Here is a 288,358-nt window from a genome sequence, read left to right on the forward strand (position 1 = left end):
GTTACAAGAAAAGATTGAAGAGGTAAAATAACTTTTCAAAATCATATGGGGGCTTTTTCAAGGTAGTATGAAGAAAGCTTAGGTCAGGAAGAACAGCTGGAAGACAAAGAAGAAAAAGAAATCTGGAAGTCAAGGGCAGGAGTGGAAATGAGAGGCAGAGTGGGAGGGCCAGGGCTGTGGGAGGCCTGGCTCTTCTCTGATGTGCAATGTAAATGAGGTGCAGATTTGTCAGTTGGAAGAGAGAGGAAGTCACTATAAAGAACTGAGAAAAAGGTTTGCTGAGTTTCAAGATCAAACACCGCATTTTAGAGTCAGAAGTTCTATCTCCCAGTGAAATGCTGCTTTTGCTACTTCTAATGCTGGGAGTTCTCATCCCAGGTGGTGACAATGAACATGGTAAGAGTAACTCTGGGTTCTCCCAGCATGGGTGGAGGGGTCTGGGTAAAAGCATGATGTACACACACCTGAAGGTGTGGGTCATCCTGTCTCCAGCTCTTTTCTTCCATTTTGGAGACTGGGGATGGAGTCTGAGGCCCTGGCACAGGCAAATGTCTGAGGCATTTTGTTGTTCAGACTCTGGGCTCTTTTTCTCAGGATCTGGTTTTCATTATGCCCACATTTTTCTTCTGATTTATTTTTTTCACTTTTCTTGTACTTCCACCCCCACAGCTTTCCAGGGGCCAACCTCTTACCATGTCATCCAGATATCATCCTTTATCAACAGCACCTGGACACAACATCAAGGCTCAGGCTGGCTGGATGATTTGCAGATTCATGGCTGGGACAGTGAGTCAGGCACTGCCATTTTCCTGAAGCCGTGGTCCAAGGGCAACTTCAGCAATCAGGAAATGACTGAACTGGTGGAGGTATTTCGAGTCTATTTTATCGGATTCACTCAGATAATAGAGGATCATGTCAGTGAATTCCAGTTGACATGTGAGTACAGTTTTCTGGAGAGATTATCAGTGCTTTTTCTCAGGATCTTTCTCTCCTTCTTCCCAGTTTATCCAACTGTGTGCACACACTTCTCTAGAGTTGTCTTCCACGTAGACTCCCTCTCTCCACAAACTATTTCAGAGTCTTCATTCTCCTGCACGCTTGTCTGATAAAGATCCCCCTTTGGAACCATCTCCTGGTTTGTTGATGTTGAACTTTTTTTCTCTTAAACCTCAAGCAAGAAGCCCTCACTTTTCCCACTCTGTGCCTGAGTAAACTAAAGTGTGACATCCTTTTATTCTTTAATCCAACTCTTCCAGCATTTCCTGCCTCATCCCTCCTCTCCATGTAATTCTCCTGTTCATCCTGGAATGTTGTACTCCAGACTTCATCACCCTGCTCCTCACGTTTCCCCTCTTTTTTCTTCTTACCCCCGTATGTCACAACAGCATCCCATCACCACTGTTTATGGCATGTATACTGCTCCCCTATGCTCTTCTCTCTGAAAAGTCTCTGGATACAGACAGACACTACTTAACAATGGGGTAGGTTCTGAGAAATGCATTAGGTTGTCAGCAATGCATAGGTTCTGTCAGTTTCATTGGTGTGCAATCATCCTGGAGTGCACCTACACAAACCTAAACGGGATAGCCTACCACACACGTAGGCTGGTTGGTATATCCTGTTGCTCCTAGGCTACAATCCTGCACAACACATTACAAAAATCATGAGATTAAATCAAGTGCAAGAGGAAATGGTGCAGTCTAGAGATGCAGTAAACAGGAGACATAGGAGGCTGTTGTTGGTATAACATGGCATACTGTTTTATAAGAAACAACCAAAGTACTTTTTTTAAATTCCTCACACGAGGATATTTTTCTACTTTTTATCAGATAGAGTGGGAGTGATGCAGAGAGAGAGAGAGACAGAGAGAAACATTGATGTGATAGAGCCACATCGACTGGTTGCCTCCCGCATGACCTGACCAGGGCTGTGGACAGTCTGCAACGGAGGTACATGCCCTTGACCGGAATCCAACCCACGACTCATTCGTCCATGGGCTGACGCTCTAACCATTGAGCCAAACCGGACAAGGCAAGAAACTTTTTTTTTTTATAAGTAGTAAAGGTACACTCTGAAATAATAGTAAATAGTACAATAAATACTTGATCCAGCAACATCCTTTATTATCATTATCAAGTATTGTATACTATGTACATATTATATTGCTATACTTTTTAAATTTAAATTCAATTAAATTTTTCCATCACCATTTATCCCTCTGTGCCCTCTACTTTTCATACAGCTGGCAGCACAGTAGGTTTTTCTAATAGCAGCATCACCATAAACACATAAGTAATACATTGTGCTATGATGATATGATGGCTATGATGTCACTAGGCAATAGGAATATTTCAGCTCCATTATAATCTTATGATGAGAGACTACCCTTGTATATGTGGTTTGTTGTTGCCTGAACAGTTGTTATGTGGCACATGACTGTACTGAATTGGTTGTTGGCTGATCATTTTCAATCTCAGACCTTTCTCCCCACTCAAATAAATTATTCTAGGTCCTTTCTCCATCCCTTTCCTTCTTGTTTGCTTTCAAATATCAGTTTCTCTGTTTCTCTTCTATCCAGATCCCTTTGAGATCCAGGGCACAGCAGGCTGTGCAGTGCATTCTGGGAAGACCACAGTAAGCTTCTTGAGGGGAGCTTTAGGAGGACTGGATTTCCTGAGCTTCAAGAACGGTTCATGTGTGCCTGCTGCAGAGGGTGGCAACAGAGCACAGAGGTTCTGCACACTTTATAATCAGTACCCAGGCATCTCTGATATCACAGAGAGGATTCTCTTTAAAACCTGCCCTCGATTTCTCTTGGGTGTCCTCGATGCAGGGAAGAAGGAACTGCAAAAGCAAGGTTAGTTGGTTTTCTCTCCAAGAGTTTTCTATTTTACTTCCCATCACCACTTTAAATTCAAGTAGGAGGTAGAAGAGATGGGCTTAATCAATAAATTATTTGGTTTTTCAAAGGAGTGAAAGGGGGTCACTGTCCAAACGTATGTGTTTCTGAGTCCCTGTGCTCTACATTAGAGTCATAATGTGACTCTGTCCCTGCTCCTTCCTGCCCCAGTGAAACCCAAGGCCTGGCTTTCCAGTGACCCCAGCCCTTCGCCTGGCCGTCTGCTGCTGGTGTGTCATGTCTCAGGGTTTTACCCCAAAGCTGTACGGGTGATGTGGATGAAAGGTGTGCAGGAGCAGCCAGGAACTCATCAAGGTGACCTCCTGCCCTATGCTGATGGGACGTGGTATCTCCGAGTGACCCTGGATGTGGCAGCTGGGGAGACAGCTAACCTGAATTGCCGAGTAAAGCACAGCAGTCTAGGAGGCCAGGACATCGTCCTCTACTGGGGTGAGAAAAAATACTGGACCTAGCTGGACATGGGAGAAGAAGGCACTCAAACATAAAGGAAAACCAGGAAATTGATGAGATTTAATGAGTGAGAGAGAGAGAGGTAAATAAACAAGGAAGGAGGGAGAAAGAAAATGAGGGAGGAAAAATTACAGAAAGAATGAGATGCCCTAAAAGCGATTTTCAACTCATGTGCCACAAGAATTTTTAAAACATATGGTAGATAACTATTTAGCAAGGGGCACTGACCTCTTTTCCCTTAGATTGTCAAATAAATAAATAAAAATGACAACAGCCAGCACAACAATAGCTGTCTGGTGTGAATGAATCAAAATTATACCTTTTTTTTTTTGGTCAGATTGGCAAAAAAATTTTTTTGGTGTGATGCAGAATTTTAGTAGTTACTTTGTATGTGCCATGAGATAAAAAGATGGAAAATTGCTGACTTGGTATAAAAGAGGTAAGAATCTGACCCATATATTGGGTGAAGTAGGGCAAGAAGAAGAGAGAGAAGACAGGTAAGGATGTGTTTTGTTCAGAAATGTGAAAGAAGAGTTAGGTGTGCCCATACATCAGGAGAAGATGAACGATGGTGCCAGCTCTCAGGTGAGCACAGGAAGGGCAGGTGAAGCAGAGAAGGGGTTTGGAAGTAACATGTTTGTGTCTTCTCCCAATTGCCAGAACATTCTACCTCCACCAGTGTGATAGTGTTGGCAGTGATATTGCCCACCTTGATTCTTCTGACATGTCTTGCATTATGGTTTTGGAGGCGCCGGTAAGTATTAAAAAATATTTTTTTCTGTCAACTTCGCACTCTTTCATACCATTCTTATCTATTTACATCACTTTAGCCTCAATTATTCCAGAAGACCTTTTGCATTTTCTCCCTAATTCCCATCTTTTGTTTATGTCAATCTATTTTTTAATTGTGGTTAATATACATGACATAAAACTTATTATTTGAGTCATTTTTAAATGCAGATTTTAGTAGTCGTAATTACCTCCAATTTTTTGTGCGACCAATCTCTAGAACACTTTTTCATCTAGAAAACCTAAAACTCTCTACCCATTAAACAACATTTTGTTATTTCCTGGTCATGTAGGCCCGGGCAACCAACATTCTACTTTCTGTCTACATAAAATTTGATTACTCTAGACACCTCATATAAATGGAATCACCAGTATTTGTCTTGTTATGACTGGATTATTTCATTTAGGGTAATGTACTCATGATTCATCTGGTTTATGGCATGTGTCAGAATTTTTTCGCTTTTAAGGAAGGCTGAATAATATCCCACTGTATTTATATGGCATGTTTGTTTATCCATTCACCTGTCAATGGACACTTGGGTTGATTCCATCTTTTGGCCATTGTGAATAAGGCTCCTATGAAATAGGTGTACAAGTATCTCTTATGTAAAGCTAAAATTGTTTGTGTCCTTAACAGGTCATATCAGAATATTCAATAAGATTTCATCATGTCTCCTATCCCATTTGGAATAAGTACCCAGAAGATAAGAAGCTCAAGTTGTCAGTCCAGGAGGAGATCTCATCGTATTTATCAAATAATTATCATATTTGATCAACTCAGAGTTCCTATAGCTTGTGAGATACATCATAATTTGCACACTAACAGAAAAATAATTAAGAACTGTGAATTTATCATATGATAATATCAATAGTAGGCTCCACCCATATTTCACAGATGTGAGATGTGAGAAAGGATGTATCTTGGAATAAATAAAATAAATTACAGATGGTCTCCAACTTATATTTTTCAAAAACTTTCTAATGGTGTGAAAGCAATATACATTCAGTGGAAATGGTACTTGAGTTTTGATTCTTCTCCCTGGGCTAGTAATATGCAGTATGGTACTCGCTCGTGACACTGGGCAGTGGCAGGGAGCCTAGCTCCCAGTCAGCTACGAGGTCATGGGATTAATAATTGATACTCTACAATGTGTTTATTGTGTAGATGATTTTGCCCAAGTGTAGAGTAATGTATGTAAGTTTTTTAAAATATGTTTTTTATTGATTTTTTTTAGAGAGAGAAGAAGGGAGAGAGAGAGAGAGAAGCATTGATGTGAGAGAGATACATTGATTAGCTGCCTCCTGCACATTCCCTACTGGAGAGGGAGCCCACAACCCAGGCACTGACTAAATTATGTTGGGGTCTCTCAGTGCCCTGACTGAATCCTGTTGGGGTCTCTCAGGCCATGGGCCATCGCTCATCCGCTGAGTCACACCAGCTGGACTACGTATGTGTTTTGAGCATGTTTAAGGTAGGCTAGGCTAAACTGTGATATTCAGTAGGTTAGCTGTACAAAATGCATTTTTGACAAAGTGTTTTCAATTTACTATGGATGCTTTGTATGTAACTATTGTAGATCAAGGAGCATCTGTGTTCAATTTAATGGTGATATCTCCTTGGATTCCTTTTTTTTTTTTATCCTCATCCCAGGACATTTTTGCATTTATCTTCAGATAGAGTGGGCAGAAGAAAGGGAGGAAGAGAGAGAAACTTTTATGTGAGAGAGACACAGTGAGTTGTTGCCACTCACACAACCCTAAAAGGAGCCAGGGACAAACTGCAGATAAGGGTCGTGCCCTTAGTGGGAACCAAACCTGTGTCTCTCTGGTCTGCGGGCTGACACTCTAACCACTGAGCCAAACCAACCAGGTCTGGCTTCCTGTTTTAAAACAGTTTTGTGCTTATACTGGAATATCATTTGTCCAACTAAGCTAACTATAATTATGCTGGAATAATTGTGTCTTCAGAGATGCTGATCATTATTAATGTAATTTCTCTGTCTCTGCCTGGATGACTTTCTAACTGTGAAGGCCCATTTGTGATGCTTCTTCCTCTAGGAAACCGTCCCTAGTGCTACAGTGGAAGCAACCCTCCCTTGACTGGTACTATGCAGAACTCCACTTTACTCTGTACCCTCTACATTTTAGTTATTTTGTTTTTCTTTCCTTTCTACTTGTAGTCCCTTGACAGAAGGTTTGCTTTAGATGGATCCCTGGTAAGATCTTTTTTTTTTTTTTCCCTTCATTGATTTGGGAGAGAGAAAGATAGAAACATTGATGAGAGAGAACATCGATTGGCCCTCTCCTGCATGTCCCCCAATGGGGATTTGGTCCACAACCTGTGCCCTGACTGGGAATCGAACCAGCGACCCCTTGGTGCATGGGTTGACGCTCAACCACTGAGCCACACTGGCCAGGCAAGATCTTATAGTTGTACATGTATTTGTTCAGTAAAAATAATCAGAATTGCTATAACTGCCATGTTAATGCTATTTCCTCAAACCATTACTTTAGTTGATATTGTAGTTTCTCCTCTTATTAAAATATTTTTCACATAGTAAAAATCAAACAAACAAACATACAAACAAACAAAAATCATGTTCTTCTTGATTCTGCCTCTAACCCCTCTGATGAAAGCCACTTGTGCCCATACTATAACTACATTTCACCTACAGAGGTTCATGAATAGGATCCTGCTCATTATTTTTCAGTGAGAATGAATGAGAGGTAGGATGTGTGGGGGATAATAGTGCAATGGGGTTGTTACATAGTCAAGTACAAATCAAGAGGGCTGTTCTTGTCTTCAGGATCTTTGAGACGAGTGGTATATCAATTAATTCAGTTTGATCTTTGATTTACATTTACATTTAGTCACTTCTTTGCTTATTCCATAGTTTTCTAGAAACACCATTACAAAAATACAAATTCTTTTGATTAAAACAGCAGTAAGATGGAGGTGGAGAGAACCTGAGTATATTTTATATAAACTTAAGAAGGAAGTGAGAGCAAGCAGAACTTTTGGAGAAGCTGGGGGACTGGAAGCAGTTCTCTCACCTGGAAATTTTAGGACAAGATTGACTTTAGGATGTGGGAAGGGTAAAAACTGGCTAGAAATATAGTTTTCTCCTCTCTCCATTAGAATAGCAGGTTACTTCTCCAGAATGAATTAAATTCCACATCATCTTATAGAGTAGGCATGTTGTATGCTTGACTGCACCTACGGCTACCATCTAGGGCCTTAATTAATGTGTTTTTCGGAGTGTGGACTATGAGTCACCACTGGTAGTAGTACCTATGAGTTTGTTAGAAAAGGAAATGTTTAGGCCCCTCTTTAGACCTAATAAATTCAAAAATCAAAATATGGAAACTAGAGTCTGGCTGGTGTTGCTCAGTGGTTGAGTGTCGACCCATGCACCAAGAGTCGCCAGTTCGATTCCTGGTCAGGGCACATGCCCAGGTTGTGGGCCCAATCCCCAGTATGGGGTGTGCAGGAGGCAGCCAATTGATGTTCTCTCTAATTGATGTTTCTATCTTTCTCTCCCTCTTTTTCACTCTCTCTCTAAAATCAATAAAGTAAAATAAAAATATGGAAACTAGAAATCTTTGTTTTAAAAAGCCTTTCTGATTATTCTGATATACATTTAAGTTTGAGAACCCCTTGTCTAAACATTTCTCAACTTTTGCACTACTGACAGTTGGGGCCAGATATTTTTCTTTATATATGAAGGGTTGTCCTGTGCACTACAGGATTTTTAGAAGCATTCCTACTCACCAGATGCTAGTAGCACTTTCCCTCCAAATTTGACACCCAAATTTATCTTCAGATACTGCCAAATGTCCCCTAGGGGAGCAAATTTAACCCAGATGAGGAGCAAGCTTAGTTGGAATAATTGGTGCATAGTGTATATGTGACCTAATTAGGACCAATCCAAATGAAGCCTACAGATTATATTTGGTAGTTGAGAAAGGAAGGGCTCTTTCTTTGCCTGTATGATATGCCACCATCAAAACTGGATGTAGTCCCATTCATTTATTTTTGCCTTTGTAGTGAAGTGTATAGAATCTACTCCAAGACCAAGGTCCATAAGTTTAGTACTTATGATGTTTTTTCTATGTAATTCATTGTTTTCTGGTCTTATGTTTAGGTCTTTGATCCATTTTGAGTTAGTTTTTGTATATGAAAACTAAGTAATCTAGTTTCATTGTTTTGCATATGGTTTTCCAATTTTCCCAGCACATTTATTAAAGAGGCCTTCTTTTCCTTTATTGTATGTTTTTGACTCCATTGTTGAAAATTATTTGGCCATATACATATAGGTTTATTCCTGGACTCTCAATTTTATTCCATTGGTCTGTGTGCTTGTTTTTCTGCTGATACCATGCTGTTTTGATTATTGTTGTTTTGTAGTATAATTTTAAATCAGAGAGTATTATATCTCTGGCTTTGCTTCTTTTTTGTTCAGGATTGCTTTCAGTATTTGAAGCCTTTTGTGATTTTTTTATAAAGGTGGTAATTTTTATTTTTTGTTCAATTTCTTTAAAAAATATCATTGGGAATAAAAATTTTTTTTTTTATTGATTTTAGGGAGGAAGGAAGAAGGAGAGAGAAATAGAAACAGTGATGAGAGAGAACATCAATTCACTGCCTCCTGCACACCCCCCATTGGGGATTGGGGTCACAACCTGGGCATGTGCCCTGACCGGAAAATTGAACCAGCAAACTCTTGGTGTATGGTTTGATGCTTAATCACTGAGTCATATTGGCCAGGCTCATTGGGATTTTTGAGAGGGATTGCATTAAATCTATATATTGCTTTGGCTAATATGGCCATTTTAGCTGCTGATTATTTCAAATTTTAAAAATCAGTTTCTCTCTCCTAAAGTTTCTTTGCATTTTATTTGTGTCATATAAGAGTCAACTTACCTAATTTCAGTATTTGGGGAGGAAGTTTCCCTACATATCTAATAAGCAATTTTTTTTGGATACTAGATATTTGTTTTACAATTCAACTCAATTCTGACACTAGAGATGTCAGATTTCACAGGTTAAGAATTCAGTACTATAAGAATGCCCCCCTCCCACCTAACTTCAGATTCCAACTGCAAGGCTATTACCTGTGCTTCAGACCCACTTGCTATAGATTAGAAATCCCCATGCCTTTCTCTTGGGTGTTAATTAATTTGCTAAAGCTCTTCACAGAACTCAGATAAATATCATCCTTACTAGATCACCTATGTATTATGAAAAAGATATAACTCAGGAACAGCTAGATATACGAGATACATATTGGAGTGTACAGAGAAATATCTCAGAGCTTCCATGTCCTTTCCAAGGGTGCCACTTCCTTGAATCTTGAGGTGTTTATTAATCCAGAAGTTCTCTGAACCCCATCCTTTTGGGATTATATGGATACATTTTTACATAGGTAAAATTGATTAAATAATTGGCCATTAAAGATTGATTTAACCTTCACTTTCTTCTTCCTGAAGGTCAGTTGGGTGGGACTGAAAGTTTCAACCCTCCACTCAGAGGGTTAGCTCTGCTGTCTACCAGCCCTCACCCTTAGGTTACCTCAATAACATAACAAAAGATTCCTCAATTGCTCACTACACTTGGAAAATTCCAAAGGTTTTAGGAGCTTTGTGCCGGAAACAGGATGAAGAATGAAGACAAAATATGTATTTCTTATTACAAACCACAATATCATATTATTTCTAACTTTTTGATGTAGAGGCTTAAACAATTTATATTTAGATATTATGCTTTTCATAGGTTATTTTTAAGGCAAAAATTTTACATAAGCATGTTTTTAGATGCATATGAGAAAGTTTAATATGCCCTTTACCTTTGTCAGTTTGATATACATTATTATTTTTATTTTATGGTTGGCATTATTACAGATGTCCCCTCTCTTTGCCCACCTCCTCCATTCTCCCACACATCTCTCCTGGCCCTCACTACACTGTTGTCTCTGACCATAGGCTATACATATTTGTTATTTGGCTCATCTCTTCACCTTCTTGTATCCAGTCTCTCTGACCTTCCTCTGCTCTGACATCCCTCAGTCTGTTCCAATGCTCCATGCCTCTGGTTCTATGTTGTTTAGAAGTTTGTTTTTGTTCATTAGATTCCACATATACGTGAGATCATAGGGCACTTATCTTTCTCTGACTGGCTTATTTTGCTTAACATAATAATCTCCATCCATACTGTTGCAAAAGTGGCAGTTCAGTCTTTCTCAGAGTTGTGTAATATTCCATTGTATATATGTACCACTCTTTTTTATCCACTCAACTATTGACGGGCACTTAGTCTGTTTCCAGATCTTGTGAATAATGCTGCAATGATCATAGGCGTGCTTCAGGATTCTTAGGATATATTCCCAGAAGTGGGAATGCTGGGTCAAAAGGCAGTTCCATGTAATTTTTTTGAGGAAATTCCATACTGCTTTCCATTCTGCATTGCCACCAACAGTGCACTAGTGTTCCTCAACAGTGCTTGTTGTATATAGATTTATCGATGGTAGGCATTCTGGAAGGTGTGAGGTGATACCTCATTGAAATTTTAATTTGCATCTCTGATGATTAGAGATGTTGAGCATTTTTAAAATATTTACTTTTCTATATCAGGGTTTTCTTTGTAATTTTGAGAAAATATTCCTAGATGTATGAATGTTTAAATTTTCTCCTTTATATCTAAATAATTCTTTCCTGCCTATAAGACTACTTTGTCCAAAATAAGTGGAGCTATATCAGCTTCCTTTTGGTTAGTGTTTTTATAGTATATATTTTCCATCTTTTTATTTTGTATATTTCTGCTTACTTACATCGATGGTATTCATTTTGTGAGCATAATATAGTTAATTTTTTTCATCTCAGTTTGATACACTTTTTGTTTTCTTCTTTTTTAACTCATCTTTATTGTTGAATGTATTACAGATGTTTCTGCTATTTTTCCCCATTGATTCCCTCCTCTCCAATCCCACCCCTCTCCTGCCTTCCCCACACTATTTTTGGCGTCCATTGGTTAAGCATATATGCATAGAAGTTTTTTGGTGTATCTCATTTCGCTCTCCTTCCCCGCTTCCCTTTGAGGTTCATCAGTCTAACAACAAATTTGTACTTCTTAATTCCTTCATCTTTTTCACCCATCTCCCCAGCTCCCACCCATCTGGCAAGCAACAAAAAATTCTCTGTATCTATGAGTCTGTTTCTGTTCTGCTTGCTCATTTTGTTTGTAGAATCAATTGTTGATAGGTATGCATTAATTGCCATTTTATTGTTCATATTTTTGTTCTTCTTCTCCTTCAAGAAGACCCTTCAACATTTCATATAATACTGGGTTTGTGGTGATGAACTCCTTTAGGTTTTTCTTGTCTGGGAAGCTCTTGATATGTCCATCGATTCTAAATGATAGCTTTGTAGGATAGAGTAATCTTGGTTGTAGGTCGTTGTTTTTCATCACCTTGAATATCTCTTGCCACTCCTTTCTGGCCTGCAAGGTTTCTTTGAGAAATCAGCTGACAGTCTTATGGGAGCTCCTTTGTAGGTAATAGACTGCTTTTCTCTTGTTGCTTTTAAGATTCTCTCCTTGTATTTAACCTTTGGCATTTTGATAATGATGTGTCTTGGTGTGTACCTCCTTGGGTTCGTCTTGTTTGGAATGCTCTGTGCTTCCTGGACTTGTATGTCTGTTTTCTCTACCAAGTTAGGGATTTTTTCTGTCATTATTTTTTCAAATAGGTTTTCAATTTCTTGCTCTCTCTCTTCTCTTTCTGGCACCCCCATGATGTGAATGTTGGTATGCTTGAAATTGTCCCAGAGGCTCCTTACATTATTTTCATTTTTCTGGATTCTTTTTTCTTCTTGCTGTTCTGATTGGGTGTTTTCTGCTTCCTTATATTCCAAATCGATGGTTTTCTTCTTGGCTTTACCTACTTTACTATTGATTCCTTGTAAGTTACTCTTTATTTCAGTTAGTGCATCCTTCATTTCTGACTTGTACTTTTTTATGTTGTTGATATTCTCATTAAGTTCCTTGGAGGTCTCCTTCAGTTCCTTGAAGGTCTCACTAAATTCCTTGAATGTCTCACCAAGTTCCTTGAGCAACCTTATAACCTGTGTTTTGAAGTCTGCATCTGATTGATTGCTTATCTCCATTTTGTTTAGTTCTTTTCCTGGAGTTTTGTTCTTTTCTTTCATTTGGGACATGTTTCTTTGTCTCCTCATTTTGGCTGCTTTCCTGTGATTGTTTCTATGTTTTAGGTACAGTTGTTATGTCTCCTAGGCTTTGTAGGGTGGCCTATTGTTGTAGGTATCCCATAGGATCCAGTGGCATGGTCTCCCTGATCACTCCAGCTGGGCCCTTGAGTGCGCTCTAAGTGTGGACTGTACACCCTTCTGTTGTTATTGAGTCTTGATTGCTGTTGGCATGTCAATAGGAGAGATTTATTCAGGTTGATCAGCTGCAAGGACTGGCTGTGTTCACTAGCCACTGGCCTCTGACTGCTTGGAGGATCAGCTGTGTAGGGGCCTACCACACAAAGCAAGACTTATTTCAGCAGGGCTCCAGTACCCACTGAGTCCGCTCATTGAGTGTGTCACTTGTGGAGGTGGTTGGGTGGTGGTGCTTCGATATGGTCTGAAGCTATCTACTGGGTGTGCTAGCTTTGGGGTAAGGTCAACCACTGCCTGTGTTCTGTCCAGGGCCATCCGGCATAAGCTACAATGTGATCTGCAGGTGACTGCTTCTTGTGCTGGGCTTGGAGGTGTCAAGGAAAAGCCAAGTTATGAATCAAGGCTGGCTGCTTCTAGTGCCAGGCCTGGGGCCACTTAACAAGAGGTATGGGGCTCACTGAGTCTAGATGATGCTTGTTTGAGAGATTTTAGAAAGCTCTGAAGCAGGATCCAAGGCATGCCAATCCTATGGTAAAAGCTTTGGAAACACCTTGGGTGGGCTTGTGGGTGGAACACGGCCTCAGGGAATCACCAGGGCAGGGCAAACAGTATGAGCCAGGTTGCTGGAGTCCCAGATATGGTGGCTGTCTGCTGCTCCAGGAAAGAGCTCACCAAAGGAACATCAACCTCTGCCAGCACCTCTGTCCAGGAGTAAGGTGCCCCTCCAGCCCTTCTCACGAGGCCAAACAACTGAGTTCTTTGTATGTCTCTGGTGCCCCTCAAGTTGCCTCGCCTCCAGCTCCGAAGGAGCAAGTCAGAGTAAGTCTGTGCATGGGCCATTTAAGAGGAGCTGCCTGAAGCTCCTGCAGCCACAGCGTCAGTTCCCTCTGGCTTTTCCAGCCAGAAGTTATGGGGACTTTTCTTCCTGGCACTGGAACCCTGAGCTGGGCACCTGGTGTAGAAGGGGGACCCTTCACTCCTCACAAAGGACCTTCCCAGCCGAGTTGAGCCTCCTGATGTTTATCAGCCACACGTGGGTGCAGAACCAGCCCATTCATGCCTCCGCCCCTCCTACCAGTCTTGGTGTGGCTGTTTCTTTAATTTCATAGTTGTAGGACTTCCATTCAGGCCGATTTCAGGCAGTTCTGAATGAGGTTGTGTTGTAGTTTAGTTGTAATTTTGACGTGCTTGTGGGAGGAGGCGATACCGTGTTTACTTACACTGCCATCTTGACCGGAAGTCTCTTTTATTTAGTTGTTATTTAAAACAATTTTCATTATTTAAATTATAATTTATATTCAATATTATTTTGTATTTGTTTCAGATGTACAGCATAGTGATTATACAATCATATACTATACAAAATGGTCTCTCTGATATTTCTAGTACTCACCAGGCACCTTGCCTATTTATTACAATATTATTGACTATATTTCCTATGCTGCACTTTATATCCCCAATACTAGTTTGTAACTACCAATCTGTACTTTTCAATCCCTTCATATTTTTTACCTAGTTCCCCAAATCCCTTCCCCCTGGCACACATCAATCTGTTCTCTGTATCTGTGTCTATTTTTGTTTGGTTCGTTAATTTATATTGTTCTTTAGATTCCACATATAAGTGAAATCATATGATATTTGTTTTCTCTGACTGACTTATTAGCATAATACCCTCTAGGTCCATCCATGGTGTTTCAAATTTTGTTCTTTTTTATGGCCTAGTAATATTACATTGTGTATATCTACCACAGCTTTTTTATTCACTCATATATTGATGGGTACTTTGTTTGCTTCCATTGCTTGGCTATTGTAAATAACACTGCAATGAACATAGGGGTGCATATACTCTTTTGAATTACTGTTTTGGGTTTCTTTGGATGTATATTCAGAAATTGAATCGTTGGGTCATGAGGCAGTTTCATTTTTCTTTTTCTTTTGTTTTTAATCCTACTGGAGAATTTTTTTTTTTTTTTTTGCATTTATCTTCAGATAGAGTGGGAGGTAACAGCGGGAGGAAGAGAGAAAGAAGAAACATTGACATGAGAGAGACACCTCAATTTGTTGCGACCTGCACAACCCCAACTGCGGCCGGGACAAACTGCAACCGAGGTATGTCCCCTTAGCTGGAATTGAACCTGGGACTCCCCGGTCCATGGACAGATGCTCTAACCGCTGAGCCAAACCGACCAGGGCAGGCAGTTACATTTTTAATTCTTTGAGGAAACTCCATACTGTTTTCTAAAGTTGCTGCACAAATCTGCACTACCAACAGTGCACAAAAGTTCCCTTTTTTTTCTGCATCCTCAGTAACACTTGTTGTTTGTTGATTTATTGATGATAGTCATTCTAACAGGTGTGAAGTGATATTGTGGTTTTAATTTGCATTTCTCTGATGATTAGAGACATTGAGCATCCTTTCATATATCTATTGGCCATCTGTATGTCTTCTTTGGAGAAGTGTTTATTCAGCTCTTTGCCAATTTTTTAATTGACATTTTTTTTTTTTTTTTTACCATCCTTATCTTTTAATTAGTCTACTTAATTTCAGTGCTGTTACTCCTGTATTTGAGTTTATATGTATAATCTTATTATGGCTTTCTTCTTTTTATATCCCCTTTATATTGTATTTTCTCCCTGACTTTCTGTCTGCTTTTTAGATTAAGTATTTTTAATTATACCATATTACCATTTTTTGCGTAATGGTTTCTTGGCCTTTTACTATTCTTTTATTGATTATCCTGGAAGCATTTACATTCATCCTAAGCTAATTAAATTGTAATACAAATTAGTATTTTACCACTTCATGCTAGTGCAATGATTCTAGAAGACTTTGTAAAAATAATGTAAATGAAGTTATTTCAAAATGGAGTTAGACCTGCCATCCCAAAGGAACTGTCTTGCATATCTTATGCCTCAAACATTGGAATGTTAAAACATGGCAAAATTACCTTTGTGCTAGGCCTAAAGCAATATTGTTTTACAATGAACTTTTTGCAAGAGCAACAAGAAAGCAGATATGACTAAAGAACTGATGGATATTAGACTGAAAATTAAAAACATTGTTTAAAATTAACATCACTGTGTTAGCTTACCTGAGCCAATAAAAAGGGCTTTTATTTTATTAATGTAATTGTCCTTCTTCCCTTTCTCATAAATATCTCTTTCCTTTGTCTCCTAATCAAAACACTATTTGGGTTTCTATCTGAATCAGTGCTTTCCTAATAGCTGTTCTTTTTGATCTCAAATAAATGCTTGTTGCCTCTCACTTTCAACGGCCTTTTATTTTAAGTTTACAACTTTAACTCCATTTATGCTTTCCCTGACTTACATGCTGCAGTTGCCATATATTTTATTTTATATAGTAAATGTAACATTTTAAATACATTTGAAGTTATATTTATAACAGTAAATATTTACTTTGATTTGTTCTTTCTATTGCTCAACTTTGCTGTTAAGGTTGGGGGCTAGCAATGTCAGTTGACCTTAATCAAATCACAAATTGCAATTATTCAAGTCTTGATTTCAATCCCTATGATGACTGCTCTATTTTTTTTTTTTTTTTCTATTTCTGATTCACTTTTACTCTGACAGTATAGGGCTTTAGAATGAGGATATAAGGTTTTAGGATTTCAACCTAAAGTCTGTGGGTTTACCAGGGCTTTTCTTCCTATGTAGGTTCCAAATTCCAACATTTGTCTCAGTCTCACGATTCTGTAGATGGTTCTGCTCAGCCTCTTATCTTCTCAGCCACCACCTTTAGAATTCGCAGGTGCGTGTAGGTGAAGAAAACGCGGTTGCAAATGCCATCTTGGTTCCATCTCTCAGCATGCCTTACCTTTCCTGGATTAAGGCACTCTAATTCCTCAACATTTTGGCAGTTCTCAGATGTCCTCACGTGAATGAAACTTTTCAAAGTCTCTTTTTACCAGCTGTTCACAGCAGAATGCTTTTTCTAAGCAATCTAATCTACCATCGTTAGAATTAAAATTTTGATGTAATTTAAAAAGTCAATAAAATTGGTTAAGATCATGACCTTGCAAGTTCAAAAATGTATTTGCAATTAGCGTTGGAAACATTAACCCCTGATATTAGTTCCTTTAGGCATCATTACAGGGGAGACATTTGTTTCCTCAAATTACAGAGATCATATGTGATGATAATGATGAAGATAATGGTGGTGGTGGTTGTGGTCCTAATGATACTAGTACTAGGAGCTAATAATTTTTTAATGTTTCTTTTGTGCTTTTTTTTTTTTATGTACTCCCCATTTAATTCTCATAATAACCCCATAAGAAAAGTATAATTGTTCTCATTTCACAGATGTGGATGACAAACTCACAGAATCATAATATTTGTTTAGGTTATATTTACATAGAGCCAATTGGCCTAATAATATTCTTGTTTCATTTTTTTTTTTTTTTTATCCTCACCTGAGGACATTTTTATTTTTTGCATTTATCTTCAGATAGAGCAGAAAGGAGAGAAGAAGGGAGAGAGAGAGAAACATCGATGTGAGAGAGACACATCAAGTGGTTGCTACCCACATGACCCCAGCTGGGGCCGAGGACAAACTGCAACCGAGGTACATGCCCCTAGCGGGAACTGAACCTGGGACTCTCTGGTCCACAGGCCGACACTCTAACCACTGAGTCAAACTGGCCAGGGCTTATTTAGTATTTTTTATTGACTTTTGAGAAAAAGTAGAACTTAGAATATTTTTTATGTAGTGTTAGGATAGGGGAAGAGATGAATTTAGAGCTTGAAGATGGGACTCAACATGGAGAGTCAATTTATAAAGAAACATTAGAGAATTCAATAAGCAGAGTCACAAGTAGACACCAACATAGTTAGGAGAAGAGGTGATAACAGGTCTTAAAATCTTAGTAAACCCAAAGTGTAAATGTATATATAAATAAATGATGAATAAATTAACAAATGTTGGATAACAAGACCAGTGTTCTCTATACAAGAATTGCAAATAATCAATGTAGATGCTCCCCTTCCAGGATGTGAAACTTGATGCACTCCCTTTGAACTTAGCATCTCACTTCCACTGAAGAGTGTGGAGAGGTAAAACAGTAACCTTACTGTTAAAGAAAAATCAACTGGCATACACAACCTTACCCAAATGATTAAGGTTAAAATTACCAGTCATAAGTCATGTTGCTATCATGTGCCCAAACTATGACATGATAGATACTATGACACAATGAGAAAGGCATGTTACCTCTGTGGTATTTTTTTCCCCTCAAATCCACAAACCCAAACTCATCATGACAACAACATCAGACAAATGCAAGGTGAGAAAAATTCTATTTAATATCTGACCAGTACTCTTTGAAATTATCAAGGTCATGAAAGCAAGAACAGACTGAGAAGCTATCACAGATCAGAGAAGACTACGTAGAATGATAACCAAATGCAGTGTGAGAGTCTGGATTGAAACTTTGAACAGGACATAAAAATTAGTGAAAAAACTTGTGAAATCTGGAAAAATCTGTACTTTAGTTAATGATAATGTACCAATATTCATTTCTTAGTTTTGGCAAATTTACCACAGTTACGTACAATGTTAACTTTAGGAAAAACAAGGTAAAAGTCATATGGAAACTATACTTATCAAATGTTTTTATTAAATCAAAAATTATTTTAAAATAAAGTATTTATTTTTTAAAAAGTCCTAGTAGAGTCTAAGAGAAGGCCAGAGTATATAACCTGATAAGATCACCTACACAAGTGTGTGCCTCATAAATGGACTCATTGGTGAGTTTATAAAAGAATCATAATTATTTAAGGTTTTGAGGAATCTGAAGGAAATGCAATCAAGAGGGAAGGGCAATGAATCATGAAATGTAGATTGATACTACCAAAGAAAACTTTTTTGTGTGCTTTACTGCAGTTATCTGGGACAGCACTGGCTTTACAAGTTCACATAAATGAAGTAATCTAAAGGGAAATCACTTTGGAAAAAAAATGAGACCTCAGAGAGAAAATGTCACTAAGTTTAAAATTTGATTTGAAGGGAAAAAAATCTGGAATATATAAACCTCCTAAAAAGTAATCATAGGAAAGAGTTGGCTGTCTGGGCAGAGTTGGAAGATTAAATAATTGCTGTGTAGATGAATGAGGCTGAGAAAAAGCCCAATTGTGTGATTAAATAGGAACTTGTGGGCACTTACCCTCCTTAAAACCCATGATGAAAAAGCAGTATGTTCATATTGAAAGATGAAATTTTATTATATAAAACTGTAGTTGGCTATTGAATGTTTATAGAGATAATTATTCATGTTATTTTATAACTTCTGTTAACATTTTATTAAACTGTCATTGTTTATTTTAATACCCTTAAAGTTGTAAATCAGACTTCTTTGAAGGAAATACAGGAAAGTCATCAGATGATTACAAAAGTTTTCCAGATTAAACCTTTTCTTACATTTATTCAAATTTATTTAAAAATATGATTTAAAATCAATTCTAGGTGATTTCCTCCTTCTCATTTTCTTACTTAGGAAATTTAATTTGTCTAAAGAACATATTTTAATGTGTTTCCAGTGAATTTTTCACTTGGCAGGAAGGTCAACAAAAAGGGATCTGTGAAGTATGACTATGAGACACTCCCCAGGGAAACAAAAGGGAAGGGGAATTTCTTCTTAAAAGGGACCTGGCCACAAAAAATAAGTATTTTTAATAAAAAATGGTGGTTAAGAACTAATAAAATTTTGTCAAGCTAGAAGGAAATACAATAAAAATTAATGTTATTTTTTTTTTCCTGTGGAATTTGTCTTCTGCATGATTTTAATTTAGAAGGAATTAACTAATAATTTTGTTAAGTGTTGCTGGGTTGTTATCAGAAATTTATTTCTGCTTTACTAAGTTCATTGCTGTGACTTGTGAATTTGATAACCTCAAAATTGAAGAATGATGTTTGGTTATTTTTACCCATGTAATAGTGCAATTTCCTGTGGAATAATAAAATTATTTTATTCTCTATTTTTTTTTGTTCATTTTATTTTGTAAATGACTCTAAAGTTTCTCAAATTAGTACAATTACTTGTAACATTGATGTTTGGCACATATTTCAATTTTTGACAATTAAGTTTTTATAGGTTGGTTTATATTCTCTTCAATATCTATCCTTGTCTGCAGTCCATAATAGTATTATAAAACCAAGGTAGACCTACAGACAATTTATAGCTTTAAATGTATTTGTAAAGAAGAATAAATGTTTTAAATAAATTATATAGAATTCACTCTGAATGAAAGTAAAAAGAACCATAAAATAAGTCCAAAAATATAAAAGAAAGAAAATCAATTTGAAGAATGTATTATTAAAATAGAAATTAAGACAACCCACATAATAGAAACTATCAAATTAGCCACAAACTGTTTTTTGGAAACATTAATAAAATATAAAGTAAATTCCAGCAGAATTGATGAAAAAACAAAAACAAAAAACAAAACACTGTGATTTTAAAAGTGGGTGTTAATGGATGTAGTAAAGAATAAAAGATAATAAAAGAAGGTAAACTTTATTTCAAGTGGTTTGAAGTCAAAATGTGATGGAAAATTTTATTGAAAATTATGTGATTATAATAAAACTTAAAGGAAGAGAAAACCCTAAGTATGCAGTTACCATAAAAATTAAACCTAATGGCGTAGTTATAACTAACCTAAAAAGTTCCACACTCTTGTGTGATGTTTAATTTCAGGTTATAAAGAAAGACAGAAAACAATTGAAGTCATTTGATGAGGCTAGGATAACTCAATAGAAAAATGCCACAACTTGACCAAAACTTGAAACAAATAAAGTACTTGTAAACAAATAAAAACAAAGCAAACAAATAAACCAAACACCCAACAGCTGTTGTTATCCTATTTCACTTATGGAAAGAAGTAAATTTAGATGTACATGTAGAGTTCTTACCAAGAGTGTAAGAATAATTGAACATTAGAAAAATCCATTAATGTAGTTGTCTAAATTAATAGATTAAAGGGGAAAAATGAACAGTCTGATCATCTCATTATATGCTTGACACAATCCTCAATAAAATTAAGGATGCGTTGATGAAGAAAACATCTTACTAATTTCAGAAGAAAAGGGAGCTTTCTTAATATAGTTTAGTTTAGTTATAACCAAAGTATAGAAAATATACTTGATAACATTAAAATTAGGAACAGAACAAGGGTGTCTGCAATTGCCATTAGTCTTCAAAGTGGTACTGAAGTGGTACTTTCTAACCCTGTGAGTAAATAAAAATAAAGATATAAAGAAAGATGAAATTGTCAGTACCTATTTGTACATGTGTGTTTCGTGTTGTTGAGTTGGCTCTGACTCTTGGAGACCCTACGAATGAATGATGTCCACAATGTTCTGTTCTCAACAGTCCTTCTCAGTTCCTGTAGACTCAAATCTGAGTTCTTTTATGGAGTCTATCTCATACTGTCTTTCCTTTTTCCCTGCTTTCTCTTTTTCTCTGATTATTGTCTCTTCCAAAGAACGTTGCCTTCTCACAATGTGTCCAAAGTAGAACAGCTTCAGTTTTGTCACTTTTTTCCTCCCACAATGTTTTGCTCTAGGGCCCAGTCATTTGTCTTTCTGGTAGTCCAGGATATTCGTAGACTTCACCAACATCACATTTCAAATGAATCAAATTTTTTCCTATCCGCTTTCTTCACTATCTAACTTTTGCATCTGTTACTGTAGTTAGCTAATTATTAATGGGAAAGGAAGCAAAGGGGAGACATTGTTGAGCATGATCAGCTGAGAAGCAGAAGCCTGTTTATTTCACCAGGAAGCTACAGCTTCACACTTGCCCCAGGGGACCACCAGTAAATTTTCCACGGACCACTGGGGGAAGGGATAGAACCAAGGGGGAGGTAAACACATGCACAATACAGTAAAACCTTGATATAATGGACTAATTCGGGTGAGAGTATGCCCATTAAAGCTGAAAGTTCATTATATAATAAGGTAGTTTTTCCTAATGCATACGTTAAAAAAATTGACAAATAGTTTACCTGTTTTTACTTATGTAGACATGTTTGTGTAATTAAAATGAAGTATGTATGAAAATTTAACTTCACAGAAAAGTTTTCTATATGTATTACTATAATTTTAAATTTATACTGAATAGGTCTAGTAACGCATGCATTCACCAGTCACCGCAAGTAAAAAAAATGCCATGGCTGGGGCATGGGGCATGGCTCAGCGCATATGGAAACATCAGCCCACACGTGTTAAAATTGCTGCAGAAAGTCATGCCATGTGCCAACAGAAAAATTACCAGGCAAGATGCAGTGTGATCATGCTTTAATCATTTGAGGAACATTGTTTACAGGCACGGACTCTTGGATTTAAATATGTAGACTATAGTTGTAGATACACAATATTTATTTATGTCGGTGAAATTACTACATTGTTTTTTTCAACACATGGCCTATTCCATACAATTTGTTAAAAATAACCGTGAATTAGCTCGGCTGGGGTGGCTCAGTGATTGAGTATCCCGTGCCCTGGCCGGTTTGGCTCAGCGGTTAGAGCGTCGGCCTGCGGTCCTGAGTATTGACCCATGCATCAAGAGGTTGCTGGTTCGATTCCTGGCCAGGGCACATGCCCAGGTTGTGGGCCCAAGCACCAGTGGGGGGCATGCAGGAGGCGACCAATCGATGTTCTCTCTCATCGATGTTTCTATCTCTCTCCCTCTCCCTTCCTCTCTCTCTAAAATCAATAAAGAAAAAGAAAATTAAAGAAAAAACAGTGAATTAATTTTAAAAAATTATCCGTTAATTTAAGTATAACAAATCTTGGTTAAAAGCATTTAAAAATTAACAGGGTATTCATGTTCACATATGACACACTGACTGGAAATTTTGTTCGTCAAATTCGGTCTCTTAAATTGAGGTCCACAAAATCAAGGATTTACTATAAAGTCAAAATGGCACAGGGGAAGGTATTTAACCATTGAGGGCTATCAGTCTAACCTGGGAGAGGGATCATTGGACCCATCAGAGGCCCACAGAGTTTGGGAAGCTGATTGGTTATTCAAAACATGCTTTGGTTCCTCCCTCCTGAGAATACCCAACTCCACAAACAAAGAAGCTCTGTCTTGCTAGGGACCCACACACGCCCTTCCGTGTTCTTGGAGCATGCTCTCTCCCCTGGGAGCATATGACCATGAGGGTCTAGCAGCAACCGGGCCCACGGACAGTGTGGACTCCAGAAAGACTAAGTTTTAATATAAAGCAAAACTCTGGGCACTGGTTTTCATTTTGGCCTTGGTGAAGATACTGATGGACTTTTTCTATGGCAGGAAGAAGGGACATGAGAGACTGGGAAACCAGGAGGGGAAGTCCTTTGATTTTGCATCATGAATAAACAACCGTGCCATACCACAATCTCTTGTGCATGGATGATCTTTGCAATGCTTTTCCCGAAATCCTGTGAAAGAGCTTCATTCCCCCTGACAGCATGCAGAGTAATTGGGAATAAGAAGGTGGTCTCTAATGGCACATCTTTATTATTGGTGATCTCTCTTAATTCCTCTATTGTTGCCCGTTTATTGCTCAGCCTTCTCTTTATTTGTTTGCCACAGTCTCCATTTTATTTGCATATGATATAATATGCATATTTTAATGTAATATGATACAATCTGATCTGTTTTTTCTATAAAACAGATTAAACAATAGAGAGAGTAATGTAAAATATTCAGCTATTTAGATAAATAAAAAATCAGCATGCTAAATAAATATAATACTACTAAAGTACAGAATTTTCCATTGGACCCCACTTATCCAAAATGATTTCCAGCAAAAACAAAACAAAATAAAAGGAAAAAAAGATTTATTGGCAGAAAACCAAGATGAGTTGTTTATGAATATACAGATGCAAAATGAATACATGTTACATTTTTGTTGATTTGTATTCCTTTTATTTTTATTACTTTTATGATTCCATGAAATGTATCTCCATTTATTTAGATCTTTACTCTCTGCAATCTTCTTTAGTTTTTACTGTATATGTCTTGTATTTCTTTTAATACATTCACTCCTATGTACTATGTATTTTTTCTTTTTGAGGTTTGTGTAAAAAAAAATGCTTTCCTATTATTTTTAAAGTTATTTATTGTTAATATATAAAAAATATAATGATTTTGGTATATTAATCTTGCATCCTGTTAAAAATTTATTATACATTTCAATCCAGAATTTTTACTGAGTTGTTAAAAATATGTTCTGCTTCTTCATTGATAGTCTCAATTTATGTCATCATTGTTTTCATACTCTCCTTTAATTCTTAAATGCGGGGTTTATTCTTTGAACATATTTGATGTTCATTGTTTTCCAGCTTTGAAGTTTTTCTCTATGTTTAACACTTGAGCAACATCAAAGGCAGTTAGTTCACTTCTTTTTCTCCCTGTGTATAGTCACATTTCCCTTTTTCATTTCATGCCTTCTATATTGTCGAAAAATGCATGATGATATATTGATTCTGATCTCCCAACAGTTATTTTTGTTGCGCTTTGTTTCTTTGTATATTTGTTTAGTCACTTGACTGAAACAATTCTGTACAGTCTGACTCCCCCACAGTATATGGTCACATATCTCTGCTAGATTTTTAAAAATTCTTATTTTTCTTTTTAAGATTGTTAATAAATTGCATTCAAACATTGAACCTGCAAGGCTTCGACCCTTTGCCAATGGATCTTTTTGCTGGGGTGTACATTTAAGGGTCGGAAAGCTTTCCCTGAACTTTACTTTCCTCTCCACTTTCTTGTGTCTTCTCACAGTTTGTGCACAAGCCTCATATTCATCCAGGGATCTGCAGAAACCTGGAGTTAGTCCTTTCTGGTCTCCTTCGAACATGCACGCAGCCTTGCACATGTGTGCATCCTTCCAAACTGGCAGCAATGTGTGGAAGATTATGGTGGTTCACTATGATCATCTTATTCATAGGATCTCCCTCTAAATTTTGTTGCTAGTCTGCAGGTATGTTGCTTACCCCATCCAGTGTCACACCCTCAGGCTAGCCGGGAAGTTAATCTTTCCATGTGCTTGTCTTTGAATTTGCTATTGGTTTTGACAACATTGCCCCCGAGTTTGTGTTTTCCTCCAACTCCTCTCCAAATCAAGCTAGCCACCTCCAGCAGAAAAGCCTCTAATTCCCCTGGCTCTCCCTGCCTAGTAGCACTGCACTGAGAGGACTGGCATGGGGACATGAGAGCAGCCCTGATAAGACCCACAGCTGTGCTTATGGCAGGTTTAGTAGTTTTTCTAGAATAAACACTTCTCAATTTTTTATATGCCTTTGATCCATGTCTAGAGTCTTAATATGGTTGTCTTTTTAAAACATTGTCTGGTGTCATTACTGTCATTGTCTTTTGGGAGAGATTAGCTAGCCTCCTCACTTCAGCATCTGGAAGTTCCCAATCCTAGAGAAACTAGGGAGTCAAATTTGCTGCAGCACCTCTTGTTTGTATGGTATCAGGGTGTATTGTGAAGATTCCCATGCACTTAAGGCCTTAGTCATGCACAGGACTAAAATGATTCAACAGCGTCTTAGTCGTATGTTTAAAAGGGCCTTGGAGGCCTATTGGTTGGTGGTGTAGCAAAGTGAAGTATTTAAGCTTGCTTTAGCTCACCTCTGTGTTGGTGGTGAGTGGGGAAGAAAGATCCCATGTTACCCAGAAGTTATTGAAGAGGCTGTTATTCTGAAAATGTTGGGTGACCAGCACATAGAAACACAGTACTTCAGTGAATTGACAGTTTGATAGTAAGTTCTGATACACCCATTATTGAATTTGAGATTTGCACATGCTGCAGGCATGAGTAAACTATATCATTATAAGATAATCAGCCTCCCGAATATGTTACCTAGGTATAAACATGATATAATTTTTACTGTAGTATGGAATTCAGTACATAATTATATCCTAAAATATCCTTTGCCCGTTTAGAAAAAAAAAAAAATACTTAAAACAGAGAAGTAGATTTTAATGATATTTGAGAAGTTGTGTTATGAAATAAATGTGAATTATTGTTTTTTCTCAGTTCCTCAAATGGGATATACTTCCTCTGTTTACTGGGTCTTAGCATATACTGTGTTCTCTTTTTTCAGGTTAACTCCAAATCTCTCAGAATGCAGGTCTATCATTACTTTATGGGAATCCTTCCTGAACTTCTTCACCTGGTCCATTCTTCCTATCATTTGTTCTCATGGCACTGTATACTTCTAAATTAGTGTTTATGGCATTTATATTTATATGTTCATTTGAATAAGTCTTTTCGTTCACACTAAACTCCACCACAACAAGGGATTTATACCTCATCTATGCTTAATTTGCTCTACCATTATATTCTCAGCCTTTAGTAATATTCTTGGCATATAGTAAGTGCTCAATAACTCTTTATTTAATGAATAAATAGAAAAATAAACCAATTCAAGAGACTTGAACATTTTCTAAGACTCAGTTATTAAATTTAACTTAAAAATACAATTTGAAAGAGAGGGACTGATATACAGATGTCCACACATCTTTCTATAACACCATGTGCTTGGCAGATACTATATAGTCCATAACATCTCCTTGCAACAACCCATGTGCCGCGAGCCACCCAAATACCTCCAACTGGACTCCCAATTTCAACATGACCCAAACTGAGTTGTGCATCTCGATACCATCCTTCCCAGACTGTGTTGTCTCTCTTGGTAAATGACACCACATCATCTCCTCCTGGTCACACTTTGTCTGATTAATCCTAACTATCGTCATGCTTTGCTATTTCCACTCCCCATTGTCCCCGCCACTGCCTTTGTTTAGGTCACAAAAGTCATCTGCCATCTGGTTTCATCACTCTCTGATTGTAATTCTCACTGTGAATTAGGGTACTTTTCTAAGTGCTATTTTAACCACATCACTTTCATGTTTAAAATCCTTTACTTCCTTGAAAAACAGAACGATTTTTCAATATGGCAATTGTAATCAGGGCCTACTCTTATCTTGTCTCTTTTCTTTTTCTTTGGTCCCTAAGCTTCACTATTCAAGTCTCTCTCTAAGTGTCTGTACATTTCCCACATGAATTAACACTAACTTTCTAGTCTATTTTACTATGGGATAAGGCAGATAGTCCCTTCATTCCTTTTTTTTTTTTTTTTTTTTAGCAAAATAACTGTAAGATCTTATTTCTTTATTTTTTTTCAGGTAAAATTTAAAAAATTTATTAAATCTACTTGAACTTTCTATGGAACTAGAGGGCTGCTGCTCAAAATACACCCCTTCTCCCCTTGAGCTTTCTGTGCACAAGATGCAATGGGTCCTTTAGTTTCAAAGCATACAAAAACAAAGGAGATACTGTTAGGGGTCCAGTTGTCTGCATCCCTGATTCGATTTCTTGCAAATACAGTGCCTATTTTCGGGATGGAATAACTTCCCAGGCAAACTTATCACTCTGCTAACAGAGACATTTTTGGGTTACTGCCATAAAATCGACCAACTGTTCTTACAGCTTGAAACTCAATAAAACCCGTGTTAATAAATAATTCTCTCAGTATTATTAGCAAGACATTTAGTAATGTGTCGGAGAGGTTGTGGAGAAAAAGAAACCCTCGTACACTGCTTGTAGAAATATAAATTGTTACAGCCACTATGAAAAACAGTATGGAGGTGCCTCAAAAAATTAAAAATACAGTTGCCATATGACCCAGCAATTTCCCAGTTGGTTACTACCTGAAAATTTTGAAAGAATTTATTTGTAAAGATATATGCACCCCTATGTTCATTGTAATATTATTCTTGGTGGCCAAGACATGGAAACAACCAAAGTGCTTCTCCATAGATGATTGAATAAAGAAGATGTGGTATGTAATATAATGAAATACCACTCAACCACAGAAAAAAATGAATTGCTTTCATTTGCAGCAATATAGATGGATCTTGAGAATATTATGCTAACTGAAGTAAGTCAGATGGAAAAAGTCAAGAACTATATGATTTCACTCATATGTGGGATATAAAACTGAAAGCAACAAATGAACAAACAAACAAACAAACAAACAAAAACTTATACAGACAACAAACTGCATGGTGGTTACCAGAGGGAAAGGGTTGAGGGCGGTAGAAAAGGGTAAAAGGGGTCAAATGTATGGTGACAGAAGAAACCTTAATTTTGGGTGGTGAGCACATATTACAAAATACAGAGCACGTATTACAAAATAACACATATTACACAATACATAATACAGAATACAGGATTGTACACTTGAAACCTCTATACTTTTATTAACCAATGTCACCCCAACAAATTTAATATAATTTAAAATATAAAAAAAATGATTCTCTAATTCTTATATTTTGTATGCTTTTATTTACACGTATGGTATTTATAAACTTCCTCCTATATTTGTACTATTTTTCTTTTGCATGTATTTTGGATTGTGGATTTAGAAGCATTTTATCTACTTTCTTTTTTGAAGGACTTCTTTAAGGTTTTTCTTCACAGTTGAATCCCTTCATTGTTTTCTAGAATGGGAATGCATGTATTCATCTTTTTTTAAAGGAACATTTTAAGTATTTTGGAGATAAACAAAAGGCTTGTGCTCTCTGCCACCTTGACTTAATCTAGTCTCCTACAAACATCATAATTGAACTGATTTTTCTAACAAGCTCTATTTTATATTGTTCTCTTGTGATCAGTAATATATAATTTAATATAAACTGTATTTCTCTCCTTTTGTTATCTCCCTTCCCGGGTCTTAGTAAAGTAATATGGAATTTAATTTTTGATTATTATTTTTTTTTATGAAATAGTAATCAAATGCATTAAATTTTACAAGTGCATTTAAACAATTATTTGGAGCTTACTATATATTTTAAAAATAAAAATTTTAAATGAAATTTATTGAGGTGACATTAGTTAATAACATTATGTAAGTTTTAAGTGTATAATTCTATAATAAATCATTGGTGTATTGCATTGTGTGCTCATGACCTAAAGTCGAGTCTCCTTCCATCACCTTATATTTGATCCCCTTTATCCCCTTCAACTTACCCTCACTCCCCTTTTCCCCGCTGATAACCACCCTAATGTTTTCTGTGATGATGTGCTTGTTTATTTTGCTTGTTTGCTTCTTTCTGTTTGATATCCCACTTTATAAGTGAAATCATATGGTTTTGTCCTTTTCTGTTTGATTTATTTTGCTTAATGTGATATTCTGAAGAACCATCTGTGTTGTAACAAATAGCAGTGTTTCATCCTTTATTATGGCTGAGTAGTATTTCACTGCACATATGTACCACATCCTTTTTTCTATTCATAAATTCAATGACACAGGTTATTTTCATGTCTTGGCTACTGTGAATAATGTGACAATGAACATAGGGTACGTATATCTTTACGAATAAGCGTTTTCAAGTTTATCCTTGCTGAGTTTTGGTATCAGTATAATACTTCATAAAATGTGTTTAGAAGTATGACCTCCTTTTTTTTTTTTTTTTTTGGTACGTGCCCCTAGCGGGAACTGAACCCAGGACTCTCTGGTCCACAGGCCGACGCTCTAACTGCTGAGCCAAACTGGCCAGGGCTAAAAGTATTACCTCCTCTCTAATTTTGGGGGGAAATGTTGAGAAAGATAGGTATTACATTTTCTTTGAATGTTTGGTAGAATTCATGAGTAAAGTCATCTGGTCCTGGACTTCTACTTTAAAAAGATTTTTTGATGGTTGTTTTAATATCCTCACTCTTGATCTGTCTATTCAGATTTTGAAGTTCTTTGCCTAGATTTAGCCTAGAAATATATATATTTACAGGAACTGATCACTTTCTTCTAGGTGATATATAGTCTTTTATAGTATTTTTGTGTATTTTTTTTTTTTTTTGGTATTTCTGTAGAGTCTGTAATAACTTTTCCTTTGCTTCTGATTTTGAATATTTGATTCTTCTCTTTTTTCTTTAGTGAGTCTAGCCAGAGGGTTGTAATTTTTAAAAATATTTTCAAAGAACTAGCTATTTGTTTAATTAAAATTTTATATTGTCTTAAAAAAACTTTTATTTATTTATTGATTTTAAGAGAGAGTAAAGGAGAGGAAGAGAGAGACAGAAACATCGATGAGAGAGAACATCAACTAGCCACCTCCTGTATGTCCCCCACTGGGGTCCTGGTCCACAACCTGAGCATGTATCCCGACCGGGAATCGAACCAGGGACCTCTTGGTACATGAGTTGATGCCCAACCAATGAGCCACACTGGCCGGACTGTGTTGCCTTTTGGTTCTCTATTTAATTCTGTTCTAATTTTTATTATTTTTTTCTGCTGACTTTGGGCTCCACTTTTTTTTTTTTTTTCTTTCTAATTTTTAAAGATATAATGCTAGAATGTTTATTTGGGATTTTTCTTGTTTTTTTTTTTTTTTAAAGATAGGCTTGTAGTGATATAAACATCTCATTACCACTTTTGCTTCATCCCAAAAGTTTTGATATGTTGTATTGTTATTCTTACTTTTTCTAAATAATTTATTATCTCTCTTTTTATTTCTTTTTTGACTCCGTCGTTTTTAGTAGCATGTTGTTTACTACCTATATATTTGTGTCTTTTTCTGCCTTTTTGTAGTTGATGTCCAATTTCAAAACATTGTGCCCTGGCCGGTTTGGCTTAGCGGTTAGAGCGTCGGCCTGCGGTCCGGAGAGACCCGGGTTCGGTTCCCGCTAAGGGCACGTAATTCGGTTGCAGTTTGTCCCCGGCCCTGGTTGGTCGTGCGGGTGGCAGCCACTCGATGTGTCCCTTTCACATCGATGTTTCTCTCTCTCTCTCCTTTCTTCTCTCTCCCTCCCACTCTATCTGTACAAAAAATGGAAAAATATCCTCAGGTGAGGATAAAAAAAACCCAAAAAACAAAAAAACGTAGTCAGAGAAAATGCTCGATATAATTTCGATCTTAAATTTGTTAAGGTTAGTTTGTGTTCCAATATGTGGTCTACCCTTGATAATGTTTCATGTGCTTTAGAGAATGATGTATACTGTGGTGCTCTGGGATAAAGGGCTCAGTTAATGTCAATTATGTTCATTTGGGCTAATGTTTCATTTATAACTATTTTATTATTGATTTTCTGTTTTTATGATTTATCCATAGCTGTCAATGGGATATTGAAGTTGTCTATGTTAATTGGGCTTTTGTCAGTTTGTTTTTTGTTTTAGTTCTGTTAGTAGTTGCTTTATATATTGGTCCTCCTATTTGAATGCATAGACATTGAGACGTGTTAGGTCTTCTTAATGTATTGTTTTCTTTATAATTATAAAATGTTCCTCTTTGCCTCTTGTTACATTTTTTATCTTGAAATATGTTCTTTCAGGTATAGGTAGTGCTATACCTTCTTTTCTATGGATGTCATTTGCTTGGAGAATTGTTTTTCTGCCTTTTTAGTTAAAGTATTTTTTTTGTCTTTGCAGCTGAGATGTCTCCTGAAGGCAGCATATAGTTGGGCTTTTTTTTTTTTTTTGGAGCAAATCTGCTACTCTGTACCTTTTTCATTGGTTAACTTAGTTCAATTACATTTAGTTTTGGGTTTCTTTGTGTGTGGTTACCACTAGGTTTATGCAAAAGAAAGTTTCATACCCACAATATTCTATTTTTTCCTCTGAATACATCTAATCTCATATGTCTTTGCAAATTCATACCTTTAGTTCCTTTTTTAAATGTTTTTGTGTGTTCATTTATTCTGTGTGTTCATTTCTGAATTTGAGTAGCTTTTGTCTTCTTCCTTTTAAAAAAATGTTATTACCTGCTTTAGCCTTCATGTGGTATTTAAGTGCATAGTACCCAGCTATAAAAAGGGTTGGAATATCTTGCTTCTGTCTTCCTCTTAGTCATGTTCCATGTAGTTTTGTGACCTTTTGTTCTTTGTTTCAGTTAGAATAACCCCCTTGAATATTTTGTGTAATGAAGGTCTTCTGTGTAAATTCCCTCAGTTTCTGTATGTATGGAAAAGTTTTTATTTCTTCTTCATATTACTTTACTGGATATATTATTCTTTTAAAATTTATATTGATTTTTTTGGAGAGAGAGGAAGGTAGAAAGAGAGAGAGAGAGACAGAAACATCTATGTATCTATGTGAGAGAGAAACATAAATTGGCTGCCCCTGCACGTCCCCTACTGGGGATCAAGCCTGCAACTAGGGCATGTGCTCTGACGGGGAATCAAACCTGGACCACGGGAGGATGCTCAATCTGCTGAGCCACACTAGCCGGGTAGATATATTATTCTTGGCTGGATATATTATTCTCTTTAAGTAATAAGAATATTTTATTCTCCTGTCTCTACCTTGTAGGGTTTCTGCTGAGAAATCTGATTATAATCTAATGGGATTACCCTCATAGATTACTGTCTTCTTTTTTCTGGCTACCTTGGTAATTCTTTTTTGTCATTAATTTTTGACAGTTTCAATGTAATGTGCCTCAAAGAAGGCATTTTTGAATTGAGGTAATTTGATGTTCTGTTTGCTTCTTGGATTTGAGGATCTAGCTCTTTCCATAGGTTTGGAAATATCTCATCAACCATATTTTTGAGTAGGTTCTGTTTCCTTCTTCCTCTTTTTTTTTTTTTTTTTTTCTGATATGCTCATTATTCTTATATTGCTCTTTCTGATGGAGTCAGCTAGTTCTTGTACAGTATTTTCTTTCTTTCTCTCTTTTATCCCTGCATCATTTCTAGATTTCTGTCTTTAATATCACTCATTCTTTCCCCCATCTGGTCAGTTCTATTTCCTAAGCTTGCTAGTTAATTCTTTATCTCTCTCTCTCTCTTTTGAGTTCTTCATCTCCAGAATATCAATTTCGTTCTTTTTTAAAGTTTCAATCTCTTTGGTAAAGCACTAGTTTTGTTCATTGATTTTTTTCTGAATTCATTAAATTGCCTATTTGTGTTTTCTTGTATCTCCCTGAGTTTTTTCAGTACTGAATATTAGATTCTCTTATTTATTTATTTTAGAGAAAGAGGAAGGCAGAGGGAGAGAGAGATAGAAACATCAATGAGAGAGAACATTGATTGGCCACCCCCTGCATGCCTCCCACTGGGGATTTGGCCCACAACCTGGGCATGTGCCCTGGCCAGGAACTGAACTAGCAGCCTCTTGGTGCATGGATTGATGCTCAGCCATTGAGCCACACCAGCTGGGCAGATTCTCTCTCATTTAAATCACATAGTTTTATGTTTTTAAGTTTATTTTCTTGAGATTTTAAAATTTCCTTTCTGTGCTATCTTGTTACCTTGGCTATTCATGGCATTTGATGGACTTCTTTTCAGTCCAGACATCTACGTATGAGTGGCACTTTCCTATGATTCAAAGAAAAGGTCTTTCTATTTTTTTCTAGTAGGTGGCACTAAATCACCTGTTTCTTAGTTCTCTTGCACTGCTCTGGCTCTTCAGATGTTGCAGTTGGTGGAAAATGTCCTGTGTTTCCTGGGAAGTTGGGTGTTTTTTCTGTTTCTAGGTCGTTTTAGTCTCGGCACAAACTCTGCAAGGGAATGTGGTGGCCATTAAGTTTCTCTGTCCATGAAATCCCAGTGCTGTCCCCTGAAGACAGACACTGCTAGCTGTTAAGCCACAATGGGTGGTGTGGGGTTAGCTGGGAGAAGCTAGCTGCTGCCTTTGTTGCTTTACTCTCCCAGTAATGGTGACTGGTAGATCTCAGCAGCCTCCCCTTTGTCTACCCGCTGACCCTGGAATTAGTTGCAGAGTACAGGGAAAAAAATGTTTCTGTCGTATAAGCTCTCAGGTGTGCAGATACTGCAATCCTCTGGACCCTGCTGCTAGCTAGTTCTGGGAGGGTGAGGGGGGGTTGCCAGGATTTGTGTCTGTGTCTGAAATGCCAATGGACAAATAATGGTGGTCGTACCTTGGTTCTTTGTACTTGCCCATTCACTGGGTTCCATCGCAGCTTATACTGACCACTCCCCCAGGAATGCTCACTGTATCTCTCTGTTCCTACCCGCTGAGGGAGTGCCAGTGACAACCGGACTTCTTCCCTCTCTGGGCTGAGCCTCAGTGAGCTCTGGGTTTGAAGCTCCAGGATTCATCCCTGGCACCATCTCAGCTCTTCTCTCTTCCCAGCTCCCTGGCTCTGCTCCCCTTGCCCAGCGTCAGATGTTTCATTGTGCTGATCTCTCAGATATGTTTGTGTGTCGAGAAGGGAATTCTTTGTTGAATTATAGATGTTCAAATTATTGAAACTTCAAGGGGAGAGACCAAGGGGACCTTGCATTCCACCATTTCTCTGACCTCTATTTTTATTTTTTGAGGAAACTCCATACAGTTTCCATAGTGGCTGTACAAATTTACACTTTTACCAGCAGTGTGTGAGGGTTTCTTTTTCTCTACATCCTCTTCATTGTTTGTTATTTCTTGTCTTGTTGATAACAGCCATTCTAACAAGTGTGAGGTGGTATCTCATTGTGGTCTTGATTTGCATTTCTTTTTTAGCTAGTGAAGCTGAACATCTTTTCATATATCTGTTGACCATTTGTATGTCTTCTTAGGAAGAATGTTTTTTCATGGCTTCTGCCCGTTTTTTAAAATGGGATTTTTGTTTGTTGTTGTTGAGTTCTTTATATATTTGGATATTAGCCCCTTATCAGAGATTTTATTGGCACATAACTTCTAACCTTTGGTTGGTTGCCTTTTTGTTTTGTTGATGTTTTCTTATTCTGTGCAGAGGTCTTTCAGTTTGATGTTGTCTCATTCATTTAAAAAATAATAATTTATATCAGTATTCCTTGCATTATTCAGGTAACTTTTTGGTTTTACTCAGATTATTCATTTCACAAGGGGAATTATGTGACATATTCTTTGAGCTCTTGAGTGTTCAAATATGGATTAATTTTTCCAATATAAAAGAATGATAATTTGCCTGAATAAAAAATTTAAGATTATCTTATTACCTCAGAATTCTCCAAATATTTCCCCACAACACTGAACATGAGAGATCTAAAGCTAGTGTCCTAAAATTCAGAAACAATGAGTGAGACTGAGTGAAAACCTTCCTTAATAACTTTGAGCACAATTCTGTGAGTCCTCTACATTATAAAAGTAGAGGTTTTCGGTTGGGTTTTTTTTGGTTGTTTTGTTTTTTCCTAAGGACCTGTATCTGAAATCTTAGTGTCTGGCCTATCTTTTGGCACCAGGTGTGCTCTGACTAAATGTCAGTTGAATGCTCATATGAAAACCAAACAAAGGAATACTATTGAAACTGCGTTTAGGCTGCCACAGTAAGCCTTAATGAAAGGAATGAAAGTAAAGACTCAACACAGTTATTCTCCCATGAACACTCTGGTCCCCTGGAGCCACTACTTTGCCCCCAATAAAACCCTCTCATCAGACACCACCAAGGGGACACCAGAGCTCCCAGGCTATTACATGTGAAAAAAAAGCTGCATGACTGGTCTTCTTACTTAGAGTACCTGTAGACACTCGCAACTCATTAGGGTAGAATGGGAATCCAAAGCTCCTCCCTGTGTATTCACTATAGACCCACTCATATAACGTGAGTGAAAATCTGTCTGCCTATCGGCTCACCACTTCTAGGTCAAGCAAACACATGGTTTCCTTTAACAGTGACAGTTTGTCTGACTAGTGAAACTGAGAAAAAGCATAATTTCCTTAGATTATCTGATAATCCGTATTGTCACTGCCGGTCCTTTTTCACTATGAAATATGGAGATTTATATGTAGATAACACAGCTATGCTCAAAGTGCATAGTTTCTTCTTAAAATATTTTTTTGTGAAGAGCGGAATAGAAAAACAGAGGAGAGTCTGAAGGGACAGGGAGAGCAGGCAAGGCAATGAGAAGAGTGACAGTAGACTCCCGATGAAAAAATAATGGAAAAGTAGAAAAATTTGGAGAAGACAGGGAAGAAAGAAAGGCTGGGAAGCTGATAGGAAGAGGAAGAGGTCACAAAGAGACAAGGAGTCGGGAGACTGCTGGAAAGGCCACTGGGCACTACTGAGGTTATTTTACCACCTCTCTTTATGGAAAAGGATATGGAGAACCCAAGTATGGGCTTCGTTTCTCCAAGGCCAAGAGATATTAAATGTTCTGGCCAGAATACACACTGCAGACTTTGTTATAAGCCAGAACTCCTGTTATAGTTGTTGGCGCAGTGGGGAGGTTAGGAGGCAGACAAAATCAGGAAGACAATCTGGAAGCCAGATAGTGGTAGAGAAGGAGGGGAAATGAGAGACCTTGTGGGAGGCTTGTGGTTGAGGGAGGCAGTAGGGTTTCTCTGAAAGAGAAGTGAGCAGAAGGAGAGGTGTGTTTATTTGTGTGGCAAGGGATATTAGATAAGAATTCAAGAGCGTCTGGAGGGGAAGTTGATGTCTGACTTCTGAGGAACACTTGTCTTGCTGTGGTATCCTTTATCTAATAAGCATCAATGCTGCTTCTTCTGCCCCTGCTCTTCGAGGGAATTCTCTGTCATGGGCCAGGCACGAAGGGTAAGAAGAACCCAGGTGGAAAGATACCTGTTTTGAGGCATAGAGGGTGGAGAAAAAGTTATGGGGAGGATTTTGGGGCAGGGGGTAATGCTCCTACTGGGTGTCCTTGTAATCTGCGTGACAGGCTAGTTCCAGGCAATGTATCCTTGACCACAGTCTCGGTATCTCTCTCTGATTCTGGGGAGAAGAAACTGGATCAGAAAGAAGGGGGTATGAGGATATGTGCAAACTCTGCAACTATTTCCATTTTTTCCTATGTGGGCCCCTCTTCTTCCATCCTTTCACACGTTCTCAATGGTCATTTCTCTGTCTCTCAGCTGCCCACATTCTAGGACTCCATCATCCAGCAGCAGAAGAACCCCCCGCCTTTTACTTGCTCCAGACCTCTTCCTTTGCCAACCACAGCTGGCAGCACACCCAGTCCTCAGCCTGGGTGGGCGAGCTGCAGACTCATCGCTGGGACAATGATATGGGCACCATCGTCTTTCTGCGGCCCTGGTCTCAGGGTAATTTTAGCGAGGAGGAGTTGAAGCACCTCCAGGCGCTATTGCAGTTGTATTTCCATAGTTTTCCCAGCCAAGTGCAGGAGCTTTCCAGTCAGTTTCAGTTAAAATGTGAGTTTGCTTTTCCAAGCTGATATTTGCCTGAGGGCTCCAACCAGGTGAAGATAGTATGTGGGCTTTGACCACCATTCAACCTTCCTGACCTTGCTTTCTGTCTGCCTTCACTTACTCTCTCCTCTTAGCTTCACCCTTCACTATCATTCCCACTCTAGCCCCACCCCACCATATACACAGAAGTACCTACACATACATATCTCTTCACATCCATGAATATACCCTCTTATTCTGGCTCCTTGGAGTCGTATCTTCTTTTGATGTTCTTTCCCCCATCCTCAGCTTCAGACTCAGTCTTTCCCAGCCAGGATGTGCTCTCCTTTCTTCCTGTCCTGAGTGTTTGGTGGCTAACCAATACCTGACCCCTCCCAAATGAGCTCTTCCTGACTAGTCTGCAATGTTTCTAAATCTTCCCTTCTAGCCCCCTCAAATCAGTTATTTTAATGCACCTTTATTATCTTCACATTTTCTTCCCATAAATTTCCTCTCCCTTTTTCATCCCAACTCTAGTATCCCATGTGATTTGCCAGAATTTTTCCCCATTAAATCCCTTTACTTTCTAGATTGTTTACTTTCCTTCCCTACAGTTCTTTCCATGTTGACTTTTTCTTCCTTGTCTACGACCAGATCCCTTTGAGATTCAGGTATTATCCGGCTGTAGATTGCACCCTGGGAAGGCCTCAGAAAGCTTTTTAAATGCGGCATATCAAGGATCAGATTTCCTGAGTTTCCAAGACAATTCCTGGAAGCCATCTCCAGGAGCAGGGAGTCTGGCTCAGAACGTCTGTAAGCTGCTTAATCACTACCGAGTTATTAAAGAAATTATGAAGAGAATTCTCCGTGACACGTGCCCGCAATTTCTGGCAGGCCTCCTTGAAGCAGGGAAGTCAGAACTGGAACGCCAAGGTGAGCCCAACGTCCTCTCCTCTCATATTCTCAGTGCTTCAGTTCTTGTATTTGAGTTTTTTACTCTTTATCATCCCCTTGAAACATACAATAAGAGGCGAGAGGGTGAGTGTGGTTTTAGGACTATTTCCAAGAAAAGAGAAAGAAGTGATTAATTAAACTGCTAAGGCACCTGAGTCACTTAGCTCTGGCTTAGGATATATTCCTAAACTCCACTTCTTCTCATCTTTTTTCCAGTGAAGCCAGAGGCTTGGGTGTCCAAAGGCCCAAGTCCTGGTCCTGGGCGTTTGCTGTTGGTGTGTCATGTATCTGGCTTCTTTCCAAAATCTGTGTGGGTGAGGTGGATGCGAGGTCAACAAGAGCTGCCGGGCACTCAGCAAGGTGAAGTCTTGCCCAATGCCGACACAACATGGTACCTTCGAGTAACCCTGAATGTGGCAGCTGGAGAGGCGACTGGCCTGACTTGCCGAGTGAAACACAGCAGCCTAAGAGGCCATGATATAATCATCCACTGGGGTGAGGAAGAGCTAGGGCTCGGCTGGGGCATGATAGTCTTCCCATAGTTCCAGGGCTAATGAATGAGCAGCTGGAGAAGTGGATGGAAATGTTATGCACAGAGGATAAAAGTGGGAAAATACAAATGAAGAAGGGTAAAAAATGATAGCAATTAAATTTCAACAAAACAGAAGTAGAGGATTAGAGGTGGTAAAGAGGAAAAAAAGAGAGATCTACTGATTTGGTAAAAAAAGAGAGAGGGGGTGAGATTAAGGACATAGACTTGGGAAGAATTGAAATGAGGGTTCTGGAAAATATAGAAGAAAACTCTTGGTAGGTCCTATGTCTGTGAAATGAGGAGCATTAACTAAGGTAGAATAGCGAGAACTTCAAAGATTGATATTCTTATTTTATCCTCAGATGGGTACCCCATCTTCCTCATATTGATCTGTTTGGCTGTACTACTTACCCTGGTTATGTTGGTTGTGGCTGACTCATGGATTAAAAAGCAGAGGTGAGATTTTTCTTGTTCTGTTTCTTCAACTACTTATCAACTCATTCTTTTTTCCCTTATTGTTTTTCTTTCTTCCCCCTTCCTCTGATTTCCCTTTTTTGAGATCTGGATTCTCTTCTTTCCCACAGCTCAAATGTGAACATTTGTTCTCTCCACGGGCTCCGCTTAAATGTTCCCACAAAAGTCAACATCCAAGAAGCCAGGAATTTAGGGCATCAACTCTGCTTGGCACAGAAATCATGGATGAAAAACAGTTTCTTGAATAAATGTAAAATAAGTCTAAGCAAACTCCGATGACATTTGTTTTACCTTATGCATAAAATTCTTATCTGCCTCTTTTTAAATATGGTTCATACCAATAAACAAAATATGAATTTGTTGAAATAGCTGGCTTGTTCTAGCAGAGATTCTGACTCATTTGGAAACGTGTCTGCCCCCCACTCTCCATCTTGTGACAATCTCTTTTCTGCGTTGGCTACATGTTTATTGATCCTTAAACTCTAACTCAGATGCCTGTTTTTCATGGAAGCTTCCCTGGATTGCTCAATTGAAATCTCAGGACAAGTACCATATGATTTTACTTATATGTGGAATCTAATGCACAGAAGAAACTAAAAAACAAAACAAAAACAGACTAGTAGATACAGAGAACACACTGACAGCTGTCAGAGGGAAGGGAGGTTGGGGGGCTGGGTGGAAAAGGTGAAGGGATTGCCCAGCCAGTGTGGCTCAGTGTTTGAGCATCCACCCATGGACCAATATAGGTTGCCAGTTTGATTCCTGGTCAGGGTGCATGCCCAGAGTTGTGGGCTCAATTCCCAGCAGGGGGCATGCAGGAAGTAGCCAGTTGATGTTGATGTTTCTCTCTCATGGCTGTTTCTGTATCTCCCTCTCCCTTCCTCTCTCTAAAATCAGAAGAGTGGGTGGGATGAGGGGGGGAAGAGACAAACCACAGAACTTATATGCCTGTACACATAACTGATGGACATGGACAACAAAGCTGGGGGCGGGGTGGGGAGAATGGGGAAGAGGGTGTCAATGGGGAAAAAAGGAGTAACAGCTGTAACAAAAATAAATTAATAAAAAAAATTAATAAAATCAATAAAGTATATATTTTTTTTAAAAGGCTAAGGGATTAAGCAAAACAAAAAACAAACACACACACACCAAAAAACAACCCCCCCCCAACAAAACTCATAGACACAGATAACAGTATGGTGATTACCAGAGGGAAAGGGGAGGGGGGGGAGGTGGAAGAGGGTAAAAGGGGGGTAAATGGTGATGGAAGGAGATTTGATTTGTGGTAGTGAACACACAGTTCAATATGCTGATGATGTATTATAGAACTGTACACCTGAAACCTGTATTCTTTTATTAACCAATGCCACCCTGATAACTTCAATAAAAAATAAAAATTCTGGAGATTCAACATGGCGGCAGGCAGGACTGGAGTGAGGCTGTGAGTGTGAGTGGGTAAGCACGTGTGAAAGAGAGTGTGTGTGGGTGTGACTGTGGGTGGGCAGCGGCCTGTCGTGGAGGAACACAGGGTGAGAGAGGCACGTCAGGCAGAGAGAGCTACAGGCTGCAGAAGTGGGTTCCCAGGCCAGGCGCCTCTCCCCACATGGGATCAGAGAGTGCACCATTTTGGAGGATCCACAAGGTCCCTTTTGGGAGGAGGCTGCAGGAAAGCAGGAGCAAGAGAGCTCCACAAGCCAGGAGTCAAGCTCAATACAAGAGCCAAGAGAAACCAAGAGAACAGACTTCTTTGTTCAGGGGATTAAATATTCTAAATTTTGTGCCCTTGCAGTGGCCATGCCTGTTCTGACCTATGACCTATATCCAGGTGTTACTGACAGGTGAGTCCCTTTGTTAGTCCCTCCAATTTTACTGGGCATGTGTGTATCTTTCCTTTGCTGGACCCCTGGGGGAGTGTAAAGCCGTTGCCTCCTGATAAAGCTGCCTGAATGACATGCCTATAGTATTTGGCCTTCCTTTTGCTCCTTTTCTGTTATTAATAACTAGGTTAACCACAATGGTACCAAAAGAGTGTGTTCACCTTACTGTGATGCGTGCAATCAACTATATAAAAACACATTTAAAAAAAAGATATACATGGTTTTTAATCAAGAGTAGAAATACATTTATTTTCTTTTTCAGAGTTAACTTAGTCCTAAACTTTTTCAAGGAGCATAAAAGATTGATTTGACAAAAAATACGGCCATGTGAAAACTTGACCACAGACTCTTTTATAATGGGAATCAACTGAATTTACAAAATATTGTATTTCCACTCACAAACATGCTTAGTATTTTAACTCTAAGTAAAATAAGTGTGTGTGTGTGTGTGTGTGTGTGTGTGTGGAGGGGGAATGGGTAGGGTGGGAGGGGTGTGTGATTTCAATCTGGAGAGGCTGAATGTTCAAGATGACAACTCACAGTTGTCAGACACTTTCTAGGTCCTGGAAAGAAGTTTAAGAAAAGGTGCCTGTGATTGTGAGGTGGCATGAGGCAGCCTTTAAAAAGGCCTGGCAGGGTGATTTCTTTGTAAAATCTATTTGGCCACAAAGTACAAAACAAACAAACAAACAAACAAACAAACAAACAAAACTAGGAACCTTAGATTAGAGGGTCTTACATTTAGCATGAGGAAATTAAAACAGGGCTGCCTGATGCATAACAGAGTCTGAAGTGGACACTTTATTTTCTGGGATATTTTAATTTGGAGTAAGAGTAATTAATATTGGTGAGCTAGAACTATATGTTAAGATCTCAGAAATTATTTATTTGTACTTTACTCAGTTCTCTATCATAATGTGTGGATATAATTATGTCACAATTTAATATTGTAGTCATAGTCATAGAGTGCTTACTTGATTCCATAATTGAGATACATAACTCACACCATAATGGAAATTAATGACATCATCCTCATTAGTGGTAGTCGCAGACTACTAATTGTTTGTCTGAATTGAGATGACAACTAATTACAGAAAATCCAGTTGCCTAGTTTATGGACCAATGGGAATCTGCGTTTTCTCCCTTTCTTCATTGAAAAGAAAACCAGTGGTCTAGAGTTGTATGATTTAGCAAATACGAATACAGGATGCCTAATTATATTTGAATTCTAGATGAACAAAAAATAACTTTTTTAGTATAAGCGCATCCCATGCAATATTTAGGACAAAATCCATTGTTTGTGTTTATCTGAATTTGAAAATATGTATCCTATAATTTATCTGACAACATCACGAGAAGTAGAATTTGAATGCATTTATTTTTTGCTGGAAGAAAGAACCCTGGCTTCCAGCTAGTTCATTGTCCAGGCAACACAAATTGAGCCCTATTTTCATTTGAAATAGTATTATTGTGATCCCATAAATGGTGCTTACTTATGATGTAAGCATAGTTGTATGCTATATTAACTGTAACTTCACTGCCTTTGTCATGTTTTTATCTTTTAATAGATACATGTATTATAATGTAATAATTACTTAATAATTGCCTATATATTTTGTAAAAAATACCATATTAATAAAAAACTATAATTATCTAAATATTAGAATAAAATATGAAAAAAATGTCTCTTTTCCAGGTAGGAACATTGTCCTCAACTTTGAGTTTACATTACTCTAGAGATGTCATGGAGATACACACAGGGATAGAATAATTTTCAGTGCTTTTTTTTAGGAATATAATATTTTTCCTTGGGGTTTTTAGAACACAGTCTTGAGTGCTTATGCTTGTGACATTTAAAAAACTTTACTTTTTAATTAGATATATTTGTTCATAAAATTCAAGAAAGAATATCTTTGTGCACAGTGAGTGGAAGTAACATTTGGTACTTTTATGTTCAAAGTGCATAGAACACTATAGCTATTGATTAAAACTGTTATATAATCAATTGGAGTTTTGTGTAGAATGGATGCAGATCAAAGTAAAAAGATTTAGCCTTAAAGAAGAATAAAAGATGCTAGGAATGCTAAATTACATGTTAGTGCTTAATGTACATGGCTAAAAAGATCAAAGTAGCTATGCTGATCTAGTCTACTGAGCGTAAAGGTAGAGAACATAATTAATTGAACAGTAGATAAAAGTCCAAAGACTCAGATGTGGGGGTAATGGTTAGTAGCTACTGCCCACATCAGAGCAGTAGGGGGAAATTAGCCCTATGCTAATGGCAAAGTTGCCATGTGTAAGAGTGTGTGGTGAACTGGAAAAGAAAGAGTAACTGGTTTTTAAATATGAGGTATTTCTAAATCAAATACAAATTTCTAATCACTGGCAAAGTAATTCTGAGGAGTTCTTCCTGGCTAAGACTTCTACACTAGTCTTTCTTTGGAAGAAAATTTTGGTTGGGAAATCAATGCCAATAAAAAATTTCAGCTTTGTTAATCACCCATCCTTGTTTCTGTGCTTTTTGTATCTCCTTCTTAGTTTGCAGATGCTTCTAGTTCAGAGTTTCCATTTCTTCTAAGTTTTCTGTAGTTTCTGACTAGTGCATCTCAGTGGTTGTTTCAAAGGTACTTGCCAAGAAGAAAGCACCAGCTGAATCTTCCATTATCCGTAGGCTTATTTTGGAAGCTACTTAATACAATGATGGATCTTATGTTGTTTCCTTGTTTGAACCCTTTCCAACCTGTTCTCACATTCATAGCTTTGTGCTATAGAGAATTTTTTTAGGTGCAGAATTTATTTTCATTCGTGGTAGAAATGCTGTGACTATTGCTTACATGTCTTTTTCTGAATGAATTGATTGATAATTGGCCAGTTTAATGCTCTTACCAAAGCTATTTTCACAATGTCCTGATTTCTAGTGGAAGCTTTTTACAGGTCTCCACATTTACAGAGTTTTTCATCTGTGTAGATTTGCTTAAGAATATGGGTTATTCCCTGACTGAATAGCTTAGTTGGTTAGGATGTTGTTCCAATATGCCAAGGTTCTGGTTAGGGCACATACAAGAATCAACCAATCAATGCATAAATAAGTGGAACAATAAATAGATGCTTCCCTCTCTTCCCCTAAAATCAATTAAAAAAAAAGAATATGGATTATTTATTGAAAAACTATTTCTATAGCCACTGTTTCTGAAAAGGGTTTACACCATGTGTATTTTCTGGTATTTGTTCAGTTAAAGTTCTTAAATAAGAATGGAAGTACCTCATTTTCTTCACAGTAAAACAATTTACTAGGTTTTCTTATTTTTATCCTCACCCGAGGACATTTTTTCATTTTTGGTTCAGATAGAGTGGGAAGGAGAGAGAGAGAGAGAGAGAGAGAGAGAGAGAGAGAGAGAGAGAGAGAGAGAGAAACATCAACATGAAAGGGACACATCGAGTGGCCGCCACCACATGACCAACCAGGGCCGGGAACAAACTGCAACTGAGGTACGTGCCCATAGTGGGAACCAAACCCGGGACTCTCAGGACCGCAGGCCGATGCTCTAACCACTGAGCCAAACCGGCCAGGGCATTTACTAGGTTTTTAGCTTGCATTTGATGCTCTGGTTTCTGAAAGCCGTGTTTTCCCCCACAGTTTTTATACTATTTCTAACAATTTGTGGATTCTAATTTATCTTCTGCCTGAAACAACTGTAGTGCACATTCCCCAACTTTTAATCAGTCTCAGCTCTTTCTGAAATCTATGTCATGCTCCTTATATTTGCAGATTTCCCTTCTTATATGAACTATGTGCTGTGAATGGAGATTTGATCTCATAGGACTCACATTACAGTTTTCCTTTCACAGGTTGATCCACTGATTTACAGATGATTTTCTGAACCCTTTTTTGCTTTTTATTTTATATTAGTTAAATCTTTTTCTCTATCTTCTTCACTATGTAGCATGAAAAATACACATAGTACTTAAAGGGCTTCACTGGTGGTTTCTGTCCATTGTTTTTTGGTGGTATATCATACTTTTTTCCTCTTTTTATATGGTATGCGTCTTAATTCTGAGGGTTTTATGTGTGGTTACCATCAAGTTTATTTAAAAAAATGTTGCAGCCCTGGCCGGTTTGGCTCAGCAGTTAGAGCGTCGGCCTGCGGTCCAGAGAGACCCGGGTTCGGTTCCCGCTAAGGGCATGTACCTCGGTTGCAGTTTGTCCCCGACCCTGGTCGGTCGTGCGGGTGGCAGCCACTTGATGTGTCCCTTTCATGTCGATGTTTCTCTCTCTCTCTCTGTTCCTCTCTCTCCCTCCCACTCTACCTGAACAAAAAAAATGGGAAAATGTCCTCGGGTGACGATAAAAAAAAAAAAAAAATGTTGCATATCTACAGTAGTTTTTTTTTTTTTAATGCATCTGATCTCCATCCTCCTTTGCAAGTTCAGACCTTTACCCCCTCTCATTTTATGTTTTGTTATCTCAAATTATCCCTGTTTATGCTGTACGTTTTTAGGTGATCTTACTCGTAGTGTTGTAACCTTATGCTCTTTGTTTTGGGTAGAATAACAGATGTCCCCTTCTTTTTTTTTTTTTCCATTTGTCTCTTCCATATGGTTTCCACCCTACCCCAGGCCTTCACCACCCTATAGTCTGTTTCCATGGGCAATGCAAATACGTTCTTTGGTTAACTTCTTCCCACCCCCCTTTCCCTCCGAGATTCATCAGTCTGTTCCATGCCTCCATGCCTCTGGTTCTGCTTTATGCATCAGTCTATTTTGTTCATTAGATTCCATATATAAGTGAGATCATGTGATATTTGTCTTTCTCTGACCGACTTATTTTGCTTAGCATATAATCTCCAGGTCCCTCCATGCTGTCTCAAAGGGTAAAAAGATCCTTCTTTTATATAGCTATGTAGTATTCCTTTGTGTAAATGTACCATGGCTTTTTTATCCACTCATCTACTGATGCGCACTTGGGAAAACCTCTTCAATGAATGTTGCTGGGACTGGAAAGCCCCATGTAAAGGAATTAAACAGGATTACAGTTTTCCCCATGTACAAAAATTAACTCAAAATGTATCAAAGATTTAAATAAGATCTGAAACAATAAATTACATAGAAGAAAGTATAGGTACTAAACTTATGCACCTTGGTTGTAAAGAACATTTTATGAACTTGACTCCAAAGGCAAAGGAAGTAAAGACAAAAATAAATAAATGGAACTATATCAAACTAAAAAGCTTCTGCACAGCAAAAGAAACTGATAACAAAACAAAGAGGCAGCTGACTGAATGGGAGATGATATTTGCAAACAAGAGGTCTAACAAAGATTTACATCCAAAATATAAAAGAACTCATAAAACTACACACCAAACAACCCAATTAAAAAAATGGGCAAAGGACCTGAACAGACACCTCTCTCAAGAAGACATACAAACAACCAACAGATATATAAAAAGATGTTCAACCTCACTAGCAATTAGGGAAATGGAAATCAAAACTACAATGAGATACCACCTCAAGACAAGTAATAACAAGTGTTGGAGAGATTGTAGAAAAAAGAGTATAGCTACTATGGCAAACAGTCTGGAGATTCCTCAAAAAATCAACAATAGAGCTACTATATAACCCAGCAATCTCTCTCCGGGTATATACCTGAAAATCTTGAAAACATGTATTTACAAAGATATATGCACCCCTAGGTTTATTGCAGCATTATTCATGGTGTCCAAGACATGGAGACAACCAAGGTGTCCTTTTATAGAGGATTAGATAAAAAAGCTGAGATACATATACACAATGAAATACTACTCAGCCATAAGAAAAGACAAAATATTGCCATTTGCAGCAACATGGATGGACCTTGAGAATATTATGCTAAGGTAAGTAAGGCAGAAAAAGCTAAGAACTATATGATTTCATTCATACGTGGGATATAAAACTGAAACTCATGGACACAAACAGCTGTGTGGTGGTTGCCAGGGGAAAGGGGATGGAGGATTGGGTGGGTGAAGGGGGCCTAATATATGGTGACAAAGATGATTTGACTTTGGATAGTGGGCACACAGTGCCATATACAGATCTTGTAACATCGAAATCCACACCTGACACCAATATGATCCTATTAACCAGTGTCACACCAATACATTTAATTAAAAAATACTACATTTCCTTTCTTTGCTTTTATAGTAGAAGCATTTTAATAAACTTTTTTCACCCTCATGCCCCATCTTTGAGGAAGAGTGGTATCATTTTTTTGCAGTTCAGTGTGGCACATTTTTGGATGGGGTGGGGGCGGCGAAATTGCGGAAAAAGCTAGATAATGAACATTCATTGAGATGCTACTATGTTTCAGCTGCTTAAATATCTGATTCTATGAAATTCTTCCAAGAAACTTTGAGGCATGTGCTGTTATCACCATTTTCAAAATCAAGAATGAGAGGTACAGGGCAGTAAATTTTTGCTAGTCACAAATTGTAGAAGAGGCAGATCCAGAAAATCAATATAAGTCTGTGTAAACCGGAGTCCTGTTTGTTCCCCCGTCACCAGTCCAAATTCTGTGCAACTGCTACTTCAAAAGGCCAAGACTAAAAATGTCAGTGTCTAGAGTAAAGAAAGATTTATTGATCAGGAAATTTCCCACCAAGAAATTGGGAGCCCTAGTAGTTCCTCAGAAACAGAATGGTGATTCCCAGAGGGAAAGGGCGTTGGGGGAAGTAGAAGAGGGTTTTGGGGGGAAATAAATGGTGATGGAAGGAGATTTGACTGGCGGTGGTGAACATGCAATTCAATATACAGATGATGTATAATAGAACTGTACACCTGAAACCTATAATTTTATTAATTAATGTCACACCAATAAAGTCAATAAAAAGTAAAAAGATATATATAAATAAAAATAAAAAATAAATTTATATATATACTTTAAAAAAAGCATAGAGTTCAGGCCTTTTTTATGTCAAGAGAAAGAAAAATGAGAGGGGTTGTTTTTTAAAAACTCAAGTTGCTTGCAGAATGATCAGCATGTCTATACGCAAGACAAAGCAGGAGCTATAATTTTGAAGACTGTCGGAACAACACAGGCTTGAACAAGATGGAGTCAGAAAAGCTAAGCATTTCACTGTTATACAACCCCTAACTGATAACATAACGGAAATGAAATAATTCATCATATGGAAATTTAGATAGAGATGTTTTTCACATGAAAGAATTATATTCATAAAATTTGCCTAGCTAATATCAAGTTCACTGAGCTAAGGTAATAAAAATTATACATCAAGCCCTGGCCGGTGTGCTCAGTGGTTAGAGCATCAGGGTTTGCTTCCTTGTCAAGGGCATGTACCTGGGTTGCAGGTTCGATCCCTGGCCCCAGTCAGGGTTTTGCGGGAGGCAACCAGTTCATGTGTCTCTCTCCCAATGATGTCTCCCTCTCTCTCTTTCTCCCTTCCTTCTACTCTACTTGAAAATTAATGGAAAAATATCCTCAGGTGAGGATTAAAAAATAAGAGAGAGAGCTATTCTGGGTCCACCATTCTAAGGGTTTTTAAGGTTGGGGATTTTAGGGGAGGTCTCAGGGAGATCTCAATAGAATAGTCATCAGCTTTTCAGGGTTGTGATCCTCACTGATTAAGGGGTCATTAATCATCTCAGCTGATCCTGATGTTAGCCATGGCATCGCTTGTCTGGTTTTGCTGCTTTTCTGGGCCTGGAGCTGAAACACAAGTGTGACCTAAATGTATTTGATGCAGGTCAGAACCTCATTTTTGTCCTGGGGTCTTAATGCTTAAGGGCTATTCTCTGTCCCTCTTATTTGCTCTGCCTCTAAGGGGGTCTAATCCACATGACTAGCAGCATGGCAGGGGAGGAAATATCAGGGAGCATCTGAACTGCATGACCAGCAATAGGAAAGGTCAGGGGATCTGAGCCACATGACCAGTGACATGCTAGGGGAGAAAAGGTTATTCTGAGTGTGAGGCCCTTCTTTTCCCAGTTTTTCCCATAGCTAGGCACTGAGGTCTTTCTGCCTGGTGATCTGTACCTAGCTCATTGACCTCGCTCTGCTCATTCTGTGTAACTGCCTATCACACTCTAAGATCCATTTATGGTAAGTTTCCTATATAGGTATACAATTTTTTATTTATTTTTTGTCATATCTTTAGTGTACTTTTTTATGTTTAAATATGTTTAGTACACAAATACCTACCGTTGAGTTAAAATCGCCTACAGTATTCAGTACAGTGACATCCAGTATAGATTTGTAGCCTAGAAGCCATGGGCTATATCATATGGCCTAGGTGTGTAGCAGGCCATACTATCTAGGTTTGTGTAAGTGCCCTTCATGATGTTCGCACAATACAATTGCCTAACAACATACTTCTCAAAACATATCCCCATTGTTAAGTGGTTCATGACTGTACTACTTTAAGGTAAAACTCTAAAGGATAATACTTTAAGGTAAAAATGAGCCAGAACTAAGCTCATTCCTAGCTCAGTGTTAGGAGGTAGTAATGGAAAAGTTGCCTCAAAGCTGACCGAAGGCATAGGTCAGGGCAGGGGAAAATAGATCCACTTATGAGAGGTTGCAAACAGCAGGCCCTCATTTTGATTAGCAGCTCAGTTTTGCATTATCAGTTGGCCTAAGAATCACAGAGCTTTAAATTTAAGTCAGAGTGGATCTAAACTGACAGATTATCTAATGATATGCAGACACAAACCCAATTGTCTCTGGTGGAAGGCAATTTAACTTAGCTTCTGAAAAAGAACAAAATAGGAATTATAAGGAAGGAAGGCATCAAACTGTCTAGAAAATCCCAAAGAACAGACAATAAAATAACCTTCCCTGGAACTAATCAGTGATTATAGTTAGGTTCCATAATATATACAAGTCCATTTTATAAAATTATAAGGCTCTTTTAAAAGAAATATAGGATTTCAAAAATTGGAGAAATATTCCATGTTCATGGATAGGAAGAAAATTTGTTAAAGATGTTAGTTTTTCCACCCTGGCCCATGTGGCTTAGCAGTTAGAGCATTGGCCCGCAGACCACAGAGCCTCAGGTTGGGTTCCTGCTAAGGGCACGTACCTCAGTTACAGTTTGTCCCTGGCCCCAGTTGGGGTTATATGGGTGGCAGCCAGTCAATGTGTCTCTGTCACATTGACATTTCTCTCTCTCTCTTTCTCCTTCTCTTCCTCCCACTCTATCTGAAGATAAGTGCAAAAATGTCCTCAGGTGAGGATAAAAAAAAAAATAAAGATGCTAGTTTTTCCTAACTTGATCTATAGATTTAATGCAATTCCAGTAAAAATCTCAGCAAGTTATTTCATGGACATTAAGAAACTATAAAGTTTATAAGAAAAGGGGGAGGGGACCAGAATAGCTAACACAGTATTGCGTGTATGAACCACATTTTCTAGTTTCTGTATCTGATGCTTCGGCATCAAGACCTTACTGGTCAGGGTGGGACTGACCCTCCCAGGACTGAAGAATTTCAATTTCTGGAGCTAACAAATGGCTTTCTTTAGAGTGTGCCTTTAATAAGAAAACTAATTAATCCAGAGCTCATACCCTCAACATTCTGTCTTTTCCAGCTCTCACACTATTCTCCTGTCCTAATCACCCCATGACCAAGCATCAGACCACTAGGGACAGCCCCTACACACAGAAGCTGACTAAAATCATTATTCAAACTAGTCAATCCTAAATATAATTAGCCTATTTACCCTGCCTTGCTCACTCACCTAACACCCACAAAAAGTCTATCTATCAGTTCCTCTTGCTCTGTTTGTGATCAAAGTCTGTATTCGCTGCACAGCACCGAGTGGCGTGGAACACCCTCCTTCCTGGAAGCTGTGTGTAATAAGCCGTTTTTAAAATGGCCATCGTGATCCGTCGGCCTCACTTTATCTGGATAGAGATAAAATCTACATTTTAAAACACGTTGAAAGAGAAAAATAAAGTCGAAGGACTAATGCTACCTGAATTCAAGACCTACTATAAAGCTACAGTAATCAAGACAGCAGAGTATTGATAAATCAATAGAGATATAGAAAAAAAGCTATTCTGACATAAAAAGACATTGGGAAACCTTATATGTGTATTGCTAAGTGAAAGAAGCCAGTTGGCAAAGGTCATATACTGTATGATTCCAACTACCTGACATTATGGAAAAAGCAAAATATAGAGATGGTAAAAAGATCAGTTGTTGCCAGTGGTTTATGGGAGGAAGAGACAGATGAATAGGTGAGCCTTAGGGCATTTTTAGGGCAGTGAAATTTTTTTGTGCCATACTGTAATAGTGGATATGTAACAGTATACATTTGTGAAAACGTGTAGAACTGTACAATACAAAGAATGAAGCCTACTGTAAACTATGGACTTTGATTAGTATTAATGTATCAATATTGGTTTAATAAATCTACCAAATGTAAAACAGCAATTCAAGATGTTAATAATTGGGAATACAGTGTGAGGATGGCATGTGGGAACACTGTATTTTCTGTGCAATTTTATCCATTTACTTAAAAATGTTCTAGAATAAAAAAGTACTAGATAGAAAATTTAGAAAAAGTTAATTTTTCACAGGCATAATATGTGAAGAAATAAGCCAGAAACAACATGATTTTATTTGTATAATGACCAAAAATAAAAAAGTGAAAACTATGGTAATAGACCTTTAATGAACTAAGACTTTTTCTCAATAATCTCTAAAGTTTTTTAATATTACATACTTAGCACAGCAGAGAAACTGAATTGCTTTTGTATATAGAACTCCTGAGATGCTGTCACAAATACTTGGGGAGGGAGAGGGTATCTTGTACATGACATTCTTAGAGTTAGTAGGGAATAAACTTATTTTATAAACTTTTAGACTATGTATTTGAACTGCAAAATATGTACAGTATTAATGTCAGCCATCTCTTAAAAGTGAGCTGACAAATATATAATTTTCTTTGGTCAGAAACATTTGGACAAAGTAGTGCCACGTGGGTCAGAATTTTCTTTAATGCCATTTAACAAACCAACTGTCTTTAGTCTATGAAACTAGCAAAAATTTGCATAATGCAACAGAATACTTTATAGTGGTTACACTTTAAATTTCATATGAAAGGTAAGTATTCTGGAATCCAGTCTAGCAAAATTAGAAAAAAAGGCCCTAAGGAGATGTTTTCCTGTTAAGAGAAAAAAAACCTACATATTTAGGTTCAGTAGTTGAATCTACTACCGATAACAAAAAGTGTCTACTATCTCAATCTGTTAGCATAGGTAGCTAGATATTAATAAAGAAAGGCAACAAAGGAAATTAGACATTATTAAGCATGATCAACTAGAAGGCAGAAGCCTGCTTGCTTCATGAGGAAACTACAGCTTTTACATAGTCCCCAGGAAACGCCGGTCTATTCCCCTCCAATCACTGGGGAAAGGAATAGAACAATAAAAGGGGAAGTAAACACATGCACAGTAGAAGCCAAGATGGTGACCATAGAGGCCTGTCAGTCAAGCCTGAAGAAAGGATCAGATTGGATAAGAAACACAACTGGAAGATATGGGGAATGAACTGATTCTGATGATTATCAGAAGCCTATGAAAGCTTGGAAAGTTGATTGGTTAATTTGAAAAGAGTGCCTTGTTTTTCCCAAGTCTGAGATAATGTAATACCAGCGTAATAAAGAAGCTCTCTCTCACCTGGTAATGCACTCCCCACTTGCTTACATGTTCTCTGTCCATAGCAACCATGTGGTCCTAGCAGCAGCACAACCAGATCTGCAAAGATTCCAGATGCAGGCTCCAAGTGGAAACCTGGGTACACAAGCGCAGCAACAAGTCACAGCAGTCTCAGTCCCTGTCTAGGTGGCTTAGTGCTAGTCCTGGCTAGAGAGTGATTGTTGCATACACACGCAACATGGTCTCATTTGAGATAATTTGTGTAAGAATCTTTACTTTTTCAATATTTGGAAACATTGAATAAAAATGGAAATTGAAAAAAATCTATGATAGAAACCAGGATAGAGGTTATGTATTGGATAATAATACTTGGGAAGAGACAAAATGGAGTGTTATGGGGTCCTCACAATATTTAATTTATTTATCTGGTATGTTCAACTTGTAAATATTATTATGCTGTACACTTTGATTTGTGTACTTTTTATTATGTATATTACACAAAAAATTGAGACATTTAATTTTATCTTTTGGGAATGGCGGACTAGAAAATTTGGATCAACTCACTCACCAGCTACAACTGGCAAAGCTACATTACAATATTGAAAAAAAAAAAAGGTTTAAAGTCATCAGGATCCTAACAAAGGATTGGGGTGCAGTAATAACAAAAAACATGGAGAGTTTGTCCTGGTATTTGGGGATCACTTACCTCCCAAGGCAAATCTGACAATTCTGGAAGAGACTACTGAATAGTCAAAAGGTTGAGACACATGCAGCTAGAGGGCAAAGTTATAGTTCTTGGGTTACCAAAGAGTGGTGGGCTAGCAAATTTTGCATTGAGACCCTGAAAGAAAATATAATAAAAATAAGACTAAACAAGACATTGACCAGCCAGACTCTACAGGGACTGAGTTCAGTTTTAATTAACCTAGACTATGGTAGACTTGAGCCAAGACTCCATCTAATATCTAATATCTGACCTCAGTAAGTCTCTACTTTGATCAGTAAATCATTTTGGGTCTCATGAGTGCTGCATATGTTAATAGCCAGTATCTAATAATTCAAGTTTAGATAGTTTCCTTCATGCAGTGCACAAGCACTTTGGTAGATAGCAATGGTCCCTCTGGGGAAATATTGAGTCAAGATTCTTAGGATAAAATTGTGGCAGTGTCTTTCCTCAAAATTATGCATCTTCTCTTACAATCAAGGAATTTCAGAGTTTGGATTTGGTCTAGGACTGAAAATAGTGTAAGAGGCCATGTGTTACTACACTGGTAATTTACAAAGCTGTTCATCAGACAAACTACATTAGTTGGCTTCTCATCTATTTCATTGCTAGAAATCCCTTGGTCAGTTAGCCATTTCCATAGATCTTTGCTGATTGCAACACTAATAATTACCCTAAACTTCCATTTATATGAATTATTGTCTATATCTTATCTTTGACAATTTTGTGTGGACTCCTGGCTTCCCTCCTACATGATACTATTAGTGTCATTGATATCAGCGAACTAAATTCCTCTGTAGTATTTACACTATCATTTCTACTCTACTGATGGCAATTATTATAGAACTCTTTAAGGGTGTTTATATTCCTGCCACCAATACATTTTATAAATGCAATCAGGTCCCCTGGGCAATGGTGGCTAGGGGCGGAGGTAGTTGCCCATAGTTTTTTCATTCCAACACATTCATTTCTCAGAGTCTTTGGATTAATGCCCTCATGGTGTGTTTCAAAAACTATGGCATTTCCAAATTATTAACCATGAGTCAATGTTAAGTTCAGTGTTTAATTACTCATTGTAGCAGACTCTCAATCCTATTTCTGGATACAAGAGCCAACATATTAAATTCTGAATCCCAGGTTAGTGCTCCTATATCAATGAATTTTACTAGATTGAGATATATGTGTCTTCCCACTTGGTCTAATTCTTTTTTTTTTTTTTTTGATATTTTGTTCAGATAGAGTGGGAGGGAGAGAGAGAGAGAGAGAGAAACTTTGACGTGAAAGGGACACATCAAGTGGTCACCACCCACTCGACCCAACCAGGACTGGGGACAAACTGCAACCGAGGTACGTACCCTTAGAGGGAACCGAACCCAGGTCTCTCCAGACTGCAGGCCAACGCTCTAACCGCCGAGCCACACCAGCCAGGGGGTATTTGGTATAATTCTTTATAATTCTCTCCCATATAAGCACCCCACAACTCCCAATGATAAAAAAATGTCAGGCCTTTTAGGTTTTTTTTCAGTGTTTAAGCTATCTTATAACATCCCTTATACCTCTTTATACAGTGTACATTGTGATCTTTTTCCTGTTGTAGGCCTAGAAATAAAGTCAGGTGGTGGAAAAATTACCCCAGGTGTAACCACTGAGCCTTTTATGCAGAGGACCGTTGATTTCCTTAGATGTATATGTACTGGAGTGGTGGTAGTTATCTTCTTTAACAAAAACAGGTGGTTTAAGGGAATTGGAGAATCAAGATCAACTTTATTTATATCAGCTGAAATGCATCATCCCATGGTCTCAAGATTTCATTTCTTCTTTAATACAAATGTTGTGGTAAGGTTGATCTTATTAGATAGATATACAGTCAGACAGTAGACTTGAAACTTAGCCGTAGCTACCCTAAAATTCCCTATGATGTGAATTTCTTCAAACCTGCCATAAGGACATTCTGATTTTCTACTTATCTTTTAAACTTTTATTTACTACTTGTCTATGGTCACTCTACAATTGTAAAAATGCTAAGAACTTAAACATTCTCTTTAATCGCTGTTTTTCCATGCCATCTAAGTAAGAACGACACGATTGCCCAATTCCTTGCCCTCCCTCCAGAATTCAACTATGCTGTGGCTGGTGTTTATCTCAGCAATTGAAATTACATCAAATGCCAGGAAGAACTTATCCTTTTTCACACCAGCAAAGAGGTTATCTGTATACTTTTTTTTTTTTTTAAATTACATTCAATATTATTCTGTATTAGTTTTACTTGTAAAGTTTAGAAGCCATGCAATCATGTACTTTACAGAGTGGAGCCCCTGATACTTCAAGCACCCTCCTGGCCCCAAACACAGTCATTATGATATAATTGAGTATATTCCCTATGCTGTAATTTACATCTCAGGGAGTATTCTGTAACTACCAATCTGCATTTCTTCATCATTTCACCCAGCACCCCAAAGCCACCTCTGCTCTGTAAACAGTCTGTTCTCTGTATTTATGACTCTGTTTCTATTTTGTTTATATCATTCTTTAGATAACACATATAAGTTAAATGTTACGGTATTTACCATTCTCTAACTGACTTATTGCACTTAGCATAATACCCTTTAGGTTCATTCATGCTGTTGCAAAAGATAAGATTTCATTATTTTTTATGGTTGAATATATTCCACTGTGTATATGTACCACAGCTTTTTAATCCACTCTTCTATTGATGAGCACTTGGACTGCTTTCATAGCTAGGCTATTGTAAATAAAGCTGCATGAACACGGATATATTCTTTCAAATTAGTGTTTTGGGATTTTTGGAATCACTAGGTTGAAAGGCAATTCATTTTTTATTTTTTTGATAAAATAATGTTTTACAAAGTGGTTGTACCAATCTACAATCCCACCAACCATTTACTAGAGTTCCTTTTCTCTACATCTTCACCAACATTTTTTGTTTCTTGATATACTGATGATAGCCATTGTGACAGATGAAATGTGGCATCTGATTGTGATTTTGATTTTTATTTGCATTTCTCTGATAATTAGAAATGTTGACCAATTTTTTATATCTATTGGCCACCAGTATGTGCTCTTTGGAGGAGTACCTATTCAGATATTTTACCCACTTATTAATTGGGTTTTTTTTCTGGTGCATAAGGTTTTAATATTTTTGATACATTTTGGATATTAACCTGTTATAGGATATCTCATTGGTTAATATTTTCCCCTATTCAGTAGGTTGCTTTTTCATTTTGTTAATGATTTTTCCTGCTGTGCAAAAACTTTTTAGTTTCAGGTCATTCCATTTATTTATTTTTATTCCCTTGCTCAAGAAGATATGTCAGAAAAAATATTGCTAGGATAAATGTTCGAGATTTTACTGCTTATGTTTTCTTCTAGAACTTAAGTTGTTTTACATCATTGCCCCGGCCGGTTTGGCTCAGCTGTTGGAGCATTGGCCTGCAGACCAGAGGTTCCCGGGTTTGGTTCCCGCTAGGAGAACGTACCAGAAAAAAAAAAAAAGTCCTTAATATATGTTAAGTTTATTCTTATAGATAAAGGAAGAAGGTTGTCTAGTTTTATTTTTACATCTATCTGTCCAATTTTCCCAACACCATTTATTGAATAGACACTCTTTACCACATTGTATATTCTAGCTTCTTCTGTCATAGATTAATTGACTGTATAGGTGTGGGTTTGTTTCTGGGCTCTGTATTTGGTTTCATTGATCATGTGTCTGCTTTTATGCCAGTATTATGCTGTTTTGATTACTATACCCTTGTAGTATATTTTGATGTCAGATAGTGTGATACCTCCAAATTTGTTCTTCTCTTTAAAGATTACTGTTGTTACTTGGAGTCTTTTATATTCCTAAACAAGTTTTTGCATTATTCGTTCTAGCTTTGTGAAATACACCATTGGTATTTTGATCAGAATTACATTAAATCTATGTGGGAGACCATTTGCATGGTATCCATCTTGTTAAAGTCTGCTCTGCTGTCTCCGGCCCCAGGGCGGGGTCTCTCTGCGTGCAGTGCCTGCATTCCTCTAGATAATTGTTTACTCCATTCTTTGCTTATTTGTTCCACCTGGGGTATTTACTGGAATTTGCTTCAGGTGGGATACTCATTAACTGTTTCACCTGTTTTCCCCCTATATATTATGTGAACTCCCCCTGAATAAACGAGACTTGATCAGAATCCTGTCTTGTCTCCATTTCTCATGTCTCTTGTCCCTCCTCATCCTCACTCCCCCTCTAGAGTCCTCGTTGCTCGACCTGCGGGACGGGTCAAATCTATACATTGCTTTGGGCTGTATGAACATTTTAATGATTTTAATTTAGTACAAATTATACTTCCATTTATTTGTATATTTTTTCAATATTTTATAATTTTCCAAGTACAGATCTTTTACCTCCATATTTAAATATATTGCTAGTTTAAAAAAATTTTTTTAATGAAATTTTAAATGCTATTTTTAAAAGTGCTTTATTATAGTTCATTATTTGTGTACAAAATGCAATCAATTCTAGCTACTTATTTGTATCCTGATACTTTACTGAATTCACTTATCAGTTCTAATAGTTTCTGGTGGAATCTTTAGGGTCCTCTATTTACAGTATTTTGTCATCTGCAAATAATGACAGTTTTACTTTTTTTTTTAAATTGTTCTTTATTGATTTGAGAGAGAGAGGAAGGGAGAGGGAGAGAGATAGAAATATCGATGAGAGAGAACATCAATTGACCACCTCCTGCATGCACCGCACTGGGGATTGGGCCCACAACCTAGGCATGTGCCCTGACTGGGAATTGAACTGATGACCTCTTGGTGCATGGGTCAATGCTCAACCACTGAGCCACACCAGCCGGGCTACAGTTTTACTTCTTTATTTCCAATTTGAATACCATTTATTTCTTTTTTTCTGTTTGCTATGACTAGAACTTTCAGTTCTATGATGAATACGAGTGGTAAAAGTGAATATCCCTGTCTTGATTGTAATCTTAAGGAAAAGGCATTTACTTTTTTTCATTGAGTATGATGTTAACTGTGGATTTGTCATATATGGTCTTTATTATGTTGAGATATGTTCCCCGTATTCCCACTTTGCACAGAATTTTTATCATAAATCACTGCTGGATTTGTCAAATGCTTTTTCTTTTAAAATATGTTTTATTGATTTTTTATAGAGAGAGAAAGGGAGAGAGAGATAGAAACATCAATGTGAGAGAGATACGTCGATTGGATGCCTCCTGCATGCCTCTTCACCCAGGGATCAAACCCACACCTAGGCATGTGCCCTGACTGGGAATCAAACTGGGACCTCTCAGTTCATGGGATGATGCTCAGTCCACTGAGCCACCCTGGCGGGGCTAAATCCACACTTTTATGGTCAATTAATATTTGACACAGGGGACAAGAACATGCAATGGGGTACAGACTTTTCGATAAATGGTGCTGAGAAAATTGGACAAGTATATGCCAAAAAATGAAACTAGACCACATTCTTACACCATGCAGAAGAACAAACTCAAAGTGGATTAAGGATTTAAATGTAAAGCTCAAACCTTAAAAGTCTTATAAGGAAACATAGACAGTAAAATTTCAGATATTTCTTGTAGCAATATTTTTTTTCTGACATATCTGCTCAGACAAGGGAAACAAAAGAAAAAATAAACAAATGGGACTACAACCAACTAAAATGTTTTTGCACAGCAAAGAAACCATCAACAAAATGAAAATACAAAGCACTGAATGAGAATATATTCATGAATGAGAATATATTCATCAATGATACATCTGATAGGGGTTAATATCCAAAATTTATAAAGAACTTATAAAACTCAACACCAAACAAACAAACAAACAAAAACAAGCTCAACCAATCTAATTAAAAAATGGGCCAAAGACCTGAATAGACATTTCTCCAAAGAAGACATACAGATGGCCATTAGACTTATGAAAAGATGTCCTATGTCACTAATCATCAGAGAAGTGCTAATTAAAAATCACAATTAAATATCACCTCTCATCTGTCAGAATGGCTATCATCAATAAATCAACAAACAACAAATGTTGGTGAGAATGTGGAGTAAAGGGAACCCTTATGCACTGTTGTTGAGAATGCAGATTGGTGTAGCCATTGTGGCAAACAGTATGGAATTTTCTAAAAATATAAAAAACAAAACTGCCTTACTACCCAGTGATTTCCCTTCTAGTAACATATCTGAAGAAACCCAAAACACTAATAGAAAGAATATATGTATGTACCCCTATGGTCCTTGCCGCATTATTTTCAATAGCCAAGATTTGGAAGTAGCCCAAGTGCCCATAAGTAGATGAATGAATAAAAAGCTGCGGTACATCTACACAATGGAATTTTACTCAGCTGTAAAAAGGAAGGAAATCGTATTTTTTTGCTATAGCATGAATGGACCTGGAAAATATTATGGGAAGTGAAATAAGCCAGTCAGAGAAAGATGAATTCCATATGATTTCTCTTATGCAGTGGAATCTGATGAACAAAACAAACAAAATAAAAACATAGTTATAGATACAGAAAACAGACTGACAGCTGTTAGATGGAAAGGGTTTGGGTGGCTGGGTCATAAAGGTGAAGGAATTAAGAAAAAGCCTCATAGACACATAACAATTTGTTGATTACAAGAGGGACACAGGGGTGGGGAGAGATAAAAGATGGTGAAGGGGGATTAATGGTCATGAAAATAGACTTGATTATTAATGGTGAACGTAATATAATATACAGTTTGTGTATTATATAATTGGACACTTGAATTATATATAATTTTATTAACCAATGTCACCCCAATAAGTTCAACAAAAATTTATAAAAACTTTCCATAATTGATAAAGGAGGTTCACTCTACCTAATTTATTTGTACAAATAATGTACAAATAATGTGGAATTTTGGTACATAGTAGGCATGGAGTGCCAATGTAACCCGTGCCCAATAAAATGTTTGGACATTATATCTCTGATGGATTTGGCTGGGGATAAACATAACACAGATGTTACTATATTTTTATTACTGTGAGAAAAATGCACTCTGTCTATGCCTCATGAAAGGGAGACAGTACAAGAAATATGCATATAAATTCCTCCAGATGCCACTTGTGTCTTATGCATTAGCTGTGTGTGTATTCTTATTAAACTTCTGTAATCAATTCTAGGTGTGAATACAACTATTGCAGAGTTTTGTGAGTTCTTTTAGTGAATCATCTAATGTGGGGTTGACCTTAGATAACTTCCAACAAATACATATATTTTTAGAAAATAAGATCATGTTACATGCACTGTTTTATAATCTATCTTTTTATTTAGAATATATATTAAATATATGACTTTAAAAAATATCTTGTGGTGTAGCTCTTAGTTCTTGTTCATTATTACTTCTAGGGAAATTTTAGAACTGGTATTTCTGGGTCTATTCACATAATTAAGATTTCTGATACATATCATAAATTGACATTCAGCAAACACGTATAATGTCTACATTGAGAGAATGTGTAGTGAAAAACCTAATTTTCCACTTTCAGAACAATGAAATCATTAATTTCAAAAAATCTAAAAAATTCACATAGAAAATATTTTAAATCGCACTAATTCAATTATTTATATAATTAGTAGTCATTTTCCTTAATTTTAAAATACAGGTTATATATTTTTTGAATTGCTTGTTTATATATTTTATTTTTAATATTGGGATGTCAGAAGAGTGACACCATGAGAGGTTCTTCTGGTCTCTCCCACTGAAGTTGCAACAAGTTGAACAGCCATAATTTAGCAAAGGTTTTCCTGTTCAACACACAAACACACCTAAGAGATCTGCACATTGAAACATCTGAAGGTTGGTGAATCAAAGCAAATGGGTAGAGAGAAGGGAGAAGATCAGAGATGGATACCACAGATGCAGCCCAAAGCTTACTGTGGGTCTTAGAAGAGGGGAGGAACCAGGTTACCACCTGCACTCCTTGCCACCTCCAGAAGCTGAGAGATACAGCAAATGGTTAGTACATGCTGCGGCTGAATCCACTGACTGGGACAGAGATAGTCCAGCCACAGTTGCCTGGTGGCAGCCACTGCCAGGCCAAAAAACAAAGCCAGGAAGCCTGGCCTCCTCTCTGAACCCTCTCAGAGCTGGCCTCCCAGAGATAAAAGTGGGCTGCAGAAAAACACGGTAGCAGTTAAGTTCTGGGCTACAGAGAACATCATCTGCAGCCCTGAGAACTGGAGAGGCAGAAGCATTTTTTTTCTGAGCAGTAGATGCACAGTGTGGCTAATCCCAATGACAGGTGTGAAGATACAGAGGTGAGGCAGCTGAGGTGTGGCAGTTGCATTACTGGGAGGAGAACAAAGCCACAAACACACCAGCTGGTCTCTCCCAGACCACCCTGCCCATACCCATGGCATCTGAGCCCGGTGGAAGCACCTGTGACACCTCTAACAGTGAAGCACTGCTGGCAGTGGGTGTACATGGGACTGTGCTGAGATTTCATGGGGTCAAGACCACATTGCCAATCACATTTTCCCAAAGCAGGAATACAGGGCATTTCCCACTGTTACCTAGAGGCCAGAGGAGTGCAAGGGAAACCAAAAACCTTGCACTTCACCTGGAAAAAAAGAAATATTTCATTTTGTTGATGGTTTCCTTTGCTGTACAAGAATTTTTTTTTTTAGTTTGATGGAGTCCCAATTTGTTTCTTTTTCCTTTTGTTTCCCTTGCCCAAGGAGATAAATCAGAAAAAAGGTGTTGTTACGAGAAATTCCCAGATTGTGCTGCCTATATTTTCTCCAAGGACTTTTATTTGAGTCTTTATTCAATTTTGAGTTTATTCTTGTGTATCATGTAAAGAGGTGGTCTAGTTTCAATTTTTTGCAAGTGTCTGTCCAATTTTCCTAACACCATTTATTGAACAGACTGTCTTTACCTCATTTTATGTTCTTGCGTCCTTTGTCAAATATTAGTTGACCATAAAGATGTGCATTTACTTCTGAGCTCTCTATTCTGTTCCATTGATCTGTGTTTTCATGGCAGTGCCATGCTGTGTTGGTTACTATGGCCTGGTAGTATAGTTTGGTATCAGGTAGCATAATGCCTCCACCTTTGTTTTACTTCCCCTCAAGATTGCTGAGGCTATTTTTTAAAGATTTTTATTCCATATACATTTTTGGAATATTTGTTCTATTTCTGTGAAATACACAATTGTTATTTTATAGGAATTGCATTAATTTATAGATTACTTTGGGTAGCATGGACATTTTAGTGATGTTAATTCTGTTTATGCGTGAACATGGTATATACTTCCAATTGCTAGTCTCTGCCTCAAGTTCTTTCTTCAGTGTTTTCTAATTTTCAGAGTATTTAATCCTTCCAAGTTTCTCAAGATTTTTCATCTTTATATTTTCACATAATGTTTAGAATTAGCTTGTCATTTTCTACACAAAGTCTGCATAATTTTTGGAATATCTCAAATCTATAATATCGAGTCTTTTTACCAATGAAATTATGTGAATCTCTATTATTTAGGCTTTTAATTTTATTTTATTAATGCTTGTAGTTTTACATGTAGATTACTGCCGCATATTTTCTGAAATGTAGTTCTGGTTTATGTTTAGATTTTACTAAAATTAACATTTAAAAACACAATTTCTTATTCTTCATTACTAAAGGAAACAGTTAATTTTCATATCTATTTATCTATACTGAGATCTTGTTAAATGTACGTATTCTATAGCTCCCTTTGTATACTTTGAAAAAAATTTCTCAAATTATTTTGCTGGTTTAGACCTTTAGTACAATGTTTTACAGAGGTGCTAAGAGTGGACATTTTAAGAAGAAAGGTTGAGATTCCACAATAAGGTATAATGTTAACATTATTGTTTATATAAGAACTGAAATTTTATCAACAAAAATACTGATTTTTGTATATAGTATGATATTTTGATACTATGATTCCATGTATTATGATCCCATAATCAATACAAATGATATTTTACAAGTTCTTTTTCTAAAATTATTGAGATGAGTAGATTATTTTACCATTTATTTTGCTTATTTGGAAAATTATATTAATATATTTTTAAATAGTAAATCATTCTGGCATTCTTGAAAATAATCCTTTTTGTCATAAAATATGATTCCTTTTACACATTCCTCTGTAAAACATTGCTGAAATGTATTTTTAAATATTTTGTTAGGGATACTTTCAATCTATGTTAATGTGTTATTGTGGTGTGTAGTTTTGCATTTTTACACCGCACATTTTTATACTAGGCTTCAGTTTTAGAATTATGCTGGTCTCATAAAAGAAGATAAAATTATTTCAAACAGTTTATTTCCTGAAAGAATTTGTATAATTTAATTTTTATTTTTGTAAACTCTTTGGTGGAATTAACTGATGAAACCACATGAATCTGTAGTTTTCTTTTTCGGAAAGATTTTTTAATTAAAAATCCTTAATTTTTAAAAATATTGGATTATTCAGATTTTCTATTTATTTTTGTCACTTATGGAGGTCATGTTTTATTTTATTTTATTTCCATCATGATTTATCTTCCTTTACACTTTTCCACCTCTTCCCACCTCTCCCTCCCACAATCACAACACTGTTGTCCATGTCCATGAGTTATTTCTCCTCCTTTTTCCCTTTCTTGATCTCCCTCCATGCACCCTACCCCCCCACACACCTCCCACACCAGAGCTGTCAGCCTATGTTCTATCTGAATTTGCTTTAGGTTTGCTTGTTAGTCCAGTTTGTTCATTAGAGTCCACATATGAGAGAAATCATATGGTACTTCTTGTTATATGACTGGCTTATTTCAATTAGCATTGTGTTCTCCAGGTCCATTCATGTTTTTGTGAAGGGTAAATTTTTTTCCTTTTTATGGCCAAGTAGTATTCCATTGTGTAAATGTACCATAACTGTTTTATCCACTCAGCTATTGATGAATACTTGAGCTGCTTCCAAATCTATGCTATTGTAAATAATGCTGCAATGAACATAGGGGTGCATATATTCTTTATACTGGTGTTTTGAGTATCTCTAGATAAATTCCCAAAAGTGGATTCTTGGGTCATAAGGCAATTCCATTTTTAATTATTTGAGGAAACTCCATACTGCTTTTTATAGTGGCTGTACCAATTTGCATTCCCACCAACAATACACGAAGGTTCCCCTTTCTCCATATCCTTGCCCAAACTTGTTTGTTGATTTATTGATGACAGCCATACTGACAGGTGCAAGGTGATATCTCACTGTGGTTTTATTTTGCATTACTCTGGTGATTAGTGACATTAAGCATCTTTTCATATATCTGTTGGCCAACTGTATGTCCTCTTTGGAGAAGTGTCTATTCAGGTCCTTTGCCCATTTTTAAATATGATTTTTTGTTTTGTTTTGATTTTTGTAAGTTTCTTATACATTTTATATATTAACCCCTTATCAGAGGTATCAGTGAATATGTTCTCCCATTCAGTGGTTTGTCTTTTCATTTTGTTGATGTTTCCTTTGCTGTGCAAAAGCTTTTTAGTTTGATGTAGTCCCAATTTGTTTATTTTTTCTTTTGTTTCCCTTGCCTGAAGAGATATATCAAAATAAATATTGCTATAGAAATGTCTGAGATTTTACTGCCTGTTTTCTTATGGAATTTTTATGGTTTTGTGTCTAACATTTAAGGGTTTAATCTATTTTAAGTTTATTCTTGTGTGCAGTGTAAGACGGTGGTCTAGTTTTATTTTTTTTATACATATTCTCCAATTTTTCCAATACTATTTATTGAAGAGACTATATTTAGTCCATTTTATGTTTTTGTCTCCTTTGCCAAATATTAATTGGCTATAAAGGTGTAGGTTTGTTTCTGGGCTTTCTGTTCTGTTCCATTTATTTATATGTCAGTTTTTATGCCAGTACCATACTGTTTTGAATACTATGACCTTGTAATATAGTTTGATACTAGATAGCATAAACCCTCCAACTTCCTTTTTCTTTCTCAAGATTGTTGTTGTTATTTATGGTCTTTTGTGGTTCCATATAAATTTTAGGAATATTTGTTTTAGTTCTGTGAAATACGTTATTGGTATCCTGATAAGAATTGGGTTGAGTCTGTAGATTGCATTGAGTAATATGGACATTTTAATGATATTCTTCCTGCCCATGACCACAATATATGCTTTCACTTATTTGTATCTTCTTCAGTTTCTTTTTTCAATGTTTTATAATTTTCTGAGCATAGGGCTTTTACATCTTTCATTACATTTATTCCTAAGTATTCTATTCTTTTGAAGCAATTATAAATGGGATTGTTTTCTTAATTTTCCTTTCTGAAAATTCATTATTGTTGTATATAAATGCAACTGATATCCAGATATTTATATTGTATTCTGCTACTTTAGTGAATTCATTTATAAGTTTTAGTAGTTTTTGTCCATTGAATATGATGTTGGCTGTGTGTTTGTCATATACGGTCTTTATTACTTTGAAGTATGTTCCCTCTGTTACCACTTTGCTGAGAGTTTTATCATAAATGTGTGCTGGATTTTATGAAATGCTTTTTTTTTTTTCATGGATCATATGCTATTATCTTTCATTTTGATTGTGTGCTATATCACATTTGTTGACTTGTGGATATTGTATTAACCATGCATCCTTTGAATAAATCCCACTTGATCATGGTGTATGATATTTTTAATGTATTACTGGATTTGTTTTGCTAACATTGTGTTGAGGATTTTAGCATCTATGTTCATCAGGAATATAGGGCTATAATTTTTTTCTTTGTAGTGTCTTTAGCTGGTGTTGGATTTAGGATAATTCTGACCCACTAAAATGAGCTTGAAAGGCTTCCCTCCTTTTGGATTTTTTGGAATAGCTTGAAGAGAATGTGTTAGTTCTCTTTGAAAATTTGCTAAAATTCACCTGTGAAGCCATCTGGGTCAGGGCCTTTGTTTGTTGGGAGGTTTTTTGTTTTTGTTTTTATTGCCATTTTTTCTTAAAAATTTATTTTTGTTACAGATGTTTCTCCTTTTTTGCCCATTGACACCATTCTCCCCAGCCCCCTCAGCCCCAGCTTTGTTGTCCATGTCCATCAGTTATGTGTACATGCATATAAGTTCTGTGGTTTATCTCTTCCCTACCCACCCTCCCCCTCTTCAGTCTGTATCCTACTTCCACGTCTCTGGGTCTACCCTGTTCCTCAGACTGTTATGTTCATTATATTCCACCAATGAGTGAGATCATGTGATATTTGTCTCTCTCTGCTTGGCTTGTTTTGCTTAGGATAATACTCTTCAGGTCCCACCACATCGTCTCAAAATATAAGAGATCTTTTTTTCCTTACAGCTGCATAGTACTCCATTGTGTATATGCACCACAGCTTTTTTATCCATTTGTCTACTGATGGACACTTGGGCTGTTTCCAGATCTTAGCTATTGTAAATAGTGCTGCTATAAGCATGGGGGTACATATATTCTTTCTGATTGGTGTTTCAGGCTTCTTAGGATATATTCCTAGAAGTGGGATCACTAGGTCAAATGGTTATTCAATTTTTAATTTTTTGAGGTATCACCATAGTGTTTTCCATAGTGGCTGCACCAGTCTGCATTCCCTCCAACACCCTCACCAACACTTGTTGTTTGATGATTTGTTGATGGCGGCCATTCTGACAGGTGTGAGGTGATACCTCATTGTTATTTTAATTTGCATCTCTCTGATGATCAGAGATATTGAGCATTTCTTTATATGTCTCTTTGCCATTTGTATGTCCTGTTTGGAGAGGTGTCTAGTTAGTTCCTTTACCCATTTTTTAATTGGGTTCTTTGTCTTCCTTTTGTTGAGTTGTATGAGCACTCTATATATTTTGGAATTTAACCCCTTATCTGATGTATCATTGGCAATTATGCTCTTCCATACAATGGGTTCCCTTTCCATTTTGATGGTTTAAAAAAATTTTTTTTTTTTTCTGTGCTGAAGCTTTTTAGTTTGATGTAGTCCCATGTGTTCATTTTTTCCTTTGTTCCTTTTGCCTTAGGCTATGTATCAGTGAAAATTCTGCTGCATATGATGTCTGAAATTTTGTTGCCTACATTTTCTTCTAGGATTTTTATGGATTTATGAGTCACATTTAAGTCTTTTATCCATTTTGAGTTTATTTTTGTGTATGGTGTAAGTTGCTGGTCTAGTTTTATTTTTTTGCTTGTAGCTGTCCAATTTTCCCAACACCATTTATTAAAGAGGCTGTCTTTACTTCATTGTATGCTCTTGCCACTTCTGTCAAACACTAATTGAGCATAATGTCTTGGGTCAATTTCTGGGCTCTCTGTTCTCTTCCACTCATCTATATGCCTGTTCTTCTGCCAGTACCAGGCTGTTTTGATTACAATAACTTTGTAGTATAACCTTTGTAGATATTCGGTATTGTGATCCCACCTACTTTGTTCTTCTTTATGAAGATTGCTGTGGCTATTCGGGGACTTTTTTGGTTCCTTATGAACTTTTGAAGTATTTGTTCTAGTTCTGTGAAGTATGTTGTTGGTATTTTGATGGGGATTGCGTTGAATCTATAGATTGCTTTGGGTAGTATGGACATTTTAATGATGTTAATTCTTCCAATCCATGAACAAGGTATGTACTTCTACTTTTTTTGTTGGGAGTTTTTTTATTACTCTTCCAATTTCACTATTTGTAATCAGAATATTCAGACTCTCTGATTATTCCTGATTTAGTTTAGATTGTATGTTTCTAGGAATTTATCCATTTTGTCCAGATTGTATAGTTTATTAGCATATAGTTGTTTACAATATTTTCTTACAATTCTTTGTATTTCTGTGTTGTAAGTTGTTACTTCTCCTCTTTCATTTCTGATTTTATATTTAATTAATTAATTAAAATGTTTATTAGATTTATTTTTTAGTGAGATAGAGGAAAAGAGAGAGAGAGATAGAAACATTAATGAGAGAGAGAAACATCAATTGGCTGTCTCTTGCACAACCCCTACTGGGGATCAAGCCTGCCACCTGGGCATGTGCCCTGAATGGGAATCAAACTGGGACCTTTCAGTCTATGGGACAATGCTTAATCCACTGAGCCACACCCACTGGGCCATTTCTGATTTTAATTTGGGCCCTCTCTTTTTTTCTTGATGAGTCTGGTTAAATGTTTGTCAAACTTGTTTATATGTTTTAAAAAACAGCTCTTGGTTTCATTGATCCCTTTAATTATTTTTCTTTTTTACTCTCATTAATTTTTGCTCTTATGTATATTAATTCCTTCTTTCTACTCATTTTGGGCTTGTTTATTGTTCTTTTCCAAGCTCCTTTAAGTGTAAAGTTAGATTGTTCATTTGAACTTTTTCTTGTTTCTTGACATAGGCCTGTAACGCTGAGAATTTACCTTTTAGGACTGCTTTCCCTGCATCCCACAGATTTTGGGTTGTTGTTTCAAGGTATCTTTTGATTTTTTCCTTGATGTTATTATTAACCAATTCATTGTTTAGTCACATGTTATTTAGCTTCCATGTCTTCGTGTGTTTTTCTGTTTCCTTATTGTGATTGATTTCTAATTTCATAGCATTATGATTAGAAAAGATGCTTGATATAATTTCAGTCTTCTTAACCTTATTGAGACTTGTTTTGAGTCCTAAAATGTGGTTTATCCTAGCAAATGTTTTATATGTACTTGTAAAGAATATATATACTACTAAAGATTGTATATTCTGCTGCTTTGGGGTGAAATGCTCTGAAGATATCAATTAAATCCATTTGATCTGGTGTATCTTTGAAGTCTACTGTCTTCTTGTTAATTTTCTTTTTGGAATATCTATCCATTGATGTCAATGTGGTGTTAAAATCCTCTGCTATGACTGTATTACTGTCCCTTTCTCCTATTTTGTCCATCAAGATTTGCTTTACATATTTAGCGTCTCTGTGTTGAGTGCATAAATGTTTACAAGGGTTATATCCTCTTGTTCAGTTGCTTCCTTTATCATTATGTAGTATTCTTCTTTGTCTCTTACTATAGCTTTTGTTTTGAAGTCTATTTTGTCAGATATAAGTATTGCTACCTCAGCTTTTCTTTCCTTTCCATGTGAATGAAATATTTTTTTCTAACCCTTTACTTTTAGTGTTTGTGTTTAATTTATTCTTAGGTTGGTCTCTTGAAGACAGAATATATATGGATCTTGTTTTCTTACCCATTCAGCTACATTTATTTTTCAATTGGAGCATTTAAGTCATTTATATTTAAAGTTATTATTGATAGGTACATATTTATTGCCATTTTTTTATTTTTAATATGTTTCTATTGATCTTTTAGAGAGAGGGGGAGGGAGAGAGAGATAGAAACATTGATGTGAGAGAGAAAGATTAATCAGCTGTCTCCTGCATACACCCTGCTGGGGATTGAGCCCACAGCCTGTGCATGTGCCCTGACCAGGAATTGAACCAGGACCTCTCAGTCCTTGGGATGATGCTCAATCCTCTGAGCCACACTGGCCAGGCACCATTTAATTTTTTTAAACTATGTTCTTCTGTGTTTTGTTTCCTCCTCCTTCTCCTCTGTCTCCTCCTCTCCCTGCTTCTCTTCCCTTTTCTTCTTCAACCAAGCCCTTTAACATTTCTTGTAATACTGGTTTGGTGGTAACAAAGTCCTTTAGCTTTTTTTTATTGTTATTTTTTTGGTCTGGGATTTTTTTTTTTCTTCAAATTTAAATAATTACCTTGCCGAATAAAGTAGCCTTGGTTGTAGGTCCTTGCTTTTCTTCCCTTTGAATATTTCATGATAATCCCTTTGGCTTGAAATGTTTCTGTTGAGAAATTAGCTGACAGTCTTATGGGGAGCTCACTTGTAAGTAATTAACTGCCTTTCTCTTGAGGCTTTTAAGATTCGGTTTTTAACTTTTGCCATTTTAATTAATGATGCATCTTGATGTGGACCTTTTTGAGTCCATCTTGTTTGGGACTCTCTGTGCTTCTTGAACTTGTGTGTATTGTTCCTACACCAGGTTAGGGAAGTTTTTGGTCATTATTTCTTTAAATAAGTTTTCCCATCCTTGTGCTCTCGCTTCTTCTTCTGGTACGCCTATGATATGGATGTTGTTATGCTTCATATTATCCCAAAGGTCTCTTAAACTATCCTCAGTTAAAAACATTTTTTTTTTCTTTTAGCTGCTCTGATTGGGTGTTTTTTAACACCTCATCTTCCAAATCACTGATTTGATCTTCTGCTTCATTGAAGCTACTGTTTATTACTTACTGTGTATTTTTTTTATTATTGTTGAGAGTATTACAAATGTTCCCCATTTCCTCCCTTTACCAACCTCCATTGGGCCCCCGCTTCACCCCAGACATAGACATTCACTGCACTATTGTCTGTGTCCATGGGCTATACATACATGCAAATAAGTTCTTTGGTTAATCTCTACCACCACCCCCAACCCTGTCACTTCCCTCTGAGATCTGTTACTCTGTTTTATGCTTTTATGCCTCTGGACCTATTTTGTTTGTCAGTTTATTTTGTTCCAGTTTATTCTTTTTCAGATATGGCATTTTTCATTTTGGACTAGTCCTTTATTATAATTTCTATACCTTTTTTTATGCTGCTGAATATCCTTATAATTATTACTTTAAACTCTGTATCTGATATATTGCTTGCCTCCATTTTATTTTATCTTTTCTTCTGGAGAATTCTCTTGTTATTTCATTTAGGACCTGTTTTTTGTCTCCTCATTTTGACTGCCTTTTTGTTTGTTTGTATATATGACATAGACCTGCTATGACTCCCAGTCTTGGTAGGGTGGCCTTATATAGTAAGTGTACTGTGGGACTCAGTTGTACAGTCTCCTCACCTGAACCAGGTGCTCTAGGAATGTCTCTTTTGGGAATAATTTGGGCCCTCCTGTTGTAATTGAGTCTTGATTGCTACTGGCCCATTTATGCATGGGTGACTGTGAGGTTCAACCCCCAACACAGCATGCAAGCTGCTATGCAGGTGCCGATCACGAGGAATTTGCCTTAGTAGGTTACGGTGCCTGCCAAATTCTCCCTGTGGCTATAGTGCATGTGAAGCTTATTGAATCCTGCTCTGTTATTGTTTTAATTTGACCACTGGGCATATTGTTTCCAGGCCTCTTCAGAGGGATTCTGTTGCAGGCCAATGTCAGACACCGCTAGTAACTGGCCCTGGGCAACCTGTTTGGAGCTATCAGTGATCTACAGCTTGTGGCTCTCTCTACTGGGCCTGGGTGAGATTGGAGAAGACCAAACTGTGCACCAGGCTGGCTTTTACCAGCACCATGTCTTGGTGCAGGTCAGCAGAATCTCGAAGTACCCAAAGGTCTGCATCCTCCTGCAGGCTACCTGTTATGCTTAGTCACTGAAAGAATCTCTGGGTGTACTCCTCAGCAAGGCATAAGTTCAACAGAATAGGGCATGAGAGATCCCTGCAGATGGGGCTATTACTTCCTTTCAGGCTGATGCTGCCTGGAGGTGAGAGCTCTGCCTGAGAAAGATGGTTTCTGCAGTATGGGGGAATGACTCAGCAAGGAATCCTGGTGGCTGACCCTTCTTCTCTCTCTCCAGAGACACCAACACTAGACTCTCCTCATGTAACTCCAGTCTGCTCTGCCCTCCCTCTGCCAGAGCCCAGGATGAGTTGCTGCACACAAAATTTTGTGCATTGGCCCTTTAAGAGAGTGCCTGCATCTGTAGCTATCTCACACTGGTGGACAGAGATCCTGCTGCTTTTCACAGCCAGATGTTACATGGGTACCTTTCCTAGTTCTGGTGCTCTGGGCTAGGGAGCCTGGCTTGGGGATTAGACATCATACTTTTTAGGGGGAAACCCCCACAGCTGATGTATCCCTCCAGATCTTCAGCTGCTATCCATGGGAGCCAGGCCAGCTGTTTGCACCCTCTCACTTAAAAACATTTCCTTTTTCTTTATTGACTTTAGAGGGAGAGGGAGAGAGAGATAGAAACATTGATGAGAGAGAACATTGATTGGCTGCCTCCTGCATGCCCCCCGCTAGGGATGTGGCCCACAACCTGGAATGTGCCCTGACCAGGAATCAAACTGGCAACTTCTTGGTGCATGGGTCGATGCTCAACCACTGAGCAACACTGGCTAGGCTGCACTCCCTCACTTTTTACCGGTCGTGATGCGGCTCCCTCTGTATGTCCTTGGTTATAAGGGTTCTCTCCAGCTAGTCTTAAATTGGTTATTCAGGATGATTTTTTTCTAAAATTTAATTGTAATTTCAGTTTGGTCCTAGGAGGAAATTAGTGTAGCTCCTATCTAATCCTTCACCCTACCATCTTGGATCATCTGTATTATTATTTATTTATTTACTTATTTATTATTTTTGGTTGTGTTGTTTTTAATTAAAAAAATGAAATTGCCATTGGCATGCAATATTATATTAGTTTTAGGTATGCAGCATAGTAATTAGACATTATATAACTTACAAAGTGATCACCTCAATAAGTCAGTCAGTCTAGTGCCCATCTGACACCATACATAGTCATTACAATGTTATCGGATGTAAAGTCGTCCCTCACCACTTCATGCTTCGACTTCCTTGGCTTTACTCTATTGCGTTTTTTCAAATATATTCATTAAAAAGTTTATTGAGACAGTGAAAATGATACAGCATGCGCTCAGTTGTCTGAGTCAATTATATACCTCTGTATTACAATTAAAATGAAAGTTACTGTATATATAGACTGTAGGCCTATGTATTTAAGCACCCCAGGAATCTTTCAATGCCAGTTGAAACTGCTAGAGTCTGGAACGAATTAACTGCAATAAACGAGGGATGACTGTATTCCCTATTTTGTAATTTACATTCTTGTGACTGTTTTTATAACTGGTAATTTGTATACATATTAATTCCTTTAACTTTTTTACCTTTCCCCTAACCCCTCTCTCATCTTTCAAATATCAGTTTGTTCTCTATTATCTGTGAGTTTGTTTCTGTTTTGTTTGTTTATTTTGTTCTTTGGATTCTACATACAAGTGAAATCATATTGTATTTGTCTTTCTCTGTCTGACTTATTTCACTTAGTGTAATACCCTCTAGGTCTATCCATGTTGCCATAAGTGGTAACATTTCATTCTATTTTAAGTCTGAGTAATATTTCTTTGTATATATGTACCACATCTTTATCTATTCACCTATTAATAGACACTTAAGTAACTTCTATATCTTGCATGATATACAGTCATCCCTCGTTTATCATGATTAATCTGTTCCAGACTCTAGCGGTTGCACCTGGCATTGAAGGATTCCTGGGGTGCTCGAATACATAGGCCTACAGTCCATACGTACAGTAATTTTTATTTTAATTGTAATACAGGGGTGTATAATTGACTCAGATAACCGAGCACACGCTGTATCATTTTCACTGTCTCGATCAACTTTTTAATGAATATATTTGATTTTTTTTCTTTTAATTAATTAATTTTTTTATTAATTAATTTTTGTTACAGATGTTTCTCCTTTTCCCCCCACTGATTCCCCCTCCCCCTCCCTCCCTCCCCTTTCCCCAGTTTGTTGTCCATGTCCACTGTTCATGCATACATGCATATAAATTCTGTGGTTTATCTCTTCCCCACCACCCCCCTATTTAGGGGATTGTCAGTCTGTATCCCATTTCCACGTCTCTGGGACTACCCCCTCCCTCAGACTGTTATGTTCATTATATTCCACAAATAACTGAGATCATATGAAACTTGTCTTTCTCTGTTTGGCTTGTTTCACTTAGGATGAAACTTTCCAGGTCCCTCCATGTAGTCTCAAAGGATAAGAGGTCTTTCTTTCTTACAGCTGCGTAGTACTCCATTGTGTATATGTACCACAGCTTTTTTATCCATTCGTCTACTGATGGACACTTGGGCTGTTTCCAGATCTTACCTATTGTAAATAGTGCTGCTGCAAACATGGAGGTATATGTATTCTTTCTGGTTGGTGTTTCAGGCTTCTTATATTTGAAAAAACTGCGATAGAGTGAAGCTGCAAAACTTGAAGTGCGAAGTGGCAAGATACGACTGTAAATAATGCTACAATGAACATATCAGCACATATATTCTTTCAAATTAGTATTTTGAAAGAATATACTATATACTCAGAAGTAGAATCACTGGGTTATAAAGCATTTCCATTTTAATATTTTGGGAACCCTCCATACTGTTTTCCATAGTGGCTGCACCAATCTGTATTCTCACCAGCTGTGCACAAGTATTCCCTTTTCACCACATCCTTGCTAACACTTGTTGCTTATTTATTTATTGATAATAGCTGTTCTGTCAGGTGTGAGGTAAAGTGTCATTGTGATTTTAATTGCATTGTTCTGATAATTAGTGATGCTGAGCAACTTTTTATATGTCTATTGGCCCTCTGTATTTCCTCTTTGGAGAAGTGTCTATTCAGGGTTTTCTTTCCATTTTTCAATCAAACTATTTGTTTTGCGGTTTTGAGATTCTTATATAGTTTGGATATTAACCCCTTATAAGATATAACACTGGCAAATATCTTCTCCTTTTCAGTAGTTTGTCTAAGAAAATGCTTCATTTTTTTATTAAGCCGTTCTGTACTTGTTCTTGGTGACACCTGCTGATTGATGACCTCCAGCTGGCATGGCCAACCTAATGGGAGGACCAACACAGATGTGTAAAAACAGTGTAATAAATCGTGTATCCATTTTCTTTTTAAAGTGATGCAGTTTTTTGGTTAGAGTCATGTTGTAGTTTTATTAGCAACAGTGGTTTTTAAGTAGGTGAAGAAAAAAAATGCTTTTTTAGGCTTTAAAGTCAAACATTCACATTTTCACCCAGCCCCACAACACTCCTCCCTACTGACAGCTGTCAGTCTGTTCTCTATATATGAGTCTGTTTCTATTTTGTTTGTTAGTTTATTTTGTTCATTAGATTCCATGTATGAATGATATCATACAGTATTTGTCTTTCTCTATCTGACTTATTTCACTTAGCATAATGTTCTCCAGGCCCATTTATGCTGTTGTAAAGGTGAAGGGATTTAGTAAAACAAACAAACAAACAACCCCACAAAACTCATAGATACAGATAACACTATGGTAATTACCAGAGGCACAGAGGGCAAGGAGAGGTAGAAGAGGGTATGGGGGTGGGTAAATGGTGATGGAAGGACACTTGACTTGGGGTGGTCAACACACAATACAATATACAGATGATGTATTATAGAACTGGACACCTAAAACCTATATAGTTTTATTAACTAATGTCACCCCAATAAATTCAATAAACTTTTTTTTATATCAATCATTCAGAATTCTAAAACAAATGCTGGTCAGTGGTTTTTTTTTATCAAACCAGAAAATATTAATAAAGATTGATAGAAAGGGAGATTTCAAAATGACAACAGAGTAAATGGAAGCTACACAGATCATCTTCCAGGACCAAATTGGAACTACAACTAAAATAAACACAAATTGTTGGGAAAAAACAATAAAAAAGCAGCTGGAGAGGACCTGTATAACCAGAGATGGAAAAAGGACACTAAATCAAACCCAGTAAGAACTGCAGAAGCATGAGAGGACAGGCTGGGAGCCCATGGACAGCAGCTTTTTTTAGCTGTGAGCCATTCCCTTGGGGCTAAAATCCCAAGCCAGATCCATAGTGCAGAGGGCCAGGACAGAGCACTAAATTAGCTACAGCCACTCATCTTGGGCTCCAGCAGAGGGAGGGAGGACTGGACTAGAACTGTGTGGAGAGACTTGGAGGCTTTGAGAGCTGGGAGGGCACAGGGAGTTTGTGCTGAATTATTCCCTTATAGGACAGAAGCCATATTACTCAAAGAGCTCCTTCCCAGAGCTCCAAGGAGAAGTAATAGCGCCTCCCTCAGAAATTTAACACCACCCAGCTGGGCCAGAGAAATGCAAATTGAGGCTCATTAAGAGCCAGCAAGCATCTGCCTCACCCTCTGGAAATCCTCTTACCCCGAACACCTGAGGGATTTTTTTCCTTCAGGTGAGGGCTACAATCCAAGGCTCATCAAGTAAGAGAAATTAATAGCCTCCAGGCAAAAAGATAGAGGATAACTGAAACTTTCCTGGGCTTGCAAATATACCCAGGGCAGTAAGACTTGACAGTGGTGTTTAATGTGAGTCCTGTTATACTCATCCAAACCCACAACTGGTGGAACACCAACACCCACAGAGACAATTTGGCAGGCTCCAAAACCACTGAGACAGCCAAAATGGTGAAACAAAGAAACAAATCTTAAATGAAAGAACAAGATAATTCGACAGAAGATGAAACAAATGAAAAGGAATTGAGCAAGATATCAGAGGGCAAGTTCAGAGTAATAATCATGAAGAAGCTCAACAGCATGAGTGAAGATATAGCAGCATTGAAAATGAACCAATTGGAAATGAAGAATGACATAGAAGAAATAAAAAAAAAAAAAAAAAACACACACACACATTAGAAGGAATAACCAGCAGAGTAGAGGAGGCTGAGGATTAAATTAGTAAATTAGAAGACAAGGTAGAAAAAAATTGCCCAATCAGAGAATCAAAATAATAATAATAATAATTAAAAAATAAAAAAAAAATTAAAAAATAGGAAAACAGCCTAAGAGAACTGTGGGACAATATGAATCATAACAACATCTGCATCTTAGGAGTTCCAGAAAAAGAAGAAAATGAGCAAGGGATGAAAAATATATTTGAAAAAATAGTGACAAAAAACTTTCCTAACTTGGTGAAGGAAAAAGGCATACAAGTACAAGAAGCACAGAGAGCCCCAAATAAGAACCCAAACAGGCCCACACCAAGACACATAATAATTAAAATGCCAAAAAGTAAAGATAAAGAGAGAATCCTAAAGGCAGCAGGAGATAAGCAGTAGGTTACTTACAAAAGAACCCCCATACGGCTCTCATCTGATTTCTCAACAGAAACACTACAGATCAGAAGGGTATGGCATGAAGTAATCCAAATAATGAAAAACAAGGATCTGAATCCAAGATTACTTTATCCAGCAAGGCTATCGTTCAAACCAGAAGGTGAAATAAAGAGCTTCCCAGACAACAACAACAAAAAGGCTGAGGGAATATATTAGCACCAAACCAGCACTGCAAGAAATGTTGAAAGAACTGCTGTAATTAGTAAAAAAAATAGGGAGAAAAATAAAACCACAATAAACAAAAATGGCAATAAATAAGTACATATCAATTATAACCTTAAATGTAAATGCATTAAATGCTTCGATCAAAAGACACAGAGTAGCTGATTGGATAAGAAAGCATGACTCATATATGTGTTGTGTACAAGAAACCCACCTCACAACAAAAGACTCATGTAGGTTGAAAGTGAAGGGATGGATAAAAAAAATCTTTCAAGCAAATGGAAAGAAAAAAAGCTGGGGTAGTAATACTCACAGTCAATAAAATAGACTTCAAAATGAAGGCCGTAACTACAGAGAAAGAAAGCCACTACATAATATTGAAAGGATCTATCCAACAGGAAGATATAACCTTGGTAAACATATATGCCCTCAACACAGGAGCACCAAAATATATTTAAAAACATCTAGAGGACTTCAAAGGAGAAATTTACAGCAATATCATCATAGCAGGGGACTTCAACACCCCACTGATATCACTGGATAGACAAAAAATTAACAAGAATACAGAGACGCTAATGGATTTAGTAGATATATACAGAGAATTACACCCCAAAACTGAAGAATTCACATTCTTCTCAAGTGTATATGGGACATTCTCAAAGATAGACCACATGTTAGGACACAAACTAAGTCTCTACAAGTTCAAGAAATCACATCAAGCATTTTCTCAGATCACAATGGCATAACACTAGAAATCAATTATAACAAAAACATGCAAAAATTTTAAACACATGTTATTAAACAATGGATGGGTAACCAAGGAGATCAAGAAAGAAATTAAAAACTTCCTGGAGCCCTGGCAGGTTTGGCTCAGCGGTTGGAGCATCGGCCTGTGGACCAGAGACTCCCAGGTTCAGTTCTTGCTAGGGGCATGTACCAAAAATAAATAAATAAATAATAAATAATAAATAAATAAATAAATAAATAAATAAATAAATAAATAATTCTTGGAAAACAATGAAAATGAACACACAACAACACAAAATCTATGGGACACAGCAAAAGCAGTCCTGGAAAAAAAGTTCATAGTACTACAGACCTATCTCAAGAAACAAGAATTTTTTTCTAATTGGCTATCTGACCTTACAACTTAAAGAACTAGAAAGCAAACAAAAAGGAAAACCCAGAGCAAGTAGAAGGAAAGAAATAGTAAAGATCAGAGCAGAAATAAATGACATAGAGACTAAAAACAAAAAAGAATTCAAAAGATCAATGGAACAAAGAGCTGGATCTCTGAAAAGGTAAACAAGATTGATGGACCCTTAGCTAGACTCAGCAAGAAACAAAGAGAAAGGACCCAAATAAACAAAATCAGAAATGAAAGAGGAGAAGTAACAACTGACATCACAGAAATACAAAGGATCATTAACAAATACTATGAACAATTATATGCCAACAAATGGGACGATCTAGGTGAAATGGACAAATTTCTAGAAACACATAGTCTCCCAAAACTAAACTGGGAAGAGATAGAAAACTTGAACAGACAAGTAACAACTAATGAAATTAAAGATGTAATCAACAATTTCCTGGCAAACAAAAGCCTGGGCTGGGACGGCTTCACAGGGGAGTTTTACCAAACATTCAAAGAACTATCACCCATTCTCCTCAAAATATTTCAAAAAATGTCAAGAATAAAGAAGACTTTCACACTCCTTTTATGAAGCCAGCATAATTCTAATTCCAAAATCAGACAAAGACACTACAAAGAAAAAAAACTATAGGCCAATATCCCTGATGAACATAGTTGCCAAAATCCTTAACAAAATATTAGCAAATTAAATCCAGCAATACATTAAAAAATTCTTCACCACTACCCAGTGAAATTTATCCCAGGGATGCAAGGCTGGTACTATATTAGCAAATCAACAAATGTGATAAACCACATAAACAAAATGAAAGATAAAAACCATATAATCATATCAATAGACACTGAAAAAGCATTTGACAAAATCCAGTACCCATTCTGAAAAAAAATGCCAGCAATGTGGAAATAGATAGGAATCATATCTCAATGTAATAACACCAATATATCAAAAACTTACAGCCAACATTATACTCAAAGGGCAAAAACTAAAAGCATTTTCCTTAAGCACAGGAAAAAGAAAGAAATGCCCACTTTGGCCACTCTTATTTAACATAGTACTGGAAGTCTTAGCCACAGCAATTAGACAAGAAGGAAAAATAAAAGGGATCCAAATTGGAAAGAAGTGAAACTGTCATTATTTGCAGATAACATGATATTGTACATAGAAAACCCTAAAGAGTCCATCAAAAATCTACTAGACTTACTAAACGAATTTGGCAAAGGAACAGGATACAAAATTAATGTCAAGAAATTAAGGATGGCATTCTTATACACCAATAATGAACTCACAGAAAGAGAAACTAAAAAAAATTACTATTGGGGAAAAATAATTAAAATACCTAGGAATAAACTTAACCAAAGAAATACTAGACCTGTTTGCATAAAACTACAGGGCATTGAAAAAAGGAATGGGGGAAGATATAAAAAAATGGAAGCATATACGGTGTTCATGGATTGGAAGAATTAACATAATTAAAATGTTCATACTACCCAAAGCAATCTATAGATTCAATGCAATCCCCATTAAAATACCAATGATATATTTCACAGAACTAGAACAAATACTTCAAAAGTTCATATGGAACCAAAAAAGACCCCAAATAGCCACAGCAACCTTGAAAAAGAAAAACAAAGTAGGAGGGATCACAATACCAGATATCAGATTATAAGACAAAGCCACTGTAATCAAAACAGCCTGGTACTGGCAGAAGAACAGGCATATAAATCAATGAAATAGAACAGAGAGCCCTGAAATTGACCCAAGACATTAAGCTCAATTAATATTTGACAAAGGTGGCAAGAGCATACAATGGACTAAAGACAACCTCTTTAATTAATGGTGTTGGGAAAATTGGACAGCTACATCCAGAAAAACGAAACTAGATTGCCAATTTACACCATACACAAGAATAAACTCAAACTGGATAAAAGATTTAAATGTGACCCGTGAATCCATAAAAATCCTAGAATAAAATACAGGCAACAAAATTTCAGACATCACATGCAGCAGTTTTCACTGATACAATGCCTAAGGCAAGAGAAACAAAGGAAAAATTGATAAATGGGACTACATCAAACTAAAAAGCTTTTGCACAGGAAAAGAAACAAGCATCAAAATGGAAAGGGAACCCACTATATGGGAGAGCATAATTGCCAATGATACATCAGATAAGGGGTTAATTTCCCAACTATATAGATACCCATTCAACTCAACAAAAGGAAGACAAAAAACTCAATTAAAAAATGGGCAGAGGAACTAAATAGACAACTCTCCAAACAGGACATACAAATGGCCAAGAGACATATGAAAAAATGTTCCATGTCACTAATCATCAGAGAGATGCCAATTAAGACCACCATGAGGTATCACCTCATATCTGTCAGAATGGCTGCCATCAACAAATCATCAAACAAGTGCTGGCAAGGATGTGGAGAAAAGGGGACTCTAGTATACTGCTGGTGGGAATGCAGATTGGTGCAGCCACTATGGAAAACACCATGGTGTTTCCTCAAAATATTAAAAATTGAACTCTCATTTAACCCAGTGATCCCACTTCTAGGAATATATCCTAAGAAACCTGAAACACCAACCAGAAAAAAATATATGTACCCCTATGCTCACAGCAGCACTATTTACAATTGCTAAGATCTGGAAACAGCCCAAGTGTCCATCAGTAGATGAATGGATACAAAAGGTGTGGTACATATACACAATGAAGTACTATGCAGCTGTAAAACAGAAAGATCTCTTATCTCTTGAGATGACATAGAGTGACCTGGAGAGTATTATGCCAATTGAAATAGACCAATCTGAGAAAGACAAATACCACATGATCTCACTTATTTGTGGAATATAATGAACACAATAAGCTGATGAAGAAAATAGACCCAGAGACATAGAAAGGAGTACAGTTCAGACTGAGAAACCTCAGAGGTGGAGGACGGTGGGGAGGAGGTATGCAATAATCCAGAGAATTTATATGCTTGTATGCATAATCAATGGACATAGAGAACAATGCTGGGGGTGGAGGTGGGGGGCGGGATCGGGAGGAGGATGTCTATGGGAGAAAAAAGGAGAAACGTCTTTAACAAAATTAAATTAATTAATAATAAAAAATAGATTGATAGAACCCTGGCTGGTTTGGCTCAGTGGATAGAGCGTCGGCCCATGTACCAAAGAGTCCCGGGTTTGATCCCAGCCAAGGGCATGTGCCTTGGGTGCAGTTCATCCCCAGCCCCGGTTGGGGTCGTGCGGGTGGTAACTAATCTATGTGTCCCTCTCAGATCAATCTGTCTCTCTCTCTCTCTCCCCCCCCCCCACTCTGTCTGAACATAAATGTAAAAATATCCTCTGGTGAGGATTTAAAAAAAAAGATTGATAAAAAGGAAGATATTTTTTTAGAAAGCAACATGCAATTTTATGCCTTTGAGTGGCTTTAAGAGAGGCCAATTTGCAAGGCTGCTATTTACTCCTCTTGAGTTAGCTGTGGCATTTACATAGTCATGTTTTCAGTTTAACTTGAGAATGTTATTTTAAATCCTATATATGCTGCATATAAAGTGTTTAAACAAATTATCTTAGGTGTTACTGTTTCTCAGTGTTTGTTGATGTGCATATGTGAAACTATGCTTACCAGTCACAGCCTTCATTCTGTTATCCTGTCAGCAGAGTTCTCTAACAGAAAATGGATTTCTCAGGAGCCTCTTGTAACAAGTCCCCATATTTCTTTCTCTTTTTTTTTTTATCCTCACCCAAGGACTTTTTTTTTTTTTCATTTATCTTCAGATAGAGCAGGAGGCAGAGAGGGGGAAGAGAGAGAGAGAAACATCGACGCGAGAGAGACACATCGAGTGGTACATGCCCTTTGTGGGAACCAAACCCAGGACTCTCTGGTTCGCAGGCTGATGCTCTAACCGCTGAGCCAAACCAGCCAGGTCAACAAGTCCCCATATTTCAAGGTTGCACCAAATGCCATACTAATTCAAGTGATTTCTTTTAGTAAGTATCCAGGTTAGTGTTTTTCACTTACGAGGTTTTGGTTTACTGGTCTTAGAAATAGCATCTAAGTAGGCCCAAGGGGATGTGTAATACATGTGAAAGTCATTTGTCATTTGTGTAGAAGCAGAAAAGACGCGGAATATTCTGATTTTGTGACAAGAGATGCAGTGTGTAAATATTTTATAATTTATCCAGATATACAAACCAGAGCAGTTATATTCTCTATAACAACTTAATTTCTAACTTCATGAGATTTATTAGAAAATTATTTGGAATTTCTTCTTTTGCCCTCTGAAATTAACTTTGGCTGGTGAAATTAGTCTTCCGCACAGTCACCATTTAGTTTTCCATACATTTGTTATCCTAAAAGAGATTTAGGTATTGCTTTAATGAGGCACATAATCAGAACATATGCTAATTTAACTAACATTTTTAAACCTCAGTTACTCAAACCTCAGGGCTAATGCAGAAATATGCATTTAAATTATAAGTAAGAATGTTAGAAAATTCCCCAGAGATCACTTTTCTGCAAATACACCATTTATATTTATTTAGTGATTTATGCCTGAATATCTTTAGCTGTATAAGTTAGATATGAGTTTCTATCAATAGCAACAATAAAATACAACACTCAAATAATTTTCTTATGAAAGCACACTCTATCTACTTTTAAAAAACAACAACAACCAACAAGCAGAATAACATATTGCTCTCTCATCTCTGTTTTTTCTCAGATATTGTTCTATTTTTCTGCTTCTTTTCACAACAACATTTTTCAAATGAAGTATTTTTTTCTGCTTCTGTTTCTTTATTTTCATTAGCTCCTAAGCCAAATTCAATTTATCTTCCATTCTCATCACTGATCAACCTTATCGAGTACATTAGAACCTCCTGGCAGCAAAACTGGTGGTCACCTATCATCATCTTTCTCAAACTCTCAGCAGACTGGTACCTTATGTGTTATGCAGTCTCCTCTTTTCGCTCTTCTAGTTTTCCTTGCCTTATAGTCACTCTGTCTCAGTACTTTTCACTGTTCTCTTTTCCTTCTTGGCTTACCTTCATGTTGGACCACCCAAGTCAGACCCAAGTTCTCATATCTTCACTAACTCTATTTTCTCCCTAGAAAAATCTGCCTTACCATGCCCCATGACCTTAAATACCATCTATTTACATATCAATGACATATTGTTTTTTCTTTATCTTTGACTTCTTCACTAAGCTCCAAACCCACTTATCTAACATCCTCTGTGACATCTTACCTGGATTTCTAATGGTTATTGTAAACCCAGCGTGGCTAAAACCCAAATCTTGCTTTCTCTTTGAAGTTTCCCTGTTCTAGTCTCACCTATGTCAAGCACTCACATCAAGTTTTGCCCAGTGTCTTAAGCCACATATCAAGAAGCCATTTTTTCCCTTTTATTTCAAACTCATTTTTTAAAATAAAATTTTAAATTACTGTTTACATTTAATATTGTCTTAGTTTCGGGTGTACAACACAGTGGTTAGACATTTACATAAATTATGAAATAATTCCCCTGATAATCCGGTACCCACCTGATGCCATACGTACTTATGACAATATTACTGATTTTATTCCGTATACTGTCTTTACATCCTCATGATTATTTTGTCACTTTCAATTTGTACTTCTTAACTGTTCTCTCACCCATGCTCCCAACCCACCGCTTACCTGGCAAACATTAATTTGTTCTGTGTATTTATGTGTCTGTTTCTGTTTGGTTTCTTTTGGTGTTTTTTTAGATTCCACATGTAAGAAAATTCATATAGTATTTGTCTTTCTCTGTATGACTTCTTTCACTAAGCTTAATACTCTCTAGGTCCATTCATGGAATTATAAATGGCAAGATTTTATTCTTCTTTATGGCTGAGAAATGTCTTATTGCATATATGTACTATAACTCCTTTATCCATTTGCCTATCAATGGATACTTAGGTTGCTTCCATAGCTTGGCTATTATACATGATATTAAAATGAACATAGGGAAGTTTATGTCTTTTTAAATTAGTATTTTGAAAATTTTTAAATGAAATACCCAGAAGTAGAATTGCTGGGTCATATGCTAGCTCTATTTTTTAAAATGGTTTTTATACTATTTTCTATAGTGGCTGTACTAATTTCAATACCAACAAGAATGCGTGAGGGTTCCCATATCCACATCCTTATCAACACTGGTTTGTTGATTTATCGATGATAGCCATTCTGATAGCTGTGAGGTAATATTCCATTGTGGTTTTAATTTGCATTTCTCTGATGACCAGTGATAACACTGAACATATTTTCATGTTTATTGATCATCTGTATGTCCTCTTTGGAGAAATGTCTACTCATGTCCACTGACCATTTTTTAGTTGGATGGTTTCCTTTATTCCAAAGTATTTATTTATTGATGCAATTGTAAATGAGATTGTTTTCTTAATTTCTCTTACTGATAACTTGTTATTCATGTATAGAGTGCTTATACAACTCAACAAAAGGAAGACAAGGAATCCAATTAAAAAATGGGCAGAGGACCTAAATAGACACCTCTCTGAACAGGATATACAGATGGCCAAGAGACATATGAAAAAATGCTTAATGTTACTAATCATCAGAGAGATGCAAATTATTTATTTATTTTTTTACTTTATTTTATTTTATTTTTTTATTAATTTATTTTTGTTACAGATGTTTCTCTTTTTCCCCTCATTGACACCCTCCTCCCCATCCCCACCACCCCATCCCCAGCTTTGTTGTCTATGTCCATTGGTCATGTATACATGCATACAAGTTCTGTGGTTTATCTCTTTTCCCCCCAGCCCCCCTCCTCTGAGGCTTGTCAGTCTGTACCCCATCTCTATGTCTCTGGGTTAATTTTGTTTCTAAAAATGTATCCTTTTCTTCCAGGTTTACCATTTGTTGGCATATAATTGCTCATAGTATTTTCTTATAATCATTTGTGTTTCTGTAGTGTCAGTTGCACATCTACTCCATTTCTTTTTTAAAAGTTATTTTTATTGTTGAAAGTATTATAGATGTCCCCCACTTTTTCCTCATTTACTCTATCTATCCCATTCCTGTCTTACCCCATCCTTCATTGCACTTTTGTCTGTGACCATTGGTTATACATATATACATATAAATTCTTTGGTTAATCTTTTCCCACCCCTTATTCCCCTTCCCTCTGAGATTCATCAGTCTGTTCCCTTCTTCTAGATCTATTTTGTTCATTAGATTCCACATATAAATGAGATCATGTGATACTTATCTTTTTCTGACTGGCTTATTTCACTTAGCATAATACATTTCAGGTCCCTTCATACTGTCCCAAACTCTGCTACTTAAAGAATTAGAAAGAGAACAACAAGAAATGCCCAGAGTAAGTACAAGCAAGGAAATAATAAAGATAAGAGTAGAAATAAATGACATAGAGTCTAAAATATAATACGAAAGGTCAATGAAACCAAGAGCTAGTTCTTTGAAAAGACAGACATGATTGCTGAACCTTTAGCCAGACTCATCAAGAAACAGAGAGGACCCAAATTAATAAAATCAGAAATGAAAGAGGTGAAGTAACAATTGACACCACAGAAATAGAAAGGATTGTAAGAAAATACTATGAACAGTTATTTCTGATTTTATTTATTTGGGTTCTGTCGTTTTTTGTTGTTGCTGTTTTAGTCTGTTTTAATGTTTATCAATTTGAGGAATCTTTGCAAAGAACCAACTCTTGGTTTCATTAATCTTTTGTATTTTTTAGATTATTTTGTTTGTTTCTGCTCTAATATTTAACATTTACTTAATTGTGCTCACTTTGAATATTGTTTGTTTTTATTTTTCTAGTTCCTTTAACTGTAAGTTTAGATTGTTTATTTGAGATTTTTCTTGTTTCTTGAGGTAGGCCTGTATTTCTATGAATTTTTCTCTTAGAACTGCTTGGTGTGTTAAACAGAATTTGGGTCATTATGTTTCTATTTTTGTTTGTTTGAAGCTACCTCTTAATCTTTTTATCTCATTGTTAGCCTATTCATTGTTTAGTAGTAGGTTATTTAATCTCCACATATTTGTGTGTTTTTCAGTTTGTAATTGATTTCTAGTTTCATATTGTGATCAGAAGTTATGATTGATAGAATCTCAAACTTCATAAATTTATTGGGACTTGTTGAGAAATCAGCTGATAGTCTTACGCAAGTTACCTTATAGTTTATAAACCACTTTTCCCTAGTGCTTTTAAGATTCTCTCTTTATATTTAACATTTGGTATTTTAATTATGATGTGTCTTGGTATAAGCCTCTTTGGGTTATTCTTGTCTGGGACTTTGTATTTCTAGACTTGTATGTCTACTTTCTTTTTTATGTTTAGAAAGTTTTCAGTCATTATTTCTTCTTATAGTTGTTAATTCCTTGTTCTCTCTCTTCTCCTTAAGGTAACCCTATATTCTGAACATTGTTATACTTGATGTTGTTGCTGAGGTCCCTTAAAGTATTCTCATACTCATTTAAAAAAATTATTATTATTATTATTATTACTATTATTATTATTTTGCTGTTGATTCAGTATAATGTATTCTGGGTTTTACTTATTGTGTTCTCCTTTTCTGATTTTTTAAAATGGTTTCTCTCTTTTTTTTTTATAAGTTCTCACTGAGTTTATTCTTCCCCTAAGTTCATTGAGCATTCTTATAACCAGTGTTTTGAAGCCTATATCTGGTAAATTGTTTGCCTCTATTTTATTTAGGTGTTTTTCTAGAGTTGTTTCCTCTTCTTTCATTTGGGACATGTTTCTTTGTCTTCTCATTTGGCTGCCTCCCTGTGATTGTTTCTACATAATAGGTAGATCTACTACATCTTCTCATCTTGACATGGTGGCCTTATATAGTAGGTGTTCCATGGGACCCAGTGGCACAGACTTTATAGTCACCTGAGTTGGGTGCTCCAGATGTGTCCCTTGTGTTGGTTGTGTGTGCCCTCCTCTTGCAGTTGATCCTTGATGGCTATTGACAGATCAGTGGATGGGACTGACCATCAGGCTTACTGGCTGTCACTACAGCAGACAAGCTATTGTGTAGGGGCTGACCACATAAAATTGGATTTGCTTTAGTGAGCCTCTTGTGCCTACCAAGTCCACCCTCTGGGTGTGTTATTTATGCAGCTAATTTCATGGTATTTTGGGTTGATCTGAAGCCAGCCACCGTGTATATTGGTTTTGGAGTCTCTTGGGAGTGTCTCCAGTGTAGTCCAAAGTTACCTGTTGCCTATGCCTGGCCCTGGGCCACCTGGTAGAAGCTACAAATGATTTACAGTTGGTAGGTGCCTGTGCTGGACTCGGGGATGCCTGGGAGATCCTATGCTGTGAACTGAGGTTAGCTTCTGCCCTTCTTTTGGAGCTTAGGGCTTCTTAGCAAGAGGTACACAAAGCCTAGCCAATGCTTATTTATGATTTGTAGACTTTTGTAAGATTTTAGAAAAGTCTACAGCCTAGGCCAAGTCTGGCCATTTGTGTTGAACAGTTGCTGAAAGAGCTTCAGGCCCATGTGTTATTTAGGTGGGGCAAGGTCTCAGGGAATCATCAGGGTAAAGTGAATGGTGTTAGCCTAATGGAGACTCTTACTTAGGACCTGCCTGCACCTGCATGCTAGGTTGGGGAGGGCTCAGCAAAGTGACAATGGCACCTGCCAACAATTCTGTATCACAGAGAGCTGTTCCTCTAGTCCTTGCCCTGAAGTCAGACATTTCATTTGCTTTGTGTATGTTTCTGGTGCTATTGAATTGCTATCTCTTCACTGTAGCTTAGTGTGAATGTTTTGAATGAGTCTGTGCTCAACCCTTTAAGTATACACCTGAGTCTAAAGATGCTCTTTGTTTCTCCTGGATAAAATCCCTGCTGATTTTCATAGACATATGTTCTACAGACTTTTTTCCAAGCACTGATGTTCTGGGTTAAGGAGCCTGGTGTGGGGCTGGAACCCCTTGCTCCTTAGACATACCTCCATAAACAAGATATCCTTCCTGATTCTTAACTGCCACTCAGGATGTGAGACTAATTTGACTTCTTCACCCTTCTACCATTCTCAATGTGTATTATTCTTTACCTCCTTAGTTATAGGAATTCTGTTCAACTAGTCTTTGAGTGGTTCTCAAATAGTTATTCTATAATTTATTTGTAATTTTATGTAGTTGTGTGGGGAGGCAACCTAAGCTTTGATCTACTCTACCGTCTTGATCAGAAGTCCCTGGTAGGTTGTGTAATTAAGATAATTTTTAAAAATTTTAATCTAAGTTCTAAAAATTTAATGGCATTATCTTGTTCACAATGTATTATCTTATTCTGATTGTTTATAGGTTCTTAATCAATATTCCTTTGTTCATTTTTCTGTGTGTAACTATTTTCTCTTTATGCCTAATCAGTCTTTTTAAGAATTTATTTATTTCTTGAAGAATTTAAAAATCCTAAATCCTAGTATTGCTGTCCACCCCCCCCCCCCGGCCATTTTTTTGTTTACCATTAACATCTTTTTATGGTCTTTATACTTTTTACTTTTGGGTCAATTTTAATTATTTACAAAAAAACAAATTCTTAAGTTTAAACACACCCAATGCAGTATACAGATGATGTATCATAGAACTGTACTTGAAACTTACATAATTTAACCTATGTCACCCCAATAAATTTAATTTAAAAAGACAGATTATGCTTTCAATGCTTCTTTTCTAATATAAAAACTTAAGTTTATAAATTTACTTTTAAGCAATCTTTGGCTATATTTCACAAATGTAAATAGATTTTTTTTACTATTGCTACCTAGAACTATTTTATATTGCAGTTGTGTTTTCTACTTTTACCATAAGTTATGTAAATAAAAATAAATATTTGTTTACCTGGTTTTATTCACTTAACAATACTTGCACAAATTACTGCAGCCAGAATGGGATATACTTCTATTGGTCAAGTTTATATCAGATGGCCCTCCTTAATTAAATCATGTGTAGAATTCTTAAGATATTTAACTAGAATTAGGGTGAATGGGGATGTTCAGCCTGAAAAGAAAATGGAGAAGTTAATGGTGTGAGAAAATACAGTGATTCCTCTCATAAATAACAATTATTAAACATTGGCAAAAACATTAAAAACAATTATTTGGCGTCACAAGAAAGTGACCAAAGTTGTCATAAATTTGAGGAACATGTAATCTTAAAATATTGCTATTTTCTCACATTAGTTAAGAACTGTGAGTTTGAAACATTTTTGCCTAGGAACAGTTCCCAACACACTCCTTTTCCCATTCCTTCAAGAAGGCATATAATAAAATTTAGAAGAGAACAAAATTTAGAAGTTTAAGAGGAATTTTGTAAATGAGACTGCTACAGAAGAGCAGAGGTACTGAATTTGAGTATGATCTTTGCCCAAAGCCTTGACTGATCACAGGTTGTTTAGTGAAAGAAAAAACATGCACAAATGAAAGTGAAACATGCTCCTGGAAGACTGAATGGTTCATGATAAGATTTGTGAGTTTGATGTCCTTTTCAATGAATGTATTCCCCCTCACTATTGTAGTGATTTGTGAGCTAAAGTTGGACTCTATTGCCCTGAGTTATCAGATAGCAGCAATCAGGAGAAGCAAAGCAAGATAAATTTTAGAGAAATACAGAGAAGAGTCTCCAAAAGTAAAAACTGCACAAATATTCGCTGACAGCTAAACTATGTATGTATAGTATTTAGAAAGCCACAGTTTTAATTTTTAATTATAATTTTTTTTTAGATTTTTCTCCTTTTTCTCCATTGACACCCTCTATCCCACTCCCGTCTCCCCCCTCACCTTCGCCTTACTGTTGTCTGTGTCCATCGGTTATGCATATACGCAAACAAGTTCTTTGGTTTATATCTTCCCAACCTCCCACCCCTTCCCTCTGAGGTTTGTCAGTCTATCCCCTGCTTCCATGTCTCTGAATCTGTTTGTTCATCAGCTTATTTTGTTCAGTAGATTCCACAAATAAGTGAGGTCATGTGATATTTGCCTTTTTCTGATCAGGGGAAGCCAACTTTTAAAAAAAGAGCAGCATCTGGCAGCCAAACACATTCTGAGCAGAAACATCAATTGCTACAAAAAAATAAGTGAGAAATATTTTGCATTTTTAGCTCAGAGAAGTTAACTGCCTGCTAGAAAAAAAAAGTACATCCCTCTGAAAAACAAAAACAAAAACAAAATAGTGACAGTCACTGCAGTGTCTCACCTAAAATGTTTTGTGTTTTTTAACAGAAAATTATTGTTTTAACAAAAAATAAGCAAAATGTAATCCATACACAGAAAATAACTCAGCTAAAATAAATTGATTCCCAGTGAGCCCACAATTTGAATTTTGCAATATTCACATTAGGTATTATAATTATGTTCAATGAATTTTTAAAAATGTATTGAAAAGTGAACAGATGAGAAATATTAGCATACATATGGAAGTTATAAAAGGAAAGTTTTGGAAATCTAGGGTTAATAGTTATAATAGCTAAAATAAAGTTTATGAAATGGGCTCAATAGTGTTTTGGAGATGATCAAAGAAAGAATCATTAAATTTGAAGATAAATATATAAAAGTTATCTGCTCTGAATAGGAAAAGATAGAGATGAAGTGAACAAATTGGTCAAGTGGTCCAACATATGTGTAACTGGAATATGCAAAGGAAACTAAAAAATAAAGAAAAGAAAATATTTAAAGAAATAGCTAAAACTTCCCAAATTTGGTAGAAGACAGTAACTTACAAATGCGAGATGTTCAACAAAACCACAAGTAAGAAAAACAACAAAAAAAGCACACCTAAGTACATTGTAATAAAATTTTTGATAGCTGAATGTAAAAAAAAAAATTGAAACAGCAAATATAATTGGACATATTATATAAGTAGAGAGGTGTAGCAATTAATGGCAGCATTCTCATTAGAAACTGTAGAGAATGGAGACATTAAAAATGGCATATTAAAAAATAAAAAAATACCCTGTCAACCAAGAATTTTATAGTCAGAAAAAAATACATACTACTAATACAGACAGTTTTCAGACAAACAAAAATCAAGATAATTTGTTGCTAGCAAAAGTTCACCATAAGAAATACTACAGGACATTTTATTTGAAAGGCAATATATTTTATTTTATTTTGTAAAAACTTATCTTTATTGTTGAATGTATTACAGATGTCCCTCCTTTTTTACCCCATTGACCCTCTCCTCCCCAATCCTACCCCCTCCTGCCTTCCCCACACTATTGTTTGTGTCCATTGATTATGCATATATGAATAGTTCTTTGATTTATCTCTTCCTGCCCTCTCCCCCCTCCCTTTGAGATTCATCAGTCTAACAACAAATTTGTACTTCTTAATTCCTTCATCTTCTTCACCCATCCTCCCTACCCCTTCCCATTTGGCAAGCAACGAAAGGTTCTCTGTATCTATGAGTCTGTTTGTGTTCTGCTTGCTCATTTTGTTTGCAGATTCAGTTGTTGATAGATATGTATTAATTGCCATTTTATTCATATTTTTGTTGTTCTCCAAGAAGACCCTTCAACATTTCATATAATACTGGCTTTATGGTGATAAACTCCTTAAGCTTTTTTTTTGTCTGGGAAACCCTTGATATGTCCATTGATTCTAAATAATAGCTTTGCTGATAGAGTAATCTTGGTTATAGATTGTTGCTTTTCATCACTTTGAATATCTCTTGTCACTCCTTTCTAGCCTGCAAAGTTTCTTTTGAGGAATCAGCTGACAGTCTTATGGGAGTTCCTTTGTAGGTAACTAATTGCTTTTCTCCTGCTGGTTTTAAGATTTTCTCTCTGTCTTTAACCCTTGGAATTTGATGATTATGTGTCCTGGTGTGGACCTCTTTGGGTCTGTCTTGTTTGGGACTCTCTGTGCTTCCTGGACTGGTATGTTTGTTTCCTTCACTGAGTTAGGAAAATTTTCTGTCATTATTGTTTTAAATTTTTTGCTTTCTCTCTTCTCCTTCTGGCACCCACATGATGTGAATGTTGGTACACTTGATATTGTCCCAGAGGCTCCTTATACTGTCCTCATTTTTTTTGGATTCTTTTTTTGTTTGTTTGTTTTCGCTGTTCTGATTGGGTGTTTTTTGCTTCCTGATATTCCAATTTGATGGTTTGCTTCTTGGCTTCACCTACTCTACTATTACTTCCATGTAAATTCTTCTTTTTTAAAAACATTTAATTAATTTATTTTTGTTGCAGATGTTTCTCCTTTTTTCCCCACTGATGCAGACTCCCCTCCCCCACCCTCCCCACCCTGTCCCCAGATTTGTTGTCCATGTCCATTGTTCATGCATACATGCATCTAAGTTCTGTGGTTTATCTTCCCCCCACCCCCTCTTCTGGGGATTGTCAGTAGGTACCCCACTTCCACGTCTCTGGGACTACCCCGTTCCTCAGACTGTTATGTTCATTATATTCCACAAATAAGTGAGATCATGTGATACTCTCCAGGTCCCTCCATGTCATTTCAAAGGATAAGAGATCTTTCTTCCTTAAAGCTGCATAGTACTCCATTGTGTATATGTACCATGGCTTTTTTATCCGTCTACTGATGGACATTTGGGCTTTTTCCAGATCTTAGCTATTGTAAATAATGCCGCTATGAACTTGGGGGTACATATATTCTTTCTGATTGGTGCTTCAGGCTTCTTAGGGTATATTCCTAGAAGTGGGATCACTGGGTCAAATGGCAGTTCAATTTTTAATTTTTTGAGGTAATACCATATTATTTTCCATAGTGGCTGCACCAGTCTGTATTCCCACAGCAGTGTACTAGAGTCCCCTTTTCTCCACAAGCTCGCCAACACTTGGTGTTTGATAATTTGTTGATGGCGGTCATTCTGAAAGATGTGAGGTGATACCTCATAGTTGTTTTAATTTGCATCTCTCTGATGATTAGTGATGTTGAGAATTTCTTCATATGTCTCTTAGCCATTTGTATGTCCTGTTTGGAGAGGTGTCTATTCAGCTCCTCTGCCCATTTTTTTTTTTTTTTTTTTTTTTCAGGTAGAGTGGGAGGGAGAGAGAGGAACAGAGAGAGAGAGAGAAACATCGATGTGAAAGGAACACATCGAGTGGCTGCCACCCGCACAACCGACCAGGGCCGGGGACAAACTGCAACCGAGGTACGCGCCCTTAGCGGGAACCGAACCCGGGTCTCTCAGGACCGCAGGCCGACGCTCTAACCGCTGAGCCAAACCGGCCAGGGCCCTCTGCCCATTTTTTTTTTGGGTTCTTTGTCTTCCATTTGCTGAGCTGTATGAGCACTCTATATATATTGGAAATTAAGCCCTTATCTGATGTATCATTGGCAATTATGCTCTCCCATAGAGTGGGTTGCCTTTCCATTTTGGTGGTTGTTTCTTTTGCTGTGCAGAATCTGTTTAGTTTGATGTAGTCCCATGTGTTCATTTTCTCCTTTGTTTCTGTTGTCTTAGGTGATATATCAGTGAAAATTCTGCTACATATGATGTCTGATATTTTGTTGCCTACAGTGTCTTCTAGGATTTTTATGGATTCACGAGTTACATTTAAGTCTTTTATCCATTTTGAGTTTATTCTTGTGTAGGGTGTAAGTTGATGGTCTAGTTTCATTTTTCTCCAAGTAGCTGTCCAATTTTCCCAGCACCATTTATTAAAGAGGCTGTCCTTACTCCAGTGTATGCTCTTGCCACCTTTGTCAAATATTAATTGAGCATATTGCCTTGGGTCCATTTGTGGGTTCCCTGTTCTGTTCCACTGGTCTATATGCCTGTTCTTGTGCCAGTACCAGGCTGTTGTGAGTACAGTGCCTTTGTAGTATAACCTGAAATCTGGTAATGTAATCTCTCCAACTTAGTTCTTTTTCAAGATTGCTGTGGCTATTTGAGGTCTTTTTTGGTTCCATATGAACTTTTGAAGTATTTGTTTTAATTCTGTGAAGTATGTCATTGGTATTTTGATGGGGATTGCATTGAATCATAGATTGCTTTGGGTAGTATGGACATTTTAATGATGTTAATTCTTCCAATCCATGAACAAGGTATGTGCTTCCACTTTTTTTATATCTTCCTCTATTTCTTTTTTCAATGACCTGTAGTTTTCTGTGAATAGGTCTTTTATTTCTTTGGTTAAGTTTATTCCTAGGTATCTTAATTTTTTTGCTGTGATGGGAAATTGGATTTTATTTTAGTTTCTCTTTCTGTGAGTTCATCATTGGTGTATAAGAATGCTGTCAATTTCTTGATATTAATTTTGCATCCTGCTGCTTTGCCAAATTCATTTATTAAGTCTGGTAAATTTTTGATGGAGTCTTTGAGGTTTTCGTCGTATAGTGTCATGTCATCTGCGAATAATGACAGTTTCACTTCCTCCTTTCCAATTTGGATCCCTTTCATTTTTACTTCATGTCTGATTGCTGTGACTAAGACTTCCAGTACTATGTTATATAAGAGTGGTGAAAGTGGGCATCCTTGTCTTGTTCCTGTCCTTAAGAAAAATGCTTTTAGTTTTTGCCCATTGAGTGTGATGGTGGCTGTAGGTCTTTTATATATGGCCTCTATTATGTCGAGATATGATCCCTCTATTCCCACATTGCTGAGCGTTTTCATCAGAAATGGGTGCTGGACGTTGTCGAATACTTTTTCAGCATCTATTGATATGATCATATGATTTTTATCTTTCATTTTGGTTATGGGGTGTATCCCATTTATTGATTTGCTAATATTGTACCAGCCTTGCATCCCTGGGATGAATTCCACTTGGTCATGGTGAATAGTTTTTTGATGTATTTCTGGATTCGATTTGTTAGTATTTTGTTCAGGATTTTGGCATCTATGTTCATCAGGGATATTGGCCTGTAGTTTTCTTTCTTTGTAGTGTCTTTTTCTGGTATTGGAATTAAAATTATGCTGGCCTCATAAAACGACTTTGGAAGTCTTCCTTCTTCTTGAATTTTTTGAAATAGTTTGAGGAGAATGGGTATTAGTTCTTCTTTGAATGTTCGGTATAATTGCCCTGTGAAGCAATGCAGGCCTGGGCTTTTGTTTGCTGGGAGAGTCTTTTTCTTTTTCTTTTTCCACACAAAGGTAACCACAAGGTAATGATTTTATAGTAGATAATATTGTTAACTAGGCAATTAGTAGTTTAGGAATGCATCAAACTTGACATTAATACTGATATCCTGAAGTGGAATTTCTCAAAGAAATATGTTTTATGATGCTTTGGGTTCAGGTTAGGACAAAACCCTCTTCAAGAAACATTTGTGTGCATAGTAAGCCCACCTCCCATCATCACGTGTTGATATGCATATATAAACTTTATTTTTTAATGCAGTGTCCAAATGATGGGAACTGAACCTGAAAAAAGACATGTCCAACACTCAAGGGAAGCGTGACATATTTGTGTGTGTCATTGTTGGAGAAAGTTATGTTTATAGTCAAGAAGAAAAATCTAAATTAGGAACATACTAAGATTTCCTTTTTTTATATATATTTTTTTCTTGTATGACACATGACAGAAGAAACATGTTTTTAATTTTGGAACTTCTCTTTGTTGAAATAAGTTGCGACAACATCACTTTCATAGCCGACCCAATTCTATGTTAGTTTTCAGGAATGGAATTTCTATTTGTTTTTGGTTTTTCACTGCCACAGCTTTGTTGTTGTTGTTGTTGTTAAGCTTTGTATCTTTACTTTTAAAAAAAATTTTTTTTAATTTTTTATTTTATTATTATTTTTTAAAGTAATTAATTTATTTTTGTTACAGATGTTTCTCCTTTCCCCCCACTGATTCCTCCCTCCCCACCTTCCCTGCCCTGTCCCCAGCTTTGTTGTCCATGTCCATTGTTCATGCACACATGCATATAAGTTCTGTGGTTTATGTCTCCCCAACCACTCCCTCTTCTGGATGTTGTCAGTCTGTACCCTACTTCCACGTCTATGTTCATTATATTCCACAAATAAGTGAGATCATATGATAATTGTCTTTCTCTGTTTGTCTTGTTTCACTTAGAATAATACTTTCCAGGTCCCTCTATGTCGTCTCAAAGGATAAGAGCTCTTTCTTTCTTACAGCTGCATACTGGGAGAGTCTTGATTACATCTTTAATTTCTTTTGTTGTTATTGGTCTGCTCAAGTTTTCTATGTCTTCCTGGTTCAGTTTGGGGGTCTATGTGTTTCTAGAAATTTGTCCATTTCACTTAGATTGTGGAATTTGTTGCTGTATAATTGTTCATAATATTTGTTAACAATCTGTTGTTATTTCTGTGGTGTCAGTTATTATTTCTCCTCTTTCATTTCTGATTTTGTGTATTTGGGTTCTCTCTCTTTGTTTCTTGGTGAGTCTAACTAAGGGTCCATCAATCTTGTCTATCTTTTCAAAAAATCAACTCTTTGTTTCATTGATCCTTTAAATTGTTTTTTTGGTCTCCATGTCATTTATTTCTGCTCTGATCTTTACTGTTTTCTTCCTTCTGCTTGCTCTGGGGTTTTCTTTTTGTTTGCTTTCTAGTTCTTTAAGTTGTGATGTTAGATAGTGTATTAGAAAATTATCTTGTTTCTTGAGGTAGGCCTGTAGGGCTATAAACTTCCCTCTCAGAACTGCTTTCGCTGCAACCCATAGATTTTGTGTTGTTGTGTGTTCATTGTCTTTGGTTTCCAGGAAGTTCTTAATTTCTTCCTTGATCTCCATGGTAACCTATTCATTGTTAAATAATATGCTATTTCGCCTCCATGTTTTCAAATGTTTTTGCATGTTCTTGTTGCAATTGATTTCTAGTTTCATGCCATTGTGATCTGAGAAGATGCTTGATATGATTTCAATCTTCTTGAACTTGTAGAGACTTGTAGTTTGTGTCCTAACATGTTATCTATCTTTGAGAATGTCCCATGTACACTTGAAAAGAATGTGAATTCTTTTGGGGTGTATTTCTCTGTAGATATTTATTAAATCCATTCGCTCTAGTGCTTCATTTAGAGTCTGTGTTTTCTTGTTAATTTTTTGTCTAGAGGATCTACCCAGTGATGTTAGCGGGGTGTTGAAGTCCCCTGCTATGATTATATTGCTGTTGATTTCTCCTTTAAAGTCCTCCAGAAGATTTTTAATATATTTTGGTGCTCCTATATTGGGTGCATATATGTTTACCAATGTTATAACTTCCTCTTGGATAAATCCTTTCAATATTATGTAGTGGCCATCTTTGTCTCTAGTAATGGCCTTCATTTTGAAATCTACTTTATCAGATATGAATATTGCTACCCCAGCCTTTTTTTCCTTTCTGTTTGCTTGAAAGATTTTTTTCCATCCCTTAACTTTCAACCTATGTGATTCTTTTATTGTGAGGTGGGTCTCTTGTAAACAACATCATGCGTTCTTATCCAATCAACTACTCTGTGTCTTTTTATCGAAGTTTTCAAACCATTCACATTTAAGGTGATAACTGATATGTACGTATTTATAGCCATTTTTGTTTAATGTGGTTATATTTTTCTTCCTATTTCTTCTACTAATTACAGCAGTCCTTTTAGCATAACTTGCAGTGCTGGTTTGGTGTTAATATATTCCCTTAGCCTTTTTTTTTTTTTTTTTGTCTGGAAAGCTCTTTATTTGACCTTCTATTTTGAATGATAACCTTGCTGGATAGAGTAGTCTTGGATTCAGATCCTTGTTTTTCATTACCTTGATTACTTGATGCCATTTCCTTCTGGCCTGTAGTGTTTCTATTGAGAAGTCAGCTGATAGCCTTATTGGGGTTCCTTTGTAGGAAACCTGTTGCTTATCTCTTGCTGCCTTTTGGATTCTCTCTTTGTCTTTAATTTTTGTCATTTTAATTACTATGTGCCTTGGTGTGGGCCTGTTTGGGTTCTTCTTACTTGGGGTTCTCTGTGCTTCTTGAACTTGAATGCTTTCTTACTTCACTGCATTAGGGAAGTTTTCTGTCACTATTTCTTCAAATATATTCTCTAGCCCTTGCTTATTTTTTTCCTCTTCAGGGACCCCTATGATGCAAATATTTGTACGTTTCCAGTTGTCCTACAGTACTCTTAAGCTATCTTCCTGTTTTTTAATTGTTTTTTCTTTTTGGTTTTCTGATTGGTTGATTTTTTTCTACCCTGTCTTCTAATTCACTGATCCAATCCTCAGCTTCCTCTGCTCTGCTGGTTAGTCCTTCCAATGTGTTCTTAATTTCTGTTATGTCATTCTTCATTTCCACTTCATTGGTTTTCAATGTTTCTATACCTTTACTCATGGTGCTGATGTCCTTACTCATGCTGTTGAGCTTCATCAAGATCATGGCTCTGAACTCTACCTCTGATAATCTGCTTAACTGCATTTCATTTATCTCATCTTTGATAGAGTTCTCTTATTCTTTCTTTTGGGATTTGTTTCTTTATTTCACCATTTTGGCTATCTCAGTGGGTTTTGGAGCCTGCTAAATTTTCCCTGTGGGTGTTGGTGTTCTGCTGTTTGTGGCTCCCTCTCTTGGGTTTCGATGAGCATGGGTGGGCCCACGTTAAACACCACTGTCAAGACTTACTTTCCAGGGTAGATTTGCAAGCCCAGGAATGGTTCAAGTTATCCTCTAACTTTTTCCTGGTGGCTAATAGTCTCAGTTACTCAGTGTCTTGGAATGTAGCCCTGGTGTTCTGCATAAGAGGATTACCAGAGGGTGGGATAGATGCTCTTTGTTAATGAGCCTCAATTTGCATTTCTTTGCCTCACCTGGGAAAGGCTGAATCTCTGGGTGGGGGGGAGGGTGGGGCTGCTGCTTTTCCCCACAGCTCTGGGAAGGAGCACACTGGCCACCGTCCTTTGTGGCTGCAACTCAGCCAAAACTCTGAGTGCCCTCCAAATCCTGGTTGTCCCCACAGAGTTCCAGCCCAGTTTGCTCTCCCTCTGCAGTAGCCCCCAGGTGAGTGGCTGTGGCTATTTTAGTGCTCTGTCCCAGCTCTCTGGGCTGTGGAGCAGGCTTGGTCTTTATTCCCCAAAGGTGCTACTCACATCTAAGACTGTTGCTGTCCGTGGGCTCCCAGTCTGCCACCCCTCGTGCCTCTGCAGATCCTACCAGTGTCCCTGGTTATATGGTCCTCTCCTGCTGCTTTTCTGTTTCTTTTTTTCTGAGGGTTTGTCTTTATTTTAGTTGTAATTCCCATTTGTTCCTGGGAGCTTGTCTGTGTAGCTTTTCTTCACTCCGCCTCTATTTTCACCTCCTTTAAGCCTATCTTGTACGCAGCTGGGTCACACAGGCCTCTCTGGTGCACCTGTACCCTAAAGGTCCTGTGGGTAACTAGATGGCACAGTCTCTGCTGGGCCATGCAGACCTTTCTGGTGCTTCAGCACCCCACAGGTCCTGCAGGTAATTGGATGGCACAGTCCCTGCTGGTTCCCATAGGCCTCTCTGGTGTTTCAGCACCCAGCAGTTCCTGTGGGTGGGCAGCTGGATCACACCAGTCTCCCTGGAGCTCAGGCTTCCCACTGCACTTGTGAGCTGCTGGACCACACAGGCCTCTGTGGAGCCCCAAGTCCCACAGCTAGCGGCTGGGGAGTGCTGTTGCCCCGTGGGGCTCACCTCCTGCTCAGCTTTGCTATAGTTTTGGGGGATGGGTCTCAGCTGCTGGTCTGTGCTTCTATTGCCTGGGGATGGATGCCTGCCCTCCAGCCTCTGTTGCTGGTGATATATCTCAACTCTGATAGGGCTGCTACTATGGGGGATGGTGCTGCGCTTCGGGCTGTCTGTGGCTTCTGCAACCAGCACCTTGGGAGCTCCACTACTGTGCACCAGTCTGTGTTGACACAGAGTGTCCACTGGTTATTGGTGCCAGGTGTGCTGGTGGGCTCAGGCTGCTGGGCCTTAGCCGCTCCCACTGCCTCCTCCCAGGGAAGACCTGGGATCTTCCAAAATGGTGGGACCTCCCCGGGGCGCAGGGAGAAGAGCCCTGAAGAGCCGCTTACCATGGTAGCCGGCTGCTCCCGTCCACAGCACAGGAAGCTTCTGCTCTGCCTCTCTGCACTGCAGGAGTTTGGTTGTGCACCTTCACATCCACTCAAACTCTCTCACACACTAGCTCACTCTCTCACACACTCACCCTCCCTTTGGTCCGACCCACCGCCATCTTCCTCTTCCCTGTAAATTATTCTTTATTTCAGTTAGTGCATCCTTCATTTCTGATTGGTTCTTTTTTATGTTGTTGATATTCTCGCTAAGTTCCTTGGAGTTCTCATTAAGTTCCTTGAAGGTCTCACTAAGTTCCTTGAAGGTCTCAATAAGTCACTTGAGCAATCTCATAACCTGTGTTTTGAACTCTGCATCTGATTGATTATCTCCATTTTGTTTAGCTCCTTTCCTGGAATTTTTTTCTGTTTTTCCCCTTGAGAGATGTTTCTCTCTCTCCTCATTTTGGTTGCTTCCATGTGTTTGTTTCCATATATTTGGTAGAGTTGCTATGTCTCCTAGGTTTTGTAGGGTGGCCTATTGTTGTAGGTGTCCTTTAGGGTCCAGTGGCATAGCCTCCCTGATCACCACTGATGGGCCCTGAAGATGCACTCTTCATGTAGACTTTACACCCTTTTATTGTAAATCAGTCTTGATTGCTGTTGGCATGTCAATGGGCGGTATTTACCTAGGCTGATCAGCTGCAAGGACTGGCTCTGCCCACTGACCACTGGCCTCTGACTCCCTTGGAGGATCAACAGTGTAGGGGCCACTTCAGCAGTGCTCTGGTACCCATTGAGTCTGCTCATTGAATGTGTCACCTGTGGAGGTGGTTGGGTGGTTGTGCTTCAATGTAGTCTGAAGCTGTCCACTGTGTGTGCTGGCTCTGGGGCAAGGTCAGCCTCTACCTGTGTTCTATCCGGGGCCACCCAGCATAAGCTACAAAGTGATCTGCAGATGGCTGCTTCTTATGCTGGGCTTGGAGGTGCCCAGGAAAAGCCAAATTGTGAACCAAGGCTGGCTGCTTCTAGTGCCAGGCCTGGGGCCACTTAATGAGAGATATCGGGCTCACTGAGACCAGATGCTGCTTGTTTGAGAGATTTTAGGAAAATCTGAAGCAGGATCCAAGACAAACCAATCCTATGGTTAAACCACTGGAGACAGCTTTGGTGGGCCCAAAGGATGGGTGGGGCAGGGCTTCAGGGAATCACCAGGGTGGGGCAAACAGTGTGAGCCAGGTTGCTGGAGTCCCAGATATGGCATCAGTCTGCTGCCCCAGGGAAGGGCTCACCAAAGGAACAATGGCCTCCCACAGCAAGTCTGTCCAGGAAAAAGCTTTTCCTCCCATTCTTGCCCCAGTGCTGAACAATTAAGTTCTTCCCCATATGTCTCTGGTGCCCTTCAAACTACCTTCCCAATGCTGGAGCCTAGAAAGAGAGTCCGAGTAAGTTCGTGCGTGGGCCCTTTAAGAGGAACTGCATAGGTCTCCTGAAGCCTCAGCCTCCCTCAGCCTCAGTTCCTGCTGGTTTTACAGCCAGAAGTTATGGGGACTTCTCTTCCTGGCACTAAAACCCTGAGCTGGGCACCTGGTGTGGGACGGGGACCCCTCACTCCTCAGGGAGGACCTTCACAGCCGAGGTGTCCTCCTGATTTTTATCTGCCACACGTGGGTGTGGGACCAGCTCATCTACGCCTCTGCCTTTCCTACCAGTCTTGATGTGGCTTCTTCTTTAATTTTGTAGTTGTAGGACTTCCATTCAGCTTGATGTCAGGTGGTTCTGACTGATGCTTGTTCTGTAGTTTAGTTGTAATTTTGATGTGGTTGTGGGAGGAGGCTAGTACTGCATTTATGGATGCCGCCGTCTTGACTGGAAATCCTCACTGTAGGATGTTTTACAGGCTGATAGAAAATGAAACTTATGGTAACTTGGATATGCAGGAAAGAATAAGAGCACTAAAAATGGAAAAATGTATGATTAAATATAAAATATACACACACATAACTTTTCTATTAATTTCTTTTAAAAAGTGTATGCCTGTCTAAAAATTCTAACAATAATTGTTGGATTTCAATAAATGGAACTATGCCACTAAAACATGTCTATACTTTACTGGAAGTAATTCAATATGAAGTTTAAGTACATTATGTTCAAATACATGTTGTACCCTCTAGACCAACAAATAAAATAATACTAAAAGGAAAATAGCTATAAAGCCAATAGTTATACTAGTCTCCACATCTTCCTTATATTTTGGATTCTACTGATTGGTGCAGAATATTAGGAATAGTATGGTAGTTAGGAGAATGAGTTCTTGAGCTTATTTGCCACTGTGTGTATATTGAGTAAGCTGGCTGCATCTTGAGTAAGTTATTTTTTCCCCATGCCTCAGTTTTTGAAACCTGGAGGTAATATTAATAATCCTGTCAAAACCAAACTGTATACTGAATAAAATCAGAAGGATGAATTTATTACAAGAGTTTTTACTTGCAAGCTGGGAAACTCAAGGCTATAGAAACAATGAGTTCTGAGTTGCTTACACACTAAAGGGTTCTTAAGGAACAAACACAGATTTTTTAAAAATCCTCACCGGAGGATATTTTTCCTTTTTTTTTTTTTTTGTTCAGATAGAGTAGGAGGGAGAGAGAGGAAGAGAGGGAGGGAGAGAAACATTACTGTGAGAGGGACACATTGACTTGTTGCCTCCCACATGGCCCCAACCAGGGCTGGGGATGAACTGCAACTGAGGTACATGCCCTTGACCAGAATCAAAACTGTGACTCATTGGTTCGCTGGCTGACACTTTAACCGCTGAGCCAAAGTGTCCAGGGCCAGAAGTTATTATATATGTTTTGTTTGTTTGTTTGTTTGTTTGTTTTAGCTTATTAGTTGTCTAGTGATATTTTTCCTTATTTGGATCAGGGTAGCTGAGTCAGGGGAGCAAAGAAGTTAAGAGATTGGCTGATGTGTTCTGCTGATTTCTGAGAAGAGCTGTAATTCCTGTAAGGTTAAGTTAGTTTTCTTCAATGCCCATGCATTGAACTGTCTTATTTTATTCCTGGCATAAGTGATTCCATTTTACTTGGGTTCTATAATCCTTAAATATTGTAATGTTAAATTCAAATAATAATGTTACTAAAATGTCAGGCATTGAACACATGTTAATAATTATCATAGTTTCCACTGGATAGTGAATGAGTGAAAATGTACATTGGAGATGCAAATATTTGCACTATTTGTGTATTAGTGAAAAATACATGTTGAGAGTTAAGAGTTAGATACAGTGATTAACCTTGATGAACTTTCTGGACATTTTCAGGTTTCAGGACAGTCTGAGTGATCAAAAGCAGACTGGAAATCTGGGTAAAGACATTATAGTATTTTGGAAAAAAGAAAAAAAATATGAAAATAAGGTAAAGTTTCTTTAAAAAAGATGTGCTTGAGAGAAGTGTAGTAGATAGATGAGGATACAGAAATAAATTGAACCTATGGGGAATCAACATATTCTTTAATATGTGAATATGAATATGTGTGTAATTTTGAAACTGGAAACAAATCAGAAATGATGACCTCAAGCTCTTAAAACAATAGTATGAGAAAAATGAATTCTAGGCATTTTATAGTGTGAATTTAGAAGCATAAATCTTGAGTTCTATGATTGTGGACTGGTCACTTAAACTCTATCAGCCTCAGTTTCCCTTCTATAAAATACAACTATTAACACTTTGTTACATGACAATTGTAAGTTGTAAAAGAGATTTAATGTGTAAAAATAATTAATATAATATTTAGCATTTTGTGTGTGTGTGTGTGTGTGTGTGTGTGTGTATGTGTGTATTTAGTTTGAATCATGATCCTAGTATCTTTTGGTTTATTTTCTTTTTTGCTTTCCCATTAAAAAAATATCCCCAGCTAATGACAAGCACAATTAGATGTGCTTCCTGAAACAGCACCCACTGGGACTGAGATACCCTCAGAGAGAGAATTGTTTTGACAGAAACAGATATGATTCACCACCTGGGGCTAGGGGTATAAAAGAATATTTACTAGTTTCATTTGGGAACATCACTCTTTGTTCAGAATAAGAGTTTCTGGGATGGATTTCAGGTTCTCTCTCCTGTAGGTAGGCCTACTAGGGGACAGTTAGTGCGTGGCAGCTAAAAAGCAAGACCTTCCCTCACTGTAAGCCTCTTCAGGTGAGTGGAGAAACTTCCCTTGCTCAATCTTTCCCATACCTTGGTTCATAGTGGATTTTTCTGAGATGGTGGAGCCTTGAGGCTGATCTTTGGGCCGAGGGTACACAACTTGCCTTGAGCCCTGATTCTTCCTTCAGTGATTAGCATAGGCTCACATGTGAAAGAGCTGAGGGTAGGGAAAGTATAAACACGGGGGATTATTGTTGAGCAAGATGTTTCTTATTTTGTATTCATGTTAGTGAGCATCCTTTAGTGTCTAAAAAGAGTCATCAAGTTTTGGGAAAATAATGTTAGATTAGGACAAAAGACACTTTTTCTCTAGTTTTGCCTCTGTGTGAATTTGAGAAAGTCACTTCATCCTATTGGTTTGTTGCCTGATCTATAAAATTATATTTCTCTTGCCCTGGCCGGTTTGGCTCAGTGGTTGGAGCGTCGGCCTGCGGATTGGAAAGTCCCGGGTTCGGTTCCACTAAGGGCAAGTACCTCGGTTGCAGTGTGCCCCGCCCTGGTTGGGGTTGTGTGGGTGGCAACCACTCGATGTGTCTCTGCCACATCGATGTTTCTCTCGCTCTTCCTCCCTCTCTTCCTCCTGCTTTATCTGAAGATAAATGCAAAAATGTCTTCAGGGGAGGATAAAAAAATTATATTTCTCAAGCCACCTCACCTCAAATTCTTACAGGAAATGTGCAAGTGTCCATATGTGTATTTTTATGTGTCAGTGTATGCCTGATGTTAGTATGAATAAATGTGTGGTTGTGTAATTCTACATATGTATGTGCTATCTGAATATATATGCATTTATAACACATTTGAATGACCTACATATTTATGGATATGGTCATAATTGGTAAATGTGTAATGCAATGCATAGTTTTGAATGTGTGACATGTGTATAATTATGTGTGAGTGTTTTGTATGTGGTATGTATGTATATATGTGTCTGCATATGTGTAGTTATGTATGTGTTTGCATGTGTGTGTGTGTGTGCATGCTGTGTATCTTTCTATGTCTCTATGCACATATGTGCCTGTGAGAATGGGTCCATGAATCTGTGTATCTAATGTAACAAGTACCTTTCTGAAGTTTAGTTGCTATCTAAATCAGAACTTCATTTTCAAGTTACAACAGGCACACACAAAATGACAATCCAAGTCATCCTGCCTTCAAAAGAAAATAGGCATCTACTAGCAAGGTGAAAAGAATCAACACATCTGCCAAGGATGTCACTCAGCATGGGGCAGACCAATGCAACCTCCTGGAGGGGCTTTATCTTCCTGGGCTTCTCCAGCTTTGGGGAGCTGCAACTCTTGCTCTTTGTGTTGTTCCTCTGCCTGTATCTTGTCACTCTGACCAGCAATGTCTTCATTATCATAGTCATCAGGCTGGATAGCCATCTTCACACCCCCATGTACCTATTCCTTTCTTTTCTATCTTTCTCTGAGACCTGCTACACCTTGGGCATCATCCCCAGAATGCTCTCTGGCCTGATCATGGGAGACCAAAGCATCTCTTATGTGGGCTGTGCTGCCCAGATGTTCTTCTCTGCCTCGTGGGCTTGTACCAATTGCTTCCTTCTGGCTGTCATGGGCTTTGACAGATATGTGGCCATCTGTGCACCACTGCACTATGACAGTCGCATAAATCCTACCCTTTGTGCCCAGCTGGTTGGCATTTCCTTCCTGAATGGTTACCTCTTTGGGCTGGGAATGACACTGGTCATTTTTCACCTCCCATTTTGCAGCTCCCATGAGATCCAGCACTTTTTCTGTGACACTCCACCAGTGCTAAGCCTGGCTTGTGGGGATACAGGCCTGAGTGAGCTGGGGATCTTCATCCTCAGCTTGCTGGTCCTCCTGGTATCCTTATTCTTCATCACCATCTCCTACGTCTATATCCTACTTGCAATACTAAGGATCCCTTCAATTAAAGGACGGAAGAAGGCCTTTTCCACCTGTGCCTCACACCTCACAGTGGTCATAGTTCACTATGGCTGTGCGTCCTTCATGTACTTGAGGCCCAAAGCCAATTACTCTCTCGAGCGGGATCAGCTTATTTCTGTCACTTATACTGTGGTAACTCCTCTCCTCAACCCTATTGTTTATAGTCTGAGGAATCGGGCTGTGAAGACAGCTCTGATAAATGTTTTCCAAGGCAGATTGCTGGGTAAAGGATGAAGACTACACCAATGGGATCATCTCTTTTGCATAGGCTGGACATATACAAGGAACCTAGGCCAATGAGCCAGGTATTCAGGGCCTCACACCAAAGCTGCCCTACCCTCGAGCCCCTGGGAGAATTCCACCTACCTCCTGAACATAGCCCAGGCCTGCAGGAGGATGAGCTCAGAATCTGAATGTTCACTTTCAGCCTCAAAGATACCACCTTTAGTTACTGAAACCCAATGCTGTACACCTGAAACTTATACAAAATAATATTTAATGCAAACTGAAAATAAAAAATTTAAAAGACAGATACAAAAGTAAAACCGTACACATGCACAAAAGGATTTTATAATCTGAAAAAGATGAGGAAAGTTTGGAGTGCTCAAGTTCAAAGCAGAGCTGGATGGAGCCCTATCAGGGATTCTATAGAGATTTCTAAAATTGTTACATAATTAGATTATTAGACCTATAATTGTTTTTCAAAGATCTGAAGCTCAGTGAATATCAGTTTGACAGATCAGTTTGAATGCACTGCTAAATGAGAAGGTAGATTATTTTATCATTGTCTCATTGGGTATCCTGCATCTTTGTATATAGTGTCCTCTCTACCTTCTTTCTTTTAATTGACTCTCCTACTTGGGTAGATTGTTTTGGTTGTCAAAGACCTCGTCCTTTGGGTCACTCTCTAGCATGTATATGGTCCTGTAGAATCTGTAGTGGGACCCAATATTGTGCCTGTTCACCTTCCACCTACAATGTCACACATAGTGCCAGACATTCTTAGGGATAAGAATGCTATCAGGTAAGAGTTTGCATACAGGTTCTGCAACTGACTGTGTGACCCTGGATAAATTACTTAACTTTTCTCAGCTTCAGTCTCCTCATCTGTAAAATGGTTACAGCTTAATGGCTTTGCTTTGCTGACTCAACAGGATCACACATGTAAAGATTTCAGCACAATACCTGGATAATAATAATTTCCCAATAAATGTCAGCTGCTACTATTGATAATGTGCAAAGAAAAGGGAATACTAGGTTTTAGTTTAGGGAGTGGTTATTCTCAGTGGAGAATCAGAGACTTTGTGATGAAGGTAGTGCTTAAATGTGTTCCTAAAGGATGAGTGAATTTTAAATGCAGTGAGTGGGAAAAAGTATATTCTAAGAAGAGAGAACAGAATAACTCAAGTGTCAGTGGCAAGACAATATTGGCCTGTATTAGAGGGTCCAGAGGGACTAAACATGTCTCATAGAAGATGTTAAGACTTCTTTGTGGACAGCAGTTTGAATACTTTGCTTCGGACGTGCTCCTCAGTGAGCAAAGGGTAGAATGGCATCTGGAAAGTGACTGAGGAAGATTAACCCAGCAAAAGTGTATATCATAGATCTCAGTAGGGGTAAAATGAAGGAAAGCAGTAAGAAATGTATTGACATCATCCTGAAGAAAGGCACGAACATGGAAACAAGAAAATTACAAACATAAGAGATTTAGAAAATGTGGTATTCACATGATTCAGTAATGGTTGAAAATTGAGTAATAGTTGAGAGGGAAGGAAGAACTTATTGGGAAGATATTTTTTTTCATATAGAAATTCATAATTATCCATTCTCTCAGGGGAGAAACACTTTCCCTAGTTAGAACTTGGTGGAAACCAAATTTGGAAGGAAGGAAGCTAGGTCCCAGAGAAGAGAACAGATTGTAGAGAAGTAGAAAAATTAGTCAGATGGCAGAAAGGGCGTTGGTCTAGGGAGAAATGCCATGTGCTCTAGAATCCTTTCTACTATAAGCTGGAAATAAACTGCCCGTTGCCCTAAGACTGTCTGAGAAATTTTATTTTCAAAATCTACTGACTTATCTAGCATTCACTAAATGCACACTAAGCAAGGGTGAGTACAAATATTCCAAGAATTGCTAAGTAGTAATCTTAAGTAAGAAAGCATGTAAAAGTCACTTGGGGGGATTTTTTCACAAAAGATGTGTCTAGGAGTTATCACTGTAGACCAGTGGTTCTCAACCTTCCTAATGCTGCAACCCTTTAATACAGTTCCTTGTGTTGTGGTGACCTCCAACCAAAAATTATTTTTGTTGCTACTTCCAAACTAATTTGCTGCTGTTATAAATCACCATCAGAAATATGTGTTTTCTTATGGTCTTAGATGACCCCTGTGAAAGGCACATTTGACCCACAAAGGGGTCACGACCCACAGGTTGAGAACCGCTGCCATAGACATTGTCACAATTGCTCCGGGGCAGGGACAGGCAGAAAGAGTTTACAAAATTTCCCTAGGTGATTAAAATTCCCTCCCTTGATTAAGAATGTGACAATGTGCTTCAAAAGAAAATCCTCTTTTTTGGTACACACATAAACACACACACATGCATACACAGCGAAGCAGAAGTCCCCTTGATGTAAACATGACCACATATGCCCAACTCATGGTTCTTTAAAGAGCCAAATAAGACCAGTGGCTCAGGAGTCAGACTTCTGAGATTAAAGCCTAATTTTGCCACTTTTTAGATGTTTGACCTAGAACAAGTTTCTTAACAGTTCTGTGCTTACATTTTCTCAATTGTAAAATGAAATGTTAACAGTAGCTATTTGTATAGGTTTTTTTTTGTTTATTTTGGTGAAGATTAAAATAAAGTCTTTAGATGAGAGCCTGCCATATACAAGGCACTCAATATAACCATCTATTATTATTTGGAGTTTCTAGACAGCATCACATTAGGCTGCCATGTTTGTTGCCTAGTTGATGTTGGCAGAAGCCAGAATCAGCAGTGTCCAGCATCTTATATTTTATAATATAACCTGACAAAGAAGTGTAAAATGCAGTTACTTGGCACAGTGTCTGACTGCAAAAGAGAGCAATGTAAATCTAGATTCAGCAACTTGAGAGAATTAGTGATGGGAAATGGTCAAGCTCTAGGAAACAAGAATAAGATGACTCCCAGGCAAATGTTTGTCATCAAACAGGTCCATAAAAAGCAAAAAGAATTGTTCTGTTAAGAGTGGAAGAGTTTTGCCTGGCTGATGTGGCTCAGTGGTTGAACATTGACCCATGCACCAAGAGGTCGCCAGTTCAACTCCCAGTCAGGGCACATGCCCAGGTTGTGGGGCCCAATTCCCAGTGGGGGACATGCAGGAGGTGGCCAAACAGTGTTCTCTCTCATCGATGTTTCTCTCTCTCTCCCTCTTCCTTCCTCTCTCTCTAAAAACCAATAAAGAAAAAAAAAGTAATAAAACAAAAAAAAGAGTTTTGAAGTTCCAACCTAACAATAGAAATCATGAAAGAAAATCACAGATATAGCCATATGACAGGCTCAGAGGCAGGCTCCAATTAGTAGATAATTAGTAAATATAAGTCAGGAATTCCAATTTATAGTAAGTAAACAGAAGGTCAAGAAAAGATGAATATAAATTATAAGGAACTTAACACTAAAGTGAAGATGTAAATTTGATTCAAGTTCTAATTGTTATATTATAAATTTAATATTTATAGTCCCCAACAAAATTATGTATACTGATTCCAATATTACCATTTTTGGCTTGGGTGCACAGGTGGCTAAAATCTGATTTCAGAAGAATCTGTATGTAACTCTGACAGTGCCATCTTCTTATGGCATTTTGTTGATTTTTCAGATCAATATTATCTTCTCTAGCCTTTATATTACCCAGTCTCTTTTATAAGATGGTGGCAATCATCCCTTGCCTAAAAGAACATTTCTTGACCCATCATTTATAATAATCTTATTTAGGCCTTGGAGAAGCTTGGCAGGTGTTGGGGGAAGAATGAAACCATGCTCACCTTTGACTTTGGTTATTACCTGCACACATGTTTTTTAGATTCTCCATGTGTTATAAGTGTGACATTAAATAATATTTATTTTGATGGCCTATTGGGTTTTTCTTTTTTTTTTTTTTCAGCTGTAACCATTTTTGGCAACTCATAAGTAGACAATTTAGACATTTAAGAACATTTTTGCCCTATACTGTACTTTTTGATTGTCATATTTTATAGTATACAAATATTTAAGCAAAAGTCAATAACACTTCTCCCAAGAACAAATGGCCAACTGACCTATGAAGAGATGCTCAACGTCACTGGCTATTAGGAGAATGCAAATGAAAACAGCAATTAGATACCTGTTATCAACAAGACAAATAATAACAAGTGTTGGAGATGTGAAGAAACAAAAAAGAACCTCATTTTAGTATGAAAAACAGTATGAAGGCTCCTTAAAAAATTAAGAGTAGAGTTAGCATATGACCCAGAAATCCCTCTTCTGGGTATCTACCTGAAAAATTTGAAAATATTTATTCATGAAGAAACATGCACCCCTATGTTTACTGCAGCATTATTCATGGTGGTCAAGACATAGAAACCCACTGCAGTGTCCTTTGCTAGATGACTGAATAAAGAAGATATGGTATATATATATAATGGAATATTACTCAGCCATAAGAAAAGATAAAACACTGCCATTTGTGTCAACATGGATGGATCTTGAGACTATTATGCTAAGAGAAATAAATCAAACAAAAAAGGTCAACAACCATATGATTTCACTCATGTGTGAAATATAAAATGAAAGCAACAAATAAACAGGGAAAACAAACAAACAAAAACAAGTGGACACAGACCACAGTAAGCAGGTTACCAGAAGGAAGTGGGTTGAGATAGTAATGGGTAAAGGGGGTCAAATATGTGGTTATAGAAGAAGATTTGACTTTGGGTGATGGGCACACAATGATATATACATATTACATGTCATAGAATTGTACACTTGAAATCTTTATAATCTTTTAACCTTGTCACCCCAATAAATGTATTTTTTTTTTTGCAGTTTCTCTAAAGAATTATATATTTTTTTGCAATTTTTGTTACAGATGTCTTTCCTTTTGCCCCCTAGACACCCTCCTCCCCATCCTGCCCCCCCCCAGCATTGTTGTCTATGTCCACCCAATAAATTAATTTAAATAAGTAAAATAATAATATGGTTTCATAAAATCAGTAAAAACATTTAAATATTATTATTAGACAACATAGCTTTTTAGTTTTGACCAAAATTCATTTAAACAGCTTCCATTAGAGGATTTATTCTTAAGGAAGTACTAATTTCTCAACAGAGGATGAAATTGAGACTTAAGATGGTATTCAAGTGGCAATGCACGTGGCTAGGCATGCAGGATAATAGAAGATTCACACAAAGCAAAAAAAAAAAAAAAAAATGACCTAAGAATTCTCACCACCAAATGACACCATCAACTTTATTTATTTATTAAATATGTTTTTATTGATTTTTTTTTTTTAGAGAGGAAAAGAGACAGAGATAGAAACATCGATGTGAGTGAGAAACACCTATTGGCTGCCTCCTGTACACCCCCCACTGGGGATCGAGTCTGCAACCTAGGGCATGTGCCCTGACTGGGAATCAAACCATTGGATGATGCTCAATCCACAGAGCTATAATACTGGGCAACGCCATCAACTTTTATTTTTATTTTTTTTCTTTATTGATTTTTTTAGAGAGAGAGGAAAGGAGAGAGAGAAATAGAAACATCAATGAGAGAGAACATCAATTGGTGACTTCCTGCATGCCCCTCATTGGGGATCTTGCCCACAACCTGGGCATGTGCCCTGACCAGGGATCAAACTGGAAATCTCTTGGTGCCTGGGTTGATGCTCAACCACTGAGCCACACTGGCCGAGCAACACCATCAACTTTTAAAAGTCAGTACAGAATGTCATCATTTGAACTTGTTCAGACCAAAACTGGCTGAAAATTCTTGGAGACATGACTACCTCTCTTGTTGTTGTTTTAATTATTAATTTTATAAATAATTCTACTGACCCTTGCTCTGATCAGAGATTAAAATAAATAAAAAATATTCTTTTTATCACATTAGAATTGAAGAGGAAATTTGGGTACATGGAGGACCAAAGGAATCTCTTTTATGCTGGAATTTTGCCAATCTGAGGGTAATAACGTTCATTCTAATGCAAAAGTATTGAAAAAGGGACAGATTAAGAAAAAAATGGGTGCAATGCTGGTCTTCAGTGTGTAGTTCCATTTTATAGACTAAACTATCAGGATTCCTCAGTCTATCAAATATTTTCATTGTAAAAATTTAAACACATTCCTAAACTCAAGAGAAATCATCTTGGATTTTATTTTTCAACTCTTTCATGGTCCTTATTCATAGCATAATTAGCTGTCCATATTGACTCATTTTAATTTTTAACTTTTTTCTTTATTGATTTTAGAGAGAGAGGAAGGGAGAGGAAGAGAAAGATAGAAACAGAGAGAGGGAGATGAGCCACACCAGAGAACATCAATTGGCTGCCACCTGCATGCCCCCACTGGGGATTTGGCCCACAACCTGGGCATGTGCCCTGACCAGGAACTGAACCAGCAACCTCTTGGTGCATGGGTCGATGCTCAACCACTGAGCCACACTGGCACGGCCATATTTAGATGATAGTACAATTCTCAGTAGTACAGAAACCCAGGTGAGTCAGTAGCATTTTATTTCATATTGCGCTAATAAAATACTAACAAAATTTTAATAAAAGTATATATTAAAAGATTTTTTTCTTTGGCTGTCTATATTTACTTATTTTAATTTTTAACTTTTTTCTTTATTGATTTTAGAGAGAGAGGAAGGAAGAGGGGGAGAAAGATAGAAATAGAGAGAGGGAGATGAGCCACACCAGCTGGGCTTGATAAAAATATTTTATTTTATAATCAGAACAAAACAAAGTAATAAAGATATATTTATGTGGCTACATAGTAGTTGGACGTTACACTTACCTCCTTCCAGGACCAAACTGAAATTACAACTAACACATAGAACAATCTCCCAGCCAGTGTGGCTCAGTGGTTGAGCAATGACCCATGGACCAAGAGGTCACTGGTTTGATTCCTGGTCAGGGCACATGCCCTGGTTGTGGGCTCAATCTACAGAGGGGGATGTGCAGGAGGCAGCTGATCGATATGTCTCTCTCATCGATGTTTCTATCTCTCTCTCCCTCTCCCTTTCTCTCTCTCTAAAAATCAATATGAAAAATATTTAAATATAGAACAATCAATCTAAATAACCAGCTGAAGATGAGTTGAACAGAAGTCTTATATATATGTATATTATACCAAATATTTACAAAAGAAGCCACACTGCCCCAACAGTTTTGTTCAGCATTAGAGCATTGGCTTGCAGACCCAAGGGTTGCAGGTTCAATTCCTTGTCAAGGGCACTTACCTGGGTGCAGATTTGATCCCCAGCCCCAGGGCCATGCAGGAGGCACCCAATCGATGTGGAGACATTGATGTCTCGCTCTCTCTCTTTCTCTCCTTCCCTCCCTTCCAGTCTATCAAAAACAAACAACAACAACAAACAAACAAACCAAAAGAAGCCATACTGAGACTGGTAGGAAGGGCTTAGATGTGCAAAGGGCTGACCCTGCTCCCTCAGGGGGCAGCTGAGATTCCAGAGAGACATCTCAGCAGCAAAGGTTCCCACTGAGAGGCATGGAGTCTCAGCCCCATCCTGGCCTCCCAAGCCCAGAGCAACAGAGCCAGAAAGAGACACCTATATAATATCTGGCTGTGAAAATCAGCAGAGATTCTGTCTGCCAGAGAGAGACGGAAATCTGCTAGAGACACAGGTGTCTTCTTAAATGTGCAGCACTCGAAATCTCCTTTGCAGCCACTTACCCTGGGCTCTGGAAAGGGAAGGCAGAGTGGACTAGGGTCCTGTGAGGAGAGACTGGGGTTTGTGGCTCTAGCAGAAAAGCTGAAGGGACAGCCACCAGATCCCTGTGCTGAGTCATTCTCCTACACTACAGACGCTTCTTTCTTGGATGGAGCATCCCCCTCTTTAAGGCATCAGCCTGGAAAAATGCAAGAGCCCACCTTCCAAACTCCCTATTGCCCTGACCTTGGAGATCATGCCCTGCAAAGTCAACTGCCCAGAGTGGATGTAAAGGTCTGGGCAGGCTTGGGGTGTCAGTGACTGAGTTATGTGGCTCTGCAGTGGGGAGCTCCACACCTTACCATGAGCCCGAACCCTGCCTATACTCACAAATCATCAACTAGCCCCACCCTCCAGACTCCCAGGGGCTCTACCTTCCCAACTCCTGGCAACCCCACCCTGCTAAATTCAGCTTCCCAGGAAGGCTTGGCAGAATCTGAGACAGACTGATTTGTGTGGCCCTAAGGAGGTTTCCATTTCCTCCAAGCCTGACAGGGCATCACCCTCCTGGGAGATCTAGGAACTGCACCCTCCTGACTCATGGTGCCCTGCCTTGCTAGGCTCATGTTGTCCAGGAGATCCTGGCACAATCTGTGACAGACTGAGTTGCCTGGCTCTAGAACAGGGGCCATTTTTTCCCTCTCACACCCAACGGTGCAATGCCTCGCTTCACATGGTCAAATCTTGGAGTGTTGGGGCCTAATAAAGTCTGCAGGCCCTCCCTGACAATGCCCTGAGACGCCCCTTACCACAATGGTCTGTAAGCACTGGTCCGTGGCAGCCGGACTTGGTACACGCTGGGACTTTTGTTGAGTGGCCTCAGACTCAGCACTGGCACCGAGTTTGAACCTATATCAATCTGGGGAACACTATTCACTCCTACCTGGTGACTAAATAGTCAAGATCTGGAAACAGCCCAAGTGCTCATCAGTAGAAGAGTAGATAAAAAAAACTGTGGTACATTTACACAATGGAAAACTGCATGGCCATAGAAAAGAAGGAAATCTTACCTTTTACGACAGCATGGATTGACCTGGAGAGTATTATGTTAAGTACATAACCCTGTTACACCAAGAGAAACACCATATGATTTTATCTACATGTGAAATCTAATGAATAAAACAAACAAAATAGAAAAAGACTTATACAGAGAACAGGCAGCTGTCTGAGCGGAGGGAGCATAGGGGGCTGGGTGAAAAAGGTAGAGGGATTAAACAACAACAAACAACAACTCATAGACACAGATAATAGTATGGTGATTACCAGAGGGGAAGGTGGGTAGGGGCAGTTAGACAAAGGTAAAGGGGGGATAAGTGGTACAGAAGGAGACTTAACTTTGCATGGTGAACCCACAGATGGTGTATTATACATTTGAATCCCATATAATTTTATTAACCATTGTTCACCACAATAAATTTCATAAAAATTTTAGAAAGATATATGTAGAACCCAACAAATAAAAAAATAGAGAACTTGGCTGAAAACAGAGAAAGACAAGTTTCATATGATCGCACTTATTTGTGGAATATAATGAACATAACAGTCTGAGGAATGGGGTAGTTCCAGAGACGCGGAAGTGGGGTACAGACTGACAATCCCCTAAAGAGGGGGGTGGTGGGGGAGAGATAAACCACAGAACTTATATGCATATATGCATGAACAGTGGACATGGACAACAAACTGGGGAAAGGGCAGGGAGGGAGGGGAAGGGGGGAATCAGTGGGGGAAAAAGGAGAAACATCTGTAACAAAAATTAATTAATAAAAAAAAAAACCAATACCTAGAGTACAGCTCTCAAAAAAAAAAAAAAAAGAACTTGGCTGAGTAGTATTCCATTATATATGTCATTATACACACACACACACACACACACACACACACACATACTACATTTATAAGAAAAAATTGCATACTGCCATTTGCCACAGCATGAAAAGATTTTGAGAATATCATTCTAAGTGAAATACTTCAGAGAAAATAAGTCAAGAACCATGTGATTTCACATGTGGAATATGAAACTGAAATAAATGAACAATACAGACAACAGTATTGTGGTTACCAGAGGGAAGGGGGTGGCATGGGTTTGTAAAAGGTAAAGGGGTTCAATGTATGGTGATGCAAGATTTAACGTTGGGTCATGGCCATACAATGTGAGATGTAAATGATATGTCATAGAAAAGTATACTTGAAGTTTATATATTTTTATTAACCAATGTCACTCTAATAAATTTATTTATTTATTCATTTTTAAAAAGAGAGAACTTGGCACCCATCAGTAGGGATTAATTTCATACAAAATAAGCCCCCGGTCTCCTCTTCCCCACTCTATTAATGCCTTGTATCTCCAAAGGCTTTTTTTGTTTGTTTGTGTCTTTTTTTAAGGTCCTGGATTAAATGTCATACACACACACTACTATCTTCCTACTCTCCGTATTCACCTGTTACTTTCGTTCCCCAGTACTTCCCATCACAGCAAGACTTTATATGATCTAGTAAGAGCTGCTTTCAGTTGCCAAAGTAGGAGTTGGTGAAGCCAACATAGTCATAGCCAGCGTGGTGGCTTTGGCCCCGTGGGTCCACGTACTGCTGCATATGTGAGGCACAGAATGACACTTGTTCTGGGGTTAGAGCCTGAAACATAAAATAAAAAGATACAGTGACAGGAATTCAAAACAACTGGTTCCTTGGGATTTCAATATTCCCTAAACTCAGGGAGTGGAGGAACTTGAGAAGAGAAAGCCAGCACTTCATATCACATACTTTTCACATTAATTCATACTTTCTAATGAATAAGATGAACAATTTCCTCACTCAGCTCTTATCTGAAGAGTTCCATGTCCCTTTGACTACACTGATCCCATTCCCTAAATTTGGCTTATTAAATAAATGGGATAAAATATTCTTGAAAACTAAGTTTCAGGTTTGGGATTGACCCTGATAATCACTAGTGTTTTGATCACAACATGAAATGGTGATCAAAGCAAATGACATTTAGAGAAACATGATATCTGGAAAAAAAAACAAAGAGGTGGGGAATAGGGTAGTAGTCTACTAGTGGCCTGAGATGAGCAAAATCTAGATGATTATGAGAATATAATGAAGGTAGATGCAAATGGAATCTTACCTGCTTCATGTCCTCTTTGGTAATATAGGCCTTGCCCTCTGCCAAGGCCTGGAAACCATGTTCTATTTCATCACTGGATTTGATGTTCTCTGATTCCTTGCTAATTAGGAATGCTGTATAGTCTTCCATTGAGACATAGCCCTTCCTGTTGGATAAATGGATCAGGAATTGTGCCCTCTCAACTCAGAGAAGAAAACAGGTCACTTTCTCATTCTACTCAGTGTCTCAGAGACCCAGGGAAGCTGGATTTTCCAAGTGCCTCTTCCAGCTCAGCTAAGATTATGATCTATTTGACCCTCTTTTTCATCCCCTCACAGCCAATTAAACAGTTTCCTACATTCCAGCCTCTGTTTTCACATGAGTCTTTTAGCCTGACAAACTATATAGCATTTCAGAATTTTCCACTGGCACCAGTACCCTGTATCTAGGTACCTCAAGCTCTTCAAGTTGAGTTTAAGACCTCTCTTTCTGGTCTTCTTTGGTGTTGGTATTAGAAAGAATTAGTCCCTAACATCATGTAATACCTCTATGATTCTACTTCACCGTCACTGGCATACAACACCCCCACTCCCACAAGTTAGTCATCCTCTCCTTAAGGCATTATGCTCATGAAGGGACTCTTCCCTCGAGTTCCATTCTCAGAACCAACTGAAAGTCATGTCAAACATAAACCAGGAAGCGGTCAAACTGCAAGCTAGTGACTGAGTTAGAGTGAGTGCCATGAACTTCTGGGCAAATCCTGAAAGGGCACCAAAAGCTGCCCAATTCATTTACTGTAGTCTGTATCTTCCTACTCTCAAGATGAGTTCATGTCTTATGGATTATTTTACTATTTGTGCTTGTCCCACCAAGTCACATTCCCTGGTATGGTATGGCCCTTAGTCTTCCTCCTACCTCCCTGGATCGACAGCATTCAGAAATCTCTCAAAGGTGGGCTCCGGTTCACCCTCCTCCACCATGGGCAAGTAGTAATTGAGTCCTCTCAGGCAGGACCGGAAATCTTTGTGACTCAAGCGCCCTGTCAAGTGCTCATCAAAGTGTCTATAGAATAAAAACATTTTATCAAATTCAATAATCATATTACAACAGAAAAAAACAATTTTGTTGCATCAGCTAAAGTGTTACTAACATGGCATAATCTTTTTTCTTTTTTTAAAAAAATCCTTATCTGAGGACACTTTTCCATTTATCTTCAGATAGAGTGGATGGGGTGGTGGGAGCAGGGGGAGAGACATCAATGTGTGGGAGACCCATCAATTGGCTGCCTCCCACACGACCCCAACAGGGCTGGGGACTGAACTGCAACCGAGGTACGTGCCCTCAACCAGAATCGAACTTGCGATTCTTTGTTCCGCTCTAACTACTGAGCCAAACTGGCCAAGGCTAACATGGCATATTCTTATCAGAGAATTGAATGGAGAGCTTGCTTGTGTTTCTATGCTTTGTAAAATCCTAACGGATGGAGGAAGAAAGATAAAATGTTGAACATTGAAAAAATGTATTTTCTAAAGTGCAGGAATCTTAAAGACATATTACAAGCTACAACTTGAAGCTACATCACATATCTAGATCTTCATTTAAGATCCTAACAAGCCACACTGAAGGGAAAAATGTTATTTGGAAATTTATTCTGAATGGTCTGAAATGAAGTGATACTCACTTATAGGTCGTGTCAAACTCCTTCAGCGTCTCCTCACTCACACCTTTGGTGTCTCTGAAAGGAAAAACATTAATTACCTCGTGAAATAAAACAGAAAAGCAAAAGCTGTGTTACATGAAATAGATATTTTAGTGACCATTACACTATTTGAATCATCTACTTTAGGGATTGACAAACCATAGTCCATGGGCCAGATCCAGTTTGTCACTTGCTTTTATATAGTCAATGAGCTAAGAGTGTTTTATATGTGTGTGTGTGTGTGTGTGTGTGTGTGTGTGTGTGTGTGTGTGTGTTTATTGATTTTAAATAGAGAAAGGAAGGGAGGGAGAGATAGCAACATCCATGTGAGAAAGAAACATCAATTGGCTGCCTCCTGCACTCCCCATACTGGGGATGGAGCCCAGAGCATGGGCATGTGCTCTGACTAGGAATAGAACCAGAACCTCTCAGTTCATGGGACAACAATCCACTGAGCCACACTGGCTGGGATGTTTTTTATATTTTTAAAATTAAATTTATTAGGGTGACGTTGGCTAATAAGGTTTCAAGTGAACAATTCTATGATGTATCATCTGTGTATTGTATTGTGTGAAACTGTGTTCATTGCATTATTCATGGTTTTCACTTTTTATATGGCTAAAAATAATAAAAAAAAGAATGCTTTATTAAATATACATAAAGTTTAAATGTACATGTCCATAAATAATAGTTTATTGGAATAGGTTCATGCTCATTTATTTACAAATTATCAGTATCTGGTTTCTCTCCACCACAGCAGCTGAGTAATTACAACAGAGACCCTATGACTCACAAAATTTAATTTTTAATTGCTTTGAGAGAGAGAAAGAAAGAGAAAGAGAGAGAGAGAGACAGACAGAGAGAGAGAGAGAGAGAGAGAGAGAGAGAAATATTGATTTGTGTTCCACTTATTTCTGCATTCATTGGTTGATTCTTATATGCGCCCTGACTGGGGATTGAACCCACAAACTTGGTTAATTGGGATAATGCTCTAACCAATTGAGCTACTGGCCAGTGCCTGGCTTACAAAGTTTAAAATATTTGTTATCAAACAATTTACAGAAAAAGTTTGCCAACCTCTGATGTAGATAAAAACACTGCCGGAAAAGCTATGGAGACCTACAACTTCTTTAAGACAATTAATTTATTTATAAAAGAAGAAAAAAAGAATTCTGCTCCATACCTTGACTATTTCTTGCATTCTAGACATTTTAGAGAAAATTTTACAAAAGGGAATGCTTTCTGATGATATTACACAAGATGGTGAAGGAATTCTGAGAATTGACTGACTAGTATTTTCAGGACAATGAGAACATGACTCCTATTGTATAATAGAATGAAGAGAAATAGTCATTCTGTGGGGCAGTAAAAAAAAGGGAATTTTTCTTCTTTTCTGAATATGGTGAATGTACTATCTCTTAAGCAGTACTTTCAACCAGTATTCCAAACTGTAGCCCTAACCTAATATTACCCACACCCTTCCCCGCCCTGGCCATAGGTTCTCAGTACTTGGCTTGGATCTGTTGCTCCAGGTGGTGTTGCATTCGCATTCCAAGCTGATAGAGCTGGTCCCACTGCTGTGCCAACCCAATGGTGCTGTATTTGATGTCCAGAATCAGAGCCTCTTCTAAGTTTTCTCCCAGATCCTCAATCTTGGTCAGCTGACGCTTCATCGCCTGGATCTCCTTCTGTTTCCTCTGGAAAATGAGAAGAAAGATAGTCACCCAGGGCACCAGCTCCAAACTTAGGGATGGGAGTGAAAATAAAAAACGGATGAGTTGGGGTTTCCTCTAACTGCTCCTTTTCAATTATTTTCAGAGATATTCCTGTCCTCCATGAGAAATAAACTACTCAGAAAAACCATTTCATTTCTGAATCCTCACTTATAAAATGGCGGGAAGGTTAAGTGATATGGTCTCTGTCATTCTGGCTATCTATAATCTGTAAATCAAAGTGTTAATGCAGACAGAAAAAGGGATACATTTCCAAGATCCATGCATCATCAAATTCCAGGGATTTGCATTATGAGTTATCTGATCTGCACTGTTGACTGTGAGTGAGCTCAAAGGCCTACTTAAGCTTTGCATTGTTCACTCTCAGACCTCCTTCATTAGCTTGAGAAGATTTCAAAAATATGTTCCTGTCATTCAGGCATATTATAAGCCAGTTTTTGAATCAAGGCCATGCTTTCTCAGCTGGGAAGGGAGAAAGGAATTGGTTATAATAGTGGAGATTAGTTCAAAACATTAGATATCACAAAGGTTTGCAGCCCCACAAAGATCAATTCTACCTGATATCAGATTTCCCCCCATTTTAATTTTATATTAATTTTTAAATGACTTTTTATGTTTAATATTATTTTATATTAGTTTCAGGTGCACAAAATAGTGGTTAGATATTCATATAATTTATAAAGTGATCCCCCTAATAAATCTAGTATCCACTTGTCACCATACGTAGTTATTATACTATTATTGACTATATGCCCTATGCTCCACTTTATATCCCCATGACTATTTTGCAACTACCAACTTGTATTTCTTAACCCCTTTTACTTTTTCACCCAGGTTCCCAAGAACCCTCTCATCTGGCAATCATCATTTTGTTCTCTGTATCTGTGAGTCTGTTTCTGGTTTTATTTTGTTTTGTTTGTCCTTTAGATTCTACATACAAGTAGAATCATATGGTATTTCTCTTTCTCTGTCTGACTTTATTCACATAGCAAAATACCCTCTAGGTCCATCCATGTTGTCACAAATGGTAGGATTCCATTCTTTTATATGCCTAAAGACTATTCACGGTATATATGTATTTCATCTCTTAGCTAGTGTAAATAATGTTGCAATGAACACAGAGGTGCATATATCTTTACAAATAAGTGTTTAGAATTTTTTTTTTAGGTAAATACCCAGAGTGGACTTGCTTGGTCTATTTTAAAATTTATGAGAAAACTTCATGATGTTTTCCATATGGCTGCACAAATTTGAAGTCCCACCAACAATGCATGACAATTCCCTCTCTCCAAATCCTTGCGAACACTTGTTGTTTGTTGATTTATTGATTTTATTATTATTATTATTTTTATCCTCACCCGAGGACATTTTTATATATATATATTTTGTTCAGATAGAGTGAGAGGGAGAGAGAGAGAGAGAAACATCAACGTGAAAGGGATGCATCGAGTGGCTGCCACCCGCACGACCTAATCAGAGCCGGGGACAAACTGCAACCGAGGCAATTGCCCTTAGCAGGAACTGAACCCGGGTCGCTCTGGACTGCAGGCTGACGCTTTAACCGCTGAGCCAAACTGGCCAGGGCTGATTCTCCCCCTGGCCGGTTTGGCTCAGCGGTTAGAGTATTGGCCTGCCGTCCAGAGAGACCCGGGTTCGGTTCCCACTAAGAGCCCGTACTTCGGTTGCATTTGTCCCTGGCCCTGGTTGGTCGTGCGGATAGCAGCCACTTGATGTGTCCCTTTCACATCAATGTCTCTCTCTCTCTCTCTCTCTCCCTCCCACTCTATCTGAACAAAAAATGGAAAAGTGTCCTCCAGTGAGGATAAAAATAAATAAAATAAATAAATAAATTCGCATATCTCTGATGATTAGTGATACTGAGCATTTCATACATCTATTGGTCATCGGTATGTCCTCTTTGGAGAAGTATCTATTCAGGCCCTTTGCCCATTTTTTAATTGGATTGTTTGCTTGTTTGGTGTTAAGTTGTATGAGTAGTGGAGAGAGTAGTGTTCACCAGGTTAATGCAGATTCATACTTGGCCGTGTGGTGAGAAGGCTCAACATATGAAAGATGGCACCTGCTTGCCCGCTGTGTTGAAGGATGACTCAACACAAAGACATTGGTGGTTGTTTCTCCAGCTCTCACTCTGAAACCACACAACTCAAGTGTTTTTCTGTGTGTTTCTGGCTCCTCCAAGCCATAGTCTCTCTCTCCACTGGAGCTTAGGGAGAGTTCCTGTGAGAGAATGAGGGTGTGCCCAGGCCCTGTAAGAGAGCACTGGTCTTCCAGCTGCCTTCTGTTTCACCCAGATGGATAAATTTCCCATTGGATTTCACAGCCAGATGAGGGGGCTCCTATTTCCAGCACTGGTGATGTGGGCTGGGGAGCTCGGTGTGTGGCTGGGATTCCCCTTGCTCCTCGGTGGGGACCTCTGAGGCTGAGATACCCCTTCAAATTCTCAACTGCCAAACATGAATGTGGATCCAGCCTGCTTTAAGTCTCCCCCTGTTCCTACAAGTCTCATTGTGGCTTCTTTGTATCCTTAGTAACAGGATTTCTGTTCAGCTGATATACAAATGGTTCTCCAGGATGACTCTTCTATAATTTAATTGTAATTTTGATGTGGTCATGGGAGGAAGCCAGCACAGCAATTACCTACTCACCTTCTTGAGAGAACTCCTACCTGACAATGTCGTGTACTTTAGTATTTAAATTCTCTCATTAGGAAGAAATAACATTTAATTAGTTAAAATGTTCTCTTAGAGGGGTCATTAATGAAAATAAAGTTAAGAAACACAGCCGTAGCCCATTGCTTTAATCAACTGTTAAGAGATCATCTAGATTTAAGTGATTATCAAATAATTGTCATTATCAAATAAAATAATTTGTCATTGTTTAGAGTTGTAAGCTAGAAGCTTTGCATTTGTTCTTTTTCTCTTTAATCCTCACCTGAGGATATTTTCCCATTGATTTTTAAATAGAGTAGAAGGGAGGGAGAGAGAGAGAGATGGAAAGAGAAATATCAATGTGAGAGAGAAACATCAGTTGGCTGCCTCCTGCATAGCCCTGGCTGTGGCTGGGGTTCAAACCTGCAACCAAGGTATGTGCTCTTGAGGGCCAATGCTCTAACTACTGAGCCAAACTGGCCAGGGCTGCATTGTTCTTTTACTTAATAACAGTAACTCTATACTATAAGTATTATTAACATTATTGTCTAGATACAGAAATTTCAGTTTAGAGAGTTAAGCAAATTGATGTCAGTAAAGTGGTGGCCAATGGTTAGAATAACATTTTGGCAGAGTTGGTACCAGAGGCTTAGGCTCTTGACTGTCAGGCCAGGGAATTTATGTGAAAGTATTTAAGAGTTTCCTTTAAGTAGTTTTTCTTGCACCCCTTGTAATTCTGGCAATATCCTGACCTAGTGAATAAACTTTACTTACTTTATTTGCTTCCAATTGGGATTCCAGAGTTCCTGTTTCTTTGAGCAAATATCTAGTTAAGAACCAGAGAAAAAAGTTACTTGTAATATCAGAGTTCAATATTCACACAGACAAACTCAAAGCCCCTACATGTCTCTGCTGCTACTTCTTCCAAGTTATTTGGCCTCTCTAAAATAAATTTTCACAACACCAGATTTTCATGAAACCAACCCTTCTGTCTATTGGAAACCTTGCCAGACATATGAGAAGGAACCTAGGCTTCTTCTAGTTCTTCTCTGCCTCAGAGAAGGATTCCAGACCTTTTCCCTAGTTCTTATTCTCAAACATGCCCTTAACTTAACGTAAGCAAGACTCCACCTAGTGGGGTATGGGGCCAGAATAATATATACTGTCTTCTCCTTCTCACCCCACATTTTTATTTAGGCATCCTCAGATTGAGATGGGATACAGATGCCCCAGTACCAAGGCCTCCTTGTTTAATTATTCCTGAATGCCATAAAAAAACAAACATGGTAACATAAAATACTGACCCATCCAGAAAATAAGCCCTGGACATGAAGATCCGGAACAGGAATCAGAGAGAAAAAGGGAGAGCATATGTTAACATGGATTACTTTAATGATCTTTTTTTTTTCTCTAGACTTATGAAACATTATAAATCCTCTGCAGCCAAAAACATATGAACATGTTCCAACCACTGTCCCCAAAGTCTCTTTTACATTGAGAAGCTAACAGCCTTCCATGCAGCCACTCACTGTAGTATGAAGAGCACAAATGTCAGGTGATGTGCTCAGTGCTGGGCACATGATGCCAGAGGATGAGGGACCAACACCAAAGGAAGAGAAGGATAAACTCTATTTCCTGTGCCTTCTCTCAGATGTTTTTTGGCCATGATACATATTTCCTTTTTGTTAATTGTGTGATTTATCCTTGTCAGTAGTGTGTAGAAACAGTATATATCATGGATTGTCTAAACCAATTCTTTAGCTAACAAAATCTCATAGTTCTGACCCACTTACTGAATATAGTCTACCAACTTAGGCCATTTATTCTAATGTATATTACACCTGCTGAGTCTCCTCTTTTCCAGGTTATTTGTCCCAGAAGATGTGACAAATGTTATTTTCACATATAGAACAGTTTGCATTCAATAAAAGCAGTTAGCATATATTATCTCACTTGATTCTCATCACAGCTTTGATAGTCAAGCAACGTAAGAGCTTCATATTAGGTGTTACAGTATGCTGTGTTTCTGCTTATGTTAATAAATACATATGTGACCTGGAGCAGGTCAGTGTATCTACTGAACTTCTTTCCACCCTTGGACACAATGGTAATAGGTCTTCTCTGTATACTTTTCAAGGGTGCTCTAAAAGTTAAGCGAGGCAATGGACATAGAAGTACTCCGTAAAGTGGAAAAATAATTTCAATATTATATGTTTTAATAAAAAAGAACTGTTATTATTTTTGAGCTATCATTATAGGCAGCAGGGAAAAAGTGAGGGTATCAAGAAGAGAATATTGAAGGCTACACAATGGATAGAAGGCTGAAACTCTCTCAATTTTGCAAGGATCGATTCAGAAAGTAATCAATTACAAATATACAGCACAAGTAGGATTTGGTGATTAAAGAACAGCATAAATGCTATAGGAATCCCTCCACCTCCCCCCCTTTATGAATTTTATCTTTATGGGAAATGGAGTGTGTGGCGTAAGGATCATAAGTTTTGAGGTGGCGCAGCACACCTGGTTTCTAAGATCCATTGAAGGAAGGCACTGGCATTCTGTTCAAACTCCTGGCACATATCAAAGTTCTTGATCTGTCTTTCCTCCTCCTTCTGTAGCTCCTGCTCTCGTTCCTAGAAACCCAAATCACAGACAGTGAACTGCACATTAAAAACCCGTCTTTGCAGTAAAATAACTGGTTCCCAGGCTCAGTTACATCTCTTAACTCTCCCTTATACATATTCTATATTCCAGAGGCATGTGCTTATGTGCTCATATTTCTTCCAACCCACCTCTTCTCATCTCCAAAAGGTGAGGAAAGCTCATGTCACTTCCCATAAGTACTTGCAGATGTTTCAAAGACCAAACCCAGTGAAAGTAACTGACTAATAAAGACAAATCTTCCTTCTCATTTTTTTCCCCCCCAGGAGATATTTCATTTAAATGAACATAAAAGAACCCTTAAAGGAAAAGGTAGTAAGTAATAAGAGTTGCCATCTAAAATTGGTGCTTTTATGGTAAAATTTTCCTTTGTTAAACGTTTTTATATTTTCCATAGCTTCTATAATGAACATCATTACAGAAAGACAAAATTAAATACAAAAATATTTCAAAGGCACTTTTGGAGGTGTGTATAAAATAGAGAATGCTTTGGATGAAGAAATATACAGACTTGAAAGTTAGATGCAAGCCTCGTGAACTTTTTATAACTCATTTTCAGTGTGACCTCCTGAAGCTTGTGTTTGCTTTCCTAAATCACTGTTCAACACTTAGAAGCACAAAATTGTTCAAACTACGTGGCATAGGGCTATCTTTATGGTGAACATATTTTCAAAAATGCCTTAGACTACCCAATTTACGACGACTGTCCCAATTTAAAGTGATCCTTTCTTTCCCCAAAGTCCCCCGACTTGGATGATTAACTAAATGGCCATCTCTCCTGTGCCTCAAACTACCTTGATGGTGTCAGCTACGTGCTTCCACATCTTTTCTAGCACCTCCATTGTTAACCAGGTATAAGGGCTGGAGGGCACATTTAAGGCCTTAATCTCCTGGTCTAGCTTTAGCAAATCATTGAAGTCTTCTTGGGCCCTGGTTAAGGAGGCCAAGAAGTCCTCATGGTCCTTCTGCAGCTGGCGAATCTCATTTAGGGAGACACAGTGCACAGTTTCTGACAGGTCCTCCTCTGCATTCTCACACCAGTGGTTGAAAGCTGAAGCCTTGTGTGCAAATTCCATGAACAGCTCCTCAGCCTACAAAGAGAAAAAAAGACACCTTCATCTTTCCTAATAGAAAGAGAAAAGAAAAAGAGAAGATGGAAGAGGAGAAGAGAGGGGAGGGGAGAAGAGAAGAAAGGTAAGAGAAGACTGAGAATATAAAATAAAACAAAAAAAAATTGTCTTAAATATTTTCAGGGCAAACCCTTTAAGAGAGCAGAACTAAAACCAATAGGAACCACACAATCAGATGGATGGACATGTGAGTTAGAGGTATAAGCCCTGCTATCCAGGCATCTCACTGTGAAACTGGCCAAGTTTTCCATCATCTACAAATGAGAAAGTTGAATGATTTCTAGGGACATTTTAGCTCTAAGATTCCAAAAGTGGCAAATATCATTTTCAATGATAAGATTTCATGGTTTCTTATTTTGAAGTCTGTGATTCAGTTCTAGTTGGTACATAGTAAATGTGCAAGAATAGATGTTAAATGAATGATTAAATGAACCAATCATTCATAAGATAGGCAAATCTGTCCTAACCCCTTCCCTCTTCTAATCTTCTGCAGACCATACCTTAGTCTAGACTGAGTGCTTTTCCTACCATTTTTCTAAAACTCATTCAGGACTCAGGTCATCCCTGAAGTTCCTGTTTAAACCCATTTCCTACCCTCTAACTTGTGTCCCTATTCCTACAATACTCTTTGGAGTTATCTATATGCTCTGAATGACTGAATTTCTGAAGGAGAGAAATGGCATGGGTTGTTTCAAACAGCATGTAATAGAAAATATTTTAAATTTAAATTGCATCACAGATTTTGGGTCAGCAGACTATACTTCCAAGGAGATTTCTGTTATGCAAATTAGTTTTCATCCCCAAACGTAGGTATTAAAGAGGCTGTGCACTATTATCTCTTCCCTGTACTAATTTCTGCACTCTACATGCTAAAATAGACCAACACAGAGGAAACTAATAAGAAAAATATAAAAACCTATAAGGTACTTAATATTATTTTCATAATATTATGGATCAACTGAATAGTTTGCAAATATTTTATAGTTAGAAAGTAAAATAATAGAATCAGATTGTGAAATATCTTTTCTCTCTCTCAATTTCTCTTTCTCCTCCATTAACTGATTCATTTTTCACCTAAATTAGGTCTCATGTCTTTCAATAGAGTAACAATTAACTAAAAGTCCAGACTAACTTTTTTTCCCCCCAGAATGACTGTTTTTTATTATGAGTTTGTTTTCCAATTGCCCTAACTCCCTACCATAACTTGTTATGGTGTAATACTTGTTATAGGCTAGGATTGTTCAGTAATTTCACTGACCATCCAACTTCCTTTCATTATATATATATATATTTATCCTCACCTGAGGACATTTTTCAATATTTTGTTCAGATAGAGTGGGAGGGAGAGAGAGAGAGAGAAACATCGACGTGACAGGGACACATTGAGTGGCTGCCTCCCACATGACCCAACGATGGCCAGGGACAAACTGCAACTGAGGTACGCGCTCACAGCGGGAACCGAACCCAGGTCTCTCTGGACCACAGGCCAACGCTCTAACCGCTGAGCCAAACTGGCTAGGGCCATTATTGATATTTTTATTATCAACATCTAATACCTTAGCAGTCACAATTAGAAAGGACGTTATAATCACTTATATTCATGTAGAACTTAGTGGTTTATACTCAATTTTTTAGATCCATTATCTTTTTTTTTTTTTTAATAGTAATAAGAGAAAACAGCAAGAGATGGTGGTAATATTATCTTATTTCATAAATGGAAGAATCAAGGTTCAGAGATGTTTAGTGACATAAAAGAACACATATTTTACTTGTTTGTTTCTTTTATTTAAAGAGCACAGTATGACTTTTTCTCCTACCTGCCAGTTTTAGGTCTTCTATACAGTAAGATCTTTCACCCTTTGTCCCACCCACCTCTTCTATTACCTGTGCTAAGCTTTCATCTCAAGTCAGCTGGATAACCAATAAAACAGTCTAAAAAAAGCTTTTATCAACCTAAAATCTTTTTGCTCAATAAGAATGTCTTTCTGATCCTTTTCAAAGTACTCACTCCAGTGTCTATAGATTATGCAAACAGGGTTTCCACTATTTGTTTCTAGATTCTATGGCTAATATATTATCAAGTTCTTATCATGCTTCATCATTAAAAAAAAAAATACCTTCTGTAGGGGCAGCTGTTTCTCTAACAATTTCTGTCTGTGGGATGTACAGGCTTCCAGCAGCTGCTCCCAGTGCTTCAGCAGGGCGGCATGGCGCTCCTCAATGGCCTTGGCTTGGCTGTGCGGAGCAGCCACCAGTTGGTCCTTCAGATCAGTTATCTTACTCAGTGTCTCTTGTTGAAAGCTCTGCACGCTGGCATCCAGTGTGTCCTGAAAAAGACCCATAGAAAAGCAGTGAAGAGAGGAATAATGCAGATTGCAAAGGGTCATTTACACCTGAGTTCCACCATATATATATATATTTATCATGAACAAGATAAGGACTAGAAAAGAGTTAGAACGATGACCAAGGAAAAGGAAATATGACTTAGAGACTTAAGTGAACATTTGGGATTGGGATTATGGTTAAATTCCAATGGATGCATGTTTTAAAATTAGATTTTAGTTCGCATCCTTTCTAAGACTTTTTTGTATCACTTATTTGATTTTGTGTTCTGATTACTAGCAGTGTACTATTATTTTCTATTTTTATTTATTTTTTTATCCTCACCCAAGGACACTTTTCCATTTCTTTTTGTTCAGATAGAGTGGGAGGGAGAGAGAGGAAGAGAGAGAAAGAGAGAGACATTGACATGAAAGGGACACATTGAGTGGCCGCCTCCCTCATGACTCCAACTAGGGCCAGGGAGGAACCACAACCGAGGCACGTGTCCTTGACTGGAACTGAAGCCACGACTCATTGGTGTGTGGGCCGACATTCTAACTGCTGAGCTAAACAGGCCAGGGCTAGCAGTGCACTATTAAAGATCTTGGAAATATGCAAACTAACCAAAGACCTCCTACAGATGCTGTATTAGACAAATGATATTTTTGGAAGATGTTGATATCATAATCAGGGATGTTTCACTTCCCACTTTAATAGAGTGGCTTGTATTGAACCAATTCTCTCTTTGACAACAACTTTAACTGCTGGGTAAAAAGGAAAAAAATCAGCTGTTTGAAAGGGATCCTAATACAGCTCAGGTAGCAATAACTCAACGATTAAAACCCTAGAGAGGAGGAAATGATAGTAGAGTAAGAGTAATAGTCTCTGTTACTTTTGCTTTTGAAGTATAAACTGTACAGGGTAAGAATTGAAAGCAGCTGATCAGAACTTTAGATGATCTCATAGAGCTAAGATGACGAAAATTGGAGTTCTTGGGAAGTGCAGCAGCCAGAATTTGAGGAGCCTGGAAAGGGAACTGCAAAAAAGTAGGTTCAATATTCTGCCTGTCTTTTCCTCTCAAGACATTTATAAATCTCTAAACTTTGTAGGACACACGTCCTAGAAGCCAAGCAGAAAATAGTAGCTACGGATCTAAAGTGCTAAGTAGAGTTTTCTGTAGTCACACAGTGCTAAGTTCAGGACACATTACTTATGAGCAGCCCTAGTGAAAGAGATTTAGTTGAAAACCCGAAAGGCTCCAGGTGTAAAAGCAAACTGAAGAAAAGACTAGTCCTCAAAATAAATAAATAAATAAAACTAAAAGTATGCTTTGATGCAATTCAATCCCTAGCTAAAAAAGTAGGGGTTGGGTGGGGGACAGGGGGTATTAAATTATAGCTTTAAGTCAAAACTTATGAATGAATTACTTTAAATGTAAATGAACTCACTGTTCCAATAAAATGATCCAGTTAGATAAACAAAGCAATACTCACTATACAATATTTATAAAAGAAGCATCGAAAATAGAAAGACATTCCACATTCTATGTTCATTACAGCATTATTCACAATAACTTAGATATAGAAACAACCTAAGTGTCCATCAACAGGTGAATAGATAAGACACAATATAGTCCTGGCTAGGTGGCTCAGTTGGTTGGAGCATTTTCCCATACACCAGTAAGGTTTTGGGTTCAATTCCCAGCCAGGGCACATACCTAGGTTGCAGTTCAATCCCTAGGCATCAACTGATCGATGTTCCTTTCACATCAATGTTTCTTTCTTCCTCCCTTCATCTCTCTAAAAATCAATAAAACACATTCTCGGGTGAGAATTAAAAAAAGAAAAGGGAAATGATGTGATGTAGGGAGGTAGATACATACATACGTACATACATACATATATATATATACATACAATGGAATATTATTCAGTCATGAGAAAGAAGGATACCCTGCTATTTGCAACAACTTGGATAAAGTTTGAGGGCATTGTGCTAAGTGAAATAAATCAGACAGAGAAAGACAAACACTGCATGATATCACTTATATGTGGAATCTAAAATAGTAGTTACCAAGAATTGGGGGCCAGGGAGAGGTACAAAGATATAAACTTCCTTTGAACAAGTTCTGAGATCTAATATACAGCATGGTTATTATAGCTAATAAAATTGTATTATATACTTGAAAGTTATTAAGAGAATAAATCTTAAATGTTCTTACTAAAAACAAATGGTAATTATGTGACAGAATAAAAGCATTATGTTATTCTATGATGGTAATTATTTTGCAGTTTATAAATGTGTCAAATCAATAAGAAAAATAGAATATAAAGACAGAGAAATATAAAAAACACCAGAAGATGAAAACAGATATATACTACAAACAAAAGAAAATTAGTTTAGTCTTCTAGTATGTGAAAAATACTTTAAATTAAGAAATGTTAGAAAGATGAATATTTCATAATTAAAAGTATCAATTCATTAAGATGATTACATAACTCTAAATGTCAACATGACTTTTAACTTAACCTCACAATATATAAAAACAATAAGTATTTAAATAAAATGATTAACAAAATCTAACAGGCAATATAAACCACTGAAAAATACATATTCTTTCAATTGTACAAAAACTGTTGAGCAACAGACCATTTTTTAGATATAAATCAAGCTCTTAAAATAAAATCGAGTATGTTTTTAAAATAAAGTAAAATAAATTAAATATAAATGTCAAAAACAATAATCAGAAATTTCCCAAATGCTTGAAAATTAAATAATACACTACAGAATAATCAGTGGGTCAAATAAATCAAGTTAGAACATATTTAACTGAATGATAACAAAAATAACCTAAAATTTGTGAGATGCATCTAAGCTTTATTTAGAAATTTGTATCCTTAGATCAATATATTAGAAAAGAAGAATGACTAAATATTTGAAATCTCAATAGCCATCTTAAACAATTTTTAAATCAAGTAATCCCAAAGAAAGTGAAAGAAAATGATAAAGATATAAAAAGTTATTAATGGAATATGATAAAAAGATAGAAAAGAAAAAAAAAAGCCAAAAATTGATTCTCTAATAAAAATGATAAACATCTACTGCAAAATTAACTAGAGAGAGTGGGCAGGGACAGGCAGAGAGAGAGAAAAAACTAGCAAATTTTCAATATCAGAAAGGATAAAATGAACGATATTATAGGTTCTACAGACAATAAGCCCACAATATTTAGGAATGAAATAATCCTGTGTGTTCAGCTCCCATGTGCTATGGGTCTTGGCCCTCACTGGCATCTATTAAAAAGGCTACCCTGCCCTCACCTGCTTTGCCAGGGGACTGAGGAAGGCAGTGAGGTCTGCATCATTGCCATTGGTCTTCAGGCTTGCTTCCTTCTCAGCTGAAGAGCAAAGATAATTAATGAGTTGAGAAAGGTAGTTGACATTGAATCATAATTGGTAAGTAGAAAAGAAATATGTCCTATGGTTCATAAGAGAGCCTCCTAACTCTCGAAATCAGTGATTCATTGGGTTATGAGCGCAGTGGGGATGAATGGATTGTTTCTATAGACTTATTCAGGATAAATTGACTGAAACCAAGCTAGGACCAAGAGAACATCTGAATGTTTCATAGAATAAAATAATTTCATGCTAGACATAAATTATAATGAAATCAAATCACTTCCTAGAAGTTTTGCCACAGCCCTATCTTTCTATCACATGTGAAATCACCAATTCTCAGAAGATGTTCTCTGATACTTAGCCATCCCTTCAGCATGATTCTCTGTGTGTGTGTGTGTGTGTGTGGGGGGGGGGTGTTTGAACACATGTGAGTGTAACTGTAGTTGTGTCCCAAAAGGACAGGAGTGAGTGATGAAGGGAACACTTCTCTTCACATGGTAAGTGAGAAAACCCCAGGAACCATTCTATTAAAGAAATGATCAGCATTTCTCAAACCCAAGAACCCTGGCCTTCACATATCATACCTATCCAGGCCTCTGCCACATCAGCTTTCCAGTTGAACTGCTGAAAGGCATAATCGTCTTCCAATTGCAACTTCCAAGAAGCTATTGCCTGGGCCAGAGAAGGGGTCTTCTCGCTCAAAGCCTTTATCTTGGCAGAAATCTTCTCCTTCTGCTGACTTCCTTCCTGCAACACCAAGGTTGAAAGGAGAAAGAGAGAGACCAAGGCCAAAATTGTGAATTCTTTGGTACTATTAAAAACCTGTCATCTCTCTTTCAAAATATTTAACTACTCTCCTCTAGGTCTAGTGACTTTATTCTATTATTCCTTTATGTCCCAGATGGTTATTTCCATCCCAGCATTTAGATAATCTTCTCATGCTTGTCCACATAACTGTGATCTTCTCAGTGGCTGTAAGCATCTAGAAAGGATGAAGTCATCCCTGTTTAGGGTTTTTGTATAGCACTTACATCAGTGAGGCTTTGTGAAAACAGCATTTAAACAAAAGAATGATACTCAAATTACAAATAGGTTTCCAAGTGGTCCTCATCTCTAGGGCCTTACAAAAAAAGTCTTTCACATACTTACAAATATTCTATGATTAAAGCAATTCATGTATAAAATCTTCACAAATGCCATAGTGTACATAGGATAAGAGTAAGTGTGTCAATAACCAATTGAAAGAAATCTGAAAGGTGTATTTATAAGAACTTGAATAAAGAACTTCCAGAAAACAAATTAAATAGATAACTATTTGCTGAGAACAATAACAAGAAGAAGAAAAAGGAAGGTTAAAAAAGATAGATTTAAATTGGGCCACCATGGAAAAATGTATTTCACAGAAATCATCAATTGTGGCAGTTATTTTTTTGAGCAGTAGCTGATTGTTAAATAGTTACCAGCACATCACCTCTAAATATAGCCACGGTGGCTAGTAGCTGCTATATTGGATAGTGCATCTCTAGATAATAAAAACCAATTTATATTTGTTAGATGTTTAAAGAAGAGATTATTAAATCTTTATGTATGATTTTAGCACTGCTAATGGGTCTATATTTGGGCCAATTCCTTCTGAAAATGAACATTTAACATGGAATTTCTGGTCTCTCACCTTATCCAGTATGTCTCTTCCCTGAGCACACACATCTTGCACTCGGGCCTCATGGACCGCAAAGTCAGTATCCAAAGCTTCATGCTTCTTTAGCAAACTCTGCATAAGTGAACCAGTGAGAATCAACACGTCTGGACAATCTATCCCACTCACATTCAGCTCCCAAATTTCCTCACTTGCCAAAAAGGGCAACCTTATCAGACAAAGAGTCAAAGGAATATGTGACATTGTTTCTAACTTACCACATGACCTTAGAGCTTTCTGGGTTTTTTGAATAAGAGTGTTGGTCAAGGTAATACATAAGGATTTCTCCATACTGAAGTGTATGAAATTCTATGAAACACTGTATTTACCAGAAAGATACTAAGTATCAAGAACATCCTATATTAAGAGATAAACTTATAGTCTTGTTTTTTTAATTCACATCAGGCAAAATATGCTGAGTTTAAGGTGAAAACATTGAGTATCTAAGAGGAGATTCCTATTAAAGAGGAGAAAAATGATTAATTCAGCCTATTGCTCACCTGAGTAGCAGCCAATGTGTCTCCAGAATCCCTGCGGGCAACCACTGCTTCCTTTTCATTGAGCCAAGCTTCCTCTTCCTCAGCATTCTCCATAAACTGCAAGTACTCCAGGGACTCTTCCAACTGAAGCCCACTATTACAGGGCGACAAGCCCCGATGAGGATAAGAGAAAGCTAGCAAGTGGAAGTGGAGCCAAGGGCACACTCTCATGAGGCAAGCATAGTTGAGCTGGGCCATACAAAACATTGCATATGTGTCTACTAGTCAGCTATAGTGACCTCCTCTGAAAAGGGAGGGAACCTTGACCCACAAATTCAGTTTTGTGGCATCATCATTCTCCAGGAATGTTTACTGAGGAAAGGAAATCTTGTCCAAACAAAAGTGCCAAGACACTGGAGTTGGAGAATAAGCACAGTGGATCAGAGATCCCTTCTACTCTGAACTCTGCCATTCTTCTTATACAACATAGGTACTACAAAGTGATTTTATTCCCCAGGAAGAAATGTCTTCCTGTTGCAAACACACAGGAAATTATAGGTAGAAATTATTTTCTTTGGCTATATGACTGTATAATTCTAAATGGCTATATGGCTATAAGGGGGAAAATATTTATTTCACTCTTAACTGTTGTGTGCAATGCTAAAACTGAGGCAATATACGAACAAACATGTGGCGAATAACCTGGTATGAAGGGAAACATATGTAGGGAAACAATAAAAGATAGTTGCAACTAAGTACAGGGGTAGAAGTATATTAGACCACAGAGGCAGAAATCACTTCTGCCTGGGGGAAATGGGGAACGTTTCATGGAAGACTGCATTAAAGGAGGGACCTAGAAGATGAGATGGGTAGCTGAGGAGAAATGCTGAGCAAACACTTAAGTATCCTCCCCAACACCAGTTCAATACCTGCCACACAGGAAGAGAACTGGGCCTCCAATCCCCGACTCACCGAGCCTTGGTCAACTCTTTGAGCGTCTCCCAGTGTTGAACAAACTGAGCCAGCCGCTCCTGGATCTCTTCCTGCTCCACAGCAGCCTTGGCTTCCAGCTCCTCCGCCATGTCCAGCACATTCTGAAGAACATACCCACTCCGTGTTGCATTGCCTCACCACCTCTCCCAATTTAGACACAGTTACCTTGGCTGAGCATCTAGCCAGATTATTTCTTAACTCCATGGTATTTGGAGTGGTCTTAAAAATCCTGGGAGAATAAGGAAGCTGTAGTAAGATCTACCATGTTAAATTTACCCAAGTGTACTAGGCATTTTGTACTAGGCCACGTACTCCATGATCTGCTTTGTGGATTGTTCCTATTCATAGGACGACCCTGCTGCCAAGTCAGAACCAGAGTTACTTTTGCTCCATATGGCTCAGCTCAAGCTTTTCTGAATGTCCCAACCTGCACCCTAATTGTCAACAGCTCTGCCCTGGCATATTAAAAGTGCTCCTTCCAGGTAAGAACATAGATTCTGTGCAGAATTCTTCTATTTGTAGGATACAAAATGTGGAGGAGAAAAGAACACGCTTGAAACCTATGACTAACTCTATGTGATCTTGACATACCACATAGAATCATCCCATCCTATTTATTCATTACCCAAGGGCCTACTTTTAGATGATCTCTGCCTTTTCAGATCTCATATCCTACTATTCCTACCTGGATGGCAGGTTCATGTGCCATCAGCTCTCCCTCGAGGCGTTTGTGCTTCTTCAGTAAGTTCTGAACCCCCTGCAGATCCCTCCCATAGTCTTTGGAGCTCACTCGTATCAACTTCTCTCTGCGAATAAGGAAGAAAACAGAGTTTAGACATCTGAGGTCATCATAGTATAACAGTTTTCTAAGAGTGTGTGCGTGGCTGGGCATGCGGTGGTGGTAACACTGGTGTCAGTAATCACAAAGAGACTACCAAAGGCTTTCAGCAAGATTTTTAACTTACGTAATACAGTTAAAATAACATACTAATCTCTATCATATGCATAACAGTAACAGCCTTCCCTTTAGTTCCTTTGCCTGTCTAATTATGTATCTTATCTCCTTTGCTCAAGAATGTAAACTAGTGCTTCTCTTTCAATAAAAGTGAAAAGTATATGTATATACATACCCACAAACATATATCAATATATATTACTTTTGTGGCATTTATTATTTTTGTCTACTAATAAAGTTTGTTAGAATGAGTTATAAAAAGCTGATATTACAGAAGTAATGGTAGTTGGATTAGTTCTGACTGTAAAATGTTTGAATATTATAATGAATCACAGTAAAAAACTACATAGACAAGATTATATTATCTTACTGCTTCTAAAAAGGTTTCTAAAATGTTCTCTTTGTTGTCCTGTGTACAGTGCTTTTTCTAACTCATTGATTACTATTAAAAATCATCAGATTTGTTGAAGAGAAACATAATGAGGGAGGTTAAATAGAAATTAATTTGCCCGGCTGGTGTGGCTCAGTGGATTGAGCATTGTCCCATGGACTGAGAGGTCCCTGTTTGATTCCCCATCAGGGATGCAGGCTCAATCCCTAGTAGGGGGCATGCGGGACACAGCTGAGAGGTTTCTATATCTCTTTTCTTTCCTCTCTCTAAAAAAACAATGAAAACATAGTTAACAAAAGAAAATAATTCGATTTGCTAATATATTCTCAATCGCAGTTTTCCAAGTAAATATTTGTTTTATGTTTAATAAAACAAATTAATTGTTTTATTTTTAATCTAATTACAATTATTGGGGTGGCATTGGTAAATAAAATTATATAAATTTCAAGTGTACAATTCTATGGTACATCATCTGTATGTTGCATTGTGTGCTCACCACCCAGAGTCTACCTTTTTCCCTCACCACATATTTGACTCCCTTTACCCTTCTATTCCCACCCCCTTCCCTCTGGTAACCAGCACACTGTAGCATTTGTCTTGTTTGAGTTCTTGTTTGTTATTCTTGTTTATTTGTTGCTTTCATTTTATATCCCACATATGAGTGAAATCATATGGTTCTTGCCAACCGCATTTTTTACAACAAAGGTAGAATTTATTAATAATAAAACCATGATAGGTAATGTGTGTCACATACCCTGTTCAGTGTCCAGTTCAGTATCATATTAGATACACAGGATACAAAAAGAATAATGGCAATGATCTCATCAACTGGGTAAGTTGTAAATGTCCAGCTGTCTCATTCCGAATGAGCATCACACATTCTATGAACACTATAGAGCTATGGTTTCTTAATTTTGTTCCCAGACTGTATGTGAACTGCTCCCCACTCCCTCTATTCTTACCTCCCTCTGCCTGTGTACAGTGAGGGAATTTGGGAAAAATAAAATCAATGTTAACTTTAAGCTAAAGCAAACATGATTAAGAAGTAATGCCAACTGCAAGAAACATTACTTATTTCCTTTCAGCATCAAATAGAAACATGTTTTGTGGATTATCCACTATCTTGAATTACCAATGTAATGTAAGTTGATGGTACGTACTCTATCCAGGATTCCTCATCATCTAGGTCCTGGAAGAATTGGAACAAGGCATAATTCTCTTTCAGTTTCTCATGGTGTGCAGCTGCTAGATCCTGGACATCTAGGAAGCGCTTGTTGACATTATCTATTTTCTCCACAATCTGTTCAGCATTGAAAACTTCGCCAGAGAGCAGTTCAGTAGCCAACTCATTCAAGTCCCTGAGTGCATCCTAGAAAGCCCAAGAGTGTTCAGTGAGTAGTATAGTATAGACGTTAAGTACACTCCCAACTTTACTGCTGGTTCCGGTTCAAAGACTGGGTTGAAGAGGTTGTTTCTGAAGATAGGAAATTTGATATTATGCTCATTTAACCTAGATAGGATAAGGGCGAGATCAGGGGGCAATATGGATAGCATGACTACATTGCTCAAATTGTACGTTGGCCTTATGTGTCCTGTTATTCTTTCTGATATTTTCCCCTTTATTTGCTTTGTCTTCCTAACTGGAAGGTAAGAACTTGGTGAATAAGCATTCCGTCCCCAAAACGAACTCTTTTCTATACAGTGCTGAGTTTGATGCAGATTGATTCATTGAAACAGTCAACAAGAACCACTCTTAGGTTGGCCACAGAACACACCCAGCCTTTTTTGTGTCTATTTTCAGCCAAACTCTGACCTCTAGTGATGCCACAGGGAATATCACCAGATCCTGAAATACTGTACTTAGAAAATTTTTGACTTTTTTTTTAATAAAAAAGGGATTGTCTTCTTAGTTTCCCTTTCTGATAAATCATTAGCAGTGTATAAAAATGCAACTGATTTCTGAATATTTGTTTTGCATCCTGTCATTTTACTGAATTTGTTTATCATTTCTAGTAGTTTTTTGGTGGAATTTTGAGGGTTCTCTGTATATAGTATCATGTCATCTACAAATAATGACAGTTTTACTTTTTTCTTTCCAATACGAATGCCTTTTATTTCTTCTTGTCTTATTGCTATGGCTTGGACTTTCAGTATTATGTTGAATAAGGGTGGTGAAAGTGAACTTGTTCCTGCTCTAAAGTGAAATGCTTTTAGTTTTTGCTCCCTGAGTATGATATTGGCTGTGGGTTTTTCATATGATATCTGATAAGGGGTTAATATCCAAAATTTATGAAAAAAGTATATAACTCAACACCAAAAAAAGCAAACAGTCCAATTTATTTATTTATTTAAAAAATTGTTTTTCTTTATTGATTTTTAGGAAGAGAGGAAGGGAGAGGGAGAGAGAGATAGAAACATTGATGAGAGAGAAAATCGACTGGCTGCCTCCTGCATGCCCCTAACCGGGGATCGGGCCCACAACCTAGGCACGTGACCAGACCAGAAATCAAACCGGCAACCTCTTGGTGCATGGGTTGATGCTCAACCACTGAGCTACACCATCTGGGCACAAACACTCCAATTTAAAAATGGGCAAAGGACCTGAATAAACACTTCTCCAAAGAGGACATACAAATAACCAATAGACATATAAAAAGATGCTCAACATCACAAATCATCAGAAAAATGCCAAATAAAACCACAATGAGATACCACCTCACACCTGTCAAAAAGGTTTTCATCAATAAATAACAAATAAGTGTCAGTGAGGATGAGGAGAAAAAGGAATCCTTGTGCACTGTCAGTGGGGGATGAAGACTGGTGCAGCCACTTTGAAAAGCAGTGTGGAGTTACTTCAAAAAATTAAAAATGAAACTGCCTTATGGACCCAGCAATTCCACTTCTGGGACTATATCCGAAGAAACTCGAAACTAATTGGAAAATATATATGCACCCCTATGTTCATTGCAGCATTATTTACAATAGCCAAGATTTGGAAGCAGCCCACATCCCCATTAGTAGATGAGTGGATAAAAAAGCTGTGGTACATTTACACTTGGCCATAAGAAACAAGGAAATCTCACCTATTGCAACAGGATGAATGGACCTGGAGAGTATTATGAAATAAACCAGTCAGAGAAAGACAAGTACCATATGATTTCACATATATGTGGAATCAAATGAACAATATATACTAACAAACACAAAAGAAACAGACCCATAGATACAGAGAACAAACTGACAGCTATCAGAGGAGAGAGGGGTTGTGGGGCTGGGTAAAAAAGGTAAAGAGATTAAACAAACAAACAAACAAACAAACCACCCTCATAGACACAGACAACAGTATGCTGATTACCAAATGGAAAGGGAGGCTAGGGGAGGAAGATGAGGGTAAAGGGGGAATAAATGGTGATGAAAGAAGACTTGACTTGGGGTGATAAACACACAATTCAGTATATAGATGATATATTATAGAATTGTACACCTGAAACCTAAATAATTTTATTAACCAATGTCATTCCAATAAATTCAATAAAAAAAAAAAAAAAAAAAAAGCTTTTGGCTTCCTGTCTTTTCTGGAGGTATTTATATTACCAAATAAAATTATAATAAAAAATTCTCCTGTATGAAATTAACATCTGCCTGCATGTTTATCACTTCTACTAGGACAAATCTCTGCTACTGGAATTCTCCATTGACTTTCCAGTGTACAGTTTAACTTCATTGCATATGTCACCATCTCATTTTATTGTTTTTTCTTTCATTCTATAAATAAACTTCCATTTTCTTTCAAGACCAGATCAAATATGTAGCTTGGAATGATAGTGAGTTTATATGCATGAATCAGTTAAAAAAATAAACAAGATAGCTTTTAGGATCCACTTCCTGGGGTCTTAGAATCTACAGTTTAATGGTCATCGGCTAAAAGTGACTGTTGCATAAGTTCTCTCTATATGTTTAGATAGTAACCTTTATCAGATATATCATTGGCGAATACATTCTCCCATACAGTGGGTTCCTTTTTCATTTTGTTGATGATTTCTTTTGCTGTGCAGAAGCTTTTTAGTTGATGTAGTCCCATTTGTTTATTTTCTCTTTGCTTTCCTTGCCCTATGAGATGTACCGACAAAAATATTGCTACGTGAGATGTCTGAAATTTTACTACCTATGTTTTCCTTTTTTTAGTATGTTTTTATTGATTTTTTAGAGTGAGAGGAAGGAAGAGAGAGATAGAAACATGGATGTGAGTGATACATCAATTAGCTGCCTCCTGCATGCCCCCTACTAGGGACTGAGCCCGCAATCTGGGCATGTGCCCTGACTGGGAATCAAATGGGACCTCTCAGTCCATGAGACGACACTCAACCCACTGAACCACACTGGCTGGGCCTGCCTATCTTTTCTTCTAGGATTTTTATGGTTTCCCTATTTACATTTAACTCTTTTATCCATTTTGAGTTTATTCTTGTATATGATGTAAGTTGGTGATCTAGAATCAATAATTCAACTAAAAATTGGGCAAATAATCTGACTAGACACTTCTCCAAAGAAGACAATACAGAGGGCCAACAGACATATGAAAAATGCTCAACATTACAATCATCAGAGAGATAGAAATTAAACTACAATGAGGTACCGCCTCACATCTGCCAGAATGGCTACCATCAATGAATCAACAACAATAAGGGCTGGCGAGGATGTAGAGAAAAGGGAACCCTAGTGCACTGCTCGTCGGAATACAGACTGGTGCAGCCATTGTCCAAAACAGTATGAAGTTTCCTCAAAAAATTAAAAATGGAACTGTTGTTTGACCCAGTGATCCCACTTTTAGGAATACATCCTAAGAATTCTGAAACAACAATCAGAAAGAATATATGCTCCCATATGTTCATAGCAGCATTATTTACAACAGCCAAGATCTGGAAACAGCCCAGTGCCCATCAGTAGATGAGTGGATAAAAATAATGTGGTACATTTACACAATGGAATGGCTGTCAAAAAGAAGGAACTCTTACCCTTTGCAACAGCATGGGTGGACCTGGAGATTATTATGGTAAGGAAAATTAGTCAAAGACAAATATCATATGATCTCACTTATATGTGGAATCTGTTGAACAAAATAAATGGACAAACAAAACAGTACTAGAGGCATGGATACATGGAATAGACTGACAGATCTCAGTGGGGAGGGCAGTGGTGGGGACTGGAAGAAATTAACCAAAGAACATGTATGCATATATGCATAACCCATGGACGCTGACAATAATGTGGCAAAGGTCTAGGGGTAGGGGGTAGGTGGAGAGGAACAAAAGGGGGAAATGGGGGACATCTGTAACAGTGTCAACAATAAAGGGAAAAAAAGATAACAAAAAAAAAAGTGACTGTAACAACCTCTCTGTAACCCATGGATTTGACCTGGTTATAATGACTGCTGCCTGAGAACATTAAGGTCAGTTTTGTAAGACAGTATTCTCAAATGATCTCCCCAAACAGGAAACATTTCCTTTCTTGGAGTAGAAATTCCAGAGGAATGGGATTCCAACACTACTTACCTTTCGGGCCAACATCTCTTTTTCCAATAGCTGATGCTTCTTGAGCAGGTTTCCTGCAGAAGCCAAGTCCCTGGCCTGATCTTTCATGGCCAGCAGTGTCTCTGCCTGGGGACAGAAGAATAAATAATAAAGCTGCCAGATTAAAACTACATTGAAGAAGAACCAGATTAGCAATGGTGTCGCCAAACTTTTCCCAAGAGTCAAGGAGATCATTCATGCATAAATCTGATAATCTGATGAGTATTTATCAAGCTCCCCCACTCACACCACTTCCAGGTGCAATTACCTCTGAGAGCCAGAACTCAAAATCCCGGATGCCTGTGTTGAACCTCTGTTGGCGACTAGCCTCGTTGAGCTTCTGCCCTCTGTCGGTCGTCATCTCGAGCAGGTAGTCCCAGTGTTTCTCCAGCTCTTCCACTTGACCCTAGCCCGAAGAAATTGAGAGGTCATTTTGATCCTTAGAATCCTGGGTCTTGTAACAACTGGAAAGGATAATATAGGAAGGCTGTGAAAAAAAATGTCCAGTGCTTTAGTATCACATGTTTTAAACCAGTATGTTTAACCTGGGAAAATAATAGGAGGTATTAGAAGAAAGTTTGAAGAGATGGTGCTGCTGGGCTGCTTGCCGTGGCCAGTGCCTAAATGCCAAAGACTCTTGGCAGTAAGGATAGAAAATATAAACCAAGTATGATGATGCTTAGGAATTTAGTCGAAGGCATTCTTGAAGTTTTAGGTACTAAGTGTGACAGGAGCAATAAGGTCTGAGCATCACTATTTTTCTCCTTCCTTGTGCAGCAATCAGAGAAGACTACTTATCAGAGAACATATGCTTTATTCCTACATATGGAAACAACAAAAGAATTAAAAAAACCCTGCCTTGGCCAGTTTGGCTCAGCTGTTAGAGCATTGGCCCTCAGACTAAAGGGTTGCAGGTTCTATTCCTGGTCAAGGGCTTGTACCTGGGTTGCAGGTTTGATTCCTGGCCCCACTTGGGTTTGTGTGGTAGGTAACCAATTGATGTTTCTTTCTCTCTCCCTTCCACTCTATCTAAAAAAAAAAAAAAAAAAAAAATCAGTGGAAAAATACCCTTGGGTGAGGATTAACAAATTAAAAAAAAAGATCTTTGTATGACTTTGTAGCCCCAAACCCACGCTGATCAGATCTCCTACCTTCACAGTCTCTTCTTTGCCATCACATGCCTTTTGCTCAATCAGAGAGTTCCCCAAGTTGATAACTCCTTCTACTTGTTCAGCTCGGCCAGAAACCTCATTTTCAAAGGTCTGGTGCTTCAGATATTTCCTCTGGAGGAAAAGACAAAAGTAAGTTACCTTCTCACTTAGGAAAGCAAGAAAAGGTAACTTCTGTTTAAAAAGAAGAGTTAATATTTTTATCATCACCAAAGTGATGATGGCTTCTGAAGAACCCACTCCACAGTAGACTCAGAAGTTTCTGAGGCAGCCGTAGTGATCATACCAGTAAGAACGTGTTCAGTAGAGAGATGACCATTTATCTAGCAATCTTGGTATGCTGAATTTTCCCAAGATTCATTTTTTGAGCTTGCCTGAATGTTGGTAGGGTCTTTGTAGCACTCATCACAGGCTGTGGGCAGCATCTCACTGATCCACTCTTCCAGGTCCTCGAGGTCACGGTAGAATTGTTTTAAGTCGGCACAGTTTCCCAATTTTGTCTGCTCGGCAATCAATAGTGCTTTGAGAGCCTTCCATCTGGAAGAGGAGAGTAGATCACTTTCTGCCCTCTATCCTTCCCTCAAGCTCTAATGGCATATCCATGACTCTTCCCATTTGCCAACCTGCCCCTTCCCCTCTCATAAATTATGTATTTATGAGTTACGTATAACAGAGTTATAAATTATTTCGTTATATATCATATTATTATATATTATATTATTATATATACAATATTTATATGGTACATCTAGCATAGTCTCACTATTTCTAGATATAAAGTACAGTGGTTAAGTCAGGTAATTTCCTTTTTTTTGGTACGTGCCCCTAGTGGGAACCGAACCTGGAATGCTCTGGTCTGCAGGCCGACGCCCCAACCATTGAGCCAAACCGGCCAGGGCAAGTCAAGTAATTTCTAATGTGACTTCTATGTCTTTCTCGCTGTGAGTCTAGATCACAAAGTTTCCCAAAGTGTCAAGATAGTTTTAGGCATCTAGAAATAAGAATTGCTCAGGCCCGACCTGTCTAGCACCCGCTGGAGCTGAGTAGCAATCTCTTCCTTGGCATAGTGGTCATCAGCTATGAGCTGCTCAGCAAAATTTTCTAGTTCAGTGATCTTCTTTTCCTAGCGGGGAGAGAGAGAGAGAGAGCATGCTGATGTGTGGAGACGAGGCCCTGGTACACCCCAGACTCTCTCCTAGAAAAGAACAAAAATATCCTCTGTGACTTCATGAAGAAAAACAAAACCAGAATGAAAGGGTAAATACCTTACAGGGAGGTGTATTTTAAATCAGCAAGAAGAGAAACATTAATAATGATACTTAGATGTGCTACCAAATCCCTTTCTTTGACACTTCCCATGGCCATTGTAGAGGGTAATTTCTGCATTGGGTGGGTTATTGAAATAGCACCAAAACCCCCCAAAAAATTCCAATTCTAAAATTTATGTTTTTAAAGGTTGGACTTAAAGTAAGAAAGTCCAATACCATGTGTGACTTGAGTTGGATGAAGCTGAAATATCAAGGTACCCTGACTACCTCAGAGTTTCCTGGAAGAAGAAAATGGGAATACTTTTAAATAATAAAACCACATACATATGTAGAATTTCTGTTATTATTACTAATAGTTATTTTTTGAACTTTTATATTAGTTGTTATTACCTGCGCAGTGATTGCTTTTTCCAAATCATCACGTTTCTTCATCAAGGCCTCCAGGCTGTCTAAGGAACCCTCATCATCTGACCTCAGGGAATTCTCACGTGCCACCATCCAGCTCTCAGCCTGATCACATTGGCCTTGGAATAACTATGGGAAGTCAAGTTAGAGGTATATGGGACATTAGTCCTCTCTCATCCACAGTTTTATTTTCTGCAGTTTCAGTTGCCCAAGGTCAACCATGTCCAGAGAATATCACATGGAACTTTCAGAAATAAACAATCCATAGGTTTTAAATAATGCACCTTTCTAAGTAGAGTGATAAAATCTCCAGCCACCTTGCTCTGTTACACCTGGGGAGTGAATCATCCCTTTGTCTGGTGTATCCACCATATTATACACTCTCCAATTTTTAGTCACTTTGCTGTCTAGTTATTAGACTGACTGTTGTTGTATCGATGTGATTGTGTTCAAGTAGCCCTAATTTTACTTAATAATGTCCCCAAAGCCACTCATATAACTTTTATTACAGTATATTGTTATAAGTGTTGTATTTTATTATTACTTATTGTTAATCTGTTACTGAGCCTAATTTATACATTAAACTTCACCATAGGTATGTATGTACAGGAAAAAAACATTGCATAGGTAGGGTTCAGTACTATCTGTGGTTTCAGGTATCCACTGGGGGTCTTGGAACATATCTCACACAAATGGTGTACTGAATTTTTTATAGTTCCCTGTAAACATATTTTATGTTTTTATATGAGCTAGACTCCATTCTTGAGGTCCCAGTTTCCATATCCTCCCCCTGGTGAATACTGGCTGGTTATTTAAGACAGGTAAACATTCTCAGCCCAGCTGGTGTGGCTCAGTGGTTGAGCATTGACCCATGCACCAAGAGGCTGCTGGTTCAATTCCCCATCAGGGCACATGCCCAGGTTGTGGGCCCAATCCCCTGTGAGGGGCATGCAGGAGGTGGCCAATCAATGTTCTCTCTCATTGATGTTTCTCTCTCTCTCTCCCTCTCTCTCTTCTTCTCTTTCTAAAAACAATAACGAAAATTAATTTAAAAAATACCATTAAACATTCTCTTTTTAGGGTAGCCTGTAACACTCCCACTCTTCCCTCAAAAGTGTTAATCACTTTCTCTTCTTTAGTCTCAAAACATTCATACATTTTGTTTCATTAATAATCATTTTACTGTACTAGAATGATCTGTCTACATGTCTAATTTCACCACATAAGAAAAGGGACACTATCTTACTCATCTTTGTGTTGCCAGAGCTCTGCACATAAAAGTAGGTTCTCAACAAAAATCAATCAACACAACTTCAATTAATAAGTACATTATAATCACCCCACTTCATGCCAAGAAATGACACCCCCCTCCCCATTTTGTTTGACTTTTTAACAGGGATTAGGGCAAAGAATACAACAATGATCAGTCTACAAAGCAGAAAACACAACGTCAGATAATCAAGAGATGCCCTTGTGCTTACGGCATGGGAAGACCAGTGAAATGAACACACATACTTAACCATGTAACATTGCAAAGAGGGAATTGTCAGAGGCTAATACTGCTCAATGACTGTAGATATGCTATACCTGAAACTTTAGGCACTGATTTAGCATCTTCATGCGTTGCTCCCAAGCTTTCTCCAAATCATCTCTCCCTCGTCTGACAGCTTGAAGCTTTTCTTCAATTGCAGGGCTGTCTCGGTGTCCACTGTCTATAAGTTCTACACCAAAGTCTTCTAAGGCCTGGAAGGTGGGAGCCTCAGCCTCCATGTCAGCATGATGTTCCTGTGGGGAAAAAGGGAAAGAAACTAAAGGCCAATGACATCTCACCAAAGTCATGTGACCAGAAACTATGGCTTTTGTAGCCATACCTGGTGTCGTTCCATCAATATCTCAGTACCAGTTAAGTCCTCAGCCATCTCCTCTGATGATACCATGCCATCAATGCCACTGATCCAATTCTGTAGGTCCCTAGAGGAAAAGACATATTGGGATTGACAAGAAAACCTTGCAATTTTCTATAGGGCTGTCTGTCTTTTTTTTCTCTCTCTCTAGAAAATGTTTACAGATTAATACCTTCTATCTGGCTTTACATGAGTCACAGATCTTAGGTGTGTTGTTTTCACTACATGACTTAATAATAGCAATCCCTTGCATTTGAAAAATCTCTTCACATATATTACCTTCTTCAATTTTGCAATGATCTTGTATAGACTTCTGGGAATTCTTTTGGTTTCATTTTGAAGATGAGGAAGTCAGCTTAGAGAATAATAAGTGATTTTCCCATGTTATATCACTAAGAGGAGACATTTAGACTGCAATCCAGACATTGGAGTCCTGGAACAGTACATGTTCATTATTCCTAAGGATTCATGTTCCTTTTAAAAATCTATCTTATTATGGAATCTCAAGGAAGGCACATCTAGAAAAAAACAGTCTCTTCTTTTCATTTATTCAAACAATTACATTTTGTTGGGTGCTTACTAAGTACCCACTATTGTGAAAGAGAAATATTTGTGCATTCTAGGAGCTCACCATTAAAAAAATAAACAACTTTAAAAGTGTCATAAAGAGGTAAAATAAGATATTAGACTTGCTCTAAAGCTGGGAATGCTACTTCCACAACACTGAAGGAGAAGATTTCAACTTCCGGTCAAGATGGCGGCATAGGTAAACGCGGTATCGCGTCCTCCCACAACCACATCAAAGTTACAACTAAACTACAGAACAACCATCATTCAAAACCGCCTGAAATCAAGCTGAATGGAAGTTCTACAACTATGGAATTAAAGCAGCAGCCACATCCAGACTGGTAGGAGGGGCGGCGGCGTGAGGGGCTGCGGAGGCGGCGGCGCGGGCTGGTCTCACACCCAAGTGTGGCGGATAAAATCAGGAGGCTCCCGCGGCTGGGAAGGTCCTTCCTGAGGACTGAGGGGTCCCCGTCCCACACCAGGTGCCCCACTCAGGGTTCCAGTGCCAGGAAGAGAAGTCCCCATAACTTCTGGCTGAAAAAACCAGCAGGAACTGAGGCTCAGGGAAGTTGACCTGGCTGGAGCCCAGGCAGCTCCCTAAAGGGCCTGCGCACGGACTTATCGGACTCTCTCCCTCTAAGCTCGGAGGGGAGGCAGCTCAAGGGGCACCAGAGACATACAGGGAAGAACTGAGCTGTTTGGCACTGGAGCGAGGGCTGGAAAGGGGGCTTTCTCGGGGACAAACGTGCTATAAGAGGTCTTTGTTCCTTTGGTGAGCCCTTCCCGGGGGCGGCAGATAGCCCTCATATCTGGGACTCCAGCAACCTGGCTCACACTGGTAGCCCCGCCCTGCTGACTCCCTGAGGCCCCGCCCCACCCAACTTTTAAGCCCACCCAAGCTGTTGCCACTTGCTTAACCATAGGATTGGCAGGTCTTGGATCCTGCTTCAGGTTTTTCCTAAATTCTTTCAAACAAGCAGCATCTGGTCTCAGCGAGCACCATACCTCTCATTAAGTAATACACTGAAACAAACACAGGGAGGCAGCCAAAATGAGGAGACAAAGAAACAGGTCCCAAATGAAAGAACAGAACAAAACCCCAATAAAAGAACTAAGCGAAATGGAGATAAGCAACCTAACAGATACTGAGTTCAAAATACTGCTTATAAGGATGCTCAATGAACTTAGTGAGAACCTCAGTGAACTTAGGGAGGGCCTCAAGAGCATAAAAAAGGACCAGTTAGAAATCATGGATACACAGTTAGAATTGAAGGAGGCATTAACTGAAATAAAGAATAATTTACACAGCTTCAATAATAGAGTATGTAAATCCAAGGAGCAAACCATCGATTTGGAATATAAGGAAGCAAAAAATCCCCAACCAGAACAGCAAAAAGAAAAAAGAATCCAAAAAAATGAGGATAGTGTAAAGAGCCTCTGGGACAACTTCAAGCGTGCCAACATTCACATCTTGGGGGTGCCAGAAGGAGAAGAGAGAGAACAAGAATTCAAAAACCTGTTTGAAACGATAATGGCAGAAAACTTTCCTAACTTGGTGAAGGAAACAGACATACAAGTCCAGGAAGCACAGAGAGTCCCAAACAAGATGAACCCCAAGAGGCCCACACTGAGACACATCATCATCAAAATGCAAAAGGTTCAAGACAAAGAGAGAATCTTAAAAGCAGCAAGAGAAAGGCAGCTAGTTACCTACAAGGGAGTTCCCATTAGGCTGTCAGCTGATTTCTCAAAAGAAACTTTGCAGGCCAGAAGGGAGTGGCAAGAAATATTCACAGTGATGAAAACCAAGATTACTCTATCCTGCAAAATTACTCTATCCTACAACCAAAATTACTCTATCCTGCAAAACTGTCATTTAGAATCGATGGACATATAAAAACTTTCCCAGACAAGAAAAAGTTAAAGGAGTTCATCACTACCAAACCGTTATTATATGAAATGATGAAGGGTCTTCTTGAAGAAAAAGATAAAATGTATGAACAAACAAAATGGCAATGAATACATATCTATCAACAATGGAATCTACAAACAAAATGAACAGGTAGAACAGAAACATTCTCATAGATACAGAGAACATTTTGTTGGTTGCCAGTTGGGAGGGGGTTTGGGGGAATGGGTGAAAAAGGTGAAGGGATTAAGAAGCACAAATTCATTGCTAGACTGACAAACCTCAAAGGGAAATGGGTTGGGGGGAGTGGGAAGAAATAAACCAAAGAACTTATATGCATAACCAATGGACACAGACAATAGTGTGGGAAAAGGTGGGAGGGGGGGTGGGAGTGGGGAGGAGGGGGTCAATGGGGGAAAAATGTGGAACATCTGTAATACATTTTACATCCAACAATAAAGATTTGGAAAAAAAAAAGAATAAGATTTCATAAAGAGAAAGGGATAACATTTGACTTCGAATCTGATGTCCAGTTAGAATCTATTTATCTATTATCTATCTATCCATCTATCCATCTATCTATCATCATCTATCTATCATCTATCTATCATCTATCTATCTATCTATCTATCTATCTATCTATCTATCTATCTATCTATCTATCATCTATCTATCCCTCTAGGTAGCTATTATCTATCTATCTATCTATCTATCTATCTATCTATCTATCTATCTATCTATCATCTATCATCTATCATCTATCATGTATCTATCAATCATCTATCATCTATTTTTACTGAATAACACACTATAGCTTTCCAGAGGTGCTGAATTGGGGTGGGTATTGTCAAGAGTAAGTTTACTCATTTGCCCAAAGTTCCCTCCTTTTTTCTTCAAAGGTATTGCATTGTGAGCTACTGCTTCCTGGACCCTCATCTAAGTGCTCCTCAAGTAGACTGCTATGATGAAAAAGGATGTGGGACTTGTTCCTCAGACAAAGTGTATATTTACTAAATTGTAGTCTACACTCTTCAGCAAGGCAACAATAATTCTCTAGAATTTGATCCCAATGTTTCTAAGCTTATTTCTTGCTTCTTTTCCTGACCCCTCTAAGATACAAAACCCATGCTGTAGCTTTCCTTGCTCATTTCACGAACATAGTGCACCTTTCTTATCCTTGTGCCTTTATTTGTATATAATTTCATCTATCTGTTAAGATGAGTGTTTTGGGCTGTATTATATTCTTTCACATTTATCTATATTCTTCTGTGCCTTCCCAGTACAATGAAAATATCCATATCCTACAACTCCTGACATAGCACACAAATATATGTATAGTATACACTATATTAAAGTTTATCTAATTTGCTTAGATGGCCTCATATTCCTTCAAACTTCAACACTTTATAGCTTAAGGTATTTAACTTGAGATTTTTGTGCCTTCTCAGATGTACTTTCTGGACACTGAGATACCCTCCAACCCCAGCAGTGAAGAGCACCTGTGCCCAGAGTGCTCCTAGAAGCTCTCCTCAGGGTCCAGACATGAAATTTCTCACTCCACCTGGCCTTTTGATCTTTACCTGGCATTGCTGAGAAACAGGTAGAATTTCTCGGTCTCATTTAGGTTCTCCTTACGGTCCTTTGTGCGCCTAAGTAGGTCATCCCAGGCCTCATTCATCTCCATTTGCTGCTTCTGCAGGTCGTCAGTGGCATCTGGGTGGGACTCACTGAGCCGCTCTGCTGTCTCTCCCAACATGGACACCTGAGTAGGTACAATAACTCTGATAATCATCCTAGAGTCACACCTAGATCCTAGCAAAAGAAAAATCCAGAGTCCGCAAATCCAGAGGAGTGAGCCCAGCATGCTCACTCCTCAAAGAGACATCAGTAAGGTACAGAATATCTTGCTATTTTCTTAACTAAAATGGCAACTCGATTGGTACACATGATACCTCTCTGAAGTAGTCAACATCGACATGACCATGCTTCTTTTTAAGATAAGAAGGTTGTCAGGGAGGGCGCTTAAGTAAATGTTGATCAGTGGTAGCATCATTAGGGAACCCAAGAATCCTGATTTTTATTGTGAAGATCTTCCCAATTTAGATATTTCTGTGCTTCCTTTTGCTCTGCATGATAATTGCATGCTGTATGATGACTTTGATTTATCCCAGAGTATATCTGGCAAGCCCCAGGGTTCACTTTTCAGTTAGAATAGGATAAAGGTCATTCAATTACTTGTGAAGGAAATGCTGCACCATGCTCAGGCATAAGCCTGGTCATCTGAGCTATGACCATTTCCTACTTATCTTAGGCTGCTGGCTTCCAACTAGCTTCTGTAAGTTCTGCTCACTTGGAACCCATTAATAAGCACTTGGACAGGAGGTTCATTTACAATATATTTTCCCTCCATGCTAATTGTCCTGGGGCATGTCCTTTCAGTGGTCTTGCTTCAGGGGCAGGACACAAGAACAAGCATGGAGTAATAGAAAGATAAGTGTAAGAATATGGACTGGGAAATAAAACCACAGATGAGGGTATTTATAAGTATAAACATAAAGAGAAAAGTATTAGAAAAACTTGGAAGCTCATGTCTCACCTTTTCTCCCAGGGGTCTGAGGTCTCTCTCAAAACCCTCATGCTTTCGCTGAAGTGCCTGAACACTGAACAGGTCTGAGCCAGGATCAGCTGCACTGAGGGCCTGGCACTTCTTCTCAATCTGCTCCTTTATGTCATCTGCTTCTCTTTTCATGAAAGTAAAGAGTTTAGAAGGAATAATGTGTACCAGAGGAAGACTAGCTGGACTCACCAGGAAGTCATCACTCCCACCACATCATCATCATCACCGCCATCGTTCTTTTTAATGTGCCAGAACTTCAAGTCATTTCATCTTCACAACAACTACTTGAAGCAGAGTTACTAGTACTACTATTTTATTTACAAGACAACTGAATTTTAAAGATGCTAAGTATATTTTTTCAAAGTTACACCACTGCTAAATGACAGCGTGATCCACGTGGCCAGACTGCAGAGCTACATGCTTAACGATGACATTTTATAGCATTCCACCTTAAGCCATCCTAAACAAGTACAACCATCGGCATTTCATTGTTCCCTTTTACTGGATATTCAAAAACACATTTATACACAGTGAAGGTGCTTGGTTTTCCACTGGTTTGTTTGCTTACTTAGTTTCGTAGGTGTGTTTCTTAGTGTAGACACAGAACTGGAAATCATAAATAAATTGTTGAAGTAACAGTTAAAGTCACTGTGATACCCGTTGTTTTCTATCATCTACACCTAGTTAAAAAATGTAGTCACTTAAACCTCGTTTCTACTTTAAGTTTTATTCACTGTCGTGACAACATACATGGACTGCTATTATGTGCCAAGGCCCAAGCCTAGGTAACTAGAAAATTGAAATTGGTTGTCTGGAAGTATCCTATGTGCCAAGTGAGGAATATATTACTGAAACACCTGATCTTTTATTATTTCTACGTTAAGAAGAAGAGTTATACTAATGCCTATGGTTCTATGATAATAATTAGGCTTGGGGGTTTTGAGTGGCTATTAGAACAGCAGTGCTTTTTAGGGCTGAAATTCTCACCTGTGAAACATTTGGACAGCATGAGCACTCTTCAGCAGTTGGTTCTGTTCCTCTGCAAGCTTCTGCAAAGAGCCCCAGCGGGTATTCAATTCCTAAAAGAGATAGACATATCAGACTTTCACTAGGGAGCTGACTCAGATAGCTCAGTGGAGTCTGAAGACTAAATAGGGTTTAAATCATGGTTGTTTTCATGTTATCTCCTTCAGAAATTGGATAGGTTCATGTCTTTGTTGGATTCTTGAGTTGGGGCCTCATTTATGCCAGTGCAGTGAAGAAAGGGATTCTTTTCCTTCCAAAAGTGATGTTTCAGGGTGAAATCATCAACCCTGGAGTGGCAATCGATGTTTGCTGCCACAGAGACTATATTACATCCTCTGAAAAATGAGTAGAAAGCATTGCCTTAGTAATTAGAAGCTGTTACATTTTTCTAGGAGAAATATAGTACCTTTCTTCATTCTGCATTAATGAAACAAAGTAGACTCTTAGGGTTCTACTTTCTGTCCAGGGTAAGTAAATTGTTCCTCTGAACATTTCTTTTCCCTTTTATTTTACATCAAACACCACAAAGAGCAGAAGAGTACTCATCCTCACTAGTTTATTACAACCCAGAGAGCTGGACTAGATATTCCACTCATGTTCATTAGATATTTTATGAACCCATTCCCCATCTCTACTGACCAATATTCTTTTCCTTCTTTCATCAGATTTTATTAGGATCTATCTCTTCCAATAAGTTTTCTTGATTTATTCTTTCCACTATCATCACTACTTTATCTGCATTTTTTTTTTTTTTTTTTGTATTTGTGTATTGAGCACTGAATTTCTGTGTCTGTAGTGATAGGGGAAAGGTGAGTATATGTTGCAATTTATGGACTTCAGACCAGTTCAAATGGCTGAACTGTTTGGATTATTGTCTTTGACCTCTCCTATGGCCGGCTTTATACTGTCATTACCTTCTGCATGTCCTAGTTGATCTGTGGATATGAAGTTAAGTATATTTAAGTTAAATGATGATTCCCCAAGCTCAACCTGGTAGTGAGAAGAAATGGTAGCAGCCTTAGTTACCTGCTGAATTTGAGCTCCTTCTGGTGTTAGAAGCCCTTCAAATAGCAGATCATCAGCAACCTTGTTGATGTCCCTCAGTCGAGGCTCATTGGTCTTCAAATCCTAGGTGGGAAAATGTATGCAAAGCAGTGTAATTACCCTTCTTACGAATCTTTCATACTTGTCTGCTCATCTCTGCTCTGACTTGGCTAAATATTAAAACATACTGTTAACCTTACTTTCAATACAATATGAGCTGCCCTCTTCCAAACTGTACTTACTAGAGTACCTTTAATTCCCCTGACATCTCATGACTATCAAAAACTTGGTAGGGGAGTTGCTATTTATCTGAAGTATGGAGCACAGTTATTTTTCTAATTTTTTTTTTTCATTTTTCTATATAATTTTTTAATTGACCGTGCTTATCTTTTGATAGTTTTTCTTTTCTTCCTCAATTTTTAAGGTACTTATATGTTGGCATTTGGCCCTTTACCTAATATATATCTTGTAAATATTTTCTCCCAGTTTGTTGATTGTATTATGATTTTGTTTATGGTAATATTTGCCATGCTAAAGTTTATCAATGTTTCCTTTTAATGCATTCAGTGCATCCGAATTTTGAGACATAGTTAGAAAGCCTTTCTCTACAAGATATTAAAAATGTAATATAAAAATTCTGTAATTAGAACAGTGTGGTGTTAACCAATGAATAGGCAGGCTACCATAGTTTATCCAGTCTATACTAGAAAAAACAAATAATTTACAGAAATAATTTCAAATACATATGGAACTTTGCTATATGATAAATGTATAAACTCATATCACTAGGGTAAAAATGGGCTTTCAGTACATGATGCTGTAAAAATTGGTTAATCATTTGGGAAAAAGATAAGATGGAGCTATACCTCACATTATATTCAATAATAAATTCCAAATGATCAGAATCTAAATGTAAACTGAATCCATATAAGTATTAGTAGGAAATTAGATGTATTTCTTTCTTCTACCTTTCTTAAAAATTTCTCCCTAGATTAACTAACACTATCAAGGGGATCTATATCTGGCCACATAATATTCTTTTCTGCCAACACAAACTGCTCCACATTCTATAGAATTTTATTAACTGAGTTGCAATCTGCTTAAATTAAGGTGCATCATAAGAAACAACTCTAGGGAGCTCACACAATGTCTACAGTGATGATATTGTTCACTACATTACACAATAGCCTTTCAAGGAATTTTCCTATAGAAGTCTCATTCTTGGTGTTATTTAATAATTTGATTCTTGTTTCCCTGTCTTTTCCCTTTCTCCTTACATATTCCTAAAAAAATAAAATATAATCTCTATAGCTATCTCTCTATCAACTATCACCATGAATGCCACTGGAATGCATCATAAAAAAGAAAGGAAGAAAGGGGTTTCAATAGTTAAAACAATAAAATGAGCCTGAAAGAATAAAGGAGAATAAAAGGGTTTTAAGTAGGAGGAAGTTAGAAATTATCTAGCTTTAAAGTCAGGTTGCTCCTCCCATCATCCCACCCACTACAGTACTGCCCCATAATTAGACTGTACACAGAGTCTCACAACACCTCAGCTCAGTCTAGGCATCAGGAACACAGAACAGTATAGAGCGAGTTTTGAAGAATTCAGAGAGATCACCACTCTCTGTAGGACTTGGGAATAGCAGGAACTGCAGGCTGGAGAGTTGGGGTGACTACTTTTCTCTGCCTTTTCTTTGCACCTACAATACCCAGAGAAAGATTTAAAATACAGAACTCTCAGTAGCTTTGGGGAAGACAGTGATCAAATGTGACATTAAAGAATGACTTAGGAGGAGATATGGATTGAAAAGAAACAATAATAAACCTCAAAAAACTGTCTGGAAGAAATGGTTCTTCTTCCTCACCGTTTGGAACTCATCAAACTTTTTCTGAAGCTCCCAAACATCATCTAGTTCGATGCCAGTGTTTTCTGTCTTTTTCTCTTGGATCCAGTCCAGCATGTCATTTGCCTCATAGGCCAGAAAAAACTCATTGTAACGTTGCAATAAACGACGTCTGCGTTCTTCTGCCCGAGCAAGGAGAGATTGATACCTGGGTGCACAAATGAATATAATGAAAAAGGTGAAATATAAATTGGAGAAACACAGAAGAGTATAGGCAGGGTGAAAGAGGGAGAGAATGAAAGGGACAGATAAGAGAGAGAAAATCAAAAGAAAAACAGTAGAAAGGAAACACAGATAGAAGGAAAATAGCATTGAGAACAGAGAAACAAACACACGGTGTTCCATTTAAAAATAATGAAAATGTCAGTGTTCCAATAGTGTGACTGGCAACATCTTATAGAAGTGAATTATTTTATTTTATTTTTTTTTGTTAATCCTCACCAGAAGATATTTTTTCATTGATTATTTTAAATAGAGTGGAAGGAAGGGAGGAAGGGAGGGAGGGAGGGAGAGAGAGAGATTAGTGTGAGAGAAACGAATCGATTGCCTCCTGTGTGATCCCAACCAGGGCTAGGGATCAAACCTGCAACCCAAGTACATGTCCTTGACCAGGAATTAAACCCAAGACCCTTCAGTGTTTGGACTGATGCTCTAACCACTGAGGAAAACCAGCCAGGGCTAGAAGTAAAATTTTGACATTCCTGTTGACAACTGGGTATTAAACCACCTGGCAGAGTAAATAAAATTCATATGGAAGTCAGAAGACCTTTTTTATAGCCTTGAAAGAATGCTAGGCAGGGAGTTAGAAGACATCACTCTATTAAGTGTCTAACGTCAGTCAATTGACTTAATGGTACTGGGGTTCTCTGTCTTCATTTTAAAAATGAAGTATTTGAAAGACACTAAGTTTAATTTTAGCTCTTATGCAGTCATAAGAAGAGCCTTTGACCAATAGGAAATGTTTGGCCAAATACCCGTCCAACCGCCAGAACTTACTGTTTCTCAATCTGTTCCTGGCGCTGCATGATGTTGTCTGGTTCTTTTTGCCACCATTGTGGGAGCACAGGACGCTCATCATGGGCCAGTTTCCTGACATAGACAGCTGGCACAAAACCCTGGTGATCCTCAGCTCCCACCTTCCACCAGTCCTGAAGAGAGAGCAGATCCCCACTCCTTCTTTAGTTCTTGGAAAAGACACAAGTAGGAGAGGGTTCAACTAAGTCCCTAAGCATAGACACAAGCTGATAGCCAAGAGAAGCAAACCATCTTATGGGAGGAGCATTATAATTTTCACTTCTGAAAAAGAATGTAAATAATAAGTTGCAAGAATTGAAGAAATAAGCTTCTGAAATCAAGAAATATGACATTTGATGTTAGAACTTTGACTTTGGTAAGTTTTTTAAAAACCAAAGATAGTTATTTTAATGATGGTGCATTTTGTCCACTAGGTATTAAAAGCATAAACAAACAAAAAGACAAATCCAAACAAAAAGCAAACAAACATGGAGCCAGAATCAAACTGAGCTTCTTAGTGGTGGAACATCTGTGTATGAACATAGTGCACAAGAACTTCTCTTACCCTGTCCTTGTCACAGACCTCCTACAAATTGTGTTGCCCTGAAATTCACTTATGTGAATGCTTTCTGCTTAAATATCATCATGAACCCAATGAGCATTTTGAGTGTTGTGCTATACTAAGCACTCTGAAGTTAATCTCCTCAGACAATAATGTGGTGAAATGAAGACTAAGCAAAGAAAAGGGGGAATTGGCACACAGCGTATTTGATAATGAAGCATGTTACTTCTCTAAAAAATTCACTTGCCCTCAGAGTAATAATATCTCAAATTCTCTTCTTCTCTTCCCAATCATATTTGGATATTAATCAAGAACTAGAATATTAAGCAAATTACTTGTGCTCTTATGTAAAATGTATTTATAATCGTAGCCAATATTTTATCATTGTTTTTATAGGAATAAGGTCTAAGGAAAACCAAGCTAGGATCCTGGGGCCAAGAACACAGAGTAGATGGAAGGTACATTCACCATTTCCCATGACCACATCAAAATTGCAACTAAATTACAAAAAAAAAAATCAACCTGGATAACCATCTGAAGCCTAACTGACTAGACGTCTTATAACTAAGGATGTGCAGAAAAAACCACATTGAGGTAGAAGAAGCAGAGCTGTGAAACAAGCTGGCCCTCATACCCAGGTGTGATGGTTAAAAATCCAGAGGGACATCTCAGCTGCAAAGGTTCCCTCTGAGAAGGGGGGCGGGGTGTCCACCTTATGCTGGGCTCCCCAGCCCAAGGTACCAGTACTGAAAACTGGAGCCCACATTGTATCTGGCTGTAAAAATCAGCAGGGGTTCCATCCACCTAAGGAAGACAGAAGGCTGCTGGAAACCCAGGCACTCACTTAAAAGGCCAACACACAAAAATCATTCTTGCAGGTACTCACCCTGGGCTCTAAGGGAGGGACAGCAGCCTAAAGTCACACAGGAAGAGACTGAGTTGTGTGGTTTTAGAGAGGGTTTGAGGGACAATGTTAATGTCCTTATATTGAGTCACTCTCCCACACCACCAAGGAACACTGTTTTCCTGGATCAAGTACTACTTTCATATGGTTTTGACCTAGGGGGCTGCATTAGCTTCACCCAAATGACTCCCTGAGGCCTTGACCACCCGACTCATGCATGGCTGTGGGCTCTGCGAGCAGAGGCCAGCCTGAACTCATGTCAAAGTTTTTCCTGACACTCTTGGGGGAATTCTGGGCAGACCCAGGAGGTGCCTGCGATACACACAGAGAGACTGAATTATGTGGCTTTGGGGTGAAGGCCATCTTCCCACATGTCCAATGAGAGCCAATGTTCCTGTACTGAGCCCTCCCTCCACACAGACAAATCTTACTCTTCTTTAGCTTGACAAACTCTAGTAGTTCCACCCTGATGATTCCCTGAGACTCTATCCCACCACAACGGTCTGCAGGCCCCAGGAAGGCAATGACTGACCTTGAGACTTTTGATGAATTTGCATCTCTATTAACCTGATGAACACCACTTTCCCCTACCTGGTGACTCCCTGGGAAACTGCATTACACAATTTGAGTACTGCCTAATGCTCTTTCCGTGGCTGAGCCTAATGAGCAGCTGACAGGCAGTGGTGGGTTTCAGGCTGCCTTGTGCCTTTGCTAACTTTCCCCAATTCTGGTGAAGGTGGCACCAAGCCTCAGTATGCAGCTTAGCCTTTCCCATGTGCACCCAGGCCCAGCATAGGCAGCTACCAACCATGGATCATTTTGAAGCTTCTATCTGGTAACCCAGGGCCAGTCACAGGCAATGTCTGACATTGACTTGCAATGGAGTCCCTCCCAAGAGGTCTCAGAACCAACATACCCAGTGGCTGGCTTCAGACCACAACAGAGAATAACTTGATTAGCTCAAACACAGCACAATTTTAGGGAGACTGGATTATAGGTTTACCAGTTAATTTTACCAACATTCAAAGAAGAATTAACATATCCTCCTTCTCAAACTATTACAAATAGTTCAAGAAGAAGAATGACTCCCAGTTTATTTTAAAAGGCTATCATTATCCTGATTCTAAAAACAAATTAAGATATTACAAAAATAAAACAAAACAAATAAGCAAAAAAAAAACAAAAAAAACACAGTATTAGGCCAATATTCCTAATGAACACAGATGCAAAAATCCTTACCAAAATATTTGCAAAATATTCATGAAAAAAATCACACACCATGATCAAATAAGATTATTCTGCAAGGTTCATTCAATATCTGAAAATAAATTAATGTTATACACCAGTAAAATAAAATGAAAAATAAAAATCATATTATCATATCAGTAGATGCAGAAAAAGAATTTGACAAAATCCAGCACCCATTTATGATAAAATCTCTCCTCAAAGTGGAAATAGAGTAAACAGACGTCAAAGGAATAAAGACCATACGAGACAAATCCACAGCTAACATCATATTCAATGAGAAAAAACTAAAAATATGTCTTTAAGATTAGAAAGACAACAGAAATATCCACCTGATCCACTCTTATTCAACATTGTATAGAAGTCATAACCACTGCAATCAGAGAAGAAGAAGGAAAAAAGGAAGAAGTAAAATTGCCATTATTTGTAGATGACATGATACTATATAGGGAGAACCCTAAAGATTCCACTCTAAAACTAGAACTGATAAATGAATTCATTAAAGTAGCAGAATATAAAATTAATATTTAGAAATTGGTTTTATACATAAACAATAAATTATCAGAAAAAGAAACTAAGAAAACAATGCCATTTACAATGTCATCAATAAAAAATAAAATAAAATAATTAAGAATAAGTTAAACTAAGAAGGTGAAAAAACTGTGCTTAGAAAATTGTAAGACACACAAAAAAGAAATTGAAGAGAATACAAATAAATGGAGGCATACACTGTGCCCATGGATAGGAAGAATTAACATGATTAAAATGTCCATACTGCCCAAAGCAATCTATAGATTCAATGCAATCCCTATCAAAACACCAATAGTGTTTTTACAGAACTAGAATAATTAATGCAAAAATATAGAACAACAATATACCTCAAATAGCCATAGAAATCTTGAGAAATAAAAACAAAGTTGATGTCAGATAGAGAATTCAAAACAAAGCAATGATTTTAAGGGTGCTCAAACAATTTAGTGAGAACTACAAGAAACTTAATAAGAATTATGAAGAGCTCACTGGGAACTACTTCAGCTTAAAAAAAGAGGTAGAAGTTACATATAAAGAGGCAGAGGTTATGCATAAAAATCAAGAGGAAATAAAGAATGACATAGCTGTTATGAAAAATACCTTAGAAGGTTTCAATAGTAGATTAGAAGAAGCCGAAGACCAAATCAGCGACTTAGAAGACAAGGTAGAGCAAAACACCCAAAAAGAGCAGCAAATGGAAAAAAAAAAGTTTATAAAGCAGGAGGAGAGTTTAAGGGAGCTGTGGGACAATACAAAACATAACAACATTCACATTATAGGGGTACCGGAAGGAAAAGAATCAGAGAAAGGAATAGAAAACCTGTTTGAAGAAATAATGACAGAAAACTTCCCTAAACTGGTGAAGGAAAAAGTCACACAGTCCAGGAAACACAGAGAGTCCCAAGCAAGATGAACCCCAGAAGACCCGCAGCTAGACACATCATAATGAAAATGGCAAACATTAAAGACAAAGAAAGAATCTTTAAAAAAGCAAGAGAGAGACAGATAGTTACCTACAAGGGAGCTCCCATTAGAGTGTCAGCTGATTTCTCAATAAAAATGTTGCAGGCCAGAAGGGAGTGGCATGAAGTGTACAAAGCAATGCAAGGCAAGGGTCTGAATCCAAGACTACTCTATCCAGCAAGACTATCATTCAAAAATGAAGGAGAAATAAAGAGCATCATGAATAATAATAATAATAAAAAGCTAAAGAAATTTCCACCACCAAACCAGCACTGCAAGAAATGCTGAAGGAGGAATATACCCTAAGAAACTTGAAACACCTATCAGAAAGAATATATGTACCCCCATGTTCATAGCAGCATTATTTACAATAGCTAAGATCTGGAAACAGCCCAAATATCCATCAGTAGATGAATGGATAAAAAAGCTGTGGTATATATACACAATGGAGTACTATGCAGCTGTAAGAAAGAAAGATCTCTTATCCTTTGAGACGACATGGAGGGACCTGGAAAGTATCATCCTAAGTGAAACAAGGCAAACAGAGAAAGACAAGTATCATATGATCTCACTTTTTTTGTGGAATATAATGAACATAACAGTCTGAAGAACGGGGTAGTCCCAGAGACATGGAAATGGGGTACAGACTGACAATCCCCAGAAGAGGGGATGGTGGGGGAGAGATAAACCACAGAACTTATATGCATGTATGCATGAACAATGGACATGGACAACAAAGCTGGGGACAGGGCAGGGAGGGAGGGAGAGGGGGGAATCAGTGGGGGAAAAAGGAAAAACATCTGTAACAAAAATTAATTAAAAACAAACAAACAAAAAACTCCCAACAAACAAAAGCCTAGTTCCAGATGGCAACACGGGATGTTTTACTGAACATTCAAAGAAGTTCTAATACCAATTTTCCTTAAACTATTCAAAAAAATCCAAGAAGATGGAACACTTCCAAACTCATTTCATGAGGCCAGTATAATCCTAATTCCAAAACCAGATAAAGACACTACAAAGAAAGAAAACTACAGGCCAATATCCTTGATGAACATAGATGCCAAAATCCTTAACAAAATATTAGCAAATCAGACCCAGCAATACATCAAAAAAATTTTTTATCATGACCAAGTGGGTTTCATCCCAGGGAGGCAAGGCTGGTACAATATTCACAAATCAATAAATGTGATACACCACATAAACAAAATGCAACATTAAAACCATATGATCATATCGATAGATGCTGAAAAAAGCATTTGACAAAATCCAGCACTCATTTCTGATAAAAACACTCAGCAATGTGGAAATAAAGTGATCATATCTCAACATAATAAAAGCCATATATGAAAAACCTACAGCCAACATCATATACTCAATGGGCAAAAACTAAAAGCATTCCCCTTAAGAATGGGAATGAGACAGGGATGCCCACTTTCACCACTCTTATTCAACATAGTACTGAAAGTCTTAGCCACAGCAATTAGACAAGAAGAAAAAAATAAAAGGGATCCAAATTGGAAAGGAGGAAGTGAAACTGTCATTATTCACAGATGACATGATACTGTACATAGAAAACTTTAAAGACTCCATCAGAAATCTACTAGAGTTAATAAAAGAATTTGTCAAAGTAGCAGGATACAAAATTAACATCAAGAAATCAATGGCATTCTTATACTCTCATAGAAAGAGAAACTTAAAAAACAATCCCATTTACCATTGCAGCAAAAAATTAAGATACCTAGGAATAAACTTACCCAAAAAAGTAAAGGGCCTCTTCACAGAAAACTACAGGTTATTGAAAAAAAAAAATAGAATAAGATATAAAAAGTGGAAGCACATATCTTGTTCATGGATTGGAAGAATCAACATCATTAAAATGTCCATACTACCCAAAATAATCTATAGATTCAATGCAATCCCCATCAAAATACCAATGACATATTTCAGAGAATTAGAACAAACACTCCAAAAGTTTATATGGAACCAAAAAAGACCCGAAATAGCCACAGCAATCTTGAAAAAGGAAGAATAAAGTAGGATAGATCACATTACCAGATATCAGCTTATACTACAAAGCCACTGTAATCTAAACAGCTTGGTACTGGCACAAGAACAGACAGATAGAACAATGGAACAGAACAGAGAACCCAAAAACTGACCCAAGACAATATGCTCAATTAATATTGGAAAAAGGTGGCAAAAGCATACAGTGGAGTCAAGACAGTCTCTTCAATAAATGGCGTTGGGAGAATTGTACAGCTACTTACAAAAAAATGAAGCTAGACCACCAACTTACACCATACACAAGAATACACTTAAAGTGGATAATAGACTTAAATATAACTTGTGAATCCATAAAAATTCTAGAATAAAATGTAGGCAACAAAATTTCACAAATTCTATGGAGCAGAATTTTCACTGATACAACACCTAAGGCAAGAGAAACAAAGGAAAAATGAACACATGGGACTACATCAAACTAAAAAGCTTCTGCACAGCAAAAGAAACAACCATCAAAATGGAAAGGGAACCCACTGTATGGGAGAGCATCATTGCCAATGAAACATCAGATAAGGGGTTAATTTCCAAAATATATAGAGTACTCGTACAACTCAACAACAGGAAGACAAAGAACCTAATTAAAAAATGGGCAGAGGAACTAAATAGACTCCTCTCCAAATAGGACATACAAATGGCCAAGAGACATATGAAAAATTGCTCAATGTCACTAATCATCAGAGAGATGCAAATTAAAACAACTATGAGGTATCATTTCACACCTATCATATTGGCCACCATCAACAAATCATCAAACAACAAGTGTTGGTAAGGGTGTGGAGAAAAGGAGACTCTAGTACACTGCTGGTGGGAATGTAGAATGGTGCAGCCATTATGGAAAACACTATGGTGTTACCTCAAAAAGTTAAAAATTGAACTGCCATTTGACCCAGTGATCCCACTTGTAAGAATATACCCTATGAAGCCTGAAACACCAATCAGAAAGAATATATGTACTCCTATGTTCATAGCAGCACTATTTATAATAGCTAAGATCTGGAAACAACCCAAGGGTCCATCATGGAATACTGTGCAGCTGTAAGAAAGAAAGATCTCTTATCATTTGAGATGACATGGAGGGATCTGGAGAGTATTATGCTAAGCGAAACAAGCCAAGCAGAGAAAGACAAATATTACATAATCTCACTTATTTGTGAAATATAATGAACTAAACAAATTGATGAATAAAATTGACCCAGAGACACAGACGTAGGGTACAAACTGACAAATCCCAGAAAAGAGGATGTTGGGGGGGGGGAGAATCAACCACAGAACTTATATGCCTGTATGCATAACCAATGGACATAGACAACAAAGCTGGGGATGGGGTGGGGGGGATGGGGAAGAGGTTGTCAATGGGGGAAAAAGGAGAAACATCTGTAACAAAAACAAATTAAGAAAAATAATTTTAAAAAAAGAACTTATATGTATATATGCATAACTAATGGACATAGACAACAATGCCATGAGGGGTGTGGGATCGGGAGGAGGATTATCAGTTGCAGGGGTGGGGGGAAGTAACATCTGTAACAAAAATAAATTAATAATAAAAAAAAAAAACAAAGTTGAAGGTATTATGCTACCTGATATCAAACTATATTCCACGGCTATAATAATCAAAAGAGCATGGTAACTAGCATAAAAATGGGTCTATATAACAATGGAACAGAATTGAGAACCCAGAAAGAAACCCATATCTATATGGTCAATTAATATTTGACAAAGGTGGCAAGAACATATAATGTGGTAAGAGCAATCTACTCAATAAAAAGTTTTGCTAAAATTGGACAGATAAATGCAAAAAATAAAAATAGACTACATATAAGAATGAACTCAAAATGGATTCAAGTCTTAATAGTAAGACCTGAAACCATAACCTCCTAGAAAAAAACATAGGCAGTAAAATCACTGACATTTCTCTCAGCAATATATTTTTTTTTATCCTCACCTGAGGACATTTTTGCATTTATCTTCAGATAGAGCGAGAGGGAGAGAGGGAGAAAGAGAGAGAGAGAAACATCGTGATAGAACCACATTGATTGGTTGCCACCCACACAACTCCAACTGGGGCCAGGGACAAACTGCAACCGAGGTACATGCCCTTAGCAGGAACCAAACCCAGATCTCCGTGGTTCTCAGGCCAATGCTCTAACCGCTGAGCCAAACTGACTAGGGCACAGCAATATATTTTTTTTCTGATATATTTTCCTGGGATAGGGAAACAAGAGAAAATTAAGCAAATGGGACTCCATCAAAGGAAACAAAACAAAAAGACAACTTACTGAATGAGCAAAGATATTTGCAATGATATATCTGATAAGGGGTTAATATCCGAAATTTATAAAGAACTCAGATAACTAACCCCCCCATAAACAAACAAACACATAAACAATCAATAAAAAATGAGCAGAGGAACTGAATAGATATTTTACCAAAGAGGAATTATAGATGGCCAGTAAACATATAAAAAAAAATGCTCTTCGATACTAATCATCAGAGAAATGCAAACTAAAATCAAAATGAGATTTTTCCTCACACTTTCAGAATGGGTACTATCAATAAATCAACAAGTACTGGCAGGGATGTGGAGATAAAGGAAACCTTGTTCACTGTTGATGGGAATGAGATTGGTGCAGTCACTGTGGACCACATTATGCTAGTTCCTCAAAAAATAAAATAATGCGACTACTACTTCTGTGATTCTACTTCTGTGTATACATCCAAAGAAACCCAAAACATTAATTTAAAAAGATACATGCACTTCTATGTTCCTTTTAGCATTATTTACAATAGCCAAGATATGGAAGCAACCAACCCAAGTGCCCATGGTTGTGGGGATGTGAAGTACACCACAGGAGATGTAGTCAATATTGTGATGAATATTGTGTGGTGGCAGATGAGAGCTGGAAATATTGGAGGAACACTTTTAAAACTATGATTATATAACCATTGTTCTTTCTTTTCTATTTTTTTCTTTATTAATTTGAGAGAGCAAGAGAGGAAGGGAAAGAGAGAGAGTGCATGTGCAAGAGAGAAACATCAATTTGTTGTACCATTTATTTATACATTCATTGGTTTCTTTTTGTATGTGCCCTCACTGGGGATCAAACCTGCAACCTTGGTGCATCGGGACAACACTCCAACCAACTGAGCTTCCCTGCCAGGGCCTGCCACTATTCTTTCTGTACACCTGAACTAATACAAAATAATACTGAATGTAAACTGTGATTTAAAAAAATGTTTTTAATTAAAAAAAACAACTTTTAAGTAGACAAATAGATAAAAAAAAGTTGTGGTACATATACAGGGTGGGTCAAAAGTAGATTTATAGTTGTGAATATGTGAAACACAGAGTTTATCCTTGTATTATTATTTATTAATTTATTGTATTTTCCATACAAACATCTATAAGCCTACTTTTGCCCCACCCTATACACAATGGAATATTACTTGGCCATAAAAAGAATGAAATCTTACCAATTGTGACAGCATGGATTGACCTAGAGGTTATTAGGCTAAGTGAAATAAGTCAAAAAGACAAAGACAAATACCATATGATTTAACTTATGTAAAGAGCAAGATAAATTAACAAACAATATAGGGACAGACACATAGGTACAGAGAACAAACTGATGGTTGCCAGAAGGGAGGGAGTTGGGTACTGAGTGAAAAAGGCAAAGAGAATTAAGAAGCACAAATTTGTATTTACAAAATAATCATGGGGATGTAAATTATGCGTAGGGAATATAGGTAATAATATTCTAATAACTAAGTATGGGGCTAGGTGGGTACTTAAATGTTGTGGGAATCACTTTGTAAATTACATGATCATCTAACCATTATGCTCTACACCTAAAACTAATATAAAATAATATTGAATATCAACTGTGTATGAATAATAAAATAAAATAAATAATTTACAGACTTATGGATACAGAGAACAGCCAGCCAGCTGTCAGAGGGTAGGGGGTTGGGGGATGGGTGTGAAGGGTAAAGAGATTAAGCAAAGAAGAAAAAAAAGACTCAGGAACACAGACAATAGTATAGTGATTGCCAGAGGCGGGGTGGGAGCGGGGAAGTAGAAGAAGGTAAAGGGGGGATAAATGATGGTAGAAAGAGACTTCACTTGGGGTGGTGAACACACAATACAGTGTACAAATGATGTACTGTAGAACTATATACCTGAAACCTGTATAATTGTATTAACCAATGTCACCTCAGTAAGTTCAATAAAAAAAAAGTAAGATGCTTATGGTGATGGCTTTAAAAAGTTACTTAGGTTATTAATTTTCAGTGTTTCTTCTGTTCTTGTATAAGTATTAAAGGCTTAAAATATCCATACCAAATGTAGCTGTAATCCACATTCTCTTATTTCATTTTGTTATTGTTCAACTCCAAATGTATTTGAGTTTTATTATAATAAAACTCATCCTAACTCCAGCCACTGTTGTTCCATCTCGAGGAACATTGGCACAGAAGAGGAACAAGCCAAGAGATGGGAGAAAGGAACAGTTTGATCTTTTAAATATGTTCGAGAACTATCACTCATTGCTTATATGTCTCGAGGCTAATTACTTAAAATCTCTGAGTCTTCATTTTGTTAACTGTAATTGATATTATAATCTCCAAAGATGTGTACAGCATTCCACACAAAATCTGGAGGAAAGATACTTTTCATATATTATGGTTAAGAGAGACAGCAACAGAAAAATGTGGACTGGCCAAGGTATGGATATCTGGCAGGATTGGGAGAGAGGACTGTGGAAGAACCACCTTGTTGATGGGAAGAAGGTTAGAAGGCATATTCACCTTGTTGATTGAATTGAGCAGAATTAAGACGTCACCTTTCTTCATGGTGACTTCTCGGTTGCTGCGGGCCTGGAAGTCATATAAAGCCTTCACCCACTCTTCTCGAGCTGCTTCCTCCACTGGTGCAGCCTGCTGCTGCTAAACAAAAACAGGAAGAGGTCCATGTAAGTTACCCATTGGAAACACCTCTCTATGGGACTTAACAGTAGGGGTGGGTGCTCTCCCTGGGCCTGCCGAGAAAGGAGCCTCTGGCTGGAACCTTCTACGTGGCTGACAGTCACAGAGAGATGGCAGCCTGGCATTTTCAGAGATATTGCTCCATCCTAACACTTCTCAGGGGACAAGGAGGCCAAGCAATATGAACACAGAGTGAGCAAGTGAGTGTGTACTGTGCTGGAAAGATAGTAAATGCTCTAAGCCATCAGTTGTTAAAGCAGATATTAAACCATTATACACATCAATGTTTCAGAATATTATCTGAGAAATTTAAAGACCTATTATCTCTCTCATCATCTTCTTCATCTCCTGGGCCTCCACTAATAATCCTTCTAACCCCTTGGCCTTTCAATGATTATATCAAGGAACCGTGGATTTTCTTTTTTCAGACGTGGATATTCCACAGCACAGGAAAGGACCCAGACTTTTAAAAATGGAGAACGTGAACTGAGACCAAATGTTGTATCTCCCTTGAGCAAGCAACCTGTTCTTCAAGGTAGCCTCTGAATTTACTTTCTGCAAATATCTTATCTCTGAGAGAATGAACAAAATATACTCCCATAAGTAATGACCCACACCCTGAAGCTGAAAATAGACCTTCCCTTACAGATTCCTCTGATTTTGTCTCATTCAAGTACTGTGTTTCCTCATAACAAACATGCACATATTTCTCTGTCCTTGTTTAGGCACCCACTGTGCACAGCTCGGCAAAGGCGTAGCACAGAAGTCACCATGACTTGACATGGTGACTCTATGTCTTTTGTCGACTCCCAGTGTATGAGTTTCAAGCTTCTCAGTAGAAAGAATTCTTTGAGTATAAGAAGTGTTTTTCTTTTTCTTCGACACACAGGAAAACTGATATCATTTAGTTGATTCCAGCTTCCTCACTCTGCAGGACGCTCCTTTTTGCCTGGCAGCCTAGCCATTCTTACAGTATCACCATGTGCATTTCCCATCTCCCAAATACACTTCATTATTTTATGCTTTGGTTCATTTGCTCTCTTATCTTATTGACTAAAAAAGTACTTTTCCTTGTCTGCACAGTAAACCACCTTTAAAAAAAAAACAAACTCAGATAAAATGAATTATTAAAATTTTTCAATATTTCAGTCTCTTATTTCAGGAAAATGGAATACTCTTTTCTTTGACACCCTTTTTCCTACCCACATAACTATTATATGCACTTACTTGATTAAATTTCTGATACTCTAAAAGACTGTACTTTTCCTACTAATCGGAATTATTTTTTATTCATGCTTGCATATGGTAGACATTTAATAAGAATTGGTATAGAAAAAAAGAATAAAGGAATCAAGAAAGAATATATGAGGGAGAAATGCAAACAAAAGAAATAATAAAAAAGACTAGTGAAATTATAAAAGGAAGGAAAGAAGAAAGTGAAAAATAACACATATCTAGAAATTCTTGTGGACTAAATCTCTGTAGATGCTATGAAATGCTACAGTTTCTACACATACGAATCATAGAATTTACTATTTTCTTTGCAATTGTTTCCTGGATTATAGACAATAAAAACAGTAATCAAGAGAATTCTTTTTTCTTTGTTGTGGGTATTGTGATTCTTATCATCCCCACGTTTTTCTTACCTGGCAGGTTTCTGCCTGATCCCGTAGAGCTTGCATACTGTTTCCAAATGCATGAAGGTCCACTAGGAATGCTTCGTGCTTCTTTAGAAGAACCTGGATTTGTTGATGGGAAGATCATCAGAAGCAATACAGAAAGATCAGTAAGCATCCCTGGGGGATGGTTCAAGTATAACCTTGGGTTATTATGATTGTCTAAATTCCTGGTAAGAGACATTTCCTATTAAATATTTTTAACCCTAAATTTGCAAGTATTGAGAGAATAGGAGTTAAAAAATAAATAACAATTTCAATATATTTGCTTCAATCAACATGATGTCAAAAGTGCACAAGCATTTTAGCAACACACATCATAGCTAAAAGAGGGTGCTGCTGATACTGTTACTTTGTAGGAGTAAACATTCACATAACTTTAGATGCTCATTTTAATTACTTCTAGTGCTGAAAGTTTATGAAATACTATACTGTCTTCCCACCAGACACTAAGTAAAACAATGAAATGGATATAAAAGGTAATATGACCTTTGATTCTTTTTTCTTGTCCCAACCTGTCTGATTTTATTTTAAAAAAGTGTTTAAGGTGACTATGTCCTAAAACTATGGTTGGTTTGTGAAATCTGAAGGTTATTCTGAGAAATTTAAGATGGGACCAAGATAATCATGGACCTCTAGTCATGCCTTTTTTTTTTTAATTTAAAACTATCTCTAGGGAATCTATAGATTTCTGTGGGGTTAAAAAAATGCCATGGGTCTTTCAGACTCTCTGCCAACTCTGAGGGTATCCAGCAGGTGAAGTCCAAAGGCTATCATATCACTCTGTAAACCTCAAATAATCTAGCACAACTGGTAAATGTGCCACAGATTAATTGGTACCAGTTGGTGAATACTAGACAATGTCCATTCCCATGTCTGCCTTACCCCAGCTGCTTCTTCATCAGCCCCATAGTTCGTGTTGTCTACAATAGGTTCCTTCTCTTTAATCCATGCTTCTGCTTCATGCAGATCAGCCAGGTACTGCTGGAACTGGACATTGGCTTCAAGATCATTTTGCCGTCTGGCAGCTCGAGCTTGGAGAGACTTCATATTCTCATTCAGACTCTTGACTCTAGAAGCCACATCTTCTGCAGCAAAGTGTCCTGTGGAGTAGTTACAGAACAGGTTAATGTTACCCTCATTAACTTTCACTACAATTCAATCATTTTGGGGATCTTGGGGAGAGAAAGCAAGATGTGAGGATGAGGCTCGATGTACTCAATGTGACATTTTACCTAAATTTCTGGAAATTAGAATGCTGATGTTAATGGGGGGGTAGACATATATGTGTGGTGGTGTAAGTGGGTCTATGTGGTGGTTAATTGCGTGCTATGTTACACAGCCCTGAAAACAAAATACCTATGTGTAGGTACTGCTCAGAGACTAAATAGAAAATTCAACGTAGTTCCACTTCTGTCCATAAAGGACTTATTACTATAGGAATTGTTCTCCACCTAAACAATTAGAAAACAGTACAGAAAACTGTAAAGTGCAATGATTTTCAGACAATAGGCAGAAGGTTGTGACTCCTGAGAGAAATGAAAGAAATAAGGAATGCCTGGTGATTGCCATACTTTAGGCCTGGGGTGGTTTCTAGGCTGAGGTACTGGGAGGATGAACTCAAGCAGAACTAGCAGTCACACTGAGGGGAGGAGACAGAAGTCAGAGTTATGGGGAGACAAGACAGCTAGAGCTTGTGGAACCTAGTACTGAAGAGAAGAGTGCTACACAGAGATGGAGCTTCAGAGATATGCAGAGAGGTCCCCTAAAGTATTAAACTAATTACTCTTAAAATTTACTTCCAGTATTCCTTTATAATTTTAAAAATTATTAGGGACCACTTTAAGGTTTTCCTTATATATTTCATGAACCATTAGAGCAATGGCTGTATCACACATCATGTAGACCCCAGAAAACTTCACTGTACCCACTATGAAAGAACGATTGTGAAAAAGGAAAATGTCTTAGCATTCATTATGAAAACCATAAAACAAAATTAGAGAATCACTACCCTAGAATAAATATACACCCATGTGCATACACGGGCACACACACACAGCACAGAACTATAGCTAATAAACAAATATAGAGAGTAAATGAAATTATAATAAATACAGAGCTATTAAAAAAAAAAAGAAGCAGGAACTGGCGGACAAAGAAAAAAATAGCAAAATGTTAGATTTAAATTTATTCATATTGATAATTGCTTTAAATGTAAGTGGTCTAAATGCTCCAATTAAAAGGGAAAGATGACCAGATTGCATAAAATAAAAGCAAAGTCTAAGTATATGTTGTCTGTGAAATCTGCTTTATTTGTGTGTCATTCTTGCACAGGGGCCACGCTAATCTTTGTATTTTTTCATTTTTTGTACATTTCTTATTAGCTTTTATTTATTTATAAGAATGATAAGAAATTATTTATTTATTTATTTATTTATTTATTATCCTTACCCGAGGACACTTTTTGCATTTATCCTCAGTTAGAGCGGGAGGGAGAGAAGGGGGGCGAGAGAGAGAAAAACAGATGTGAGAGAGACTCATCGAGTGGCTGCCACCCACACAACCCCAACCAGGGCTGTGGAGAAACTGCAACCGAGGTACATGCCCTTACTGGGAACCAAACCCGGGACTCTCTGGTCTGCAGGCCAATGCTCTAACCGCTGAGCTAAACTGGCCCGGGCTAAAGGGGGAATCCTAATGTAATCTGCATTGATTATACCACACCTGGTGGATGATATTTGGTTCTGAACAACACTTAACCAGTTGGGGTTTCTGAAGATGGAAGATCAGGAAGAGGAAAGACATTGAGGCGATTAAAGCAAAAAATGTAAAGAAATGGTGCTATTTACTACAAAGACTATAAGACATTGGGAACCTCAGACGTGTCTTTACAGATTTGGAAGTTCCCACATGGGAAAAGGACTTGATTTGCTTTGTGGGATTTTGTGACTTAGATTCTGAATTCTATAACTTCTACAGAAAATTGTACTGATTATCAGAGTAATATACTTTATTTTAATAATTTTGGCTCTATAGATAAATAGAAATTCCCTTGGAAATGGAGCAAACTTTTCCCCATGAGTTTGGCATAGAGATGATTGTTCAGCTCAGTCTGAATCATACATACCTTCCTCTATCATTTTGTTTCCCCTGTCTATTATCACGCGGATGTGTGACTCATGACTGTCAATGTCAGTCTGGATGACTTGGTGTCTATTCAGAAGATTCTTTGATGAAATCAGGTCCTTGCCTACAGAGAAAAAATAATTTTAAGATCTGTGTACTTTATCTAGTGCATGGAATAAGAAGAGGCTACTGTACTCCTTTTTAACTCCCAAACCTACAAGTTCTTTCCTTTGAGGTTCTAATCATTAAATGGGTTTCCTGAAATCTATACCATTTGTCTGAACTAACTCTGCTCAGTTTTGTTGTTTCTTTTGCCTGTCTGTACTAAGAAAATTCAATTCATTATCATACAAAAGATGATAAATAAATCACTATTCTCTTTGGAAGAGAGGTAGAATGGCAAGTAACTTTCCAGCTAAAATTTCCAATAGTATGCAACTGATTTTCTTTTACAATATTGGGGTACAAATACCAGAATGTTCCATTTCTAATTTCTATGGGTGTTATTAAATCCTCTAAATCTAGGGTGTTGTTTTTTACAATAAAATTGGCACAATGTTACCTGTTTTAAAATTTTGTTTGTATGAATTAGAAATAACTTATAAAAAGTGCCTCACTCATTGCTTCACATTAATAAGCATATAATAAATACAATGCACTGTTAATTTCTTCCATCATTTTAGATCTCCAGTGCACCCTCCCTGTCTTTCATCCATGCTTCACCTCTCTTCCCTTCAAAATGTCCTTCCCTATACTTCACACAAATGTCTCTCTAGAAACTTTCTGTGGTCATCCACCTTCAAAGAGACCTTTTCTCTTCCAGGAAGTTTTCCCAGACTAACCTTCCATTGTCACCATTGTCTAGACCCTCACAGATGTTCCTAATACATGTATATTAAGTTCACATTATGTTCACATGTACTTTTTTCTCTATTTCAATGCAAGTGTCCAGGCACTGACAATGGTACACTGATAGCTTCCAGAGAAAAAGAAAATGTATACTTGATCTGCTATTTTACCCCTGTAATAGCTCATATGGTTATAAGAGGGATCCCCTGACAATATCAACAAAAATTCTTGGTACCTCAAATACTAACCATGACTGCTCAGCGAAGGACTTTGGCAATAACATAAGTTAGAGCAAGTATCCAACAACAGAGCACTCTAGCTCTTCCCAAAGGCCTTAAGTTCATGGCACTGTTCACGTCTGGTTTTAGGATATAAACTTTTAAGTTCAAACTAAAAAAAAAAAAAAAATTCTATGGAAGAATGGAAAGAGCTAAGAAGAAACTTTTCACCCCCTTCTACTGTATCCCAGATTCCTCAAACAATCTGCAAATCTTGGGGTTCTCCTTATGGCTTAACTTGCTCAGTCTGTACCAACCAAGGAAGGTGGAAGCAATCGAAGGTTCAGTCTCTTGGATCCAGGCTTCCTCATCCTCTGTGTCTCTGCAAATCTGCTGCAGACGAAGAAGGTCAATGAGCTTCTTCTTCCGGGTAGCCAGTGGCTCTTTGAGGGCTTCAAACCGGGACACCAGGGACTCCTGCCTTGCCCGTATGTCTCCAGCATCGGGATGGCCCATTTCTTCAAAATATGCCGCCAGGTCTGTGATGGTGTCTACCTGCTCCTGTGGAAGAAATTGAATGGGTTCAGGAAATTCCGTCATTTACTGGAAAGGGATGAGAGTTTGGTGTGGGGAGGCCATGGAGAGAATCAGTTCCAATATGTACTGTGTTAGAACTTCTAATCAAATCAGTGAAATGGAGTGGAAGGGGTTGCTACATTGAGGACCATTTCATTAATCTAAAAGAGTTATTTATGGGAAAGTAGCTTTCAAACACATTTCAAAAAGGACAAAATATTTAGAGTATGCCAAGGAAATCAGAGACACTAGACCTACAGAACCTTGACTGTTTGGGACTGTTGATAAGTTGTGGTCCTAAAGAAAATGGTGCAGGGTGTTTTTCAGTCTCAGTTCCCCTTTCATCCTCTTTCTCTCCCTTTAAAATTAACTATACTTGTAAATAACAGATACTTCTGAGGCTTAAGTTTGTTGCATGGCAGGAACAAAGCCTACAAGATGAAATGCGATGTCACAAAACGAATGGAACCTCAGAAAGAGAAATGCAAAGGCATTGCCTTGGTCAGTACCCAATTGTGAGAAATGGAATAAATCACGGCCCCTTTTGCGCCACTATCTGAGAAAGCAGAAATACAGAAATTGGATTTCAAAAGATCTCCCTGGAAATAAAATTTTAGATGTATTTTTATATGCTAAAATAGATAGCAAAGCTGTGTTCCTTCTTATTAGTGAGGTTTACTCTAAATGGCCTGGCAGAAGCAAGTATATGGTATATTTGTTTGCTTCTTTTGTCTTTTTGCTAGGGTAGAGGAAAGTGGTAAAAAAAAAAAAAAAATGTTCTTCTGGTGATGGATGGAGACTTGACTTGAGGTGGTGAACACAAAATACAGTTTACAGATAATGTGTTGTGGAATTGTACACCTAAAACATGTATGATTTAGTTAATCAATGTCACCCCAATGAATTCAATAAAAAATTTAAATTTAAAAAAGTACATAAAACGTTCTTCAAGAGGTAAATGAACAGTAAGCATTGGTTTTATTTATTATATTTTGATATCCAATTCTCAATCTATAAAGGCTTTGATCTATCTCTTCTCAATTTGGAGCAAATCATTAACCATCAATAGCTTCTTAAAACTCATACTCATATATCCATAAAATATTAAAGTTTCCATAAAGAATTAAAATTAATTTCTCTCACTAGCCAACTCATCTCACTTTAACTTTGGAAAACATTATACTGTAATAGAGTAATTTTGAAACATTATGACTATCATCATCATTATGAATCCACTACATTATTTGAAAACCTTTAATGTCATGGAAGATGCCCAGACTAAGAAGACTTGGCTTCTATTCTTGGCTCCCAGTTAATTGTCATTTGATCTTGGAAAAGCTCTTTTTTCCCCCCAGGGCTTTACCAATGCTTTTATTTATTTAATTTTTTTTAATAAACTTATCTTTTTTTTTTTTTTTTATACTCACTCGAGGACATTTTTTTTCCCATTTTTTGTTCAGATAGAGTGGGAAGGAGAGAGAGTAAGAGAGAGAGAGAGAGAGAGAGAGAAGCATCGATGCAAAAGGGACACATCGAGTGGCTGCCACCCACATGACCAACCAGGGCCAGGAACAAACTGCAACCGAGGTACATGCCCTTAGTGGGAACCGAACCTGCGTCTCTCTGGACCACAGCCTGACACTCTAACCGCTGAGCCAAACCGGCCAGAGCTAAACTTATCTTTATTGTTTAATGTATTACACATGTGCCTCCTTTTTTCCCTCTTGACCCTCTCCTCCCCACTCCTACCACCCTCCTGCCTTCCCCACACTATTGTCTATGTCTATTGGTTTTGCAAATATGTATGTAAGTTCTTTGGTTTCTGTCTTCCTAACCCACCTCCCCCCTTCCCTTCGAGGTTCGTAGTCTAACAACCAATTTGTACTTCTTAATCTCTTCATCTTTTTCACCCCTCTCCCCAAACCCCTGGCAACCAACAAAAGTTCTCTGTGTCTATGAGTTTGTTTCTGTTTGGCTTGCTCATTTTGTTTGTAGATTCAATTGCTGATAGATATGTATTTATTGCCATTTCGTTGTTCATGTTTTTTTATCTTCTTCTTCTTCAGAAGATCCATCAACATTTCATATACTACTGGTTTGGTGGTGATGAACTCTTTTAGCTTTTTCTTCTCTGGGAAACTCTTTACATATATGGCCATTGGTTCTAAATGATAGCTTTGCAGGATACAGTAATCTTGGTTGTAGATCCTTGCTTTTCAGCACTTTAAATATTTCTTGCCACTCCCTTCTGGCCTACAAAGTTTCTTTTGAGAAATCAGTTAATAGTCTTATGGGCACTCTTTTGTAGGTAACTAACTGCTTTTCTTGTGCTGCTTTTAAGATTCTCTCTTTGTCTTTAACCTTCTGCATTTTGATGATAATGTGTCTTGGTGTGGACTTCTTTGGGTTCATCTTGTTTGGGACTCTCTGTGCCTCCTGGACTTGTACCATATATTTGTTTCCTTCACCAAGTAAGAGAATTTTTCTGTCATTATTTTTTTCAAATAGGTTTTTAATTTCTTGCTCTCTCCCTTCTTCAGGCACTTCCATAATGCAAATGTTGGTACACTTGAATCTGGCCCACAGGCTCCTTATAATATTCTCATGTTTTTGGATTTTTTTCTTTTTGCCATTTTGATTGGGTGTTTTTTGCTTCCTTATATTCTAAATTGATGGTTTGCTTCTTGGCTTCACCTACTCTACTGTTGATTCCCTATAAATTAGTCTTTATTTCAGTTAGTGCATTCTTCATTTCTAACTGCTCCTTTATTATGCTCTTGAGGTCCTTACTAAGTTTCTTGATGTTCTCACAAAGTTCTGTGAAATTCTCACTGAGTTCATTGAGCATCCTTAGAAGCAGTGTTTTGAACTCTACATCTGTTAGATTGCTTATCTCCATTTCAGTTCTTTTCCTAGAGTTTTGTTCTTTTCTTTCATTTAGGACATGTTTCTTTGTCTCCTCAATTTGGCCTCTTCCCTGTGTTTGTTTCTATGTATTAGGTAGAGTTTCTATGTCTCCTGGGCTTCCTAGGTGTCCTGTAGGGTCATGTGGCACATCCTCCCTGGTCATCCAGCTGGGCCCTCGAGGTACACCCCTTGTGTGGACTTCATACCTTCTGTTGTAAGTGACTCTTGATTGTTGTTGGCACATCAATGGAAGGGATTTACTCATAGGCTGATCAGTTGCAAGAACTAGCTGTGCCCACTAACCCCAACCTCTGACTACTTGGAGGATCAGCTGTGTGGGGCCCACTGAGTCCATTCAGCAGGGCTCTAGTACCCACTGAGTCCATTCCTTGAGTGTGTCACTTGTGGAGGTTGTTGGGTGGTGGTGCTTCGACTTGGTTTGAAGCTGTCCACTGGGTGTGCTGGCTCTAGGGCAAGATCAGCTACTGCGTGTGTTCTACCCAGGGCCACCAGGTATAAGCTATAAAGTGATCTGCAGATGACTGCTTCTTGTGCGGGGCTTGGACATGCCCAGGTAAAGCCAAGCTGTGAACCAAGTTTGGTTGCTTCTAGTGTCAGGCCTGGGGCTACTTATTGAGAGGTATGGAGCTCACTGTAGCCAGATGCTGCTTGTTTGAGAGAATTTAGGAAAATCTGAAGCAGGAGCCCAAACAGGCCAATTCTATGGTGAAGCCACTGGAAACAGCTTGGTTAGGCCCAAAAGTTGAGTGGGGCAGAGCCTCAGGGAATCACCAGGGTGGGGCAAACAGTGTGAGCCAGGTTGCTGGAGTCCCAGATATTGTGCCCATCCTCCGGCCTTGTCGGAGGAGGGCTCACCAAAGGAACAACAGCCTCCACCTGCACGTTTGCCTGGAAGAAAGTTACCTCTCCAGTTCTAGCCCTGATGCCAAACAACTCAATTCTTCCCAGTATACCTCTGGTGCTTTTCAAGCTGCCTCTCCAATGCTGGAGCCTGGAGGGAGTGGGTCTGAGTAAGTCTGTGCACCCTTTAAGAGGAACTGTCTGGGGCTCCAGCAGCTTCAGCCTCCCTCAGCCTGAGTTCCTGCTGGTTTTTACAGCCAGAAGTTATGAGGATTTCTCTTCCTGGCACTGGAACCCTGAGCTGGGGGGCCTGGTGTGGGGCGGGGACCCCTTGCTCCTCAGGGAGGACCTTCACAGTTGAGACAGCCCTCCTGATTTTTATCTGCCACACGTGGCTGTGGAACCAGCCTGTTCGTGCCTGCGCCCCTCTTACCGGTCTCCTTGTGGCTTCTTCTTTAATTTCATAGTTGTAGGACTTCCATTCAGTTGAATTTCAAGCATTTCTGAAGGATGTTTGTACTGTCGTTTAGTTGTAATTTTTCAGAAAAGCTCTTTTACCTGTTTTAATAGTAGTGTCCTCATCTATGTAATGACTTTGGGTTACAGGGCATTGCACATCCTTTCTAACTTTAATATCCATATTTGAAATTTCCTTTACAAGCATATATCTTAGCCTCTATTCCAACCAGGCAAACCAATTCCTGGTGATTGGATGCCTTAACTTTCCCCCAAAGGATCACATATTTATTATGTATTTAGACATACTATTCCTCCTCTTTGTATGTTTTGTTTACCTTTCACCAAATCTTGTCTTTCCCCTCCTCTGAAAATCTTTTCCAAACTCTGTTCCTCCATGTTAGATTTCAAAGTCATCTTCATACAGTTTTTGTTTTTCTACCCCTAGCCTTTGATTTCAAGCTCTATCAAGCCATTCTTAGAGCTATGTAAATGACTGTTGTTCTGTTTGCTCTGACTTCTGTAGATGATTCTTTCTTTCTCAGTGCATCCAAAGTGACCAAAAAGCAGATATCATAAATGTGCATTTTAACAAGACAGATTAGTGGGACCTTCTAGGAAACAGCAGAATCATTTTTAGGCACAAGCTAAGATTCCTGGAGTTGAGAAATTGAGTCAACTGGAATTGGATTTCCACGAAGGTTTCCAGAAATTCATATACAGTAACTATACTCTAGAAACGTACCAGATAAATGTATTTTAAATAACAGTCTGGCAAGATGCCAGGGGCGGGGTAACATGAACCTAAGAGCCTAGTTAGCTGTTTCGTAGTCCTGGCCCCAGTGTTAATGTTCTCTGTGTAGTCACTTTACTTGTTAATGTTCTCTGTGTAGTCACTTTACTTGTACAGGTTTCAATTTTCTAAACTAAAACAAGCAAACAAACAAAAAAACTCCAAACAAACAAACAAACAACAAAAAACTGGCAGGATTAAAGATATGTTCAAACTTTAAACTGCAGAATACTCAAACAAGAAGAGGCAAAGTTATCCAAACCCTTATTTTGTCGGTGAGGCTATAGAGGTGTGAAAAGTTGAAAAGACACACCAAAGATTACATAACTAGTAATTGACAGGCTATATATAAAACCCATGTTTCTGGATTACGTGTGCAGTACTATATGAAGAAAAGTCAATGAAGTCTTGTATAAGCCATGGGTTCTGACAGGAGACACCAGGCAACCAGGAAAATGGCTGTGTAAGAGAATATTGGGAAGAGGTCGTTTACCGCCTAACATTTTTGAATTTTTACCGTTAGTTTTGTGATCTCTTTCTCTCAACAATAATTACTTAGTATGAGTTTGGTCAGAGGATATACAGGTGGTCTGGCCTACAGCTGGTCAAAGAGCTAGCAACAAACCTGACGAGCAGCCACACGAGACTCCAAGAAGTTGTGTTTCCTGAGTAGATTCTGTACATCAGCCAGGCCTTCTCCATAATCCTCAGACTTAGCCTGATATTCTACCTCTTCTAGCAAGCGCTTCAGGTCTTCTGCATTATTTTCAAATAGCAGCTGCTGGTTAGCTTCATACAACTGAGACCCTGGGAAAGGACATCAATTATAAGACAGGTATCATAACTGCTTCTCATTACAAAATAATATACCTTCCATCAACTTAAGGAGAAATATAATAATTTGATAATCCAATGGAAAAAATAACTATCATATATCATTATACAAGAAATCACCTTAAAGTTTTAAAACTTGATGGTCTTTGTTTTTTAATAAAGTAGTGTTCTCAAAACAAAGAAAAACAATAAGTTAATCCCCAGTGAGATACAGTGCTGTCGTGTTAAATTTTAAACAGTGTGGGTGTTTTCATGTCATCTCTTGCTCTCTACTGAGACCTCTTTTTCAGGAGAACTTTACAAGAGAAGTATAAAATTTTGAAGTGTCTTTTTTATGTCTTTTTCAGAATTTGTTAGCTCCCTCTTAGTGCCTGTCCTTTATTACAAACCATGCCCCACAATTTTCTCTTCCAAAAAATGTCTAGATTATGCACACTGTTCCCAGATTATTTTTTAATTCTATGACCTTATAGCAATTATTTACATTCTTTCTGTGCAGCAATTACTGTATCTCCTAATGGTGGGGAGTAGTAACAATTTCTATTGTTACAGTCAAGTTGGATTTTCCCTCGCTTTTCAGGATGACATCAAACAAATCAGTATCTATATCTCTTCTATAACTAGGGCAGAGTCATGTCTATGGAGGATGTTTAGAACAAGGATAATAGTAGCAAGAGAACCTCATTATTTGTGTTAATCATGATAATTCATTAATTGTTCACAGCAAGAGGTGAGGTTAAATGTTAGTAGAAACATTCAAGTAGATACGTGGGAATTTTTAAGAGTTTACAGCAAAGCCTAAACATGTCAAGATAGGCCAAAAAAAAAAAAAGCAAACAGTTATCAAGCTCTATTTCTAAAACTAAAATATTGTGGGAACATCACATATTTAATTTGTCTGGATCATAATATCCTGTCTATGAAACCAAAATATATAACACTAAATTTAAAGACATTATTCTGTATTTAAATACAGAATTCATGGTTGCTGAATATTTATTCAAAAATAATTTAAAAAAGAAAGAGAGAAGAAAACAAAAATAGTTTCAGTAAAACACTCTGTGCATGAAGAAAACATAAATTTTTGTAAATATGCAGTGTGATAAATTCAGGTTGGAATTGAAAACTTCTTGGCCAATCAAGAAAGAAATAGGGAAACGAATAAATAGGCATCATTTCTCATCGAGGTCACCAGGTAAATTCACGGTGGTAAAGATGGAAGCGGTCGGTGTCAGAATTTAGGAATTGGCCTTCCAATGAAAGCTCTGTTTCTAACCTTTCTGTCTTGTAGCATCCAGCAGCTTCTCCCAGAGGCTGGCGACCTCACCCACTCGTGCGGCCACGCTGTCGGCGGCATAGTGACCGCTCTCAATCATTGCCTGGCCTGTTTCCTTTAGTCTATTGAGTCGGATCTCTTCAGCTGCTAACTCTGCTTCGAAAGCTTGCTGCTTTTGAACCTGGCTTTTCAAGTTCTGCGTATCCTGAGGCAAGGTGAGAAAATAAGAGGAGATCATTACTTGAAGAATGAGGGGCTGTTGTGGTTCCTCCCTGGCCCTGGTCGATGTTTCTCTTTCTCTCCCCCTTTCTCTCTCCCTCTCTCTACCTCCCACTCTATTGGAAGATAAATAGAAAAATATCCTCAGGTCAGGAACACATATTGAGGACAGGGTTACTTCTCACTATGTACTAAGGAGGAGAGAGAAGGCAGAATTGTCCTCGTCCATGTAGTCAGAGAATGCTTAGGAAACTCATGTGACTAATTCTTCCTTCTGTACATGTAACAGACATGGCTCATCAAGCCCTGCAATTATTTCTACTGAGCTCGGATATGGCCTAAAGAAAATTTTGAATAGTATACTTTACACAGGAAATAACAGAGCTGTCATGAAGAATGACAAGTATTTTCCATTTTTGTCCTAGTAGATCTACCATCCATCCTTTTTCCCCATATGAAAAAGATATGTCTATGCTAAATGCACTGCAACCATAATTCCTCTAGAGAACACAAGCAGATGGTGCTGAGTTTTATAGAATAAAAGGTGCAGATAGAGTAGAAGTTCTAATAGTTCTATAAAGATATAGGAACAAAAGGATCTGAGGTATACATTCAAGACTAATTGCTAATAACAGAAATTTCCCAAATTAAAACAAGAGAGAAAATTCAAGCCCAGGTTCACCTTTTCCAAAATTTGTGCCTCTAAGACCCCATTATGTTAAACTGCTTTCTAAATAATTGCATAACTTTGGGCAACTGACTTCACAATTTATATCTTTGGTTTTCTCATCTACAAAATTAGGAGTTGTTCCTTTTAAGCTACAAAACTCTGTAAGTCTATATTATACCAAATTCAGGTTACTTTTGAGTTCCAAGTAGCTTCAAGTACATTTGAGTGTACATTCGGATTAAACACAATGCTTATCTACTATAAGGGTACAGAGGGGAGCAGAAGAGGTGATAAAGAGACAAAAAAGAGCTAAATACGGATTTAGACCCTTCCAGACACCATTCTATTAAGGACCATTGGAAACTGTGCCAGGATAAAAGAGGTAATGGGCAGCAGGGAATAGGAAAACCAGAAACTAAATCCTTGGTTCCTAACTAGATATATAGACTTAGGAAAATCAGTGGCCTTCTTCTGAGACTCTGTCTCCTCATCTGTAAAATGAGGCTAACTAACTGAACTCTATGTTCCTTTCAGCTTTAAGACTGTAATTCCATGCAACTAAGTCCTGATGAATATGTCCAGGGCTGGAAAACCCTGCTTACCTTATAATCTTCGTCATCTGCCAACTTTTTCTTCTTGTTGATCCAGTTCTTTAGATAATCTGAGTCCTGATACAGGTTCTGCAGACGCGACGCATTCTGCAGCAATCCGCGCCGAGTGGCACCCTTTTCACATAGGGCATCCCACCGAGTCAACAACTGCAAAACCATGAGCAAACTCATTGTCAGCTCAACCATATGTGGACACATGAGGCTCATGCTCACATTGGTCACCATGCCCCCAATACTTTCCCTGACCCTTCACAGACAGGTACATATGAGCCCTTGAACCTACCCCATCCCGGATAGAAGCGATTTTCTCTGAATCATAATGATCATTGTCAATCAATTTGGTTGCAGTCTTGTCTAATGCCTGTAAAACAAAACAAAATGAAACAGGGTAGTTTTAACTCAGTGACTACCGCTGAGTATGTTGCCACAGTTTGGGTAGCCATTTAGAGAAGGAATCATGGTAACATGGGAAGAGGTCCTACCTCGAATTTATGTTATAAATTGTATTTCAAAATGTAGACCTTAGGCAATATAGTTATCTTCTCCATGCCACAAAATATTTTTTTAAGTCTGTGTTACAGTAAATGAATTCTAAAATCACAGGGTGAATATTTGATCTATTCTTAAATCTTCAAGAGCTAGCACTATTTATATACCCATGTCCAACAGCCAGTCTATCATCTATCTATAATCTATCTATCTATCTATCTATCTATCTATCTATCTATCTATCTATCATCTATCTATCATCTATCTATCTGTCTATTTATCATCATCATCATATCATGTATTTATGTGTTATATCTAGCATATATATTTACATCTACATCTATATCTATATCTACATGAAGAAAAGAGTCAAATTGTAGAGGTAATTTTTTTCAAATTTTCAATTGCAGTTGACATTCAATATGATTTTATATTAGTTTCAGGTGTACAGCATGGTGGTTAGACAATTATGCGATTTACAAAGATAATTCTGGTACCACATCTTGATAGTTATAGTACACACCTGGCATTATACAAACTTTCACAATAGGGCTCTCTATATAACACTATGCTGTACTTTACACCCCATGACTAAAATGTAACTACCAATTTGTACATCTTAATTTATTCAACTCTCTCACTCAGTTCCCCATTTCTCCTCCTATCTAGCAACCATCAAGCTATTCTGTGTATCTATGAGACTGTATCAATTTTGTTTGTTAATTTTGTTCTTTAAATTCCACATATAAGTAAAATCATATGGAATTTATCTTTTTCTTACTCACTTATTTCACTTAGCATAATATACTTTAGGTCCATTCATGCTGTTACAAATGGTAAGATTTCATTATTTTTTATAGCTGAGTAATATTCCACTGTATATATGTACCACCACTTATTTGATGGGCACTTGGGTGGCTTCCATAGTTGACTATTGTAAAAAATGCTGCAAATAACATAGGGGTATATATATTCTTTTGAATTAGTGCTTCGGGTTTCTTCAGATACATACCCAGAAGTGGAACCATTGGGTCATACAATTATTCTATTATAAATATTTTGAAGAACCTCCATGCTGTTTTCCACAGGGGTTGCACCAATCTGCATTCTCACCAACAGTACAAGAAGGTTTCCTTTTCTCCATATTCTCTCCAACACTTGCTGTTTGTTGATTAATCAATGATAACCATTCTGAAAAGTGTGAGGTGATATATCTTTTATGTTTTAATTTGCATTTCTTTGATGATTAGTGATGTTCAACATATTTTTATATGTCTATTGGCCATCTGTGTGTTCTACTTGGAAAAGTGTCTTCAGGTCCTCTGCCATTTTTAATTGGATTTTTTATGTTGAGTTGCATAACTTAACTTTTGGATATTAACCCCAATTGAATGTATCATTGGAGAATGTCTTCTTACACTTAGTAGGTTTTCTTTTATGTTATTGTAGATGGTTTCCTTTACTGTGAAAAAGTTTTTAGTTTTATGTAGTCCCATTTGCCCAAGTAGATATATCAGAAAAAATACTGCTAAGAGAAATGTCAGAGATTTTACTGCCTATGTTGTATTCTAAAAGTTTTATGGTTTTGAGTCCTACATTTAAGTCTTCAATCCATTTAGTTTATTCTTGTATATAGTGTAAGAGGTTGGTCTAGATTAATTTTTTTTGCATGTATCTGTCCAATTTTCCCAATATTTATTGAATAGACAGTTTTACCCAATTGTATGGTTTTGCCTCTATTGTCAAATATAATTGACCATATAAGTGTGGGTTCATTTCTGGCCTCTCTATTCTGTTCCATTGATCTATGTGTCTGTTTTTATGCTGGTATTATGCTGTTTTTAATGCTATAGTCTTGAAGTACAGTTGGATATCAGAGAGTGTAATACCTCCAACTTTAGTTATTTTTCTCAAGATTGCTGTGGTTATTCACGATCATTTGCGAGTTCATATAAATTGGAATTATTTGTTCTAGTTCTGTAAAAAACTCCATTTGTATTTTGATAGGAATTTCATTAAAGCTATAGATTGCTTTGGGTAATATGGTCATTTTAATGATGTTAAATGTCCTTTTCTTTAAGCATGTTATATGTTTTCTTTTGTTTGTATCTTCTTCAATTTTTTTCAGTTTCTCATAGTTTTCTAAGTGCATGTCTTTTACCTCTTTGGTTATATTTATACATAGGCATTTAAATTTTTTGAGGCAATTGTAAAGGGGATTGTTTTCTTAATATCCCTTTATGATAGTTCATTATTGGTATAAAAATGCAAATAATTTCTGAATATTTATTTTGTATATTACTACTTTACTGAATTTATTGATCAGTTCTAGTAGTTTTAGGATGGAATCTTTAGGGTTCTCTAAATAAGTATCATGCCAGCTGGAAATAATGATTGTTTTATTTCTTCCTTTCCAATTTGGATGCTTTTTATTTCTTCTTTTTTTTTTTTTCCGTTTTCTTTTTGTTCAGACAGAGTGGGAGGGAGAGAGAGGAAGAGAGTGAGAGAAACATCGACGTGAAAGGGACACATCGAGTGGCTGCCACCCTCACGACCAACCAGGGCCGGGGACAAACTGCAACCAAGGTACGTGCCCTTAGCAGGAATCGAACCCGGGTCTCTCTGGACCGCAGGTCAACACTCTAACCGCTGAGCCAAACCGGCCAGGGCTATTTCTTCTTCTTGTCGGATTACTGTGGCTAGGAATTCCAGTTTGTTAAATAAGAGTAGTAAAAGTGAACATCTGGAAACATTTTTAGATTTCCCCCCAATGAATATGGTGTTAGCTGTGGGTTTATCAAAATGGCTTTTATAACATTGAATTCCCACTTTGCTGAGTTTTTATCATAAATGGTGCTAGATTTTGTAACTTTTTTTCTGCAACCATTTATATGATCATGCACTTTTTATCCTTCATTTTGTTTATGTGGTGTATTATCTTAATTGATTTGAAGATATTGCACTGATCCTGTAACCAGGAATTAATCCTACTTGATCATGGTGTATGATCTTTTTAATGTATTACTGAATTTAGTTAGCTAATATTTTGTTGAGGATTTTTGTGTCTGTGTTCATCAGGAATACTGGTCTATAATTTAATTTTTTGTGTGTCTTTGTCTTGTTTTGGAATCAGTGTAATTTTGGTCTCATAAAATAAGCTTGGGAGTCTTTTTTGCTCTTGAATTTTAAAACATTTTTAGAAGGATAGGTGTTAGTTCTTTTTTAAATGTTTAGTAAAATTTAACTATCAAACCATCTAGTTCAGGAAGTTTTGTCTGGAGATTTTTTATTACTGCTTTGATTTTGTTGATTGTAACTTATCTCTGCAGATTTTCTGTTACCTCTTGATTTAGTCTTCAAAGATTGCATGCTTCTAAAAATTATCTATTTCTTTCAGATTGTACAATTTGTTGGCATACACTTGTTCATAGCACTTTCTTATAATCTTTTCCATTTCTGTGCTGTCATTTGTCACTTCTTTTCTTTCATTTTCAAGTTCTGTTTGAGTAGTCTCTACTTTTTTCTTGATGAGTTGGTTAAAGGTTTCTCAATCCTGTTTATCTTTTAAAGAACCAACTTTTGTGGTTTCATTGATCTTTTGTTCTGTTTTTATTTTAGACTCTTTTTGTTTATTCTACTCTAATCATTAATATTTCCTCTTTCTACTCACTTTGGGCATTTTTTGTTATTTTTCTACTTCCTTTAGAGGTAAGATTTGATGGTTTATTTTGGATTTTTTTCAGTGTTTTGAGCTACGTCTCTATTGCTATGAGTTGCCTTCTTGGAATTGCTTTCTCTGTGTCCCAGTATTTTGGGCTTTGTATTTTCATTGTCATTTGTCTAAAGGTGTATTTGTTTTCTTCCTTGAAGTCATTGTTAACTCATTTACTGTTTAGTAACATGTTATTTAGCCTCCGTGTATTTGTGTATTTTTCAGGATTTTTAAAAATAATTGATATCTAATTTTATACCATTGAGGTCAGAGAAGACTCTTGATATGATTTCAGTCTTCTTAAAATTATTGGGACTTGTTTTGTGGCCTAACATATGGTCTATCCTGATGCATGTTCCATGTAAACATAAAAATGATATATTCTGCTGCTGAGGAAGAAATGCTTTAAAATGTAAATTAAATTCATGTGCTTAGGGAGATATGCTTTAAAATATCAATTAAATTCATGTGTCATTTAAGGCTGTTGTTTACTTGTTGATTTTCTATTTGGAATATCTACCCATTGATGACAATGGATTGTTATCCCTTACTATGACTATATCACTGTCAACCTCTCCATTTATGTCGATCAAGATTTGCTTTATATATTTAGATGCTCTTATGTTGGATGTGTAAATGCTTATAAGGATTATATCCTCTTGCTGGATTTATGTCTTCATCATTATGTAATGTCCTTCTTTGTCTTTTTATATTCTTTGTTTGAAAGTCTACTTTTTTTTTTTTTTTTTTTACTTTTTTTATGAATTTTTATTTATTTTTTTGTTACAGATATTTTACCTTTTTACCCCATTGGCACCCCCCACCCCCCCCCTCCACCCTGTCCCCGGCTTAGTTGTCCATGTCCATTGGTCATGCATACATGCATATAAGTTCTGTGGTTTATCTCTTCCCACCCCCCCACCCCCCATCCCCTCTTCTGAGGGATGTCAGTCTGTGCCCTACTTCCATGTGTCTGGGTCTACTGTATTCCTCAGACTGTTATGTTCATTATATTCCGTATATAAGTGAGATCATGTGATATTTGTCTTTTTCTGCTTGGCTTCTTTCACTTAGGATGATACTTTCCAGGTCCCTCCATGTCGTCTCAAAGGATAAGAGATCTTTCTTTCTTACCGCTGCATAGTACTCCATTGTGTATATGTACCACAGCTTTTTGATCCATTCGTCTACTGGTGGACACTTGGGCTGTTTCCAGATCTTAGCTATTGTAAATAGTGCTGCTATGAACATGGGGGTACATATATTCTTCCTGATTGGTGCTTCAGGCTTCTTAGGGTATATTCCCAGCAGTGGGATCACTGGGTCAAATGGAAGTTCAATTTTTAATTTTTTGAGGTAGCACCATATTGTTTTCCATAGCGGCTGCACCAGTCTGCATTCCCACCAGCAGTGTATTAGAGTTCCCTTTTCTCCACACCCTCGCCAACACTTGTTGTTTGATGATTTGTTGATGGCGGCCATTCTGACAGGTGTGAGGTGATACCTCATTGTTGTTTTAATTTGCATCTCTCGGATGATTAGTGATGTTGAGCATTTTTTCATATGTCTCTTGGCCATTTGTATGTCCTGTTTGGAGAGGTGTCTATTCAGCTCCTCTGCCCATTTTTTAATTGGGTTCTTTGTCTTCCTTTTGTGGAGTTGTGTGAGCTCTCTGTATATATTGGAAATTAACCCCTTATCTGATACATCATTGGCAATGATGTTCTCCCATACAGTGGGTTGCCTTTCCATTTTGATGATCGTTTCTTTTGCTGTGCAGAAGCTTTTTAGTTTGATGTAGTCCCATGTGTTCATTTTCTCCTTTATTTCTGTTGCCTTAGGTGATGTATCAGTGAAAATTCTGCTCCGTATGATGTCCGAAATTTTGTTGCCTACATTTTCTTCTAGAATTTTTATGGATTCACGGGTCACATTTAAGTCTTTTATCCATTTTGAGTTTATTTTTGTGTATGGTGTAAGTTGATGGTCGAGTTTCATTTTTTTGCATGTAGCTGTCCAATTTTCCCAACACCATTTATTAAAGAGGCTGTCTTTACTCCACTGTATGCTCTTGCCACCTTTGTCAAATATTAATTGAGCGTATTGCCTTGGGTCCATTTCTGGGTTTTCAGTTCTGTTCCACTGGTCTATATGCCTGTTCTTGTGCCAGTACCAGGCTGTTTTGGTTACAGTCGCTTTGTAGTATAACCTGATATCTGGTAATGTGATCCCTCCAACTTTGTTCTTCTTTTTCAAGATTGCTGTGGCTATTCGGGGTCTTTTTTGGTTCCATATGAACTTTTGAAGTATTTGTTCTAGTTCTATGAAATATGTCGTTGGTATTTTGATGGGGATTGCATTGAATCTATAGATTGCTTTGGGTAGTATGGACATTTTAATGATGTTAATTCTTCCAATCCATGAACAGGGTATGTTCTTCCACTTTTTTATATCTTCCTCTATTTCTTTTTTCAATGACCTGTAGTTTTCTGCAAATAGGTCCTTTACTTCTTTGGTTAAGTTTATTCCTAGGTATCGTAATTTTTTTGGAGCGATGGTAAATGGGATTGTTTTTTCAGTTTCTCTTTCTGTGAGTTCATCATTGATGTACAAGAATGCCGTCGATTTCTTGACGTTAATTTTGTATCCTGCTACTTTGCCAAATTCATTTATTAAGTCTAATAGATTTTTGATGGAGTCTTCAGGGTTTTCTATGTACAATATCATGTCATCTGCAAATAATGACAGTTTCACTTCCTCCTTTCCAATTTGGATCCCTTTTATTTTTTCTTCATGTCTGATTGCTGTGGCTAAGACTTCCAGTACAATGTTAAACAAGAGTGGCGAAAGTGGACATCCCTGTCTTGTTCCTGTTCTTAATGGAAATGTTTTTAGTTTCTGTCCATTGAGTATGATGTTGGCTGTAGGTCTTTCATATATGGCCTTTATTATGTCGAGATATGATCCCTCTATTCCTACATTGCTGAGTGTTTTTATCAGAAATGGATGCTGGATTTTGTCGAATGCTTTTTCAGCATCTATTGATATGATCATGTGGTTTTTATTCTTCATTTTGTTTATGTGGTGTATTACGTTTATTGATTTGCGAATATTGTACCAGCCTTGCATCCCTGGAATGAATCCCACTTGGTCATGGTGAATAATTTTTTTGATGTATTTCTGGATCCGATTTGCTAGTATTTTGTTCAGGATTTTGGCATCTATGTTCATCAGGGATATTGGCCTGTAGTTTTCTTTCTTCGTAGTGTCTTTTTCTGGTTTTGGAATTAGAATTATGCTGGCCTCATAGAACGTGTTTGGAAGTCTTCCTTCTTCTTGAATTTTTTGAAATAGTTTGAGGAGAATGGGTGTTAGTTCTTTTTTGAATGTTCGGTAAAACTCCCCCGTGAAACCATCTGGGCCTGGGCTTTTGTTTGCTGGGAGAGTCTTGATTACCTCTTCAATTTCCTTAGTTGTTATTGGTCTGTTCAAGTTTTCTATCTCTTCCGGGAATAGTTTTGGGAGACTGTGTGTTTCTAGAAATTTGTCCATTTCGCTGAGATTGTCGAATTTGTTGCCATATAGTTGTTCATAGTAGTTGTTAATGATCTTTTGTATTTCCGTGGTGTTGGTTGTTACTTCTCCTCTTTCATTTCTGATTTTGTGTATTTGGGTTCTCTCTCTTTGTTTCTTGGTGAGTCTAGCTAAGGGTCCATCAATCTTGTTTATCTTTTCGAAAAACCAGCTCTTTGTTTCATTGATCCTTTGAATTGTTTTTTTGGTCTCTATGTCATTCATTTCTGCTCTGATCTTTACTATTTCCTTCCTTCTACTTGCTCTGGGGTTTTCTTTTTGTTTGCTTTCTAATTCTTTAAGTTGTGAGGTTAGACAGTCAATTAGAAATTTTTCTTGTTTTTTGAGGTAGGCCTGTAGTGCTATGAACTTCCCTCTCAGAACTGCTTTCGCTGCATCCCATAGATTTTGTGTTGTTGTGTGTTCATTTTCATTGGTTTCCAGGAAGTTTTTGATTTCTTCCTTGATCTCCTCGGTGACCCATTCATTGTTTAATAACATGCTATTTAGCCTCCATGTGTTGAAATGTCTTTGCATGTTCTTGTTGCAGTTGATTTCTAGTTTCATGCCATTGTGATCTGAGAAGATGCTTGATATGATTTCAATCTTCTTGAACTTGTAGAGATTTAGTTTGTGTCCTATCATGTGGTCTATCTTTGAGAATGTCCCATGTGCACTTGAGAAGAATGTGTATTCTGTAGTTTTGGGGTGTAATTCTCTGTAGATATCTATTAAATCCATTTGGTCTAGTGCTTCATTTAGAGTCTCTGTTTCCTTGCTAATTTTTTGCCTAGAGGATCTATCCAGTGCTGTCAACGGGGTGTTGAAGTCCCCAGCTATGATTGTATTGTTGTCGATTTCTCCTTGGAAGTCCTCCAGAAGATTTTTAATATATTTTGGTGCTCCTATATTGGGTGCATATATTATGTTTATCAAGGTTATATCTTCCTGTTGGATAGATCCTTTCAATATTATGTAGTGGCCGTCTTTGTCTCTAGTTATGGTCTTCATTTTGAAATCTATTTTATCAGATATGAGAATTGCTACCCCAGCTTTTTTTTGCTTTCCATTTGCTTGGAAAATTTTTTTCCATCCCTTCACTTTCAACCTATGTGAGTCTTTTGTTGAGAGATGGGTCTCTTGTAAACAACATATAGATGAGTCATGCTTTCTTATCCAATCAGCTACTCTGTGTCTCTTTATGGGAGCATTCAGTCCATTTACGTTTAAGGTGATTATTGATATGTACTTATTTATTGCCATTTTTGTTTAGTGTGGTTCTATTTTTGTTCCCATTTCTACTGCTAATTACAGCAGTCCTTTTAACATTTCTTGCAGTGCTGGTTTGGTGCTAATGTATTCCCTTAGCTTTTTTTTGTCTGGGAAGCTCTTTATTTGATCTTCTATTTTGAATGATAGCCTTGCTGGGTAGAGTAGTCTTGGATTCAGATTCTTGTTTTTCATGACTTTGATTACTTCATGCCATTCCCTTCTGGCCTGTAGTGTTTCTTGTGAGAAGTCAGCTGAGAGCCTTATGGGGTTCCCTTTGTAGGTAACCTGTTGCTTATCTCTTGCTGCTTTTAGGATTCTCTCTTTGTCTTTAATTTGTGGCATTTTAATTACTATGTGTCTTGGTGTGGGCCTGTTTGGGTTCTTCTTACTTGGGACTCTCTGTGCTTCTTGAACTTGAATGCCTTCTTCCTTCACCAAATTAGGGAAGTTTTCTCTCACTATTTTTTTGAATATATTCTCTATCCCTTGCTCCTTTTCTTCTTCTTCGGGGACTCCTATGATGCGAATATTATTACGTTTCCAGTTGTCCCATAGTTCTCTTAAGCTGTCTTCCTGTTTTTTAATAGTTTTTTCCTTTTGTTTTTCTGATTGGTTGATTTTTTCTACCCTGTCTTCTAATTCGCTGATCCGGTCCTCAGCTTCCCCTACTCTGCTTTTTAAACCTTCCAATGTGTTTTTCATTTCGGATATGTCATTTTTTATCTCTTCTTGTTGGTTTTTAATTTCCATTTGGCTTATTTTCAGTGTCTCTATGTCCTTACTCATGCTGTTCAGCTTCCTCAAGATCATGGCTCTGAATTCTAGCTCTGTTAACATGCCTAATTGCTCCACATTGATCTCATCTTCGGTGGAGGTGGTTTGCTCTTTCATTTGGCTTCTGTTTCTGTGTTTCACCATTTTAGCTATCACTCTGGGCTTTGGAGCCTGTCAAGTTCTCCCTGTGGGTGTTGGTGTTCTGCTGTTTGTGGCTCCCTCTCCTGTGTTTAGATGAGCGAGGGAGGACCCGCGTTGAACACCACTGTCAAGTCTTACTTTCCTGGTTAAAGCTGCCAGCCCAGGAAACGTACTGTTATCCTCTAGCTTTTTGCCTGGAAGCTAGCAGTCTAGGTTAATTGATGAGTTTTGGGTTGTCAGTTGATTGAAAAACTCCCTCTGGTGCTCAGCCAAGGGGCTTTCACGAGGGTGGGGCAGATGCTGGTCCTTAGTGAGCCTCAATTAACACTTCAATGGCCCACAGGGTGGGGTTGGATCTCCGAGGGAGGGGCTGCTGCCTCTCTCAGAGCCCTGTGAAGAAGCAATGTGGCCACCGTCCTGAGTGGCTGCACTCAGCCAAAGCTCCGAGAGCCCTCCAAACCCCGAGTGTCCCGACACAGTTCCAGTCCAGTCTGCCCTCCCTCTGCCGGAGCCCAAGGTGAGTGGCTGTGGCTGTTTTAGCCTCTGTCCCGGCTGCGCTGCGGGGCCGCCTGGGAGTGTAACCCGCGGGCGCAGCTTATAGCTAAGGCCGCTGCCGAGCTGCCGACCGTGGGCTCCCAGCCCCGTCTCGCGCCTTCGCAAGCCTACCGGGATGGAGTCAGTGTCCCTTGTTGTATGGTCCTCCAAGCTGCTTTTCTGTTGGTTTTTCCCGTCGATTTGTCTGTGTTATAGTTGTAATTCCAGTTTGGTTCCGGGAGACGGTCTGTGTAGCTCCGTTCACTCCGCCGCCATTTTTCCCGGAAACTGAAAGTCTACTTTTTGATATAATTATTGTTCCCCCAGATTTTTAAATTTTCATTAGCATAAAATATCTTTCTTCATCTCTTTACTTTCATTCCGTGTGTGTAATAAAGATATATAGGTTTCAAACGTATAATTCTGTAATACATTATCTGAATTTTGCATTGTGTGCCCACCATCCAAAGTCAAATTTCGGACCGTCACAATATTGTTGACCCCCTTTGCCTTTTACTACACCCCATTCCCTCTGGAAAACACTATACTGTTGTCTGTGTCTATGAGCTTTTGTTCATTTATTTTTCTTTTTGTTCATTTGGGGCTTTCAGTTTTATATCCCATGTATGAGTGAAATCTTTTTCTGTCTGATGTATTTTGCTTAACATGATATTCTCAAAATTCATCCATATAGTTGCAAATGGCAGTATTTCATCTTTCCTTATGGCTGAGTAGTATTTCAACGTGTACATGGAACACATATTTATTCAATCATCTATCAAAGGACACTTCAGTTGTTTCCATGTCTTGGCCACCATGAATAATGCTGCAATAAACATGGGGGAGCATATATCATAGAGAATAAATGTTTTTAAATCTTCAGTAGATACCCAGAAGCAGGGTTGCTCAGTCATATGTAATTCTATTCTTAATTTTGGAGGAACTTCCTTACTGTTTTTCAGAGTGGCTATTCCAGTTTATATTCCCAAGAGCAGTAAATGAGGGTTCTTTATTCTCTACAGCCTCACCAATAATTGTTTTTGTTTTTTTTTCTTGTTGATAATAGCCATTTAAACAAATCTGAGATGGTATCTCATTGTAGTTTTGATTAGCATTTTCCTAACAGATAGTGAAGTTGAGCTTCTTTTCATATATCTGTTGGCAATTAACTTTCTTCTTATTACTGCTTTTGCTGCATCAAAAATGTTTGATATGTTGTTATTGTCATTATCTCTTGTGTCTATATGTCTTTTAATCTCATCTTTTATTTCTTCTTTTACCTGGTTGTTTTTTAGTAGCATGTTATTTCATTTCCACTTATTTGTGTTTTATTCTGCTTCCTTTTTGCAGTTGTTATCTAATTTCAAACATTGTGGTCAGAGAATATGTCTGGTATGATTTCAGTCTTCTTAAATTTGTTATAGCTAGTCTTTTGTCCCAGAATATGTTTTATTTTTGAGAATGCTCCATGTGCACTAGAGAAAAGTATATAATATGGTCGTCTGGGGTAAAAGGTCTTGTAAAGGTTACTTATGTTCATTTGGTCTAATATGTCACTTAAGGCCAATATTTCTTTATTGATTGTTTTGTTTGGATAATCTATCCATAGCTTTCAATGGGGTATTTGGTTCCCCTACTATAATCATGTTTTTGTCAAATTCTCCTTTTATATATTTATATATTTCAGTGCTCCATGCTTGGGTGCATATATATTGAGAAGTGTTATGTCTTCTTGATGAAATGTTTCATTTATCATTATAAAATGTCTATCTTTGTCTGTTATTACCTTTTTTACCTTGAAATCTATCATGCCAGATAAAAGTGTGGCTGCACCTGCTTTTCTGTGGGTGCCATTTGCTTGGAGAATCATTTTCCACCCTTTCACTTTGAGTCTATATTTGTCTTTGTAGCTTAGATGTGTCTCCTACAGTCATTATATGATTGGGTTTTGTTTTCTAATCCAATCTGCTAAGTGCCCTTTTTATTAATGAATTCCATCCATATACATTTAGGGTAATTATTGATGAATTATTGATGTATGAGGATTCCCTGTATCCATTTTATTTTTATTTTCTTGTAGTGCTGTGTCTCCATTGTTTTCTTCCCTCGGTTTTCTGTCTGTTGTTTCAGTTGACTGGTATTTTATAATTTCTTTATTTGTTTCCTCTTTTTTTAACTTATGTGTTTTAGTTTGGTGTTTTTGGTGTGTGGTTACCATTAGGTTTATACAAAAGAAATTTTCTAATGCACAGTCCTTTTGTTCTAACTGCACCGTGCCTTCACCCCCATTGCAAATTCAGACCTTTACCCCTGCCGTTTTTAGTTTTTGTTGTCACAAGTTATCTCTGTTTATGCTGTGAGTTCATTTCCAAATTGCAGTAGTTGTGGTATTTTTATTTTCTCTCTTTGTAATGTTTTTACCTTCTTTGACTTTTATATGGTATTTAATGTATACAATCCTATTCTGAAAACAGTTCTGTCTAACTGTTGGTGATCTTACTTATAATTTTGTGTCCTTTTGTTTTGTTGTTTCAGGTAGAATAACCCCCTTGAGTATTTCCTCCAATGAAGGTCTTCTGGTGGTAAATTACCTCAGCTTCTGTATGTCTGGAAAATTCTTTATTTCTTCTTTATATCTAAAGGATGGTATTATTTTATTGCTGGATAAATTATTGTTGGTTCATAAATTTTCTCTTTCAGTAGTTTCAATATTTGATTCCATTCTTTCCTACGTTCAAGAGTTTCTGCTGAGAAATCTACTAATAATCTAATGAGATTTTCATTATAGGTTACTGTCTTCATTTCCTGGGCTGCCTTTACAATTCTTTTTTTTTTGGTCATTAATTTTTTTTTACAGTTTTAATACAAGGTCCCTTGTAGAAGCCTTTTTGAATTGAGATAATTAGATGGTCTGTTTGCTTCTTTGATTTGAGGATCTGGCTCCTTCCATAGATTTGGTATGTTTTCATCACTTTTTTGTGTGAATAGGCTCTCTGTTCTTTTCTCTATCTCTTCTTCCTCTCATATGCCTATTATTCTTATATTACTCTTTCTGATGGAGTCAGATAGTTCTCATAGAGTTCTTTCATAGTTTTTTTTTAATGCCTAAGTTTTTCTCTCTTCCATCTGCACCATTTCTAGATGTCTATCTTTGACATCACTAATTCTTTTATCCATCGGGTCAGCTCTATTTCTTAAGCTCTCCAGTTCATTCTTTACTTCTTTTATTGACTTCTGTATCTCAAGAATTTTGATTTGTGTTTTTTTAAGTTTCAGTCTTTTTGTTTGTTGACTTTATATTTGAGTGTATTAAACTACCTATCTGTGTTTCCTTGTATCGTGTTGATATTTTCAGAACTGCAATCTTGAATTCTCTTTCCTTTAAATCACATATTTCAATGTATTTAAGTTTATTTCTTGGATATTTTCTATTTCCTTTCTGAGCTGCTTTGTTAACTTCATTAGTTATGGTATGTGATGGATTCCTTCTCTGTCTAGGCTTCTACATATAAGTGGCAGTTTCCTAATCAATTGAAAAGGAGTCTTTATATTGTTTTTTAGTAGGTGGCACTGAAGCACAAGTATATTTTAGTTTCCCTTGCACTCCTTCCTCTGGCTTTCCAGATCTCTGTGGGCTGGTGGAAGTCATCCTGCGTTCCCTGGGAGGGCACATGCAATCTGCAATCTGGTTGGCTCAGTCCCTGCAGGGGTATATGGTGGGGTACAAAATCCATAAAACCCCAATGCTATCCCCTGCAGCCTCTTGCTGCTGGCAGTGCAGCTGCAATGGGTGGTAATGGGGTGCACTGTGATAGGTTGGCCAGTGCCTCTGTGGCTCGGTTCTGCCAGTAATAGTGACTAGCAGACCTCAGTGGCCTCCCCTCTGTATCTCCATCTTTCCCTGGGATTAGTCACAGAGTGCGACTGTCATTCTGGGAAACATATTTTTGTAATTTCAGTTCTCAAGTTAGTAGATAATGTGCTCTGCAATGTGACACTCACTGCTATAGATTCTTCTGAGGCCCTGGGAAGGTAAAGGGAGGCAGCCAGGCTCTGTGGCTTTCTTTCTTTGTCTATTGATAGTGACTGCAAGACAACTGTGGCTGCAGTATGTGCTTCATTCCTGCCCAGGTCACTGGGTTTAGCCACAGCACATACTGACCACTCCTGCAAGACTGCTAACTATTTCTGCTCTTTCCAACTGAAGGGAGTACCAGCAGCAATCTGAATCATCCCCTTGCTGGGCTGAGACCTGCAGTGAGCTCTGAGATGCAAGTTCTGGGCTGTGTCTTTGGCACCACCTCAGTTCTTCTTCTTTCCCACCTACCTGGTTTACTTCCATTTGCCCACCTTTAGATGCTTCAATGCACGAATCTCTCAGATGTGTTTGTATGTTGAGCAGGGGATCCTTTATTAAATTGTAACTCTTCAAATTGTTGAAATGTCAGGGGGAGAGACCAAGGGAATCTCTCATACCTCCCTTCCTCTGATGTCACTCCCTGAAGTGGTTCTCTTCTAGAAGCATATGTATGGTTATTATTTTCTTATTCATTTATTTACCCTATGTATTTTGATTCAAGCATTTAATTCATTTACAATTGGAGTAAATATTGATAGATATGCAGTTATTATCATTTTATTATTCATGTTTATGTTCCTTTTTTCTTACTCCTCTTCCTTCTTTTTCTCCTTTTCCTCCTCCTCCTCCTTCTTTTTCTTCTTCTCCCCCTTCTTCTCCTTCTTCTTCTGTCTTCCTTCTAGACAACCTTTAACATGTCCTGTAATACTAGTTTGGTGGTGATAAACTCATTTAGCTTTTCTTTGCCTGGGAAGCTCTTTACTTCTTCTTTAATTTTAAATAATAACCTTGCTGAGTAGAGTAGTCTTGGTTGTAGGTTCTTGGTTTTCATCACTTTGTATATTTCATGCCAATTCCTTCTGGCCTGAAAAGTTTCTGTTGAGAAATCACCTGACAGTTTTATGAAAACTTCCTTGTGGGCAACTATCTTTTGTTGTTGCTTTTAAGATATTCTCTTTGTTTTTAATCTTTGCTATTTTAATTATGATGCATTTTAGTGTGGGCCACTTTGGGTTCATCTTGTTTGAAATACTCTGTGCTTCCTGAAAATTAATATCTCTTTTCTTCACCAAGTTAGGAAAGTTTTCAATCATTATTTTTGCAACAATATTCTCAATCCCTTGCTCTTTTTTGTTTTTCTTATGGTACCCCTGTGATGTGGATGTTGTTATACTTGATGGTTTGTATAGGTCCCTTAAACAATCCTCATTTTTTTTATTCTTTTTGCTCTTCTGATTGAGTGTTTGCTCTTACCTTGTCTTTCACGTCATTGATTCAATGCTCTGCTTCATCTAATTTGCTGTTGATTTCTTTTAGTGTATTCTCCATTTCAGTTATTGTAGTCTTTATTTCTGACTGGTTCTTTTATATGGTTTCCAAGTCCTTTTTTATGTTTACTATCTCTTTGTTGAAATTCTCACTGAATTCATCTATTTTTTTGCTCTAAGTTCCTTGACCATCCTTATAACCAGTGTTTTGAATTCTGTATCTGGAAGATTGCTTGTTTCAATTTCATTTGATTCCTTTTCTGGAGAATTTTTTCTGTTCTTGCATTTGAGACATGTTTCTTTGCCTCCTCATTTTAACTATCTTTGTGTGCTTGTTTCTAAATATTAGGTAGATATGCTGTGTCTCTTAGTCTTGGCTGGATGGCATTGTGCATTTGGTGTTCTTTGGGGCCTAGTGATGCAGTCTCTACAATCGCCTGAGCAAGGTGATCCAGGAGTGTCTCTGTGTGGGTTGTATGTGCCCTTATGTTGTAGTTGAGCCTTAATTGCTATTGGCAAATCAGTGGGTGAGAATGACCCTTAGACTGGCTGGCTGTTAGGAATGGCCATGAGCACAACATAGTAGCTCTGGTGCAGGAGCTGATCCCATGGAGCAGGATTTACCCCAGTAGAATTTGATGCCTGTGAAGACCTCCTTTTTGTGTACCACTTGTGGAGCTATTTGTGTGGTGCTCTGTTGTGGTCTTAAGCTGGTCATTGAGTGTCTTGATTCTGTGGCTTCTTTGATGAACTCCAGTGCAGATCAATATTAGATGCTGCCTGTGACTCTTCCAGGGATACCTGTTAGGAACTACAAAGTGATCTGCAATTGAAGGCTGCCTGTGCTGGGCCTGGATGCATGTGGGAAGGGACACGCTGCAAACTGAAGACAGCTGCCACCAGTATCAGGCCTAAAGCAGGTCAGCAAAAGCTGCACCTTAAAACCTGCTGCCACCAGCCAGTTGACTATATGTCTGTAGAGGTAAATTTTTACTCATATTCATTCATGGACACTCCTCCTTCCAGCCCAAAATTGATAGAGCTAAAGATGGATTAGTTAATTCAGAATAGAAAAATAATCTAAAATCAATAATAACACTTTATAAACAATAAAGTTATTTTATACCATTAGCTTTTACCAATGAGAATAAACAAAAGAATTATATGATTGAAGATTAACAGGGAAAGCTTAGAATTTGATTGTTATTTTTGTTGTTGCAATGATGGTGGTATGTGTGCCTATGTGCGATTTTCAACTATAACATCCTAGTAGACAGCCAAAGACATACAATATGTTGGACCCATAAAATTTTTCTTACATTTCCCTGGGCCCTGCTTATATATTGACCAATTTTCCTGAACATTGTAACTTAAGGTTCACTGGAAAATTGTAGTAGCATTAGATAAGAAACACAAAGATGAAGATGTGTTTATAAAGGAAAAAAAAATAGATATTACTTAACTATTGTTATTTTTTCCTCTCTTTTACTAGAGAGAACATAAATTAAAAATAATACATTTCAAACTTTTAAGTAATAATTCTATGTCAAAAAGGAATCTGGTAGTTTCTATTTATACTGAAGAAAAAAGACAATTATTTACTTTATCAAAAAATATAAATGTCACGACTACTTAAAAAATTCTAATTATTCTTTGTGAAACAAAAATGTATTGGTAGAAATAAGTATGATTATTTTTCTGATGTTTTTTCTTAAAAATAATTCTCATGTTATGCCTAATAGTTACAAGAGTGATTCTCTCTAAAGATAAGTGTTGGATGACATGATATATACAAACATAAAGCCAATGCCTAAACAAGGGCCCATTTCTTACTGTGATCTTTTCCTCCTGGATAGCGCAGCCTTCTTCAAAGTCGGCATGCTTCTGAAGAAGCGCTTCTACAGCACCTACAGAGTTTCCCAGGTCCTCATTATCCAGGAAAGCCTGTAGAAGACAAAAGACACACCTCAGCTGTGCCTCATCAATGAAAAACATTCTCTTTGGAATATCTCTGAGACAAGGACTAAAGAGGGAGGTCAGAGAGTTAGAGAGCAAGGTGTGACTTAACACAAAAAGTCTAGTAGTTAGAGACTAACCTCAAACAACAAGAGCTTCAGACTTTCTTCCCAATCCTTTCATACAACTTTATCACCTTTGTGTCTAGGTCTGTTCACATAGAATTCTCCCAACTAATGTAGGCACTAGTCTGAGCTCTCAAGAGGACCACTCACATCCTCCTAAAAATCTCTGGTTAATCCTGCCTGACTCATCATACTTTTCTCTTCCTAACCCCTTTGAAATTTGATTTTTTTCTTATGTTAATTTGAGGTTAAAGCCTCTCTACTATGTATTAAGTTTTTTTTTTTTTTTTCTATACATCTTTCCATGAGAGAATAGTAAGAGCCTTATAGAGAGTCAATCTTTCCTTTGTGGTTTACTCTTTAGTTCCCAGGACAAGCTTAAGACCATAGAAGTGGCTGTGAGTGTGTTGGTGGTAGTCATGTGGTAAATGAAGGGTGAAAAAATAGTTCTGGATACTTGCTGAACCCTTCCTGTTACCTCTTGTCTACTCATCCAACTGTCCACTTGCTCACTGTCACGGTAGAATAGGTGCAAGTCCAAGCACTGCTCATACTGATGCTGACGCTTGTCCCATAGTTCCAGCAGGGCAGCCCAGTTGTTGCCAAGTTCTGTCATCTTTGGAAAGGAAAAGACAATGTACCGGGAAGTTATTTAATTAATTTATCTCAGTCTACATTACTGAGCATCTAATAAATGCAAGATTTTTGGAAAGATACAAAAATGAACAGGAAATGGGCTTTTCTCTGGAGGATGTAATGCCACAAACAAGCAATTACTCCAGTTAATTGTTAGATTATATAAAGTGCTCTGGAGAAAAGTGTAGTACCTTAAAATAGTGGACATTTGATTTATTTCAAGTTCATAGAGCATTTAAGTTATCAGACTGAGAAGTTTGCATTCTATTCTGAAAGCAAATAAGAACCATCAAGGACTTATATGCATGTATGCATGACCAATGGACATGGACAACTAAATCGGGGGCGGGGTGGAGGTGGGGTGGGGTGGGGGGTGCCAATGGGGTAAAAAGGTAAAATATCTGTAACAAAAAATAAATGAAAAATTCATAAGAGGAAAAAAAAACAAAAAACAAACAAACAAAAAAATAAAATAAATAAAATCAAAAAAAAAAAAAAAATTGGGTGGTTTGCCCTGGCCAGTTTGGCTCAGCGGTTAGAGCATTGGCCCACAGACCAATGGGTCGCATGTTCGATTCTAGTCAAGAGCACGGCAGCTATGGTCTGTACCTGCCCTGGTTGGGGTCATGCAGGAGGCACCAGTCAATGTGTCCCTCTCACATCAATGTTTCTCTCTCCCTCCCTCCCACTTTAAAAAAAAAAAAAAAATTAAAAATTAAAAAAAAAAAAAAAGAACCATCAAGGAAAGAGAAAAGTGACACTATCAAACCCATAAAAAAAAACAAAAAACTGTTTTTGTCCAAGCATCTACCCAAGAAATTCCAGCTTATCACCACAGCTGCTGTGTTAACTCCACCAAAAAGGCAGCACAAATTCTCAGAATCCAAGTATAATAGGAAGGTTTTTAAGAACTTAGAATCCTATTATTCCTTTGGCAGAAAATTATTAACAATAAAATCCATATTATAATGTTTCCATAGAGTACTGGAGAAATTCAAATTATAGTTATCTCAACTTTATCCATCATGGAGCACTGGAGGCCGTGCTTAGAATCTAATGAAATGCAAAGGAGCCTGCAAATATTATTTTAACTATCTTCCCAAAGAGTTCCTGTGACTTTGTGACTGGAGCAAAATGTCTCTAAGGGGTAGAGAGTTGAGATGAGTCCCTGTGATCCAGGAGGTTAGGATGATGGAAAACCTGATTCTTTAGTTAGTGGCATTCAGAATGGTCAAAGCTTTTCTGTTAATGTGCATTTGAAATACAGAAAAAGAAGAATCAGTTTGATTTGAAATTGCATTGAGGGGAAAAGAAAAGGTACATGTGCCAGGCACCTTAGGGAACCCACAGATAAATGAGGTGCAGTCCTCACAGAATTTATAATCTAGGAGTGAGCATGGGAAAGTAATAAAAGATTATATGTGACAATTATACGGAGGTTTCAAATTAGGTAGAATGTAGGCTGATAAAATTAGATTGGTTGATGAAATGAAGATTTAGAGGTAAGGAAGTAAACATCTTCTCCTGAGAATTTCAAATTACTCAATTTAGCGAAAGCAATATATGAAGGAAGCAGCATGAAAGTTGGGTACATATTACTGATATCTCTATATGAGCTCTATCCTCCTCCAATTCAGAGGTTATCATGCTATTATGAGATTAAGTGAGGGCTACATGTGCATCAAAATTTCACAAATTCTGGTAAACTAATTACCTTTTCCAAAATTTCAGTGGAGGCTTCATGATTGGCATCCAGCAGGGCTTGACCAGTCTCACCAACCGATTGAAATCGGTCATCATAAGAGTCAATCTCATGCTGTGGGCATAAGACAAAATGTCTTAAAAATGCAGCAAGAAGCTTTATGGCATTCTTGGCACCTCTCTTTTCCTCCTATTGGGGAGAATTTTTTCTCTTTACCTTATGCTGCTGATGCCTGTCCAGTAGGGCTTCTCCACCAGCCACATCGTTGGGCAGCTCATCAGCATTGATCAGATTAGTCTTCTCCTTCATCCAGCCTGAGAGTTCATCATAGTCAGATAAGAAAAGCCAGTAACTGTGGGAGAGGTAAGGTAAAGGCCAGAAGGAGAAACCACATGTAAATTGACTTTGGACAGAGTTAGGGTTGGATTGAGCTAAAGGTGCAATATATTCCTTTCCCTAATTCTACCCTTCCCCTTCTCCTGAGGAACTTTCTGTCCCTTTAATGGTTCAAGTTGCAAGTCCTTTACTCTTGGTTAGACATGCCATTCTGTGATGAGGCACGTAGGTATTACATCTTGAACATCACAAGGTCACACTTACCCCAGAGGCACTTGAAGTAGAGCAAAGTACTCTCAATGAGGCCAATAAATAAGCACATGATATATAAAATGATAAGAATCACCTCGTGAGAAGTGGGAACTAGAGTTAGGGCAAGGAGTCCTCATGTATCTTAGTTCACCCTTAACCCTATTAATAAAAACATAAACCACTAAAACAATTCAAAAAAATTAAATGCTCACCATTTAATTTGAAATCATAACATTAAGATAAACAGTATTTTCTGGTGATTTAATGACTCACCATAAAATCAACTACTAAAATGATACCTCCCTCCTTTTTTTATAAGCCAACCCACATTCAGGAAATAATTCTAGATTAATTATTATGCTTTTCAGATTGAAAATGTCTTTCAGTTCCTTAGTTAGGGCCAGGATTTTGACATTTCCTTAGCTGTTTTTCCAGCTTCATGGGCCACTTCATAGCCTCTTACAACTAAACAAACAGAAGAAGACAAAAGGTGTGTAGGTGAGCAGAAGTGGCATGCTAAGTATTCTATCAGTCTGCAAGAAACTTCTCTTGGCAACTTAAAACTTCTTTTGCCTCTACTGAGCAGGCAGGAGGGTTGAGTCCTTCATTGTTTTATTACTTTCAACTCTTTTATTTCTGTCTTTGGTATTATGCCTGGATCCTATAGAGAAAAACAGAACAATAGAGAGGAGAGATTCTGCACCAAAAAGAAGTGTGCAGCTTTGCATATCTGTCAGAAGCCAAAGCACGAATGTCCTCCCAGTTGGAGACCAAATTCTCCTCCATCTCCTGGATCAGAGGTGCATCTGCAGGATGGGAGAGCTTCAGCTTGTCTGCTGTGGCACATAATTCCTTCACCTTTAGGATGAAAAAGAAACCTAGTGGGAAATCCAAGCACTCTGAGTTCTTCTGGCAGAGTTTTATCGGAGGGATGCAACAAAACAATCATATAAATAATAATAACTTATTAATACTCATGATATGTTTATATTAATATACTAATATACTATATTAATAATAATTTACTGAGAACTTTTGTCTCTCATTGTGCTAAGCACTTCACATACATTTTCTTGATTTATAGTCTTCTTTTTATAATACTGTAAAGCACAAACTATTCCTAGTCCCTTTTATGAGAAAACTGAGTGGTAAATATTTTATTTGCTCAAGATCACTATGCTAGTAAGTGTCAGAAATAAGGTTTAGACTTAAGTCTGTCCTTCACCAACCTCTATACAGTTTTCATAAGTATTATAGTGGGAATCAGAAAGACATTTCTGCTTAAGAGGACAAGAAATGCCAGTAATGCTAGCTCATTTTGAGCACAATTCTTGAGGAGCAGGGTTACTAGCAAAACTATGAATATGGACGACTTTCCACATGTTACCATTAGTCCTTTATTAAGTCTAACTAGAATCAAGTATTGTCTAGGACAGAGGTTATTAACTGGTATGCTGCAGAAATTTTTAAAACATATAATACCTGACAGGGGCACTGACCTCTTTTCCTTTAGATTGTCAAATAAAAAACTGACAAAAGCCAACAAAACAACAGCCACCTGGTGTGAATGCCCTGTCTTCAATCATAAATATATAGGTCATATTGATACTGTTATAATAATCTGGTTGTTATTTAACAGGAAAGGAATAAATGGGAGACTAGACATTATAGGCATGCCATTTATACAGCTTTGGCAGAAATCTGCAAATTAACTCTCTTCAGGTCTATCCCCCATAGATTGATGGGGGAAGGGACTGGATAAAGGCAGTTTAGATACATGACCAGTAAGGTGTGGGTACATGGGAAGGTGCCTACCTGTCATTCATGCATAGAAACAGGTAACTGGCCAGAACAGGCATGGCCACTGCAAGGGTGCGAACTCTGAATATTTAAGCCCCTGAACAAAGAAAGGTCCCTCTCTTTTCTCGGCTCTCTTCCTTTCTTTTGCTGTCTGCACCAGACTCCTGGCTTCCAGGGCTCCCAAGTCCTGCATTTGCCCACGTGGCCCACGCCATGTGGAACCCATACAATGGACAAATGGACTGAATCTTGCCTGATATTCTGCCAGAGTCAGTTTCATCATGGAATGAATAACTCTGGACACTGGCCCTAGTTCCAGCTCTGCTGAATCCACAGCTGCATGTCTTCCAAGACTAGATTAAGGGACATGGGACTTTGCAACCCCAGCAATATAACTGTGCAAATAAAGTTTTTTACCATGTCATTATTTTCACATGGGGGCTTCTGAAAATGCTTATTTCAGCAGCACACCAATAACCTCACTCTCATAAGTGGCAGGGAAATCTGGCTCCCTGGTTTATCCAGTAACAATATAATAGAGTTGCATTTTATTGGTCACATTATATAATTAAGTTGTGTCTCATTGATTAATTCTTGGTGGCAGAAAACCTTATATATAAGTATGCATAACCAATGGACATAGACAACAAACCTGGGGACAGGACAGGGGGATGGGGAGTAGGGTGTCAATGGGGAAAAAGGATAAACATCTGTAACAAAAATAAATTAATAAAAATTATTTTTAAAAAAGTTACTTGGAGCAAAAAGGATAGGTAATTGCTATTATTATTATTGTAAATTAATCAAAATTATACCTATTTTTGTCAAATCAGCAAAAAATATATATTTTTTAGTGTGTCACAGAACTTTAGTAGTTTATGTGTGCCGTGAGGTGAAAAAGGTTAAAAATTGTTGATCTCGCCGTGGCTGGTTGCTAAGTGGTTAGAGCATTGGCCTGTGGACCTGAGAGTCCCAGGTTCAGTTTCCACTAGGGGCACATACCTCTGTTGTGGTTTGTCCCTGGCCCCGGTTGGGGTCATGTGGGTGGCAACCACTCGATGTGTCTCTTTCACATTGATGTTTCTCTCTCTCTCTCACTTCTGCTCTATCTGAAGATGAATGCAAGAATATCCTTGGGTGAGAATTAAAAAAAAATTGCTGATCTAGGGCTTAGGACTTCATTATCATTATTCATAAAACATGGCATTTTATTATTCATTATTAGGGGGGAAAAAAAAAAACAAAGAAAAAAATGAGCAAGAATAAAATAAGTGGAATGATAGAATGGTTTTAAGAAACTGGATCCAGAGACAGAGCTATGATTAAAGCACAGCTTGTGGGGATCTTCCTGTGGGATGACTCTGCTGTAGACATGGGGAGTAAGGTTTAAGTGATGATTAAAGTCACAAGGGAAAGAAATAAGAATGGGAATCATTCCGAATACAGGCTTTCTACAATTCTAGCATGCCTATGTCTGCTCCTATTGGTGTTGGAGCTGAGGTTTTTCCGCCTGTCAGAAGAAAATCCAAAGGTGGATTTAACAATGTGCTTCAAGTGTCTCTGAGTTTATTATAAAAGGCAGAAAAGAAATGTATTTCCTTATCTACTGAGTGATGGACAAAAAGAAACAGGATTCAGCTGCAACAAAGAAAGTGTGGTTAGATGAAAGGGAAAAAGTCTCTGACCACAGAGTATTGAGTGAAATTAAGAAATCATTATCGAACATATCTTCTTTTTTGTTTCTTAATAATGAAATATAATTTAAAATTTTATTTTACTTTATTTGACAAGGTGGATTATAAAAAGCATGGGTTGCTCTGAAAGAAGTGGGTGTGCCTCAATGCTTGATTGTCTTCATGTGTAACCACTATTTTGGACAGAAAGCCACCGTCAGGACAGAATATCAAGAGAAAAAAATGGCTTCTTTATAGGCAAAGATGTCAGATGAGGGTGTGTTTTCTCTCCTTATTTGTTTAATCTATAAGCAGAAGATACCATATGAAAAACTGAGCTAGCTTCAGAGTAAGTAAGAATGAAAATTGGTGGTGTATTAGTAAGTTAAGATATGCAGGTGATATCATCTAACTGGGAGAAAGTAGCAATGATTTGAAACAACTTCTGATGATAGTGAAAGAATAAAGTGTCAAAGTAGGGCTTTGTGTGAATTGACAAAAATAAAAACCATGACTACAGAAGAAATGCACAACTTTAACATAGACAATGAAAACATTGAAGTTGTTAAAGATTTTGCCTACCTTGGTTCAGTCATCAACTCATTTGGAGATTGCAACCAAGAAATTAAGAGAAGGCTGAGAGGCTCGAGAGGGCAGCAGTGGGAAAATCAGGTAAGATTACTAAGAGCAAAAATGTGTCATTTGAGACCAAGGCTAAGATCATCCACACACCCCCATATTCCTGATTAATACTGTGTACAGATGTGAAAGCTGGACCTTGAAGAAGGCTGATAAAGAAAATATTGATTAATTTAAAATATGGTATTAAAGGAGAGTTCTACAGATACCCTGGGATGCTAGAAAGATGAATAAGTAGGCAAATTAAGCCTGAAATATCACTGGACAAAATGACAAAGCTGAAGATGTCCTACTTTAGACACATCATTAGAAGGCAAGATGCTTGGGAAAATGGAAGGTAGCAGGAAGAGAGGAAGATCAAATACGACATAAACTGACTCCTTAGAAAAAGCCATAGACATGAGTCTACAGGAGCTGAGTAGGGCTGTTGAAGGCAAGAAACTGTGGACATCACTCATTTATATGGTCTCCAACTCAATGGCACTTAACACATATATAAAACATATATATATATATATATATATATATATATATTTAAATAAAAGTAATTTTTAAAAGTAAAAGATATCCAATATTCAAATACAAGTTATGAACTAGAATGAGGAAGTATGTTCAAGGACCATAGAATTTCTACTTCATTGAAATATTAAATCTACTGTGTCCTCTGGAGGCAAGATGATTATTAAATATCTCTTCTAGCTCTAGGGGTTAGCCATTCCTCCACTAATGGCTTACCTTGTCATCCATGACTGCAAGGTTCCGCTCAAGTCCCTTGTGACTGTGAAACAGTGCCTCAGAGGTAGCAAGGTCATTGCCATAGTCCTCAGAGGTGAGTTGAGGCTTCTTCTCCTTGATCCACAGGATGGCTTCAGCCACATCTCTGTAAGACATCCATATGACCTCCAATGAAAGAAGACAGCAGGCATTCCAAGGCAAACAGAACACACAACAAGGTTCAATCTAGTTTACCCATTTAGAAATTACCCTATCTTAATACTCGCAAAAAGTAATGTAAATTACTTTCAATGATTTCTAATTAAGATGTAGAGACCTGTGCATCCTGACAATTGAGCCTCCAGACATACTTCTCACATCTGGGTCAACACTTCATGAATGTCTTTCTTATTCCAAGATCCATCTTCCACCCTAATTCTTTTTTATTTTATTTTATTTTTTTTCTTTAAAGATTTTTAGAGAGAGAGGAAGGGAGAAGGAGAGAGAGATAGAAACATTGATGAGAGAGAACATCAATTGGCCGCCTCCTGCATGCCCCTCTCTGGGGATTTGGCCCACAACCTAACCAGAAATCCAACCAGCGACTTCTTGGTGTATGGGTTGATGCTCAACCACTGAGCCACACCAACAGGGCCCAACCCAATTCTTAATCTACTTTCCTTGCCTCTCCAGAGCTTCCATCAATAATTCACCAGTGCTGCCTGGCTGGTGTGGCTCAGTGGTTGAGCATCGACTCATGCACCCGGAGGTCGCCAGTTCGATTCCCAGGTCAGGGCACATGCCCAGGCAGATCCCCAGCGGGGGCTGTGCAGGAGGTGGCCTATCGATGTTCTCTCTCATCGATGTTTCTATCTCTCTCTTCCTCTCCCTTCCTCTCTCTCTAAAATCAATAAAGAAAAAAATATAATTCACCCATGCCATTTTTATTGCTTTGGGCTCCAGCCACCACAAAATTGGCTATAGAGTGGGTTATAGTTTTTTTGTTTTGTTTTGTTTTGTTTTGTTTTTTACTACTTTCTCCCTTGCTGTCTTAAAAGCAATCCATTATTTTCTTCAAGGTATCGACCACTAATGGCTAACAGTAGACAAGAACATGGTTCTATTGCAGAGTTTCCTATAAAGCAGTGCCTACACTCATACCTTTTGAATTTCTGGAAGTCTGCAGCACTGAACAGTGTTTGCTGTCGCTGGAGAGCCAGACCATGGAGACGCTCCCAGGCATCATTCACCTTGCTTTGCTCTGACTTAATCAAGGGCAGCTGTGGATGGTTCTCCTTTGTGAGGAAACAAAGGCTAGAGTTATGCAAAGGTAAAATTATTTCATTATTTAAACATTTCTCGTTTCTCACTGGTTCATACTTGTCAGAAGTGAAGAATGACCAGATAGCCAGGTATCAAAATTCACGTTAGCTGTGCTTCCTAGCTCTAATCTGATCTACATTACAAAATCAAGAAAACTAACTTGCCATCTAATTGTATCTTTTGTTCACAGTACTGGTCTAGCCCACTAATACAGGTTGCCCAACCATGATGTTATTGTCAGAGCTCCAACTTCTTGATGCCTGTTAAATCCCGATAGTCATGGAAACAGAAAAAGAAGAAAAAATTCCCTTTGTGAAGTATGACTTAATTTTCCAAAACTAAAACCATAGTTCTTGAAAATTAGGGGGGATCCTAACACATTTGAAAATCAAATGAGAGCAATTTTCCTCTATCCAGAATCATACACAAATTCATACACCTACAGTTTTGCTGAAAATTTCATACATTTTTGTAAACCATTTGAAGCAATGAGATTTATGAATATTACACTAATCAAGCAGCATCCGCCTACTTTGATACTTGGAAATTTTGAGTAGTATCTCTATGGCTATCTCCCTAGCCCTCCTGTCCCTGTTTCTTCCCATTTCCAATTCCATTCTGAAGCCTCTCCAGACAGAATTTTCTACATTCTTCTTTCTGAGTGTATAGCCCTTTTTACTGTAGTTGTGTGAGCCCCAGTTCAAAAGAGTAGGGGGTAAACTCTGTATTGGATTAATCCTGCTTATGATAGATTAAAAAAAAAAAATAGCCACATTATTTTGTTGTGAGATCCTTCTTTCAAGAGAGACTCTATTTCCCCATTCATTGGACACGGGTTGCTGTGTGACTTGATTACTAATAGAAAGTGGCAGACATGATATTCTATTAGCACCAGCACTTTGGCCTCAAGAGGTATTTCAGCTTCTGTTCCCACCTTGCTGGAACACTGACACACAAAAAAGCATGGGCTACTGAAATATGAGACCACATAGAAAAAGCTTTCATTATTCTACCCAAGACCCCAGACATAGGAGCAAGGCCATTTTAGATCTTCCACCTTAACTGATCCACCAAATAACGACAGCAACTTAAACACACCGGGTGAGATCCGGAGAACTGCCAGTTGAACAGCGGAATCACCGAATCATGAATCAGTGAATCTGACTCACTGAATCATGGGAAAAGATGTTTGTTGTTTTAAGTTCGTGATACAATAGATAAAAATGTCTCCAACAAGAGAAAGATGGTAAACAGAGAAAATGTAGGAACCATTAGAAATGCAGCCTGGGGAAAAAACTGAGAAACAGTTTATTTTTCCTACTCCAGTACTGATTGATCCTGAAATCTTGGTTCAGTTAACTTAGGAAAATAATTCCCATTATAAAACTGTAGTAATAATAGAACCATAAATGGAAAAGCATAAGAGCCGTTGAAGTTTCTAGTTTTTTATCTACATATGAAGTCAGACTGACTTCCCAGTTTTCTTGCATATAGCAGGGTTATTTATTCACATACTGAGTATTGACAGCTTATTTAAGCATTTGCTTACATAACTAAAGTTAAATCTGCCTCCTTTCCCTCCACCTCCACATAGAAATTATCTATAATGATATCATATGTATTATAATAGCCCACCATTATTTTATATTCTTTGCTACTTTATTCTGATTATTCTTCATGAAGAAAGAGTGCTACATAAACATGAATAATCAGTGTACTGCACAGTGCAGGAGTTACTTCATTATGCATTTAATTTCTCTATATGCACTCACTCACTCACTCACTCACACCTCCATTTCCATGGACTGGCAAAATATGATTCCAGAGAGGAGAAGAAACTGATTTGGACATGTTACTCCAGGGACATGTGACTCTAGTTTCTCATAGTGCCCTATGTGCTTAATGTCCCACCTATTCATGACCAGAAGTTCTTTTTGAAGATCAGGGCCCTATATCTGAGTTGACTCTTTTGCTCTCTCCCTCACCTCAGCACACTTATTAGCATATTGGTTCACTCCGTCCACTCTCCCCCTCCGAGCTTCCAGGTCCACTTGGAATTCTTCAAACTTCTTACGCAGAACCTCCGTGCGCTCCCAGTCATCACCCAGTTCAACCGATGTCACTATCGTTTCCTGTAGACACAGAAAAGTCTATTGAATCACCAGCAAAAATTTAGAAATTTCTTCAGGTAAAATGCCTCAAATCCCTGCCTACCTTCCTAGGATAACTCGGGGAGATATAGGTGGACCTTGGGAGAACCACTTCTAGAAAGAGCTAAAAGCAGAAGTACATTTCTTAAGGTGGCATCATGGCCCAGGATACAGTTCTCTTTGGGGTCATAATTCAGAACAATCAGGGGTATTGTCGGCCAGAGACTATGGAAGCACCCTTTATGTTTTGAAAAAGAAAACATAAATTTGGAATGTAAAAAGAAATTCATCCTAGTTCTACTCAACTCATTATGCGGAATATCTACAAAGTCATTGTACTAAACACTTGCTTGTATAAATCTTCAGTCCTAACTATAGTATTAATCTTCAAGTATTTAGAAAAAAAGAAATCTTTATAGTTATAGGCACTGAGAAACAAGGGACTAGAAGGAGCAAAATATCATGGATGGTAGAAGTGGGGCAAACCTAGGTTATCTTCCCGTGTGTAGGTTTTGGGTAAGCCTTCGCCACACTCAGAGTCATAATTTAGACTTAGCCTCTCCCCTAACAATTGCCAGAATACCCCTAAATCCTTGGTAAAATGCCTCCTTCTTTCAAGGAACAAAGTCCAGGAACAGATACCCTGTCTTTTTTTATTAATGGTTTATATTTTAGACTATTGGATGCTTGGAATAGAGGGATGGTAATTCCTAAATGCATATTATTTAGTCATATACCTTGTCTCCAATCCACTCCAAAATGTCGGCACACTCCTGTAAGTACTGCTGGAGCTTCAGAGCCTGCCGAAGGAAGGTGCCCTTCTCCCGAGTCAGTTCTATCAGCAGGTCCCACAGGCGGCGCAATTCCTCCAGATAGGCCTTTGGGGAGAAGAGGCAAAGTTATTAAGGCACAGAGGCTGTATGTTAGGTGCAGATTCAGAGATTTGTGCAGAGAGGGACCTAGATAAAAATGTCTCCTCCCATTCACGTGTGCATTAATTGCTCAACAAATATTTAAAAGAGAAAATAGGATATGTGATTAAAGTAAGCCATATATTATCTTCCATAAGACAAACATTTTTAGAAATGCTTTGGGGTTTTAGACAGTAAAATGATTACACACACTCAGATAGGATAAAGATTCATGGAAGTGTGCTCATTTGAACTGGACTTTAAGAAACAGAATTTTGATAGATAGATAATAATAGGCAGAGGGTATTTGAAGCATAAGAAACTCAGCATGAACTGTTTTTCAGAAAATATCAGAACTACAATTTTGCTGGCTTACAAAAAAAATCAGTGGCACCAAAGCAATAAGAATTTTGAGACAATAGAGTTGAGGGCTTTGATGCCAGATTAACTTGAAGACCATGTAATACATATCCTGTAAAAGTGAAGTTATCATCTATATCATGTCTTCAAGAATCTTGTGTCTTGTAGCTACTCCATTGTTCAAGGTAGTATATAGACTACATTTCTCTCTAAATCCTTCATGATACAATCTGACATAGCCCTGGTGATTCTGATAGATGTGAAGATGTTTTAAACATTTCTCAAATATTTTAACTAATGTAGAAACTTGGTGGCACACAAAACTGTGAATAATACAAAAATAATGTCTATTTTATATCAACAAAAAACTTTTGAAATTTTCTTGTTACAGATTCTTCTTTCTAATAAGGTTATATTCTGGTTAAATTCTGTACTCTCTCATTATATTTTGTTGACAGTAAAATGGGTTAGAATTTGCTAAATATGGGAAGACAAACTCTAATTTTAAAATATGTAATGCAAATGTTTTGGCAAGTTAAAAAATACATGAATAGTATGATATCCATTTATACAAAAAAAGATACTGAACTGACTGATCAACGAAAACATGTTCAAACAGTACGTAGATTAAATTTAAAAAGATCTGATACATGAAAAGTGGATTCCAAAGTAGTGGTGATCTTCAGTGTTCTGTGTTCAAGGAGAATTTTGAAGAAAAGGATTTGTAGGAGTTTTTCAAAGTGATCAGGAGGGGTTGGAGGTCTACAATAGTGATTATACTATGTGGGTTGTGAAGAGAAAAAGGTATCATAGACAAAGGGATAAAAATTTCAGAGAAGATTTAAATGGAGAACATCCCTTGTTCAGAAAAGTTTAAGGGACAAGGACTCTGAGATCTGAAACAATAATTAGGGTATTTGGGAAAGTCAGTTCATCTGGAAATATGGAACCTGCATGAGGTGGGCTTGATCTTGAGTCAATTTATTCTGCAGTGGCAAGAGGAGGAATGTGATACAATCAATGACAGCTTTTATGTCATAGTTCTTCTCCTCACCCCAAGAAGGAACACAAGGACATCCCATAATTCTTCTTACCTCAGCTCCAGTAGAAGAGAAGAGGCAGAAGCCCAAATTCCGAGCCAACTACCTCAAAGTTTATACTGGGTATAATCAATTAAAGCCCTGATAAAATAATCAACAATTAGAAACTTATCTTTGAGAGCCCTACTATATATTTACCTTGGTGTCCTCATGGGCAGAATGCCCCTCAGGAAATCGGACTTCCCTGCTTTCTTCCAGCTTAGGAATGATCCTTGATTTTGCTTGAACCTCTGCTTCGAAAGATTCATGCTTCTGGTATTTCCCCTGAAGTTTAGAAATCAGAGTTTATAGCTAATGAAGCATAGTCTCCCGGAACCATAAAGAGGTCCTTTTGTTCCTTTTACTTATAGTCAGAACTACTTGTTGACCAACGCAGATTAAGTGATAACCTATGACCATAGCCAGAGAAGTCACATCCTAAAGGAAATGGCACAGGTTTTCAAAGGGTCCCAGGCTCAAAGTCAGTGACCACAGATAAAGGTTTTTTCCTGCCCTATTGCCTGTGGGAAATTTCCAATAAATATATTATTATTTTAAAGTCTCAATTCTCTTCTTGCAGAATAAAAGAATGTAACACAGAATTTTTCCTCTGCAGAATTTTCAGAAAAGAAAAACTAAGTGCAGTAGGGAACAGTGAGGAAGATGATCATTATAAAATGCTTTTAGTTAAATTAAGTGTTCATGTACCAGATTATGTTATTATTGTTATATATGAATTAATACAATTAATTTATAATTAAATGATTTGAAATAATAATCATCCCTTTCAGGCATTAACTGTTTCTTCTGATCATGACTATGCCACGTGCTATAATACAGGTAAGTGTGGGAACTTCCCTAAACTTCTCCTGGGACATCTCATTTGGACTTAATAAGGGGTATGACTAGCCATTTGCAGAAAAAAATTCATGTCTTTCTTAGGAGAGTGGAAATCAGTTGTTTCAGAAGCCTTAATGTCTTTTCACCTCAATTCCATCCTTAATGTCAAAAATATTAAAATCACATGAATAAATTCCTTAAACTCTCAGTTACTGTTTTGCCCATAGTTTAACATCAGGTGACTATGATATTCATAGAATTTATCTAGAATGACACTCCTTTGTAAATAAGACACTGAGGCTTAAGCAGTTGAAGGTAAGGGCTACTTACAAGCAAAATTACTGTTCCTAACAGATAGCCTAATCTTTCTATTACATCCTCCTCTTACAGTTAACCAAATATATACTTCTTACAGGAATATTTCCCTTTCTAGAGATCTTATGGTCTGTTCTGGGGAAGTTAGTGGAACTGAGTGACCTGTATGTTAGTTGGATCTTCATAGCTCTTATCTTCTACAATCTTCAGTTTCTCCAAGATCCACTTCTCCAGGTCACCTGCATCCCGCATGAAAACCTGGTAATAGTAGGACTCTTCGAGCTTCTGGCCCCTCTCAGCAACCAGCTGCTTGAACTTCTCGTACCGAGTCAACACCTCCCGACGCCTCTCCTGGATCTCTTCTGCTGTTTCTAGCACCTTTGGCCCACCGCTCTCCATAGCCTGCAAGTTAGAAAAGCTCTTTCCATTGCTGGTCCTCAAATCTCTAGTATGCTGTCACTTTTATGTGTCCCAAGGCATTTACTCATGTTGGACTGATATTCAGGTATCTTTAAACCTGTAAAGCCTGTTGTTAGAAGTGCTGTAATACATGTATGTAATTTTGACTATATACAGCTAAAACTAGGATAATAACTCTTTTTTTAATTGATTTTTTTTTTTTAGAGAGAGAGGGGAAGGGAGAGAGAGATAAAAATATCAATGGGAGACAGGAACATCAATTGGCTGTCTCCTCCATGACCTCCACTGGGGACTAAGCCCACAACCCCAGCACATGCCATGACTGAGAATCAAACCGGAACCTCTCAGTCCATCAGATGATGCTTAATCTACTGAGCCACACTGGCCAGGTTAGACTAATAACTCTCGATCATCCGGAACACTTTTCTCAGAAACTTGTGCCAACATTTAAGGTCTACAAATAGAATTAATTCTGACTAATAATACAAATTATGTTTAAATTGACAAAATCATAGTTTCAGATGGATAAAAATGTGATTTTATTACCTTCGAAGGCTAGTAAGGTTGACAAGTTCTGATCATTCTGAACTCAATGAATGATTAAAATTGGCTTCCAATTAACTTTACTAATAATATACATAAAAGCTTAAATGTTGTTTTCTTCTTAAAAATGTAGCTCATATATTCTTTACTCTTTTTATTGCTTAATTCACAGGCACTACAAATTAAAAGTTCAGCCCTTTTTCTAACCAATTATTACAAAATTCAAATTTTAGTATCTTAGTAATTAGCTTTTGAAACATAAAACATTGTACTCTCAAACAACATAAAAGATTCCCTTTCTATAGTGAGATCTAACTTATTTGTGATGATATCCTGCAAAGTCTCCATAGAGTTCATCTTCATTCATTTGGATCAAGGCACAATTTCCCCTAGCTTATCTCAGCCAGAATATTCTATATAAAGTTCAAATTTCAGTCTCTTACTTTCTAAATATAATTACTACCCTGTGGATGGCCTTTACTAGTTTGGCTAGAGAATTAAATCACTCTATGGAAACTCACATCAGTATTATGTATTATTTTGTTCCAAGTTACTAGTTGTTCTCTCTGGGAACCCATGTAAACAAGTCACGCTGAATTTTAGTGCTGTATAGGCACAAGTTCAGGGTCTTTGTATAAAGTGAAATATTCACAAAAAAAGAGAATTAGAATTTAAATTCTCTACTTCATAAGAGTCCAGAATAATTTTTAATCCTCCTGTCAAAGACAGTACAGAAAGTTCAAAGGAGATAGCTTTTCTAAGTATACTAAGGACAAATTGCATTCTAAAGAATTCTGTACTCACCGTTCCTTTGGAAAGTGCTCTAGTTTTCTTAAAGGTCTAGAACCTGGGAAGATAAAATGTGTCAAAAAGTGAGAGAGGCAAAGAGGGAGAGGGAGAAAACAGACAATTCACATGGAATTGTCTAGTTTAATTCAGATAATGACTAGAAAAATGTTACAGATGTGGCAGAGAGAGAGAGGGAGAGGGAGAGGGAAAAAAAAAAGCCTCTTAGTTGGGTTCAGGCTCCCGCCGGCTACAACCTACATTATCTTCAGGAGACAGATTCAGCTGAAGCAGCTGCAAACTTCTACAGATGCTGAGTGACTCAGCAGTTTTGGGGGACGATAGCTCTTAAAGTTTCTCAGTAGAACTACATAAAAAAAAATGAAAGCAAGTTTTTTAGATGGAAAATTAGAAAAAAACAGCTATAGATGTAAAATAAAGATTTGAAATGTGTTAAATTTGTGCTTTGTTTCTTTAATTAGTTTTATATTTTATGTTTGAAAATAATAAATTAGAAATAATTTTATGTAGTCCACTCTTCAGACTATGCAGAATTATAAGAATTCAGGGCATACACAGGTTCTTATTTCAACCCGTCCCTAGGAAATACAATTGAACAACTTCATCCAAACCCCACTGCAGATTTTTAACAGCATTTAATTCAACAAGATATCCTAATTCTTGCTGTAGAACCTTTGCCTAAACAGAAATAAAATTTTATTACTGGCCTCACAGATTGGGTTCTAAACATCTGATTTAACTCTTAATAATGTACCCTTAATAATTTAAATGGAAGAAACAAAGGAAGTAAGATGTGTATATTTATGTGTATTTCATGAAGCAAAAATTAGGATACCTTATTTGATAAACTAATGAAGTCAGAAAGCATTTAAAAATGGGACTGAGATCTAAAATGTGAGATAAAAGTCATCCTATTTTATGTATTTTTTTTAGTTTAAATGCATTTAATTTTATTATTTTTAATGGAGAGAAAAGGAAGCAGAAATTCTTTTACAAAGGCATAGTTCTTTTAGGCAACTTTACAAAACTGAAACAAACAAAAAGGAAATAGTGTAATAGTTTCAGATCCTCCTGTAAAGCAGCGGTGTTGCCAGTGGAAATGGGGTTCTTTCAGAGTCACCAGGAAAGCATGCCGGAGACCTGGGTATGGGAGGATGTGATGGTTTATTGAAGAAACTGGAGCAAACACAAAGGACTGTCCTGGATTCAGCTCTGGTGTCTCATTTCCATCAGTGCTGCCATGAAAAAAGTCCAGCCTTATCTTTGTCAAGCCCAGAAATAGGGCCAATGTCCAGAGATTCTGTGCCATTTTTTCAGTCCATGTCTGTCCCCATTCGCTTAGTCTGGGTTCCGGCTGCGCCGCCGCAGGTGCTGTGCCCAGACCTATGCTCGGAGCTCACAGGGCTGCTGGGTCACGGGCAGCTCCTAGGCCCCCATGGCTGCTATGGAGAGGCGATGTGTGAACAAACAGGGCCAGCACATGTCATGGAGGGAGGGATGGGGGGGAGTATGCTTTGCTAAGCTTAGATTATATTATTTCAGGCTTGGAAGGACCCAGGTGCTTTTTCAAACTAACCAATCAACTTCCAAGTCTGTCATGGGCTTGACTGGTTCCTCCCCTTAAACAATCCATTTCCTAGATCTTCCAGGGTTCTGTGTCCTTTAGCTAATCGGATCCTTTTCCCAGGCTAGACAGACAGGCCTTTATGGTTGCCATCTACGCTTCTACTGTGCATGCCTCATAGTAGAAACACCTCCCCCAGGGCCACCTTAGCTTCTGGTGGGCATGCACCCGACAGTCATTTCTCCTACTGTTTTTATTCCTTCTCCCTCATTTTCCAGGTGAATGGACCAGTTATACCCTAGGATGATTGAAAAGCAATCCTTTGTCCCTACAAGGGTATACTGAGGGGTGTCCATCCCCTTGTCAGTATGATGCTGTGATCCCCTGGGGTACCTGCTGCAACTTCCTAGCAAAGCAGGCTTATACTCCCTAGTTGTTTATGCTTAATAATGTCTGATGCTGTTTACTCCCTTCCTTTATTAATATCTAGCTACCTATGTTAACAGTGGTATTACCCATGCCAAACTTTATTCCAGTATAAATCCAATTTGAATAATCTAACTTTCATGATCCACTAGATTGAATCAAGGTCCTACATTTCTGGTTTTCCCTGTTCCTGGATCTTCTCACCCAAAGAACTAGAGAGAGCTTTAAATTATCTTCTTAAAAGTCTAGTACTACTTTACTTTTCCAAATAGTTTTATTATATTCAAATAAAATTTGAATACTAAAAGCAGGAACATAAATCTTAAAGAAAGCATTATATCACATGCAGCAAGAAAACTGACTGGAGTTTGGGTGGAGAGGTAATATTTTTAATCTTTATTCAAGAGATAAGAAGAACCACCTTCAATTAGAATTTATCATATCTTAATTTACATATCAACATGGTTAATTTACATTATTTTCTAACCTTTAGAAGATTTTGCAAAACAAGTATTATAAACCCCATTTTTATGTGAGAAATCAGAGATAGTCTCTGAGAGGTAAGCCCATCTCATGGTTACTCGGTTTGTGTGTTTTTGAACAAAGTCAAATCTGTGTGAGTATGACCATCATGCCACTGTGCTCCTTATCTGTGTTAGTCCTAGTCCATCAACATTTTTTATTGTCCTGTTCCAGACTTTCTCAACCACGTGAAAACCTATGACCAAAGAAATAATAGGACGCAATCAGCATGATTGGCCATCATGGAATACAATTAAAAAGTCGATAAGAACAATAGTCTTTAAAGCAGGTAGATGTGCACAGGATACAGTCAAGAAAGAGGTTTCATACTGATGATGAAATGTCCTTTGAAGTTTAAGTCATTGTATCCAGGGACAATTCATGGTAAAAGTTTCTCTGACAGTACTGTCAGTTATTGTGGCAGTGACTGACTTTAAATTTAGTCCCACCCTGTCCTCTAAAAGACTGACAAGTGTTTTCAGGCTGCAAGCACTGTTTACCATTATTAGTATGAGTATCAGGGTATAACCTTGGGGTTTATGAAAGGGCATAATAAAATCTTCAACTCTGGTGACTTAACACTTGGACTTCTGATCTTTTGCCACTATTATAGTTTTACAAGAATGCCTATTGGCTCTGATGATGTAGAGAACCTGATTAGAGGAGCTCAGGTAAAGAATGCTGACAGATACTGTGGAAGTTTAGATCCATGTACCATCTTTAAAACTGCATGTTGTTGCGCTGTACCTGAGAGGTTGCAGAAGAAGCTTGAGTTCATCACAGACAGGTTCATTAAAGAGAAGTCTTAATTTGGTTTCACAAAAGTGGGAGCAATTTGGAGGGCTGTTTTATTTGGTCATGCTTATCAGCTCTGGGTATATATGTTCTTCACACACCGGTTTAATCTGCACTGCCCAGCTTGCCTGAGCCTCAGCTCAGTTAGCAGATCTTCCTTTCCTGGTCTCAGAAACACCAAGAGATGTTTTATACGCAAAATTTCTGAAGTCTTTTCAACTTGCATTGCTAAAACTCATATGTTTACTATAGATTTCTTGGAGGCCGACTTTCTCCTTATTTACCAATGGGAAAAATATGTTCATTTTAATGTAAAACTTTTTTGTTTGTTTGTATTTTGGAAAGAGGTCATCATTATTTTATTACTTTTTAAATTTTATTTTTGTTTCTTCAAAATTAGTACTCATTTAAAAATGTCTCCAATTTTTGCCTCCCAAATGGGTTAGAATATTAGATGACATGATTCAAAAAAAAGTAAATAAAAATACTTTTTGTAGTTTATTGTATCCATATAAACTCTTATCACTCAGGTCCTCTAAAGTTATTTATTCCTTAACTCTATTTGAAAAATCATATATTGTTCAATTTTGCAACCCTATAATAAAAAAATAGAACTCTTTTTTCCCCATACTATTATCTTCTCTTGCTCTACTTTTATTTTATTATTTCTCTGTTTTATGTATTTGGTGTTACTACATTGGATAAGAAAAGCCCAAATCCCTGATATTATTTTGTTTTATAGTGAACTATGTAATTAAAATATAAAGAAACCATGGGGTAATAGAAATTACATTGGTTTTGAAACAGAAGCATGTAATTTGAAGAATTAATTCCACCGTTTAATAATCAAGGGATCATTGGAAATCTGCTTAAATTTTAGTAACTATATTCAGGTGATAGTAATGATCAATCTATCTATTCCAGAGAATAGTTATATGACTCAATTTATATGGTTGATTATAAAATACATTTTACTTAATTTAACACAGAAAAAATAAGTATTGTTAACTGATGTGAATAATGCCAACAAAATATATTTTAATTACTTCAAGTCATGCATTTTATATCGATTCATTAATTTTGAAAATCAATATATAAAGGGCAGACATTTGATATGGGATAGTTTTTCATAAAGCTAAGTACTTATTTTTTGAAAAATAATTTTCAGTGTATCATTAGAAAATCTTACTTAAAATTGCTTTATGTTCTCATCCACTAATAATTATCTCTTAGCACAGCAACCCTATATATGCTTAATCCTTATAGACATTATGAAAACAGTATGATTGTTGACATGGCCACACTCAGGGATAAAGGAGCTTAACTAAAATAATATTTTTTCCCATTAGAATAAAGGAAATTCAAAGCCAAGTGCTAGTGTTAAACATACTATTTCCTTTGTAGTCATGACTAAACTATAAAGTTTAATTATTATCTTTAAGGGATTAGATTCTAAATATATCAATGAAAGTACTATTTAGCATCTTAATATATGCATCGCATAAACTTAAGTGGATTATCTGTGACAGGGCTTCATGTCACTATTAAAAATTGCTTTATATGCAAATATACCACAAACCTTGCCTTTACCCATTATGTCCCCCTCCTCTGTCACTAATTCTCTTTGAATGTGATAATAGTCTAAGTTGGTTTTATAACATAACTTTTTTTTTGTAACATAATTTTGTCAAAAGACAAAAAGTGCCTCTAATCATTTATTTAGTCTTCCAACAAACCATTATTGAGCATTTCTATGAGCAAATAATTCTAACAGGCTTTAGGAATATACAGATGAACAAAATAAGTTACCTACTTAGAAGGTGTTCATAAACTAGAGGGCCCACACAAGACTTGTAAACTATGATGTCAGATTGAATAAAAAGTTTACTAAATAGAAGTTCAAGAAATGTCTTAGAGAAACGCAGAGAAACGTGTGTTTATTTCTGTTCTAGTAAATTAGGGCAGGAGATGGCAGGGCAGAGGTAGAATTTTACGCCTCCCTCTGGATGCAAAACATAAATGAAGGAAAGGTATGAGTCTTCATTCTATTTTCTTTGAATTCTATGGTTCATCAACCTCTGAAAATATTTCTTAAGTTCACATAAATAGAAAAGCTCAGCATTCTACTTACTGTCAATGCACAGAAAAAAATAGTCACTGCAGCAACAAGCACACTGGAACCATAAATATAGATATTGACATAAACATACATTTGATGTGATGTTTGAATATAGTAGAGTGGCACATATATACTTTTATGGCTTCTTTGATCTCTCCCCTCTTTAGACTGTAGATAATTAGGTTAAAGAATGATGATAACACTGCAAACATTAGGCTGATGGCTGTGTCCTGAAAAAAAAAGTTCTTTGCAGAAAAGCATAGGTAACACTTCTAAAAAATATCAAGAAAATAGCAAGGTGGGAATCACAGTAGAAAAGTTCTTTTGGTGTAAGTGAACAGAGTAGATACAAAGGATTACTGCAATGAGGCAAACACAACCCCAAACCACATTATTGTTGTGATGATCTATACAGTGTGTACAATGTCCACAAACTTGATTAAAGCAGTTGTGTCAGTGTTCGTACACGTCAGATTCAGGATGGGATCAAAGTTGCAGATGATACTCTGAATGTAATTTGAACCACAAAATAATAGTGTAGATATCTGAGCAATCTCAGGGAGTGGTGCAAAGAAGACACAGAAGTAACAACATTGAGTCAGCTGAGTGTGGAACTGTGTAGAACTGAGGTGTCGTGATTGTGGGATAATGGAAGGGACTGCAGATGACCAGGTATTTGTCCATAGCCCTGGTATGGTGGTGCTGAGGGAAACCTCAGTAATGACAGTGAAACAAATACATCTGAAAGAAGCAACCAGCCAGAGAAATGGTCGTCTGCTTACTGACTAGATTGGAGAGATTCTTGGGAATGATGGTTATATATATATCATACACACATACACACACACACACCTGATTGATATATATATATATATATATATATATATATATATATATATATATATATATATATCAGATCTCCAGGAAAGAGAGGCTACCGATGAAGGAATACATAGGGGTTGTGGAGGTGGGAATCCAGTTTCGTGGAAAAGAAAACAATATGGACCCCAATAAACATGAACAGGTACATTAGGAGCAAGAGGATAAAAATAAGAGTCCACCTTCCTACAAATGAGAAAATAACAATTAATATAAATTCAGGCACTGCTGTCAAATTCTTATTTGTAACCCTCTCAGATGTGGTGCAAAAAAAGAAGAAATGAGATTTAACTTGGTAATCAGTTCACTCATATATTATTTTTATTTGCTTATTCGTTTTTTTTTTTTTTAATTTAAGTTTTTTTTCTTAATATTAGTTTACATTCAATAGTATTTTGTATTAGTTTCAGGTGTACAGCAAAATGGTTAGAAAATTATATACTTTACAGAGTGTTCTCCTGATATTTCCAGCATGCAACTGGCACCATACATAGTTATTACACTATTATTGACTACATTTGTGAGAGCTTCTATCTTCCATGTGTTCTGTAACATGCTTGAATGAGAGGGATCACAGCGAAAGATCCAATATTTCCAATACATAAATTGCTGTATTTTTTTCTAGCTAGCCGCACCATGAGATTCTGCTTATATAATATTATGTCTGTTACTCAATAGCACACTTTTGTAGGTAGCAACAATTTTCTCTTTATATTTCTTTTTTGTTTGGAAACGATGTATATCTTTTACTTATATCAGCCCCTCTTCAGCTGGTGGGGCGGGGGTGGGGAGGGAGTCAAGATTCTGCTCAAATGCTACCTCCCATGAATGATTTTAGTTAGATTAAATCACTCTATTTATTTACCCCAATGGCAATCAATTTTGCACTTTGTATATTATGGCTAATATTACAATATTATGTGTGCTTCACTAATTACTTTGAATACTCCATTTTAACCGAATGTTTTGCACTAACAAGTGATCAGTAAATATGGGAGGAAATGAATTTTACTGAAAGTGGAGAGAGAAGTTCCTGAGCAGTTTGTATTTATATATGGCAACTTTTACCTTAAATCTGAAAATTGAGAAAGCGTTTGTTATTTCTAATTTCCTGGAGATGATTGCAGTGTATTTAGTTTTTCTGGTTGGGTACATCCTACATGGAACAAACAAATAGCATGTAGAAAAAGAAAGATAAATTGGAGTAGGAGAAAATTCTCAATTACCGAATCTTTACTATATAATGGCACAAAATAGGGACTAAGTAAATAGATTTATAGATCCATTGCCTTATTCCAGGTAACGGAACACTCATTCTTCCAGTACTTTAGGCCAAATTTCTTAGGCCAAGAGATTCATTCTTGTTTCCTCTCTCACACACCCCTATATCTAATCATTAGGCAAATCAGTCAGCGATATTTTCACAATATATCCAGAATCCAACTGCATCTTAAAATATTCACACCACTACCCCAGTACAACCTATCAACCTTCGCCTGTATTCTTGTATTGCCTGCAAATAATAATAATGATAATAATAATAATAATAATGATAAATTCTAACGTTCTATATAACACTGGTTTTCAAGTCCAGTGATTTTGCTCCCACCTGTCCCTTGCAGGCACATCTAGCAATTTCTATAGACATTTTAGTTACCATGACTGCAGGAGGGGGTGTGTGCTACTGACATCTGTTAGGTAGAAGTCAGGGGCACTGCTAAACATCCTACAATGCACAGAAAAGCTTCCCACCCTCCACCCCCAACAAACAATTTTCTGGGCCAAATGTCAGTAGTGCTGCAGTTGAGAAAACCTGTTTTATCAAATTAATGAGCACTATGGTGTAGATACAGATATGGATATTGGAATCTCTTGCTAAACCTGCCTCTGGATGTAGATCGCTGATAAAATCTTGCAAATGTTACCAAACAACTATAGTGTCATTTCAAGAACAGTGTACTTCAACTATTTTCTTTTTTTATTAATTTATTTTTGGTACAGATGTTTCTCCTTTTTTTCCCATTGACACCCTCCTCCCCATTGCCCCCACTCTGTCCCCAGCTTTGTTGTTCGTGTCTATCGGTTATGCGTTCATGTATATAAGTTCTGTGTTTTATCTCTTCCCTCCCTTCACCCCCTCTTCAAAGGGTTGCCAGTCTGTGCCCTACTTCGACATCTTTGGGTCTTCCTTGTTCCTCAGACTGTTATGTTCATTATATTCCACAAAAAGTGAAATCATGTGATATTTGCCTTTCTCTGATTGGCTTGTTTCAGAGATACATGTTTTAGGATAATACTCTTCAGGTCCTTCCATGTCGTCTCAAAGGATAAGCGATCTATCTTTTTTACAGCTGCATAGTACTCCATTGTGTATATTTACCACTGCTTTTTTATCCATTCATTTACTGATGGACACTTGGGCTGTTTCCAGATCTTAGCTATTGTAAATAGTGCTGCTACAAACATGGGGGTACATATATTCTTCCTGATTAGTGTTTCAGGTTTCTTAGGGTATGTTCCTAGAAGTGGGATCACTGGGTCAAATGGCACTTCAATTTTTAACTTTTTGAGGTAACACCATAGTGTTTTCCACAGAGGCTGCATCAGTATGCATTCCCACCAGCAGTGTACTAGAGTCCCCTTTTCTCCACACCCTTGCCAACACTTGTTGTTTGATGATTTGCTGATGGCGGCTATTCTGACAGGTGTGAGGTGATACCTCATTGTTGTTTTAATTTGCATCTCTCTGATGATTAGTGACATTGAGCATTTCTCATATGTCTCTTGGCCATTTGTTTGTCCGATTTAGAGAGGTGTCTATTTAGCTCCTCTGTCCATTTTTAATTGGGTTCTTTGTCTTCCTGTTGTTGAGTTGTGAGTACTCTATATATTTTGGAAATTAAGCCCTTATCTGATATATCATTGGCAATTATGCTCTCCCATACAGTGGGCTTTCTTTCCATTTTGATGATTGTATCTTTTCCCGTGCAGAAGCTTTTTAGTTTGATGTAGTCCCATGTGTTCATTTTCTCCTTTGTTTCTGTTGCCTTAGGAGATGTATCAGTGAAAATTCTGCTGCATATGCTGTCTGAAATTTTGTTGTCTACATTTTCTTTTAGGATTTTTATGGACTCACGGGTCACTATTAAGTCTTTCAACATTTTGAGTGTATTCTTGTGTATGATGTAAGGTGGTGGTCTAGCTTCATTATTTTTGCAAGTAGCTGTCCAATTTTTCCAACACCATTTATTGAAGAAACTGTCTTGACTCCACTGTATACTTTTGCCAGCTTTGTCCAATATTAATTGAGCTTATTGTCTTGGGTCAATTTTTGGGTTCTTTGTTCTGTTGCATTGTTCTATCTGTCTGTTCTTGTGCCAGTACCAGGCAGTTTTGATTACAGTGGCTTTGTAGTATAACTTGATATCTGGTAATGTGATCCCTCCTACTTTCTTCTTCTTCTTCTTCTTCTTCTTCTTCTTCTTCTTCTTCTTCTTCTTCTTCTTCTTCTTCTTCTTCTTCTCCTTCTCCTTCTCCTTCTCCTTCTCCTTCTCCTTCTCCTTCTCCTTCTCCTTCTCCTTCTCCTTCTCCTTCTCCTTCTCCTTCTTCTTCTTCTTCTTTTTTTAAGATTGCTGGGGCTATTCAGGGTCTTTTTTACTTCCATATAAACTTTTGGAGAGTTTGTTCTAATTCTGTGAAATATGTTGTTGGTATTTTGATGGGGATTTCACTGAATCAATAGATTACTTTGGGTAGTATGGACATTTTAATGATGTTGATTCTTCCAATCCATGAACAAGGTATGTGCTTCCACTTTTTTATATGTTCCTCTATTTCTTTTTTCAATGTCCTGTAGTTTTCCACAAATAGGTCTTTACTTCTTTGGTTAAGTTTTTTCCTAGGTATCTTAATTTTTTTTGCTACAGTGGTAAATGGGATTGGTTTTTTTTTAGTTTCTCTTTCTGTGACTTCATCACTGGTGTATAAGAATGCCAGCAATTTCCTGGCATTGATTTTGTATCATGCTACTTTGCCAAATTAATTTATTGAGTCTAGTAAATTTTTGATGGAGTCTTTAGGGTTTTCTATGTATAATATTATGTCATCTGCGAATAATGACAATTTCACTTTCTACTTTCCAATTTGGATCCCTTTTATTTTTTCTTTGTGTTTGATTGCTGTGGCTAAGACTTCCAGTACTATGTTAAATAAGAGTGGTGAAAGTGGGCATCCCTGTCTTGTTCCTGTTCTTAAGGGAAATGCTTTTAGTTTTTGCCCATTGAGTATGATGTTGGCTGTAAGTCTTTCATATACGGCTTTTATTATGTCGAGATATGATCCCTCTATTCCCAGATTGCTGAGTGTTTTTATCACAAATGGATGCTGGATTTTGTCAAATTCTTTTTGAGCATCTCTTAATATGATCATACGATTTTTATCTTTCATTTTGTTTATGTGGTGTATCACATTTATTGATTTGCGAATATTGTACCAGCCTTGCATCCCTGGAATGAATCCCACTTGGTCATGGTGAATAATTTTTTTGGTGTATTGCTGGATCTCATTTTCTAGTATTTTGTTCAGGATTTTGGCATCTATGTTCATCAGGGATATTGGCCTGCAATTTTCTTTCTTTGTAATGTCTTTTTCTGGTTTTGGAATTAGAATTATGCTGGCTTCATAAAATGAGTTTGGAAGTCTTTTTTCTTCTTGAATTTTTTGAAATAGTTTGAGGAGAATGGGTGTTAGTTCTTCTTTGAATGTTTGGTAAAACTCCCCCATGAAGCCATCTGGGCCTGGGCTTTTGTTTGCTGGGAGAGTCTTGATTACCTCTTCAATTCCCTTAGTTGTTATTGGTCTGTTCAAGTTTTCTATCTCCTCCTGGTCCAGTTTTGGGATGCTGTGTGTTTCTAGAAATTTGTCCATTTTGCTTAGATTGTCGAATTTGTTGCCATATAATTGTTCATAGTAGTTGTTAACGATCTTTTGTATTTCTGTGGTGTCAGTTGTTACTTCTCCTCTTTCATTTTTGATTTTGTGTATTTGGGTTCTCTCTCTTTGTTTCTTGGTGAGTCTAGCTAAGGGTCCATCGATCTTGTTTATCTTTTCGAAAAACCAGCTCTTTGTTTCATTGATCCTTTGAATTGTTTTTTTTGGACTCTATGTCATTTATTTCTGCTCTGATCTTTACTATTTCCTTAGTTCTACATGCTCTGGGGTTTTCTTTCTGATTGCTTTCTAGTTCTTTAAGTTGTGAGGTTAAATAGTCTATTAGAAATTTTTCTTGTTTCTTGAGGTAGGCCTGAAGTGCTATGAACTTCCCTCTCAGACCTAATTTAGCTACATCCCATAGATTTTGTGTTGGTGTGTGTTCACTTTCATTGGTTTCCAGGAAGTTTTGAATTTCTTCCTTGAATTCCTTGGTAACCCATTCATTGTTTAATAACATGCTACTTAGCTTCCATATGTTCAAATGTCTTTGCATATTATTGTTGCAATTTATTTTTAGTTTCATGCTATTGCAATCTGAGAAGATGTTTGATATGATTTTAATTTTCTTGAACTTGTAGAGACTTAGTTTGTGCCCTAACATGTGGTCTATCTTTGAGAATGTCGCATGTGCAATTGAGAAGAATGTGAATTCTGTAGTTTGGAGGTGTAATTCTCTGTAGATATCTATTAAATCCATTTGACCTAGAGCTTTATTTAAAGTCTCTTTTTCCTTGCTAATTTTTTGTCTAGAGGATCTATCCAGTGATGTCAACGGGGTGTTGATATTCCCTGCTATGATTGTATTGCTGTCGATTTCTCCTTTGAAGTCCTCCAGAAAATTTTTAATATAGTTTGGTGCTACTATATTTGGTGCATATATGTTTACCAAGGATATATCTTCATATTAGATAGATCCTTTCAATATTATGCAGTGGCCTTCTTTGTTTCTAGTTATTGCCTTTGTTTTGAAATCTATTTTTGTCAGATATGAGTATTGCTATTCCACCTTTTTTTCCTTTCTGTTTGCTTGGAAGATTTTTTTCATCTCTTAATTTTAAACTTATGTCAGTCTTTTGTTGTGAGCTGGATCTCTTGTAAACAACATATAGATGAGTCATGCTTTCTTATCCGATCACAGACTCTGTATCGTTTTATTGGAGCATTCAATCCATTTACATTTAAGGTGATTATTGATATGTACTTACTTATTGCCATTTTTGTTTAGTGTGGTTCTATTTTTCTTCCTATTTGTTCTACTAATTATCAGTCTTTTTAACATATCTTGCAGTGCTGCTTTGGAGCTAATGTATCCCCTTACCCTTTTTTTTATCTGAGAAGCTCTTTATTTGACCTTCTATTTTCAATGATAGCCTCGCTGGGTAGAGTAGTCTTGGATTCAGATCCTTGTTCATTATGACCTTGATTATTTCACGCCACTCCCTTCTGGTCTGTAGTGTTTCTGTTGAGAAGTCAGCTGAGAGCCTTAAGGGGGTTCCTTTATAGGTAACCTGTTACTTATCTCTTGCTGCCTTTAGGATTCTCTTTGTCTTTAATTTTTGGCATTTTAATTACGATATGTTTTGGTGTGCGCCTGTTTGAGTTCTTCTTACTTGGGGCTCTCTGTGCTTCTTGAACTTGAATGTCTTCTTCCTTCACTCAATTAGGGAAGTTTTCTGTCACTATTTCTTCAAATATATTCTCTAACCCTTGCTCATTTTCTTCCTAGGGGACTCCTATGATGCTAATGTTATTACGTTTCCACTTGTCCCACAGTTCTCTTAAGTTGTCTGTTTTTAAATTGTTTTTCCCTTTTGGTTTTCTGATTGGTTGATTTCTTCTACCCTGTCTTCTAATTCATCTGACCCTCAGCTTTCTCTACTCTGCTCTTTAGTCCTTCTAATGTGTTCTTAATTTCTGCTATGTCATTCTTTATTTCTTCTTGGTGGTTTTTCATTTCTAATTGGTTGATTTTCAATGTTTCTATGTCTTTATTCATGGTACTGATGTCCTTACTTATCCTGTTGAGCTTCCTCAAGATCATGGCTCTGAATTCCAGCTCTATTAACTTCCTTAACTGCATTTCATTGATCTCATCTTTGGTGGAGGTCTTGTGTTCTTTCATTTGTGATTTGTTTCTTTGTTTCACCATTTTGACTATCTCAGTGGATTTTTGAGCTTGCCAAATTTTTTCTGTGTTATTGGTGTTCTGCTGTTTGTGGCTTCCTCTACTGGGTTTGGATGAGCATGGAAGGACCCAAGTTAAACACCAGTGTCAAGTCTTACTTTTCCAGGTAGAGTTGCAAACCCAGAAATAGTTCAGTTACCCTCTAGCTATTTTCCTGGAGGCTATTAGTTTAGGTTACTTAAAGAGCTTTGGGTTCTCAGATAAATGAAAAACTCAGTCAGGTGTTCAGTGTAAGGGGATTTCCTGGGGGTTGGGCAGATGCTGGTTGTTAATGGGCCTCAATTTGCATTTCTTTCTTTTTCTGTAATTAATTAATTAATTTGTTACACATGTTTATCCTTTTTAACCCACTGATTTTCTCCTCCCCCTCCCTCCCTGCCCTGTCCCCAGCTTTGTTTTCCATGTCTATTATTCATGCATACATGCATATAAGTTCTGTGGTTTATCTCTCCCCCCGACCCCCTCTTATGGGGATTGTCAGTCTGTACCCCACTTACATGTCTCTGGGATTACCCCATTCCTCAGACTGTCATGTTCATTATATTCCACAAATAAGTGAGATCATATGATACTTGTCTTTCTCTGTTTGGCTTGTTTCGCTCAGGATAATACTTTCCAGGTCCCTCCATGTAGTCTCAATGGATAAGAGATCTTTCTTTTTTACAGCTGCATAGTACTCCATTGTGTATACATACCACTGCTTTTTTATCCATTTGTCTATTGATGGACACTTGGGCTGTTTCCAGATCTTAGCTATTGTAAATAGTGCTGCTATGAACATGGGGGTACATATATTCTTTCTGATTGGTGTTTCAGGCTTCTTAGGGTATATTCCTAGAAGTGGGATCACTGGGTCAAATGAAAGTTCAATGTTTTATTTTTTGAGGTAACACCATATTGTTTCCATAGTGGCTGCACCAGTCTGCATTCCCACCAGCAGTGTACTAGAGTCCCCTTTTCTCCACACCCTCGCCAACACTTGTTGTTTGATGATTTGTTGATGGCAGCCATTCTGACAAGTGTGAGGTGATACCTCATTGTTGTTTTAATTTGCATCTCGCTGATGATTAGTGATATTGAGCATTTCTTCATATGTCTCTTAGCCATTTGTATGTCCTGTTTGGAGAAGTGTCTATTTAGTTCCTCTGCCCATTTTTTAGTTGGGTTCTTTGTCATCCTTTTGCTGAGTTGTATTAGCACGCTATATATATTGAAAATTAAGCCCTTATCTGATATATCATTGGCAATTATGCTCTCCCATACAGTGGGTAGCATTCCGTTTTGATGATTGTATCTTTCGCTGTGTAAAAGCTTTTGAGTTTGATGTAGTCCCATGTGTTCATTTTCTCCTTTGTTCCTATTGCCTTAGGTGATGTATCAGTGAAAATTCTGCTGCGTATGATGTCTGAAATTTTGTTGCCTACATTTTCTTCTAGGATTGGTATGAATTCATGAGTCACATTTAAGTCTTTTATCCATTTTGAGTTTATTCTTGTGTAGGGTGTAAGTCGATGGTCTAGTTTTATTTTTTTGCATGTAGCTGTCCAATTTTCCCAACACCATTTATTTATTTATTTATTTATTTATTTATTTATTTATTTATTTTTAATCCTCATTCGAGGACATTTTTCCATTTTTTGCACAGACAGAGTGGGAGGGAGAGAGAGGAAGAGAGAGAGAGGGAAACATCGATGTGAAAGGGACACATCGAGTGGCTGCCACCCGCACGACCAACCAGGGCCGGGGACAAACTGCAACCGAGGCACATGCCCTTAGCGGGAACCGAACCCGGGTCTCTCCGGACCACAGGCGGACGCTCTAACCACTGAGCCAAACCGGCCAGGGCACCAACACCATTTATTAAAGAGGCTGTCCTTACTCCACTGTATGCTCTTGCCCCCTTTGTCAAATATTAATTGAGCATATTGCCTTGGGTTCATTTCTGGGTTCTTTGTTCTGTTTCACTGGTCTATATGCCTGTTCTTCTGCCAGTACCAGGCAGTTTTGATACAGTGGCTTTGTAATATAACCTGAAATCTGGTAATGTGATCCCTCCACCTTTGTTCTTTTTTTTTTTCAAGATTGCTGTGGCTATTCAAGGTCTTTTTTAGTTTCATATGAACTTTTGAAGTATTTGTTCCAATTCTGTAAAGTATGCCGTTGGTATTTTGATGGGGATTGCATTGAATCTATAGATTGCTTTGGGTAGTATGGACATTTTAATGATGTTGATTCTTCCAATCCATGAACAGGGTATGTGCTTTCACTTTTTTATATCTTCCTCTATTTCTTTTTTCAATGACCTGTAGTTTTTTGTGAATAGGTCCATTATTTCTTTGGTTAAGTTTATTCCTAGGTATATTAATTTTTTTTGCCACAATGGTAAATGGGATTGTTTCCTTAGTTTCTCTTTCTGTGTCTTCATCATTGGTGTATAAGAATGCCATCGATTTCTTGACGTTAATTTTATATCCTGCTACTATGCCAAATTCATTTATTAAGTCTAGAAAATTTTTGATGGGGTCTTTGGGGTTTTCTATGTATAGTATCATGTCATCTGCGAGTAATGACAGTTTCACTTCCTCCTTTCCAATTTGGATCCCCTTTATTTTTTCTTCCTGTCTGATTGCTGTGGCTAAGACTTCCTGTACTATGTTAAATAACAGTGGCAAAAGTTGGCATCCTTGCTTTGTTCCTGTTCGTAAGGGAACTGCTTTTAGTTTTTGCCATTGACTATGATGTTGGCTGTAAGTCTTTCATATATGGCCTTTATTATGTCAAGGTATGATCCCTCTATTCTCACATTGCTGAGTGATTTTATCAGAAATGGATGCTGGATTTTGTCGAAGCCTTTTTCGGCATCTATTGATATGATCATGTGTTTTTTATTGTTCATTTTATTTATGTGGTGTATCACATTTATTGACTTGCAAATATTGTACCAGTCTTGCATCCCTGAGATGAATCCCACTTGGTCATGGTGAATAATTTTTTTGGAGTATTGCTGGGTCCGATTTGCTAGTATTTTGTTCAGGATTTTGGCATTTACATTCATCAGGGATATTGGCCTGTAGTTTTCTTTTTTTGTAATGTCCTTTTCTGGTTTTGGAATTAGAATTATGCTGGCTTCATAAAATGAGTTTGGAAGTCTTCTTTCATCTTCAATTTTTTGAAATAGTTTGAGGAGATTGGGTGTTATTTCTTCTTTGAATGTTCAGCAAACCTCCCCCATGAAGCCATCTGGGTCTGGGCTTTTGTTTGCTGGGAGAGTCTTGATTACCTCTTCAATTTCTTCTGTTGTTATTGTTCGGTTCAGGTTTTCTATCTCTTCCTGGTCCAGTTTTGGGAGACTATGTGTTTCTAGAAATTTGCTTAGATTGTCGAATTTGTTGCCATATAATTGTTCATAGTAGTTGTTAACGATCTTTTGTATTTCTGTGGTGTCAGTTGTTACTTCTCCTCTTTCATTTTTGATTTTGTGTATTTGGGTTCTCTCTCTTTGTTTCTTGGTGAGTCTAGCTAAGGGTCCATCAATCTTGTTTATCTTTTCGAAAAACCAGCTCTTTGTTTCATTGATCCTTTGAATTGTTTTTTCTTGGACTCTATGTCGTTCATTTCTGCTCTGATCTTTACTGTTACCTTCCTTCTACTTGCTCTGGAGTTTTCTTTTTGTTTGCTCTCTAGTTTTTTAAGTTGTGAGGTTAGATAGTCTATTAGAGATTTCTCTTGTTTCTTGAGGTAGGCCTGTAGTTCTATAAACTTCCCTCTTAGAACTGTTTTCACTGCATCCCATAGATTTTGTGGTGTTGTGTGTTCATTTTTATTGGTTTCCAGGAAGTTTTCAATTTCTTCCTTGATCTCTTCGGTAACCCATTCATTGTTTAATAACATGCTATTTAGCTTCCATGTGTTCAAATGTCTTTGCATGTTCTTGTTGCAATTGATTTCTAGTTTTATGCCATTGTGATCTGAGAAGATGCTTGATATGATTTCAATCTTCTTGAACTCGTAGAGACTTAGTTTGTGTCCTAACATGTGATCTATCTTTGATAATATCCCATGTGCAATTGAGAAGAATGTAAATTCTGTAGTTTTGGGGTATAACTCTCTGTAGATATCTATTAAATCCATTTGTTCTAGTGCTTCATTTAGAGTCTCTTTTTCCTTGCTAATTTTCTGTCTAGAGGATCTATCCAGTGATGTCAGCAGGGTGTTGAAGTCCCTTGCTATAATTGTATTTCTACCGATTTCTCCTTTGAAGTCCTCCAGAAGATTTTTAATATATTTTGGTGCTCCTATATTGGCTACATATATATTTATCAAGGTTATATCTTCCTACAGGATAGATCCTTTCAATATTATGTAGTGTCCTTCGTTTTCTCTGGTTATGGCCTTCATTTTGAAATCTATTTTATCAGATATGAGTATTGCTACCCCAGCTTTTTTTTCTTTTCCATTTGCTTGGAAGATTTTTTTCCAACCCTTCACTTTCAACCTATGTAAGTCCTTTGTTGTGAGGTGGGTTTGTTGTAAAGAACATATAGATGAGTCATGCTTTCTTATCCAATCAGCTACTCTGTGTTTTTTTATTGGAGCATTCAATTCATTTACATTTAAGGTGATTATTGATATGTACTTATTTATTTCCATTTTTGTTTAGTGTGGTTATATTTTTCTTCCAATTTCTCCTGCTAATTACAGCAGTCCTTTTAACATTTCTTGCACTGCTGGTTTGGTGCTAATGCATTCCCTTAGCCTTTTTTTTTTTTTTTTTGTCTGGGAAGCTCTTTATTTTACCTTCTATTTTGAATGACAGCCTTGCTGGTTAAAGTAGTCTTGGATTCAGATGCTTGTTTTTCATGACCTTGATTAACTCATGCCATTCCCTTCTGGCCTGTAGTGTTTCTGTTGAGAAGTCAGCTGAGAGCCTTATGGGTTTTCTTTGTAGGTAACCTGTTGTTTCTCTCTTGCTGCTTTTAGGATTCTCTCTTTGTCTTTAATTTTTGGCACTTTGATTACTATGTGTCTTGGTATGGGCCTGTTTGGATTCTTCTTACTTGGGGCTCTCTGTGCTTCTTAAACTTGAATGCCTTCTTCCTTCATCAAATTAGGGAAGTTTTCTGTCACTATTTTTTCAAATCTATTCTCTAACCCTTGCTCATTTTCTTTTTCTTTGGGGACTCCTATGATGCTAATGTTATTACGTTTCCAGTTGTCCCAGAGTTCTCTTAAGCTGTTTTCCTGTTTTTAATAGTTTTTTCCTTTTGGTTTTCTGATTGGTTATTATTTTCTACCTTATCTTCTAATTCACTGACCCAGTCCTCAGCTTCCTCTACTCTGTTGTTTAGACTTTCCAATGTGTTTTTTTATTTCTGATATGTCATTCTTCATCTCTTCTTGGTGCTTTTTAATTTCAAACTGGTTGATTTTGAACATTTCTATGTCTTTACTTATAGTGCTCATGTTCTTACACATGCTGTTGAGCTTCCTCAAGATCATGACTCTGAATTCTAGTTCTGTTAACTTGCTTAACTGCACCTCATTTATCTCATCTTCAGTGAAGGTCTCTTGTTCTTTCATTTGGCTTTTGTTTCTGTGTTTCACCATTTTGGCTCTCACAATGGGCTTTGGACCCTGCCAAATTTTCCCTGTGGGTGTTGGTGTTCTGCTGTTTTTGGCTCCCTCTCCTGGGTTTGGATGAAGCAGGGAGGACCCACTTTAAACACCACTGTCAAGTCTTACTTTCCTGGTTAGAGTTGGTAGCCCAGGGAATGTTAGTTATCTCTAGCTTTTTTGCCTGGAGGATATTAGTAGTGGTCACTTGAAGAACCTTGGTTTCTGAGTTGAATGAAAAACTCCCTCAGGTGCTCAGTGTAAGAGGATTTCCCGAGGATGGGGCAGATGCTGGTTGTTAATGGGCCTCAGTTAGCATTTCAATGGCCACCGGGTGGGGTTGAAACTCCGAGGGAGCGGCCGCCACCTCTCCCCAGGGCCCTGGGAAGGACTAAGTTGACCACAGTTTTGCATGGCTGCAACTCAGCAAAAGTTCTGAGCACCCTCCAAATCCCGAGTGTCCCACACAGTTCCAGTCCAGTCTGCCCTCCCTCTGCCAGTGCCCAAGGTGAGTGGCTGCTGCTAATTTAGCCTCTGTCCTGGCTTTGTGCTGTGGAGCCGCTTGGGAATTTAATCCGAGGGCGCTGCTCCCAGCCTAAGGGCGCCGCTCCCAGCTAAGGCCGTAGCTCTTATCTGTGGCTGCGGCACGTCCCAGCCGATGGCGTAGCTCCTAGCTGAGGTCGCAGGTCCCAGCCGAGGCTGCTGCAGGTCCCAGCCAAGGCCACAGGTCCCAGCCGAGCTGCAGGTCCCAGCCGAGGGTGCAGCTCCCAGCCGAGGACGCTGCAGACCATGGGCTCCCGGTCCCCTCTCGCATCTTTGCAAGCTTACCAGGATTGAGTCAGTGTCCCTGGTTATGTGGTCCTCCAAGGTGCTTTTCAGTTGCCTTTTCCTGACGATTTGTCTTTATGTTCATTGTAATTCCAGTTTGGTCCTGGGAGATGGTCTGTGTAGCTTCCATCCACTCCACCGCCATTTTCCTAGTCCTCAATTTGCATTTCAATGGCCCACCAGGGTTGAGTTGAATCTCAATGGGAGTTTCCCCTGCCTCTCCCCAGAGCCCTGGGAAGGAGTAAGATGGCCACTGTCCTATGTGGCCACAAATCAGCAAAAGCTCTGAGTGCCCTCCAAATCCCAAGTGTTCCTACACAGTGCCAGTCCAGTCCGCCCTTCCTCTGCCGGAGCCCAAGGTGAGTGGCTGTGGCTATTTTAGCACTCTTTCTCGGCTCTGCGCTGTGGAGAGGGCTTGGGAGTTTAACTTCGAGGGTGCTGCTCACAGCTAGGACTGCTGCTCTCCGTGGGCTCCCAGCCCCACTCTTGTGCCTCCATAATCCTACCAGAATCTGTTCAGTGTCCCTGGTTATATGGTCCTCGCAAGCTGCTTTCCTGTTGCTTTTTCCTGATGATTTGTCTTTATTTTAGTTGTAATTCCAGTTTGGTCCTGGGAGATCATCTGTGTAGCTTCCATTCAGTCCACCACCATTTTGGAATCTCTCCAACTATTTTCCTTGCTGGGGGCAGAAGATGAGGAATTTTCCTGCACATTGTAGGATATTTAACAGTAGCACTGACTTCTACCTGACAGATGTCAGTAGCACAGACCCCTCCCTCTGTCCTAGTAACTAAAATGTCTATATAAATTGCCAGATGTGCCTGCAGGGGGCAGGTGGGAACAAAATCACTGGCATTGAAGCCAGTGTTATACAGAAAGTTAGAATGAGTAGCAGTAGCAGTAGTAAAAAATCAGGTGTCCAAGATATGTGATTGGCTAAAAATATACCTAAACTCTAACTCCTTTAAAAGTATAAAGTGAGTGTGGTGATTTTGGAGGGGATGGTGATGGGTGGAGACTTGACTTGGGGTCATGAACACACAATACAGTGTACAGATGATGTGTTGTAAAACTGTGCACCTGAAACCTGTATAATTTTGTTAACCAGTGTCATTCCAATAAATTTTCTAAAAAGGAAAAAATTATGTATAAATTAAGATTAACTTGCACACAGAGATATATCCCATGGGTTTAAACTACTGTTTTTTAAGTAAACTAAATTCAATACAATATTTGATATTTTAAAAATCCATTTGATAATAATGAGGTTGACCAAGGAAAACTGGTACCTGTGCTTTAGTTTTTAAGATGCCCCCTTTAGCCCTGGCCAATTTGGCTCAGTGGTTGGAGCGTCGGCCTGCGGACCAGAGAGTCCCAGGTTCGGTTCCCACTAGGGAAACATACCAAAAAAAAAAAAAAAAAAAAAAAGATGCCCCCTTTAAAATCATGTTATTCTTATCTACTGAAAGGATAATTTTGTCACAACCTAATTTGTTTCTCCACTACTTCATCTTAAAAATAGAAGAGACTTATGTAAAACTTTCAATAATGAAGATACATAATTTAAAAGTAGCAATGTCTACCTAATGCATTTGTTTTGAATTTGCTATTATAATAAATATATATATCAGTGAATATCTTTGTAACTAATTTTTAATATTTAAAATATTTTCCTTAGAATACATGGTAAAAGGCAGACTCTAAACAGTGTGATAGCTCTCACTAAAAATTGCCAAATTGATATTTAGGAGAATTTGTGCCAATTTATGCCCAAATCGCAAAATTATTGGCTTTTCTAACATAATAATTTATAACATAAGATTAATAATTACTAAAAAGTATTTGAAAATTAAATAGAATCACTTTATTCTTTGCAAAAAAAACCCCCCAAAAAACAAAAAACCCATCACATACCAAGTTTTGTTTAACATACTTCATTTCAACACTGTTGAGCTTCTTGAAAAGAAAGTTTCTATTTAAAAAATGAATGTACATAAACTTGTAACTATTTTTTATTGAATTAATTGGGGTAACTTTGCTCACAAAACCATCGAGGTTTCCAGTGTACAACTCAACAAAACATCATCTGCACACTGCATCATATACCCATTGCTTCAAGCCATTCACATTTCCCACTCACCCTCTGCCCACATCCACCTACCCCTACATGTCCTTTCCTCTGGCTAATTCCACACTGTTGTCTGTGTCTATGTGTTTTATATATATATATGGGTGTTTTGTTTTTGTTTGTTTTTTTCTTAATCCCTCCACTTTCTTTTATCCTAGACTCACCCCCCTTCTCCAACAGCAGTCAGTCTGCTCTATGTATCTATGCCTCTGTTTCTATTTTGTTCGTCATTTTATTTTATCCATTACGTTCCCCATATAATTGAGATCACATGGTAGTTGTCATGCTCTGACTGGCTTATTTCAGTTAGTATAATAATCTTTAGGACCACCCATGCTGTCGCAAAAGGTAAGGTTTCCTTTTATTTATTGTTTCAACAGGAGTAGTATTCCATTGTGTGGATGTACCACAACATTTTTATCCACTCATCAACTGATGGGTACTTGGGCTGTTTCCAGATCTTGGCTATTGTAAATAAGGCTAAAATGAGCATAGAGGTGCATGCATTCTTTTGAATTTGTGTTTTGGGTTTCTTTGGATATAATTTCCAGAAGTGGGATTGCTGGGTCATGAAGCAGTGCTGTTTTTAATTTTTAAAGGAAACTCCAGACTGTTTCCACAGTGGCTGCACCATTCTGCCTTCCCAACAACAGTGCAGGAGGGTATGATCCCTCTCTTCCCACTTTTCTGAGACTTTTTAATAAATGGATGTTGGATATTATCAAATGATCTTTTTTGCATCTATTTACATGGTCATGTAATTTTTATTCTTCATTTTGTTTATGTGGTGTGTCACATTTATTGATGTGACACAATAAATATTTACATTATTTGTAAATATTGTACCAGCCTTGCACCCCTGGAATAAACCCCACTTGGTCTTAGGGTATAATCTTTTAAATGTATTGTTAGATGCTATTTGCTAATATTATGTTGAGGATTTTAGCATCTATGTTCATCAGGGATATTGACCTGTGATTTGCTTTCTTTGTAGCATCTTTATCTGATTTTAGAATTAGGATAATGCTGGCCTTGTAAAAAGTGCTTGGAAGTTTTCCTTCCTCTTGAACTTTCTGGAGTACTTTGAGAAGGATAAGTGTTAGTTGTTTGAATGTTTGGTAAAACTCACCTGTGAAGCCATGAGGTCTGAGACTTTTGTTTGCTGGGAGATTTTTGATTACTGCTCCAATTTCATTAGTTGTTACTGGTCTATTCAGGTTTTCTGATTCTTCCTAATTCAGTTTTGGAAGATTGGATGTTTGTAGGAGTTTATCCATTTTACCCAGGTTATCTAATTTGTTCGCATATAGTTGTTCATAGTATTTTTTTTAAATCCTTTGTATTTCTGTGATGTCAGTTATTACTTCTTTTTTATTTTTGTGGGTCCTCTTTTTTTTTCTTGATGAGTCTGTTTAAACGTTCATAAATCTTGTTTATCTGTTCAAAGAACCAGCTCTTAGTTTCATTGATCTTTTGTTTAGTTTTAGTTTCTATATCTTTATTTCCTCTCTAACCTTTATTATTTCCTTCCTTATAATTACTCTGGGCCTGATGTTGTTATTTTGGTTTTTCTAGTTTCTATTTCCCTAGGTTTGAGAATAGCAACCTTTCATCCTTCATTTTTGCTTTTTAGTTATGTGTTTATTACTTTTGGAAATTTCTTTGCTGTCTGGCTGAATACACATCTCACAATCTCATGTAAAATTTCATCAGCATTTTCTTTTTTCTGGAAATTTGGTAATCACAGTGACCAGCCCTAAGACATTCTCCAATCTGGTCAGTGAAAGAAAACCATTTCTTTAATTGGCTATCTTCTACAGAGGTAGTTTTTCCCACCCTTGGAGTCAGAGAAGTCCTTTAAGTGATGGCCACTGCTAAGTATGTTGCCATTTGCAACCCCCTCCACTATGCAATCATTGACTTGTTGAGTTTGTATCTAGTTCTCCACTGGCTCTTTTATCTTTCTTTTTTATACCACTGCCAGATTATGTGGATTCCAAACCTCTTCTGTGGCCCCAGTCAAATCCATCATTTCTTCTGCGACTCTGAACCAGTGCCGTACTAGGCATGTGCAGGCACATTCATGAATTCTGTTGAAGATGTGATCCACACTATTTCTATCTTGATTTCTGTGTCTATCATCACCTTTTCCTATTTAAGAATTATCACCATGATCCTGAGGATTCCATAGGGTGAAAACCGTCAAAAGATGTCCTCCACGTGTGCAGCCCACATTACTATTTTTTTCTCCTTTTTAAATTTTTTTTTTTTTTTTTGGCAGTGTGACACTCATACACCTGTGCTTCTCTGTCATGTTTCCACTGCTCCTGGACAAGGCTATTGCACTGATATTTGATGTCTTTGCCCCACTTTTTCACCTGATAATCTACAGTTTGAGGAACAATAACATGAAAGGTCATCAAGAAAGTCCTTTGTTCTCAAGAGATATTCAATGTCTCTAGAAACCAGTGAGAATTCACACACACACACACACACACACACACACACACACACACCTATTCAAAGAAGTATAATCTCCTAAAGTTTAAAAGGTTAACAAATCAGTTTCTAAAATTACTGTACACGTTTTGTTTCATGTTGCTGATTTTTTTTTTCAAATTTCTAACTGTGATCTACTGCTTGATCTGATAGAGAAAGTTTCCCATGATTTACCTATTTTAATATTATTTACAGATAATAATGGGACATTTTATCCACTTTGTAGTTTCAGATAGTATGGAATTACCTCCTCCATAATTAATAGAAGATATGGGGCTAACTAATAGTCATATTTATTTCTTGCACATCTAAAAAAATTTTTTAATCTTTATTGTTGAATGTATTACAGATGTTCCTCATTTTTCCCCCATTGACCCCCTTTCTCCCCACTCCCGCCCCCCTCCCGCCTTTTCCCACACTGTTGTCTGTGTCCATTGGTTATGCATATAAGTTCTTTGGTTTATTTCTTCCCACACCCCAACCCCCTTCTCTTCAAAGTTTGTCAGTCTAGCAACCAATTTGTTCTTCTTAATCTCTTCACATTTTTTACCCATTCCCCTAACCCCCCTCCCATCTGGCAACCAACAAAATGTTCTCTGTATCTATGAGAATGTTTCTGTTCTGCCTGTTCATTTTGTTTGTAGGTTCCATTGTAGATATATATGTATTCATTGCCATTTTGTTTGTTCATATATTTTATCTTTTTCTTCAAAAAGACCCTTCATCATTTCATATAATAATGGTTTGGTGGTGATGAACTTCTTTAACTTTTTCTTGTCTGGGAAAGTCCTTATATGGCCATCGATTCTAAATGACAGCTTTGCAGGATAGAGTAATTTTGGTTGTAGGTTCTTGCTTTTCATCACTCTGAATATTTCTTGCCACTCCCTTCTGGCCTGCAAAGTTTCTTTTGAGAAATCATCTGACAGTCTTATGGGAACTCCCTTGTAGGTAACTAACTTCTTTTCTCTTGCTGCTTTTGAGATTCTCTCTTTGTCTTGAACTTTTTGCATTTTGATGATGATGTGTCTTGGTGTGGGCCTCTTGGGGTTCATCTCGTTTGGGACTTTCTGTGCTTCCTGGACTTGTATGTCTGTTTCCTTCACCAAGTTAGGGAATTTTTCTGCCATTATTATTCCAAATAGGTTTTCGATTCCTTGTTCTCTTTCTTCTCCTTATGGCAACCCCAAGATGTGAATGTTGGCACGTTTGAAATTGTCCCAGAGGCTCCTTACACTATCCTCATTTTTTTGGATTCTTTCTTCTTGCTGTTCTGATTGGGTGTTTTTTGCTTCCTTATATTCCAAATCAATGGTTTGCTTCTTGGTTTTACCTACTCTACTATTGAATCTGTCTAAATAATTATTTCAGTTAGTGCCTCCTTCATTTCTGACTGTGCATCTTTCATTTCTGACTGGTCCTTTTTATGCTCTTGAAGCCCTCACTAAGTTCACTGAGGTTCTCACTAAGTTCATTGAGCATTTTATAAGGAGAATTTTGAACTCAGCATCTGTTAGGTTGCTTATCTCCATTTCGCTTAGTTTTTTTCCTGGAGACTTTTTCTGTTCTTTCATTTGGGACCTGTTTCTTTATATCCTCATTTTGGCTGCCTCCCTGTGTTTGTTTCTATGTATTACTTAATGAGAGGTATGGGGCTAGCTGAGACCAGATGCTGCTTGTTTGAAAGGATTTAGGAAAACCTGAAGCAGGATCCAAGACAGGCCAATCCTATGGTGAAGCAACTGGCAACAGCCTGGATAGGCCTGAAAGTTGGGTGGGGTAGGGCCTCAGGGAGTCACTGGGGGGGGCTACCAGTGTGAGCCAGGTTGCTGGAGTCCCAGATATGGCGGCTATCTGCCAACCCAGGGAAGGGTTCACCAAAGGAACAAAGGCCTCTTACAGCACGTTTGTCCCCGAGGGAAGCCCCCTCTCCAGCCCTCGCTCCAGTGCCAAACAGCTCAGTTCTTCCCTATATGTCTCTGGTGCCCCTCGAGCTGCCTCCCCTTCAAGCTTAGAGGGAGTGAATCTGTTAAGTCCATGTGTGGGCCCTTTAAGAGGCTCCAGCCACCTCAGCCTCCCTGAGCCTCAGTTCCTGCTGGTTTTTCCAGCCAGAAGTTATGGGATTCTCTTCCTGGCACTGGAACCCTGAACGAGGCACCTGGTGTGGGACAGGGACCCCTCAGTCCTCAGGGAGGACCTTCCCAGCCCAGTTGTCCTGATTTGTATCCTCCACATGTGGGTGTGGGACCAGACTGCCCACCTCCGCCCCTCCTACCAGTCTCGATGTGGCTGCTTCTTTAATTCCGTAGTTGTAGGACTTCCATTCAGCTCAATTTCAGGTGGTTTTCAATGATTATTGTTCTGTAGTTTAGTTGTAACTTTGATGTGGTTGTGGGAGGATGCAATACCACGCTTACCTATACCACCATCTTGACCAAAAGTCCACACATCTAAAAATTTTTTAACCTACCCTTTCATTCTGAGCAGACCAAGAAGGAAAGCTATAGCCACAACTGCAACTTGAGTATACTCAGGGAATAGTCCAATGGGAGCGAGGTTTTCTTCCGAAGTGTTTAGGGGAAAGCAATGCCATGCACCATGTGGTTCATGCTTCCCTTCCATGAGCTTGCCACAATATGGGAAGCCAGGTTTTAGTCAGGCTAGAAATCAGATGGGAAGAGATACTTGACTTTCTTTTCTGGTCAAGTAATGAAAGAATTGTTTATATTCAAAGTGTCTGCAGCGACAGAGGAAGGGTAAGGAATAAATATGGTTCAAAGGCAGAATGGTTTTCTCAACTCTTCACTGAAGCAACTTCAGAGCAGTTCAGAGATACCAAAGCACAACTCTGAAGCATGTTATAGAAGATTCTGCCCTCAGGTGCTCAGCATAACTCAGATCTTCAGAAGGACCGGCCGATCACAGGGCCTTTAGCAGTGGTAGCAGGAATGGGTCTCCCATGAGGTTTCGCATATTTTAGTCTTCCCAGCAGTAGAAGTCCCCAAGGTGCTGGAAGAATTAGAAAAGGATTTGAGGACAGCCTTTTCTGCCACATAAAAGCTGTGTTGATGAACACATAGGAATTAGACCTTGGAGAAACCTGGGATTCAAAAGTCTCCCACATAATGAGTGGGGATGATAATACGAAGGATGTTTTTATTTCTTTTTTCCTCCTCATTTAAGCTGAAATTTGAGCCTGACATTTACCTCTAAGTGGGTAAACCCAGAGGAAAAAGAGATTATTTTCTTCTCTCATAAAAGGAGATAAAAAGCAGGCATGAGGAGGGTCAAGATGGTTATGTTTAGTAGGAGGCTGAATGCCCTTGCTCCCAGCAATGGACTAGATTTACAGCTAAAATACTGCACAATCAGATTGAAAAAAACAAGACAAGGGTAGCTGGACATATTTTGTCTAAGAAGCACAGAAGAAACAACACAGAGATTGGTAAGAGAGGGGACATCGTCATGGAAAGGGGGAGCCCCCCTGGAGCTGGTGCTTGGCTGGCAGGCCCAAGTAACATTGGCTGTAAAGCTCCCTCCCTTTGGGAGTGTAGGCTCATGTCTTCATGCAGGGATCCCAAACCCTGAATAGCAGAAACTAGAAGGAGAGACCATGTAGCATCAGGCAGAGGGTTCTAGCGCGACTATTTCTGCCTGGAAGGGTGGGTCTGAACCTTCCCAGTGAAAGAGCATACCTAATGTTGCAGCCCCGGTGGGAGAGGTTCATCCTGAGCTCTGACTGCTGGAAAGGCTACTCTGCAGTGTGTGGCTCCAGAATAGAAAGGAGCCTGAGCCCTGGCCGGTTTGGTTCAGAGGTTAGAGCGTTGGCCTGTGGTCCAGAGAGACCTGGGTTCAGTTCCCGCTAAGGGCACGTACCTCGGTTGCAGTTTGTCCCCGGATCTGGTTGGGTCGTGTGGGTGGCAGCCACTCGATATGTCCCTTTCATGTTGATGTTTCTCTCTCTCTCTCTCTCTTCCTCTCTCTCCCTCCCACTCTATCTGAACAAAAAATGGAAAAATGTCTTCGGGTGAGGATAAAAAAAAAAAAAGGAACCTGAGGGCTGGACCCAGCAGTGACTTAAAGGGACATCCCCCCTACACACACACACACACGCGCACACAGCTTTTCAGAAAGGCATACTATAGAGCCCCAAGTAACAATTGGGCTGTGAGGCACAGGAAAGGGGCAGAGGATTTTCCTACCTCCAAAGGAGGATTGGGGTGCCTTCCCCAACCTGTGGAGCACAAAGCCTACTCCATCCTGTGGATCTGGCAGCAGGGCAGATTTGGGATTTTGGGCCCACACTGTTGGAAGAGAAGAATGGGAAGCACAAACAGAGCTGGGATTCTTGGCCCTCGCTTTACTGAGACTAGCTGCATGCAGAGATCCGAATCCTGCATAAGGTTGACTTTGTAACCCCTTCTGCTTGAACCTGTGGTACATGGTAGCCAAGTCCTCACAAAGCAGAGTTTTTTTGTTTGCTCATTTTTATTTTTGGATGGCATATCAGAGCACCTCCCACGAAGGCACATCAACCCCTCCTGCAGGCTGGGAACAGGACCCCTAACAGGAAAGGGTTTAGATCAGCTCTCTGAAGCTCCAGATAACCCTGCTGGGCATAGTTCAGTGGCAGTAGGGAGAAGAGCTCAAAGTAGGACACTCCAAGTGTAAGACCCTCAGGGGCTATTGTCTGGGAAGAGGAGGAAATGCTTGGCCCCCCCTCTTGGGGACTGAGCAGGAATTATGCTCACTGGAGACTCTTTTGATCTATCCCACTGAGCCCAGGGCAGCTGAGACTTCTACAGAAAAGGAGGCAGGCTGCATCCAACCTGAATCTGCATCAACAAGGAAACAATGACCTTAAAAGATACACTAAATCAGATGAATTTAATAAAAATTTACAGAAAACTGCACCCCAAAACTGCAGAATATAAATTCTTCTCAAGTGCACATGACACATTCTCAAAGATAAACTACATGTTAGGACACAAAATAAGTCTACAAGTTCAAGAGGACTGAAATCATATCAAGCATCTTTTTGGATCACAGTGGCAAGAAGCTAGAAATTAACTACAATAAAAACACTAATAATATTCAAACACATGAAGGCTAAATAACATGTTATCTAGCAATGAATGTGTTACCAATGAAATCAAGGAAGAAATAAAAACCTTCTTGGAAACAAACAAAAATGAACACACAATAACATAAAATCTATGGGACACTATGACAGTAGTCTGGAGAGGGAAATTCATAGCATTACAAGCCTACTTTAAGAAACAAGAAAAATCTCTAATAAATTGTCTAACCATACAAATAAAAAAAAACTTAGAAAGAGAATAAAAAGAAAAGCACAGAGTGAGTAGAAGGAAGGCAATAATAAAGATCAGAGTGAAAATAAATGACACAAAGACTAAAAAACAAAAACAAAAAACAAATGATCAATGAAATCAAGAACTGGTTCTTCTAAAAGATAAACAAGATTGATGAACCTTTAGCCAGACTCATCAAGAAACAAATAAAATCAGAAATGAAAGTGGTGAAGTAACAACTGACATCACAGAAATACAAAAGATTGTAAGACAACTATGAACAACTATATGTCAACAAATTGGACATCCTGGGTGAAATGGATAAATTCCTACAAACATCCAATCTTCTAAAACTCAATCTGAAAGAATCAGAAAATCTGAATCGAATAATAACAACAAGAAATTGAAGCAGTAATCCAACAACTCTCAGCATACAAAAGTCCTGGACAGGACAGCTTCACAGGAGAGTTTGACCAAACATTCAAAGAACTAACACCTATTTTTCTCAAATGATTCCAGAAAATTCAAGAGGAAGAAAGACTTCCAAGTTCTTTTTACGAAGCCAGCGTTATCCTAATTCCAAAACCAGTAAAAGACACTACAGAGGAAAAAACTATAGGCCAATATCTCTGATGAACATAGATGCTAAAATCCTCAACAAAATCTTAGCAAATAGGAATGCAGCAATACATTAAAAAGATTACACACCATGACTAAGTGGAATTTATTCTGGGGCTGCAAGGTTGGAACAATATTTGTGAATCAATAAATGTGATACATTACATTAAAAAATTGAAGGCTAAAATAACATGATTATATTAACAGATGCAGAGAAAGTATTCAACAAAATCCAGCACCTATTTTTGATAAAAACTCTCAGCAAAGTGGGAATAGAGGAATCATACATCAAAGTAATAAAGGCCATATATGACAAACCTAAAGCCAGCATCGTACCCAATGGGTAAAAACTAAAAGTGTTTCCCCTAAGAATAGGAACAAGACAGGGATGTCTGCTTTCACCACTCTTATTCAACACAGCACTGAAAGTCCTAGTCAAAGTGATCATAGAAGAAGAAAAAATAAAAGGCATCAAAATTGAAAGGAAAGAAGTAAAAGTGTCATTATTTGCAGATGATATAATATTGTACATAGAAAACCCTACAGAATCCAACAGAAAGCTACTAGAATTTATTGTCCCCAATAAATTCTATAAAAAGGAAAAAGAAACTAGTGGCTGAATTATATTAAATATTTTTCTGAACTTATCAATAGAACTACATAATTTTTCCCAGGTTAATCAGATAACATGCTAAATGATATTAACAGATCTCAAATGTTAACTGAACATTCTTTTGGAAAACGTTATCTTGAACTTGCAATTTTAAAGATTTTTAATATATCGCTGAATTCTGTTCAGATATTTTTATTCATGTGTATGAATATAATATATACATATATATGTGACTTTTTTACACTATTCTTATCTTGTTTTGGAATAAAAAATATAGTCTTATAAAATGCATGGGGGAGTATTTCCCTTCTTCCTAGTTTCTGCATAAATTCTTATAAGATTACAATTTTCCATTCTTTGAATGCTTGATAAAGCTCACAGGTAAACTATTTTGACCTGATGCTTTCTTTTTAGAAAGTTGTACTTTAATATGCACATATTTAATGAATTACTGCTCTTCACATTTTAAAAATTTACATTGATTTGTGCTATCCATTTTCAGTGTTTCCAATCTACATTTCAAAGAAATGTCTCTTTGTTGATTTTCCTAATTGTTGCCTCTGTCAAAGTTAAGCATACCTATACACACATTTATCCTTCCTCCTTTTTTAAAAAAGTTTTTTTTTTTCTTTAGTGATTTGAGAGAGAGAGAAAGGAAGAGGGAGAGAGAGAAAGAAAAATCAATGACAGAGAAAATCAATTGGCTGCCTCCTGCATGCCCCCCACTGGGGATTGGGCCCACAACATGACCTGGAATCAAACCAGTGACCTCTTGGTACATGAGTCAACACTCAACCACTGAGCCACACTGGTTGGGCTATCCTTTCTCCTTTTGAAGACCATTCCTTCTATCTGTATGTTCATCATTCATTCATATTTTCCCCTTGTTCCAATCATTACCTCTTAGATCTCCAACATATTTAGTTTATTTTACTACTGACTTTTCCCCCTTTCTTTCAAATATCCACATATTTACTACTGTATCTTAGTATACAATACTGTAGTATATCTACTGTATCCTATAGAAAGTTAACCTTAATGACATTACTAGCTCTAGTTCTCTCATCCTTTCAATATCAAAAGTGATCCAGATTGACCAATTCATCTTGTATTAATTCTTTTATTCTTTCATCCTCTGAAAACTAAGTAAAAGCTTCATAACATGAATCGTATTAACTACACATTTGCCAATGATCCTCTAAACAGAAAATTTAATTGCCATTTTTTTCAGTTCTCATTTTCCCTGACAGCTCATTCTGACTCTGCCACCTACTTAGCTACATGGCTATGAGGAAGAAGCATAAGTGATTAAAACTTCAGTTTACTCATCTTTCAAGTGGAGAATAACAATGACTAATTTCTAAGAATATTTAAATGATAAAATGAGATTAAATACATTAATGCTTTAGAATATTTTGAGCACATACTTAGTAAATGATAGTTATTATATATCATCAGTCCTGTTTTCCTCCTATCCAACAATTGTGATCCTCCAGTCTCTTCCTATTCCCTACATTTTTTTTTCAAGTATTTAGTGCATCCTCATAGTTCAATTATGATCCTACTTAAATATCACATCTCTGTTCATAGGCTTATTCAAATGTAGAACTCCAGTTCTACATTTTTAGTGGTAACTGGAAATTTCTTCTTAAAAGTTCTCTCACATGCTCAAAATAACATATCTGTAACTCCTTTCATAATTGCTCCCTTATTATCTTTTTGATTTAGCTGGTCTTATATCTGTCAGTAGTGGTAGCTGACAAGCTAACTCAAAGTTATTGTCATCTTTAATGATCTTTCCAAGGTGTCCTCCATGTATTTAGTTGTTAAATTATATTGGTTATTTATATTCACCCTCATTTTCTCTATCTTTTAGCTCTATTATTATTGAAAATATGGTTGCAGAAAAGGATCTGATGCCTAAACAGTGTTAAAAAAAAATGCCAGTTAAATAAATTACTTCCATAATCACTTGGCTTAAATGCATTCTACATATTATTAAGGTGCAATTTTGTGCATTAATCCCCTCTCAAAATTATCTAATGACTTTGAATTGCTTGTCATATCTATATCTATGTCTATGTCTATGTCTATATCTATCTATAGCTACATCTACATCATCTATATCTATATCTATATCTACATCTATATCATCTATATCTATCTATATCATCTATATCTATCTATATATATCATTATCATCTATATCTACATCTATATCTCATTTCCTTTTTATTGAATTATTGAGATGTCACTGGTTTCAGGTGCACAATTCCACGACACATCATGTAAACATTGTATTGTGTGTTCACCACCTGAAGTCAAGTCTCTGTTCATCACCATTTATCCCCCCATATCCTTTTCCATCACCCCCAACCTGGCATCCCTCCACTCCACCTACCCCGGCAATCATCATGCTGTTGTCCATGTCCGTTAGCTTTTTTCTCTTTTTTTTCTGGTCAATCCCTCTACCCCCCACCTAGTCCCCCATCATCATCCCCTGACAGTTGTCAGTCTGCTCTCTATTCAGGAGTTTGTCTCTATTTTTCTTGTTAGTACATTCTGTTTATTAGATTTCTCATATGAGTGGATTCATATGGTACTTGTCTTTCTCAGACTGGCTTATTTAAATAAGCATAATACTCTCCAGGTCCATCCATGTTGTTGCAAAATGTAAGATTTCCTTCTTTCAAAACATATTTTAAAAATCTTAACACTTGCCCAGTTGGTGTGACTCAGTGGTTAAGCGTCGACCCATGCAACAAGAGGTCGCTAGGTCAGTTCGCGGTCATGGCACATGCCCAGGTTATGGGCCCAATCCCCAGTGGAGGGCATGCAGGAGGTGGCCAACCAATGTTCTCTCACAGCGATGTTTCTATCTCTCTCTCCCTCTCTCTACCAGTCTCTCTCTAATCAATAAAAAAAACAAAAAATGTTTAAATCTTAATGCCTGACATTCAAAGACCTCCACAATCCACCTAACTAAACCCTTGAACGCTATTTTTTCATACTCACTCTATAAGCCCTCTGATTAAACCAAACATATTTAATATCATACAAACATAATTCTTGTATTTTCACTTCTACACCTTAGTTTAATCCTTTTTCAATAAATATACATTACTTGAGTTCCATGTAAGTCCCTGGACTATGCACTAAACGTTTAAATGTGAATAAATAATTATAATCAAAATTTTAATAATGTAGACATATCACTAGATAAATTCAATGCCATGTTATGCATTAGGTGCTTTAGGAACACGCTCTCGCACGCTCGCGCACACACACACATACAACACACACACACACACACCAGCCTGGGATCAGGAAAGACTTCCTGGAAGACTTCCTTAGAAGCACATGCATATAATTTGGGTGGGGAAAGGAAAGGCAGGGTTGAATTTCCAGGAAGAAGGAAAAAACAAAAACAAAGAACAATAGGTCAATCAGCATTGTGAGAATGTAGCTACAAGAGGTTTGATTGCTGGGACTTATAGTGAAAGGCAAGCAGCAGAGAGGAACAAGGCTAGTGATGTAAACAAAAGTTCAGGAATGTCCGTTAGCTTCAGTTTTCTCACTTCTTAGACAAATCAAGTCATGTTAAATGATACTGCAAGTTAAATAAAGACCAAGATGTATATATATATATATATATATATATATATATATATACATACATACATATATATACACATATACATATATATGTAATCAATAGAATTATGATTAAAAGGTGAAGTTAATATTTAATCAGATTGGAACTGAAAGGATCATGATTCAAATTCTCCTCTGTCTTGTATGGCTTATGTGCACTGGGGCAAGCCTTTAGCTTCTCTGATCTCTCCATCTGCAAAATAGAAATAACTATTTTCTTGCCTACTTCATACATATATAGAGCATGTAACATAAAATTTACTATCTTAACCATTTTAAGCATACAAATTATTTTTTAAAGAATCAAATGAGGTAATGTATATTTTAAAACTTTGTGATTTATTGTTATTAGTAGTAGTAGTAATAGCATATTAGCAAAAGAAATAGAAAGCATAGTAAAATATGAGCGAAAGACTGAAAAGAATGTGTTTTTACTGATTGTGTATTCCAGAGAAGTTTATTCTGACACCTGCAGCTATTGTACCCACCCCTTCCCACCCAGCTCTACACTCCTCTATGAGAGACAAGGTTGTTTAGCCACCTGGAAGATTTTGAGACTGACCCTGGGGAATGTCAAATTTTCCCCTAATTTGTCCCTTAGAGGAGAGAGTGAGATGCACCATTTTCCTTTGATGCTGCATCATCTAAAGAGAAACTCCCAGGAAAGACAATCTGTGATTCTGGATATTCCCTGAAGACCATTCAGAGACATCTATATCGTCATTGAAAAACTAGCAAGGGGGCATGTTGCTGCAGAGATTCTGAGGAGTGTTTTTGTGGCGCAGGCACGGTAAGTGCTAAAACTATTGAAAGGGCATTATCCAATCCAAACTGCTAACCTGCCTGTTACTCTGTTACTGTTGCCCAACACTTTCCTTAAATCCTAGCTCTTCTGGACCCAGATTTGCCCTAATCTTTCAGGGTTAAATTTTCTCAGCATATGGGATAAAAATACATATTTTTAGAACTTCATGATATGAGTGAACACATCTAGAAAGAACATTAGAGAGAATAAATTTCACCTAACAGATGAAGATACTGATATTATCTAAGGTCTTCCAAACACTAAAATTTTGTTGAATATCAAAGAATTGCAGGCTCCTGGGGAGTAACAGAGAAACTAACTGCTTTTGTTGCAGGACTAAATTGAATTCAAGTTCCTCTTTACTATACAAGGAATATTTGTAGGTTGAGCTCCATGGCACTGCTTATTATCTGTCATCCTAGGACATTTTAAAATGCCCTTTCAGAAGGAAAAATAACGTTTCATTCACCTTTATATAGCCCTTGAACCTGTGCCAGTGATTGGCATATAGCAGAAGATCAACCAGGATATGAATGCTGGTAGAATAAACATATGAATGATGAATGGTGATGCAGCTTACTAGTGAGAACAAAGGGCCCCACCCAGAGCAACAAAGTAGCCACTCTATTTGCCCTTTATAAGCCACTTAGCACTGAACTTTTCTTGCCTTTTCTCATAGCCTCCATAATCTTTTGCTTTGTTGATATGTTTCCCTAATGACTACTTAGCATGGCCATTCTCTGGTACTTTAGGCTGAGAAAAGACAACACAGAAAAGACAGAGAAGTGGTTGGCAGCTCTAGTCAGAGAACACTCAGATCTCTCACATCTTTTCCCACGCAGGCTCTGCCCTTCTGCTAAACTCTATTGCTTCTTCCAAAGCTCATCTTTGCCATCCTTCTTCCTCAAGGCTTAAGGCACATGGCAAGAGGCATCCTCTATAAAGTCATTTTCCCAGCCTGCAATTCATTTATTTTTTATCTGTTTTTGACCTGACAAACAAACAAACAAAACCACATCAGCTCTCTCATCTCATATCCTCCAGAGTTCTAAATATGTGGTCATATTCAGAGGAGGAAACAGGCAAAATGACTGAAAAATTCTGAAATAAATTTCCCACTGCGGTATAAAACATAACAGTGGGCTTCAGACCTACAGACCAGGCATCCAGTTTTTTGTTTTGGATCCTAGCTGTGTGAATTTGGACAAGTTATCTCTCCTCTGTGGTTCTCAATTTCTCTCCCCATTAAACAGTAATAATAATATCTCTATCATAGGTATAAATAAATGAAATAAAATATGTAAAATGCCTAGTCTCATCACCATTACATGGGATCCCTTCAGTAACACTGTTTCATTTATCCTGTATGATTCCTCCTGAGGAACTTTTAGTCTACTTGAGGGAGATCATGCTTCTTTATATATAATTATTTCAAATGCAGGCAGGATGTGTTAGAAGTCACTAAAGAAGAAAACATAAAGCATTCTTAGGATCTGAGAAGAGAGTGTTTACCTCTGGCAGTGAGGATCGATGAAACTTCCATGATAATGGGAACATTAAATGGACATTGGCAACTAGGATTGTAACAGAAATAGATGAAGAATATGAAAGGAAAAAATGACATGAACAAAAATAGAAATGCAAGAAAATAGTCCTATTTGATTGAGCTGATAAGTATGTAGAAACATATTTGGCTCTAAAATTTAATTAGAACAAGATAGAAAAGACAAGAAATATCAGGCTAAGGTCTTTGGTCTTGATCCTTAAATTTATTTGAAAAGAAGAGAGACTGCTTTTTTTATCCACTCATCTAATGATGGCCCTACAGTGTGGTGATGGTCAGAGTGAGGAGGGGGCAGGAGCTGGGTAGAGGTGTGCAGAGGTGTGTGGGGGGGATGGCGGGGGGCGGTGGCTGGACATGTATAATAGTGTTAACAGTAAAAATAAAATAAAACTTTTTTTTTAAAAAAGAAGAAGGACAGTAAAGGCCATATTTAGAAATGTTCATCTGTGGAATGACTTGTTGGACGTAAGAAGACCAGTGAAAAAGATGTTGAAATCGTCAAGGAGAGAGGTAATGTATCCTGCTGTCAGTTTAATTAGCCTTGAAAAACTTCTGCTGCTCACTCTCCACAAAAAATAGATGCTGTTCTAATTTCTTTTGTAGCTGATTTTGTGATAACTTCTTCCCAAGATAGCCATAGTTACATAGAAGTGATTTTTAAAAATTCAGAATGATTTCCTCTTTTGGGGTGTTAGGTGTGACCTTCCTAAGAGGGATGGAACACACAGGGGAGGATTTATATGCTTGTCCAAAATTCAACAGCCACTAATTAAGATCAAGATGGTTCTAGAGAGATTCTTGGTGTCATCAAAAATTACTATCAACCATTGAGAGAGGAGGAGAAGGGGAATTATAGAGAAAAACAGATAGAGGAAGAATATTTCCTGACAACTGAATACCTATTATCTAATGGGAAATAGACACATTACTATGAAATCAACAGAAAAAGGCAGAGACATAAAGATGAATACTTTAGCCAGCCTCATATTAGATAACAGGGCTTCTAATTAAGTTTTCATATTTTTTAAAAAATTGCTTTTCTTCAAAACAAGTGTAGAAAATAGCTGGAAAGAAAGATACACATTTGAAAGCTAAACAGAAAAATAGTGAAGAGAAGAACTAAGAAATTAAATAAGTGACTGGACCTCCGGAAAATATATCCAGAGAATTAAATTTGTGTCACTGTTTTTATTTGTTTGGTTGATTGTGTGTGTGTTTGTGTGTATGTTTTATCACTTGAAGATGTTTACAAAAAGATTCATTTAGGGGTCCAAAAGCAAATATTTCAGCTTCTTCTATCATGGGCATACAGCTGAGATATTTGTAACTGGTCTGTTTAGGGTCCCAGAATCAGCTTACTTGACTGATTACAAAAACAGAGTGAATCAATTTTCGATGAATAACCACCATCCCTATTCCAGGAGTTTTTTGTCACCTTTCTTCCTTCCACAGATTACACGGTCCATGGCCAGTGGGAATCAGACAATGGTCACTGAGTTTCTCTTCTCTGTGTTTCTGCATCTGCATGGACGTGGTCTATTTTTCTTTATTCCATTGCTTCTAATCTATGGATTTATCATAACTCTGAACCTAGTGATATTTATTGTCATCCAGCTGGATATAGCCCTGCACACCCCCATGTATTTCTTCATTAGTGTCCTCTCCTTCCTGGAGATCTGGTATACCACAGCCACCATCCCCAAGATGCTCTCCAGCCTGGTCAGTGAGCAGAAGACCATCTCTCTGGCTGGCTGCCTCATGCAAATGTACTTCTTCCACTCTATTGGTATCACAGAAGGTTTTGTCCTGACACTGATGGCCATTGACAGGTACATAGCTATCTGCAATCCCCTCCATTACCCAACTATTATGACTACCAACCTTTGTATCCAGATGACAGGTGGGATCTGCCTCTGTGGCTTTCTCTCTATACTCCCTGAGATTGTGTGGATTGGCACACTGCCGTTTTGTGGCTCCAATGAGATCCAGCAGATCTTCTGTGACTTCACGCCTGTGCTGAGATTGGCCTGCACAGATACCTCCTTGGTGGTCATTGTGGACGCCATACATGCAGCAGAGATTCTGGTTCCTTTCCTGGTCATTGCCCTATCATACATCAAGATCATCATGGTGATCCTGCGGATACCCTCAGCTGAGGGTCGTCACAAGGCCTTTTCCACCTGCGCTGCCCACCTTGCAGTGTTCTTGCTGTTTTTTGGTAGTGTCGCTGTCATGTATTTGCGCTTCTCAGCCACCTACTCCGTGTTCTGGGACACAGTCATTGCTGTCACTTTTGTTATCCTTGCTCCCTTTCTCAATCCCATTATCTATAGCTTGAGAAACAAGGACATAAAAACTGCTATTGAGAAGCTTTTCTGCTATCAGAAGGGAGCAGTTAGGGTTGAGAGGTAGATCTGTATCCTAGAGAGTCTGAAAACCCTTCTGGAAGTTTGGTGTTTCACTGTTTCATGACTTGTTTGTGATTATGTTCACTTTCTAGTGCCATAACTACATGTTCTATTATTATAAATAAAAATGAAAAACTGCTGTGTTCAGGTCTTTGGTGGCAATTACATAGCCTGTTTACATCAATGCCCCTACCATGTGTATGTTAACTGAAGCAGTATATATGGTTCTCCTGCTTTTATAGCACAGGTTAGCTTCTTTCTAGCACTCTTCCCCCTATCCTCTGCCTTCTCTTCCATGGTCCATATGCTGGTGAGGCCAGAGAAAAGCATAGAGGAGACGTTAAAAACATCTTAGTTCTGAAAATTGCTAATATTAACTTTCCTCCAATCTTCTTTTCAGTGATAAATCTTCTGTTGCTCATCATTCTATGTTAACAAAACATTTCCTTAGTCTAGATAGGAACAATCTTAACTTTTAGCTTATTGAGCCTATTATTTCAATTCAATAGCCATGGACTCATCATGTACACCATGCGTTATAGAATTGTAGGCTCAATGGAATGATATAAAATTAATAACAATAGCAGTACACTATTTCTCTAGCAATTTACTATTTTAAAGTTTCACATATTGAATTCTTTTGAAGTTTAAATATTCTAAAGTAATTAAGTCAGGCAGCACCTTTGTTTAAATGCTGGAAATAAAGCTCAGAGAAGTTTAAAGACTTGCCTAAGGCCGTGTAGGTAGTGACACAGCTGGGGCTTAACCTGAGGGCTCTACTTCATTCTAGGTCCCCAATAAATACACACTTTTTTTCAAGAAATGAAACTAAACAAACATTTCCCCCAAAGGTTTCATCTTTTAAAAAAATTTTTTTTCTTTATTAATGTTACAAAGAGAGGAAGCGAGAGGTAGAGAGAGAGAGAAACATCGATGAGAGAGAACAACAATTAGGTGCTTCCTGCATGCTCCCCACTAGGTATTAGGCCCACAACCTGGGCATATGCCCTGTCTGGGAATCAAACTGTCGACCTCTTGGTACATGGTTTGATGCTCAGCCACTGAGCCACACCAGCTGGGTTTCCTTCCTCCTTTTGAAGACCATTCTCTCTATCTGTACATTTGCCATTCATTCACATTTTTCCACTTGTTCCAATTATTATCTCTTAGATCTCCAACATATTTAGTTTATTTTACTACTGACTTTTCCCCCTTTCTTTCAAATATCCACATATTTACTACTGTATCTTAGTATACAATACTGTAGTATATCTACTGTATCCTATAGAAAGTTAACCTTAATGACATTACTAGCTCCAGTTCTCTCATCCTTTCAATATCAGTAGTGATCCAGATTGACTAATTCTCCTTCTTTAATTCTTTTATTCTTTCATGCTCTGAAAGCTAAGTAAAAGCTTCATAACATGAATCGTATTAACTATACATTTGGCAATGATCCTCTAAATAGAAAATTTAATTGCCATTTTTTTCACTTCTCATTTTCCCTGACAGCTCATTCTGACTCTGCCACCTACTTAGCTACATGGCTATGAGGAAGAAGCATAAGTGATTAAAACTTCAGTTTACTCATCTTTCAAGTGGAGGATAACAATGACTAGTTTCTAAGAATATTGAAATGATAAAATGAGATAAAATATATTAATGCTTTAGAATATTTTGAGCACATACTTAGTAAATGATAGTTGTTATATATCATCAGTCCTGTTTTTCTCCTATACAACAATTGTGGTCTTCCAGTCTCTTTCTATTTTCCACATTTTTTTCAAGTATTCAGTGCATCCTCATAGTTCAATTATAATCCTACTTAAATAACACATTTCTGTCCATAGGCTTATTCAAATGTAGAACTCCAGTTCTACATTTTTAGTGGCAACTGAAAATTTCTTCTTAAAAGTTCTCTCACATGCTCAAAATAACGTATCTGTAACTCCTTTCATAATTGCTCTCTTACTATCTTTTTGATTTAGCTGTTCATATATCTGTCAGTAGTGGTAGCTCACAAAGTAACTCAGTTAATGCCATCTTTAATGATCTTTCCAAGGCACCCTCTATGTATTCAGTTGTTAGATTACATTGATTATTTATATTTACCCTTATTTCCTTTAACTTTTAGCTCCATTGTTACAGAAAAGATGGTTACAGAAAAGGGTCTGATTTCTAAACAGTGTTTAAAAAATGCCAGTTAGCCCTGGCCGATTTGGCTCAGCGGTTAGAGCATCAGCCTGCGGTCCGCAGAGACCCGGGTTCGGTTCCCGCTAAGGGCATGTACCTTGGCTGCAGTTTGTCCCCTGCCCTGGTTGGTTCGTGTGGGTGGCGGCCACTCGATGTGTCCCTTTCACGTCGATATTTCTCTCTCTTCCTCCCTCTCCTTCCCGCTCTATCTGAGTAAAAAATGGAAAAATGTCCTCGGGTGAGGATAAAAAAACAAAAACAAACAAAAAATGCCAGTTAAATAAATTACTTCCATAATCGCTTGGCTTAAATGCATTCTACCTATTATTAAGGTGAAATTTTATGCATTAATTCCCTCTCTTAATCATCTAATGACTTTGGAGTATTTGCCATATCTATACCTATATCTATCTATATCTATCTATTTCTATCTCTATATCTATCTATCTATATCTAATTTCCTCTTTATTGAATTATTGGGGTGACACTGGTTCCAGGTGCACAATTCCACGACCCATCATCTGAACATTTTATTGTGTTCACCACCTGAAGTCAAGTCTGTGTTTATCACCATTTATCCCCCCCATGTCCTCCTTCATCTCCCCCAACCCTGCCTCCCTCTACTCCACCTACCCTTGCTATCATCATACTATTGTCCTTGTCCATTAGCTTTTTATCCCTTTTTTTTTTTTTTTTGCTCAATCCCTCCACCCCCCAACCCCACCCAGTTCCCCATCACCCTTCCCTGACAGCTGTCAGTCTGCTCTCTATCCAGGAGTTTGTCTCTATTTTGCTTGTTAGTACATTTTATTTATTAGATTTCTCATATGAGTGAAATCATATGGTACCTGTCTTTCTCAGACTGCCTTATTTAAGTTAGCATTATGCTCTTCAGGTCCATCTACGTTGTTGCAAAGGGTAAGATTTCCTTCTTGCAAAATATATTTTAAAAATCTTAATGCCTACCTGGTTGGTGTGGCTCAGTGGTTGAGCATCGACCTATGCACCCAGAGATTGCCAGTTGGATTCCCAGTCATGGCACATGCCCGAGTTGTGGGCCCAATTCCCTGTGGAGCATATGCAGGAGGCGGCCAACTGATATTCTCTCTCATTGATGTTTCTCTCTTCCTCTCCCTCTTCCTTCTTCTCTCTCTCTCTAATCAATAAAGAAAAAAATTTAAATCTTAATGCTTGACATTCAAAAACCTCCACAATCCACCTAACCTGACCCTTCAATGCTATTTCTTCATACTTCACTCTATAAGCCCTCTGATTCAACCAAACATATTTAATACCTATAAACATAATTCTCATATTTTCACTTCTAGACCTTAGTCTAATCCTTTTTTAAATAAACATACATGACTTAAGTTCCACATAAGTCCCTGAGTTATGCACTAAAGGTTTAAATATGAATAAATAATTATAGTCAAATTTTAATAATGGGGACACATAACTAGGTAAATTCAAAGCCATGTGTATACATTAGGTGCTTTAGGAGCAACCCCCCCACACAAAACAGCCTGGGATCAAGAAAGACTTCCAGGAAGACTTCCTTAGAAGCACATGCATGTATTTTAGGTGGGGAGGGGAAAGGCAGGGTTGAATTTCCAGGAAGAAGAAAAAAACAAAAACAAAGAACAATAGATCAAACAGCATTGCGAGAATGTAGCTACCTACCAGCAGTTTGCTTGCTGAGATTTACAGTATAAGTCAAGGAGCAGAGTGGGAAACGGGTCTAGAGATGTAAGCAAAAGTTCAGGAATGTCTGTTATCTTCAGTTTTCTCTCTTAGACAAATCGAGTCCTTTTAAATGATACTGCAAGTTAAATAAAAGACCACGATGTATGTATGTGTGTGTATATATGTGTGTATATTTGGAAGTAACCAATAGAGTTATAATTAAAAGATAAAGTTAATGTTTAATTAGATTGTAACTCAGAGGATCAAGATTCAAAACCTCCTCTGTCTTGTATGGCTTATGTGCTCTAGGGCAAGCCTTTAGCTTCTCTGATCTCTCCATCTGCAAAATAGAAATAACTATTTTCTTGCCTACATGTAACACAAAATTTACTATATTAACCATTTGAAGCATACAAATTATTTTTTAAAGAATCAAATGAGGTAATGTGTGTTTTAAATCTTTGAAATAGAAGCCTTCCGGTCAACATGGCTGAGTAGGTAAACCTGGTATCGCCTCCTCCCACAACCACATCAAAATTACAACTAAACTACAACACAACCACCATTCAGAACCTCCTGAAATCAAGCTGAATGGAAGTCCTATTACTACAAAATTAAAGAAGCAGCCACATCTAGACTGGTAGGGGGGCGGAGGAGTAGATGGGCTAGTCCCTAACCCGCCTGTGCCAGTTAAAAATCAGGGGGTCATCTCGGATGGAAAGGTCCTCCCTGAGGAGTAAGGGGTCCCTATCCCACACCAGGCACCCCAGCTCAAGTTTCCAGTGCCAGGAAGAGAATCCCCATCACTTCTGGATGGAAAAACCAGCGGAAATTGAGGCTGAGGCTTCTAGAGCTCCAGGCAGTTCCTCTTGTTTTTTGTTTTTTTGTTTTTTCATTAATTTATTTTTGTTACAGATGTTTCTCCTTTTTTCCCCATTCACACCCTCCTCCCTATCTGACCCACCCTGTCCCCGGCTTTGTTGTATGTGTCCATCAGTTATGCGTACATGCATATAAGTTCTGTGGTTTATCTCTTCCCTCCCCCAACCCCTCTTCTGAGGGTTGTCAGTCTGTACCCTACTTCCACGTCTCTGGGTCTACCCTGTTCCACAGACTGTTATGTTCATTATATTTTACAACTAAGTGAGATCATGTGATATTTGTCTTTCTCTGCTTGGCTTGTTTTGTTTAGGATCGTATTTTCCAGGTCTCTCCATGTCGTCTCAAAGGATAAGAGATCTTTCTTTCTTACATGTGCATATTATCCATTGTGTACATGTACCACTGCTTTTTATCCATTCGTCTACTGATAGACACTTGGGCTGCTTCCAGATCTTAGCTATTGTAAATAGTGCTGCTACGAACATGGGGGTACATATATTATTTCTGATTGGTGTTTCAGGCTTCTTAGTGTATGTTCCTAGAAGTGGGATCACTGGGTCAAATGGCAATTAAATTTTTTTATTTTTTAAGATAACACCATAGTGTTTTCCATAGTGGCTGCACCAGTCTGCATTCCCACCAGCAGTGTACTAGAGTCCCCTTTTCTCCACACCCTTGCCAGCACTTGTTGTTTGATGATTTGTTGATGGCGGCCATTCTGACAGGTGTGAGGTGATACCTCCTTGTTGTTTCAATTTGCGTCTCTCTGATGACTAGTGATATTGAGCATTTCTTCATATGTCTCTTGGCCATTTGTATGTCCTATTTGGAGAGGTGTCTATTTAGTTCCTCTGCCCATTTTTTTAATTGGGTTCTTTGTCTTCCTTTTGTGGAGCTGTATGAGCACTCTATATATTTTGAAAATTAACCCCTTATCTGATGTTTCATTGGCAATGATGCTCTCCCACACAGTGGGTTCCCTTTCCATTTTGATAGTTGTTTCTTTTGCTGTGCAGAAGCTTTTGAGTTTGATGTAGTCCCATGTGTTCATTTTGTCCTTTGTTTCTGTTGCCTCAGGTGATGTGTCAGTGAAAATTCTGCTGTGTATGGTGTTCGACATTTTGTCAGGCAGTTCCTCTTCAAGGGCCCGCACATGGACGTACTCAGACTTGCTCCCTCTAAGCTCTGAGGGGAGGAAGCTTGAGGGGCGCCAGAGACATACAGAGAACAACTGAGATGTTTGGTCTCAGAACAAGGGATGGAGAGGCGGCTTTCTCGTGGACAGATGTGCTGTCGAAGGCTGATGTTGCTTTGGTGAGTCCGTCCCTAGGGTGGCAGATGGCCGCCATATCTGGGACTCCAGCAACCTGGCTCACACTATTTGCTCCACCCTGGTGATTCCCTGAGGCCCCACCCCACCCCACCCAATGTTTGAACCCACCAGAGCTGTTTCCAAAAACTGTACCACAGGATTGACCTGTCTTGGATCCTGCTTCATAGTTTCCTAAAATTTCTCAAACAAGCAGCATCTGGTCTCAGTGAGCCCCATATCTCTTGTTAAGTGGCCCCAGGCCTGGTACTAGAAGCAGCCAGCCTTGGATTACAACTTGGCTTTTTCTGGGCATCTCTAAGCCCAGCACAAGAAGCAGCCATTTGCATATCACTTTGTAGCTTATGCTGGTTGGCCTCAATAGAACACAGGGGGTGGCTGACCTTGCCCCAGAGCCAGCATACCCAGTGGACAGCTTCAGACCACATTGAAACACTACCACCCAACCACTTCCACAAGTGACACACTCAATGAATGGACTCAGTGGGTACAAGAGCCCTGATGAAGTACGTCTTGCTCTGTGTGGTTGGCCCCTACACACCTAATCCTCCAAGGTAGTCAGAGGCCAGTGGTCAGTGGGCACAGCTAGTCTTTGCAGCTGATCAGCCTGGGTAAAACTCTCCCATTGACATGCCAACAGCAATCAAGACTCAATCACAACAGAAGGGTGTACAGTCCACCCTATGGGTGCACCTCGAGGGCCCAGCTGGAGTGGTCAGGAAGTCTGTGCCACTGGATCCTATAAGACACCTACAACAATAGGCGACCCTACGAAGCCTAGGAGACATAGCAACTCTAATACATAGAAACAATCACAGGGAAGCAGCCAAAATGAAGAGACAAAAGAAAACATGTCCCAAATGAAAAAAAAAAAAAAAGAACAAAACTCCAGGAAAAGAATTAAATAAAATGGAAATAAGCAATCAATTAAATGCAGAGTTCAAAACACAGGTTATAAGGTTGCTCAAATATCTTGGTGAGACATTCAACGAACTTAGTGAGACCTTCAAGTAACTTAACAAGACCTCCAAGGAACTTACTGAAAACATCATCAACAACAAAAAGAGGACGAGTCATGAGTGAAGGATGCACTAACTGAAATAAAAATCCTTTACAGGGAATCAATAGTATAGTAGGTAAAGTCAACAAGCAAACCATTGATTTGGAATATAAGGAAGCAAAAAACACCCAATTAGAACAGCAAAAAGAAAAAAAATGAGGTCAGTGTAAGGAGCCTTTGGGACAACTTCAGGCATGTCAACTTCGCATCATAGGGGTACCAGGAGAAGAGAGAGAACAAGAAACTGAAAACCTCTTTAAAACAATAATGACAGAAAACTTCCCTAACTTGGTGAAGGAAACAGACACAGAGAGTTCCAAACAAGATAAACCCAAAGAGGTCCACACCAAACCACATCATCATCAAAATGCCAAAGATTAAATACAAAGAGAGAATCTTAAAAATAGCAAGAGAAAAGCAATGTGTTACCTACAAAGGAGCTCCCATAAGACTGTCAGCTGATTTCTCAAAAGAAAATTGATAGGCCAGAAAGGAGTGGCAAGAGATATTCAAAGTATGAAAAGCACAAACTATGCAGGGATTACTCTATCCTGCAAAGCTATCATTTAGAATCGATGGACGTATCAAGAGTTTCCCAGACAAGAAAAAGCTAAAGGAGTTCATCACCACCAAACCAGTATTATGTGAAATGTTGAAAGGTCTTCTTAAAGGAGAAGAAGAACAAATACGAACAGAAAAAAGGGAATTAATACATATGTATCAACAATTGAATGTAAAAGCGAAATGAGCAAGCAGAACAGAAACAGACCCTTAGATACAGAGAACTTTATGTTGCTTGCCAGATGGGTGGGAGCTGGGGGGATTGGTGAAAAAGATGAAGGAATTAACAAGTACAAATTTGTTGTTAGACTGATGAACCTCAAAGGGTAGGGGGGTGGTGGGAGGGTGGGATGAGATAAACCAAAGAACTTTTATGCAAATATGCATAACCAGTGGACACTGACAATAGTGTGGGGAAGGCAGAAGGGGAGCAGGATTGGGGAGGAGGGGTCAATGGGGGGAAAAGGGGAGACATCTGTAATACATTCAACAATAAAGATGGGTTTTTAAATAAATAAATCTTTGAAATATATCATTATTATTATTAGTAGTAATATATTAGCAGAAGTAATGGAAAGCATAGTAAAAAATGAATGAAAGGTAGAAGAATATAATTTTTACTGATTGTGTATTCCAAAGAAGTCTATTCTGACACCTGCAGCTATTGTACCCACCCCTTCCCACCCAGCTCTACACTCCTCTATGAGAGACAAGGTTATTTAGCCACCTGGAAGCTTTTGAGATTGACCCTGGGGAATGTCAAATTTTCCCCTAATTTGTCCCTTAGAGGAGAGAGTGAGATGCACCACTTTCCTTTGATCCTGCATCATCTAAAGAGAAACTCCCAGGAAAGAATCTGTGATTCTGGATATTCCCTGAAGAACATTCAGAGACATTTATATCCTTATTGACAAAGGAGCAGGGGGGCATGTTGCTGCAGAGACTCTGAGGAGTGGTTTTGTGAGCGCAGGCACGGTAAGTGCTAAGACTATTGAAAGGGCATTATCCAATCCAAACTGCTAACCTGCCTGTTACTCTGTTACTGTTGCCCAACACTTTCCTTAAATCCTAGCTCTTCTGGACCCAGATTTGCCCTAGTCTTTCAGGGTTAAATTTTCTCAGCATATGGGATAAAAATACATATTTTTAGAACTTCACGATATCAGTGAACACATCTAGAAAGAACATTAGAAAGAATATAGTTCACCTAACAGATGAAGATACTGATATTATCTAAGGTCTTCCAAACACCAGAATTTTGTTGAATCTCAAAGAATTGCGGGCTCCTGGGGTGTAACAGAGAAACTAACTGCTTTTGTTGCAGGACTAAATTGAATTCAAGTTCCTCTTTACTATACAAGGAATATTTGTAGGTTGAGCTCCATGGCACTGCTTATTATCTGTCATTCTAGGACATTTTAAAATGCCCTGTCAGAAGGAAGAATAACGTTTCATTCACCTTTACATAGCCCTTGAACCTGTGCCAGTGATTGGCATATAGCAGAAGATCAACCAGGACATGAATGCTGGTAGAATAAACATATGAATGATGAATGGTGATGCAGCCTTACTAGTGAGAACAAAGGGCCCCACCCAGAGCAACAAAGTAGCCACTCTATTTGCCCTTTATAAGCCACTTAGCACTGAACTTTTCTTGCCTTTTCTCATAGCCTCCATAATCTTTTCCTTTGTTGATATGTTTCCCTAATGACTACTTAGCATGGCCATTCTCTGGTACTTTAGGCTGAGAAAAGACAACATCAGAAAAGACAGAGAAGTGGTTGGCAGCTCTAGTCAGAGAACACTCAGATCTCTCACATCTTTTCCCATGCAGGCTCTGCCCTACTGCTAAACTCTATTGCTTCTTCCAAAGCTCATCTTTGCCATCCTTCTTCCTCAAGGCTTAAGGCACATGGCAAGAGGCATCCTCTATAAAGTCATTTTCCCAGCTTGCAATGCATTTTTTTTTATCTGTTTTTGACCTGACAGACAAACAAACAAACAAAACCACATCAGCTCTCTCATCTCATATCCTGCATAGTTCTAAATATGTAGTGGTATTCAGAGCAGGAAACAAGCAAAATGACTGAAAAATTCTGAAATAAATTTCCCACTGTGGTATAAAACATAACAGTGGGCTTCAAACCTACAGACCAGGCATCCAGTTTTTTGTTTTGGATCCTAGCTGTGTGAATTTGGACAAGTTATCTCTCCTCTGTGGTTCTCAATTTATTTCCCTATAGAACAGCAATAATAATCTCTACATAGGTAGAAGTAAATGAAATAAAATATGTAAAATGCCTAGTCTCATGAACATTACATGGGATCCCTTCAATAACACTGTTTCATTTATCCTGTATGATTCCTCCTGAGGAACTTTAGTCTACTTGAGGGAGATCATGCTTCTTTATATAGAACTATTTCAAATGCAAGCAGGATGTGTTAGAAGTCACTGAAGAGGAAAACATAAAGCATTCTTAAGGATCAGAAGAGAGAGTGTTTACTTCTGGCATTGAGGATTGATGTGACTTCTGTGATGATGGAACATTAAATGGACATTGGCAACTAGGATTCCAACAGAAAGAGATGAAGAATTTGAAAGAAAAAAAATGACATGAGCAAAAATAGAAATGCAAGAAAATAGTCCTATTTGATTGAGCTCATAAGTATGTAGAAACATATTTGGCTCTAAAATTTAATTAGAACAAGATAGAAAAGACAAGAAATATCAGGCTAAGATCTTTAGTCTTGATCCTTAAATTTATTTGAAAAGATGAGAGACTGCTTTTTTTATCCACTCATCTAGTGATGGCCCTACAATGTGGTGATGGTCAGAGTAAGGAGGGGGAAGGAGCTGGGTAGAGGTGTGCAGAGGTGTGTGTGTGTGTGTGTGTGTGTGTGTGTGTGTGTGTGTGGCGGGGATGGTGGTAGGGCATGTGTAATAGTGTTAACAGTAAAAATAAAGTAAACGTTTTTTTTTTTCTTAAATGAAGAAGGACAGTAAAAGCCACTTTAGGAATGTTCATCTATAGAATGACTTGTGGGAGGTAAGAAGACCTGTGAAAAAGATGTTGAAATAGTGAAGGTAAGAGGTAATGTATCCTGCTATCACTTTAATTAGCCTTAAAAAAAAAAACAACAACAACTTTTGCTGCTCTTCTCCCAAAATAGATGCTATCATAATTTCTCTCGTAGCTGCTTTTGTGATACTTCTTTCCCAAGATAGCTATAGTTACATAGAAGTGATTTTCAACATTTACAATGATTTCCTTTTTTGGGGTGTTAGGCGTGACCTTCCTAAGACGGATGGAACACACAGGGGAGAATTTATATGCTTGTTCAAATTCAACAGCCATTAATTAGGTTCAAGGTGGTTCTGGAGAGATTCTTGGTATCAACATCTATTACTATGAACCATTGAGAGTGGAGGAGAATGGGAATTATAAGGAAATTAAGAGAAGAAGAATATTTCCTGATGACTGAGTACTTATTATCTAATGAGATACAAACATGTTACTATGAAATCAATGAAAAAAGGTAGAGACATAAAGATGAATACTTTACCCAGCCTCAGATTAGATAACAGGGCTTCTGATTGTGTTTTCATATTTTTTTAAGAATTGTTTTTCAGAAAAACAAGAGTAGAGAATAGCTGGAAAAAAAAGATACACATTTTAAAGCTAAACAGAAAAATAGTGAAGAGACGAACTAAGAAATTAAATAAGTGACTGGACCTCTGGAAAATATATCCAGAGAATTAAATTTGTCACTGTTTTTATTTGTTTGTTTGGTTGAGTGTGTGTGTGTCTGTGTGTGTGTTTTGTTTTCTGTATCAATTGAAGATGTTTACAAAAAGATTCAGTTAGGGGTCCAAAACCAAATATTTCAGCTTTTTTTTTTTATCATGGACGTACAGCCGAGAGCTATTTGTAAGCGACCTGTTTAGGGTCCCAGAATCAGCTTACATAACTGATTACAAAAAAAAGAGTGAATCCATTTTCAATGAATAACCACCATCCCTATTCCAGGAGTTTTTTGTCACCTTTCTTCCTTCCATAGATTACACGGTCCATGGCCAGTGGGAATCAGACAATGGTCACTGAGTTTCTCTTCTCTGTGTTTCTTCATCTGCATGGAAGTAGTTTATTGTTCTTTATTCCATTGCTCCTCATCTATGGATTTATCATAACTGGGAACCTAGTGACATTTATTGTCATCCAGCTGGATATAGCCCTGCACACCCCCATGTATTTCTTCATTAGTGTCCTCTCCTTCCTGGAGATCTGGTATACCACAACCACCATCCCCAAGATGCTCTCCAGCCTGGTCAGTGAGCAGAAGACCATCACTCTGGGAGGCTGCCTCATGCAAATGTACTTCTTCCACTCTATTGGTATCACAGAAGGTTTTGTCCTGACACTGATGGCCATTGACAGGTACATAGCTATCTGCAATCCCCTCCGATATTCAACTATCATGACTTTCAATCTTTGTATCCAGCTGACAGCTGGATCCTGTCTTTGTGGCTTCCTCTTTGTACTTCCTGAGATTGCATGGATTGGCACACTGCCGTTTTGTGGCTCCAATGAGATCCAGCAGATCTTCTGTGACTTCACACCTGTGCTGAGCTTGGCCTGTACAGATACCTCCTTGGTGGTCATTGTGGACGCCATACATGCAGCGGAGATTGTGGCCTCCTTCCTGGTCATTGCCCTATCATACATCAAGATCATCATGGTGATCCTGCGGATACCCTCAGCTGAGGGTCGTCACAAGGCCTTTTCCACCTGCGCTGCCCACCTTGCAGTGTTCTTGCTGTTTTTTGGTAGTGTCGCTGTCATGTATTTGCGCTTCTCAGCCACCTACTCCGTGTTTTGGGACACAGTCATTGCTGTCACTTTTGTTATCCTTGCTCCCTTCCTCAATCCCATTATCTATAGCTTGAGAAACAAAGACATAAAAACTGCTATTGAGAAGCTTTTCTGCTATCAGAAGGGAGCGGTTAGGGTTGAGAGGTAGATCTGGATCCTAGAGAGTCTGAAAACCCTTCTGGAAGTTTGGCATTTCACTGTTCCATGACTTGTTTGTGATTATGCTCTTTCTAGTGCCATTCTTTCCTGTTCTATTATTATAAGTAAAAATGAAAAACTACTGTGTCCAGGTCATTGTTGAAAATTGCATAGCCCATTTACATCAATGCCCTTACCGTGTATATGTTAACTGAAGCAGTGTATATGGTACTCCTGCTTTTATAGCACAGGTTAGCTTCTTCTACTACTCTTCCAGCTGGGCTTCTAATTCTCTTCTGTGGTCCCATTTGCTGGTGAGACCAGAGAACAGGATAGAGGAGACATTAAAGACATCCTAGTTCTGAAAATTGCTAATGTTAACTTTCCTCTGATTTTCTTTTCAATGATAAATCTTCTGTTGCTCATCATTTCATGTTAACAAAACATTTCCTTAGTCTATATAGGAACAATCTTAACTTTTAGCTTATTGAGCCTATAATTTCAATTCAACAGCCATGGACTGATCATGTACACCATGCTTTATAGAATTTTAGGCCCGACGAAATGATATATAGTTATTAACAATAATAGTACACTATTTCTCTAGAAATTTACTATTTTAAAGTGTCACATATTGAATTCTTTTGAAATTTAAAATATTCTAAAGTAATTAGGTCAGACAGCACTTTTATTTAAATGCTGGAACTGGAGCTCAGAGAAGTTTAAAGACTTACCTAAAGCCATGTATGCAGTGACACAGCTGGGTTTTAACCTGAGGGCTCTACTTCATTCTACGTCCCCAATAAATACATACTTTTTTTCAAGAAGTGTAATTAAACAAAGTTTTCCCCCAAAGGTTGCATTTCTTTTTTTTATTTTTTATTGATTTATGAGAGAGAGGAAGGGAGAGAGAAATAGAAACATCAATGAGAGAGAACAATGATTAGGCGTTTCCTGCATGCTCCTCACTGGGGATTGGGCCCACAACCTGGGCATGTGCCTTGACTGGGATTCAAACAAAGCAGTTCTTGGAGCATGGGTCAATTTTCAACCACTGAGACACACCGGCTGGGTGTGGGTTTTATTTTTGATGTGTCACAGTAGTCATTGGCTCTTTCCTCTGTGAATTTTTCATTCCTCAGGTGATTATGCCATTATGGAAAGACAATTGGACTTTGTTGTTGAAGGACCAGATTTTGCACCTTTTCTTGCCACTAAGTTGTGTCATTTCCTCGGCTGTAAAATAATGAGGTTGGATTAGATCAATGGTTCTCCAAACTGATTGATCATCAGCATTCATGGATCAGAAAATCTCAAAGTAAAGTCCATGCATTTGCATTTCTGCAAAGCTCTCAATAAAATTCTGATAATGGGTCAGATTTGGTAACAGTTGTATTAGATGATCCCTAAAATCATTTCTAGTCCTAGAGTTCTTTGAGATTCATGAGTTAAGATTTCTGAACAATATCCTAGTTTATGTTAAGAACCCTACATGTATTGTCTCATTTGTCTTCATAACAGTCCTTTGAAATAAATATTAACTCTTTTTTTTTTTTTTTTTTACCAAATGAGAAACATAGCATACAGAATTTTAATGAACTGATCCAAGTGTATAGTGATAATTATTAGGAATTCAGGGCAGAATCTCAATAGTATCTGATCCCAGAGCCAGGTTCTTATTCATCATGATATTGTGCCCAATTAACATAGCTTTCATCCTAAACCAATTACTAAAACCAAAGAAGAGTTCCAAGAGGACTATAGTATTCAGTGAGTAAATGTGATTACTCATTATGATACAGGAAGTAGTGAAAGGGTTTAACACTTCAGATTTATTTTAAAAGTTTTTGAGTAACAATTCTGTTAAGTACTCTCTTGGGGCAAAGGAGTCACTCAGTGACTATCGTATCAGTAGTCTTAGCCTTTGGAGGCCTAAGAGTATAATGAATCATTATTAATGCTATTAATAAAAAGGTTATTTTTCATCTAATTCACTGTTTTTCTTGTCATGAAATGCAATAGTCCCTGTATACTCACTGTTCCCTGTCTTTTGGCTATTATATTTCCTCTAAACCTTCCAAAGTTTTGTATTTGTGTTCCAAACTTCTTTTATCTGTAACTGTATCTATATCTATCTATATCTATATCTATATCTATCTATAATCTATCTATATCTGTATCTATATATGATTTTTTTCTTTCATCACTCTCAATCATGCACTTTGATATATTCTTTTTTATTAAATTTATTGGGGCTGATATTGATTAATAAAAGTATATAGTTTTCAGGTGTATACTTCTGTAACACATCATCTGTATATTGTATTTATTGTGTGTTCACCACCCCAAGTCAGTCTTCTTCCATTACCATTTATTCCCCTTATACCCTCTTCTACCACCTCCCAATCCCTTTCCTTCTAGTAATCACCATACTATTGTTTGTCTATGAGGTTTTTTTTTCACCAAGTCCTGCAACTCTCATCCCCTCTGACAGCTGTCAATCTGCTATCTATCTATGAGTCTGTTTTAATTTTGTTTGTTAGTTTATTTCATTCAATAAATTCCACATGTGAGTGATATCATATGTTAATTATCTTTCTCTGACTGGCTTATTTTACTTAGGATATTTGGAAACAACCCAAGTGTCCATCAGTAGATGAGTGGATAAAAAAGCTGTGGTGTATTTACACAATGGAATACTTCTTGGCTGTAAAAAAGAGAAGGGAATCTCACCCTTTGTGACAGTATGGATAGACCTAAATTTTATTCTTTCCAGCATAATATTCTTAACTTTTGAATTTGAAGCTCAGAAATGATTATTTTTACCAATTGTTTTACCCTAATTTTCTACATTTTCCTAATTACTTCAATCTTTAGCACTGATGTCAGGACTAATATGGGTCCTTATTTTGATGTTACTTAAGTTCTTTTTGTTTGTTTGTTTGTTTGTTTGTTTATTGCTCGTTTTTTTTGTTTTGTTTTTTTGTTTTTGTTTTTGCCTCACATCTCTCTTTAGACTACATGCACAGACAGCAGGAGTCAAGTTTCCTCATTCTTCTGAATGTCAGCACATGTTTCTGTAGATTATCAGTAGCTGTCCAAACTTTGTTTTTGGCTAGTGAACTAATTTTTGAGAGGCTGACATAGCTAAGAAGGCAGGTGGATCAACATTTGTGACAGCAAAACAAAGAGAGAAAAGAGATAGACTGGGTGACAACAATTATGACAAGTAGTGCATCCCAAGATAGCAAAGGGAGAAGGAGTCACAGAAGGAGAACCTGCCATCCAGGTGGAGACAGAATTCAAAAGAGCCATCCATATTCTTAATTGTTTTACCCCTTGACCTCTTCCCAGCCCGAGCTTTAGTTCAATATAGAAGCATATCCTATGAATAACACTGCCTTTCCTTTTTGCTTAAGGCCATCAGCATAAGATAATAGCTGTTTTCCCCATTTGTTTTGAACTTGAAGTTACCATAGAAGACACCTAATTATCTCTACACCTGATGTAGAAACCACTCCTGAAAAAGGGCCATCCATTCTCTGCTTGACCACTTAAACAAGGAGGTCTACTACAATGTTAAATGGGTCTAATTATCCTAGAGCTTCTCCTTATTAGAATACATTTAAGGTAGTCACAAAGACTGATGACTATTGAGATTATACTCTCTAAACATGAATCTTGGCTTTTCACTTTTTAGCTGTACAACCTTGAAGAACTAACATAGGTGTTCTGAGCCTCATTGATTCCATATATAATATGGAATTTTTGAAGATTTTGACAATTAAATGCTATAATGTGTGAAAAATGCTGAGCATGATATCTATACTGCGTATCGGATATTAGTTCTTATTAGTCAATTCAATCTTTTGGTTCTGTTATTATTGTTCTGAGCTGAGAATTACTCCCTGAGCCCTCCTGTACTACAGCTCCAGGAGGGTGATTCAATTCTTAATTTTTGCTTCCTGGAATCCCAGTAGCAAATGCTAAGTTACGAAAATTTCACAAAGTAAGTTACGCAGGGCTAAGAACTGGAATTGTTGTATAACCTTTTTTTTTTTTTTTTCCCACAAACAAACAAGCACACAAATACCTTGACACTGAACACAGAAAACAGGTTCCTGCTGAGGATGCAGTAATGTTTCCCCATGTTGGAAATTTACTCTTTCATAAGACTCAGTTCTCTTTATTTTGGAACTAGGAAAAGTATTATTCTGATAACTAAATCCTTTAACAAAAGAGTTAGATAACTCTCAGAGTGTGGTATTAAAAACTGCTTTTCCAAAATTCAGACAGGAGATTCTTATTCTCTCAGCTTAAATTTCATTTCCCTCAAACTGGTATTAAAACCCCAGGGGGGAAATCACCAAGTCTGCATAAGGCACAGGTATTAACCATGAAAAACTTTGGATTGGGTCAAATTAACCAGTGGTATCTCTAAACTGAACACATATTTTTCCTTAAAAATAAAAATATATGTTTTATTGTTTACTTTGCTATAGTAGAATGTCTTCCATGTATCTTATATCTTTGGACTAAACAGTTTCAATTCTGGGTAAGGTAAAATAATCAAGGTGATTAAATTTATTTTTGATGCATATCTCTACTTTCAATAATTTTTCCCCAATCCATTCCCTTTATCCACTGAAATCACTATGTTAAACAACTGAGTAAGTTATTTATATTTTAATGGAATCTCCCTATAAGTTGCATTGACTTTATAAATGCTTCATGTGTAATAAAAATTATGCATTTTCTGTATATATTTGGTATACAGTATACATATAAGCATATATAAGTTTATATGTAATATATGTTATATTACTATATGTAATAGATTATATATAAAAAGCTTAATTATATGACACATCTATATATATCTCAGGCTTAAATTGAATTTCCCATAACCTTACTCATTTATTTGCCTGGCATAATCATTTCCATTTATTTTTATTTTTTTAAATTTTCAATTGATTTTTAGAGAGAGAGGAAGGGAGAGGGAGAAGAAGAATTAACATCAGTGTGAAAGAGGAACATCAATTGGCTGCCTCCTGCATGCCCCGTACCGGGGATCGAGCCCCACAACCTGGGCTTGTGCCCTTATTGGGAATCAAACAAGCAACCTTTCAGTGCACTGGATGACATTCAACCAGCTGAGCCACACTGGCCAGGGCCATTTCTATTTATTTCAGAGATATGCTAAAATGTGTTCATTTCCATATTTTTCTTATTTATTTTTTTACATAATTTGAAACTATGCTGTTAAATGTACCCTAGGTGAGAATGTTATATTTTGATGAAATTATTATTATAATACTTTAGAGTTTATTTCTACATTGTTAATTATAAATTCAATTTTTTTAAATTAATAATGCTAACCAAAACTTTTCTGTATTTTTCTTTCTGTACTTTGACTCTGTGTGTCTGTATGATTAGCTATATGTGCTATAGGGAGCATACACTGGGTTAAAACATCTAATATAATAACATTTGTATTATAATAAGTGCATTTAATTCATTTATGTATTTTGTGATTTGAGTATGTTGGATGTATTTCTACCAAAATACTTGTGTTTTCTGTTTGTTTGTTTTAATTCTTTTCTCTCTAAAATTTTTTCTTCCTTTCTTTCTAATTTGACTGATAAAACTTTGTATTTTTTTCTACAAGCCCTTTTTTTCTCTCGTAGTTTGATAATACAGATCAAAGTGATCCTTTTCATGATTAGTCCATTTCGTGATTAAAAATATTTTATTACATAATATTTAAAATTATTTGAAGTAGAGAAAATATGAAACCCATAATCTCAATTTTAATATTTAATGTTTTGTTATTTCTACATCTCTTTTAAAAAATATTTTAAACTAAATTCCAAAGATCTTGACATTTCACCCTAAATACATTTTTTACTAACCACTATACCATTATCACACTCTAAAAATTTGACAATAATAACTTAATATTATCAATACCTAGTTCTTAGTCACATGTCTTCAATTATCCCCCAAATAAATGTCTTCTTAAACTTGATTTATTTAAATCATGACTCATGTTATTTTTGGTTTATGACTTTAAAGTTTATTTTTATTTATTTTAAATCTCTTTTAATTTATAATATTCTTCTCTATTTTCTCACTCATCCTCTCTCCCTCCATCTTCCCATCCCTCTCCCTGTTCCTCTGCCTATCCATTTAGTCCCCTTACTTTTTCAAGTCAGAACTAAATGCAAAAACATTATTTAGCCCAGCCAGCGTGGCTCAGTGACTGAGCATCGGCCCATGCACCAAGAGGCTGCCAGTTTGATTCCTGGTCAGGGCACATGCCCAGGTTGTGGGCCCAATCCTCAGTTGGGGGCATATAGGAAGCGGCCAATCGATGTTCTCTCTCATTGATGTTTTTATCTCTCCTTTTCGATTCCTCTTTTTCAAATCAATAAAGAAAAAAACCCCATAATTTAAAGGCTTCTGCCCTATGGAGACATCCAAAATAAAGTAGATATAGCCAACAAGCCAGTGGACCGCTTGCCTACAGGTTAGTGAGACTGTGGCTGTCTACCTCCTAGGCCCACAGTGTCTGATAATACTCTTGACAGTAGTTTGTAAAGCAAATATTCATAGGGAGGCTAGCCTAACTTCACTTTTCAAAATAGGTTTACTGAGATATATTTATTTACCATACAATTCACCCATTTAAAGTGTACAATAAAATGATTTTAATGTATTAATGAATATGTACAACCCTCACCAGTTTTAAAAGATTTTAATCACCTGAAAAAGAAATTCTGTGCTCTTTAGTTATCACCCCTTACCCAGCTATACTTGTCTTCCTCCTTCCTTTTTCCACCAGTAATCTACTTTTTGTTTCTATAGATGTCTCTATTTTATATATTTTATATAAGTGATATTGTATAGCAATGATTTTCAACCTTTATTATCTCATGTTACAAATAAACTGTTTACTAAAATTTTGTGGCAACATGATAAAAAAAATTCTGCTAATCTGATTTTTAAAAAGGTATAATCTTGATTTATTCATACCAATGGCTATTGTGTTGGCTGTTATCTTTTTTTTTTTGACAATCTAAAGAAAAAGAGGTCAGTACCCCTTACTAAATAGTCAGGTAGTGCATGTTTAAAAAATTCTTGCGGCACACCGGTTGAAAATCCATTCTATAACCCAGTTATCTTGGTTAATGGAATCTATATAAGTTTTAGAAATTTAAGTATTCCTTGTCCAAGGTTTATATTTCATTAATGAATATTCTTCATCTAAGTTATAAATTATTGTTTATAATGATAAAATATTGCTAGTGAACTGGACCAAGATTTCATAATTTGAATTAATTATATTTTTATTTATAATTTCAATGCATTCTCTTCAATTTTCTAACTATCAAAGAATCAATTCTTTTACCACTATCTTCTTTCCATTTTCTTATGGCCACCCAGATCTAACAGCATCTTTCAGGTGCACACCAGTTACAGTTTCAACTTCTTTTGAACACTTGTGGGAATCCCAGTCAAGGATAAGGGTTTTGAGAGAAAACAGAGTCACAGAAAACCAGGAGGCATATCTGTTTACATGCATCTCCGAACTGTGGCCACTTCCTCAATCCTTCCTATTAATTTGCCCCTCTGCCAAAGTCAACTGAACTTTCCTGACATTGCTTCACAGATGGCAAATATATTTATATTCCACTCTGTTGAAGTCATTGTAACAAAAATGTATTGAATATTTTCTATGTTATAGACATTATACTTAGTACAGGGGCCATGAACATAAAAAAAAATATATAGCACCTGAAGTTAAGGAACTAACATTCCAATAGAGAAAATGAAGTAACGAATTGCTACACAGCTCTTCACAGGAACATTTCATCAGCAAAGAAAAATGCTATTATATTCACTTTATAAACAAGCAAAAACAGGCCCATAAAATTATTTCTCTTAACTCATTTTTCCCATAGTTGCTGCTTTATTTCTTCCTCTACACAAACACACACACACACACACACACACACACACACAAATAAATAAATCTCCAAAGAGTTGTCTATACTCATTGTCTCTAATTCCTCTCGTTCAGTCCCCTTAAACCCTTTCTAATTAGACCTTCACCACCTTCACTCCATCAAAACTTCCTTCCTTATAGACACCAGTTATCTGAGTTATAGCCATTTCTCATATTTCAGCTTACTTGGGCTATCGGCAGGTCTTGACTGGGTTGATCTAGCCTGCCTCTTGACATACTTTCTTCATTTGGTCTTCAGGGTGCTTTACTTTTTGTTGAATCCTACTTTAGTGAATACTCCTTAGTCTCCTTTGCTATTTCTTTGTTTTTGCCCTACCTTTTAAATGTTCACAGAGGTCACTATTTATTCTTTTCTCTTTTCTTTAAATTCATTTTTGGTTAATATCACCCAGTGCCATCCATGGCTTTCAACACCATATATGTGTTGAAGACTTCTAAATCAATGTATTATCCAATTATCTCTTGCTTCAGACTCATATATTCAACTGCCTTCTCCCATCTCCTATTGGGCATCTAATAACAATCTCAAACTGAGCTCTTGTGGACACTTCCCATAGTCTTCCCTATCTCAAACAATGACAATTGCAGTCTTTCAACTGATGAGCCATAATGCCCAGTCATCATTTCTATCTTTCTCTCATATACTATTCTTTACCACCTTGGTTTGAGCCACCGCCTTCTCTCCCCTCCATTAGTGTAATTGGCTTCTAACAGACCTTCTTACTTGTATCTGTCCATCTATAGCTTAATCTCTATACAGAAACCAGAAAGATCACTTAAAATTTTAAATTAGGTCCTGCTTTTTTACTGCTCAAATCTGTTCAGGTACTTAATATTTTACAGCCTTTGTTTCCTCTTCCTAGAATTTTTTTTCCCCACTAAATACCCATATGGATAGCTTTTACATTTATCCCAAGCCTTTGCTCAAAGGCCTTCTCCATCAACTCTACCTGGACCACCCTAAATAAAACTTCAGTCTGCCTCCACCCCAACATTCATATCCTGTACTGACATCACCTTTTCCTACTGTACGTTTAATGTATTTCATCACACATATCATCTTCTAACATATAGAATGCACTTATTTTTTATCTCAATTATTTATTGTTTCTCTCCTCTGCGAGAATATAAGTTCCAAGAAGGCAGGGAATTTTTTCTGTTTTATTCACTGATATATCTCAAATGCCCAGAGTTGTGTCTGAAACTTGGTAACAATTTAATAAGTATTTTATTAAATGAATAAACAAATTTGATAAGATTAATGCTAATTTGCATTTGGAAGAGAGGTAAATAAGTCACGGGCTGGATGATGAGATCAGGAAGACCTCACAAAAAAACATAATTTTTATTTGGAATAATGTATCAGAATTTGCCAAATAGAAAAACATGAAAGAAAAGTATCCTAGGCTCGAGGGATAACTTGTAAAAAAGGCAGTATTATAAAAGGTATCCGGTCTCCTCTTTCTTCCCTCCAAGGTTTTTTTCACTTCCCTATCCAAGATTATCTAATCCCATCCAAACTCACCTTATTTACCCTGCTTTTTCCTGGCTACACTTTCTCCTAAACTCAGGCAACAGGTTCATATTTTATATCAAAACCTTCCTCATTCTGAGAATTAACATAGGATGTTTCTCTACTAAGATGTCAGAGAAATACTTCTAGGTAGAAATCTTACATGGATGATCTTGCTTTAGCAGAACTATTTTAATATCAGAAATTTCCCCTTTGCCTTAATTTTCCTGACTTCAAATCTCTCTGTCCACTGCCCAGTTCTGCCTTCTGCCTCTTTTAAATCTTGGTTGTAGTTGTGGCTCCTCTAAAAAGCGATTCCCTAAATGTTTTGCATTTCTTCTCCTGTAAATATAAACTGCCATTCCTGGAGCTGCCCTTCTTCAGCTTTGGCCCCCCAGCCCAACTCGCATATGAGTTGTCTAGAGACCATAACTAAACTTTCAGATATACATATATCTGAAATATGTATATTTCATATGGAAGCCAATATCTTGCCCTTTCTTTTCTCAGAAGATAAGTTTTCCACATGAGTCCAAAGACTTATTTTCAATCAATATATTGCTTTATTACCCCATGGATACTCTGCCTGAGAAATCAATCATCATGGCCAAATCAAATATTATTTCTCACTGAACTCTCTCAACTACTCAGTTCACAATTCTGAGAGATTTTGACCACTGCCCTCTATCCTTCATATCTTACTCAATGTGACATATATATATATATATATATATATATATATATATATATATGTATATGTATACACACACACACACACACTTATGGTTTTCCTCTTACATATTTTAAATTTTCTTTTTTTTTTGATCATTTCAATTACTATTGTAATTCAGTTTTGAACACCAAGTAACACTGAGTCAGTTTTAAAAACTGCTTTAGGAATTATCACTCTTCCTGTGGCCCTCATAATTTTGGATTTCACTAGATCATTAAGAATTTCAAAATGTACCAGACATTCTCATTTACTCGTTAAAAAAAGACCTTTTAATAACATGAAAAAAGGAAGGCTGAAATATCAGAATGAAAAGAAACAGTCTGCACCAAACTTTATGTTGTCCTTATGTTTTTCATTTTAAGTAACAAAAACCTCAAATTTCTCACCCATGAAGAAATCCATGCCATGGGCTCTCCCAGCCCCTCACAAATGGGCATCAAACATCTGCCAACTGACAGTGCAGAAGTTTCTTGACCTATAAAACAGTTATCTTTATTATTGAAATGCTTCACTTTGATCAATGATTTCCTTCCATTGACCTGAAATCTGAGTTTCACCCATTATTCTTAGCTTTGTTACATAGAAAAACACTATATCTCTAGTAGAGACTCATACTTTCAAACATTTTCATCATCACCATAGAAATTTCACTGTTTGCCAAATAGGTCCCTGTATTTAGTCTCAACACATTTATTAGTCTCAACTCTTTTATTTGCAATATACTCTCAGTACATTATACTTTACCCTTACTCAACAAGTAGGTACACAACGAATTTTCAGACTCAAGTCCCCTCACTTTCTTTCCAAGACCATTCAAATTGAACACCAATCTTTCCCACCTCTAAATTCCCTGTAGCAATTCTCATTTTGCCTCCAATTATATCCTATCATGTACCACAATTATTGTCCATGTACATATCTTCTCATTCCAAAGCAAATCTCTGAGATTTTTGAAATTAAATAAATCTCATATTATGCTCTACCTCACAGAGTGCTTAGCACAATGCTAGATATATCATAGTTGTGGATAATTTTTTAAAATATTTTTTTACTTAATTAATTTATTTATTGTTACAAATGTTTCTTCATTTTCCCGCACTAATACCCCTCTCCCCAATCATTGCTGCCCTGTCCCCAGCTTTGTTGTCCATATCCATGTCCATTGTTCATTCATACATGCATATAAGTTCTGTGGTTTATCTCTCGCCGCCCAACACCTCTTCTGGAGATTGTCAGTCTGTACCCCACTTCCACTTCTCTGGGACTACCCCATTCCTCCGACTGTTATGTTCATTATATTCCACAAATTAGTGAGATCATGTGATATTTGTCTTTCTCTGCTTGGCTTGTTATGCTTAGGATAAAACTCTCCATGTCCCTCCATGTCGTCTCAAAGGATAAGAGATCTTTCTTTTTCACAGCTGCATAGTACTCCATTGCGTATATGTACCACTGCTTTTTTTATCCATTTGTCTACTGATGGACATTTGGGCTGTTTCCAGATCTTAGCTATTGTAAATAGTGCTGCTATGAACATGGGGGTACATATATTCTTTCTGATTGGTGTTTTAGGCTTCTTAACATATATTCCTAGAAGTGGGATCAATGGGTTAAATGGCAGTTCAATTTTTAATTTTTTGAGGTAACACCATATTGTTTTCCATAGTGGCTGCACCAGTCTGCATTCCCACCAGCAATGTACTAGAGTCCCCTTTTCTCCACACCCTCACCAACACTTGTTGTTTGATGATTTGTTGATGGCGGCCATTCTGACAGGTGTGAGGTGATACCTCATTGTTGTTTTAATTTGCATCTTTCTGATAATTAGTGATGTTGAGCATTTCTTCATATGTCTCTTAGTCATTTGTATGCCCTGTTTGGAGAGGTGACTGTTTAGTTCCTCTGCTCATTTTTTTAATTGGGTTTTTTGTCATCCTTTTCTTGAGCTGTATGAGCACTCTATATATATTGGAAATTAACCCCTTATCTGATATATCATTGGCAAGTATGCTCTCCCATACAGTGGGTTGCCTTTCCATTTTGGTGGTTGTGTCTTTTGCTGTGCAGAAGCTTTTTAGTTTGATGTAGTCCCATGTGTTCAATTTTTTCTTTGTTTCTGTTGCCTTAGGTGATGTATCAGTGAAAATTCTGCTGTGTATGATGTCTGAAATTTTGTTGCCTTCATTTTCTCCTAGGATTTTTATATATTCATGAGTCACATTTAAGTCTTTTATCCATTTTGAGTTTATTCTTGTGCATGGTGTAAGTTGGTGGTCTAGTTTCATTTTTTTGCATGTAGCTGTCCAATTATCCCAACACCATTTATTAAAGAGGCTGTCTTTACTCCACTGTATGCTCTTGCCACCTTTGTCAAATATTAATTGAGCATAATGCCTTGGGTTCATTTCTGGGTTCTCTATTTTGTTCCGTTGATCTATCTGCCTGTTCTTATGCCAGTACCAGGCTGTTTTGATTACAGTGGCTTTGTAGTATAACCAGAAATCTGGTAATGTGATCCCTCCAACTTTGTTCTTCCTTTTCAAGATTGCTGTGGCTATTCGGGGTTGTTTTCAGTTCCATATGAACTTGTGAGGTATTTGTTCCAGTTCTGTGAAGCATGTCATTGGTATTTTGATGGGGATTACATTGAATCAATAGATTGCTTTGGGTAATACAGCAATTTTAATGATGTTAATTCTTCCAATCCACGAACAAGGTGTGTGCTTCCACTTTTTTATATCTTTCTCTATTTCTTTTTTCAATTACCTGTAGTTTTCTGCGAATGGGTCCTTTATATATTTGGTTAAGTTTAATCCTAGGTATCTTACTTTTTTTGCTGCAATGGTAAATGGGATTGTTTTTTAGTTTCTCTTTCTGTGAGTTCATTATTGGTGTATAAGAATGCTGTCAATTTCTTGACGTTAGTTTCATATCCTGCTGCTTTGCCTAATTCGTTTATTAAGTCTGGGAAATTTTTGATGGAGTCTTTGAAGTTTTCTACAATAGTGTTATGTCATCTGTGAATAATGACAGTTTCACTTCCTCCTTTCCAATTTGGATCCCTTTTATTTTTCTTCCTGTCTTATTGCTGTGGCTATGACTTCCAGTACTATGTTAAATAAGAGTGGCGAAAGTGGGCATCCTTGTCTTGTTTTTGTTCTTAAGGGAAATGCTTTTAGTTTCTGTCCATTGAGTATGACGTTGGCTGTAGGTCTTTCATACATGGTCTTTATTATGACAAGATATGATCCCTCTATTCCCAGATTGCTGAGCATTTTTATTAGAAATAGGTGCTGGATTTTGTCGAATGCTTTTTCAAAGTCTATTGATATGATTATATGATTTTTATCTTTCATTTTGTTTATGTGGTGTATCACAATTATTGCTTTGTGAATATTGTACCAGCCTTGCCTCCCTGGGATGAATCCTACTTGATCATGGTGAATAATTTTTTTGATGTATTGCTGGTTTGATTTGCTAGTATTTAGCTCAGGATCTTGGCATCTTAGTTCATCAGGGATATTGGCCTGTAGTTTTTTTTCCTTGTAGTGTTTTTTTTTTTTTTTTTTGGTCTTGGAATTAGAATTATGCTGGCCTCATAAAACGAGTTTGGAAGTCTTCCTTCTTGAATTTTTTGAAATAGTTTGAGGAGAATGGGTATTAGTTCTTTTTGAATGTTTGGTAAAACTCCCCCATGAAGCCATCCAGGCCTGGGCTTTTGTTTGCTGGGAGAGTTTTAATTACATCTTCAATTTCCATAGTTGTTATTGGTCTGTTCAAGTTTTCTATCTCTTCTTGGTTCAGTTTTGAGAGACTATGTGTTTCTAGAAATTTGTCCATTTTGCTTAGTCAAATTTGTTGCCGTATAATTGTTGATAATATTTGTTAACGATCTTTGTATTTCTGTGGTGTCAGTTATTACTTTTCCTCTTTCATTTCTGATTTTGTGTATTTGGGTTCTCCTCCTTTGTTTCTTGGTGAGTCTTTCTGAGGGTCCATCAATCTTGTTTATCTTTTCAAAGAACCAGCTCTTTGCTTCATTGATTCTTTCAATTGTTTTTTTGGTCTCCATGTCATTTATTTCTGCTCTGATCCTTACTATTTCCTTCCTTCTACTTGCTCTGGGGTTTTCTTTTTGTTTGCTTTATAGTTCTTTAAGTTGTGAGGTTAGACAGTCTATTAGAAATTTTTCTTGTTTCTTGAGGTAGGCCTGTAGTGTTATAAAGTTCCCTGTCAGGACTGCTTTTGCTTCATTCCATAGATTTTGTGTAGTTGTGTGTTCATTTTCATTGGTTTCCAGGAAGTTTTTAATTTCTTCCTTGATTTTCATGGTAACCTATTCATTGTTCAATAACATGCTATTTAGCCTCCATGTTTTCAAATGTCTTTACATGTTCCAGTTGTCCCACAGTTCTCTTAAGCTATCTTCCTGTGTTTTAATTGTTTTTTCCTTTTGGTTTTCTGATTGGTTGATTTATTTCTATCCTGTCTTCTAATTCTCTGATTTGGTCCTCAGATTCCTCTACTCTGCTGGTTAGTCCTTCCAATGTGTTCTTAATTTCTGCTATGTCATTCTTCATTTCCACTTGGTTGGTTTTCAATGTTTCTATATCTTTACTCATGGTGCTGATGTCCTTACTCATGCTGTTGAGCTTCCTCAAGATCATGGCTCTGAATTCTACCTCTGATAATTTGCTTAACTGCATTTCATTGATCTCATCTTTGATAGAGTTCTCTTCTTCTTTCATTTGAGATTTGTTTCTTTGTTTCACCGTTTTAGCTATCTCAGTGGGTTTTGGATCCTGCCATATTTTCCCTGTGGGTGTTGGTGTTTTGCTGTTTGTCCCTCCGTCTACAAGGTTTGGATGGGCCTGGGTGGGCCCACGTTAAACACCACTGTCTAGTGTTACTTTCCTGGGTAGATTTGAAAGTCCATGAAAGGTTCAGTTATCCTCTAGCTTTATCCTAGAGGCTAGTAGTCTCAGTTACTCAGTGCCTTGGAATGTAGCCCTGGTGTTCTGCATAAGAGGATTTCCAGAGGGTGAGATAGATGCTGGTACCCCAAACTATCACACCATAAAAATAATGAGAAAAAGAAACAACCCCCAAATGAAAAAAGAGGTATCACCAGAAAAGGAACTAAATGAAATGAAGGCAAGCAGTTTGCCAGATAAGGAATTCAAAGTAATGGTAGTAAAGGTGCGCAAAAATCTTAGTGAGAACTATAAGCAACTTAATGAGAACTATAAAGAACTCAGTGGAAGCTTGAAGAAAAGAGATAGAAGCTATTAATAAGAATCAAGAAGAAATGAAGAATAACACAGCTGAAATAAAGAACACCTTGGAAGAATTCAACAGTAGATTGGAAGAAGCTGAGGACCGAATGAGCAAGATAGAAGACAAGTTAGAAAAAATCATCCAATTAGAGCAGCAAATGGGAAAAAAAATTAAAAAGCAAGAGGAGAGTTTAAGGGAGCTTTGGGACAATATGGAATGCCACAAGTTTTACATCATAGGGGTACCAGAAGGAAAAGAATCAGAAAAAGGAATAGAGAAACCGTTTGAAGAAATAATGACAGAAAACTTCCCTAACCTGCTGAAGGTAAAAGTCATGCAACTATAGGAAACACAAAGAGTCTCACTCAAGATGAACCCCAAAAGACTCACACATAGACACATCATAATTAAAATGGCAAATGTTAAAGACAAAAGAATCTTAAAGTCAGCAAGAGAGAGATAGAAATTTACCTACAAGGAAGCTCCCATTACACTGTCAGCTGATTTCTCGATAGAAATACTGCAGGCCAGAAGGGAGTGGTATGAAGTATCTAAAGTAATGAAAGGCAAGGGTCTGAATCCAAGACTATTCTATATGGTAAGGCTATCATTAAAAATTGAAGGTGAAATAAAGCGCATCCCAGACAGAAAAATGCTAAAGTAGCATATTAACACCAAACCAACACCTCAAGAAATGTTAAGGGGACTGTTGAGAAGGGGGGGGGGGAGGAGGGGGAGGAGGAGAAGAGGGAGGAGGAGAAGGGGGAGGAGGAGAAGGGGGAGGAGGAGAAGGGGGAGGAGGAGGAGAAGAGGAGAAGAGAAAGAGAGAGATGGCACAAATAAGTACCTATCAATAATAACCTTAAATGTAAATGGATTAAATGCTTGAATCAAAAGATACAGGGTAGCTGATTTGATAAGAAAAGATGCCCCATATATATGCTGTCTACAGGAGACTTACCTCAAAACCAAAGACTCAGAAAGAAAGAAAATGAGGGGATAGAAAAAAATTTTCCAAGAAAATGAAAATTTTAAAAAGCTAGGGTAGCAATACTCATATATGATAAAATAGACTTCAAAATGAAGGCCATATCAGGAGAGAAAGAAGGTCACTACATAATATTAAAGGGCTAGATCCAATAAGAAGATATAACCCTGGTAAAAATATATGCACCCACTATAAGATCACCAAAATATATTTTAAAATGCTGGAGGACTTTAAGGAAGAGATTAACAGCAATACAACATAGTAGGGGACTTTAATACCCCACTGACATCACTGGATAGATCTAGACAAAAATCAACAAGGAAACAGAGACCCTAAATGAAATACTAGATTAGATAGATTTAATTGATATTTACAGAACATTTCACCCCAAAACTGCAAATATACATTCTCAAGTGCACATGGGACATTCTCAAAGACAGACCACATATTATAAGTCTTTACAAGTTCAAGAAGATTGAAATCATATCAAGCATCTTTTCTAATCACAATGGCAAGAAACTAGAAATCAATTACAATAAAAACACTCAAAACCACTCAAATACATGGAGACTAAACAGCATGCTGTTAAACAATAAATGGGTTACCAAGGAGATCAAGGAAGTAAAAATAAAGCTTCCTGTAAACAAATGAAAATGATTACACAACACAAAATCTATGGGACACAGCGGAAGCAGTCCCGAGAGGGACGTTCATAACATTACAGGCATACCTCAAGAAACAAGAAACATTTTTAATAAACTTTCTAACCTTACAACTTAAAGAGAATAAAAAGAAAAACCCATAGTTAGTAGAAGGAAGAAAGTAATAAAAATCAGAAAGGAGATAAATGACATAGGACTAAAAACAAAAATACAAAAGATCAATGAAACCAAGAACTGGATCTTTGAAAAGATAAACAAGATTGATTAGCCTTTAGCCAGACTCATCAAGAAACAAAGAGAGAGGACCAAAATCAATAAAATCTGAAATGAACAGATGAAGTAACAACTGACACCACAGAAATACAAAGCATTGTAAAAAAAAACACTATGAACAATTA

The 288,358-nt window shown here is 37.6% G+C and overlaps 6 protein-coding genes across 10 annotated transcripts; 5 read left to right on the top strand and 1 right to left on the bottom strand.

The window, feature by feature from the left end:
- Nucleotides 1–246: 246 nt before the first annotated feature.
- On the top strand, nucleotides 247–4,818 carry LOC118637719 (T-cell surface glycoprotein CD1b-2-like). The gene is made up of 6 exons (XM_036273269.1): nucleotides 247–396; nucleotides 670–936; nucleotides 2,579–2,857; nucleotides 3,071–3,349; nucleotides 4,031–4,124; nucleotides 4,797–4,818. Exons 1-6 carry the CDS (start codon nucleotides 336–338, stop codon nucleotides 4,816–4,818), a joined length of 1,002 nt encoding a protein of 333 aa, XP_036129162.1. The 5' UTR covers nucleotides 247–335.
- A 31,102-nt stretch (nucleotides 4,819–35,920) lies between these two features.
- LOC118637720 (T-cell surface glycoprotein CD1e, membrane-associated-like) lies at nucleotides 35,921–38,865 on the top strand. Its single transcript, XM_036273271.1, has 6 exons — nucleotides 35,921–36,036; nucleotides 36,354–36,650; nucleotides 37,281–37,559; nucleotides 37,797–38,075; nucleotides 38,475–38,568; nucleotides 38,697–38,865. The coding sequence occupies exons 1-6, from the start codon at nucleotides 35,976–35,978 to the stop codon at nucleotides 38,863–38,865; spliced, it is 1,179 nt and encodes a 392-aa protein (XP_036129164.1). The 5' UTR covers nucleotides 35,921–35,975.
- Nucleotides 38,866–105,462: 66,597 nt separating this feature from the next.
- Nucleotides 105,463–106,404, top strand: LOC118636901 (olfactory receptor 10Z1). Its single transcript, XM_036271830.1, has one exon. It carries the CDS (start codon nucleotides 105,463–105,465, stop codon nucleotides 106,402–106,404), a length of 942 nt encoding a protein of 313 aa, XP_036127723.1.
- A 9,924-nt stretch (nucleotides 106,405–116,328) lies between these two features.
- SPTA1 (spectrin alpha, erythrocytic 1) lies at nucleotides 116,329–218,836 on the bottom strand. 5 transcript variants are annotated; one of them, XM_036272689.1, is made up of 53 exons: nucleotides 218,756–218,836; nucleotides 218,513–218,555; nucleotides 216,908–217,147; nucleotides 215,750–215,875; nucleotides 213,978–214,118; nucleotides 213,076–213,222; nucleotides 210,929–211,062; nucleotides 209,789–209,933; nucleotides 205,645–205,799; nucleotides 204,570–204,705; nucleotides 204,366–204,467; nucleotides 202,494–202,631; nucleotides 201,768–201,878; nucleotides 184,377–184,454; nucleotides 184,085–184,240; nucleotides 182,594–182,798; nucleotides 181,109–181,290; nucleotides 175,208–175,451; nucleotides 173,825–173,947; nucleotides 171,583–171,800; nucleotides 170,668–170,760; nucleotides 168,845–168,982; nucleotides 157,752–157,903; nucleotides 156,717–156,903; nucleotides 154,831–154,932; nucleotides 153,766–153,857; nucleotides 152,758–152,902; nucleotides 151,742–151,923; nucleotides 147,653–147,752; nucleotides 147,369–147,566; nucleotides 145,767–145,910; nucleotides 145,128–145,231; nucleotides 144,483–144,645; nucleotides 144,091–144,222; nucleotides 143,208–143,345; nucleotides 142,922–143,026; nucleotides 138,530–138,738; nucleotides 136,709–136,829; nucleotides 136,003–136,124; nucleotides 135,052–135,184; nucleotides 134,528–134,626; nucleotides 133,440–133,602; nucleotides 132,778–132,854; nucleotides 129,253–129,462; nucleotides 126,800–127,096; nucleotides 125,865–125,977; nucleotides 124,649–124,666; nucleotides 124,119–124,170; nucleotides 120,452–120,639; nucleotides 118,925–118,978; nucleotides 118,159–118,305; nucleotides 117,265–117,409; nucleotides 116,646–116,771 (listed from the first exon to the last, which is right to left on the bottom strand). In XM_036272689.1, exons 3-53 carry the CDS (start codon nucleotides 217,142–217,144, stop codon nucleotides 116,646–116,648), a joined length of 7,227 nt encoding a protein of 2,408 aa, XP_036128582.1. In that variant the 5' UTR covers nucleotides 217,145–217,147; nucleotides 218,513–218,555; nucleotides 218,756–218,836. The 5 variants fall into 5 exon arrangements, with proteins under 5 accessions (XP_036128586.1, XP_036128584.1, XP_036128583.1 ...); XM_036272691.1 differs by lacking the exon at nucleotides 218,756–218,836 and having other exon boundaries at nucleotides 116,330–116,771; nucleotides 168,845–168,979; nucleotides 218,513–218,736; XM_036272690.1 differs by lacking the exon at nucleotides 218,756–218,836 and having other exon boundaries at nucleotides 116,330–116,771; nucleotides 218,513–218,736.
- A 38,260-nt stretch (nucleotides 218,837–257,096) lies between these two features.
- On the top strand, nucleotides 257,097–258,044 carry LOC118637946 (olfactory receptor 6K6-like). Its single transcript, XM_036273645.1, has one exon. It carries the CDS (start codon nucleotides 257,097–257,099, stop codon nucleotides 258,042–258,044), a length of 948 nt encoding a protein of 315 aa, XP_036129538.1.
- An 11,770-nt stretch (nucleotides 258,045–269,814) lies between these two features.
- On the top strand, nucleotides 269,815–270,768 carry LOC118638020 (olfactory receptor 6K6-like). The gene has a single exon (XM_036273766.1). The coding sequence runs from the start codon at nucleotides 269,821–269,823 to the stop codon at nucleotides 270,766–270,768; it is 948 nt and encodes a 315-aa protein (XP_036129659.1). The 5' UTR covers nucleotides 269,815–269,820.
- Nucleotides 270,769–288,358: the final 17,590 nt, after the last annotated feature.

Source organism: Molossus molossus, unplaced genomic scaffold (assembly GCF_014108415.1).
Source record: "Molossus molossus isolate mMolMol1 unplaced genomic scaffold, mMolMol1.p scaffold_m16_p_20, whole genome shotgun sequence".
Lineage (NCBI taxonomy): Eukaryota > Metazoa > Chordata > Mammalia > Chiroptera > Molossidae > Molossus > Molossus molossus.

Excerpts from the sequence above, each read along its gene's own strand:
- LOC118637719 (XM_036273269.1), top strand. The coding sequence starts at position 336 with ATGCTGCTTTTGCTACTTCTAATGCTGGGAGTTCTCATCCCAGGTGGT. Across the intron at positions 937-2,578 it reads CAGTGAATTCCAGTTGACAT|ATCCCTTTGAGATCCAGGGC; the intron begins GTGAGTACAGTT and ends TCTTCTATCCAG. Across the intron at positions 4,125-4,796 it reads TTATGGTTTTGGAGGCGCCG|GTCATATCAGAATATTCAAT; the intron begins GTAAGTATTAAA and ends TGTCCTTAACAG.
- LOC118637720 (XM_036273271.1), top strand. The coding sequence starts at position 35,976 with ATGCTGCTTCTTCTGCCCCTGCTCTTCGAGGGAATTCTCTGTCATGGG. Across the intron at positions 38,076-38,474 it reads TGATATAATCATCCACTGGG|ATGGGTACCCCATCTTCCTC; the intron begins GTGAGGAAGAGC and ends TTTTATCCTCAG. Across the intron at positions 38,569-38,696 it reads TCATGGATTAAAAAGCAGAG|CTCAAATGTGAACATTTGTT; the intron begins GTGAGATTTTTC and ends TCTTTCCCACAG.
- LOC118636901 (XM_036271830.1), top strand. The coding sequence starts at position 105,463 with ATGGGGCAGACCAATGCAACCTCCTGGAGGGGCTTTATCTTCCTGGGC.
- SPTA1 (XM_036272690.1), bottom strand. The coding sequence starts at position 217,144 with ATGGAGAGCGGTGGGCCAAAGGTGCTAGAAACAGCAGAAGAGATCCAG. Across the intron at positions 153,858-154,830 it reads AAGGAGCTCAAATTCAGCAG|GAATTGAATACCCGCTGGGG; the intron begins GTAACTAAGGCT and ends TATCTCTTTTAG. Across the intron at positions 152,903-153,765 it reads GCTGTCCAAATGTTTCACAG|AGAAGCAGATGACATAAAGG; the intron begins GTGAGAATTTCA and ends TTTCATGAAAAG.
- LOC118637946 (XM_036273645.1), top strand. The coding sequence starts at position 257,097 with ATGGCCAGTGGGAATCAGACAATGGTCACTGAGTTTCTCTTCTCTGTG.
- LOC118638020 (XM_036273766.1), top strand. The coding sequence starts at position 269,821 with ATGGCCAGTGGGAATCAGACAATGGTCACTGAGTTTCTCTTCTCTGTG.